Source organism: Phyllostomus hastatus, unplaced genomic scaffold (assembly GCF_019186645.2).
Source record: "Phyllostomus hastatus isolate PE091 unplaced genomic scaffold, TTU_PhHast_1.1 phas_scaffold_78, whole genome shotgun sequence".
In the NCBI taxonomy this organism is placed as follows: Eukaryota; Metazoa; Chordata; class Mammalia; order Chiroptera; family Phyllostomidae; genus Phyllostomus; species Phyllostomus hastatus.
In genome coordinates, this window is record NW_025334041.1 from 58,703,451 (window position 1) to 58,951,054 (window position 247,604).

Here is a 247,604-nt window from a genome sequence, read left to right on the forward strand (position 1 = left end):
CCATTTTAATTATGATGTGTCTTGAGGTGGGCTTCTTTGGGTTCCTCTTGATTGGGGGCTCTTCGTGTTTCCTGGATTTGTGTGACTTTTTCTCTCATCAAATTAGGGAAGTTTTCCATCATTACTTTTTCAATTAGTTTTTCTATCCCTTGCTCTTCTTCCTCTCTTTCTGGTATCCCTATTATATGGATATTATTATGTTTCATAATTGTCTTGCATTTCTCTTAATACCTCTTCATTCTTTCTGAGCCTCTTTTCCTTTTCTTGCTCTTTCTGGGTTTTTTTGTTTGTGTGTTTGTACTTTGTCCTCCAACTCACTGATTCAATCAGCTGTTTCATCGATCCTGCTTTTCATTCCTTCTACTGAGTTCTTCCGTTCAGAAATTGTATTCTTCATTTCCTCTTGGCTTTTGTTGATAGTTTCTATTTCCTTTTTCATGCTCATATAGTTTCCAGTGAGTTTGTTGTAGCTTTCCTGTAGTTTCTGGTAGCTCGTTATGAGCTCATTGTGCTTCCTGACAATCATTTCTTTGAACTCAATATCTGATAGTTGAGTTCCCTCTATTTCATTTAGCATTCTTTCTGAGGCTTCCTACTTTCCCTTTATTTGGGGATTGTTTCTTTGTTTTCTCATTGTTTTTGAGACTGTTCTTGTTAGCCTCTGTTTCTTAAATTGATCTGTTCTGGTTTCCTAAGTTTATGGTGTGAACTTCTGTGAATACTTGTGAGATTCAGTGGTACAGTCTCCTTCTGGTATCCTAGTGTTCACAGCTTCACCCTACTCTTTTTTGTGATCAGTTGGAGGAGTAAGGCAAAATGTTTTAAAACAGCAAGAGAGTATTTTATGATTTTTATCATAGCAGCAAGTAGAGAAGAGCTAGGAGATCCTTTGGCTATAGATAGTGTTAACTGTGATCTTTCACCCCACTAGCCACATTTTAGAAAGGATGGAAAGAAGATAAGACTCTTATTTGGGAGCAAAGGATTGTCAGTTTGATCTGGAAAGCAGTGAGGCCAGATTCTGAGGTAGGGTGGGAGTAAAGAATAGTAAATTGGAGTAGTGTGTAAGAGAATAGAGTTAACCACTACAGTAATAGAGTTTGGGATACCGCAATGTGGGCTGAGATCAGGGAGGGGTGTTGTGTAGTATTTACAATTGTATGTGATAAGCCTTATTTACAGTAGTATTAGAGCAACAATTATATGAAATAATCTATGAGATCTAGGTAACAGGAATATGGAGTATAGAACCTTGAGTAGTGTACTAATGGAACACAAATGAAGGACAGTAAATTAAAAATACACTATGAATGAGATAACAGGGGAAACCTATTAAACAATACAGTATAATCAGCCAAGTGAAGAAGACTATACAGAAAAACAAAATACAAAATACAAAATGTAAGAATAATGAGAAAAAGATAATACAAATTTGAAGTAACTTGTAGGTTCAAAAAAAAGGAAAAAAGCAGAAGATGAAATGCAGGATAGATAAATTTGGAAATAAAGGAATAACACTAGGATGAAAGGAGGAGAAACATAAGGAATTGAGAGATATAAAAATAATAAAAATTAAAAAAATAAAAAAGTTACTTAAAAAGATAAAATCAAACAATCAAACAACAAAAACAAAAATAAAAACAAAACAAAACAAAACAAAACCCTCTTGTTGGTTTCGAACTGGCCAAACCAGTTTTTCTGGTCTTGCTGGCTTCAGCAGGCTGAGGGGCGATTGGAATGCTTTTCACTCTTCCCAGTCAGATCTCAGTCAGTCTCTCAAGTACTGTCCCCAGGGCTAGCATATGCTCTCCCCAGAGCTGGTCTGGTGTCTCTCCACAGGGCCCTGGGTATGGGTCTGGGTGCTCCCAAGCAAGCTCTCTGGAGCTCACCACCACGCACTCCCAGGCTCCAAGGTCCTGCAGCACGCCCACTCCTTTTCCGGGTTCACAGTGTATGCTCCCATGATCCAGAGGAGGTGCGTACTTCCCCCAATTTCACTGCCGCAGGCTCTAGGTTCCCACGAAGCGCCCTCGTCTTTTCCGGGTTCACGGTGTAAGCTAGGAAGATCATGAAGGGGTGCGCACTTCCACCAAATACCCCGCCACAGGCTCCAGGAACCCGGGAAGCGCTGGCATCTTTTCCAGATTCACCATGTAAGATGTGGGAATCCTGAGAGGGCATGCACTTCCCAAAGTTCACCACTTCGGGCTCCAGAATCCCAGGAACGCCCATGCCCTTTCCTTGTTCAGGGCGGTGGGGTCTGGGTCTTCCACAAAACCACACTCTCACCAGGCTGGGGGCACGGGCCCATGGCAAGGCCACCCTTGGTCACGCAGGCTGGGGCACTCACTCTTCCCAGGGCTATGCGTCGGTGCTTGCAGCCCCTGTGTGATTGTCTCTCACTTCCCACTCCTCTCTCTGTGCCTTCACACAACAAGACCTCCCCCATGCTGCTCAATGTTTGTTTGGCCAGGGAGGGAGCAGTTGACTCTGCTCCCTCCCGGGTTCCCTTAGGCAGACCCCTTAGGCAGACCCCGGGGCACCGGACTTGGGGGCTGCAACCTCCCTGGGCCCCGAGCTGATCCTTATGCCCTTATTATCCTGAAGCAGTCTCCTTACTCTCTGGTTTTTCAATGTCCGCTATATTTTTTGATGTCCTGTTTTCATAAATGTTGCGATATTGTTGGCCCCTTGCTCTGTTCCTCCGCAGATTGGCCAGTTTCTTTCCTGTGTGGAGTGAGAAGGGAAATCCGCTCCCTCCTACCACGCCACCATCTTCCTTCTACCATGACTCTATTTAATGGCATAAGATTTGGGGGAAAGGGTCATTTCTTATATTTACTTCATTCTTGAGGTAATTTCACAGGCTTGAGGTAACACTGTTTGTAGTTTTTATTCTGGTGCTTTGCCTTAAACTGAACATAAGCATTTTCCCATGTCATTAAATATTCCATGTAAACATAATTTTAATGACTACATAATAGTTCATGATGATTGTTTTTGGGGTGTTTCTGTGATCTTGAGGATGCAAACAAGGATATTTGAAATGGAGGCTCTCTGAAAACTGCATAGCCTTGATCAATCTTGCATAATCTCAAAAGAGCCCTGCAAATGGTGATAGGAAACACACACCCACATTGGTCTGTGTCCAAGAACACTCTGAGGTTACAACCTTTGAGACCCTTCTCCATCCAGTCAAATGGCAGGCTGCTCCAGCATTTCAGAGAAGCTTTCTTGTGCCTGGAGTCCATAGAGTTTACATTCTGATAGACATTTGTCCTCTGAATATACAGGAGTCACTTAAGCAAGTACATTGCATGTTATATAACTGAAATGTGAAATGTTCCAGTTCTGCTAGTGAAGACAGGAAAGCAAATGGGATAGATGAAACTCACAAGAAATGTTTAATGTCCTTCGGGAATGTGCACACTTGAAAATCACTGGTTATGTGGTTATGGATCTCCAGGTTATCCTTATGTTTCCCCATTCCTAAATACTGTTGTGTGGCACAGGGTCACTGGTCACAAGATGACCTCCCATATGAAAGGAAAGGCCAAAGGACAAAAGAAAAAAATCTTCTTAGAAGAAACAGAGACCACTCAAGGAAAAATACCTTAAAAACAAAATACTTATCAGTATGCTTCCTGGAGACATCATGAGGGATATGATGAAACATAACTTCTTGGTCTTTGTATGTACACAAAGCATCATAAATATTCTGACATGAATAAAATTATTAGTCACTAAATACACACAATAACATCACATGTCAAGAGGACACTTTGAAATTACCAAGAAATAAGGAAGACCTCCATTTTTATAAACTTTTATGACTGCCTATATTATGGCATATAAACAGGAACATTTTTTTGTCCTTAATTGAGAGAAGAAAATCTAAAGTTTCAAGGAAGTTCTCAGGGATCAGTAATACCACTTCAAGGCTGGTGCCTAACCCTTGGTCCTCTTCAGGGGCCTACAACCCTTTTGGGGAAGTTTCACTGATAGTCCAGAAGAATTCAGTATTATACAGAAAAGTCCAGTATTTTCTCAGTTTCAGAAGTAAATGACTTTGATTTTCCATTGTTCTGTTTTGCCACAGCATGACAGGTGCACATATCACAGTGTCAGCCACCAGCTGCCTGTTCACAGGGTGAGGGAGTGGGTAGGCAGTGCCTTGTAGCCAGAGAAGATTTTTGAGGAGGTACTTGGGTGAAGAGGTGGGTTGGGGAGGAACCCCTCATGCTGCTACCTTGATCCAATATTTTTGCCACACCAACATTTTCATGTGTGCTATCTACAAAAGACATGACCTACATTGTTTTTCTCAGTTACTGCACAAGATGCCTATTTCCCTGGTGATCTTGATCTAATAAATCTAAGAGGAAAACTTGCAAAGCCAGTTTTGGTGTGTGTTTGTGGTGGGATGGAGGTAAATGGGTTTTATGGAGTGTGACCAACAATAGTTTCTCTGTAGGTCTGGAATATCAGTTCATCTAAAGACCCAAAGGAGATTACTCGACCTTTCCAAGGTTTCCTTCGTGGTGGCGGGGGATGGGGGGGTTTGTGTTTATGGTCTCTCCTCCCTACCCCTTCATAGTGATTGTGAGAGAGAGAGATCTACTCACAGCAAATTTTCGTAGCAATGGTGTAGAGGTTTTATCTCTCAAAAGTAAGGGAATGTGTTTCTATTTCTAATTATATAGAACCCTTGGCTGATGATAGCCCCCTAGATTTACTGCTCAAGACAGGCTGATTTCGTTGAGGTAAGAGAGCTTTTTATTTTTGAGCTGTTTCTGGGACTTTCCCCCAGCATTTCCACTTTTGGCCTCTGTCTCTCAGCTTCCTACTCAGAGAAAGGCAATGTAGCCTTGTCCCACCTGGTCCCGTGATCACAGAAGCTCTTGTCACACTGTCATCTGCAGTCTCCAACTCATTTCCACATACCAGGTTTACCAACAAGGGGTGGCATCTCATTTAAAAATCTCTGCCCTTTGACTGTCTTCTTTACTTTCATTTGATACAGAAAGGCCCCACTTTGGAGATTGTGTCCAGGGGAAAGAAAAGGCCCCTTGATTTAAAGTTAAAGGTGGTTTTGATGAAAACAGGCACCTTCCCTGCATTACACATCTCATTCCTGACTTTTCCACCATCTCAGGTTTGTAATCTAACTCATTTTCACCTTATTTGCCATCACTCATCCCCAGCAAGCTGACTCCTTACTCCCAGTGCCCCTAGTCCCTAGCTTACTCTCTAGGGAGCAATAGGGTGTTTTCCTGGCAGGGCTTCACTCTCTGACAGTTTAGTCTTGTACACAGATACCAGAATCCTCACCCTGGTTAACACATGTGGGTGTTCCTCTCATGACGGAGTCTAGGCTCAGGATGGGCATGTGAGCCCAAGTACCCCTAGCACTTCATGCTGGCAGGCACGTAGGTCATTTTGAGTTACCAGTTTCTGTGAAGTTGTGCCAAGTTTACTTGAGTTAACTGTTCATAGTGGTCAGCTGTCTAACCTCTACTTTACTACAAAATCTCGTTTCCATTTTACCATGTGTCAATGGATCTCTGTTCAATAGCCGAGTCTCATCCCCAGTTTATGCTGCTTAGGATGTTATTGTCAGGATGAACTTCTACAAAGCTGTGCTAGTGTTTCTAATAGTTAGTGTCTGGCAGCTCTTGCATATATTGTGATCTGTTGATGTGGGCTACCCATAAAAAGTTCAGCTTTTTCCTTCAGTGTGGCAGCATTGACCTATGATCTGATTTTAAATCACAGCATTTGAGTGGCCATCACTATATGGGTCAGCAGCATTTTTAAATGGTTTTCTGAAAACAGCCTGTGACCTGTGGCAGAAAGTGTTGGCACCCAAAATGGTCACTGACCAAATATGGTCACTTGACTTTGGCAAGTTACATATGCCCACCACTCAGTCTTTTCATCTATAAAAGAGATATACTAATACTGAAGGGTGAAAATCAAGAAGAGAGAATGTTGAAGAGTTTTATAAATATGAAACATTGTAGTATTGTTTTTATTACTTATTGCTATGACCAGCTCATCATTCAGACTTCTCCCCATTGTGGTAAATGCCAGCCTCAAGGTAATTTCTTTTTGAATAAGCATTCAGTTTTGTTTTTACAGATCAGGCACATGCTAGCAATTAAAATCAATATATTCTAGTGCTGTTTCCAAAGCTAACATTATGGGAAAAGTGAAATACTGAAACTGTAGAAGCCAAACACTTAAAAGGTCCTGGCAGTAACTTGGGGTTGCATAGTCTACTTTTGCCATTTATAAAACAGAGTAGCCTTTTGTGTCTGAAAATTCAATTCAGGTCAAATAGAGTCCATGTATTCCCATAGATTATAAGGTTTTATGTGATATATGGGGCATTTTACCATGATAAATGTGACATATGCTGTTTCTTGTGACCTTTTGTTTTTTTTCTGAAATGGGTTGGTCTGCGGGATGGTATCCCAGGTCTGACCACCCTGGGAGGATCTTGTTACTTTCCTCCTGTGTCAGACCAATGATTACCTGGTTTGCAGTGGAACTCAGGATTTAGTCTTTGGATTACACACATACACGTGCTCACACACAATCCATTCTGGTTAATAAGTTGGTCTTGAGATGGAAGGAAAGGACCTGCAATGGACCAAATGTGTGCCTCCCCATGGCAAATTCATATGTTGAAATCCTAATCCCAATGTGATGGCATTGGGAGGTGGAGCCTTTGAGGAGTTTTTAGGTTATGAGTGTGGAGGTCTCATGGATGGGATTAGTGCCCTTATAAGAAGAGGCCAGAGAACCAGATTGCGTTCTTTCTGCCATGTGAGGACACAGTGAGAAGGCCCTATCTACAACCAGGAAGAGGGCCTTCACCATAACTGGGCCATGCTGGCACCCTGGGTAGCTTCCAGAACTGTGAGATGTAAAAGCTACTCACTGTATGGTAATTTGTTACAGCAGTCTGAATGGACTAAGACAAGACCTTAGTGATCACCTAGTACAACATGGCTCACATTTTCCAAATGAAAATTGGAGATTCAGGAAGCAAAAGGGCCTTTGTCTGCTCACAGGTCCCTTTGACTCTTTCTAGGAGAGTCAGTGCTTTCTGTTCTCTGCTGGCACCTGATGTTGCATCTCAGGCTGAAATCCAGCTAGAGTTTAAAAATGAGGCTCTCCCAGGTGTCTTCCAGGCACTTACCACCCAGAAGTCCTCGAAGGGAATGTTGAAGCCTGAATGTCCAGCTTTGCCCTGTGTTGTCTTATCCGTGCTATTTGCTCTCCAACAGGAGTACAATAAGGACTTCAGAATCCTGGGGCACTGGGAACAGGGAGAAACAAGTACAAGGCTGTCACAGACTGTCCACTTTCACTTCTGAGAACCTACTCTCTCTGGTAGGCTCTGACATCTGACTTCCTTCCAGATAAACCTAACAAATACACAGAACTCACTCATGTCTGTGATGAAGAATGTAATGCCTATTTATTTAAACAACTTCTAATATGATAATGTTTCTTGGGCATGGGAGGCAAGCTCAATGGTAGGGTTTTTCCCCCATGACTCTGTCATTGCCACTCCTTGAACTTCTCTTTATCATTTTTCTATAATACATTAGACAAGTATCAGGTCTAGAGGTCAGAGGAGAGGCTGTATCTGGCTGTCACTGTCACACACATTAGCTTGTTTGAATAACAGCAATCTCTGGAAAGAAGCATTGTTTTATTCCCACTTTAAGTTCAAGGCACCAAGGCTCAGAGAAGTGAAGTGACTTGCATGACGACCCTTAGAGCAGGAACTTGCATGTACCTCTTTGTAAAAGAACCAAAAATAAAACAGCTGGTTTTTATTTACTTTTTCTTGAAATGCCACTTCCAAGAAGATAGGAGGTATATAAAACCAATTGAGCATCTGAAGCATAACTTCTTTACCTTAAGCAGTTTCTTGAGTATGAGGTTATTATGCAGCTGCTGGGTTCACACCAGGGTTGAAAATAACTCCAATTTGGTGTCCCCATTCAAGCCAGCCTCTGTGAGGAAGAAGCTATGTGTGAAAGGACTTGTATTTAGTGTAGAATCATTATTCTGTTCATTGCCATCTTTTACCAGCTACCCTGCTTTTCAAAATGGTTTCTTTTGCTGTAATAGGACTGTTAAATCAGGTTACTCCTTCTGTCTCCCTTCATTTTCCCTGTAGTCAGGTATATCTTACTTCAGCCGAGCACAACAGAGAAGTCACACAAAAGGTGGAGCCACCTGGGACCACATTTTTGAAACATCATTTCCCCAAGTCTCATCCATGCCTTGGGGCTGGGAAAACCAGCAGGTGATTTCTTTATGGAGAAGCTGCCTAGAAGTTACCCAGGGTTCACCTCACCATCACCTTCCACCTCTTCCCCTCCACACAGCATTTCCCCAAGTCTCATCCATGCCTTGGGGCCTGGAAAACCGGCAAATGAATTCTTTATGAGAAGCCTCCTAGAAGTCGCCCAGGATTCACCTGACTGTCACCTTCCACCTTTTCCTCTCCACACACAAGCACACCTCAGTGCTCAGTGTATGTAAAGGAGGTAAGGTATTTTAAGACTTTTGGGTGATGGGCTTCTCTAAGCTGTTGCTCCTTGATTTGACTCCTGAGGAAGTATCTACAGTGTTTCACTGAACTTAAAAGGGGCAGTCCAGAAAACCCCAAACCCACCTACCCTCCCAGCTTTAGGTGACTGTGGGCAAAGGTGCTGGGCTTGTCTTGTGGGTACAGCACTGAGGAACCCTGTCAGGTCAGTTTTGTCTTTGTCTGTCTTCCTGCTCCCATCATTTACAAAAACAAGCAAAACCCCAAATAAACATCAGTAAGATAACTTGGTCTGTCTTATGATTGACATACATAGGCACACACAAAGCCAAATGTACTCCAGACATTTGCTAAGATTTGTGGCACACCCACATCTAAGAGATAAGCTGGGCTATCCAGTGCCTGCTCAGAATGAGTATATTACACTGAACTAAGAAATTTCTAAGTTTTTTCCAGAATCCTTTAATAACATCTATTTGAATTATTCTGATAACATTTTTCTGAATTATTCTTGGCTGTATATTGTCTCAGAAAAATTCTAAAAACTGAATTAGGAAAGTTTTTTGGCAATGGCAATTTCAACTCATACAATGCTATGCCTGGACAATGATGATAGGGGATGGTGGGGCTGAGATTACCAACCATTAATTAATATGGTCTGCAGTTAATTAAGGGGGTACTTCCTTCAAGTTATCAAAAGGATAGGCTAGAGGCTAGACCAAGTAAATTCTCTCTTTGTCAGGTCCATACATACAAAATTTTTAACATTTTTTATTTATTTATTTTTAGAGAGAGGGGAGGGAGGGAGAAAGAGGGGGAGGGAAACATCAATGTGTGGTTGCCTCTCCCATGCCCCCTACTGAGGACCTGGCCTGCAACCCAGGCATGTGCCCTGACTGGTAATGGAACCAGTGACACTTTGGTTCACAGGCCGGCACTCAGTCCATTGAGCCACACCGTACAGAGCCATACAAAATTTTTGGCATCTTGGTTTCAACACTTCCCTGGTTCTTTGCTGTTGCATTTTACTACTCCTGTGAAGATAAGTCCCAGGCCACAGAGCAGTGTCAGGAGGAAGAGGTATACAGGGTTAGGAGGAATGGTTCTCCTCAATTTTTCCAGATAGGGAAAAGTTTGGTGGGAAATATGAAAACTTTGGAAAGAACATGAGATGAGGTCTGTAAATTGTGAAATGTGGTGTTTTTGTCATTTCTGGGGTAGACTTTTCAGAATCCAGAATTAAAACCAAGAATACCGTTGAGCACTTTGGAGTGGCTTAACTGATGGCAGCACTTGCCTCACCATTGCCAGTAAATTATGATGCTTCCAGATTCTTAAGTCATTCAACAGTGAGTCCCCATCCTTCCAAAATTTATTAATGTTCGGAGAAAACCTAATATACCAAGGAGATTTTTCCAGAATGAGTAGAAGCCTGAATTTACTTGAATTCAGGCAGAGTAGATAATTCAGACAGCTTGAGGTCCAATAGTGGGTATATAAAATGATGTATTTATCCTAATGTCCTATTCTCTTTATTATACCTAACTACAGATTGCCATTTCTTAAGACAGTTTACATTTTACTTTTGCAATTTCCTTTTCCATTAACTATCAAGAAACTTATGGGAAATTTTTGGGTTAGCTTCCAGTGTGCTTAAAGTGAAGCCACATTTTCTTCAAATTGGTCTTTTTATCCTTTTCAAGCTGAAGTGAAGAAACATTGTGCAGAAGAGAGACAATTTGGAAGAAAGACACTTATCCTCAGCTTTGATCCCACAACTGAATTTCCTCCAAGAGTGTGTCCTCTAACGAGAAAAGTCAAGGGGCAGCAGAGGTGAATACCAGGCCACCAAAACCATCATTTTATAGAAGAAAAAAAAACTGAGGCAGGGGCTTGGCAGTGGCAGAGCCTAGCATGGACACAGGTCTCCAGTCCCCCATCATGAGGTCATTGTTTGAACCTCTTTCACCTCATCTCTACCCCCACTTTCTTGCCCTTTCTGGCTTTCAGTATAGGTGCTGATCACTTTATAAACAGAAATAGGATAATAGCTGTGAAATAAGACAAATACCACCTATTTTAAGTCCCCAGATTGCCACCATTGATTTAGCTTATTTTTATGATTTCTGTAAGTTGGATGAGTAACATTTTTAATTTGCTTTTCATAATTGTATGCACTGTTTAATTTTTTCCTGAAAGATTACTGTGTATAGTCAGTGAGTTGAGATGGAGACAGCAGTGACACCAGGGCCAGGAGACCCCTGAGGGGAAGGACTTTACTTCTCTACATCCTTTGAGAATTTGAGATTCCAAGGCAGACCTCCAAAAAGGATATTTATGATGATCAGCTTGAGGGTCATATTTTGAAAATTGTTCATATTTAAGAAGTATAAAGGGTACCTCCTTCCATTGCTTTGCAGCAGTTATTCTCTAATATGCAAAAACATCAAGATTAAATTTAGGTTTTTTATGTGGACTAATACCGATGATTTTTGTGGTTCTTCTGATTTTTTCTCCTCCATTTCATTTTTGTTGAAAATTGACATGAGGTATGTCCAACACTTTTGTTTCATATCAGCTAAGAATATTTGTGCTTGATTTTTGAAGTTCATCTTCTACAGACATCCTTTGAACATAAGTTAAAACAGCTATTATATTATATGTTCATTTAAATATATTTTATTGATTATGCTATTACAGTTGTCCCATTCTCCCCTTTATTGCCCTCCTTCCACCCTCATTCCCCCCCACCTTAGTTCATGTCCATGGGTCAAACATATAAGTTCTTTGGCTTCTACATTTCTTATGCTATTCTTAACCACCCCTGCCTATTTTGTACCTACAATTTATACTTCATATTCCCTGTACCTTTTCCCCCATTCTCCCCCTCCCTCTCCCCACTTATAACCTCCATATGATCTACATTTCTGTGATTCTGTTCCTCTTCTAGTTGTTTGCTTAGTTTGTCTTTGTTCTTGTTTTCTTAGGTTTCGTTGTTGATAGTTGTGAGTTTGCTGTCATTTTGCTATTTATATTTTTTATCTTCTTTTTTGATAAGTCCCATTAACATTTCATATAATAAGGGTGTGGTGATGATGAACTCCTTCAGTTTGACCTTATCTGGGAAGCACTTTATCTGCACTTGCATTCTAAATGATGGCTTTGCTGGATACAGTAATCTAGATTGTAGCTCCTTGCCTTTCATGATTTTGAATATTTCTTTCCAGCCCTTTCTTGCCTGTAAGGTTTCTTTTGAGAAATCAGCTGAAAGTCTTATGGGAACTCCTTTGTAGGTAACTGTCTCCTTTTCTCTTGCTGCTTTTAAGATTCTCTCTTTATCTTTAATCTTGGTTAATGTAATTATGATGTGCATTGGTGTGTGTTTCCCTGGGTCCAACTTCTTTGGGACTCTCTAAGCTTGCTGGACTTCCTTGGAAGTCTATTTCCTTTGTCAGATGGGGGAAGTTCTCCTTCATTATTTTTTCAAATAAGTTTTCAATTTCTTGCTCTTCCTCTTCTTCTGGTACCTCTATGATTTGGCTATTGGAACATTTAAAGTTGTCTTGGAGGTTTCTAAGCCTCTCCTCATTTTTTTTTAATTCTGTTTTCTTCATTCTGTTCTAATTGAATGTTTATTTCATACTTCTGCTCCAAACCATTGATTTGAGTCTCCATTTCCTTCCCATCACTGTTGCTTCCCTGTACATTTTTCTTTATTTCACTTTTCATAGCCTTCACCTTATCCTCTATTTTGTGACCACGCACAACCATTTCTGTGAGCATCCTGATTACCAATGTTTTAAACTCTGCACCTGATAGATTGGCTATCCCTTCCTCAGCAGAATTTCTTCTGGGGCTTTGATCTGTTTCTTCATTTGGGCATTTTTTTCTTTTTTTTTGTCTCAGTGCACCTGTTATGTAGTAAGGGGCATAGCTTTAGGTATTTGCCAGGGTGGGGCAACTCACATAGCTGCTTTGTGGTGCTATATGTGGGGGAGGGCTCCAAGTGGGAACAATGCCACTTGCTCAGATCTGGGCTGGCTTTTAGTCACTTCCCCCACTACCCACAAACGGGGCCCTTTTGGAGCTGATTCTCAGGTAGGTGGTTTGTGTACATCCTAGGACCCTGTGCATCTCTCCAGTGAACTCTCCTGTGAGGCTGGGAGTTTCTCCTGCCACTGCAACCCCCACAGGTTTTTTAGTAAGAGGATTTGAAGCTTTATTTCCCCATGCTGGAACCCTGGGTTGCATGGTCTCTCTCGCTGCCCAATTTTTCCTCCTATTTTATCTGAATGCAAATGTGGGACTGTCTGCTTCACCAGCCACCACCTCACCCAGTCCACCAGCCACCTCACCTTCCCTGGTCCTCCAGACACCACCTTGCTGAGTATCCTCACCACCCTGGCTGCCTGCCTCTGCCCCTCTTACTGGTCTAGATGGATGTTTCTTCAACTCCTTGGTTGTTGGATTTACAAACAGTTCAGTTTTCTGGCAGTTCTGATTGTTTTTTTGTTTTTAAATCTGTTGTACTTTTTTTGGTTGCGTGAGGAAGCACAGTGTGTCTACCTATGCCTCCATCTTTGCTGGGTGTCTATATGTTTAAATATTTTTTTTGTTTTTTTGTCAGAATTTAGAATTGATTAAAACAGTTCAGGGTTAGTAGATGCAAAGTATATTAAAGTAAACTCTTTTCATTATATCCAGGGAGCTTATATTTTGATATTTTACATGAAAAACAAATGTTAATTATATTATTTAATTTGCTCTCCAATCTTTGGATCTTTGTCCATGCTTTTACATCTTCCTGGAACACCCTTCACACCTTCATTACTTGACAATTCTTATTCATCCTTTTTGGCTCAGCTCTGGCTTCTGAGGGTCTTCCATGAGGAGACACATGTGTACTCAGGGGTCCTACAGAACCTCTTATGTGTCTTTTTCATGGCAGTGCTTGGACTTTACAGTTTTGAAGTTACCAGCTTCTGTAGCTCTCCCCAATAGACTAGAGGTTTCCTGGAGTAGAGATCAGATCTTTTTTCCCTTTGTCTTTTAGGAGCTCTGGTGTGGTGTACATGCTCCATTAATGTTTACTGAATTGAACTAAAGGACAGGAAGCCTCTGTTCACTTGAACTGGTACCCACTTTTAAAAGTTACGTCATTCAGTGATTTTTGAGCCCTTGAAGGATTCCACTGTATTAAGTGCAATTCTCAGCCAAGGGGCAATCCCCTTGTGTTCACAGGCCCTGGTTCTTCAAACCCTCTAATACTCCCTCCTGGTGGCCAGAAAACCTCAGACAACCTTCTCTCTTTACTTTTCTTCTTATCTTAATCCTTTACAGCCTAATATTCCTGAGGCTTTAAGGTTTTGAATCTGATATCTCAGAGAACATTGTGTACCTGTGAACTCATATGTCCCATGGTGGTGGGTCAGAAATATTGTGAACCACAGCCATCAAAACACCTTATGTATACCAAGTAAAAAATGATAATCTGATTCCCTTTTAGTTTAAAAATGGGGAAAAAATGAAAGAAATGACCTCTTTGTGAAATGTAAGCATAGGTAGGTGCTAGAACATAGTACTTACAAGTCATGGGGCAGAAGTTGCTGCCTGGATCTAAATCCAGCTCCATTTCCCCCCTCTGTAAAACAGATAATGGTAGTGCTCACATCACACTGTTGTTCTGAGGATTAACCTGGATAATATATGCAAAGCCCCTGGGATGGTGCTAGCATTCAGGAAGCAAACCTTACTTGTTAGTTATCACTCTTTAGTTTTCTACAGTGAGTATCAAGTATATGCTCATGCCACTTGCTTATGAAGATGTTGTAGAAACTATTAAAAGTTGAGAGGAAGAAAGCAAATGTTATCCCTGTCTGTGTGGGTGGGACCTTGCTGAAGCCTGTGTAGGGACAAGGCCAGAATAAGGCCAGTGATGGTTGCTGTGGTTGGTGACTAAGGGCTGGAACATTCAGTAGCCAGACTGATCCTGCATAATTCTATCTACACACATACCCCACTTTCACATTCACACACGATTCATACCCCCAGCACCAGGTAGACCACAGTGCTATCTCCCTAGGTGTTTATGTGTCCAAAGGGTTGAAGCCCAAACCTTGGATACATCTTTAGGTCATAAAAGTCCAGACATTTGGGGCTCTCTCACCCCTGGAGATACCTGATTTATATTCCCAAAGGTCAAGGTAAGAATCCAGGGTGCTTTCTACTCTTTCTTCAAAGAACAAGGGTCTCTCCCTTTCCTTGCTAAACAGGGAGGGAGGCATCTACTTCCCTCCTATCCATAAACAGAAGTAACCCTTTGTTATTTGTCCCTTTTTTCTGAGCTGTCACTGCACCCACATAGAATGTCTCCCCCTGCTCCCATCACCTTGCCTGTGGGTCGGAGGTGGGGAGTGGCCATGCTGCAGTGTTTCTCTAGCTGTTCATTTGGTGTGTCATTAGAGATCACCAGGAGGCTCACGGTAGCCTCACCACCATCCCTTCTTTTATCAGAGACACCTTGTACATGAACAAACAGCCACTTCTTACAAATTGTAGCTGGATTCTTTTACAGAAAAGCACAGTTCTAATGAAATGAATCTGTCCCAAGCTGTTACTGAAAGGAGTAGAAAAGGCTGGTATTTGCTGGTGTTTCCTCGTGTTTCCACTTTTGATCAGCCTTATCTGGGAATTTAATACATTTTATGATCAAAGTCCAAAGTCTCTACTTTGCTTGAGCTTTAATCTTTGGCTATAAAGCCTTCTATGGTTGCACAAACCCATTAAAATCAGGTTATAGCCAAAGAATGATTTAGTTTGGGGGGGGCGGTGGTTGGAGGGTTGGGTAGGAAATACATATCTAGATACAGAGGTAATCAGTGCCTTCACTATAGGAAGGCATTTTGACAGTTAAGGTAAAAGGTAACAATGTTTTCAGTATGTCTGAGAATATATTATTCTATATACCAATTTTTGTTAGTGGTTCAATTGTCCCGTACCATGGTTTCAGTTATTTTGTAATACATTCATGTTGAGCAAAAGAGGAAAATAATTTAAATTTAAATGCTTGCCAAACTCCAGTATGAACTTTAACTTCTTTTTTATTAAAAAAAGTTTCCATTTCCTTTAAGGAAGTAGATGACATTCACAAAGATGACCAAAGGATCTCTTTATAAAGAGAAGTGGATGAGGCTTATGAATGACTCCTGCATATAGCAACCCACTTTCAAAACTTCCTTTTTCTCACCTATCAATGAATTGTTTAGAAAGTTTGAGAAGTGGAAAGGTGGCCTGGCTAGTGTGGCTTGGTTGGTTGGAGCATCATCCCAGTGTTCAGAAAAGTCGTGGGTTCGGTCCCCAGTAGAGACATGTACGGGAGGCAACCAGTTGATGTTTCTCTCTCACATTGATGTCTCTGCCTCTTTCTCTGTCTCTGTCTCTCTCTCTTTCCCCCTCCCTCCTTCCCATACTCCCTCACTTCCTCTCTCTCTAAAAATCAATAAATGTAATCTTGGGTGAGGATTAAAAAAAAGAAAACGGGAAAATGTTGTCCTGATATGAGAACTAAGGAATTTCATCCCCAGCATCCTACATTCCCCAAAGGGACACAGAAGAGAAAGGTTCAGATAATGAGATACTCCAGGAGAAAAAAAAGTGCCTGAACTGAATGGGTCTGATACAGGAAACAATACTGAGCTAAACAGGTCATGTCATCTTTCATTTTCTACATGCCTAGGGCCTTGCCCACTGATTTTGTCTTCGCTGTTGATCTGATTACCATATGGTTTGTGTCATTAGGTCCATATACAGTAATGTCCTTTAACTACCCCACATTTTCCCAGTGGGTTCTCAATACACTTTTCTGGGGTTGAGATGTCATTGATGGGTGGATGGGAGGATAAGGGAGCTTAATGCTCAGACGGGCCCTAGGACCCTTTTATGTAGAATGTTTGGAGACTCAAGGGCTTAGTTCAGCAAGTATTTTGATAATTCTCCCTAATTTCATACTTGGAACAACAATTTTCAGAGAACTAGAAGAAATAAGTATATATAAACTCTAGTGAAAAGTCACCTTTCTTTGTTCATTTGGTCTCCGACAGTACTGAGGAGCCAACAATTGTGAACAGTTTTCTACATGCTTCTCCTCTGGCTCTGCAGGGTTAGAAGCTGTAGATATGAAACTGATGTGCCAGGATCCAAGGGTGCATTGTGAATAAACCCCTAGTATTCATATATAATATTTCCTTGTCCTTTAGCTCTTAGATAAGTAAGTATAGGGAAGCTTTTAGCTGTTCCAATTCTAGATCAGTGAGTGTTCACTATTGATAGTGTCCAGACCAGTCATCTTTATCACCTGGAAGTAAGAGTGGATTTTGTGACTGTACATATTGGTCCTGTGTAGGTTTACCCTTGTCCAGAGCAATGGTTGACCCTTTCATTAAAATTAATTTTTCTTATACCACTTTGGTTAAGGAAGGAGATAGAGGCAAAGATGAGGAGGCACAAGAGACACTGGACTGTGAAAATAAATGAAGACCAGCCAGATGAGAACCAGCACTGGCTATCTTATTCAGAACTTGCAATAGCAAGGCAGTCAGCTACCATCACTTGGTTTGGGCAGAGATTCAAAGGCAGGTAGAAATGTGGGAAAGACATAATTTAAAAAAGGGAAAGTTCACTGTGCCTTGATGGAAGGCTGTTGGCCTGGGGAAGCTGGAGTGGGGCTGAATAGAAGCTGGGCATCCTGTGTGATTGGCTAGGGTGGCATATTTGATTTTTCTCTAGTAGTTCCTAAGTTGGAAGTAGGGGGCCAGGAATGAGGGAAGCTCTGTTATTAATTCATAGCCATTTGGAGCTGATTGTTACAGGGGTTATTGTATTAATCCCTGGACTGGCTGCTAGAGATGGTGGTCTGACTTCCTGCAAGTCTGACATAGATACAGGCAGGCTTCTCAGGCTGGTTACTGTAGATAGCAGTTTGGTCTTGTGGGCAGGTTACTACAGGTGAGGGAGTCAGAGTTCTGTCTTCACATATTTTTTAGCCATTATTTATTTGTACATTTAGTATCTCAGAACCGACATAGAGCTGTTAAGAGTAAATAGCAGGCCTAGCACACCTGTTGGAACTGGGGGCTACTCAGGCTATTCAGCTCCTGGTCAGGTAGCATGCATCTAGATGCCCTCGTGGTCGCCAGGCAGGGCCTACCTGTGACCCTGAGATGTCAGCCCTGGTGGGCAGCTCTGTGCTTGGTCATGAGGCTATAGACACTGCAGCATTTGCATGCTATGAACTCCTAACTGCCTTACTTGAACTAGGAAGTCACATTAGTGAACTGCTTCTCTGAGGGGCATACTGTTTTATTGTGCAGGGATAACCCCATCCAGGTTTTTGTCCATTTGTGGTAGTGACTGGCTGGGTTCATCACCTAGGGACTCCTCTGACAATAAAGGATTATGTTTATGGTCATTTTATCTGTGCTATCAGCCTTGACATAGAACAGGGTTTTCTGCATAGGGGATGGGGTATTCCAAGCAGCCCTATAATTTCTGTAGTAATCTGCCCCTTCTTAACCACCCTGAGAAGTTGACTGCCATGGCTTCAAATGCCCTGCATATAGCCTGATGGGATGGCTTGGCAGTGTTTATGCCAACCCACGGAGCTCCTTACCTCAGTCCTGACAAGCCCACATGAGTCATCTGAAGGTGGTTCCCTGGCAACCCCAGTTTCTTGTTTGCATATTTGTTGTATGTTTTGGTCTGACTTTTAGGAAAAATTCGTAAGTAGTAACAATGTCATTAATAGTCAAAGTAGCTACTGGAATCCTTTACTTTTGTAGAATTTAAGACAAAACGTTTTTAGTTTCAGACATTACATTTTATATAAAGTGTGTGTAGAGTATTTAAGTTTAAAAATAAACTCAAAATATTATGTAGGGTTTTGAAAGACATCTGCAAGTTTTGAAGAGGGGCTGGTTTTCAAAAGGCATTTCTTTTCATGCCTTTGCATGTATTTGCACTTTTAAGTTAAATGACATCCTCTGAATGTAGGAGTTAACTCAAAGCTGTCAAGAATTTTCTCTCATCTAATAACAACTCTTCTGCCATTGACTGCCAAGAATAACAATGTCTTTTTTAAAAGTTAAAAATGAGTATTTATTTTTGTCATCAAAAGAACAACAATTATTCATGCCCTTGTGTTATTAAAAGCATTTTAATGAATTCTAAGAATAAGTGATTTCGAAGTTCAGCCACACAAAATAAAAATGCTCTATTAGGAGGTCCTCCAACTGAAATATTTTGTTGGTGGGTCTTGGCCTTTTAACAATAGTAGCTAACATTTAGTAAGGATTTTAATGGGCCGTACACTGTTGGAAATGCTTTAAGTATATTAACTCGTTTACATCTTACATTATCCTTATTTTGTAGTTTCCAAACTGACGCCCAGAAAGGTTTGACTAATTGTCCAAGGTTATAATTTGTACCTGGTCCATCAGAAACCCACCTTAAGACTGCATTACCCAAGAAGTTTTTTTTTCTTTTTTTTTTAATTGTTCTTCAAGTACAGTTTTCTGCCTTTCTCCCCTCCCTTCCCTACCACCCCAGCCTTCCTCACCTCCTTCCCCTGTTTCCACCCCACCCCTTGTTATTGTCCATGTGTCCTATATAATTGTTCCTGCAAACCCTTCAACCTTTTCCCCTCATTTTCCCCTCATCTCTTCTCTCTGGTCACTGTCAGCCTGTTCTCAATTTCAATATCTCTGGTTATATTTTGCTTGCTTATTCATTTTGTTGATTAGGTTTCTGTTAATAGGAGATCATATGGTATTTGTTTTTCACCACCTGGCTTATTTCACTTAGCATAATACTCTGCAGTTCCATAAATGCTGTCACAAAGGCTACAAGCTCCCTCTTTCTTCCTGCTGGGTAGTATTCCATTGTGTAAATGTACCACAACTCTTTGATCCTTTCATTTACTGATGGGCACTTGTGTTGCTTCCACCACTTAGCTATGGTAAATTGTGCTGCTATGAACATTGGAGTAGTTAGGTTCTTTTGGATTGGTGTTTCAGGGTTCTTAGATTATAATCCTAGCAGTGGAATTTCCAGATCAGAAGGCAGTTCCATTTTTAGTTTTCTGAGGAAATTCCATACTGTTTTCCATAGTGGTTGCACTTGTCTGCAATCCTACCAACAGTGCACTATGGTTCCCTTTTCTCTACATCCTGTCCAACACTTGTTGTTTGATGCTTTGTTTATGATGGCCATTTTCAATGGTGTGAGGTGGTATCTCATTGTGGTTTTAATTTGCATCTCTCTGACAGCTAGCAATACTAAGCATCTTTTCATGTGTCTCTGGATCTTCTGTAAGTCCTCCTTGGAGAAGTGTCTGTTCAAGTCTCTTGCCCATTTTTTAATTGGGTTGCTTGTCTCCTTAAAGTGGAGTTGTGTGACTTCCTTATATATTTTGGAGATTAAACCCTTGTCTGAGGTATCATTGGCAAATATGTTTTCCCATACAGTTTGTTCTCTTTTCATTTTAATACTGTTTTCTTTAGCTGTGCAAAAGCTTTTTATTTTGATGAGGTCCCATTTGTTTATTCTTTCCTTTATGTCCCTTGCTGTAGGGGACATGTCAGTGAAAATATTGCTGCATGGAATATCTGAGGTTTTTCCTGTCTATGTTCTCCTTTACAGCTTTAATTATGTCATGACTTATATTTAAATCTTTTATCCACCTTGAATGTATTTTTGTGTATGGTGTAAGTTGGTGCTCAAGTTTCATTTTTTTTTTTTTTTTGCATATAGCTGTCCAGCTCTCCCAACACCATTTGTTGAAGAGGCTATTTTTACTCCATTTTATGCTGCTGGCCCTTTGTCAAATATTAAGTGACCATAGAGGCTTGGGTTTATTTCTGGGCTCTCTGTTGTGTTCCATTGGTCTATGTGTCTGTTTTTAGGCCAGTACCAGGCTATTTTGATTACAGTGGTCTTGTAATATAGTTTGGTATCAGGCATTGTGATCCCTCTTACTTTGCTCTTCTTTCTCAAAATTGCAGCAGCTATTTGGGGTCATTTATGGTTCCATATAAATTTTTGAAGTGTTTGTTCTATGTCTGTGAAATATGCCATTGGTACTTTAATAGGTATTGCATAGAATCTATAAATTGTTTTGGGTACTATGGACATTTTGATGGTGTTAATTCTTCCAATCCATGAACACAGTATATGTTTCCATTTGTTTGTGTCTTCTTTAATTTCTTTCTTCAGTGTTGTGTAGTTTTCTGAATACAGGTCTTTTACCTCATTGGTTAGGTTTATTCCTAGGTATTTTATTTTTCATGTTGCTATATCAAATGTGATTTTTTTCTGATCTCTGTTTCTGATGTTTCATTGTTGATATACAAAAATGCCTTTGATTTCTGGATATTGACTTTGTATCCCCCTGTTTTGCGAAATTCATTTATTAGTCAAGCAGTTTTTTGGTGGAGTCTATAGGATTTCCTATGTACACTATCATGTCATCTACAAACAATGACAATTGTGTTTCTTCTTTTCCAATTTGGATGCCATTTATTTCCTTTTCTTCTCTGACTGTCATGGCTAGGACTTCCAATACTATGTTGAATAGAAGTGATGAAAGTGGAAACCTTGTGTTGTTCCTGATCTTAGGGGGAAAGATTTTAGTTTTTGGCCATTGGGTATGATGTTGGCTATAGGTCTGTCATATATGGCCTTTATTATGTTGAGGAATTCTCCCTCTATTCCCACATTGCTGAGTGTTTTTATCATAAATGGGTGCTGTTCCTTATCAAATGCTTTTTCCACATCTATTGATATAATCATGTGATTTTAGTCTTTGCTTTTGTTTTTGTGATGTATTACATTTATTGGTTTGTGAATATTGTACCATCCTTGCATCCTTGGGATGAATCCCACTTGGTCATGGTATATGATCTTTTTAATGTATTGCTGGATACGATCTGCCAATATTTTGTTGAGGCTTTTTGTATCTATGTTCATCAGTGATATTTGCCTGAAGTTTTCTTTCTTTGTTATGCCTTTATCTAGGTTTTGGATTAGGATGATGCTGGCTTCATAAAAAGAGTTTGGGAGTCTTCCATCTTCTTGAATTTTGTGGAATAATCTGTGAAAGATCAGAGTTAACTCTTTCCTAAATGCTTTGTAAAATTGTCCTGTGAAACCATCTGGTCCAGGGCTTTTGTGTGTTGGAAGCTTTTTGATTACTGCTTCAATTTCCTCAGCTGTTATTGGCCTGTTCAGGTTTTCTGTTTCTTCTTCATTCAGTTTTGGAAGATTACATTTTTCTACAAATGGGTCCATTCCACCTGGATTTTCAAATTTCTTGGCATATAGTTCTTCATAGTAATTTCTTACAGTCCTTTGTAGTTCTGTGGTATCAGTTGTAGTCTCTCCTCTTTCATTTCTGATTGTGTTTATTTGGGTCCTCTCTCTCTTTGTATTGTTGAGTCTGCTTAAAGGTTTGTCAATTTTATTTATCTTTTCAAAGAACCAGCTTTGGGATTCATTGATCCTTAGAATTATGCTTTTAGTCTGTATATCATTTAATTCTGCTCTGATCCTGGTTATTTCCTGTCATTCTACTGGCTCTGGGCTGTGTTTGTGTTGTTCCTCAACTTCTTGTGGTGTAGGGTTAAGTTGTTTATTTGAAATGTTTCTATCATTTTTAGGTAGGCCATATCGCAATGAACTGACCTCTCAATACTGTCTTCACTGTGTCCCATAAATTTTGAATTGTTGTCAGTTCATTTTCATTTCTTTCCAGAAACTTTTTGACTTCTGGCCTAATCTCATTTTTGACCCATTCATTGTTTAATAGCATGCTATTCAATGTCCATGACTGTGAGTGTTTTGGGTTTTTTTCCTTCAGTTAGGGTTCTAGTTTCAGTGCCTTGTGATCAGAGAAAATGCTTGATATGATTTCAGTTTTCTTGAATTTGTTGAGGCTTGTTTTGTGGCCTATCATGTGGTCTTTCTTTGAAAATGTTCCATGTGTATTTCGAAAGAATGTGAATTTTGCTTTTTTGAGATAAAGGTTCTGTATATATTTATCAGTTAAGTCCATTTTATCTAAGGCATTGTTCAATGCCATAATATCTTGTTGATATTTTGTTTGGAGTATCTTTCCATTTTTGACAGTGTGGTATTGAAATCCCCTACTATAATTGTGTTGCTGTCAATATCTTTCTTGATGTCTTCTAAGATTTTCATGTATTTGAGTGCTCCTATGTTCTGTAGGCATATATTTACAATGTCTATATCTTCTTGATGGATTCTTCCCTTGAATGTTATGAAGGGATCTTCTGGGTCTCTCTTAATGGCCCCCCTTTTTTTTGAAGTCTATTTTGTCCAATATTTGTATTGCTACCCTGGCTTTTTTTTCCCTGTCCATTTGCTTGGAGAATTTGTTTCCAGCCCTGGACTTTCAGTCTGTGTATGTCTTTTGTCCTGCGGTGGGTCTCTTGTAGGCAGCATATGTGTGGGTCAAACTTTCTTATCTGTTCTGCTATTCTATATCTTTTGATTGGAGTATTTATTCCATTTATGTTTAAGATCATTATTGATAGGTACTTATTTATGGCCATTTTTTCATTCCTGAGTCCCTCTGTCTCTCACTCTTTTCCTTCCATTCCTTAAAGCCTTCTCCTTAGCATCTCTTGCAGAACTGGTTTGGTGGAGGTGTATTCTTTTAGACTTCTTTTGTTTGGGAATCTCCTTATTTGGCATTCCATGTTAATTGAGAGCCTTATTGGGTAAGACAGCTTTGATTATAGGCCTCTGGTTTTCATTAGTTGGAATATTTCTTGCCATTCTCTTCTGGCTTGGAGCTTTTCCATTGAGAAGTCAGCTGCTAGCCTTATTGGGGTCCTTTTTATGTTACTTCCTGTTTCTCCCTTGCTGCCTTTATGATTCTTTCTTTGTCTTGGTATTTTGTCATTTTAATTATGATGTGTCTTGAAGTGGGCCTCTTTGGGTTCCTCTTGATTGGGACTCTCTGTGTTTCTTGGATTTGTGTGACTTTTTCTCTCATCAAATTAGGGAAGTTTTCCATCATTACTTTTTCAAATAGGTTTTCTATCCCTTGCTCTTCTTCTTCTCCTTCTAGTATCCCTATTATATGGATATTATTACGTTTCATGTTTTCCTGCATTTCCTTAACCCCTCTTCATTCTTTCTGAGCCTCTTTTTCTTTTCTTGCTCTTTCTGTGTGTTTTCTCTACCTTGTCCTGCAGCTCACTGATCTGATTCTCTGCCTCATCTAACCCACTTTTGATTCCTTTTATTGTGTTCTTTAGTTCAGAAATTGTATTCTTCATTTCCTCTTGTCCCTTGTTGATAGTTTCTGTTTCCTTTTTCATGTTAATATAGTTTGCAGTGAGTTCGTTTTAGTTACCCTGTAGTTTTTAGTAGTTTTCAGTAGTTTTCTGTGAGCTCATTGAGCTTTCTGATAAGCATTGCTTTGAACTCCATATCTGATAGTTGACTTGCCTCTATTTCATTTAGCATTCTTTCTCAGGCTTCCTCTTTTCCTTTCTTTTGGGGATTGTTTCTTTCTCTTTCCATCATTTTTGAGACTCTTCTTGTTAGTCTCTGCTTCTTAAGTTGATCTGTTTTGCCTCCCTCGGTTTTTGGTGTGAACTTCTATGGTAACAGACCTGTAAGATTCAGCTGTGCAGTCTCCTTCATCTCTTGAGGTTGCTGGTCTTGGGCTGTTGTTTATGTTGGCTCTCTGTATGTCTTTGGGTTTTGATTGTTGTTGGGTTTTTCTTTGGTGGGTCCTTCTCTCCATCTGGTTAACTGAGGCTCACTCCATCCACTGTGTCTTGTATTCTGTTGTGCACATGTGGACAGGTTGTGTTGAACCTGGTTCTTCCATGTGTACAAGGTTTTAAAGCTTCTCTCTTGCTCTTATTCAGTTGTTCATGCTGGGTAATTTCTCCACCATTTAGTTGTGTTTCCAGATCAGTCCTGGATTAAGGTTAGTGTGGCTTCCACTCCCTCCTTCACCTTCTTCTATTGTTATCTATTTGTTGTTCCTTTGTTGGTGGGTTTCCTTTTCCATCAGGTGTACTGGTGTTGACAGCTCCCACCTACTCATCTGATTTTTCAATATTCTCTACAATTTTTCATCTCCAGTCTTCATATATGCTGGGATACTGTTGGCTGTTTGTTTTGTTCCTCAAAAGATCCCCTAGGTGAATCACTCATGGGCAGGGATAAGTGGACTCTGCTCCAGCTATCTTGCTGCCACCTTCTCCAATGCCAACCTTAGAAGTTTCCATTTGCATGTTCTTGAGACATTTAGTTTCCCTCATCTTCTCCCCACAATATAAACTTGGAAAGAAAAAAAAACCATTTACTGTACATGATTTTAGCTCAGATTGCCTTAAGTTTTTGCAGTGTAAGAAATAATAAGCATCAGACTTTCCTGAAATTTGACCTGAACATTTTCCAATATGATCGCTGCTGCTGATTCGCTAATGTAGAATTAAACTTGAGTGAAAATAACAAGTGAAAAAACAAGGAGATTGATTGTAGGAAAACATTACGGTTATCTTCCTATCTTATTGTTCCTTTTTAAAAAAAATAGGTTTGAGGTAGTCCTACTTTTTTATCATGGTAAAATACTTGATGCCATTGAACTATGCACTCTAAATGATTACAATGGCCTAGATTATGTTGTATATATTTTGCCATGATAAATAAATAAATATTTTAAAACTAAAAAAGTTATTTTTAATCCATGGAGCTCATGGATGAATCCTCAGTGGGTGCGATGTCTGTAGGATTTGCAGGTTGTGCTGGCCGAAGTCAGATTTTCACCCAACATGTTAGCATTCTACATTTATCCCACAAGGAATGAGAAGGCCTTAGTAGAACATGAAGACTTTCAGAAAAAAAGCCAAGAATAATGTAAAAGTGCCTTCTTTTGTTGCAAGAAGTGGCTGGTTTAGTGGCTTCAGTTTCTTCCATGTTTGGGACACTATAAGTATTGATGAAGATACCTTTTATGCTTAGAAGAAAACAGGCAAAAGGAATAACAAAGAGGGGAACCCCTGGGTCATACTTCTTATTTTGATAGATCTAATTTCTTCAGAAGAAAATGTCTTCAAGGACTTTCCTGTCCAAGGAAGTGCTGAGCTCAGGGAAGAGACTGCTCAGGGTGGACCACTGTGACTCCACAGCTGGACCTGGGAAGATTCAGTTGAGTTCATATTAGGAGGATTGGAGGCAACTTTGCGAGATCCAGGCTACAAAGTCCGATGGGTACTCAGTCTGCCTCAACCCTATTTTATCATAAGCCCTGTTTTGTTTTGTTTTGTTTTGTTTTGTTTTGTTTTGTTTTATGGTGAAAATTTTCAGGATCATGTACATAATGTTCTAGAAAAAACACTTGCATCATGCTTGGGAGAATAATGCCATGAAAATCACGGAAACAGGGAAAGTATAAGATCTAAGTCAGAACTTGAGTATTAGCCTTTCTGGCTTCAAAGGGAACTCAGTGGACAGTGAAAAGTGAATTGACAGAGCCTCAAATCCCCCACAGTTTGGCAAAGAGCTAACCCAGGCCACCATGATGTAGTCACTTTCACATTAGAGCATACACTTTTTCTCAAAAACATCATACTGAATGACAGGTATACACACACATGCCATTTTAGGTTGAAAAAGTGGTTGTTTGCTTAATTAAATAGGCGGATGTTTGAAAGAGTTACTTGCATTATGTGAAAACTGTAGAGCTGAAGATACCTAAGGAGGACATTTACCTCTAATCAGTAAATACATAGATCAGATCTAGAGGTATAAATTATTTTAGTTTAATATTCATGTAGTCAAGAAATGTCCCCATATGCCCAAGACTTAAGACTTTCTCTACTTAATTCGAAATGTATCTTTGCAAAAAATAATTCCATTTGGGGAAAAGTTTGTTTGTCCCATTGTTTGCTTGTTGTCCTATTGTTGTCTCTGCCTTGAGTTGCTCCACCACAAGTTTCCAGACCCTTTCTGTGGTTGTAGCCCATGCAGTGCCAGGAACTTTGGTGGGTCATCTCCCAGCATTTTCCAGGCATTTATCTCAGGAATGTGGTTTCCTATATATATTAATCTAGGTGTAACTTGACTTTTGAGACTTGCCAGGGATAAGATAGTCAGTTTTTTTTCCCCTGCAATGGCTGATCCATGAGCAAAATCCATTTCTGGACAGATTCTTCTAGAAGCATTTATTCTAGACTGATGAGGTGCATCATCATAAAGTAAGCTCTCTTTTCTCTGGTTTGGATAGTTCATGGATGTTTTGGTATTTTGTGGCTGAGAGTGTGAACAGTTATCACCTAGTTGCTTAATTGTCATCACTAATAACCCTGGAAAGGAGAGGAAGAGGGCAGCAGGTCCTAGTGACAAGGACACAGCTGTGAGCTGACTGGCTGTGACTTCCCTGTCATCCATAGCTGTAGGAATTTGCACAGTTGGTTTCATGTCTCTAGGCTTTTGTTTCTTCACAGAGAGACATTTCCTAGGATCCCCTCACCTTTAGAATCTCTGTCTCAACAATATTTGAATCACAAACATTATTATAAAGTGATGGACATGACTTGATCATATTTACTAAGAGCTATAATATGTCTTCTAATCATTTGTGGGAAGAAATTAAAATTCTTTAATTCTGAACTTTGCTCTGAGCAAGGTTCCAGAAAGTTTCAATTGCCCGGAATTTTCTCAAGTCTAAAGTTAGTGACAAACAGATTTTGAAAAGCTAGAGAGTGATAGGAGAGAAGAAGAGTGAACTGGCAAGGTTCTGCCCCTTCACAGGCCACATTGTCTATAAGAATTTGATGTAAATAGCAGCACATATTACAATAGCCAAGTGTTGGGAGCAACCTAAGTGCCCATCAGTAAATGAATGGATCAAAAAACTATGGTACATTTACACAATGGAATACTACCCAGCAGAAAGAAAGAAGGAGCTCCTACCTTTTGTGACAGCATGGATGGATCTGGAGGGCATTATGCTAAGTGAAATAAGCCAGGTGGTGAAAGACAAATACCATATGATCTCACCAGTAAGTTGAACCTAATCAACAAAACAAACAAGCAAGTGATATATAAACAGAAACATTGAAATAAAGAACAAACTGACAGTAATCAGGGGGGAGGGGGGAGGGGATAATGGGGAGAAAAGGGAGAAGGGTTTTCAGGAACATGTATAAAGAACACATGGATAAAACCAAAGTGGATTAGGGCCAAGGGTGGGAAGTGGGGATGGCCGAGGTGGGAGGGAGTGGTAGGAGGAAAATGGAGACAACTGTACTTGAACAATAAAATAATGTGAATAAAAAAGAATTTGATGTAGGATAAGTGAGGCATCAGACTCACTGAGGGAGGGAGAAATTATTCTGTAAGGATCAGGGAAAGTGGGTAGACTTTTTTAAAAGGAAAAAAATGAAAATTTATATCTTCACTTTACCCTAAGTAGCCAACTTAAATTCCAAATAAACAATGATTTGTTTCTGAATAGCAAGAGAAAATAGGAAAAGGAACATTTGCAAAAACTCTGAGAGTAAAGAACAAAGAAAATTACCAAAGAAAATATGAACAGATTTGACTTAAACTCCTGTGCCTTCATGAAAAAGTAATTAAAATGAAAATACAGTTAATCTAAAGAGGATATTTGCAGGAAAGAAAAGAATGAAATCTTTAGTATAAGGAAATCTCTAAAAACATATTTTATAGCTAAGAGTCTAACCCAGAATTTCTCCAGTTCTGGCTCAAGTATCACTTGCATTAGAATCAGTTAAAGAACTAAAGGCAAAGGTAGATACACTGTACTTCCTCACACAATCAAGAGAACAACAACAAATTTAAAAGAAAAAAAACAACAACAATGAGAACTGACAGAATATCAAACTGTATGGAAGTCCTACAACCAAAGAGTTAAAGAAGAAATATTCATCCAGACAGGATGGAGGGTGGAGATGGGCAGCCAGGTGGGAGGGACTCCCAGCAAGGCAGTGGCTGGCAGATTGGGGCAAGCAAGGTGGACCGAGTGAGGTGGTGGCTTTCAGACTGGGCATTTCCACATTCTCATGGAGATAAATCAGAGGAACATCTGGGGAGCAAGATGGACTGCACAACCCTGGGTTTCAGTACAGGGAAGTAAAGCCTCAAAGCCTCCAACTGAAAACACCTGTGGGGGTTGATGTAGCAGTGGGAGAAACTCCCAGCCTCACAGGAGAGTTCACTGGAGAGACCCACAGGGTCCTAGAATATGCACAAACCCACTCACCCAGGAATCAGCACCAGAAGGGCCCAATTTGATTGTGGGTAGCAGGGGAAGTGACTGTAAACCAGCAGAGAGCAGAGCAAGTGGCACTGTTCCCTCTCGGACCCCTTCCCCACATACAGTGTCACAACACAGCAACATGGGTTGCTCTGCCCTGGTGGACACCTAAGGCTCTGCCCCTTTTATGTAACAGGCGCACCAAGACAAAAAATCATGTCCCCAGTGAAAGAACAGATCAAAGCTCCAGAAAAAATACAACTAAGTGACAAAGAGATAGCCAACCTGTCAGAAGTACAGTTCAAAACACTGGTAATCAGGATGCTCAAAGAATTGGTTGAATATGGTCACAAATTAGATGAAAAAATTAAGGCTGTAGAAAATGAAATAAAGGAAAATGTATAGGAACCAACAGTGAAGGGACAGAATCTGGGGCTCAAATCAATGGTTTGGAACAGAAGGAAGAAAGAAACATTCAACCAGAAAAGAATGAAGAAACAAGAATTTTTAAAAAAAGAGGAGAGGCTTAGGAACCTCCAGGACATCTTTAACCATTCCAACATCCAAATCATAGGGGTGCCAGAAGGTGAAGAGGAAGAGAAAGAAATAGAAAACTTATTTGAAAAAATAATGAAGGAGAACTTCCCCAATCTGGCAAAGGAAATAGACTTTCAGGAAGTCCAGGAAGCTCAGACAGTCCCAAAGAAGTTGGACCCAAGGAGGGACACACAGGGCACATCATAATTATATTAGCCAAGATTAAAGAGAAGGAGAGAATCCTAAAAGCAACAAGAGAAAAGGAGAGAGTTACCTACAAAGGAGTTCACATAAGACTATCAGCTGATTTTTCAAAAGTAGCAATGCAGGCAAGAAGGAGCTAGAAAGAAGTATTTGAAGCCATGAAAAGCAAGGACCCACACCCAAGATTACTCTATCCAGCAAAGCTAGCATTTGGAATGGAAGGACAGATAAAGTGGTTCCCAGATAAGGTCAAGTTAAAGGAGTCCATCATCACCAAGCCCTTATTATATGAAATGTTAAAAAGACTTATTGAAGAAAAAGAAGATCAAAACTATGAACTATAAAATGACAACAAACTCACAGCTATTAACAACCAAACCTTAAAAAAAAATGAACCAAGCAAACAATTAGAACAGGAACAGAATTACAGAAATGGAGATCACTTAGAGGGTTACCAGTGGGGGAGTGGGATGGTGGGAAAGTGGGAGAAGGTACAGAAAATAAGTAGCATAAGTGGTAGGTAGAAAATAGACAGGGAGAAGTTAAGAATAGTATAGGAAATGCAGAGGCCAAAGAACTTATATGTATGACCCATGGACATGAACTAATATGGCAGGGAATGGGGTGGGAGGGTGTGTGCAGGGCAGCGGGGAATAAAGGGGGGAAATTGGAAAATTGTAATAGCATAATCAATAAAATGCATTTAAAAAATTTGTTGAACCAGAAAAAAAGTAAATAAAATATTGCCTTTTGATAGCAAAAGAAAAAGAAGAAGGAGAAGAAGAAAGAAGAAAGAAGGAGAAGAAAGAATAAGGGGAAGAAGAAGGAGGAGGAGGACAGGAAGAAGGGAGAAAAAAGAAGAAGGAAAAAAGAAGAAGAGAAGAAGGAGAAGGAGGAGGAGAAGAAGAGTTAAAAATGCAGATTTCCACCAAATCTTCATACATGAAAGGCTGGGTGGGACCCATTGCCCTCCTCTGGCAGAGGGCACTCCTTCATGTGAGGGTACAAAAGAGGAATGACCTGTGTGTAACAGGAAAATGGTCCTTCTCTTGAGAAGTGGAGGAATTGCAAATAAAGACAATAAGATCATTTTTCATCAATCAAGTTATCTACAAAATGTTAAAAGGAAATATCATGGAAAGGACTGTCCATGACACTGTGTATCAGGAAATTCATCTGCAGTGGGTTTTCAGGAGACCTTGACATTGTCATGCCCTGAGCCCCATAATTCTGGGACTTCTCCTAAGGGGATAAGCCCAAGTGTAGAAAAAGACATGCTAACTCCACTGCTATTTCTGTTAGCAAAAAGTTGGAAATGAAGATGTCTGCTGAGCTTGGTGGTGTTCAATAAATCCTGAGCAACTACTAGATGGAATGATACGCAGCTACTGAAAGTTTTATTTCTGAGGATCACAGAGTAACATGGGAAAATGCATATATGTTAAGTAACAAAAAGTATTGTACAAGGTGCTATCTACATCATGATCTCAACTATATAAAATGCACGCATGCTTAGGAAAAGGAACACAAAATGTTAATAGTAATTTTTATGGGTCTTAAGTCCATGGAAGAGTTTAAATTTTTGTATTTTTACTCTTCTGAGTCCCCAAGTGTCTGAATGAGTTGTTATTCTTATTGGGGATGCATGCTTAAAAATGATCTTTAGGGAAGAAAAAGAAAATTCACCTGCTGCAGGTCAACTTCAGCGGAAAGGGTGGTTCAAGGAGTCTCAGGGTAGCTCTTGTCATAACTGAACCAGGCAGGTATGATTGTGCACCCATTTTGAAGAATATAAAGTGAGGCTCAGACCAGGCCGATAATTTACCTTGGGTCTCTTAGCCAAGTAAGAGTTTTTGGAACCCCTGGGAATAAGTGCCCTGGCCACGCTGAGGCACAAATTTTCCCAAGGGGACTCTACTTACCAGTATGAGAACTGATGTTAATTTGACAGGTGTTTGAATCTTCAGAGCTCTCAAGGTAAAGAAAGGAGACACCTTCAGACCTGCAAACCTGCTCTCTTGCTAACATAGGGAAGAAGGGAGCTTGTAATGGGACAATGTGAGGAGAGGATTTATGTCCCCGAACTAGAGTTGCTGTGGAAAGCTGGGAGAGTGGTCCCTGCCTGTGTTCTCCCACTCTGCATCTGAAGGAGGACCCTGAGGAAACCAGAAAAAGGGAACCTTCTGGAGAAACCTCAGACCAAGCAGATTGGCACTAGCTCCTGGCAAGAGACTTCATTGGTGAAATAAATCACTAATGGTTTGATATGAATTTCACTCACTATTTTTCCATGCCACTTAAAACATTAAGCGTACTTTTTTTTTGCATGTAGCTGTGAATAAAACCAAAAGGGGATAAGATCAAGGGTAGGAAGTTGGTATGACTGGGGTGGGTGAGGAGTGGTAGGGGAAAATGGAGACAACTGTACTTGAACAACAATAAAATAATGCAAAAAAAAAACACATTGAGTACACTGAAGTATTACTTAATATACTACACTCCTGAGAGGAGCAAGAACAACTTGCACTGTGAATTTTAATTACCTATCTCATAAACTGTTTCTATTGTGTAACAGAGTGAAGAGGCCCTCTCTGCTTCCCTGTGGACTTTTAACTTCCAAGGCGGTTCAATCAGATTTTATAAGACTATCCAGTATAACAACAGAGAGTGAACTATTGTTGTGGAAATACATTGATCAGGCCCCCTGAGGTGGACACTCTCAGAATCTGTCTGAACTTTGCTCAGAAGAGGACAAGACCAAAACTGGAAGGAGAGTTAATAATTGTTGACCTTAATAATGAATCTTCCATTTGTTTCTTAAAAACTAGCATCATATGTAATTTTAAATTTACATTTATTAGAATTCTATCAGCAAGTGATCCTCCACAATAAGGTCAGAATTGGACTTTATCTCCTGGGTGGACATATTTGCTGTCATGCTGGGAATATCTGTGCATATCTCATGCATATGTGGAGGGTATGATTGTCATCTTTGTGTTTTTAACCTCAGGCCTGTAATAGTCTCCTTTTGTGCTCAGTTGGTTCTAAAAGGTCAATGCTTCAAAATAAGCCTTTCATATGGTTCATAAGGAGGCCAGTGAGATTCTGCAGTGGAAAAGCAAATGTGTGGTTCCATTCTGCTCCACAGGGAAGGATGCATGAGGAGGAAATAAAATAGACATGTAGAGGAGATAAAAGGGGATCCCCAGGCTTCAGCAGTAAGGTAGAACAGTTCAAGATTCTGGCACTGAATGGAGTTGTGAAAATGAAGATCTGAAAACTAAGTGATAACATGAGGAGGGAATAAGAGCTACAAAGCATTGATGAAACTTAAGAGATGGAAGGCCTGCCTTTTGAGTCTGGCCAGCAGGTCCTCTGTGCCCCAGTATGCTGTCTCAGAGGCAGGCCCCAAGATATGTAGTGGGAAAATGTAACAATAGGCCAGGTATCTTGCTTGGGGTGTGAATCATGACTGTCTAATGAGAAGGCTGAAACCCAACTCAAATTAGCCTAAGAAAATGAGAGAAAGTACTGGATGATCCATATAAGAGAGACCTAAACCAGAGCCTCCAGGTTTGGAACTAGGGTTTTCCTTTGACTCTTCATGGCCTCATAATGAAATAGGCTCTCCCTGGGTCAGGGTGAGCAACAAAATCATGCCCTAGCAACCCCAGGGGAAAGAGAATACATTTTCTTCTGGCTTCTATGTATCAGTCTTAGGGAAGGATTCTGATTGACCTTGCTTGGTCACTGTACCTCCTCTTGGACTACTATAGTAAGTAATTGTGATTGGAAGGCCAGGGTCACGTGTTCACCCTAGGAGTCGGGTCACAGGTACTATGAGTGATGGGAATCCTAAAGAAATAAGAATAAATGTAACCCCACAAAGGGGTACACTCTAGACCCTCTCTTTCCTTTGATGATGCTCATTGTAGGTATGTTCCTTCATCTATCTTTCTTGACCTGTGCTGGCAGTGTGTGGCCACTGAGCACCTGCAGTGTGGTGAGTCCAAACAGATGTGCTATAACTGTGCCATAATGGATTTCAAAGATTTAGTAGGGAAAAAAAGAAGGTATGATATTTCTATGAATAATTTTTAAAAATTTACTACATTTTGAAATCATATTTTGTATATGTTGGGTAAACAAAATACATTATCAAAATTACCTCAATCACTTTAGCTTTTTAATGTGGCTACTATACATTTTAAATTACAGATGTGGTTCACATTATATTTCTCTTGACAGCACTGTTCTAGGCTATTCATATTTCTATCTTGGGGTATTTATATAGCAATATACACATTAATCCTTATATTTGATACCCACTGGGTTATGTACTTTTATTTTTCTCAAAATTGTCTCCTGAAAATTTAGTGCATACTCCTTGTTTGGATGCCTGGGGGTTTTAGTGAATGAGTCATTATTTGCTGTTTATGATTCCCAGACAGACATCTCCTAATTGTTTAGTCTGTCTCCCCAAAGACTGAGGGTGAAGCTGGAACCGCAATGGATTCAGGGGGACAACGGTGACTGACACATGTCACAACTTAATTGCAGAATCTCATTCTTGGATACCCTCAATGAAGGTTTACATATCTCCATTAAAAGAACTAACATTCTGAGTGGTTTTGTTTTAGCTCCTATGGACTATTTGTTTGTTTATTTATTTTTACCTCCTTTGTTGACTTATCACACATTTATTCTGCAATCCAGATGTGCAAAAGGTTTCAGCTTTTAGTGAAAATGGGAACTGTCTGCCACTTGTAGGTCTCACCCTTGCCTCCCCTCATCCTTCCCTCCATCCATTCCTTGATTCAGCAAGTGCTTCCATCCTCTGGTATATTCGAGGCACTGGATTGGGTATGGGGATCTGGCAGTGAGCCAACCAGGCCCTTCCCTGAATGTTGGGCCTGTAAGCTTGGAGCACTGGCCTCTGCTCCCCCTTATAGCTTTTGGATCAATGTCTCTAAACCAATTTTTCCCAGAACACTTGGAGGAAAAGTATAATGCCCAGTATGGAGGTTCTCAGAATAGCTTAGCTTGAATGGAAAAGGTTGAGGATAGGGACAGGCATCCATGTTGTCCCCTCCTAAAGGGCTCATCTGAAAACCTCTCTCCTAACGTGTTTGAGTTATTATGTCTTCAGTTATATATTTTAATTAGAAGGATTAGTCCTAAAATTCCTACTTAATCAAGCAAAATTAAGAAGCTTTTCTTGAAATTGAAATATTGAGAGAAACACATTCCAAAACACAAAACAAAACAATGGATCCAGGTCTATCAAACTCAATGTTTCTGTAGGACACAGTAGCTTTCAGGTAATTCTCTCTATGATATGTAAGTATCTGGTAAAAATCAGGCGAGACTGTAAATTAGGATTTCTTTTAGGTGTCACATATTTATGTTGACTGCTAATTACAAAATCTTTCTTCTCCTGAATTAAGCACATAAATCATTCAGTTGGGGAATGAGAACTGTTTTGTTAAGCAGTTATCTACTTTCCTAAGCACAGACATTCAGTGCTCTCTGCTTTTTTTCTTTTTATACTATATTTTATTGATTATGCTGTTACAGTTGTCCTGATTCTTTCCACATTGGCTGCCTCCACGCAGCACTCCCCACTCCCTCAGGTAATCCCCACACCATTGTTCATGCCCATGGGTCATATGTATATGTTTTTTGGCTACTCCACCTCCCATAATGTATTTTTCATTCCCATGGCTATTCTGTAACTACCTATTTGTCCTTCTAATGCCCTCACCTCTTCACCCATTTCCCCACACTCCCTGCCCATCTAACGTTCTCCCTGTTAATGATTCTGTCTTTGTTCTTCTTTTTTTAAATTGTTGTTCAAGTACAGTCTTCTTCCTTTTACCCCCATCCTAGCCCACCCCCTCACCTCCCTCCTGTTTCCACACCCCCCTTGTTTTTGTCCATGTGTCCTTTATACTTGTTCCTGCAAATCCTTCCCCTTTTCCCCTGAAATTCTATCCCCTCCCCCCTCTGGTCACTGTCAGCCTGTTTTCAATTTCAGTGTCTTTGGTTATATTTTGCTTGTTTGTTTGTTTTGTTGATTAGGTTCCTGTTAAAGGTGAGATCACATGGTATTTGTCTTTCACTGCCTGGTTTATTTTGCTTAGCATAATGCTTTCCATTTCCAAACATGCTGTCAAAAAGGGTAGGAGCTCCTTCTTTCTTTCTGCTTCATAGAATTCCATGCATAAATGTACCATAGTTTTTTGAGTCATTCATTTACTGATGGGCACTCTGCTTTTAGTCTCTTGCTCATGAGATAGCCCCTGCCAGCCATGCAAAACCAGTTAGAGGGCACCCGTTTCAGTTGCTGGTTGGATGTTGTAAGTAGCATTTCTTGATGAGCATTTAAATTAATCTCATTTAGACCTTAATGGAACCAAATTAGTGAAGACTTGGGGTGAAGTAAAAAAAATTAAAGAGAAAACATTTTCCCCTTCTCCTTCAAGACTATCTAAAATTGATTTTTTAAAAGTTGATGTTTTTAAAGAAAAATTAGTATTATAATGCTCAGCAGAATTAAAACCACTTAGCATTCTCTGAGCACAACTCAGTTTGTTATGTCTGTTTAATGACTAGGAAGTGAGAAGCAACATAGAAGGAATGCAATTGTAATTAATGTGGATGGGGAGGAAGCCTCCATGTGATCAGTGGAGGACTGAACCATAAGCAAAGAAAAACATGTTTATTCTGCTTGGCTATTGGACTATTGCTCTCTCCCCTTTTTGGTTTAGTTGTGAATTATTTAAAAACTTCAGAGTGGATAGTAAGAAGATGCCTGAGGGACTAGGCAGAGTGATGAATGGAGAGTGGTGAAGTACCCTTTTGCTGGAATTAGAAGGGCATGGGGTAGAAGGAACAGTATGTCCAAGCACAAGCTTAAGGAACTGTCATTCCCTGAGTTCCCCATGTACTTCCATTCAATGAGAATATTTGCTAAGCCCTACTGTGTACTATGTGGTAGAGACAGAAAAATAAAAAGATCAGCCCCTCTTCTCAAGGAACTGGCTAATGGGAGCAGCAGCCAGTGGACCGTCAGTATAACAGCTACCCTTGGATATGGCCACAGGCTTCCTGGGGTCTGTGTTCATCAAGGGGAGATAGCCTGAGCAGGCCAATGTGGTGCCTTGGTAACCTGCAGGTGGGTATCAATAGGCTTTAGTTTAAGGAAGTATTCTAATATTGAAAGGCCACTGCCTCCAGGAGTGGAAGCTGGCCACATGGGCATATGGCATGTACTGTTGTATGCCTGGTTTGGAGGCCGCATGATGTTCCTGTGCCCCTGGTGCCTGCTATAGGCAGACCACACTGCACTGTGATTTGACTTTCCATCATTGTTTCATCAGGAGACTCTGCTTTGGACCACTGAAACAACCACTCATGCATATTTTGTTATCTATAATATGTGGTCTCCTTTATATGTTTTTTGAGAACTCAAGCTTCCTCCTTCCCTGCACCAAAGAACAAACATGTTGCCCTAACATAGTATATTTAGCCATTGTCTGTTACAGGTGAGTTGGAAAGCTGGTCCTGAAATGCTCTTTACTTAGAAATCTGGAAAAAGAGTTGGTACTCAAAAGGAAGAAATGATACAGTTTTTCAAAACACATGATTTGTTCACCATTAACCAGTCTGTTCATATGATGGGCCTAGATGAAGAGGCAGGGGCTAAGTCATGGGGGAAGGGAACTTGCTTAGGTTTTTTGTTTTGTTTTTTTTTGTGGGTTTTTTTGCTTCCTATGAAGGCTTTTGCTGCAACTGAAAGTATTTCTTACCATAAAAGCTGGAGGTATCTGACTTGGCCACTGCTTCCAAGGCTCAGGGTGATTCCCATGTTTAAAAACTGACCTAGAGATAGAACATGATTTGTGGGACTACTAGGTGGCAGTAGTGGTTGGACTTGCACTTGGATTTCTTGCTCTTCTCTTTATTGAATATTGTCTCTGTCCCTTTTGTCCTCTGCTTGATACTTTTAAAAATGGTAGAGAAACACACATTACTTTCAAAATCCACTCTTACTTATATTTCCTCTGTGAGCAAAGAAAGCATGATCACACCAGAGTTTTGTGGTGTGGGTATCTATTTCCAGTTCTCTCTGTTATCCCTTTCTTTATAGGAAGGCTGGTCTGACTGATACAGGTGAGGTCAGGGAGTCAAGTGTGCTGATCAAGGAGCAATTAGAAGAAATGGGGACTCCTAGGACTGCATATAAAATCAATTGCAGACAAATACACCATTAACATCAGCTCTTACAGTAGGTCCTAGTGTGACTATTTTGTGAAATTAATTAGTCCTTACTTTTTAAAATAACCTTCTTGATGGTATGAAAATAGTCCTAATTACCAACATGAATTAAGTCATTAAGGGCCATTACTTTGCATATGAGTGTTCTTATTCAGTCCTGTTTATTTGGATTCAAATACAACAGCCCCTTCACCTCCATGGCCTAGTTTTCCTGTATGGTAACATATTAGGTTAAACTAAGTAAGGTTAGCAAAATTGCAGTCTCAAGAGGATAAGATGTAAAATAAAAATCCATTCATTTGTTATTAAGTAGATCCTTTTTTCCAGAAACTTTGCTAGTAGAACTCAGAGGTTATAGAGAAGTGGGGGAGATTGGCATTAAATGGATGATCACCTAAATGATTTTACAATATCACATCATGACAATGAATTTGATCCAATATAGGGGGCTGGGATGGCCTCTCTGAGGTAGTGGCATCTAAACCAAGACCTGGAGTTACTTAGGGAGTTCAGGATGGTGGTGGACTAGATGGAAGTTATACTCCTCTCCTCCCAGGACTATATCAGAGTAACAGCTAAAGTACAGAACAATCAACCTGAATAACCCTCTGAAGGCTAGCTGAACAGAAGTCTTATAACTATGGATTTACAGAGGAACCATGATAGAGACCAATAAGAAGTGTGGAGATGTGAAAGGGGCTGGCCCTGTAACCTTGTACAGCACGAGAGAATCCAGAGGGATATCTTAGCTGAGGAGGTTCCCCCTGGAGAAACGAAGAGCCTCAGCCCCAAGCCAGGCTCCCTAACTCAGAGCTCTAAGCCAGGAAGTACAGCTCACAATATCCGGCTGGGAAAATCGGCAGGGATTCCACCTGCCCTGCTGAGAATGGGATGGCTCTCTTGAAGGGCCAGTACACAAAATCTCAGTCATGGCATTCACCCTGATCTCTAGCAGAGGGATGGCAGCTCTAAGTGGACCAGAGTCATTAAGGTAGAAATTGAGTGGCATTGCTGCAGTGAGAGGACTAGAGTTACAGCAGCAAGTGTCCCTGTGCTGGGTCTCTCTCCCATGCCTTCTATGGACTTCATCTTTCCTGGGTCATTCATTCCCCTCCTCACAACTTCAGCCTAGGGAGTGGCAATAGTCCCTTCCTGCTGAGCCTTAAAGGCCCCACCCTACAGGGACTGCTTCCAGTGGACAGGTTTCCGGCAAACTCCAGCCTGCCCTGAGGTGAAGCCCAAATTAAAAGAGCCCCCAGGGAGGTCCTGGCAAGCTCAAATAGTGCCAGAATCACAGGGGAAGGGACTGAGTTGTGGAGTTGGAGGGGAGGGCCATTTTCTACCATAAACCTAAGTGACTTTTCTGTGCCTGTGGAGCTCTCCCTTCACATAGCCAAGTATTGGGCTGCTTTAGCCAGGTAAACTCTGCTAGTCTCATCCTAACAACTTTCTGAAACTCTGCCCCACCACAAAGGCCTGCAGATACCAGGCAGGTGGTGACTGGCCTTAGTGTATCCTGGGACTTTTGCTGAATGGCCTCAAACCCAGCACTGGCAACAAGTTTGAATCTACATTATCCTGGTGAACACCATTCGCCTCTACCTGGTGATTAACTGAGAACCTAACTCACGCAGCTACAGAACTACCAGACGCTCTTCTTGTGACTGAGATTAACAGATCACCAGCAGGTGGAGGCAGATCCTGGGGAACCTTGGGCCTTTTTCTAACCTTCCCCATGGACTCAGAGCTGGTGAAAGTTGACCTTGGTACACAGAGCTTGGTCTCTCCCACATGCACTCAGGCCCAGCAAAAGCAGTCACAAACTTCAGATTGCTTGGTAGCTCCAAACAGGTAGCTCAAAGCATGTTACAGGCAGCATCTGACATTGATCTGCACCAGAGTCCCTCCCAAGAAGCCCTAGAACCAACACATCAAGTGGCACTCTTCAGACCACACCAGTGCATGACCCAATTAGCTGCACAGTGGCACACCCAAAGGGAGATTGCAGCTGGCACCAGAGCCTGCTGGGGCCAGTTTTGCTTTGTAGGGTCAGCCTTCACACAGAAGCTCATACACTGTAGTTGGGGTTGACCCTCATACTATGAGAGTCCATAGATAGGCCATCCATAGATAGATACCCCATCCATAGATAGGCCAAAAGCCATCAAGACCCAACTACAACAGAAGGGCTCACATAACCCACAAAAGGGACATTCCTCATGCACATAGCTCAGGTGATCAGGGAAATCTGATCCTCACCTGGAGTTACCACTCCTCACTCACCACTGAGCCTCATAGGACACCTACTACATAAGGCCACCATACAAAGACTGGGGGGCATAGAAGATCTATCTAATACACAAGAACAAATGCAGAGGCAGCCAAAATGAGGAGACAAAGAAACATGCTCCAAAAGAAAGAACAGGAGAAATCCCAGGAAAAGAATTAAATGAAATGGAGGAAACCAAGCCACCAGACATAGAGTTCAAAACAAGGATTGTAAGGATGCTCAAGGAACTTAGGGACAAAATGGATGGACTCAATGAGAACTTAAAGAGCTAATAAGATAAAACAAACATAGAAACAATAAAAAAGAACCAGTCAGAAATGAAGATTGAAATATCTGTAGTAAAAAGTACACTAGAAGGAATCAACAGATTAGATGAAACAGAGGAATGAATCAGCAATTTCGAGGACAAAATATCAGAAAACACCCAAGCAGAGCAGCAAAAAAAATAATTTAAAAAAAACTGAGGAAAGTGTAAGGGACCTCTGGGATGACATGATGTGTAACAACATCTGCATTATAGAGCTACCAGAAGGAGAACAGAGAGAGAGAAAGGAATTGAGAGTCTATTTGAAGAAATAATGACTAAAAACTTTACTACCTGGTGAAGGAAAAACACATGACACAGAGTCCAGGAAGCACGGAGAGTCCCAAACAAGATAAACTCCAACAGACCCACACCAAGACACATCACAGTTAAAATAACAAAGGTTAAAGACAAAGACAGTCTTAAAAGCAGCAAGTGAAAGAAAACTAGTTACCTACAAGGGAACTTCCCTAAGATAGCCTGCTAATTTCTCAATAGAAACATTTCAGGCCAGAAAAGATTGGCACAAAATATTCAAAGTAGTGAAAAACAAGCACAACTCTACCCAGCAAGGCTATACTTTAAAATTGAAGGAGAAATAGCTTCCCAGACAAGAAAAATCTAAAGGAATTTATCACTAACAAACCAATATTGCAAGAAATGTTAAAGGGAAGTCTATAAGAATAAAAAGAAAAGACAGAGAAAGAGAATTGCAAGTAGTAAAATGGCAGTAAATATATACCTATCAATAATCACTTTAAAGGTAAATGAGTTAAATGCTCTAATCAAAAGATACAGGGTTGGCCCTGGCCGGGTAGCTCAGTAGATTAGAGTATCATCTCAAATGCTGTTTGAAGGTTGGATCTCCAGTCAGGGCACATACAAAAGGCAACCAATGAGTATATAAATCAAACAACAAATTAATGTTTCTCTCTCTCTTTTTCTCCCTTCTACCCTCTCTAAAATAGACAGATAGGTAGATAGATACAGGGTGGCTGAATGGATAAGAAATAAGATGTAAATATATGCTATCTAAAAGAGAACCACCTTGTAATTAAAGATGCATAGACTGAAGGTAGAAAGATGGAAATAAATATTTCATGCAAATGAAAACCAAAAGAAAAAGCCAGGGTAGTAATACTTACATCAGACAAAATAGAGTTTAGAACAAAGGCTATACTAAGATACAAAAAGGACACTACATAATAATGAAGAGATCAATACAACAAGAGGAAATAGCCCTTGTAAACATTTACACACCCAACAGAGGAGAACATAAATATATAAATATATAAAGCTAATCTTGGTGGAAATAAAGGGAGAGATCAATAGTAGTACAGTCATGGTAGGAAACTTTAATACACCATTGACATCCATGGATAGGTCTTCCAGACAAAAAAATTAACAAGGAAACATAGGACCAGGTGGATTAGTTGATTATTTTCAGAGCATTACTGAAACTGCGGGATATACATTTTTTTCAAGTGCAGATGGAACATTTTCCAGGATAGACAACATAGGTCATAAAATAAGTACAATAAATTTTAAAAGACTGAAATCATTTTAAACATTTTCTCTGACCACAATGGTATGAAACTAGAAACCAGTCACAAGAACAAAATGAAAACACATACATACACACAGAGGCTAAATAATCTGTTACTAAATAATGAATAGGTTAACAATGAAATCAAGGGGGAAAATCAAAATACCTTGAGACAAATAAAAATGAGAGCATGACAACCCAAAACTCTATGGGACACAACAAAAGCAGTCTTAAGAGGAAAATAAATTCATAGCAGTATAGGCCTAACTCAAAAAGCACAAAAATTCTCAAATTAATAATCTAACCTTTCACCTAAAGAAACTAGAAAAAGAACAATAAAGCCTAAAGTGATTAGAAGAAAGGAAATAATTAAAACAATAATAGATCAATGAAACAAGAGCTCATTCTTTGAAAAGATAAACAAGATTGAGAAACCTTTAACTAAGCTCATCATGAAAAAGAGAGGACATCAATAAATAAAATTAGAATTGAAAGAGTAATAAAACAACTGGCACCACAGATGTACAAAAGGATTATAAAAAAATATTGCAAATAATTATATGTCAACATATTAGACAACCTGGAAGAAATGGATAAATTCTTAGAAACATACAAGCTCCCAAGACAATCAAGAGGATTCAGAAAATCTGAACAGACTAATTACACCCAATGAAATCAAAGCAATAAATAAAACCTCCAACAAACAAAAGCTAGGAGCCAGATTTCTCATCATTTTTGCATTCCTTTATAAATATTCTACTATACAACTATGATTATTAAAAATGAAGAAGTTAAAGTTTAAAAAACTACATTATCTCAAAGTTAAGATTGAGAAGGAGTTATTGAAAACAAAATGTAGATTAATAATCCATGATAAGGAGACTGTAATCATGGCATTTCTACAATCAGATGGTGAAAGGAAAAGATTAGAATTCCTACCAAGCAAGGCAGGCCAGTCAGAACTGCTAAGTAGATACATAATCCACACACAGGAGTTTTCCCATCCAAAACATTCTCAGTCAGAAAGGGTTCTGGCTTTCATGCGTTAAGTTCAGTTTATCTCAGTAGATATGAATGTTGTTTATTTTAGCATTTTTGCTAATGTTTACTAAGTTATTTTTGCCACTAAATCAGAAACAGCTGGTTGTACTGATGTCCATAATCTGCTTTTAAATTTTGCTTTTATGTGAAAAACTATGCTGGGAGCTTTCAGTGCTTCCTAGTTAAATTTTTACTTTAAATCAAGGACCAACATTAACTGTAGTAGCCTGGAAGCAAGGAGCCCAGTTGGGAAGCTTGTGCCACGCCAGGGAAGAGCCGTGCCCAAGAGGCAGTCTGTATGGATGCATGGTACTGATGGTGGTCCTTGTATTGCATCATGTGGTCCCAAGACTTCCCCTGTTGTAACGCTCTTGAATCCTTGGAAGACTAGAAGAGAAAGTTGTAGGTCCTCTGTTGCTCAGATTTGTTATGCTTTCCATAGGCATATTATTTTCAGCAAGTCATCACACTTAACCACTCCTTTATCAGAGCACCTGAACCATGTGTACAGTCCAGTTTCTGCATGCAGTGAGTTCAGCTGGCACATCTATTGGAAAAGTTCAGATGGTGCTCAGCTTACTCTTTCTGAGAACCTCCCTTTATGGGATCACTGTGTACAGATCCCACTGCAAGTTCTCACCATATTAGAAATGGCAGCTGCCTGGGACTCATGGGACTCTTCTTACACTATCTTTTAGCAGTAATAGAAACAGCTGCTTGTAGAGTTGTTAGTGGAATGGTGTGTGGAATCAGAAAGGAATAAGTCCAGCCTTGTTGCAGGCCAGCATCCTCTCCAATGAGGAAGCACATGTATTCATTTCACTTTCAGAAACCACAACACACACACACACACACACACAACCATGTGAAGGTAGCAGCTGCCAGAATGGCTGATTATTCTGATGCCTCTGAAAACCTACTTGGAAACAGCACCCCTCAAACAAGAGAGAAGGCAGGAGAGATGAGTTTGCAGGTGGTGGAGTAATCCCACAAAGGGAGGTTGTCAGCAAGAGTAAGCTGAGCATCATCTGAACTCAACACACTGAATACTTATCCTGATTGTTGGAACAGCACACACAGGTAACACAACTTGGCAAGTTAGTTCTGCTAGTCATAGGCAAGTGTGAGGGGACCACAGCTGTCAGACTGTCCTCCCTGTCCCATACTTAGAGGATTGGTTGCTGCATTGGTTTGTTGGTTTGATGAAAGCTCCCTGTTACCCACCAGCCCCTTCCTGGGTTACCAGTGGTGTCTCAGAGGGAAAGAGGCTCATGTCAGTGCTATAGTGGGACCACACATCCATACCCCATAAGTAGCAAGTTTTTTCTCGGTTTTCTTTTTCAATGTCTTCATGGGATAAGAAGCCTAGCACTACCTTGTGATGGGGATGTCTATCTAATGACATGTGAAGGACTTGAAATTGCTTGCCTATCTTTCCTCCTACTAGACTAAACACAGCAATGGGAAATCCTATGGACACTAAGGAGTTGCATATTTAATATAGCTATACCATTTTCACACATGGTAAAGCAATATCTTTTGTGCTGTAATTTTATATTTTTGCCATTTTGACCATTCTTATTTTAGCCTCTTCCACCTGTGAGTCCTAGTAGCTTCTATTATCTATTTAATTCATATAGGATTCCCTGTATTCTGCTTTGTAGTATGATTGCTATACATCTCTCTTTCATATTACACCTCCTGAAGGCAAGCTTTGGACTTAAAGCACATCTTAATTTGTCACATTGCCTAGTCTAAGTCAGCACAAAGGAATTTCCTGAAATATATAAACAAAAACATTTCTGGTAAATCAAGACTGGTTTAGCTGTGAAATGCTGTGCTGAGATTTTTTAAAAATTTTTATTTTAATTGTTGTTGCAGTACAATTTCCCATCTTTTACTCCCATCCCAACCCACCCACCCAGCCCTCCACTCCTCCATCCCACTTCCACCCCCCCCCTAGTTTTTATCCATGTGTCCTTTATACTTGTTCCTGTAAACCCTTCCCCTTTTCCCCTGTGCTGAGATTTTGTAGATATTGGGATGGTATTATGATGGAAATAACAAAAACTAGATGCTTAGTGGGAATTTGGTTGACTTAGAGTAATATGACTTATGACTTCTTTGGAAGTTATAAATAATTTAGAGCACTTATGGTATACCTTTTATCTTTCCTGGTTTGTTGATTTGTGTGGAGTTATTATGGTTAATGAAATGCAAAAAGAGGAAAGAGGGCTCATCTGAATTGTAGCTTGACATTTTGTGGTTATTGTTTTAGTAATTATAACGTTATCTTAAATTCTAGACCCGGAAGTCCATCAAAATAAAATATTAGAAGTATAACTAGATTGCTCATAAATTTTGTTGATATTTTCTAAAATATTGTACTATAATAAGATTTTATGCTTCCTAAGTGGGCATGAATAAATCCTCTATAGCAATAATGGTGATGAGTTGAGAATTAAGTTCCAATTTGATCAACCAACAACTTCCTGAGATAAATAATTTCATGAGAGCTCTGCTCTACAATACATGTGCAAGCTGTCTGGCTTTACAACTATGGAAACATTTCTGATGCATAAGGCAGATGACATTAAAAAATGGTGGCCAAGTCCTGTATATTGTTCACATATATACATAACCAAAAAGTGTGGCATAGCACTACCTTATTATTTAAAGCTACCTACCTTGGTTTGTAACCAAGGACTTACAGTGAAAATATAGAGCAGCAGTTCCCATACTTGCTGATGTCAGGACTCCTTTACAATCTTAAAAACTGTGGAGAATCTAAAAATTTTTATTTATGTGGCTTGTTTCCATGAATATTTACTATCTTATAAATTAAAACAGAAAAATTTTAAAATAATTATTGGTTTTAAAATAACAATAAGTACATTGCATTCTAAAATAAAAGTAACTCTATTTCCCAAAACAATATAATTAAGTGAGAGGAGTGGCATTGTTTGAATTTTTGCAAATCTTTTTAATATCTGGCTTGATAGAAGGCAGTTATCACATATTTGCCTCCTCTGAGAAGCTCCACTGTACACTCTTGAAAAAAGGAGATTGAAAAGACAAATATTATCTTGGTATTTTATGAGAATACTTTTGACTCCATGAACCCCTGAAAATGTCACGAGCACCCCAAGGGTCACTGAGCCATGCTTTGAAAACCACTTATATAATTAGTTGAACCAGGTTATTCCTGGACATAAGAACCCTGAGCACACTAAAAACCTGTTCTCTGGGCCAAGATGTTGGCAGTCCCTGGTGAGGATGTGCTGCCCAAGTTGAGTGATGCTTTGGATAGAATTTCAGTGTTCCCCCTCTGTTGGGGACACAGCCTAACCTTCTCTCTGTTTCAGATGGATGAAACTGATTAGTATTCCACTGTGTAAATGTCCACAGCCTTTTTATCCACTCATCTAGAGATGGGCACTTGGGCTGCTTCCAAACTGTTGCTATTGTAAGCAACACTGCACTGAACATAGGGGTACATGTGTCCTTTTGAATTAGTGTTCCAGGTTCCTTTGGATACATTCCCAGAAGTGTGATCACGGAGTCAAAAGGCAGATCCATTTTTAATTTTTTGAGGTGTCTCCATACTGCTTTCCACAGTGGCTGGAGCAATCTGCATTCCCACCAACAGTGCACTAGGGTTCCCTGTTTTCTACAACTTCTCCAACATTGGTTGTTTGTTGCTTTCTTTATGAAGGCCATTCTCACCTGTGTGAAGTGGTATCTCATTGTGGTTTTAATTTACATCTTTCTGATGGCTAGTGACACTGAGCATCTTTTCATATGTCTCTGGACCCTCTATATGTCCTCCTTGGGAAGGTGTCTGATCAAGTCCTTTGCCCATTTTTTAATTCGATTGTTTGACTTCTTAGAGTGGAGTCATGTGAGTTTTTTATATACTTTGGAGATAATGATACCTTGTCTGAGGTATCATTGGCAAATATGTTTTCCCATGTGGTTGGTTCTCTTTTCATTTTAATACTGCCATGCAGAAGCTTTTTAATTTGATGAGGTCCCATTTGTTTATTCTTTCCTTTATGTTCCTTGCTCTAGGGGATATATCAGTGAAGATGTTGCTGCATGGAATATCAGAGATTTTCCTGCCTATGTTCTCCTCTAGGACTTCAATGGTGTCATGGCTTATATTTAAATCTTTTATCCGCCTTGAATTTATTTTTGTGTATGGTGTAAACTGGTGCTCGAGTTTCATTTTTTTGTCCAGTTCTCCCAACACCATTTGTTGAAGAGGCTATTTTTACTCCATTTTATATTGCTGCCCCCTTTGTGGAAAATTAATTCACTGTAGAGACTTGGGTTTATTTCTGGGCTCTCTGTTCTGTTCCATTGGTATATGTGCCTGTTTTTATGCCAATACAAGGCTGTTTTAATTACAGTGGCCTTGTAATATAGTTTGGTATCAGGTATTGTGATCATTCCTACTTTGCTCTTCTTTTTCAAAATTGCAGGAACAATACAGGGTCATTTATGGTTCCATATAAATTTTTGAAGTGTTTGTTCTATGTCTGTGAAATACACCATTGGTACTTTAGTAGGTATTGCATTGAATTTGTAAATTGCTTTGGGTAGTATGGACATCTTGATGATGTTAATTCTTCCAATCCATAAAGACAGTATATGTTTCCATTTGTTTGTATCTTCCTTAATTTCTTTCTTCACCATTATGTAGTTTTCTGAGTATGGATCTTTTACCTCCTTGGTTAGGTTTCTTCCTAGGTACCTTTTATTTTTCTTGTTGCTATATCAAATAGGATTTTTTTCTGATTTCTGTTTCTGATGTTTCATTGTTGGCATACAAAAATATCTTTCATTTATGGATATTGACTTTATATCCTGCTGTTTTGCCAAGTTCATTAATTAGGTGGAGCAGTTTTTTGGTTGAGTCTATAAAATTTTCTATATACACTATTATGTCATCTGCAAACAATGACAGTTTTACTTCCTCCTTTCCAACTTGGGTGCCTTTTATTTCCTTTTCTTCTCTGATCTCCGTGGCTAGCACTTCCAAGACTATGTTGAATAGGAGTGGTGAAAGAGGGCATCCTTGTCTTGTTCCTAATCTTAGCAGGAAATATCTAAATTTTTGTCCATTGAAGATGATCTTGGTGGTAGGTCATTTGTATATGGCCTTTATTATGTTCAGGAATGCTCCCTCTATTCCCACATTGCTAAGTGTTTTTATCACAAATGGGTGCTGTACCTTATCAAAGGTTTTTTCCACATCTATTGATATGATCATGTGATTTTTTTGCTTTTGTTTACATGATGTATTACATTTCTTGATTTGCGACTATTGTACCATTCTTCCATGCCTGTGTTGAATCTCACTTCATCATGGTGTATGATCTCTTTAATGTGTTGCTGCATGCAGTTTGCCAATATTTTGTTGAGGATTTTAGCATCTATGTTCATCAGCTATACTGGCCTGAAGTTTTCTTTCTTCGTTATGCCTTTCTCTGGTTTTGAGATTAGCATGATCCTGGCACCATAAAAAGAGTTTGGGAGTCTTCCATCTTTTTGAACTTTTTGGAATAATCTGTGGAGGACAGGGGTTAGCTCTCTCTGAAATGCTTGCAGAATTCTCTCTGTGAAACCATCTGGTATAGGGCTTTTGGGTGTTGGAAGATTTTCGTTTACTGTTTCAATTTTGTTTGCTGTTTTTGGTCTGTTCAGGCTTTCTGCTTCTTCATTCAGTTTCAGAAGATTATACTTTTCTAGAAATGTGTCCATTTCACCTACATTTTCAAATTGTCTGCCATATAGTTCTTCATAGGAATTTCTTACAGTCCTTTGTAGTTCGGTGGTATCAGTTGTAATCTCTCCTCTTTCATTTCTTTTTTTATTTTTTATATATTTTTTATTTTAATTGTTGTTGCTGTACAATTTTCTATCTTTTACTCCCATCCCAACCCATCCACCCAACCCTCCCCTCCACCCTCCCATTTCCTTCCATCCATAATTTTTCTCCACATACCCTTTATACTTCTTCCTGTATACTCTCCCCCTTTTCCCTGAAATATCCCTGAAATTCCCTCTCCTTTCCCCTATGAACACTATGAGACTGTTCTCTATTTCAGTGTCTTTGGTTATATTTTGCTTGTTTCTTTCTTTTGTTGTTTAGGTTCCTGTTGAAGGTGAGATCATACGGTATTTGTCTTTCACTGCCTGGCTTATTTCACTTAGCATAATGCTTTTCAGTTTCGTCCATGCCGTTGCAAAGGGTAGGAGCTCCTTCTTTCTTTCTGCTGCATAGAATTCCATTGTGTAAATATACCATAGTTTTTTGATTCATTCATTTACTCATGGGCATCTAGGTTGCTTCCAACACTTGGCTATTGTAAATTGTGCTGCTATGAACATTGGGGTGCATAGGTTCTTTTGGATTGGTGTTTCAGGGTTCTTAGGATATAGTCCTAGCTGTGGAACTGCTGGGTCAAAAGGAAGATCCACTTTTAGTTTTTTGAGAAAATTCCATAGAGGTTGTACCAGTCTGCAATCGCACCAACAGTGCACTAGGGTCCCCTTTTCTACACAGCCTCTCCAACACTTGTTGTTTGTTGCTTTGTTTATGATGGCCATTCTGACTGGTGTGAAGTGGTATCTCATTGTGGTTTTAATTTGCATCTCTCTGATAGCTAGCAATATTGAGCATCTTTTCATGTGTCTCTGGATCCTCTGTATGTCCTCCTTGGAGAAGTGTCTGTTCAAGTCCTTTGCCCATTTTTTAATTGGGTTCCTTGTCTTCTTAGAGTGGAGTTGTGTAATCTCTTTATATATCTTGGAGATTAAACCCTTGTCTGAAGTATCATTGGCAAATATGTTTTCCCATACAGTTGGCTCTCCTTTTATTTTAATACTACTTTCTTTACCTGAGCAGAAGCTTTTTATTTTTATGAGATTCCATTTGTTTATTCTTTCCTTTATGTCCCTTGCTCTGGGGGATGTATCACTAAAAAAGTTTCTGCATGAAATATCTAAGATTTTTCTGCCTATGTTCTCCTCTAGGACTTCAATGGTGTCATGGCTTATATTTAAGTCTTTTATCCATATTGAATTTATTTTTGTGTATGGTGTAAGTTGGTGCTCCAGTTTCATTTTTTTTCAGGTAGCTTTCCAGTTCTCCCACCACCATTTGTTGGCCATTTTACTCCATTTTACTCCATTTTATGTTGCTGGCCCCTTTGTCGGATATTAATTGGCTGTAGAGACTTGGGTTTATTTCTGGACTCTCTGTTCTGTTGCATTGGTACATGTGCCTGTTTTTATGTCAGTACCAGGATGTTTTTATTACAGTGGCCTTGTAATACAGTTTGAGATTAGGTATTGTGATCCCTCCTACTTAGCTTTTCTTTCTCAAAATTGCAGCAGGTATTCGGGGTCATTTATAGTTCCATATAAATTTTTGAAATGTTTGTTCTATGTCTGTGAAATATGCCATTGGTACTTAAATAGGTATTGCATTGAATCTGTAAATTGCTTTGGGTGGTATGCACATTTTGATATTGTTAATTCTTCCAATCCATGAACACGGTATATGTTCCCATTTGTTTGTGTCCTCCTTAATTTCTTTCTTCAGTTTTGTGTAGTTTTCTGAATACACGTCTTTTACTTCCTTAGTTAGATTTATTCCTAAATATTTTATTTTTCTTTTTGCTATATCGAATGGGATTTTTTCTTGATTTATGCTTCTGTTGTTTCATTATTGGTATACAAAAATGCCTTTGATTTCTGGATATTGACTTTGTATCCTGCTATTTTGCCAAATTCGCTTATTACATCAAGCAGTTTTTTGGTAGAGTCTATAGGATTTCCTATGTACACTATCATGCCATCTGCAAGCAATGACAGCTTTGTTTCCTCCTTTCCAATTTGGATGGCTTTTATTTCCTTTTCTTATCTGATCCCTGTGGCTAAACCTTCCAATACTATATTGACTAGAAATGGTGAAAGTGGACAACCTTGTCTTGTTCCCGATCTTAGTGGAAAAAAATTTCACTTTTGTCCATTGACTATCATGTTGGTTGTAGATCTCTCATATATGGCCTTTATTATGTTGAGGAATGCTCCCTCTATTCCCACTTTTCTGAGTGTTTTAATCATAAATAGGTGCTGTGCCCTATCAAATGTTTTTTCCACATCTATTGATATGATCATGTGATTTTTGTCCTTGCTTTTGTTTATGTGATGTATTACATGTCCTGATTTGCGAATATTGAACCATCCTTGCACCCCTGGGATGAATCCCACTTGGTCATGGTGTATGATCTTTTTAATGTATTGTTGGATGCAGTTTGCCAGTATTTTGTTGAGGATTTTAGTGTGTATGTTCATCAGTGATATTGGCCTGAAGTTTTCTTTCTTTGTTGTGTCTTTATCTGGTTTGGGGATTAGGATGGTGCTGGCTTCATAAAAAGAATTTGGGAGTCTTCCATCATTCTAGATTTTCTGGAATAATCTGGGGAGGATAGGGGTTAGCTCTTCCTTAAATGCTTTGTAGGATTCTCCTGTGAAACCATCCAGATCCGGACTTTTGTGTCGGGAGTTTTTTGATTACTGCTCCAATTTCTTCTGCTTTTAGTGGTCTCTTCAGGCTTTCTGCTTGTTTTTCATTGAGTTTTGAATGATTATATTTTTTTCTAGAGATTTCTTTGTATCACCTATGTTTTCACATTTCTTGGCATACAGTTCTTCATAGTAATTTCTTACAATCTTTTGTATTTCTGTGGTATCTGTTGTGATCTCTCCTCTTTCATTTCTGATTGTGTTTATTTGGATTCTCTCTCTCTCTCTCTCTCTCTCTTTGATGAACCTGCTTAAAGACCTGTCAATTTTGTTTATCTTTTCAAAGAACCAGCTTTCAGATTCATTGATCCTTAGAATTCTGCTTTTGGTCTCTATGCCACTTAATTCTGCTCTGATCTTGGTTATTTCCTTCCTTCTGCTTGCTCTGGGCTGTCTTTGTTGTTGTTCCTCGAGTTCTTGTAGATGTAGGGTTAGGTTGTTTGTTGAGATATTTGTATCATTTTTAGGTAGGACTGTATTGCTATGAACTTCCCTCCCAAGACTGCCTTCACTGTGACCCATAAGTTTTGTGTTGTTGTGAGTTCATTTTCATTTGTTTCCAGAACCTTTTTGATTTCTTCCTTTATTTCATTCTTGACCCATTCATTATTTAATAGCATGCTATTTAATCTCCATGATTTTGAGTGTTTTGGGTTTCTTCCCTTGGGGTTGGTTTCTAGTTCAGTCCCTTGTGATCAGAGAAAATGCTTGATATGATTTTAATTTTCTTGAATTCATTGAGGCTTGTTTTTTGGCCTATCATGTGGTCTATCTTTGAAAATGTTCCACGTGCATTTCTAAAGAATGTGTATTTTGCATCTTTGGGAGTAAAAGCTCTCTATATATATCAGTTAAGTCCATTTCCTGTCAGGCATTATTCAATGCCACAGTATCTTTGTTGATATTTTGTTTGGAAGATCTGTCCATTTTTGACAGTGGGGTGTTAAAATCTCCTAGTATAATTGTGTTGCTGTCAATATCTTTCTTGAAGTCCTCTAAGATTTTCTTTAAGTATTTGGGTCTTCCTATGTTAGGTGCATATATATTTACAATGTTTAAGTCTTCTTGGTGGATTCTTCCCTTGAGTATTATGAAGTGACCTTCTGGGTCTCTTTTTATGGACCTTTTTTGGAAGTCTATTTTGTCTGATAAGAATATTGCTACCCCAGCTTTTTTTCCCTGTCCATTTGCTTGGAAAATTTGTTTCCAGCCCTTCACTTTTAGTCTGTGTCAGTCTTTTTTCCTGAGGTGGGTCTCTTATAGGCAACATATGTGTGGGTTATGCTTTCCTATCCATTCGACTATTCTATGTCTTTTGATTGGAGCATCTAATCCACTTACATTTAAGGTTATTATTGATAAGAAGTACGTATTCATTGCCATTTTTCTACCTGTGTTCCTCTCTCTCTCTCTCTCTCTCTTTCTCTCTTTCTTCCTTCTTTTCCTTAAGGCAGGCCCTTTAGCATCTCTTGCAGAGCTGGTTTGGTGGAGGTGTTTTCTTTTAGACTTCTTTTACCTGGGAAGCTTCTTATTTGGCCTTCTATCTTGATTGAGAGCTTTGCTGGGTAAAGTAGCCTTGGTTGCAGACCTCTGGTTCTCATTACTTGGAATATTTCTTGCCATTCTCTTCTGGCTAGGAGTGTTTCCATCTAGAAGTCAGCTTCTAAACTTATTGGGGCTCCCTTGTATGTTGCTTCCTCTTTCTCCCTTGCTGCCTTTAAGATTCTCTCTTTGTCTTGGTATTTTGCCATTTTAATTATGATGTGTCTTGAGGTGGGCCTCTTTGGGTTCCTCTTGATTGGAACTTTCTGTGTTTTCTGGATTTGTGTGACTTTTTCTATCATCAAATTAGGGAGGTTTTCCATCATTACTTTTTCAAATAGGTTTTCTATCCCTTGCTCTTCCTCTTCTCCTTCTGATATCCCTATTATATGGATATTATTATGTTTCATATTGTCTTGCATTTCTCTTAATACCTGTTCATTCTTTTTGAGCATCTTTTCCTTTTGTTGCTCCTTCTGGTTTATTTCTTGTACTTTGTCCTCTAGCTCGCTGATCCGATCTTCTGCTTCATCAATCCTGCTTTTCATTCCTTCTAGTGTGTTGTTCAGTTCAGACATTGTATTCTTCATTTCCTCTTGGCCCTTGTTGATAGTTTCTATTTCCTTTTTCATGTTGATATAGTTTGCAGTGAGATCATTGTAGCTTCCCTCTAGTTTCTGGTAGCTCATTTTGAGCTCATTGAGCTTCCTGATAACCACTGCTTTGAACTCAAAATCTGATAGTTGAGTTGCCTCTATTTCATTTAGCATTCTTTCTGATGCTTCCTTGTTTCCTTTCATTTGGGGATTGTTTCTTTGTCTTTCTACTGTTTGTGAGACTCTTCTGGTAGTCTTAGCTTCTTAAATTGATCTGTTCTGGATCCCTGGGTTTGTGATGTGAACTTCTGTGGTAGAATACCAGTGAGTTTCAGTGGTACAGTTTCCTTGATCTCCTGAGCTCACTGGTCTTGGACTGTCATTTAAGTTGGCTCTTTGTTTGTCTTTGGGTTTTGATTGTTGTTGGGTCTTTCTTTGGTGGTTCCTTCCCACCAGCTGGTTAAATGAGGGTCACTCTGTCCACCACCTCTTGTATTTTGTTATGCTGGTGAGGGCAGGTTTTGTTGAACCTGGTTGTTCCATGTGTATAAGGTTGAGGATTGTCTCTTGTTCTTGTTCAGTTGTTTGTACTGGGTAGTGTCTCTACTGTTTAGTTGTATTTCCAGATAGGTTCTGGATTGAGGTTTGTGTGGTTACCACTCCTTCCTTCACCTTCTTGTGATGTTATCTGTTAGTGGTCCCTTTGTTGTTGGGTTTCCTCTTCCAGTGGGTATCCTGGTGTTCACAGCTTCCACCTACTCTTTTTTTGTGATCAGTTGGAGGGGGAAGGGAAAGTGGTTTAATACAGCAGGAGACTATTCTATGATATTTACATTAGCAGCCAGAAGAGAAGAGATAGGAGATCTTTTGACTATGAATAGTATCAACCGTGATCTTCCACCCAGCTAGCTGATTTTTAGATAGGATGGAAAGAAGAAAAGACTCTTGTTGGGAAAGGAAGGATTGTGAGTTGGATCTATAAAGCAGTGAGGTTGTGGGAGGTCAGATTCTGAGGTAAGGTGAAAGTAAAGAATAATAAATAGGTGTAGTGTGTGAGAGAATAGACTTAACCACTACAGTAGTAGAGTTCAGGAAATTTGAAGTGGGCTAAGATCTGGGAGGGGTGTTGTGAAGTATTTAAAATTGCATAGAACAAGAATTATTTACAATAATATTAGAGCAACAATCATATGACAGAATCTATGAGATCTAGGTAACAAGAATAGGGAGTATAAAACCTTGAGTAGTGTGCTAATGGGACACAGGTGAGGTGAAGGACAATACATTAGCAATACACTATAAAAGAGATAGCAGGGGAAACCTGTCAAGTGATACAATATACCAGCCCAGCAAAGAAAGCATACTATACCAAAAAAAGAGGAATACAAAAATACTGTTAAATAAAAGATGTAAGAATAATATAAAAATAATAATAATACAAACATGCAATAACTTTCATGTTCTCTAATAGCAGAGTGAAATTTCTCTCACTGTCACATCTGTTGTGGTTCTCATTCTTTGGGTTCAACTCTGGTCTTTTCAGAGATCCAGGTGTTTGTCTCACTTGTAGGTATTTAAAAATAAAAATAAAAAAGGCAGACAAAGGAAGGAAGAAGAGATAAAATTGGAGGAAAGAAAGGAGGAGTGAATAAAACAAGAAAGCAGGAAATACAGAAAAAGAAATTAAAAGAGAATAAAAATAATAAAAATTGAAAAACTAAGAATTGTTTAAAAAAATAGAATAAAATGAAAAAATCTCTGGGTTTCAAAGTGGCCAAACCAGTTTTTCTGGTTTTTCAGGCAGGCTGCGACAGGCTGAGGGGGGATTGGTATGGCTTTTCTTCCTTTGGAATGAACACTCGGTCAGCAGCGAGCGCTGTTTGGGGAGCTATGGTGGCTCCTGGGCCCTGTGTCCTGGGTGTGGGAATCAGTTCTTTCTTCCAGGCATCCATGCACACAATCGTGCCCTCAGCGAACCACCTCATCCTTCCCAGCACTATGGGGGTGCACAGGTCCTCCACACAAGCACAACCCTCTGTGCAAACTCAAGATCGCTGCCCGGCTGGGTGGCAGGGAGGCTGGCGGTGGTAGGAGAATTCCCCAAACAGTCTCTGTCTTTTCATTCCTTCCTCTTGAGAAATTCCTCCTATTGAAGCCCGCCACTCCACACCACACCCTGACTTCTCCTGGAGCCCAACTCTCCAGCCAGACTGGTGACTGTGGGGGTCAGGGCCCGTTGTGCGACCCACCCCACCATTGTCCACAGACTCTGAGGGTGCTCACAGCCCTTGTGTGTTTGCTATCAACTGGGTCCTCTCAGTACCACTCAGACCCTGCTTGGCTGGGAAGGGAGCAGTTGTTCCAGCTCTCTGCCAAGGACTCTGTGGCAAACTCGGCAACAGGCGCTGGGCCTGGGGCTGCAGCCTCCTGACCCCGCGGTAGTCCCTGGGACCCTAACATATGACAGCACTCCTCTCACCAACTGGTTTTTCCGTTCCACCACAGTCCTTGGTCCCCTATTTTCACATATGCTGAGGTGTGTTGGTTGCTTGCTCCTCCACTCCGTAGATCAGCCAGGATTCTCTCCCATGTGCAAAGGGAAGCTGAATGCTCCTTCCTACTCCAACGCCATTTTTCGGGCTCCTCCTCTTTCATTTCTGATTGTGTTTATTTGGGTCTTCTCCCTTTTTTTTCTTGATGAGTCTGCCTGAAAGTTTGTCAATTTTGTTTATCTTTTCAAAGAACCAGTTTTGGGATTTATTGATCCTTATAATTATGCTTTTAGTCTGTATGTCATTTAATTTTGCTATGATCTTGATTATTTCCTTCCTTCTTGTTCTGGGCTGTCTTTGTTGTTGTTCCTCCAGTTCTTGTAGATGTAGAATTAGGTTGTTTATTTGAAATGTTTCTAGCCTTAAGGTAGGCCTGTATCACTATGAAGTTCCTTCTCAGGACTGCCTTTGCTGTGTCCCATAAGTTTTGAATTGTTGTCAGTTCATTTTCATTTCTTTACAGAAACTTTTTGATTTCTTCCCTAATCTCATTGTTGACCCATTCATTGCTTAATAGCTTGCTATTCAACCTCCATGAATTTGAGTATTTGGGGGTTTGTTTTCTTGAGGTTGGTTTATAGTTTCAGTTCATTGTGACCAGAGAAAATGCTTGATATGATTTCAATTTTCTTGAATTTGTTGAGGCTTGTTTTGTGTTCTATCATGTGGTCTGTCTTTGAAACTGTTCCATGTGTATTTGGAAAGAATGTGTATTTTGCTTCTTTGGGACGAAAGGCTATATATGTATCAGTTAAGTCCATTTCATCAAGGGTATTGTTCAATGCCACAATATCTTTGTTGATATTTTGTTTGGAAGATCTGTCCATTTTTGATAGTTGGGTGTTAAAATCTCCCACTATAATTGTGTTGCTGTCCATATCTTTCTTGAAGTCCTCTAAGATTTTCTTTAAGTATTGGGGGGTAAGATTGTCTAAGTATTTTTGGGTGCTCCTATGTTGGGTGCATATATATTTATAATATTTATGTCTTCTTGGTGGATTCTTCCCTTGAGTATTATGAAGTGACATTCTGGGTCTCTTTTTATGGACCTTTTTTGGAAGTCTATTTTGTCTGATATGAGTATTGCTACCCCAGCTTTTTTCCCCGTCCATTTGCTTGAAAGTTTTGTTTCCAGCCCTTCACTTTCAGCCTGTGTAGGTCTTTTATCCTGAGGTGGGTCTCTTGTTAACAGCAGATATGTGGGTCATTTTTTCTTATCCATTCAGCTATTCTATGTCTTTTGATTGGAGCATCAAATCCACTTACATTTAAGGTTATTATTGATAGGTACTTATTCATTGTCTTTTATGTACATGTGTTCCTCTCTCTCTCTCTCTCTCTCTCTCTCTCTCTCTCTCTCTCTCTCTCTCTCTCTCTTCCTTCCCTTCCTTAAAGCAGTCCCTTTAGAATCTCTTCCGAAGGTGGTTTGGTGGAGGTGTATTCTTTTAGACTCCTTTGTCTGGGAAGCTTCTTATTTGGCCTTCTATCTTGATTGAGAGCCTCGCTGGATAAAGTAGCCTTGGTTGCAGACCTCTGGTTCTCATTACTTGGAATGTTTCTTGCCATTCTCTTCTAGCTTGAAGTGTTTCCATTGAGAAGTCAGCTTCTAACCTTATTGGGGCTCCCTTGTAGGTTACTTTCTGTTTCTCCCTTGCTGCCTTTAAGATTCTCTCTTTGTCTTGGTATTTTGCCATTTTAATTATGATGTGTCTTGAGGTGGGCCTCTTTGGGTTCCTCTTGATTGGGACTCTCTGTGTTTCCTGGATTTGTGTGACTTTTTCTCTCATCAAATTAGGGAAGTTCTCCTTCATTACTTTTTCATCTAGGTTTTCTATCTCTTGCTCTTCTTCTTCTCCTTCTGGTATCCCTATTATATGGATATTATTACATTTCATATTGTCTTGCATTTCTCTTAATCCCTCTTCATTCTGCCCTGGCTGACATAGCTCAGTGGATTGAGCACGGGCTGGGAACCAAAGTGTCCCAGGTTCGATTCCCAGCCAGGGTACATTCCTGGGTTGCAGGCCAGAACCCCCAGCAACCGCACATTGATCTCTCTCTCTCTCTCTCTCTCTCTCTCTCCCTTCCCTCTCTAAAAATAAATAAATAAAATCTTTAAAAAAAAAGAAGCTTTCCTGCAAAAATAAAAGGGAAAATTCAAGAGTATTCATTGAAAATTACCACAAAAAAAAAATCCCTCTTCATTCTTTCTGAGCCTCTTTTCCTTTTCTTGCTCTTTCTGGATGTTGTTTTCTACTTTGTCCTCTAGCTCACTAATCCAATCTTCTGCTTCATCAATCCTGCTTTTCATTCCTTCTACTGTGTTCTTCAGTTCAGAAATTGTATTCTTCATTTCCTCTTGGCCTTTGTCGAGAGCTTCTATTTCCTTTTTCATGTTTATATAGTTTGCAGTGAGATTGATGTAGTTTCCCTCTAATTTCTGATAAGTCATTGTGAGTTCATTGAACTTCCTGATAATCATTGTTTTGAACTCACTATCTTATAGTTGAGTTGCTTCTATTTTGTTTAGCATTTTTCCTGAGGCTTCCTTCTTTCCCTTCAATTGGGAGTTGTTTCTTTGTTTTCTCATTTTTCGTGGGTTTCTTCTTTTTTCTTCTTGTTTCTTAAATTGATCTGTTCTGGTTCCCTGTAATTAAGGTGTGAACTTCTGTGGTAGAATACTTGTGAGATTCAGTGGTGCAATCTCCTTCATGTATCCTGGTGTTCACGGCTTCCCCCTACTCTTTTTTGTGATCAGTTGGAGGAGTAAGGTGAAATTGTTTAAGACAGCAAGACAGTGTACTATGATATTTACATTAGCAGCCAGTAGAGAAGAGATGGGTTATCCTTTGGTTCCTTATAGTGTTAACCATGATCCTCCACCCCACTATCCACGTTTTAGAAAGGATGGAAAGAGGGTAAGACTCTTATTGGGGACGAGAGGATTGTTAGTTGGATCTAGAAAGCTGTGAGGCTGTGGGAGGTCAGATTCTAAGGTAGGGTTGGATTAAAGATTAGTATATAGGAGTAGTGTGTAAAAGAATAGAGACAACCCCCACAATAGTATAGTTGAGGAAATTGCAAAGTGGGCTGAGATCAGGTAGGGGTATTTTGAGTAGTATTTACGATTTTATGGACTAGGTTTTATTAACAGTGGTAGTAAAGTGACAGTCTTGAGGCAGAATCGATAAGATCTAGATAACAAGAATAAAGAGTATAGAACCTTGAGAGGTGCATTAATGGAACACAGATGAAGGATAGTAAATTATCAACACACTGTGACTGAGATACCAGGGGGAACCTATCAAATGACAGTATAACCAGCCAAGCAAAGAAGATTATACAGAAAGAAAAATAATACCAAAATACTATTAAAATCAAAAAATGTCGCAAAAGTGAGAAAAAGATAATACAAATTTACAGTAACTTGCAAGATTAAAAAAAAGGAAAGAAAAGCAGAAGATGGAGTGCAGGAGAGATAAATTTGGAGTGGAAAGAATAATATTGGGATGAATGGAAGAGAAACATAAGGGATTGCTAGATATGAAAATAATAAGAATTGAAAAATAAAATGTCACTTAAAACACAAGATAAAATCAATCAACCAACAACAGCCACAAAAACAAAACAAAACCAAAGAAAACAAAACAAATTTTTTTTTTAAAAAAAAAACCTCTTGTTGGTTTCTAACTGGCCAGACCAGTTTTTCTGATCTTGCTGGCTTCAGCTGGCTTGGAAATGCTTCTTTCTCTTCCCAGCCAGATCTCAGCAAGTCTCTCAGGTACCCTGGGCACTCCGGAGCACACTCGCTCTCCGGAGCTCACTGCCACATTCTTCCGGACTCCAGGTTCCTGGCAGGGTTCCAGCTCTATGATCTCAGGAGGAACCCGTGACATTTTGGGATTCACTGCGCCCTCCCTGGGAATCGTAAAAGGGTGTGCCCCTCCACCAAACTTTTGAGATTCGGGCTGTAGGATCGCCCTAAGTGCCGCAACCCCTCCAGGTTCACAGCACGCAAGTCAGGATTCCTGATGGGGTGTGAGCGGAGCCCTTCCTGGCTCTGGGTTTTCCACCGATCTGCACTCCCACCAGGCTAGGGGTGTTGGCATATTTCCTGGCCACCCTTGGTTGGGCTGGCTGGAAATTTTTGAGTTATGTACTGTAAGAATGCACTAAGCACCTAAGTGCCGTGTACCTTCCGGGATCACAGCCTTTGAGTCAGGATTCCTGATGGGGCGCGAGCTGAGTCCTTCCCGGCTCTGGGTTTTCCACTGATCCGCACTCCCACTGGGCTAGGGGTGCGGGCGCATTTCCCGGCTGCCCCTGGTTGTGCCGGCTGGAGGCCATCACTTCTCCCAGGTATCTGGGTGGGTGTTCATAGTCCCTGGGCGACTTTTTCCCAGTCCAACTGGCCAATCTGTTTCTTCAAGCAACACGTTCTCCCCTGGAGTTGCTCAACACCCGTATTCAGGGGAGGGAGCAGCAACTCCCTTCTCCAGGGAGCCCTGAGGCAGACCTGGGAGCACAGGGCCTGGGGACTGCATACCCCTAGACCCCGCGCTGATCCCTGGGTCCCTTTTGTCCTGAAGCAGTCTCCTTATCGTCTGGTTTTTCAATGATCGTAATAATTTTTGATGTCCTGCTTTCAAAAGTGATTCGGTAACCTAGTCCACTTGCTCTGTTTCTCCACTGATCCGCAAGTTTCCTTCCTCTTCACAGAAGCCAAGAAACACGCTGGCTAGAGTAAAGCCGCCATCTTCCATCTCCCCCATTGCTTTTTGAACTCAGTATCTGATAGTTGACTTGCCCCTATTTCATTTAGCATTCTTTCTGAGGCTTCCTCCTTTCCTTTCATTTGGAGATTGTTTCTCTGTCTTCCCATTGCTTGTGAGACTCTTTTTGTTAGTCCCTGCTTCTTATATTTTCTCTGGGTTTCTGGTGTGAACTTCTATGGTAGCAGACCAGTGAGATTCAGTTATGCAGTCTCCTTAATCTCCCGAGCTTGCTGATCTTGGGCTGATGTTTATGTTGGTTCTCTGTATGTCTTTGGGTTTTGATTGTTGTTGGGTCTTTCTGTGGTAGGTCCATCCCTCCAGCTGGTTAACTGAGGGTCACTCCATCCACCATGTCTCGTATTTTGTTGTGCATGTGTGGACAGTTTGTGTTGAATCTGGTTCTTCTGCATGTATGAGGTTTTGAGGCTTCTCTCTCACTCTTGTTCTGTTATTTGTTCTAGGTAATTTCTCCACTGCCTAATTGTATTTTCAGATCAGTCCCGGGTTGAGGTTAGTGTGGGTTCTACTCCCTCCTTCACCTTCTTTTGTTATCTGTTGGTGGTTCCTTTCTTGGTGAGTTTCCTTTTCCAGCATGTATACTGGTGTTCACAGCTCCCACCTATTGCAGGTATCTTGGCTGGACTCCCACAGATCTCCAGTGCCTTGTCCTGGCCAGCTTCCCTGGTGAAGGGGCTCATGAAGCAGGGAGCACACACTGTCTCACCAGGTCTCCCTGCCAGCTCCAGGCAAACCACATGCCTTTGCCATCTCAGGTGGCTGCTGAGGATGGCACTCAGGGCACAAGCCTGCCTCAGGTGTGGGCTGGAGGGCAGGACATGGGGCCAATTCTGAAGCCTTGGGAAGTACATGGAGAAACTGTTGTGAACTAAAACAGAAGAGAAGTGATATATGGCATTTTTAATATATTACTATATCCAGTTTACCAATATTCTATTGAGGATTTTTGCACCTATGGTCATCAGGGATATTGGCCTATAATTTTCTTTTCTTTTCTTTTCTTTTCTTTTGTAGTGTGTTTATCTGCTTTTGGAATTAGGATAATGCTAGTCTTGTAAAATTATCTTAGGAGTTTTTCCTTCTCTAATGTTTTGGAACAGTTTGAGAAGGAAAGGTGTTAGTTCTTTGAATGTTTGGTATAATTCACAAATGAAATCATCTAGTCCAGAACTTTTGTTTGTTTGGAGTTTTTTGATTACTGCTTTAATTTCACTAGTTGTAAGCTGTCTACTCAGATTCTCTGATTCCTCCTAGTTCCGTTTTGGAAGATTTTATTTTCCCAGGAATTTATCCAGGTTGTCCAGTTTGTTGGCATATAGTTCTTTGTAATTGTTTTTAAACAACCCTTCATATGTTTGTGGTGTCAGTTGTTACTTCTACTCTTTCATTTCTGATTTTATTTATTTGGGTCCTCTCTCTTTTTCTTGATAAATCTGGTTAAAGGTTTGTCAACCTTGTTTATCCTTTTGAAGGGGTAGCTCTTGGATTCATTGCTCTTTTGTATTTTTTTGGACTCTATTTCATTTATTTATACTCTGATCTTTATTATTTCCTTCCTTCTACTCACTTTTGGTTTTGTTTTGTTTTGTTTTTCTAGTTCCTTTAAAAGTAAAATCACATTGTTTGAGATTTTTCTTGTTTCTTGAGGTTGGCCCATCATGCTATGATTTTCCCTCTTAGGACTGCTTTTTCTGTGTCCCATAGATTTTGCATTGTTGTGTTATCATTTTCATTTGTTTCAAGGTATTCTTGATTTCTTCCTGCACCTAAATATGTACAGCAAATAATAATGGACATAAAGGGAGATATCAACAGAAATACAGTCATGCTAGGGAATTTTAACACCCCATGGACATCACTTGGTAGATCTTCCAGACAGAAAATCAACAAAGAAATGATGGCTTTAAATGAGACACTAGATCTGTTGGATTTAATTGATATTTTGAGAGCATTTCATCATTTCATCCCCAAAACAGCATGTGCATTCTTTTCAAGTGTATATGGAACATTTTCTAAGGTAGACCATATGTCAGGACACAAAACAAGTCTCAATAAATTTATAAAGATTGAAATCCTAGCAACCATCTTCTCTGACCATAATGACATAAAACTAGAAATCATTCACAAGAAAAGACTGAAAAATAATGTGGAGGCTAAATAACATGTTACTAAAGAATGATTGGGTTAAACTCTGTTTTATATTTTCCATCTTTTTTCATCTCTGCTCTGAAATCTGGATAATTTCTTCACATTTGTCTTAAACGTTACTAATTCTTGCCATGCCTGTGTCTCACCTTAATTTTAACCATGCTATTGAGTTTTTAAATTACATTATGATATTCTCATTCTCATTCTTTGTCAAAATTTCAAAATTGTCTACTCAGTTTTAGTAACTTTTGTTCCTTGCTTTATTTTGAAGCCTCCCGTTTATATCTTTAAACATATTTTGAATACATATTTCATAGTTTATGTATGATCATTCCAATATATGTGAATCTGAGTTTGTCCTTGATTGTTTCTGCAGTATCTCTTCATAGAATCTTTTCTCCTTGCACATTTTGTGAATTTTGTCTGGAGCTATATTCCTTGGACTGTGATATATGAAATGATTTTGAAGCATGAATTAAAGTTACTTTTTATTTAAAAACACAACTCTTTGAAACTTATTTATTTTCAATCAACTTTATTTCCATTTTGTTAAGAGTTTATGGCAGAACAACCTAAGACCATTCAGTGGTTGTTCCTACTCAGCAGTTGGGGAGGGGGGTGCTGCAGACCAGTCTTCAGTGGTGGGCTGGGCACTCTAGTCTTTAGTAAGAAAGTGCTTGATAAGCACAGAGGGCACTTGCTCCCTCAGACCAGTCTACAGCCTCAGGCTGAGCAGCAGTGGACTTGGGAGCTGGAACAGCCCATCTACCCTGAAATTCCTCCTTGGTCACAGCCTTTTCAGCAGCTGCCTGAATTTCCTTTTCAGTCTCTTCAGTATCTCACCAGAAGTAAAGATCAGGCATGACCTACAATGAGTTTTCATAAGAGATGGTACCACACAAGAGCAGAGCATCCTGGTACAGTGTCTACCACATTAGACCCACAGAGTGAACCCCTTTGTTGTTGTCAAGGATGGCAATGTCCACAGAGAAGAGTCTGTGTGACACAGACCAATGGTAGGAAGATTAACATAAGACAATTCTGTGGGAGACTGATGGTCTACTTGAGAATACCCTTCCTCATTTGCATGACCCTAGGGGCTCTGGACATTGTGAAAGTTGCCCTTTAAGTTATGTGGGAGCCAAGTACAGTGCCATATAGGCCCCTCTCTGGGTAGTACAGAAGGGCAAAGTTACTTTTCTCTGAAGAGAATCTGTGTTTATTCTGCTCTGTACCTGTATACTATCACCCTGAAAGCACTTCAGATTCTCCCTCAAGGATTTTCAAACCACGCACATAAAGTTTGGGCCAGACAATTGTGCAAGAACCATTTTGATCATGGCTGTTTAAGGGAGATTATTAATCTCCTTGAGATTAATCAGAGTGAGTTCCTTCCTGTGCTTTCTGTGTGGGCAGGCTTCTCATTTTCATTTGTAGTGAGATCTGAGCATTATGCAAGGATCTCCTATTGATCTCCCTACCATGGACAGGGTTTATTTCTTTCTGTTGCCTTATCCCATATTGCATCATATCAAAGCTTAAGGTCTCCATATCAAACTTTAAGGTCACCTCCTGGAAGAGTCCACCTTCACCCTGTTTACTCCAAAGATGCCCACTCCACTCTTTGGTGTTTACAGATTTATTATATTCTTATCATCTCAGCAATAATTCAAACATGCCTATTCTCTTATCCTTCATTTTAAGTTTACTCAGCATGAGGTTGTCCAAATATCTGAAAGTAGAACTGCAAGCAGTAAATAAATGTTTTGTATCATGATGGTCCAGGGGCCCCTTCTTATCTCTAGCAAATACTAACTTCTCTGTTCAATTCCTCAACCTAAGGATGGCATGGTTGGGCCTCATCTTCCACATCCTTTGTATTTCAACATGTACTACTAGCCAGCACTATAGTGGGTGTGGCTAAATGGATATCAACAAATGTGGTTGTAATTAATGCTGATGTTTCATACCCCTCCTGGAAAGGGTGGGTCCTTCCCTTTGTACCTCTGAATTGAGCTGTGTGGCCTTTAGTGGCATGCTGTACTTTGGGAGAGTTGAGTCCTATATCACTTAGGCCCAAGGTCAATGACTGCTGGCCTCTTTGTCACTTATTCTCTGGCAACATGTCCCAGGTGGGTCTGGTGTCCTGCCAACACTGCCCCAAGCATCCTGCTCCTTTCTTCCAGCCCCATGCTCTGAGGCAGGGCTTGACAAGCTATGTATGACATATGGGCTGCCTCACACCCATAGCCTGTTTCTGTAAGTAAAGTTTTATTGGAACATAGTCACTTCCATTCATATGTCTTTGTCTGCTTTCACCCTACAAATGACCCACAAAACTGAAAATTTACTGTCTGTCATTTTACAGAAAGAGTTTTCCCACCCTACTCTGAGGCCCTGCACTGGACTGCTCTCCTCTCCTTCAACATTTCCCTGGAGCTTCTTGTATCAAGGCATCTCTTCCTCATACCCAGACACATAACCTTACCAATTCCAGCCTATTCCACTGACAGTTTTTGCTTGACCTCAGGCTGGTCAGGATTGTGTTTTGAGACACTAGAAATCCATCACTGCATGCTAAAAAATCATGAATAACTTTCCCTGGGAAACCCTCACTTTAGTTAGATACAGTCTTCCTACTCCATCAAGAACTTTCCACTACCCTAAGGTAGGTGCTCAATTCCAGACCATTTGGGGGAAGGCAGCTGTCTTGCTTCTATCCATTTCACATTCACTGCAAACACACATTTTAAGCAGTAGATATAATGTTGGCAGTAAAACATATAAAACAGCAAACATGTAAGTTTTTAGTAAAGTTAAATAGCACTTAAGGGCACCAGAGGAGCTCTCCTTTCAAGCAATATCTTGAGGAATAAAAAATTAATTTATTAATTAGTACTGAAAACAATCAACAACAGTTATGTCTCTTTTGTAGAAGAGGCTCATCACCTGAAAGAACATGGGCTGTTGATGGCCTTATGGTCAGAAGTATAGACTGTAGAACCAGACTGCTTAGGTGGGAATCCCCACTATAACATAAACTATCTGGTAATTATGAGCAGGTCACTTAGTCCTTCTGTGCCTTGGTTTTCTTGTCTGGACAAAGGACTATACAGTTCCTAACATGATGAAGTAAGATTAGTTTTAAAGTACTTAGAATGGTGACTGACACCTAGGAAGCCTTCACATGTTAGACATTATAATCATATGTTATCAAATGCTTTTTACCTAGTGTTTCCTCAGTGAGACTATCTATAAATTCCTTTTTTAAAAGAAATGGTTTCTAATACCAATTCAAGAGAACCTATGTATCCCAATGTTCATAGCAGCACAATTTACAATAGGCAAGTGCTGGAAGCAATCTAAGTGCCCATCAGTAAATGAGTGGATCAGAAAACTATGGTACATTTACACAATGTAGTACTATGCAGCAGAAACAAAAAGGGAGTGCCTACTCTCCCTGACAGCATGGATGGAACTGGAGAGCATTACGCTAATTGAAACAAGCCAGGCAGTGAAAGACAAATACCATATGATCTTACCTGTAAGTGGAATCTAATCTCAAGAAACAAAAAGGCAAGCAAAATACAACCTGAGACATTGAAATAAAAAACAAACTGACAGTAACCAGGTGGGAGGGGGAGAAGGATAGAGGGGAAAGATGGGGGAGGGTCATGAAAGAATATGTACAAAGGACCCAGGAACACTTCTGGCCAAGATGTGGTAGATATGCTACACTTCCTTGCATAACCAAAAGAAGGATAACAACCAACTTAAGAACAAAAATAACAAAAACAGCCAGAAAATCAAGCTGTATGGAAGTCCAAAAACCAAAGAGTTAAAGAAATATTCAGTCAGACTGGTAGGAGAGACGGAGATGGGAAGCCAGGTCAAAGAGGATGTGTGGCAAGGTGGCAGCTGGTGAACAGGGCAGGTGAGGGGGTGGTGGCTGACAGACCAGGCAGTCCCACATTCATGTACAGAAAAGCTGAAAGAAATAACTGGAGAACAAGAGAGACTGCACAACCCAGTGTTCCCATGTGGGAAACTAAAGTCTCATAACCTCTGGCTTTAAAAACCTGTGAGAGTTGCAGTGGCAGGAGAAACTGCCAAATCACAGGAGGGTCTGTTGGAAGAGCCCACAGAATCCTAGTACATACACAAGCCCATCCACCTGGGAATCAGTACCTGAAAGGACACAATCAACTGGTGGGAAGTGAGGGAAGTGACTGAAAGCAGGGCAAGTGTCAAGCAAGCAGCAGCATTCCCTCTCTGACTCCTCCACCACATATAGCACCACAACCCAGCAAAGTGACTTACCCCATGCTGGCAAATACCTAAGGCTCCACCCCTTACAATGTACAAGGGTGCCAAGACAAAGAAATATGACCCAAATGAAAGAACAGACCAAAGCTCAAAAACTAGAACTAAGCAATGAAGAGATAGCCAACCTATAAAAGATGCACAGTTCAAAACATCCTGGTAATCAGGGTGCTCACAGAAATGGTTGAGTATAGTTGCAAGATAGGAGAAAAAGTGCAGGCTATGCAAAGTGAGATAAATATGTGTGTGTGTGTGTGTGTGTGTGTGTGTGTGTGTGTGTGTGTATAGAACTAACAGTGAAAGAAAAGAAACCAGAACTCAAATCAAAGGTTTGGAACCAAAGAAAGAAATAAACATTCAACCAGAACAGAATGCAGAAACAAGAATTCAGAAAAATGAAGAGAGGCTTAGGAATCTCTGGGACAATTTTAAACATTCCAATATCCAAATCATAGGGGTGCCAGAAGGAGAAGAGGAAGAGCAAGAAATTGAAAACTTATTTGAAAAAATAATGAAGGAGAACTTCCCCCATCTGACAAAGGAAATAGACTTCCAGGAAGCTCAGAGAGTCCCAAAGAAGGTGGACCCAAGGAAGCATGCACCAAAGAACATTATAATTACATTATCCAAGATTAAAGAGAAGGAGAGAATCTTAAAAGCAGCAAGAGAAAAGGAGACAATTACCTACAAAAGTGTTCCCATTACACTATCAGCTGATTTCTCAAAGGAAACCTTGCAGGCAATAAGGGGCTGGAAGGAAGTATTCGGAGTCATGAAAGGCAAGGACCCACAACCAAGATTACTCTATCCCGCAAAGCTATCATTTAAAATGGAAGGGCAGATAAAGTGGTTCCCAGATAAGGTCAAGTTAAAGGAATTCATCATCACCAAGCCCTTATTATATAAAAAGTTAGAGACTTATTTAAGAAAAGGAAGATCACATCTATGAACAGTAAAATGAACAGCAAACTCAAAACTATCAACAGCTGAACCTAAAAAAAAAAAACAAAAAAAACACAACCCCCCTCCCCAAAAAACAAGTAGACTAATCAATGAGAACAGAAACAGAATCACAGAGATGGTGATCATATGTAGGGTTATCAGTGGAGAAGAGGTATGGGGGAGAATAGGGGGAAAGATACAGGGAATAAGAAGCATAATTGGTAGGCAAATTGGAAGCAAAATAGACAGGGGGAGGTTAAGCATAATATAAGAAATGGAGAAGCAAATAACTTATATGTATGACCCCTGGACATGAACTAAGGTTCATACTGGACAGAGGGTAGTGCAGGGCAGAGGAGAAAAAAAGGGAGAAAAAAAGAGACAACTATAATACCATAGTCAGTAAAATATACTTAAAAATAAAAAAATAACCCTTCCCCCCCAAAATAAATAAAGGACCCATGGACAGAGGCAATGGGGTATAAGACTGAGGGTAAGAGGTGGGGATCAGTCGGGCAGGGGAGAGTGGTGGCAGGGGAAATAGAGACAATTTTACTTGAAGAACAATAAAAAAGAAAGAAATGGTTTCTAGAAACACCTGGAACTTAGTGGCCATCCTAGTGGGCCTTCAATGACTGTTTTGGTTCATGCTGTTGGTAAGTGCTGTGTGAGAAGCCTAGGAAGGTTTGTGAGTGTTCTCTTCCAACACTACTTAACCAAGACTCAGTTACTACTTCCAGGAAGCCACACCTGATCCCTAACTCCTGCCACCTTGGTGCTTCTGTGGCATTGTTTGAAGACTTTGTCTACTAACATATGGGCAGAGTGATTTACCTGTGTATCTGTTATGACTGACAGGTTATGTTCCAATAGGTACCAAAGGCCTACTGGTTCCGTACACAAAAAAATTAACAAATAAATGGATGCCAATTCAAATCTCTTTGAGAATACACAATGAAGATTCCTGTCTTGAGAATTTTGCAGTATGATTCATTGTCTCAACACAATAATAAATTTCACCCATTTCCAAATGGCAGAGTTCATGGAAATATGCACACAAAATAACACCCATAATATATGCCAATTCAGCTATATTGTCCCCTAAATGTCTGTTTTCCCTAATATTTACATTTTGACATAATTTCACAGTTTAATGTCATCCTTAAAAATATTTTTAGAATTATGATTTTATAAAATGTTTAGTTTTTAATAATTCAGTGGGAATTCATTTGATGAGTGGGTCTGGCTTATGAAATAAGTGGCCTGCTGTACCTGCTCAGAGGATGGTGTATACTCAGAAATCCCATCTTCCATGCCTTATATAAGTGTTGTACCTGCTTTGTTACTGTTCATTGGAACTCTTTAGAGTATTACAGGGCTAAACAAGTACTTAAGGAGAAAAATTGGCTTCATCTTTCAGTGAACCTGAGATATGAGAAGGGCTTCTGGAGGCTTTTGCTCAGAGAGTGATTTTATTCATAGTATAATCAACTGTTGATGTTGAACAAGTAGAGAAGAGTAGTCAAATAAGACCTGCCCAGTGGAGTACAACAAAGATGAATTACACTTAAATTTACCGTGTAGTGAGCACCCTACGGGCAGAGTCATAGTCTCTGCTTCAACAGAAAAACTGGGAATTCTTATAGTACAATTACTGTTTTAAACAGTTAAAATAACACAGGACATGGGTTTTCTGCAGGATTTCTCACAACCCTGCACAATATTCAAGGCAGGGGATGCCCAGTCTCTGGTGCTCTTCACCAGAGACCTTCTGTCCCAAAGTATTCTAATCCAGATTGCATGCCACAGCCCTGAGAAGGGTGGCTGGGCTGTGGCGATCAAGTGGTGGGCCTCCTGATGGATAATTTGTCTATCAAATTCTTATTTATTGAAAATGAGTTTGGAATGCTGGACATGTTGGCAGGTTGAAGAGAATTATTTCCATCATTTTAGAATCAGAAGCTTAAGGACAGGTGGTATATACACACTGAAACATATAAAGGAAGGAAATTCTCACACAGACTGCAACATGGATGCACCATGACAACATTAAATGTTAAATGAAAGATACCAAACACAAAATGACAAATACTGCATGATTCTACATACACAATCTTCCTAGAGCAGTCAGATTACAGGAGACAGAAAGTAAAATAGAATGGTGGTTGCACAGGTCTAGGGAGAGGGGAAGTGGTGGTTTAGCACTTAATTGGCATAGTTTTAGTGTAAGAAGGTAAAAAAAAAGTACTAGAGATTGATGGTGGTGAAAGTTACAGAACAATATGAATGTGCTTAATGCCACTGAACTGTACACTTAAAAATAATTAAGAGGACCCAAGATAGCAGCAGAGTAGTGGAAACTACTAACCTCCTCCCAAGACTAAACTGGAATACAACTGAATTAAAGAAAAATCATTCAGAATAACCAACTGAACACTAATTGGAGAGAAGCCTTATAAATAAGGATATACAGAAGAAACTACTTCATCACAATGAGAATGGTAGGGAGCGTAGAGGCGTGAGAGGGCTCTCTGAGCTTCCAGGGGCAGCAGCTGAAGTTCCAGAGGGATATTTCAGTGTCCAGGTGTTCTGCCTGAGAAATTGGGGTCTAAACCCCAAGCTGGGCACCCCAGCATAAACCACCAGAACGGGGAAAGGAACCCAAATAACATTCAGCTGTGAAAAGCAGGGAGCTACAGCTAGAGATGCAGAGAGCCTCTTAAGGGGCTAATATACAAAATTTCATTTGCAGCCACATACCCTGAGCTCTGGAAGAGGGAGGGCATAGTAGACTAAAGACATGTGAGGAGAGTCTGGGTTTGATTGCTCTGAGGAGAGAACTGAAGAGATAGCCACCAGGATTCTTCTGCTGAATGATTTCCCATACTGCAGAAGCCATCTTTCTCAGGCAGAGCACTCCACTCCAAGTGGCATCAGCTTGAGGGGAAGCAATAGCCCCATGAACAGGAATACCTCTTTCTATAACCTGTGGAGCTTAATCCAGGCCCTGGAGAAGTAAACAGGAAGCTATTTCAGAGATCAAGCCTAACAGAAAGCTGCAGGGATGGACCTCTGGGAGCTGTGAGACTTTAGCTGACCATTCCCCAGGGATGATGATGATAAAAGCTGGCCTTGATGTGCAGCCTGGTTCTTTCTGCAGACACTCAGGTCCAGCAGAGGGAACCTAAAGCTGTGAATCACTGATAGCTCTAAACAGGTTGCCCAGAGACAATCATGTGCAGTATCTGACATAGGGCTGCACCAGATCTTTGCAGATATACCTAGTACATGGAAACAAATACAAAGAGGCAGCCAAAGATGGAAGATAAAGAAACAGACCCCAAATGAAAGAACAAGAGAATTCCCCAGAAGAACTAGATGAAATGGAGGTAAGCAATTTATCAGATCAGATAGTAATGATTATAATCATTTATCAGATAAGATAGTAATTATTATAATCATTAAAATAATGATTATAAGGATACTCAACAGCATGAGAAAAAAACATAGAAACTATCAAAAAGGACCAAGCATAAAAAAAGAATGCAATACCTGAAATAAATTGTACACTGGATGGAATAAACAGTACATTAGATGAAGCAGAGGATCAAAACAACAATTTGGAAGACAAAGTAGGAGAAAAACACCCAGGCAGAACAGCAAAATAAAAAAAATAATTTTCAAAAATGAGAGCTTAAGAAACATTTTGGACAACATGAACATCTCCATATTGGAAATACCAGATTGAGAAGACAGTGAGCAAGGGATCAAGAACCTATTTGAAGAAATAATGATGGAAAACTTCCCTAATCTGATGAAAGAAAAACACACTCAAGTCCAGGAACTACAGAGAGTATAAAACAAGATGGACCCAAAGAGGCCTACACCAAGACACATCATAATTAAAAGGGCAAAGCTTAAAGATAAAGAGAATCTTAAAAGCTGCAAGAATAAAGCAGGTAGTTACCTAAAAGGGAGCTCCAATTAGACTGTAATCTGATATCTCAACAGAAACATTTCACACCAGAAGGGAATGGCATGAAATATTCAAGGTGATGAAAAGCAAGAACCTGTAACCAAGGCTTCTTTACCCAGCAGGGCTATCATTTAAAATTGAAGGAGAACTAAAAAATTCTCAGACAAGAAAAGCTAAAGGAGTTTATTAACACCAACTCAGTACCGCAACGAATGTTAAAGGGCTTGCTTTAAGAAGAATAAAAATAAAAATTAAAAAAGGAAAATAGTTAAAAAAGGAAAATGGCAATAAATGTGTATCAATAATCACCTTAATTGTTACTGGCTTAAATGTTCCAATCAAAAGACATAGGGTAACTTCTGGCCAAGATGGAAGTATAGGTAAATACACTTTGCCTCCTCACACAACCAAAAGAAGGACAACAACAAATTTAAAAACAAAAAATAACCAGAACTGGCAGAAAATTGAACTATATGGAAGTCCAAAACCAAGGAGTTAAAGAAACATTCATCCAGTCTACCAGTCTACCTCCAGACTGGTAGGAGGTAGAGAGGCAGGTGGGGCAGAAAAGACTAATGTCAAGGCAGCAGCTAGAGGACCAGGATGGGTGAGGTGGCAGCTGTGAACGGACAGTCCAACATTTCTGGGCAGATAAACCAGGAAGAAAAACTCAGGAGTGAAACAGACCATGCAATCTAAGGTTCCATCGTGGGAAATAAAGCCTCAAAACCTCTGAATGTAAAAACCTGTGAGGGTTGTAGCTGCGGGAGGAACTCCCAGCCTCACAGGAGAGTTTCTTGGCGAGAACCAGAGGGTCCTAGAATATACACAAAACCACCCTCCTAGGAACCAGCACTAGAAGTGCCCAATTTGCTTGTCAGTGGCAAGGGAAAGTGACTAAAAGCCAGCCAAGAACTGAGCAAGTGGCATTATTCCCTCGTGAAACCACTCCCCCACATGCAGTGCCACAACACAGCAAATGTGGGCTGCTGTGCCCTGATGAATACCTAAGGCTCCACCTCTTACTACATAACATGCACCCAGAGACATAAAAATATGGCCCAAATGAAGGAACAGATCAAAGCTCCAAAAATAGAACTAAGCGATGAAAAGGTAGCTTATCTATCAGATGCACAGTTCAAAACACTGGTAATCAGGATGCTCACAGAAATGGTTGAGTATAGCTGCAAAATAGAGGAAGAAGTGCAGGCTATATGCAAAGTGAAATAAAGGAAAATATGCAGGGAACCAACAGTGAAGGGAAGGAAACTGGGACTCGAATCAATGATTCGGACCAGAAAGAATAAATAAGCATTTAACCAGAACAGAATGCAGAAACAAGAATTCAAAAAAATATTAAGAGAGGCTTAGGAATCTCTGGGACAATTTTACACATTCCAATATCCAAATCATAAGGGTGCCAGAAGAAGAGGAAGAGCAAGAAATTGAAAACTTATTTGAAAAATAATGAGGGAGAACTTCCCCAATCTGGTAAAGGAAATAGACTTCTGGGAAGTCCAGGAAGCTCAGAGAGTCCTAAAGAAGGTGGGCCCAAGGAAGCATGGACCAAGGAACATTATAGTTATATTATCCAAGATTAAAGAGAAAGAGAGAATCTCATAAGCAGCAAGAGAAGAGGAGACAATTACCTACAAAGGAGTTCACATAAGACTATCAGCTGATTTCTCAAAAGAAACAATGCAGTCAAGAAGGAGCTAGAAAGAAGTATTTGAAGCCATGAAAGGCAAGGACCTACATCCAAGATTATGCTATCCAGCAAAGCTATCATTTAGAATGGAAGGGCAGATAAAGTGCTTCCCAGATAAGGTCAAGTTAAAGGAATTCATCATCTCCAAGCCCTTATTACATGAAATGGTAATGGGACTTATTGAAGAAAAAGAAGTTGATCAAAAATATCAATAGTAAAATGACAAGAAACTCACAACTATCAACAACTGAAACTTTAAAAAACAAAAATGAACTAAGCAAACAACTGGTACAGGAACAGATTCACAGAAATGGAGGTCACATGGAGGGTTATCAGAGGGGAGGGGAAAGGAGGAGAATGGAGGAAAAGGTACAGGGAATAAGAAGCATAAATCGTAGGTACAAGATAGACAGGGAGAGGTTAAGAATAATATGGGGAATGGAGAAGCCAAAAAACTTATATGTACAATCCCTGGATATGAACTAAGGTGGGGAAGTGCTGCTGGGAGCAAAGGCGTGATGTGGAGGGGAATAAAGGGGAGAAAAAAAATGGGACAAGTGTAATAGAATCAATAAAATATATTTTTAAAAAGACAAGATAGTTGAATGGATAGGGAAACAAGACACAAATATGTGCTCTCTCCAACACCTACCTCGGATCAAAAGGATACAAACAATTGTAAAGGGATAGAAAAATATATTTTATGCAAGTGTAAAGGAAAAAAAGCTGGAATAGCAATACTTATATCTGACAAATAGACTTTAAAACCAAGGCCGTAATAAGAGGCAAAGAAGGACATTATATAATGATAATGGGAATAATTCAACAAGAGGATATAACCCTAGTAAACATTTATTCACCCAAATAGAAGCACTTAAATATGTAAAGCAAATCTTGATGGACATAAAGGAAAAGGTGGACAGTAATCCAGTCACAATAGAGGATTTTAACATCCCATTGACTTCACTGGATAGATCTTCCAGATAGGAAATCAACAAGGAGACAGTGGCCTTAAATGACCTATGAGATCTAATGGATTTAATTAATATTTACAGATAATATCATCCCAAAGCAGCAGAATATACATGATTTTCAACTGCATATGGAACTTTTTCTAGGATATACCACATGTTAAGGAACAAAACAAGTCTCAATAAATTTAAGAAGATTGAAACCATATCAAACATCTTCTCTGATCACAATGTTATGGACCTAGAAATCAGTCACAAGAACACTAAAACTCATGCAAAAACATGTAGCTAAATAAGATGTTATTGAACAATAAATGGGTCAACAACAAGATCAAAAAAGAAATCAAAAGATACCTTGAAACAAATGAAAATGAGGACAAAACAATTCAAAATCTGTGGGACATTGGGAAAGCAATCTTGAGAGGGAAATTCATAGCATTACAGGCCTATCTCAAAAAAAAAAACTCAAATAAACAATCTAGCTTCATACTTAAACATGAAAAAGAAAAAACAAAGCCAAAAGTGAATAGAAGGAAGGAAATAAATTCAGATCAGAGCAGAAATAAACGAGTCTAAAAAAATGATAGAAAAGATGAATAAATCCAAGAGCTTGTTCTTTGAAAAGATAAACAAGATTGACAAACTTTTAATGAGACTCATCAGGGGAAAAAAAAAACAAAAACAAAAGAAAAAGAACCCAAATAAACATAGTCAGAAATAAAAGAGGAGAAATGGTAACTGACACTAAAGAAATACAGAGGATTATAAGAAAACATTATGAATAACTATATGCCAACAAACTGGACATGCTGGATGAAATAAATAAATTCCCAGAAACATACAACCTTCCAAAATTAAATCAGGAATATTAGAAGAATCTGAATAGACAGATTACACCTAATAAAATTGAAGCAGTAATCAGAAAAACTCAACAAACAAAAGGCCTGGATCAGATAGATTCACAGGTGAATTTTACCAAACATTCTGAGAACCAACACCTCTCCTCACACTATTTCATAAAATTCAAGAGGAGGGAAAGCTCCCAAACTAATTTTATGAGGCCAGCCTTGTCATAATTCCAAAACCAGATAAAGACACTACAAAGAAAGAAAATTATAGGCCAATATCCCTGATAAATATAGGTGCTAAAATCCACAACAAAATATAAACTAAACAAGTACAGTATTGCATCAAAACAATCATACACCATGTTCAACTGGGATTTATTCCCAGAATGCAAGGTTGGTACAACATGTGCAAGTCAATAAATGTGATTCACCACATAGACAAAATGAAGGATAAAAACCACATGATCATATCAATAGATTCAGAAACACATTTGATAAAACCCATGACACAGATTATTAAAAAATTCAGCAAAATGGGGATAGAAAGAACATACCTAAACATAGTAAAGGCCATACATGACAAACCTACTGCCAGCATTATGCTCAATGGGCAAAAACTGCAAGCATTCTCCTTAAGATCAGGAACAAGACAAAGATGTCTGCTTCTACCTCTCTTATTCAACATAGTACTGGATGTCCTAGCCACAGCTATCAGACAAAAAAACAATAAAAGCCATCCAAACTGGAAACAGAGTAATAAAATTGTTGTTATTTGCAGATGACATGCTACTGTACATAGACAACCCTAAAGATTTCACCAAGAAAATACTAGAACTGATAAATGAATTCAGCAAAGTAACAGGATACAAAATTAATATCAAGAAATAAGTTGCACTTTTATATGCCAATAACAAACTAAAAAAAAGGGAAATTAAGAAAACAATCCCATTCACCATTGCTACAAAAAGAACAAAATGCCTAGGAATAAACCTACCAAGCATATAAAAGATGTATACTCAGAAAACTTTAGGACACTGACCTTGAAGTAGAAAAAGATACAAAAAGTGAAAGCACATATCATGTTCATGGATAGGAAAAATTAATGCCATTAAAGTTATCTATGCTACCCAAAACAATCTAGAGGTTCATCACAGTTCCTATCTAGATACCAATAACATATTGCACAAAGCTAGACCAAACATTTCAGAAACTTATATGGAACCACAAAAGGCCTGGCATAGCAACAATGATCTTGAGAAAGAACAGAGTTGGAGGAATTACGCTACCTAATAACAAACTATAAGTCCATAGTAACACTAGCATAAAAACAGACACATGGATCAATGGAACAGAATAGAGAGCCCAGAAATAAACCCATACCATTATAGTCAATTAATATTTGACAGAGGAAGCAAGCATATACAGTGGGCTAAAGATAGTTTATTCAATAAATTGTGCTGGGAAAATGGACAAAGATATACAGAAAAATGAAACGACCACCTTCTTACACCACACACAAGAATAAATTCAAAATGAATTAAAGACTTAAATGTTAGACCCCAAAACATAATATCCTAGAAGAAAATATAGGCAGCGAAATCTCAGACATTACTCATGGCTATATTTTATCTCATGTATCTCCTCAGGCAAGGGAAACAAAAGAAAAAATAAATGGGACTACATAAAAAAAAGTGTTTGCACAGCAAAGGAAATGATCAACAAAATAAAAAGGCAACCTACTGAATGGGAGAACATGTTCATCAATACATCTGACAAAAATTAATATCCAAAATTTATAAAGACCTTATGCAACTCAACACACAAAAACAAACAATCCAATTAAAAATATGGCAAAGGATCTGAGTAGACATTTCTCCAAAGAGGACATACAGATGGCCAATAGACATATGAAAAGATGCTCAACACCACTAATCATCAGAGAAATGCAAATTAAAACCACACTGAGATACCACCTCACACCTGTCAGAGTGACTGTAATCAATAAATCTACAAACAAGTGCTGCCAAAGATGTGAAGAAAGGGTAACCCTTTTGCACTGTTGGTGGGAATGCAGATTGGCATAGCCACTGTGGAAAGCAGTATGGAGATACCTCAAAAATTAAAAATGGATCTGCCTTTTGACTCAGCAGTCCCACATCTGGGATTATACCCAAAGAAAACCAAAACACTAATTCAAAAAAATATAAGCACCCCTGTGTTCATTGCAGTGTTACTTACAATTGCCAAAATATGGAAGCAGCCCAAGTGTACATCAGTAGATGAGTGGACAAGATAATTATGGAACATGTACATGATGGAATATTACTTGGCTGGAAAAAAGAAGAAAATATTACGCTTTGTGACAGCATGGATGGACTTGGAGAACATTATGCTAAGTGAAATAAACCAATCACAGAAAGACAAATGCCATATGATTTCACTTATACAGGGAATCTAATGAACAAACTAAACTTACTAGCAACATAGAGACATAGTCATTGATAGAGAGCAGGATGACAGCTATGGGCATGGGTGGTTAGGGGGTGGCGAGATCAAGGAAAAAGGAAATGGACTCATTGATATGGACAACAGTGTGGTGATTATGGTGGGGCATAAAGGGGGATAAATGGTAATGAAAAAAATACACTAAAAATGGTTAAGATGGTAAGTTTTATGTTATGTATAACAGCTCCTTTCCTTAGGTTTAGCAGGCCCAGATCCTGTGAATACTGGAGGTGTGCCAGGAGCTTGCCAGGACTTGAAGGAGTGGGTAGATCTGGTTTTTGCATTCTCTTGGTGTTACAGACCAGAAGTCATTTACTTTGGCATTTTTAACAAAGATTTAGAGTTTAGCAAATTTGCCAGCCAGCCTGGTCTTAAGGCCCAGATTAAGCAGTGGGTACTTCTTAAACATAAATGGAGAACAATGGCAGGTGGCATAAGGCCTTTTCCAGGGCTATTTTTCCCTTGAAGTAACAAAAAGGAAGCTGGATGGGGGAAAAAACACCCAGATGGAGTCAAATACCACAGAAAGCAAATTTTAAACCACATGATTTAGCACAGAAGGGAAATGGAGATAGATTAAAACTATGAAGTGCAAAGAGTTCTGAAGATAAGTTATTTTTAGTAGCAAAAATGCTATAAATCCTGTTATTCCATTACACTCCACCCTTTCTCTACATTGACCACTACTGATTGTTGTGTTGGATTACATGGTATGAGGCCAACCTGAGAGACAGCTGACATCACTGGAGAGAGCAGCACATTCACTTTTTCTCATTTCTCTAGGATAGAAAAGACAATAAAAATTTTTAAACAAAAGCACATGGTGGATACCATTTTGTTGGGACCAGAATGCATTGCATGAAGAAATGCATCAAGGGCTTACCCCAGGCTTTCTCTGCAGGGTGTCTTCTACTGCTCTCTACACTGTCCTCACTTCTTCTAGGTACTCAGGAGAACATGAAGTCAGGTGTCAGCCCCTTCCTTCTGGACCTAGCCTTCTCAGGGATGCTGTGGGTCAGAATCTATGAAAAGCCCAGGAATCTGTATTTTAGTGCCTATCCAACTAATTTTGCTGCAGAGCCAGATCTGGGAACTACAACCTTAATAAATTATTTTTCATCAGTAGTAACAAATAAAGAGTTTAAATGTGAACATGTTTGATGGTTGGCTGGAGAAGTGAGTCCTTCAAAGTTGGGATGCTATTAATGTGGGCAGTAGTGATCTGTGTGCTGGTGGCCCAAGCACAGGTTTTTTTTTGAAAACTACTGAAATCTATCTCTTGGGCCATCACACCTGTATGGATAGCACAGCAAAACAGGTCAAAGTGCTTATCCTGAGCTCCTAAAATAGGACACAGAGTCTTTGTGTGCTCTGACTGCTCTAACTCTTCCTTCACACATTGGAGGTGGAAGTAGACATCTTTCCTCAGTGCTCAGAAAAGAAGTGCTTTCCAGAGCAGGAGTGCAGCAGGTAGAAGAGACAAGTGGCCCCAGTGATCAGAAAAAGGCCAGGAAAGTGACAGAAAGTTGACAGAAGAACTAAAGAGCTTTGGTGTTCCAGTGACACTCAACTTCATACATAGTCCACTCATCAGTAGTCTCTTTCTTCAACATCCCTGATCATGTTCATTATGATGACTCTGGGCCTTCAGAAGAGGTGATAACTGTGTTCACTTTACTCTGCTGAGCCAGACAGGGAGGTGTGACATCCGGATGGGAACTGGCCTTTACAAAATGGATAAAAGAAGAACATTTCTGGAACAATGTGTTTCTGAGAAGAATTTGTGTTCTTACACAGCTGAACCACACAAGGACTGGCTCTAAATCCTTGAGCCTCTCCCTCCCCTCAGATGGGCTCTGCCATCCCCAGGCTTTCACAGGCACTCTCACATTTGAGAATATCTGTGTGTGTTATCACACCCATTTTACACACATTTTCTGATACGTTTGCTGTCTGTTGTTATGGTCCCCACCTTCATTGGTAAATTAAATGTGACGTGCACCTTGGGCTGAGCAGCTCTTCTGGTGTGTCTTCTTAGGGAACCCCATCATTTTGCTACAGTGCAGCTTTATCTTCAGTTGTTGAACACTTTTGATTTTATTCCATAGACCACTATGTAAGAACAATAGAAAACCAGGAACTAAGGAAAATAGAATTATCAAACATGGCTAAAACACCAAGTGGAGTGTGTTTAAAACTCTCACAGATTGGGGACTTCAAAATTTATAAATTACTTGTAGTGTAGCCAAGCCCAGGAACCTGTGTGTTTATAGATCCTCTGGACGCTTACATTGATTGCAAAAAGTGGTGATCGGTCAGAGTTATCTAATGTCCAGGGAGGGTTCTTTGGCAAAAACTAAAATGGGCTTCCTGTGTCAAAGGACAGCCTACAGGAACTGAGCAGTGAGTATGGCCATGTGAAGACCAATGACCATCTGGATGAAGAGGCCAGGGAAGGCTAGGCAGGAGGAAGAAGAGTCTAGAGGAGTCTCACAGGAGCTAAGCAAGAAGACAGAAGCAAGGGAGACGGTATTCCCTGATACTTATTTCTAATCAAGAGTTCTGTAGCCCACAAGGGATGGTATCACCCATGACAAAAGGGGTATGCTTTGGAAACAGCTAGAACTTGGAAAACCAACATTTCATCTTTTCAGAGTTGGATAACAACCTGAAAAAGATTTACAGTGACCAGCTAGAGAAAAACAGCCACAGTAGGGTTTTATCATCTATGATTTCAGTTACCCACAGTCAACCATACTCTGAAAATAATAAATGGAAAAGTCAGTAAACAAGTCATAAGTTTTATATTGCACACCATTCTGAGTAGCATGATGAAATCTTTCACCATCCTGTTCCATTCATCATGAGATCTGAATTATCCCTTTGTCCAGCATGTTCACACCATAGATGCTATGCACCCATTAGTCACTTAGTAGCCATCTCAGTTATCAGATGAACTGTTTCAGTATCACAGCACTTGTGTCAAGTCACCCTTATTTTATTTAATAAAGGCCCTGAAGCCATTCACATAACTTTTATTATAGTATATTGTTATATGATTGCTCCATTTTTATTAGTTATTGTTGTTGATCTTTTATTGTGCCTAATTCATAAATTAATCTAGCCCAACCACAGAAGACACTGGATGCTCATTTCCAAAAAGAACATTTTGGAAGAGGCCTTGAAAGTCAAGGGAACAGGAGAAACTGAGAATGTTTGACTTGAAAAAAGAGGTCTCAGGGTTGCAAGATCATTCTTCTCTAATACTTGAGAGCTAACCTCTAGGATGGCTTTATTAAAAAAGAGATAAAAAATTATGGAAAAATAACAAGCGTTGATGAGATTATGGAGAATTTGGAGCTCTCATATACTGTTGGTGGGAATGTAAACTGGTGTAGCCACTGTGGAAAAAACTATGGAGAACAGTCTGGCAGTTACTCAAACAGACAGACTTACCACATGACCAGGCAGTTCCACTCTTAGATGTGTACCTAGAAGAAATGTAAATATAGTCCCACAGACACCCATACACAATGTTCACTGCAGCATGTTCACAGCAACCAAAATGTGGGCCTAACCTGTATCTACTAGTGGATGAATGAAAAAGCAAAATGTAGTGTACACATGTAATGGTGTACTATTAGGCCTTGAAAAGGAAGGAAATTCTGTAGCATGTGCCACATGAATGAACCTTGAAAACATTTCATTTATGAGAGGAACCTATAATAAAAGGTCACATATTGTATACCTAGAATACACAGATCCATAGTGACAGAAAGGGAAATAGAAGACATGGGACTGGAAGCAAGTACTTAACGGATACAGGGCGTTTTTCTGGGTGATAAAAAGTTTTTTGGGTTTTTTCCCATGGTGTCTCATTTAACTTTTTAAAAATTTATTTATTTAGTTAGTTAGTTTTATTGTTGTTCAAGTACAGTTTTCTGCCTTTACCCCCACCCCTCCCCACCACCCCAGCCCTCTCTGCCTCCCTCCCCAATTTCCACCCCCTTGTTATTGTCCATGTATCTTTTATATTTGTTCCTATAAATGCTTCACCCTTTTCTCTTATTATCACCTCCCCTCTCCCCTCTGATCACTGTCAGCCTGTTCTCAATTTCAATGTCTTTGGCTATATTTTCCTTGCTTGTTCATTTTGTTGATTAGATCTCTGTTAATGGTGAGATCCCATGGTATTTGTCTTTCACTACCTGGCTTATTTCACTTAGCATAATGCTCTCCAGTTCCATCCATGCTGTTACAAAGGCTAGGAGCTCCTTCTTTCTTTCTGCTGGTAGAATTCCATTGTGTAAATGTACCATAGTTTTTTCATCCATTCATTTACTGATGGGCACTTGGATTGCTTCCAGAACTTGGCTATTGTCGATTGTGCTGCTATGAATATTGGGGTTCATAAGTCCTTTTGGGTTGGTGTTTCAGGGCTGTTAGGGTTTAATCCCAGTAGTAGAATTGCTAGGTCAAAAGGCAGTTCCATTTTTAGTTTTCTGAGGAAATTTCATACTGTTTCCCACAGTGGTTGCACCAATCTGCAATCCCACCAACAGTACACCAGGGTTCCCTTTTCTCCACATCTCTCCAACACTTGTTGTTTGTTGCTTTGTTTATGATGGCTATTCTAACTGGTGTGAAGTGGTATCTTATTGTGTTTTTAATTTTCATCACCTCCAAAAAACTGCTTGACCTAATAAATGAATCTGGCAAAACAGTGGGATACAAAGTCAATATTAGAAATCAAAGGTATTTTTGTATACCAACAATGAAACATCAGAAGCAGAAATCACGAAAAAATCCTATTTAATATAGCAACAAGAAAAATAAAATACCTAGGAAAAAGTCTAACCAAGGAGGTAAAAACCAGTACTCAGAAAACTATACAACATTGAAGAAAGAAATTAAGGAAGACACAAACAAATGGAAACATATACTGTGCTCATGGATAGGAAGAATTAACATCACCAAAATTTCCATACTACCCAAAGCAATTTATAGATTCATCACAATACTTATTAAAGTACCAATAGCATATTTCACAGATATAGAAAAAATGCTTTGAAATTAGAGAGAGGTGATGGTTGCACAACATTGTGAATGCAGTAAATGCCAATGAATTGTATACTTTAAAATGGTTAATTATCTGTTACGTGGATTTCACCACACCACAATTTAAAAAATGAATGAATCTGAGAGCTGTTGTTCTGTCACAGACAACAGGGCAGGTAACAAAGTGTCACTGTTTGCTACATGAGGAAGTTGAGGCCCAAAGGGCTTTGCTCATTGATGGTCGTGTGTGTGCCCTCACACCTGATCCAAGGCCCCTCCAGCAGGCCTGGGAGCCTGTTTCATTCATCTCTGATCTCCACCCACCACCCTCACATCTGCCACAAAGCCCTGCTCATAGCCCAGGCCAAGTAAATATTTGGTGTCCTGAGGAGGATGAGACAGACAGAATGGAGGAAATTTAGGGACCCCCTCCACTGTTTCAAAAACTCTCAGGTGCAAAATGCACCTGAGCTTATCCAGAACTCAGCTTCCTGTGCCCTGATCTCAGTTCACAACTTTGCTATATATTCTGGGCTGAGATCTGGGGGCCAAACAGGCTACTGGTGAGATGAGTATGATGGTGACCTACACGGTGGCTACCCAGTGGTGAGAAATGGCAGAGGCTGTGCAGGGATGCCCCTGGGAAAGAGTCCTGAGCTGTGGATGTAGGAGCCTGTTGTTTTTCTTGTGCTGGAGTAGGGAACAAAGGAGCAGGTTCGGTGTCCCCCTACCAAGTGCTAATACTCCTGGTTTGGTATAATGTGTATGTGTAGTTCTGTCTTTTAACCATACACATAGCTTTGTGTGACCACCACCACGTTTGCTTGATTTTTAAAAAACATAGTTGTGAGATCTCACAAACTCTGTGAGGACTGACTTCCTGATACTTTCCTGGTGGCAGGAAGAGTCCATTGTGCATTTGCAATGGAGAGGACACAGTTCACATTGTATTCTAGATTATGTTGCCTTGCCTATGTGAAGTCATACACAAATGCATGCACACACACACATGCTGTACACATACTGATGCATACTTTCTCTGTGGAAGATTTGGAAGTGTTTGGCAGACTACTCCCAAGGCCTGTCTCTTTAGCTGAGAAAGAGAATATCCTGCTATTTACCAGTCTTTTCTGGAGGAGAAGTTGGCATGTAGTCAAGTAGTCTCAAAATGGAAGTTGCTTTCATCTTTAAGAGAAGAAAACTGAACTAATAGGCAGGAAATTATTTGGAATCACATTTCCTACACTTGCAAATGTATATATGAATGCTAAGGGACCCCAGAATCTACAGTGTGTTGGAATCTAAACAAGTAGAGGGAGAATTTGGAGCCAGAAATAAGAGCAGAGACAATCTGTAAGTATTGATTTGTTATTTCTTTAATATTAAATTTCAGATAGGATTATTTTTAAAAATTGTTGTTCAGTTATAGTTCTTAACATTTTTCACCCCAGTTCAAAAACATAAAGCCTTGCTAAGATCCATCAGAGCCAGATGTTTTTATCAGTGACTGGGTATATGTTAGGCCAGGCCATTGCAAATTCTATCCTAGGTGGTACAAGCAAGGTCAAGGTTCACAGTGGGTTCATGGCCTAGTCATTCCCATCTGTGAATGGAGGAGAATGCAGGAGACTGGAAGTCAGGTCTTTGACCTATATCTGACTCATTTGTAGAGAGGCACATCAGAGCCACATATGGTAGCAACATAACCCTGAACTTCAGGTAGCCACACATTCCAAGATATGAAGGACTTACCTACATACTGTTAAGAAGAGAACAAACTTGCATGAATCTCCCTGACTCATTATCATGGCACAATCATGGATGAAAAATGTTCTGTTGTAACTTGGATTTCTGCTCCTATGGCTTCTTATCACCTTTTCCATCCTGCCTCCTTTGTCGCTTGCATGGACACCTCTGCAAGTAATTCTTACCCACAAGAGTACATAGGCTAAACAACCATCTTCAAATAGTTATAAGACCTTATTTTTATATGGCATTTCATATTTTACAAAATTATTTCTTATTTCACCAAAGGAAGAAACCACAGTCCAAAAAAGTAAGGTGATTCTCTGAGGTCATTATCTAGGCAGTGATGGAGCCAACACCATAGTCCACACTTTTCCACTGATTTTGGCCCCATCACACTCACAGCACTCTTTCTGCTTCTGCCCAGAATGGCCCTGAACCATCCTGTGAGTTTAAGGAAAGAGAGAAGAGGAACAGACCTGCTTTCATGGGAAGCTGCGTCTGGACTCCTCTCTCTTTGTCTTGCCCAAGAAGAGTCTCCCAGGGAAGGGGCAGAGTTTGAGAGAACTTGGTCCTGGTTGTGGATTCTGGTTCCAAATCCAGATCTATAGCCTCAGTCCCATGAGCATTTGTCACAAAATTTTCAGTATTTTAAAATTTCTGTGATGCTGTCCAGATGTCTCTGTCAGTTCTTATGCAAGTACCAGACTGTTTTGATTATAGTGGCCTTGTAATATAGTTTGATGTTGGTATGGTGATCCCTCCTCCTTTGTTCTTCTTTCTCAAAAATTGCTGCAGCTATTCAGGGTCATTTATGGTTCTATATAAATTTTTGAAGTGTTTGTTCTATATCTGTGATGTATGCCATTGATATGTTAATAAGGATTGCATTGACTCTGTAAATTGCTTTGGGTAGTATGAACATTTTGATGATGTTAATTTTTCCAATCCATGAACATGGTATATGCTTCCATTTATTTGTATATGCTTCCAAAAACATCAAATGGGATGTTTTTCCTGATTTCTGTTTCTGATATTTCATTATTGGTATACAAAAATGCCTTTTTCTGAATATTGACTTTGTATCCTGCTGTTTTTTTCAAATTCACCTATTAGGTCAAGTAGTTTTTTGCTGGAGTTTATAGGGTTTTCTATGTATACTATCATGTCATCAGCAAACAATGTGTTTTGTTTCCTCCTTTCCAATTTGGATGCCTTTTATTTCTTTTTCTTGTCTGATTGCTGTGGGTAGGACTTCCAACACTAAGTTGAATAGAAGTGGTAAAAGCAGACACCCTTGTCTTGATCCTGATCTTAGTGGGAAAGGTTTTAAGTTTTTTTCCATTGAGGATGATGTTGGTTACAGGTTTTTCATATGCAGCCCTTATTATATTCAGGTATGCACTCTCTATTCCCATTTGCTGAGTGTTTTTATCACAAATGGGTGCTGTAACTTATCATATGCTTTTTCTGCATCTAGTGATATGATCATGTGATTTTTGTCTTCCCTTTTGTTTATGTAATGTATTACATTTATTGATTTACAAATATTGTATCATCCTTGCATCCCAGGAATGAATCCCACTTGATCATGGTGTATGACCTTTTTAATGTATTTCTGAATGTGGTTTGCCAATATTTTGTTGAGGATTGTAGCATCTATGTTCATCAGTGATACTGGCCTGTAGTTTTCCTTCTTTGTTGTGTCTTTATCTGGTTTTGGGATTAGGATGATGCTGGAATCATAAAAAGAATTTGGGAGCCTTCTCTCTTCCTAGATGTTTTAGAATAGTCTGTGGAGGATAGGAATTAACTCTTCCTTAAATGTTTTGTAAAATTCACCTGTAAAACCATCCATTCCAGACTTTTTGTGTGCCAGGAGTTTTTTAATTACTGGTTCGATTTCATCAGCCTTTATTGGTCTGTTCAGGCTTTCTGCTCCTTCATCATTCAGTTTTGCAAGGTTATATTTTTCCAGAAATTTGTCCATTTCACCTACGTTTTCAAATTTCTTGGCATATAGTTATTTGTAGTAATTTCTTAGAATCCTTTGTATTTCTGTGGTATCAGTTATAATCTTTCCTCTTTCATTTTGATGGTGTTTATTTGGATCCTCTCTTTTTTTCTTGATGAATCTGCTTAAAGGCTTATTAATTTTGTTTATCTTTTCAAAGAACCAGCTCCTGGATTTATTGATGTTTAGAATTGTTCTTTTAGTATATATGTCATTTAATTCTGCTTTGATTTTGGTTATTACCTTCCTTCTACTTGCTCTGGGCTTTGTTTATTGTTATTCCTCCAGTTCTTGTAGATTTAGGGTTAGGTTGTTTATTTGAAATGTTTCTATCTTTTTTAGGTAGGCCCATATCACTATGAACTTCCCTCTCAAGACTGTCTTCACTGTGTCCCATAAGTTTTGGATTGTTGTCAGTTCATTTTCATTTGTTTCCAGAAATTTTTTATTTCTTCCCTAATTTCATTCTTGACCCATTCATTGTTTAACAGCATGCTATTCAATCTCCATGAGTTTAAGTGTTTTGGAGTTTATTCCTTGAGGTTGGTTTCTAGCTTCAGTCCCTTGTGGTCCGAGAAAATGCTTGGTATGATTTCAATTTTCTTGAATTTGTTGAGGCTTGTTTTGTGTCCTATCATGTGGTCTATCTTTGAAAATGTTTCATGTGCAGTTGAAAAGAATGTGTATTTTGCTTCTTTGGGTTGAAAGGCTGTATGTATATCAGTTAAGTTCATTTGATCTAGGACATTGTTCAGTGCTGCAATATCTTTGTTGATATTTTGTTTGGAAGATCTATCCATCTTTCAGAGTGGAATGTTAAGTTACCCTAGTATAAGTGTGTTGCTGTCTCCTTATATAGTCAGGTGTTACTATGTTGGGTGCATATATGTTTATAATGTTTATGTCTTCTTGATGGATTCTTCCCTTGAGTATTATGTAGTGTCCTTTAGACTCTTTTTATGGCCTTTGTCTTGAAGTATATTTTGTCGGATATATGTGTTGCTCTCCCGGCTTTGTTTTTCCTGTCAGTTTGCTTGCAATATTTATTTCCAGCCTTTCATTTTCAGTCTGTGTAGATCTTTTTTTCTGAGATGGGTCTCTTGTAGGCAGCATATGTGTGGGTCATGTTTTCTTATTCTTTCAGCTACCCCATGTCTTTTGATGGAGCATTTAATCCATTTACATTTAAGGTTATTATTGATAGGTACTTATTCATTGCCATTTTACTCCTTTTGTACCTTTGTTCCTTTTTCTCTCACTGTTTTTCTTCCTCATCTTAAAGCAGTCCCTTTAGCCTGTCTTCCCATGCTGGTTTAGTGGACATATATTGTTTTAGCTTTTTTTTTTTTTTTTTGTCCAGGAAGTTCCCCATTTACCTTCCATTTTAATTGAGACCCTTGATGAATACAACAATCTTGGTTGCAGGCCTTTGCTTTTCATTACTTGGAATATTTCTTGCCATTGCCTTTTGGCTTGTAATATTTCTGTTGAGAAGTCAGCTGAGCTACTAGCCTTATCAGGGCTACCTTGTACGTCACTTCCTGTTTCTCCTCTGCTGCCTTTAAGATTCTCTCTTTGTCTTGAAATTTTGATAGTTTAATTATGATGTGTCTTGTAGTGGGTCTCTTTCAGTTCCTGTTGATTTGTATCCTCTCTGCTCTTTGGACTTGTGTGACTTTTTCTCTCATGAAATTAGGGAACTTATCCATCATTACTTTTTCAAACAGGTTTTCTATTCCTTATTCCTCTTCTCCTACTGGTATCCCTATTATATGGATATTATTCCATTTCATACTGTCATGAATTTCTCTTAACCACCCTTTCTTCTTGTTGAGTCTTTCTTCCTTTTCTTGCTCTTTTTTGGAGTTTTCTCTACCTTGTCCTACAGCTCACTGATTCAATCCTGTGCTCCACTGAGCCTGTTTTTTATTCCTTCTACCATGTTCTTTAATTCAGAATTTTTATTCTTCATTTTCTTAGCCCTAATTGATTATGTCTATGTCCTTTTTTTATGCTGATATAGTTTGCAGTAACTTCCTCTTAGTTTCCCTGTAGTTTTTGGTAGTTCACGCTGAGATCATTGAGCTTCCTTATAACCATTGGTTTGAACTCAATATATGACAGTTGACTTGCCTCTATTTCATTTAGCATTCTTATGAAGATTCCTCCTTTACTTTTGTTTGGGGGTTGTTTCTTCATCTTTTATTTGTGGGACTCTTCTTGTTCACTTTTGCTTCTTTAATATATCTGTTTTGACTTTCTAACTTTGTGATGTGAACTTCTATGATAGGAGGCATGTAAGATTTAGTGATTTAGTGTCCTTGATCACCTGAACTGATGTTCTTGGGATGCCCTTTATGCCTTTTATGTAGTTTTCTGGGTGTTATTGGGTTTTTATTGTTTTGGGGTTTTTCTATGGTGGGTCCTTCCCACCAGCCTGTTGACTGAGGGTCACTCTGCCTACCACGTCTTGTGTGCTGTTCTGCAGGTGCTGCCAGAACAAAACCAGAAGCCCAGGAAACAATCCCACACCTGCAAATATAACCCCCCCCCACAATCTCACTATAAACAGCAAGTGAAGGAGTATTAATAAGGGTGTAATGAGATTAAGACTATGATAAGAAAGAAGAGTGGACATGAGATGATATACTGAAAAAGAAATGATTTTGAGGGTAGAGGGAGGAGCAGTAATAAGAGTTGGCAATTGGAGCAGTGGAAAGAGACAAGGTAAAATTTACCTCATGAATAAAAAAGGGAATGAAAAATATGGAATGGAGTATGAGAAGGGAAGTGTATAATTTTAGATTTACAACAGAAATTAAAATAATATAAAATAAAGAGAGAGAAAGAAAAAGGAAGTAAAATAGTAAATAATTAATAAAAATATAGGGGCCAAATTGGAAAGAAAGATCCACCATAGTACTGTCAACAATAAACTAGCTAAAATTAATTTGGGTGGTATGGGAATAAGAGATGAAAAGGAAACTAAGAAAAGTCTAAAAGATGTTTAGAGGAATGGAAAGTGGTTTTGAAGTGATGGAGAAAGAGGGAATACTAAGAGTGAGGAACACAAAGCAGGCTAAGAGAGGGAAAAATTAAAATTTTGGATGTAAGGAAAAAGAAAAAAGGAGAATAAAGAAAAATAAAAGGGCAGAATGAATGAAAAATAGAAGACAGGCAAAAAAGAATAATAAAAAAATAACAGGCTAAGATGGCAAAATTAAAATTTGAGATGAAAACAAGTAGGATGGGGACAAATAAAATTTGATATATGAAATACAGAATTAGTGAAGGTCTAGACATGAAATTGAAAGAATAATACAACAACAACCCTACCCATAACAAACTAGCAAAGATAGTTGAAGGTAGAGAGACAACACGTGGTTTTATTTAATTTTATTTTAATTGTTGTTCAAGTACAATTTTCTATACTTTACTCCCAGCCCAGTCCACCCACCCAGCCCTCCCCTCCTTCCTCCCATTTCAACCTGCACATAGTTTTTGTCCATGTGTCCTTTATACTTGTTCCTGTAAACCCTTCCCATTCTCCCCTGAAATTCTCTCCCCTCTCCCCTCTGGTCATTGTCAGCCTGTTGTCAATTTCAGTGTCTTTGGTTATATTTTGCTTGCTTCTTTGTTTTGTTTAGGTTCCGGTTAAAGATGAGATCATATGGTATTTGTCTTTCACTGCCTGGCTTATTTCACTTAGCATAATGCTTTCCAGTTCCATCCATGCTGTCACAAAGGGTAGGAGCTCCCTCTTTCTTTCTGCTGCATTGTGTAAATGTACCATAGTTTTTTTGATCCATTCATTTACTCATGGGCATCTAGGTTGCTTCCAACACTTGACTATTGTAAATTGTGCTGCTATGAATATTGGGGTGCATAGGTTCTTTTGGATTGGTGTTTCAGAGTTCTTAGGATATAGTCCCAGCAGTGGAATTGCTGGGTCAAAAGGCAGATCCATTTTTAGTTTTCTGAGAAAATTCCATACATTTTCCATAGTGGTTTTACCAATTTGCAATCCCACTCACAGTGCACTAGGGTCCCCTTTTCTCCACAACCTCTCTGACACTTGTCTGTTGCTTTGTTTATGATGGCCATCCTCAATGGTGTGAAGTGGTATCTCATTGTGGTTTTAGTTTGCATCTCTCTAATAGCTAGCGATATTGAGCATCTTTTCATGTGTCTCTGGATCCTCTGTATGTCCTCCTTGGAGAAGTATCTGTTCAGGTCCCTTGCCCATTTTTTAATTGGGTTGCTTGTCTTCTTAGAGTGGAGTTGTGTAAGTTCTTTATAAATTTTGGAGATTAAGCCCTTGTCTGAGGTATCATTGGCAAATATGTTTTCCCATACAGTTGGCTCTCTTTTTATTTTAATACTGCTTTCTTTACCTGTGCAGAACCTTTTTATTTTGATGAGATTCCATTTTTTTTTATTCTTTCCTTTATGTCCCTTGCTCTGCGGGACATATCAGTAAATATGTTGCTGCATGAAATATCTGAGATTTAGCTGCCTATGTTCCCTTCTAGGACTTTAATGATGTCATGGCTTATATTTAAGTCTTTTATCCACCTTGAATTTATTTTTGTGTATGGTATAAACTGGCGCTTGAGTTTTATTTTTTTGCACATAGCTGTCCAGCTCTCCCAACACCATTTGTTGAAGAGGCTATTGTTACCCCATTTTATGTTGATGCCTCCTTTGTCAAATATTAAGTGACTGAGGAGACTTGGGTTTATTTCTGGGCTCTCTGTTCTGTTCCACTGGTCTATGTGCCTGTGTTTATGCCAGTACCAGGCTGTTTTGATTACAGTGCCTTTGTAATAGAGTTTAGTATCAGGTATTGTGATCCTTCCTACTTTTCTTTTTTTTTTCTCAAAATTGCAGCAGCAATTTGGGTTCATTTATGGTTCCACATAAATTTTTAAAGTGTTTTTTCTATGTCTGTGAAATATGCCATTGATACTTTAATAGGTATTGCATTGAATCTGTAAATTGCTTTGGGTAGAATGGGCATTTTGATGATGTTAATTCTTCTGATCTGTGAACATGGTATATGTTTCCATTTGTTTGTCTCTTCCTTGATTACTTTTTTCAGTGTTGTGTAGTTTTCTGAATACAGGTCTTTTACCTCCTTGGTTAGATTTATTCCTAGGTATTTTATTTTTCTTCCTGCTATATAAAATGGGACTTTTTTCTTGATTTCTGCTTCTGCTGTTCCATTGTTGGTATACAAAAATACCTTTGATTTCTGGATATTGACTTTGTATCCTGTTTTTTTGCTGAATTCGTTTATTAGGTCAAGCAGTGTTTTGGCCGAGTCTATAGGATTTCCTATGTACACTATCATGCCATCTGCAAACAATGACAGTTCTGTTTCCTGCTTTCTGATTTGGATTGCCTTTATTTCCTTTTCTTATCTGATTTCTCTGGCTAAAACTTCCAATACTATATTGAATAGAAGTGGTGAAAGTGGACAACCTTGTCTTGTTCCTGATCTTAGTGGAAATGATTTTAGTTTTTGTCCATTGAGTATGATGTTGGCTGTAGGTCTCTCATATATGGCCTTTATTATGTTGAGAAATGCTCCCTCTATTCCCACTTTTCTGAGTGTTTTTATCATAAATGGGTGCTGTACATTATCAAATGCTTTTTCTGCATCTATTGATATGATTGTGTGTTTTTTTTCTTTGCTTTTGTTTATGTGATGTATTACATTTACTGATTTGCTAATATTGAACCATCCTTAAATCCCTTGGGTGAATCCCACTTGATCATGGTATATGATCTTTTTTTAATATTTTTATTGATTATGCTATTACAGTTGTCCCATTTTCCCCCTTCACTCCCCTCCACCCTGTACACCCTCTCCCATCCATACCCCTCCTTTAGTCACGTCCATGTGTCATACTTATAAGTGCTTTAGCTTCTACATTTCCCATACTATTCTTACTCTCCCCCTATCTATTTTCAAACTACATTCGATGCTACTTATTCTGTGTACCTTTTTCCCCTCTCTCCTCCTCCCACTCACCTGTTGCTAACCCTCCATGTGATCTCCATTTCTGTGGTTCTATTCCTGTTCTAGTTGTTTGCTTAGTTTCTTTTGGTTTTGTTTTAGGTGTGGTTGTTTATAATTGTGAGTTTGCTGTCCTTTTACTATACATGTTTTTTTAATCTTCTTTGTCTTAGATAAGTCACTGTAACATTTCGTAAAATAAGGGCTTGGTGATGATGAACTCCTTTAACTTGACCTTATCTGAGAAGCACTTTATCTGCCCTTCCATTCTAAATGAGAGCTTTGCTGGATAGAGCAATCTGGGATGTAGGTCCTTGTCTTTCATGACTTGGAATACTTCTTTCCAGCTCCTTCTTGCCTGTAAGGTCTCTTTTGAGAAATCAGCTGACAATCTGATGGGAACTCCTTTGTAAGTTACTGTCCCTTTATATCTTGCTGCTTCTTGGATTCTCTCCTTCATTTTTACCTTGGCTAATGTAATTATGGTGTGCCTTGGTGTGTTTCTTCTTGGGTCCAACTTCTTTGGGGCTCTCTGAGCTTCTTGGATTTCCTGGAAGTCTATTTCCTTTGCCAGAATGGGGAAGTTCTCCCTTATTATTTGTTCAAATACATGCTCAATCTGTTGCTTTTCCTCTTCCCTTTGTGGTACCCCTATAATTTGGATGTTGGAACATTTAAAAATGTCCTGGAGGTTCCTAAGTTTCTCCTCATTTTTTTTAAATTCTTATTTCTTCATTCTTTCCTGCTTGGATGTTTTTTTCTTCCTTCTGGTCCACTCTATTGTTTTGAGTCCCAGTTTCCTTCCCTTCACTATTGGTTCTCCATGCATCTTCCTTCATCTCTTTTATGGTAACCTGCATTTTTTCATGTAATTTGCGCCCAAAATCAACCAATTCTGTGAGCATCCTGATCATCAGTGTTTTGAACTGTGTATCTGATAGATTGGCTATGTCTTGGTCGCTCAAAAGGATGAGTCCTGGAGGATTGAGCTGTTCTTCCTTTGGAGACGTGTCTCTCTCTCTCTCTCTCTCTCCTTTTTTTTTTTCCAGTCTCGTCACTCCTGTTAAGGTGAGGGGCGGAGCCTTAGGTGTTCCCCGGGGCTGGGCACCCCAGTTGTTAGATAGTGACTTTGTATGTGGGGGCGGGGGTGAGGGGCGGAAGGGAACAATGGCGGTAGCTCCACTCTCCTGGGGCATCAGTAACCCCCCTGGGATCCTGGGTTGTGTGCTCTGCCCTGGTCCAAAATGCCGCCTCACTGGGTCTGCCAGCCACCGCTTGCATACTCAGGGTCCACCACTGCGCTGCAATCTTGAGCTCCTGGAAGGCTTACCCGCTCATTTGCATTATGCGCCCAGTTCTCTCCAATCTCCCTGAGACAGCTCCTCCTCTCTGCCCCTCCTACCGGTCTGTATGAATGGGTCTACTTTAACTTCTTGGCTGTTCGACTTCCATTCAGATAAATTCTCATTTCTGGGTGTTATTCTGCCTCTAAATTGTTGTTGTTCTAATCTTGGTTGTGCGTGGAGGTACGGTGCGTCCACCTGTACCTCCATCTTGCCAGAAGTCGGTATATGATCTTTTTAATGTATTGTTGGATGCGGTTTGCCAATATTTTGTTGAGGATTTTAGCATGTATGTTCATCAGCGATATTGGCCTGTACTTTTCTTCCTTTGTTGTGTCTTTATGTGGTTTGGGGATTATGATGATGCTGGCCTCATAAAAAGAGTTTGGTAGTCTTCCATCATTCTGGATTTTTTGGAATAGTCTGTGAAGAATAGGGGTTAGCTCTTCCTTAAATGCTTTGTAGAATTCTCCTGTGAAACCATCCAGACCTGGACTTCTGTGTGTTGGGAGTTTTTTGATTACTGCTTCAATATCATCTGCTGTTATTGGTCTGTTCAGGCTTTCTGCTTCTTCTTTATTGAGTTTTGGGAAGTTATATTTTTCTAGAAATTTGTCCATTTCACCTAGATTTTCAAATTTCTTGGCATACAGTTCTTCATAGTAATTTTTTACCATCCTTTGTATTTCTTTGTTGTCCGTTGTAATCTCTCCTCTTTCATTTCTGATTGTGTGTATTTGGATCATCTCTCTTTTTCTTGATGAATCTGCTTAAAGGCTTGTCGATTTTGCTTATCTTTCCAAAGTACCAGCTTCTGAATTTATTGATTTTTAGAATTTTTCTTTTATCCTCTATGTCATTGAATTCTGCTCTGATCTTGGATATTTTCTTCCTCCCGCTTGGTCTGGGCTGCCTTTGTTGTTTTTCCTCGAGTTCTTGTAGGCATAGGTTAGGTTGTTTGTTTGAAATATTTCTATGTTTTTAAGGTAAAACTGTATCACTATGAACTTCCCTCTAAGGACAACCATCACTGTGTCCCATAAATTTTGGATTGTTGTGCGTTCATTTTTGTTTCTTTCCAGAAACTTTTTCATTTCTTCCTCAGTTTCATTCTTGACCCATTCATTGTTTAATAGCATGTCATTCAATCTCCATGAACTTCAGTGTTTCGGATTTTTTGCCTTGGGATTGGTTTCTAGTTTCAATCCCTTATGGTCTGAGAAAATGCTTGGTGTCATTTCAATATTCTTCAATTTGTTGAGGCTTGTTTTGTGACCTATCATGTGGTCTATCTTTGAAAATGTTCCATGTGCATTTCAAAAGAATGTGTATTTAGCTTCTTTGGGATGAAGGGCTCTCTCTATATATATCAGTCAGTTAATTTCACCCAGGGAATTGTTCAATGCCAAAATATCTTTGTTGATATTTTGTTTGGAAGATCTGTCCATTTTTGACAGTGGGGTGTTGAAATCCTCTACTATAATTATTTTTCTGTCAATATCTTTCTTGATGTCCTCTAAGATTTTCTTTATGTATTTGGATGCTCCTATGTTGGGTGAGTATATATTTGCAATGTTTATGTCTTCCTGGTTGATTCTTCCCTTGTGTATTATGTGGTGACCCTCTGGGTATCTGTTTATGGTTCTGTTTTGGCTGTCTATTTTTTCTGATATGAATATTGTTACCCTGGCTTTTTTTCCCCTTTCATTTACTTGGAATATTTGTTTCCAGCCCTTCACTTTCAGCCTGTGTAGATCTTTTGTTTTGAGGTGAGTGTCTTGTATGCAGTATATGTGTAGTTCATTCTTTCTTATCCATTCAGCTATTCTATGTCTTTTGATTGGAGAATTTAATCCATTTACTTTTAAGGTTATTATTAATAAGTACTTACTCATTGCCATTTTTGTACCTGTGTTCCTTCTCTCTCTCTCTCTCTCTCTCTCTCTCTCTCTCTCTCTCTCTCTCTCTCTCTCTCTCTCTTCTTTTCTCTCCATAAAGCAGTCCCTTTAGCATCTCTTGCAGAGCTGGTTTGGTGGAGGTGTATTCTTTTAGACTTCTTTTGACTCGGAAGCGCCTCATTTTGACTTGGCATTCTGTCTTGATTGAAGTCTTGTGGAGTAATGTAGCCTTGGTTGCAGGCCTCTGGTTCTCATTACTTGGAATATTCCTTGCCAATCACTTTTGCTTTGAGTGTTTCCATTGAGAAGTCAACTCTTATTGGGGCTTCCTTGTATGTTACTTCCTGTTTCTCCTTTGCTGTATTTAATATTTTCTCTTTATCTTGGATCTTGCCATTTTAATTATGATGTGCCTTGAGGTGGGCCTCTTTGGGTTCCTCTTGGTTGGGACTCTCTATATTTCCTGGATTTGTGTGACTTTTTCTTTCATCAAATTAGGGAAGTTTTCCATTATTACTTTTTCAAATAGGTTTTCTATCCCTTGCTGTTCTTCTTCTTCTGGTATGCCTATTATAGGGATATTATTACTCTTCATATTGTCTTGCATTTCTCTTAATCCCTCTTCATTCTTTCTGAGCCTCTTTTCCTTTTCTTGCTCTTTCTGGGTGTTTTCTTTTCTAGTTCTTCCTCCAATTTGCTGATCCAATCTTCTGCTTCATCCATCCTATTTTTGATTCCTTTTACTGTGTTCTTCAGTTCAGAAATTGTATTCTTCATTTCCTCTTGGCCCTTGTTGATAGTTTCTATTTCCTTTTTCATGTTGATATAGTTCGCAGTGAGTTCATTGTAGCTTCCCTGTAGTTTCTGGTAGCTCATTATGAGTTCCTTGAGCTTCCTGATAACTATTGCTTTGAACTCAGTATCTGATAGTTGAGTTGCCTCTATTTCATTTAGCATTCTTTCTGAGGCTTCCTCCTTTCCTATAATTTGGGGATTGTTTCTTTGTCTTCCCATTGTTTGTGAGACTCTTCTTGTTAGCCTCAGCTTCTTAAATTGATCTGTTCTGGATCCCGGGGTTTATGTTGTGACTTCTGTGATAGAATACCTATGATTTTCAGTGGTGCACTTTCCTTGATCTCCTGAGCTCACTGGTCTTAGGCTGTCATTTAAGTTGGCTCTGTGTTTGTCTTTTGGATTTGATTGTTGTTGGGTCTTTCCCACCAGCTGGTTAACTGAGGGTCACTCTGTCCACCACCTCTTGTATTTTGTTATGCTGGTGAGGGCAGGTTGTGTTGAAGCTGATTCTTCCATGTGTACAAGGTTTTCAGGATTCTCGCTTGCTCTTTTTCAGTTGTTTGTACTGGGTAGTTTCTCCACTGTTTAGTTGTATTTCCAAATAGGTCCTGGATTGAGGTTTGTGTGGTTCCCACTCCTTCCTTCACCTTCTTCTGTTGTTATTTTTCAGTGGTTCCTTTGTTGTTGGGTTTCCTCTTCCAGTGGGTATCCTGGTATTCACCACATCCACCTACTTTTTTTTATGACACATTGGAGGGGGAAGGCAAAGTGGTTTAAGGCAGCAAGAGAGTATTCTATGGTATTTACAGTGGCAGCCAGTGGAGAAGAGATAGGAGGTCCTTTGACTATGTATAGTGTTAACCATAATATTCCACCCAACTAGCTGATTTTTAGGAAGGATGGAAAGAATATAAGTCTCTTGTTGGGGAAGAAAGGATTGTGAATTGGATCTAGAAAGCAGTGAGCCTGTGAGAGGGCAAAATATGAGGTAAGGTGAAAGTAAAGAATAATAAATAGGTGTAGTGTGTAAGAGAATAGAGTTAACCACTACAGTAATATAGTTCAGGAAACCGTGAAGTAGGCTAAGATCTGGGAGGGGTATTGTGAAGTTTTTACAATTGTATGGAAGAGCTATTATTTAAAATAATATTAGAGCAATAATCATATGACAGAATCTATGTGATATAGATAACAAGAATAGGGAGTATGGGACCTTGGGTAGTGTGGTAATGGGACACAAGTGAAGTGAAGGACAGTAAATTAGCAATACACTCTGAAGGAGAGATCAGGGGAAACCTGTCAAAGATACAGTATAACCAGCCTAGCAAAGCAGACTATAGGAAAGAAGAGGAATACAAAAATACTATTAAAATACAAGGTGTAAGAATAATGGAAAAATAATAATAATACACATATGCAATAACTTGCAAGTTCTCTTAATAGCAGAGTGAAATTTGTCTCACTGTTGCAGCTGTTGTAATGCCCCTTCTTTGGGTCCAACTCTGGTCTTTTCACAGTTCCAGGGGTTTTTTGTTTTTGTTTTTGTTTTTGTCTCAGTTGTAAGTATTAAAAAAAAAAGAAGGCAGATGAAGGAAGGAAGAAGAGCTAAAATTGGAAGGAAAGGAAGAATGAATAAAACAAGAAAGAAGGAAAGATGGAAAAACTAATTGAAAGAGAAAAAAATAATAAAAATTAAAAACTATTAAAAACAAATAAAAATAGAGTAAAATTAAAATGCCTCTTGGTTTCAAAGTGGCCAAACCAGTTTTTCTGGTCTTGCTGGCTGCAGCAGCCTGAGAGGCAATTGGTACGGCTTTTCTTTTTCCGGATCTGCACTCAGTCAGCTACACGCATTCTCCAGGGAACTATCCTGGCATGTCTTCTGTTCGCCTTAGATGTGGGCTCCAGGCCTTTTCCCAGGGTTGCCGCTGTGGGCAAGGTTGTGGGGGTGCACTCAGCCAGGCTGCCTCACCCTTCCCAGTGCTATGGGGGTGCTCAGGTCTTCCACTCAACTTTCCATGCAACCTTGGGATCACTGCCCAACTGGGTGGCATGATGGCCAGAGTGATTGCTCTAGGAGAATTCCCCAAACGGTGTCCATCTTTTCACTTTTTCTTTTTGAGAAGGTGCTCCTACTCAAGCCTGCTGCTCCAAACAGGTGCCTGGCCTTGCCCACAGCCCAATTCTCCAGTCAGATTGGTGACTATGGGGGTCAAGGCCCATCACTGCACGACTCTCAACTCTCCCGGTGTCCACAGACACGATGGGTGCTCACAGTCCCTGTGTGTTTGCTAGCAACCAGGTTTCTCCCAGTGCTGCTCAGACCTTGTTTAGCCAGGGAGGGAGTACTTGATCTGGCTCTCTCCCAAGGACTCTGTGGCAAACCCGGCAGCAGGTGCCAGGCCTGGGGCTGCAGCCCCCTGGACCCCGTATTGTTCCCTGGGACCTTATTGTCCTGAAGCTCTCTACTTAGCGCTTGGTTTTTCAGTTCCACTACAATTTTTGGTCTCTTATTTTCATATATGTTGAGGTACTGTTGGTTGTTTTCTCTTTTACTCCATAGATTGACTAGGATTTTCTCCCATGGGTACTGGTCCCTCCTACCCCGATGCCATCTTCCTCCTTGAACACATGTATTTTAAGAGCAGTAAAAAAGGGTGTGAGATGACCCTTGACAAGAAAATTGGTTTTGTGTGTCTGGATGGGGGAGAAATAGTAAGAGTGTGGATTGGAAACAAGTTGTAGCAAGAGAGAAAACAAAATTTGAAATTAAAATAATGTGAGGAAAGAGGAACGTAAAATGGGGTAAGAGAAGGGAGGGCAACATATGTGAATTGAAATACACGATAGTGCAAAATCTAGTGACTCAATATGTACAAAGTTGCTGGTAAAGAAATGAATGTTAAAAGGCTATGCAGGAAAGAAAGTATCACAAATCATGAAGAAGACTACAGTAGCTTTCATCTTGGTAGCCTCTTGTATTTACCACTGTTTTTTCTTTCTGGATCTGCCTCTGGTGATGTCAGATGTTGACAGTGTCTGACCTTAGGCAGTCTGTTCAATACTTCCAGTGATCTGCTGTCCCTGGCTGTCTCCTTCTTGTTAATCTGGTCACTCTGCACTCAGCAGTCAGGCTTAAGCACCAAAGGGCCAGGGCTGATACCCTTCTGGAATCAGGAATGTTGTTTCCCCTCGGTCTACACTTGCTCAGAGTGGGGTGGTATGCCTGAGCACAAAGGCTGCTGCCATCTGAGGGATGACTAAGCACCAGGATCCTGGTGCCTAATTTCTCAGTTCTCTTCCCCCAAGCTTCAGTCCTTAGTCCCTTCTCAGTTGTCACCAGCACAGTCTGCCCCCACCTGTGCCAGAGCCCAGGGTAAATGGCTGCAAATGAAAATTTGTGTGTTGGCTATTTAAATGGCTCTTGAATCTCCAGCCATCTTTCTCTACAGGCCTGTCACTTTTCACTGCTGGTTATTATCTGTGTACTTTTGGGGTTCTGGTGCCCTAGGCTGGGAATCCTAGCTTAGGGTTTAGACCTCATTCTTCTCAGGGTGATCCACTGGCCACTTAATTATCCTTCCAGCACTGTGCCAAAGCGGTTCTTCTGTCTGTACAAAGTTATATGGTTTTTGACTATTGCTCAGTTGTTTGTTTCCGGTGGTTTCTCCACAATTGAGTTGTAATTCCAGATTGGCCCTGGGAGGAGGTCAGTATGACTTCCATTCACTCTTCCACCATCTTCCCTCCTCTCCCTGTTTGTCATTCTTATATATACATGAACTTGGCTTTTGCTCTAGATCAAGGCAAAATAAACAATTGAACCACATCAAGGAGGAAAGTATCTCAAATGACCAATTTAGTGAGTATAAGTAAAGCAAAGGGAAAATATTCTTGGAGAAAGAATTAGGAAGGACTCAATACTTATTACTACCATTTTTAAAAATTATGTACTTATGACTTCTGGCCAAGATGGAGGTATAGGTAGACACACTGTGCCTCCTCACACAACCAAGATAGAGACAGCAACAATTTAGAAACAGAATAGGAACCATAAATGACAGAAAATTGATCTGAATGGAAGTCAGACAATCAAGAAGTTAAAATAGTCATGTTCATCCAGACTGGTAGGAGGGGCAGAGTCAGCAGCCAGGCACTGGTCAAGGCGGAGAGCAGAGAGCTTTAGGACCCAGTGCATAAGGCATCCGGGGTGTGCAAGACCGCAAAGGATAGACCCTGCATGCGCAAGCAGCAGCTGGCAGACCCTGGCCACGTGGTGGCAACCAGCAGACCCAGCAAAGCGGTGACTGTGAAGCAAGGCACTGCACACAACCCAGGATCACAGTGCTGGGAAATAGAGCCTTGGGGAACTGATTAAAAACACCTGTGGGGGTTGAGGCACAGGGAGAGACTCCCAACTTCACAGGAGAGGTCCTTGAAAAGTCCCATGGGGTGCACAAGCCCACCCACATGGGAATTGGCACCAGAGAGGCCCAGTTTGCTCAGGGGAAGCAGCAGAAGGGACTGAGGTCCCAAGGAGAGTGGAGCAAGTGCCATAGTTCCCTCTCTGACCCCACCCCCACAGACAACATCACAACCCAGGGACTGGGTTGCCCCGCCCTAGTGAACACCTAAGGCTCCACCCCTCATACTTAACAGGCACGATCAGACCAAAGGAAAAAAAAGAAAAAGGATGGCTCAAACAGAATTCAAATCCCCTCAATCAGTTTTTTTTTAAGTGACCAAGAGACAGCCAACCTATCAGATGCACAGTTCAAAGCACTGGTGATCAGGAAGCTCACAGAATTGGTTGATTTTGGTCTCAAATTAGATGAAAAAAAGGAAGGCTACAATAAGTGAGATGAAGAAAAATGCACAGGGAACCAATAGTGATGGAATGAAAGCTGGGACTCACATCAATGAAGTGGACAAGAAGGAAGAAAAAAACATACAACCAGAAAAGAATGAAGAAAGAAGAATTCAAAAAAATGAGAGGCTTAAGAACCTTTAGGACATCTTGAACAATCCAACATCCGAATTATAGGGGTACTAGAAGGAGAAGAGGAAGAGCAACAAGTGGAAAACTTACTTGAATAAATAATAAAGGAGAACTTCCCCATTCTGGCAAAGGAAATAGACTTCCAGGAAGCCCAGGAAGCTCAGAGAGTCCCAAAGAAGTTGGACCCAAGGATCCCACACCAAGGAACATCATAATTACATTAGCCAAGGTGAAAATGAAGGAGAGAATCCTAGAAGCAGCAAGAGACAAGGAGACAGTAACCTACAAAGGAGTTCCCATCAGACTGTCAGCTGATTTCTCAAAAGAGACCTTACAGGCAAGAAGGAGCTGGAAAGAAGTATTCCAAGTCATGAAAGACAAGGACCTACATCCTAGATTGCTCTATCCAGCAAAGCTCTCATTTAGAATGGAAGGGCAGATAAAGTGCTTCTCAGATAAGGTCAAGTTAAAGGAGTTCATCATCACCAAGCCCTTATTTTATGAAATGTTACAGTGACTTATCTAAGACAAACAAGATTAAAAAAACATGTATAGTAAAAGGACAGCAAACTCACAATTATAAACAACCACAACTAAAAAAAAACAAAAACAAAAAGAAACTAAGCAAACAACTAGAACGAGAACAGAACCACAGAAATGGAGATCACATGGAGGGTTAGCAACAGGTGAGTGGGAGGAGGAGAGAGGGGGAAAAGGTATGGAGAATAAGTAGCATAGATGGTAGGTAGAAAATAGACAGGGGGAGGGCAAGAATAGTATGGGAAATGTAGAAGCAAAAGAACTTATAAGTATAACATATGGACATAAACTAAAGGGGGGGAATGTGGGTGGGAGAGGGTGTGCAGGGTGGAGGGGAATGAAGGGGGGAATGGGACAATTATAATAACATAATCAATAAAATACACTTTAAAAGAAAAAATTATGTACATATATTTTATATTATGTACATATATACAATAGAGAACTTAGGCTAATGAAAAATAGCCTAAAGTCCTTTACCCTTTTATTCTTAATGAAAGAAGGAATGAATTGCAATGAATATGTATCACTTCTTCCTCAGAAAACCATGAAAAAAGTTTTAATGTTTTAAACCAGACATTATTTTTGGGTTTATTTATTAATTTGTCAGTTTCTTTTTCTTCTGAACAGGTTTGCAAAAATGAAATATAGTTTTTTATGTTTATAACTTCCAAAGGTTGAGTGTGACCCCTGACTAATTGGTTCTGTTCTCCAGAATTTGATAGTTTTTCCATAGACTCAAGAGTCTAGTATACTCTGGGATTGACAACTGCATGACTTTATTGAGGTGAACATATATAACACCATGAAATATGCTAACTTCCTTAGTAAAGTAATCAAGTTAATGGAACGTGTTCTAAGATAGGGTTGCTGGATTCATAAATACTTTGAAGAGCAGATTTGACTAATGTATAGTCAATTGATTTTAACAGCATTTTTCAACTTTGTTAAATTTGGCTAAAACATAAAACTACTTATGTTTAAAATCAGAAAAAGAATCCAAACTTCCCCCATTTTACCCAGAAATTTCAAAGTTTTAAAAGCACTCCTAGTTGACTGTGACCTCCTGAACCTAGCTGTATGACTTTTTTATATTTAAATTTTATTTTATGATAGAGAGGAAGAAAAGAAGAGAAATACCAATGTGAAACAGAAACATCAGTTTGTTGCCTTCTGCCTTATGCAAGCACCCCAATGGAGGCAGAGCACAGAGCTCACAACCAGGCATGTGCCTTGACTGGGAATAGAATTAGTGACCTTTTGGTTTGCAGGATGACACCCAACCAAATGAGTCACACTGGCCATGGCTGTATGACATTCTGTTAAGCAGACTAAGTAAAGTGACAAGCTTTACACTAAAGAAAGGTCATTTTTTAGAGTGATTCTGTACTCTTCTAGTGAGTGGGCCCTGAGTCATTCACACATTTCAAGTATTATTCAGTGCACAGAAATATTTTTTATTGCCAGCTCTTCAGGAAAATAGTGTTATGCAAACTGAAGAAGTCTCTTAGTACATGAACTTTTTGGTTTGCAAGGGACATTTAAAAGAATGTGCTGTGTAGCATGTTCTCTGGGAGTTGTAAATATCTTTGGAATTTAAAAATAAAGCTAATTGACGTCCATGGTTAAGACACGTTATTTAAATGTGGAATGCTGTATTTTGAATAGTTTCTAGATTGCTATAATAATAATCACCTAGGCTAACATTCATTGAGCTTTTTAGCTGGTAGTTCACATTCTAGGTACTTTATAGGTATTGTGTCCTTAAGTCTCAGCTATCCTGTGAAGGTGAGAAACTGAGACACAGAGAGATTTAGTTACTTGCCTGAGGTCTCTCAGCTAGTTAAATGACAGTCACATTTTAAACACAGGATCCTCTGGATCATTGATCCTCATTTCCCTTTGTCAGTGGTGGGCCTCCCAGGGCACAATATATGTGTTAAATAAACATGTGAATGAACACCCAGGGCCAAGAAGAGGAGGAAAGGAAAAACTGACTGTCATAGAGGCCAAGGGATCCTCTGGCTTATGCATTTTCAATCTTGAAAGGCCAAAGAGAAAACTTTTCAGATAAGGTTGTTTCTGAAAGAGATTTGGGTGAACCTTCCCAAAGTCATGTGTTTTAGATCTGAATGTTTCTAAAAGGTTTGTTGACAAAATTTTCTCATGCCTTTGTTGCAAAAATAAAACAAAGAGGACACAATGTCCAGCATTTTAGAAGAAAGCCTTCTAAAAATTACACATCTGCATTTACAGATTATGGCACTGTAGCCTGACATGGGCCACAAGTCTGCTGCTCAGCTGAGAAACTTTTCATAGACCCCCAAACTAACTTTTTCCTGCTTGTGTTCCAGGGGAATGGGTAAGCTATTTGAGGGGTTGAGCTAGGAGTCCTGTCCTTCCCAGGAGCCCTGGGGAGCAGGACTCCAGGTTTGTGCTGGGCCCTCCCAAGATGACCTGATTTCAGACACCAGCTTCTGGACATAAGTTAGATCACCTGGGTCTCAAGGGAATATTCGTCAATGTGACTGGTGCTTTGTGCAACTTCTGAGACCAGGAGCCCCAAAAGGGTCGCCTTTCTATCTGGACAACTGCAGCCTGGATGAAACACAGTAAGCATAGTGACAGTGCAGTGCCTGTCTCTACAGCAGGGGCCTGGTGCCCACAGGCTCTTGCACCACTGACTCCAGTCCACCTGGCAAGGGTCAAGTCATTACCAGTAGCTGTGAGGAAATTGAGGGGAGAGGTGGCAGGAGCAAGTGGAGGCAGGCAGCAGGCTGGAGGCAGCACTAGGGTTGGCTAGTGGTGTTAGTGCAAATGTCATGGTGTTGGTGCAAATGTCAGTGCCTGTGCAGGTCAAGGGGCTATTTTATCACCATGAAGACATGGATTGATTTGTCTTTGAAGGCAAGGAAATAGCAGTGGGTGTCATCATGCTGTTTTTTGGCAGTTTGGGGTATTTTAAGAAACCATTTCCCCAAGCTTTTTTTGTGTTAACCTTTTTACCTGGGTCCTCTGTCCACGGACCACCCCAAAACCCCATCACTAGTTCATCATGGTGGAAGAGCTGTGCTCAGAGCCCACCTGCTTTTTCTGTTTGCCCACAGCAGGCTAAGCCCATTTAGTGTTGTTCAGAGGGGCTGTGCAGAGCAAGGAGTTTTCTGAGTCATGCAGATGGCAGTCTTCTGAGTGAACAAGGTTTACTCTCTTCCCCTTGTTTTCCATTAGTCTAAAGGGTTAGGACCCAGCACCTGAGGTGACACGGGGACAAGGTTCATGCACAAGGCATCCTGCATCCCCATACAGCCTCTCCCCTGCAGATCCTGCATTGTGGTAAATTCTTCCTGGGAACCAAAGGCCTGGCTTCTCCCCAAACTTTAAAAACAGATTCCTAAGAAGAAGCTCTTCTGCTGCATATTTTGTGTCCTGGGAGCCTATGCTGAGCTCTGGAACATCTGCTACTTGCCCAGATGCACAGAGAATGGGAACTGTGGCTGCCTTCTGTCCAGGGGGGTACCATCTAATGGAGGATAGGGGAGGGGTTGTAACCTAGACACAGCAGAAATAAATTGATGTTATGATTAGGTGAGGATGACAAGGGAATGGGTAAAAGTGCTTCTCTGACCTTGGATGTTGCGGGAGGGCTGGAGAGATGAAGAGATGGTAATGGAGGTGGGGGCAGAGGAGGATTTTGTGTCAATTTAGATGTCAGGAACAGTGATGGGAGAAGATGTGACAGGGTGGGGCTGAAGTCACAAATTGACAAGTGTTCATCTAGCTGTGAATGCTATGCTTAAGAATTCTAACTGCATGCTCTGAGCCAAGAGATGTGCTAGTAGGTGTATATATTCCCCCCAAACACACACACACACTTACTGCTTTTATTCCTTGCTGAAATGTTGCCATGTTGCTGCTTGTGGGTGTAGAATAGTGTCTCTTAAGAGTCATTCAGGGGAAAAATGGTAGTATCAGATAGTCGTGGTTAAATGAGCCTGCATGAGAAAACCAGAAGACCTCCAATTGTAGCTTATTTCACTGACTCACATATTCTGTGCAAAGAAAAATGATTTACAAAAGGTGTGCTGGACAGCCCTTTCTAACTGCAAAGCCCTGACTAAACAGTCTTGACTGACCAGATCATATTTGAACTCTCCTTGACACCCTTAAGCTACCACCCAGAGCTTCAAAATGGGACAGACGGGAGTTGGGACAGTGGGAAAATTGTGCATTTATTGGGACCACTTCATTGGACATTTGTAAGAGGAAAGAACTCAGTCTCTGTTTCAAAAAAGGAAAATGTATTTCCCATTTCTTGCAGTTTCTTCAGTGTCATCCAGGGGCAGATGTAAAGAGAGAGATCTTCTAAGCTGTCTCTCATTTACAGCATGAATATCTGAACATACAAATTGGGAAAACTGGAGATTTCTAGTCCTGCTGGGGTAAAATCCTACTGCCCATTAAATACTATAAACAAGTCCTAGCCCTGGCTGGTGTAGCTCAGTGTATTGAGTGTGGGCTGTGAACCAAAGTATCGCAGGTTCGATTCCCAGTCAGGGTACATGCCTGGGTTGCAGGACACAGCCCCCAGCAACCACACATTGATGTTTCTCTCTCTCTCTCTCTTTCTCCCTCCCTTCCCTCTCTAAAAAAATAAATAAATAAATCTTTTTTTTTAAGTCCTACATTTCTGTATCTTCTTGCCCTCCATTTGCTTGACAAACAAGTTGTGTCACAGCCCATTCTTTCCCCCTTCTGCCAGGGTCTTCCTGGAGGAAGTGCTTTAAGTCCCTTCTCTCAGGGTCCTGGGAACTGCCTGGCCAAGTGCCGTTTGTGTCTGTTCCTGTGTCTTATCTTCCCATTTGTATTGTAGTGTCTGTATGGTGGGCTTTCCTTCAGGTTTTGGCTATGGAAAGGGCTGAAAGTGTTTCTGAAGGAGAAGATGGAAGTAAAATGTCAGCTTCCAGGATGCCCAGTTCACACAGACCTCAGTGTGCAGTTCATCACGGTAGCAGTGATAGAATTAGAGAGTATAGGCTACTCCTTCGAAGTTGGGAGATGCTGGAGAAGTCCATCATTGTTGTCCTGGTTATGGAAATGTTTGCAGGGTGAGTGTGGGGTAAGAAGAGGAAGGAAGTTACTGTATCCCAAGCAGATCAGGTGTCCAGAAATGTGACCGTTTCCAAAGGACCCTCCTTTGGTCTCATGAACATGGCCTGTTCACAGGTGGTACCCCCCTTTCCTTCTGTCCTCCCCAGTCAGGGCTGCTTCCCATTAGGTGGGCTGAGCCTTTCTTAGGAAGCCCCCTCCCATGCCCTCTGTGGCATCAGTGACTGTGGCTCAGAATCTGTGCTTGCCTCCAGAGAAACACATGGAGTATGCCATTGACAGAAGTGACCTCCAGCAGACAGAGAGATGTGACCAGGTACAAGGCCGATTTCCCAGCCATCAGCACAGATCGAACCAGACTCTTGTGTCATGTGTGGAGGGCTGCTCAGGTGGCTTGGATGGACTTTTTAGCACCACCCTCATCCCACAGGAAGCCCCCAAAGCTGCACCTACCTCCCCAGGGGCAATCTTTCTCAGCTAAATTATGGATCTGATTTCATGGATACCTTTGACAAGTAAACACATTAGAGACAAAGTTACACTACAGTGTAGCTGAAGGTGGAGTGTCCTTTAGGGCTCCTGCAACCTTGAGCTCAGGCAGAGACTTTCTCAGCACAGGGGTTGGAGATAGGCAGAAGCTCCAGGGCACTTTGGGAAGAGTAGACCACATCCTCTGTTTAAACTGTAGAGAAAAGTAGTGACTGCAGTGGCAAAGAGGGAAGACAATACAAAGGAAGTCTGTTTTGTACCAGCAAGGTGGATGGCATTAAGCTCCAAGTCCTAGCCACTCATTTCAAACTCACGGTTTCTGACCACTGGGCTGTGGGAAAGGAGGCATTTCACCTTTCATGCCCAGCCCATCCCCTGCCAAGGGCTTTATGTACATGAGCTGTCCTGAAGGGTTCTCCTGTGGGTAGTGGGAACTGGGTACCACCCCACATTTAAGCTTAGGCAACCATTCCATAGGCCTTGTCTAGGCCACCACACCAAGTGAAGGAAGGGCCTGGAGGAAATTCAAACTTAGATCTCATTAGCTCCCACATTAATTTTACCACCTCCTACTGTTAACAGTACACGTGAGACATCCCACATTTTTATTAAACATTATTTGATGTTTAATTACTCTGTTATTAAACCCAAAATTATGAAGCCAAAACAAATTTGACCTCTTGCCTCAAGGGCATCATCATTTTCTTTTGCTCTCCTTGCAAACTTAAACACAACTAAAATGAGTATTACCATGCCTAAAAGAGCATTGTGACAGATCACTATGTGGAGGGGAGATACTTGCTTGGGGCAGTGTTTCACGGATTCATTTCAGTTTGTCAGTGGCAGCTGAATGGCAGTTCCCAGCAAAGACATTTACTGACTCAGCTCTGAGCATGACCCACCGAACTCTTTTTCCCCTCCTGCTGATTTTTATAGGCCCCTATTGTCCACACTCTGACCACACACTGCCACTTACCAGATTCTCTCTAGTAGACTCATGTTTACACTGTGCAGTCTGTATGCTTTATAAATGGGCCCTCTAAAAGGAGTCTTAATGGACTGGAATATAAGTTCCAAAGGTGACAAGAAGAATATGCCATGTTAGGATGACCCTCCTGCCCAGATAGTATGATGATTTTTATTTTGGAAATTCTTTGCTGACCAAATAATGTCATTGTAAATTTATGTAAAAAATTTCTAACTTTCTCCTGCCATTCCTTTATTGCTATGTCACCAATCCCCTGAACAATGAATCAGCAGACCCTTAGAAAGGGGACCATGATCCTAAAAGGCAGATCAATGCCTCAGTGTTGACTTTAGAGAAATTCGTGATACAATTTTCATAGGGTCACAGAAGCTTGCTGACATAGTTCTCATCTTGGTTTCTTTTCAGAATCTGGCTCAGTGAGCACCTAGCAAGCTTCAGGAAGCACAGCTACTTGGGAAAAGCATGGGAGTAGTCAAGGTTAAGGATGGACCTGTCTACCTTGCCTTTGCAAGGTCAAGAAATGTGCTAGAGTGTGATGAGAATTTCTCAGATGAAGGGAATCAGGATTGCAGAATTAGACAGCTTTTCACTGTCCATTTCCTTTAGAAAAGCTTTTTTTCTTCTCCAGAGAATGAATCGTTCACTGTCCATTTCCTTTAGAAAAGCTTTTTTTCTTCTCCAGAGAATGAATCGTTACAACCTAAATGACATTGCCTGGAGGGGAAGAATTAAAATATGAAAATTATTTCCTAGCTTCTCTCAAGGGACAAAGCATCAAGCATCAAGGGACAAAGCAGTAAGCATCAAGCATTGTAGTTCATCAGTGACTGCTTTTCAAAGTTTTTATTTCTTATGTATAATGAGCACAAATCATTAGCAAGCTCCCAAGTGTGAAATACATACATTAATCCAAACAATGTAGGTTCTCCTCACCAGGGACTTACTAGGAAGGCAGAACACACTCTCACTTTCAATGATAAATAAACCCCAGTTGATTGGGGAGATGTGTGTGCTTGGTATTGCCTCTTTTGATTACAATTTGTTTTTGTTTTCAATATTTTTTATTTTTAATGAACAAAAGTCATCAGGTTTGGTTGGTATTGTGGTGAGGAATATAAGTATTTTCCAGCTAACTTGGGACCTATAAACTGAAACCATTTCTCAGCCAATTTGGAGATGTCATGATTTTATTTTGTAAAAACATTGGACTTGCCACAGAACAGGCTTATGGTAGTCACTCGAGGAAAATTTACAATTATACAGTTACCCCCTGGGCCATTAAAGGCTATACAAAAGTACCAAGTGAAAAGAGAGGGAAGAAGAAAGCTGAGGAGTAACAGACTGTTTTTTGTAAATAACATTTTATTAGAACATAGCTGTGCCCATGCCCTACTCATTGTATGTGACTGGCTTGCACTACAGTGGCAGAACTGAGTAGTTGCAGAGACTGTATGGCCTGCATCTAACATGCTTACTAGGTAGCTTTTTACAGAAAAGCATTGACAACCCCTGGTTGTGTAGAGCAACATAACTTTCCATGGATGTTTCATGCAGGTTCCTTGGGAGACCCAGAAGTGAGCTGTCAGTTCCCAGGAGTCCCTGTCCCCTTGTGATTCATTACTCTCTTATCTCACTGCTAACACACTGTATGACCCATGGCCAATGTGGTATGAGAAAATAGGCCCTCTGCCATTTTCTAGTCCCTATTTACCAAGGACCACAGTTTCAATCAGTTGCATAGGTGGCTGCAAGAAAAAAATGTTCTAGAGCTTTTAGGGCAAAAATTTCACCTGGGTAATGAAAATGTCTCTTGCAGACCTCCGTTTTGTTCTTCAGTTTAATTAAAATCAATAGGTATTATAAGGGGAGGAGAATATAAGGGGGCTAAATGGCAATGGAAAAAAATACAATAAATGTTTTTTATTACTTTTCTAAAAAAATTGTGTACACATCCTGGCTGGTGTGGCTCAGTTGGTTGCATGTTGTTCTGAAAGCTGAAAGGTCGTTAGTTTGATTCCCTTTTGGGACACATGCCTAGGTTGCAGATTCAGTCCCTGGTTGGGGCAAGTACCAAAGGCAACCAACTGATATTTCTCACATATATCAGTGTTTCTCTCCTTCTATTTCTCCCTCCCTTCTCCTCTCTGTAAATAAAAATAAATGAAGTTTAAAAATAAAAAGAGAATTGTGTACAAATTGGAAAAAATAAAGTCAAGAACTGTTTATTGAGGGCATCCTCAGTCATTTCTACCTAGTTTTATTCCATTCTCTTTTTCCCTTTCTTCACAACTTCACAAGGCCCTCAAGAGAAACTGATTTCTCTTGAGCTATCAGTAGTCACCCATGGGCAGGTCCACCATCCCAAGCACCAATGTATGTATGCATCTGTTTTTCTACTGTGCCTACACACACGTTCATGTGTGCATTACTCCCACTCTGCTCAAAGACATTTTATAGGCTTAAGTACCAGTTTCTACTGCTTGTTGGTTAACTCAATGTCATTTCTGATACTGTGAGTTAATAGTAGCTAAAAATTCTTGATGACTTATTTGTGCCAAGCAGTGAGCTGGGGCTTCCTCATTGATTCTCTCATTTCCTTCTTACAGCCACACTCTGAAGAAGGCCATGCTATTATCCTCACTTCACAGATGGGCATGAGGACTAGGAGCACAAGGTTACACAGAGTTACTAAAGGGCAGAGCCAGGCTTTCCTCAAGGGGCTGCTGACACCAAGTTACAACTGCATTTTCCCCTTCCCAGATAATGGGTACAGAGCTAGGAGCTCTGAGACCTAGTGTGTCCCAGCAGCAGATGTGGCACTCTACTAAGTCCCTGAGAACTTCTGGAGTCCATCCAGTGCTTGTTGACCTTGGTTGGTTAGATTTCCCAGCTGTTCTGCTTCCTGGCCAGGTTTCTTCATCCCACTCTGCTCAGTAGTCTCCACAGCCTCTGACTGTTGGCAGCCACCAGTGATCTCTGGAGGCAGGGGCAGAACCACCCACATTTGGGTACCTCTTGGCTGGTAAAGCACACTTCCCACAAACACAGCCATTCTTTCTCTGATCAGGAGCACTTCTCTGAAATCTTAGGTCTAGATGGCCCCATTCACCCCACAGTAACCATCTTGCTATGTGGAAAGCACATCTGTGGAAATTCAGAGCAGACAAGAAGTCACCTGCTATAGCAGGGCTCAGGAGCACAGTGGCAATGTAAAGGTCAAGACAGTTACATAAGATAGTTTAGGACTCACCTTGAGGCCTTCTGGGCTTCAGGTAGCACACTGGCCCTTTACTATATGCATGCATGCAGAACTACCTCTCATTTATGCCTCATACCCTTTCTGCTTGGTCATTGTTAGCCTCACATTAAGAATGAGGAACACAGAAAATCATGAGGTTTAAGGAACTTGCTCAAGGTCATAGAGCATGTATGTTGGAACTGAAATTTAAATCAGGCTAAATCTGAAGTCAGAAACCCATACATCCTTGTCAGCTCAGGAGTTGGGAAGAGCCACCTATTCAGCTGTAAGGAAACATAACCCAGGGTGGCAGCCTTTGTCCACAGGGCCTTTCTGGGTGGTGCTTCCTGGTTTTTCATATGAGGATACTTCTAGCCAGCCCATTCCACCAGCATAGCTGAATAGAAACAGCATGAAATTATACTTTTTCAGAGTTTTACAGGGCTAACAGTTGGCAGGAGAGACATTGGTCCTTTCTTTCTTTTTTTTGAGACTGGACACTTTACAGTTTAATTTACAAACAATTTTTATAACATTTTAAACCAAATTATACCCTGACAACTTTCTATAGGAAACCCAGGAAAAAAGTAAACTGTTCACTGTGGAAGGCCTTAAATTACATTATTATAGTAGAAAATACAGGAGGTAGAAGATAACTGAAAAAAACTAAATGCAACATTAAATACAAATCTATAGCTCCTGTAGCTACTTAAAATGTTTTTGAAACTAAACATTTCCAGTAAGTGTAGAAACAGGTAAAATAAAATTTGCTATGAAAGCCCTTATATCATGTTTTACATAAACTAGGACACATCAGATATGACATTTTATCTGCAACTTCTGTTTGCTTTACTGATGCTATAGTTTCAAAATTCATTCACTGTCTTCATCTTCAGACTCAAATCCTTCAGCATTTTTGAGCCACTACACAAACTTTTTCATTTGTTCAAGAAAGACACTTTTCCCCTTTGCAACATGTGCATCCTTCTACCACTTAAGAATGGGCTCCTTACTCAGGACTTCAGCTTTGTAAAAAAGCACCACTATTTTCTGGAAGGTTTTTATGAAATGAATGTTATAGAAATACTTCTGAATCTTCAGTAACAGAGTCAGCTCAGACTGACCTTGAGTAGTAGAGGCAGCAAAGAGAGGGCTGTATGGATTCAAGTGCCTGATGGGTTGCTCTGCAACAAGCTCCTTCATTTGTTCCATTTCACAGTGCTCCTTACACTGGACCAGACTATTCCAATGACAATGGTTTTAGGAATTTTTTTTCATCTCCTCCTAGACATACAAAATTATATCCTTAAATGGATTACCACGGGACATCTGTTCTTGAAGTTCATTTGTTCCTATGGTTTGCTGATTCTGAACATATTCTGAAAGCTCTATATTTTCTCAATCTCACCTGTGTTTTTTTAAATATATTTGATTTATTATGCTATTACAGTTGTCCCATTTTCCCCCTTCACTCCCCTCCCCCTTGCCCACCCCCTCCCACCCACATTCACCCCCTTGAGTTCATGTCCATGTGTCATAGTTCTTTAGCTTCTACTTTTCCCACACCATTCCTGCCCTCCCCCTGTCTATTTTCTACCTATTGTCCATGCTACTTATTCTCTACATCTTTTCCTCCTCTCTCCTCCTCCCACTTCCCTATTGCTAATGCTCCATGTGTTCTCCATTTCTGTGGTTCCACTCCTGTTCTCTTTGTTTGCTTAGTTTGCTTTTGTTTTAGGTATGGTTGTTACTCACTGTGAGTTTGATGTCTTTTTTTACTGTTCATATTTTTTATCTTCTTTTTCTTAGATAAGTCCCTTTAACATTTCATATAATAAGGCCTTGATGATGATGACCTCCTTTAACTTGGCCTTATCTGAGGAGAACTTGACCTCCCCTTCTATTCTAAATTAAAGCTTTGCTGGATAGAGCAATCTTGGATGTAGGTCCCTGCCTTTCATGACTTGGAATACTTCTTTCCAGCCCCTTCTTGTCTGCAAGTTCTCTTTTGAGAAATCAGCTGACATTCTGATGGGAACTCCTTTGTAGGTAACTGTCCCCTTATCCCTTGCTGCTTCTAGAATTCTCTCCTTCATTTTTATCTTGGGTAATGTAATTATGATGTGCCTTGGCATGTTCCTCCTTGGATCCAACCTCTTTGGGACTCTCTGAGCTTCCTGGACTTCCTGGAAGTCTATTTCCTTTGCCATATTGGGGAAGTTCTCCTTTATTATTTGTTCAAATAACTTTTCCACTTGTTCTGTTTCCTCTTCCACTTCTGGTACCCCTATAATTCAGATACTGGGATGTTTAAAGGTGTCCTGGAGGTCCCTAAGCCTCTCCTCATTTTTTTTGAATTCTTCTTTCTTCATTCTTTTCTGTTTGGTTGTTCCTTTCCTCCTTCTGGTTCCTTCCATTGATTTGAAACCCAGTTTTCTTTCCATCACTATTAGTTCCCTGTGCATTTTCCTTCATTTCTCTTATTGTAGCCTGTATTTGTTCATCTAATTTATGACCAAAGTCCACCAATTCTGTGAGCATCCTGATCACCAGTGCTTTGAACTGTGCATCTGATAGGTTGGTTATTTCTCTGTTGCTTAAAAAAAAAACTGGTTCTGGGGCTTTTAACTGTTTGAGCCATCTTTTTAATTTAATTTTATTTTTTTCCTTTGGTCTGGTCAAGGCTGTTATGTATGAGGAGCGGAGCCTTAGGTGTTCACCAGGGCGGGGCACCTTAGTCTCTGGGTTGTGACATTGTATGTGGGGACGTAGTCTGAGAGGGAACAATGGCGCCTGCTCCACTCTCACCAGGACTCCAGTCCCCCTTGACATTGGCCCTTTCTGAAGAGCACTGGTTGTTTTGTCCAAGTGTATTTGGCTTCAGTCAATAGCTCCTGCAAACACAGCAGTGTTTGTTTTAATTTTTATTCATCAGTAGTTCACCAAGTACTATTACTCTGAATTAACCATAGTCATTTCAAGATCTGTGAGAGTCAGTGTTAGGGAGTCACATGGGAATTCAGATAAGGATTGGCCCTGGCTGTGTCCTTCCTGTCCTCCCTCTCTGCTCTCCTCCCTCCCCTTCTCTCCTTCATTCCTCACACATTTATGGAGCACCTAATGTGGGTAAAGATAGATTATACCAAATCTTTGTCATCAAAGTAAAGAACCTGATTTTGAGTGGCTGCTATGGACCAGGCTTAGGTTGGGTACTTCCATATGTGTAAATTTAAGTTCATTTTGGAATCATGGCTGCCCACTGAGGTAGGTATCTCTCACTCCTCTGGTCTAAACCTCCAGTGCCTTCCTGTACATTCAGAACAGAAGCCAAACTTCACCCAGTTTTCCTGATGTGCCTCCCCTCACTAGCTTCATCCACTATATTGGCCTCTTGGCTGTTTCTTGTCCTTCTTGTGTCTGACGGGCTTTCCTCCAGGTATCCTCATAGCTCACATCTCTCAGGTCATAGTGCAAACATTGTCTTATCAATGAGAACTTTAATGACCCGTAAAACACTAGAATGAGACTCCCACCCACCACAGTGCTCCCTATGCCCCCAAGTCTCCTTTATTTTTCTCCACAGCAGTTATAACCAGGTGACAGACTATATGTGTATTTACTTACTAACTTGCTTGTGCCTTGCTCTTTCTCCCCTGCCTTTCCCCACCTTCACCATATAAGCACCATGAGAGCAGAGGCTTTGCCCATTGCCCAGGTAATCAGGGAATATCATTTTATTCCCTGAAAACCACACCTGGACATCATGTTATGGCTTTGGTGAATAAACTTCGTCACCTTCTCACAGTCACATGCCCTGTCCATGGATCATGCCTCAACAGTGTTAAGATTCAGTTTTTTCAAAACTGATCTCTAGATTCAACATAATTTCAAAGTTGTAGCAGGCATTTTTTTGTAGAAGTTTACAGCATAAATTCTGAAATTTACAAGAAAATGCAAAGGCCTAGAATAGCCAAAAATCTTCAATAAGAAAAAATTTAGAAGGCTCAAACTACATTGATATTAAGAATTCCTGCAAACCTATAGGAGTTAAGACAGTGTGGAACTGATATAACAATGTACATGTCACAGAGTCAGCAAATACAGGTGAGTTTACCTATAGAGCAGGTCAGTTACATTTCTAAATAATGTGCTTGATAAATTTTCAGGTGACAGGCCTCTAAGTTTAAAGCAATGGTTCCAATTTTGTTAATCTAATCAAAATTCAATAATTATGTATCACAGTTTTAAGACAGGGAAATAGTAGAGTCATTCTACTTTTTTGAGGATAATAATTGGGTCTACAACTTTAAACCTAGAGATATGTGGAAATGTAACTAACATACATTTTAAAAATAAGTTTATCACTACCTCCTCCAGGTGACTCAGGTACATAACAGAGACATGCCTTGTTAACACCCTTGATAATTCGTGATGAAGACACTTTACCTCTAAGCACTTCCTCCGAAAAACCCACATGCCACTCTGACCATGAGAAAAATATCAGACAAACACAGATTGAGGGACATTCTACAAATACTCCTCAAAATTGTCAGGGTCATCAAAATCAAGGAAAGTCTAAGAAACTACCACATCCAAGAGATGCTAAGGAGACACAATGATTAAATTTAATGTGTTCTGGGTGGGATGTTGGAACAGAACAATGAACAGCAAGCAAAAACTAAGAAAATATTAGTAATGAAGTATAGACATATTTAATAATAATATGTAAGTAATGGTCCATTAATTGTGACAATAGTACCCTAGTAGTGTAAGGTATTTATAATAGGGGAAGCTGGGTGCAAGATATGTAGGAACACTCTCCAATGACTTTAAATTGTCTGTAAATCTAAGATGGTTCTAAAAAATAAAATTTGGCCAAGATGGAGGTATAAGTAGGTACAATTTGCCTTCTTGTACAACCAAAAGAAGGACAACAAATTTCAAAACAAGAAATAACCAGAACTGCCAGAAAATCGAACTCTATGGAAATCCAACAACCAAGGAGTTAAAGAAGAAACATTCATCGAGACTAGTGGGAGTGGCGGAGACAGGCACCCATGGTGGAGAGAATGAGCAGCAAGGCAGCAGCTAGAGGACCAAGGAAAGCAACATAGTGGATGAAGAGTGTGTGGTAACACATTTGTATGTGGATAAATCAGGAGGAATAATTGGGAAGCAAGACAGCCTGTGCAACCCAGGATTCCAGCACAGGGAAATAAACCATCAAAACCTCTAACTGTAAAAACCTGTGAGGGTTGCAGCAGCAGGAGAAATTCCCAACCTCACAGGAGCGTTCATTGGAGACACCCACTGGGTCCTAGAACATACACAAAACCGTGCACCCAGGAATCAGCACCAGATGGGCTCAATTTGCTTGTGGGTAGCAGCAGAAGTGAAAGCTGGCCACTGCTGAGCAAGATGCATTGTTCACTCTTGGGGAACCACTCCCAAACATACAATGCCACAACACAGCAAACGTGGGTTTCCATGCCCATGTAAGGATCGCTCCTTACAACATAACAGGAGTACCAAGACCAAAAAAAAAAAGGCCCAATGAGACAACAGATGAAAGATCCAGAAAAAAATACAATTAAGTGATGAAGAGATAGCCAACCTATCAGATACAGAGTTCAAAGCACTGGTAATCAGGATGTTCACAGAAATGGTTGAGTATGGTCACAAAATAGAGGAAGAAGTGGTGGCTATGAAAAGTGAAATAAAGGGAACCAGTATGAAGGGAAGGAAACTGGGATTCAAATCAATGGTCTGGAGCAGAAGGAAGAAATAAACATTCAACTAGAACACAATGAAGAAACAGGAATCCAAAAATATCAGGAGAGGCTTAGGAACCTCCAGGACAACCATAAACATTCCAAAATCTGAATTACCGGGGTGCCAGAAGGAGAAGAGGAAGACCAAAAAATTGAAACTTATTAGGGAAGTATAACTTCCCTTATCTGGCAAAGGAAACAGGCTTTCAGGAAGTCCAGGAAGCCCAGAGAGTCCCAAAGAAGTTGGACCCAAGAAAGCATACAACAAGTACATCATAATTACATTAGTCAAGATTAAAGATAAGGAGAGAATTTCAAAAGCAGCAAGAGAAAAGGAGACAATTACGTACAAAGGAGTGCCCATACAACTATCAGCTGATTTCTCAAAAGAAACAATGCAGGCAAGAAGGGGCTAGAAAGAAGTATTCCAAGTCATGAAAGGCAAGTACCTACATCCAAGATGACTGTCCAGCAAAGCTATAATTTAGAAAGGAAGGGCAGATAAAGTGCTTCCCAGATAAAGTCAAGTTAAAGGAGTTCATCATCACCAAACCCTTATTATATGAAATGTTAAAAGGATTTATCACAGAAAAGGAAGATCAAAACTACAAACAGTAAAATGACAACAAACTCACAACTTTCAACAACTGAACCTAAAAACAAAAACAAAAACAAAAATGAACTAAGCAAACAAGTACAACAGGAACAGATTCACAGAAATGGAGCTCACATGGAAGGGTGGGGAAGGGGGAAGAATGGGGGAAAAGTTATAGGGAATAAAAAGCATAGATGGTAGGTACAAAATACACAGGGGGAGGTTAAGAATAATATGGGAAATGGAGAAGCCAAAGAATTTACATGTGTGGCCCATGGACATGAATGAAGGGGGGAGGGCATGCTGGTGGGAGGGAGGTGCAAGGTGGAGGGTAATAAAGAGGGGGAAATGAGACAACTGTAATAGCATAATCAATAAAATATTTTTAAATAAAATAGAAAAAATAAAAATACTGATTAAAAAATAAATCAGAATAAAAAATAAAGTTTATTTTAAAAAATAAGTTTATCCTGTGTGTTGGGTACTGCAGACACCCAATAAGTAAATGGAACTGAATGGAGATTCTGTAAATACACATACAGGATCACATATGATATTTGACAAAAATGGCAATGCGATTTGATAGGGAAAGAAATGTCTTCAGTAAATGATCCTAGAGCAACTGAGTATCAAGATGGAGATGAAAAGGATGAACCTTGACCACTGTCTTCCACATAAAATTTAACTCCAATAGACAGTAGATCTAAATGTGGAAGCTAAAATGATAAAAAGCTTCTAGGAGAAAATATGGGATAATTCTTCATGACACTGAGGTGGCAAAGATTTCTTAGAATACAAAATCATGAAACATAAAAATATATAAATTTTACTTCATCAAAATTGAAAACTGTTTATTAAAGACAGTCTCAAGAAAGTGAAAAGCCGAGCCACAGGCTCAGAGAAAATGCTCACAACACATGTATCTAGCAAAATACTTGTTTTTTAAAATTTATTTTATTGTTTTTAAATTATTTTATTGTTGTTTAATTACAGTTGTCTGCATTTACCCCCCACTATTCTCCCACACACCAGCCAAACCCACCTCCATCCCTTGCTTCTACCCCGCTCCCTTGGTTTTGTACATGTGTCCTTTATTGTTGTTCCTGAAAACCCTTCCCCCCATTATCCCCTCCCACCTCCCCTCTGGTTACTGTCTAATTGTTCTTGATTTCAGTGTCTCTGGTTATATTTTGCTTAGCAAACTACTTGTATCCAGAAGAGAGAAACTTGTGCAAATCATTGTGCTGTAGACATACACCCCAATTTTTCTATTTTTTCTATTTATTGATTTTAAATAGCAAGGAGGAAAGATAGAGAGAGAAATGTCAATTTGTTGTTCTACTTAGTTATACATTCATTGGTTGCTTCTTGTATGTGCTCTGACCAGAGATCGAACCCCACAACCTTATTTTTTGGGATGACACTCCAAAACTAACTTACCCTTTTAGGGCTCAATTTTTCAAAACAAAAATGTATATATAAGGAGAAGAAGAACAAAGAGGAGGTGGGAGGAAGGGAGGGATGGAGGAAAAAAGATATTAAGGAATAAAATAAGCCTAAAGTGAACAGACACTTCACAAAAGAAGCCATGTGAATGGTCAATAAGTCCTTGAAAAGATAACCAACTCTGTAGTTATCAGAGAAGTGGAAATTTAAATCCTAATGAGATCCCACAACACACCCACTAGAATAACTAAAATCAAGAAGACTGACAATACCAACCATTAGTGTAAATGAGGAGCAAGTGAAACTCTCAGACATTATTGGTACACTTTGTAAAACAGTTTGGCAGTTACTAATACAGTAGTAGTATGGCTACCCTCTGATCCAGCAGTTACACTACTAGGTATATGCCACAAGAGAATAAACTCTTATTTCCACCAAACAGTTGGACAGGACTTGCTAGTGGGGATGTTAATTTTGGCCCCAAATGAAGTCGGTGTCTCTGCCAACCTCCTCTACTTATAAAGTTACTACTTTTCTTTTGTAATTAAAAAATGTCTTGAGGAGATACTTTGAACTGTGCAAATGCCCTGATTCTCCTCAAATTTTTTCCATTAATTTAAGTGTTCATCAGTGGATCATACCTGCAACAATTACTACTATGGGGTACTAATGGCGATTTTTGTTTCCCTTATCCCTTCTCCATTTATTAAGTAGAGTTTTTTTCTTCTGTAAGGGACACCTGCCCCTTCATATTATTTACTTGTTTAATTATTTACTTGTATCAGTATGAGCTTGTGAATGTTTAGTTTATTCCATAATCTATTATTGCTTATATAATCTATCATTACTTATTTTGTTGCTCAAATAGTTCCAGGATACCTTCTTTGCCAGGCTCTTTTCCTCTGCCTCTTATAATTATTGTCAGTTATTATTTCTTGAGTGTTTAGTTGCTAAATGCAAATGCCAACATCTAATTTGGGGAGATGTAGCGAGGCTTAAAAAGACTCCAAATAGTTTGTATTCTAGAAAAAGTCAATGAAACCAAGAATTGGAAGGGCACCTAAGAAATGAACCTTACTAGGGGTGCTGGGTCTCCTCCCTGTTCCCCTCCACACCTCTCCAGCATTTCTTGCCACCCTCCTCTCTGCCTCAGGAGCCTTCCTGCCTCCGTCTTCTGGGTGATGTGGCTAATAGGGGATATGGGCATAAAATTAAGGAGGCCTGAGAGTGACATGAGGTATTTATTCCCTTGGCTCCCTTCTTACAAAGTTCCTTTAGCCTCTAGAATATATGGTTATGCAAAGTAAAGACTACAATTTCCCTCCACTGTTCAATCTGGGGACTAAATCACATCAATGGTTATTTTTTCAGCTCCAAACAGCATCTTCTCTACCTTCATTTAAGCTCACTTTCTCTTCCTTGGTACTCTAGTAAACACACACACACACACACACACACACACACACACACAAAACCTTGCTCAAAATTCTTCTCATTGGAAACTCTTTATACAATTGAGAAGAACTGTCACCTCTTAAACTTCTGTATTATTTCTTTACCCTGGCTTCCTAGGACTGACTTTCTTCCCTCTGACCCTCTTCCTTGTGTACCATTGGGACCCTCCAGCTTCTCCACATTATGAGGTGAAAGAATGACTCAAAAATATAAAGAGGAGGTACACCCATGTTCATAGAAGCACCACTCACAGTAGTCAAAGGTAGAAGCAACTCAGTGTTCATCAATGTACAACTGGATAAACAAAAGGTGGTATACATTACTGAGCCTTTAAAAGGAAGGAAACACTGACATGCTATAACATGATGAACCTTGAGGACCTTATGCTAAATGAAAATAAGCCTGTCACAGAAGGACAATTACTGTGTGGTTCCACTTAAAAAGGTCCCTAGAGCAGTCAAATTCATAGACAGAAAGTACAATGGTGGTTGCCAGGAGCTGGTGGTGGGGGAATGGAGAGCTAGCCTCTAATGGACAGAGCTTCATTTTTTTAAGATGGAGAGAGAGTTCTGGAGATGGGTGGTGGTGATGCTTGTACAAGAGTATGAATGTACTTAATGCCAGTGAACTGTAGATTTAAAAATGATAAATTTTATGTTATGTGTACTTCACCACAATTTTTATTTAAAAAGCCAAAACAAAAACCATATTAAAGGCATGGCTACAGTAGGTGTGTCAAAATAGTACATACATGGAGCTTCTGCTGCATGTGCTAACGGGAAACTTGACTTATGTGCCTTCTCCCCACACAGATCAGTTGAGCACCATGCCCTGTGAGTGTAAAGTTGCAGGTGGTAGGGTAGCCTCTGATGACTTGGGCTGCAAGAAAATTCCTTGATTGTTGCTTAATTTTCATACTTGTGTGCCTTGACTATCTAGAGAACTGTGAGCGCCTTAAAAGAACTGTGGACTATACTCTTCTGGGACTCCCATTCCTCCAGGCTGCACTGCAAGAGAAGTTTGTGTATTTAAAAGAAGAGATAAACAAATCAGTGCTCACCTTTAGAATGTCAAGGGAAATCTGCAGATTTAAGGCTGAGATAACAGGTACTTCATTCAGCTGGGTCAAGATAACAGCTCTCAAAGTGTGGTCTGGAGTCCCCCAGGAGGCCTGCAATGTCAACACAGTTCCTAATATTAACACATTACCTGCCTGACATCTGACGAATTCATTACTCTGGTAGCTAATGGAATAAGTGCTATATATTTAAGATCTCTCAGTTTTTATCCACATAAACAAAAGCTCTCTCAATTCCTCAATAATTTATGAGTATGCAAAGAGTTGCTTGGACCAAAAGGTTTGAGAACCTCTGGAATAAGGCTTAGATAAGACTAAAATGAGATCAACCAGAAAGACCTGTAAGAAAGAGCTAGAAGCAGATAGTAATCATTTGTTCTCTTTTGCAGGAAAAACTGCACAGAAAATCTGATGGATGAAGATGAGAAAGACAGGGCAAAGAGGTAAGAGGAACCATTGTCTTGCCTCAGCAGTGTCTGTATGGTTGGCCAGTCTGAACCTGGCTTGTCTGCACTCAGTGTAGATGGAAGCACCAGCAAGAAGAGCAGCAGGGACTGGCATTTCTCCTTGGCACCCATTCTCCTTGAAACATTGCAGTGCTCTGTTAAAAAATTCAGACAACCTACCTCATTTTTCCTCCTTACCCTGAAATCACTCCTTGTCTGGGACTTGCCAAGTTATTTTTAATGTGTTCTTGTATGAATACATTATATATAATATGGTCTTGTTGACTTGGGTGTACTTTCCAAGGCCTCTGGTTACTGCTTTTCCAAGACAGACACTGCCTGGCAAGGCAGCCAGATTGGAGCCAGGCAAGCCTGGGTTCAAATCATGACCCTGCTGTCAGGAAGCAGTCTGGCTTTGAGCAATAACAATAATAATCATTCCCACCCACTGAACATGCAGTAATCACCATCTGTGTGTTAAACATGTCCAGATGCATTATATCAGTTTCCTCATCTGTAAATGGGGATATAGCATCCTTGTGCTGTTGTTGGGTTAACCAGAAATACTAGCTTGGTAGCTGGTATATCAGAGCTGTTCCAATCCTGCCCATACTTATAATTTCACTGGACAGTTATTGAGTACCTACTGTATATGAGATGGAGTCACAAAGTTGATATTTTGAATGTAAAGTTTCTGGGTAACATCCAGTTGAATGTCAGCAATTTCACATGATTTGCCTGAGTTGGCAGTTACTGTGATAGGTTCTGAGGAATAAAGATAAAGAGGAGGGCATAGGTGAATGGAGGCAATTGGCAGATAATGCAAATCATTTGGCTGCAGGGTGACAGGCTCAGAATAGAGTGTTGTGGCAGACCCAGAGGACTAGCTTTGTTCCTTCAATCTCATTCCTTTCTGTTCCTGTCACTCTATGTGTGGAGGGCCTTCCGTCCCGTGGCAGCCTCTCATGTACCTGCATACCTAAAGGGTTTGCCCCTTCCCTTCACATAACTCACAGCCTGGGTGTCACTTACAGAATCCTACACTTGCAGATGGGAGGCCCTCAAGAGTCACCCAGTTCTTTGGCTCCAGGGTTGTCTGTCCTTCCACATCACTTGGGATGTGGGGATGAGAACAAACATCCCAGCCAAACATCTCAGACTTGCTAGACTTGAGTCTGGGGTGTCTGTATTGGTTATTAATCTCCCAAGTATTTTCTTTAAACAAAATCATGGAGCAGGGAAAATGGCCAGAGGTGTAGATGAAATGGGGTTGTAGAAGCTGGGAGGTCAGCACTGATGGGTCATCATATTCCTACCTCTCCTTCTTCATTTTTTGAAATTTTTCTGTAATAAAAATTTAAACAAACAACTAATCAAATGAATGTTCCCAGCTGGTTCTGAAGTAACAAGCCTTTCACTTGGCCTTGGGGAGCATGATTCCTGCAGTGCTTTTGAAACCTCAGACCACAACCTAGGAGGGTTGCAAAATCTACATGGTCCCAAGCAATACACAAATGAACAGACTAGACCAGATCAGACAAGAACAGGACCCTCCTGATCTCTCTCATGGGCAGGCGACACCCACTTCTTTCCCCTAAGGTTCTTCACCTCTTAGTTCTCCCCAGGGAGCTGTAGCCATAGGGCTAGAGGTAGGAACCTGAGCCATACACCCCACCAGCCCTGTCCTAGCTGATAAATTCTAGCAAATCCCTTCTTCTCTGTAAGCTTCTACTTTCTTAACTGAAACATCAGGGTAATCATGTCTGTCCTGCCTTCCTCTTGTATTATTTTGGGAATCAACCACAAAATATACCAAGAAGCTCTCTTTTGAAAATATTAATTGCTACATATGTGTGAAAATGAAGGACATTTTACAATAACACACTTACAAGGTATTCTCATGAGCAATAGTGGAAAGATCAGCATCGGTGGTCTGCATTCATTGAGTGCTTCCTGGGTGCCCAACCAATTAGGGCATATAGTAATGGGCTAGGTACTTTTATTTTTATGATCTCATAATCTCTTCAACATTTCTTTAAAGTGTGTATCATTGTTATTCTCATTTTATAGATGAGGAAACTAAGCCTCAACAAGCTTGAGTAAACTGTCAAACATCCTAAAACTCTAAGTGGCACAAGGGGAAGATACACACACAGGCTTCCTAAACCTTAGACTCTATTCTTCCCCAGACCACAAGCAAATCTCCTCACTTCAGAATTGGTTCAGTCTATCTGACAGACCCAGACTGAATGATGTGGCCTGAGGTGACTTTGGAGTCCACAGGAGTTTTGCTTTTGACATCATCTTTATTTTTTAAGTATATTTTACTGATTATGCTATTACACTTCTTCCATTTTTTTCCATTTTGCCCTACGCAGCTGGGTATTCCCCTTCCTTCCAGCAATACCCCCTACCTTAGTTCATGTCCATGGGTCATGCCTATAAGTTCTTTGGCTACTCCATTTCCTATACTATTCTTAATATTCTCTTGTCTATTATATACCTATTAATTATGCTTCTTAGTCCCTGTACCTTTTCCTCCATTCTCCCCTTCCCTCTCCCCAATGATAACCTTCCATGTGACTTCCATTTCTATGATTCTGTACCTAGTTAAAGTGTTTGCTTAGTTTGTTTTTGTTTTTTTAGATTCAGTTGTTGAGTTTTGAGTTTGTTGTCATTTTACTGTTCATAGTTTTGATCCTCTTTTTCTTAAATAAATCCCTTTAATATTTCATATAATAAAGTCTGTTGGGGACCTTTGTCCAGCAGAGCATCCCTGGCTGTCACAGATGAGAATAAGTCTACCAAGACATGATCTGATTGGGGAGGAAAGGTTGCCAATCTCTCAAAGGAGAAAGGCCTTGAGCCTATTCCTCCATGGGTTTTTATTGGGTTCAATGTGCACAGGAATGCAGATAAGCTCATGAATCATTGTCAGGCAGTAATGATCAAACAATAGATAAAATTCAAAGAACTATGAGGGCTTATTCTGAGTCATGGTCAGATAGATAAAGGGCCATGAAGTTTGGGAAATGAACTCATTTTATGCTTGGACCCTTGTCAGAAAATTGAGGGCATTCTTAGCAAAGCATGTTTCACAGGATTTTATGTATTGTTTCTTAGGCCTGATCACCCTGGGGAACTGCTTGTTCCTGCCTAGGGCTGCACCATCTTCGGGCATTGTTTCAGGCTTAAGTCAGGCAGGGGAAGTAAGGCAGCCAAGAGAGTAGGAGACTTCTTATAGACTGAATGAGAACTCAGGCTTTGTCAAAGCTGAGGGCTGGAGTCCATCACCCCCTTTTTTATAGCCCCCTAAGCTCTTCTGAGGGCTCCATCATGTCTGTGCCTGTCTTAGGTCATCCTTCCCTTGAGGAATCTTACCCATCATTGGCTAACCAGTCATCCACCCAGGGCCAAGCAAGGTGAAGCAAAGGGGGAAGAGGTAGCGCCCCAGCCAAGAAGATAAGCTTTGTCTCCATAGTGGCTTATGGTGGCACCCCAGCCAAGAAGATAAGCTTTGTCTACATAGTGGCTTATGGTCCCAAGGTCTTTTACTCAGCCTTAGCCATGGGGGGTTACAGCTTCTGAAACCAGGCAGGGCAGTTCCCAACAAAGGGCTTTGTGATGATGAACTGCTTTATCTTTACCTTGTCTCTGACACACTTTATCTACCCTTCCATTCTAAATGATAGCTTTGCTGGATAGAGTAATCGTGGTTGTAGGTCCTTGCTTTTCAGCACTTTGAATACTTTTTGCCAGTCCCTTCTTAACTGAAACTTTTTTTTTTTTGAGAAATCAGCTGGTAGCCTTATGGGAACTCCTTTATAGGTAACTCTCTTCTTTTCTCTTGCTACTTTTTAGATTCTCTTTATCTTTAACCTTTGGTGTTTTAACTGTGATGTGTCTTGGTATGGCCCTCTTTGGGTCCAACTTGCTTGGGACTCTCTGTGATTCCTCAGCTTGTATGTCTATTTCCTTTGCCAAATTGGGGAAGATTTCCTTTGTTATTTTTTCAAATAAGTTTTGAATTTCTTGCTATTCCTCTTCTCCTTCTGGCATCCCTATGATTTGGATGTTGGCATGCTTGGAGATGTCCCAGAGTCTTCTTGTTCTCTCCTCATTTTCTTGAATTTCTGTTTTTTCATTCTCTTCTGGTTAATTGTTTATTTCTTCATTATGTTCCAAACCATTGATTTGAACCCTCACTTTCCTCTCTTCACTTTTGGTTCCCTGTGGACTTTTATTTATTTCCCTTAGTGTGGCCTTCATTTCTTCCCTTATGCATTTGCTGTACTCAATGAGATCTCTAAGCATCCTTATCACCAGTATTTTGAATTCTGTATCTGATAGGCTGGCTATCTCCATTTCACTTATTTCTTTTTCTGCAGTTTTGATCTGTTCTTTCATTTGTGCCATATCTTTGTCTCCTCAATTTGGCAGCCTCCTTGTGTTTGTTTCTGTGTATTAAGTAGATCTTCTTTGACTCTGTCTAGGTACACCTGTTACATTGTAAGAGGTGGAGCCTCAGGTATTTGCCAAGGTGAGGCAACCCACTTTACCACTTTGTGATACTGTGTGAGGGCAGGGCTTGAAGAAGGAAGTATGTCTCTTGGTTAGCTCTTACCCCATTTCCAGGCACTTCCTCCACTTCCATATGCAACTAGTGCACTTCTAGCTGTTTCCCTGGTGCTAAATCCCAGAGTGGGTGGCTTTATGTATGATGTAAGATTATGCAGGTCCTGTCAATGGACTCTCCCAAGACACCAGCAGTTTCTGCTACCACCCAACCTATACTGGAAGCCAGAAGTTATGAGGCTTTATTTTCCCAGTGCTGGAACCCTGGGATGCATGGTCTGGCCTGGGGCTGTGGTGGCTCATTCCTTGGGTGTCCCTTTTTTATCCACGACAGGTGAATGTGGGAATCCCATTCTAGCAGCTGCCCCGACTGCTGCATTACCACCACCACAGTGCATCCTCTTTTCCCCGGCTCCCCATCTGCACCCCTCCTACAGATCTGAATGAATATTTCTTCTTTAAATTCTTGGTTGTCAGACTTCCATACAGTTCTATTTTCTGGAAGTTCTTGTTATGTTTTGTTTTGAGATTAGTTGTGAACTTCTTGGGTAAAGAGACAAAGCATGTCTACCTATGCCTCCATCTTGGCTGGAAGTCATTATCTTTAATTTCACCTTCAACCCCTGGCCTCAGCCTTCCTCTCTACTGCACTGCTTACCTGGAAATCAAGCAGATTGAATGCAATTTCTTTCCATTCATTGCCATTCATATTTGCTTTGAGTTCCACACTGCTGATCTGGAAGCCTCCTTCATAGATGATGGGGTAGTGAGACCATTGGTCCTCTCTCCCCCTCTCTTCCTCAGATGGGGAAACAGGTTTATAATGTTTGGTAATACCCAACTCTCCACCAAACTAAAAACAGTAATGAAGTATCCTTCATAACCCTTAGAAATTACAAGAGAAAAAACAGACATGATCCTAAGACTATTTCCGTTTCAAAGCCTCTCATTTTATGAGGGTTTGTAGTGGGAACATGGGAGGCCCTTCAACTGATTCCACCTGGATGCCTGATAGGAATTGTTTTCATTCACAGGATGTTTTTGATGTAATTAGAAATGTTTAACTGCAGATGAAAATGCTCATTTTTTGCAGGAAACATACTATGTTAAGCAAAGTTTTCAAAGCTTTAGGGAATTTATAGTTTATTTAGATTTATGATCAAATTTTCTGAACCAGAACACAGTTGTACTTTCTTCTGTGAATTTCCATGTAAACCTAATATTAATTGAATGCCTATTGTGTATTCAGAACTATGAGCTGTTTTCTTTAAGGAAGAGGCAAAAACATGGTCCTTGAACTCAAAAAGGAAGCAGTTTAAGATACTGAAGTTCACATTTTCCCATTCTGTATTGCAGTTCTATGCATATCTTTCTGGTCTGGATGTGACATAGTTCTCCATGTGTATATGGTCACCCAATAAGTAGTGTGGTTTAGCAGGAAGTGCACAGCTTAGGATCAAACAGGCCTGGCTTTCATTCTTGCCACTTTTATGTTCTATCCCTAGGTGAGTCACTAAACCCCTCTTAGCCTCAGTTTCTTCCTCTGTAAGATAGGGGTGGGAATAGTAGCAACTTCTTCCTAGGGTTACTGCAGGAACTAAATGTAGCTGTGTATAAGCCTCTGGCATGGTGCACTGGACACAGTGCTAACGAGAAAAGCTAAACCATAAGGAGTACTTACTATGTGTCTGCAGCAGGGAGGCATTAACTCCCTAATCCTCACCATACACGCTAGACATAGGTTCTCACTAGATCCATTTAATTGTTGAGAAAACTGAGGCTTAGGGCTCATGCATTCAGTCAGTGGCAGGCAAGGCCTCAACACAGACATCATTTACTGAAGTCTGACCGTAGTAACAGCTTCTCACAACAGCCCTGAAAGCTGTTTCTTTTGACTTGTCATGTGCCCAAAGGGCAGGGACAGAAAGTGCTGATAGGAGTTCCCCCTTCCCAAAGACATCAAGTTTTTCTAACTTTGGAGTAGTGTGAAATACAGCTTGCTCCATCTTTAAATAGAACTGAGCACCAAGAAGAAACTGTTTCATGTGAACCTGTTTCTTTGATCCAATATTAAATGAGTAGCTTATCAGTGTTAATCAAAATTGCATTATCACCTATCAGCTGGGAAATTCTGTTTCCACAATGCCATGTATTTTGCTGAAGGAGGGAGGATGGGTGGTGAGTTTAGAGCTGTGCTGCCTTTTGTTCATAGGAACAAAAAGCATCAGACAAGAGTATCTGATTTGGGGATCTCAACAGAGTGAATACTGGTTCTGATACACAAGCTAAACAAGTTCATTATTCTTTTACCCTAATTCTTAGTCCCAACACTGATAAAATGGTTCAAAACATAGTAAGCATGAAGCCTATATGGGCACTTTGCAGAAGCAGATGTTGCAGAAGGAAAAGCTTTAGCCTTTGGAAGGCAATCTATTTCTTGTGGTTCCCCCAGGGGTAGTTTGTTGGTGTGAACCAATGACTGAGGCCATTCTGTCACTCTCCCATCAGTATTTGTTAACTAAGTAATGTGGTGAGCAAGTGGGAGATAAAGAAGTGATACACGGCATTGCCCTGCTCTCAGAGATCTTTTAGGCAAACTAGAGAAGCATTCTTGAAACAAGCATGAAGAGGAAAGAGCATGTTCTGGGGGGGTCTGTGCTGGGCAAAGCCAGGATGGTGATCAGAATTTGTAAGCTCTACTTTCTCAATGCTCTTTTGTGGAGAGTAACATGGTTAAGAGGAGAGACTGAACTCATTTTACTGTTTCATTTCTCTAAATGTATATTCTGTAGTATGAAAGGAAAGGCTGGCCCAGTCCATTGGGGTCATAGCCAACTTGTACACACTTGATGCCCCTGTGTGCTGGCTTGCTGCAGAGTGGAAACACCTAGCCCTGTGCGATGCATGTTGATGTTCGCAACCAGAGCCTATGCTGCTGAGCCTATGCTGCTGATTTTCTTTCATAGGCTCTTGACTGGGTGTTATGTACATCATCCTAGACCCAACACATGAAAAAAAGTGGCAGTAAAAATTTTTAGAGGCTTCCTTTCTCTTTGTTTCATTTGGCAATTGAGACAACAGTAAGCATTGCAAGAATATGAGTGTATCAGGACACACAGTTCATGTACATTACCTTGCAATTTTCAGATGAGTGGTTCTGGATTCCAAGCAAGGGAAAAAGTAGAGCCTTCCTTCCAAGCAGAATGCTAATTCTGACTGTAGCCCAGAAAAGCTCCCTTTATTGGGGGCTTTTGTTTTTTACACAGGTGGGTCCTTTTGTTGGCTACAAAGAATTGTCAGAAGGAGAAATGTGTACCTGGTAGGCTTAAAAAATTGAGAATGTCTTAGCTCAGGGACATCCAGTACCAATTAGGGGGCATCTGAGGCAATGGACGATATATCAAAAGCCTCTTCAATAATTTCTATTAATTTTCAATTGAAAGAAGATTCCCTATATTAAAAAGGCTTTCTTTCTTCAGAAAAGGCTAAGCATTACTTGTAGAATTTCAGCACAGATTCCTAAGAATTGTGCTCTGGTGAAATCCTCACTGTGTAGTCATCAAGAAAGAATCACTAGGAACTTAGGTTCCTAGCTTCCCATTTGGGCCCTGACACTTTCTCATAACTCTAGTTAAGAGTGAAAATGTTTCTATTACATCTCAGGGGGAAAGAATACCCTCACTTGAGCTCAGTCACCCCCACACACTTCACCAAGTCTCTGCAGTAGAAAACATACTGAGTTTCCATAGCTCCCAATAAGATGAGGGTGGCACTAGCCTGTTCCATCTTGTTCCACATGGGGTTACTTTTTCTCCCCACACACACAGATGAGCCCAGCTGCTGAAGGCTCCTGAGCATGGTCATGCCCCCAAACCTCAGTGCCTTGGTGTGCAAAGAAATGAGGAGGTGTACAGTTGTCAAAAGGACCCAGACTTGGGTATGGAGGGGACTGCACTGACCTTAGAAACATTGCTTTATGCCAGAATTTCCCAAAATGTTTCTTGGAAACACTAGTCCCAGGAAATGCTCCTAAAAAAAGTTTGAACCATGCTGTTTACTGTTTCTCTCTTTTGGAGAGCTTCTGGGCTCTTTAGCACATTAAAAGTGCTAAAACTTGTAGCGAATAAACAAAACCTGTTCCATTTTATGTCATCATACGTATTTTTAAATTATCTGAAAAAACAGTAACAACAAAATGACCTTCTCTGGCCATGGTCCCTACTCTTTCTTCAAGTAATTCTTCATGATTTTTAATGGAAGACCCTTTGCTCACAACTGTTTTGTGAAATAGGTATGTCAACTTTATTTTCATAATTCTTGTATATTTTCTTACATAAAAAACAATAAAATTTTTTAAAGATTTAAAATAAACAAGGGATAGCCACTGTTAATATTTTGACCTATTTCTTATCACATTTTTCTACATTTCTACCAAATTTTAATAGGAATACTTATAAGCACTTTGTTTATGTGATTGATCAGACTCTAATTTATTGTTCCTGAAAGTTCTCATTTTATGGACAGGATTGTCTTAATGTAGAGGTTACTTATAATGTGTGTTATGCCTATGAGTATTGCACTTTCACAGGTGCATCTTGGGACACTGACGGTGAGCTCATACTTGGTATATGTCAATTCTACAAGAATTGTAGTTTCTTGTGAGTTTCTTCTACAACCACTCACTCTGTCTCCGGTGCTTCAGAAGACATTAGTGGAGAGAGCAAAAGAAGCATGATATCTTCTTCTCATAAGCCTTCTCAGACAGGTTCATGTTGGAGAGTTTATAATACTCATATTTGGAAGGTCCAGTTGCAAGACCAGTGTCTTTATCATCCTGTAATGTAGAACTAGCCAGCCCAGTTAAGACATGTCAGAATTCCCAATCTGGAAGGAACCTTGGATATCAGTCTTCATTCTAGGCGTTAACAATCCTAGGTATCTGTTGCTGTGTAACAAACTACTCCAAAATTTATAAGACTAACACAAAAGCATTTATTTTGCTCATGGATCTTCGACTTGGGAAGGGCTTGGCAGGGAATGCTTGTCTATGTGATCTCATCAAAAGTGGCTCAAAGATGGTGAACATGATTACTCTCGTGGCTAGTAAGTAGTTCATGTTGACTCTCAACTGGGACCTCTGCTGGGACCATGACTCTCACTATGGAAATGTGGCTTCCACACAACATGTGACTATGTTCAAGGACAAGCACCAGGGGAGAGAGACCCAGTGGGGGAACCATGTGTCTTCTTACTACCTGGCCTTGGCCTCAAGCAGTGTCACTTCTGCTATATTCTGCTTACTAGAAGGAAGTTCCTGAGGCCAACCAACCTATACTCATAAGGATGGGAATTAAAACTCATGTTTCCATGAGTGGGGGGAGGAAAGTTTTAGATAATTTTAAATGCTCTGGTTTATAATCCCCATATCAATGGTGTCACTATTTTATAAGAGGAAACTGTGGAGGTGCGAATACCTTGTGCACTCTCTCCTGGAGTAGATGGCAGAACCAGAATGAGACGATTCTCCCGGTATCTAACCACTCTTTCACTTCCATTGGAGGTTGTAGATGTGAACATAATGAGCCTCATAAAATACCTTTAACTCCTCACCATGGAGACCCTCTATGGATAAAAACCCTCTCTCCATGGAACTAATATTTCAGAATTGCATGCCTATTATTAAAAAACCTGGCTGCTCTTGGCAGCCAGGGGAGCCCACTAGTGATTATATCACTAGTCCTGGCCATTACTTTCCAACTTTATTTGATTTTATCAGCTTTTACTCCATTTCACCAACTATATGTGATTCAGAGAACATCTTTCATTTCTCCCATCACCCTGTTCTATTTACTCAGTTAACCAAACTAGACTTGTTAGGGCCAATTTAAAATATGGCAGCCTTAGGTTAAACATCATGGAAAGATTCTAGTACAGAAGTTTCTTAGCTGTTCCTCGTAGTTGCCCCTGCATGCTGGAGAGGCTTGAGCTAACGACATTGCCAGCCTCACTGGTCTGCACATGAAATAGAGCCCACTCATGATGATAGTTATTTTTTCCTCTTTTTACTGATTTTATCCTCATTCATGATCTGGCTTAGAGATCAGGAATTATGATACAATGGTTTCTAATTTCTGCCCCTTGGGGAAAAACAGGATTTTTAGTGATATGTAAAATGCATTTGCATTTGTCATGTGTCCTTGTGAATTTCAGAAAGAGAGAGGGCCAAGGATGCAAACCTGCAGGTGTATGTTTACATTTATGTAAATACTGAGATTCCCCACTCTTCTAGGAAACATAGATCCATAGATTAATGGAATAGAATAGGGAATACAGAACCTACAAATCAACCCACATAAATATGACCAATTGGCTTTTTACAAAGGTGCAAAGATAACTCAATGCAGAAATGTTTTCTTAAAAATGGAGTTGGAACAACCAGACAACCATATGCAAACAAATAAACTTAAATCTAAACATTACATATTATAAAAATAACTAACTCAGAAAACTATACAGGACTGAAGAAAGAAATTAAGGAAGACACAAACAAATGGAAGCATGTACCATACTCATGGATTGGGAGAATTAACATCATCAAAATGTCCATACTACCTAAAGCAATTTATAGATTCAATGCAATCCCTATTAAAGTACCAATGACATATTTCACAGATATAGAACAAACATTTCAGAAGTTTATATGGAACCATAAACGACCCTGAATAGCTGCAGCAATTCTGAAAAAGAAGAACAAAGCAGAAGGGATCATGATACCTGATACCAAACTGCAGTATTACAAGGCCACTATAATCAAAATAGCCCTGTACTGGCATAAAAACAGGCGCATGGACCAATGGAACAGAACAGAGAGTGCAGAAATAAACCCAAGTCTCTACAGCCATTAATATTCGACAAAGGGGGAAGAAGCATAAAATGGAGCAAAAATAGCCCTTTCAACAAATGGTGTTGGGAGAGCTGGACAGCTACATGCAAAAAAAAAATGAAATTCGAGTACCAACTTACACCATACACAAAAACAAATTCAAGGTGGATAAGACACTTAAATATAAGTCTTAATACCATAAAAGTCCTAGAGGAAAACATTGGCAAGAAAATCTCAGATATTCCACACAGCAACATCTTCATGGATATGTCCCCTAAAGCAAGGGACATAAAGGAAAAATAAACAAATGGGACCTCATCAAATTAAAAGAATGCATGGCTAAAGAATACAGTATTAAAATGTAAAGAGAACCAACTATTTGCAAAAACATATTTGCCAATGATACCTCAAACAAGGGTTTGATCTCCAAAAATATATAAAGAACTCACACAACTCCACTCTAAGAAGACAAGCAACCCAATTAAAAAATGGGCAAAAGACTTGAACAGACACTTCTCCAAGGAGGACATGCAGAGGGCCCAGAGACATATGAAAAGATGCTCAGTATCATTAGCCATCAGAGAGATGCAAATTAAAACTACAATGAGATACCACCTCACACAGGTCAGAATGGCCATCATAAACAAAGCAACAAACAAGTGTTGGAGAGGATGAGGAGGGAAGGGCACCCTAGTGCACTGTTGGTGGGAATGTACACTGGTGCAGCCACTGTGGAAAAACAGTATGGAATTTCCTCAGAAAACTAAAAATGGAACTGCCTTTTAACCCAGCAATTCCACTGCTGGGATTATATCCTAAGAGCCCTGAAACACTAATCCAAAAGAACCTATGCACCCCAATGTTCATAGGAGCACAATTTCCAATAGCCAAGTGCTGGAAGCAACCTAAGTGCCCATCAGCAAATGAGTGAATCAAAAAACTATGGTACATTTGCATAATGGAATTCTATGCAGCAGAGAGAAAGAAGGGGCTTATGCCCTTTGCAACAGCATGGATAGATCTGAAGAGCATTATGCTAAGTGAAATAAGCCAGATGGTGAGGGACAAATACCATATAATCTCACCTTTAACTGGAACACAATCAACAAAAGAAAAAAGCAAACAAAATATAACCAGAGACATTGAAATTAAGAACATTCTAACAATAGCCGGAGGGGAAGGGGGAAGAGACAGTGGGGAGAAGGGTCTTGAGGAGCTAGTATAAAGGACACATGACCAAAACCAAGGGGGAGGGTGGAAGCCAGTGAGGGAGGGGGATATCACTGGGGTGGGGGGCAGGGGTGGGGAGAAAATGCAGACAACTGTAATTGAACAACAATAAGGTAAAAAAAAATAACTAACTCAAAATAGATCATAAATCTTAATATAAAATATGTAAAAGTATTAAAAGAAAACATAGGAGAAAATCTTGTGGCCTGGGGCTAAGCAAATGGTTTCCAGACCTGACACCAAAGTTGCAAACCATAAAAGAAAAAATTAACTTGGACTTCCTCAAAATTAAAAACTTTTCATCTGTGAAAGACACTTATGAGAATGAAAAGGCAAGCTGGGAGAAAATATGGACAAATCACATGTCTGACAAAGGACTTGTATCAGAATATATAAACTCTCAAAATTCAACAGCAAGAAAACAATGCAATTTAAAAATGGGCAACAAGGCACAAACATACCAACAAGGATAGACAGATGGCAAAAAAAGAAAATGCATGAAAATGCCTTCAGCATCATTAGCCATTAGAAAAATGCAAACTAAAGCCCTAATGAGATAACACTACACATCTCTTAGATTAGCTAAAATTAAAAGCATTGGCAGTGGCAACTCCTCTTGAGGATGTGGAACATCTAGATCACTCAGACATTAAAGGTCAAGATGAATGGTACAGCCATGATGGAAAGCACTTTGGTGGTTTCTTATAAAATTAAACATACACTTTCCATAGGATTCAGCCATCCTACCCCTGGGTTTCTTTTTTTCAGAGAGTTGAAAACTTATGTTCACACAAAAACCTGTATACAAATGTCTACAGCAGCTGTATTCATAATCACTGAAAAGAAAAAAGACCTCAAATTTCCTACAGCTATGGTTCATCAATACAATGGAAAACTACTCAACAACAGAAATGGCAAGGTATTGATAGGTGCACCAACTTGGATGCATCTAAAAGGCATTCTCCTGGGTAGAACAAGCCAGAATCAAAAGATTGGATGATGTAGGATTGCACTGATCTGACATTCTAGAAAAGAGAGCATAGTGATGGAGGGCAGAGCTGGAGTTGCCAGGAGTTACAGGTGTGGAAAAGATGAAGGAGATCTGGTGGGACCTGGTTTGTCTTTGGATTGTGATGATGGTTACATGAATTTATACATGTGCTGAAGTTTATAGAACCAAGCCCCAAAGAATAAGTCATGTTTACTGTGTGTTAATGTTGAGTAAAAATTTTTAAATGTATATGTCATCAGTATTACTTTTTCTAGACAAATGAAATTAAGCTGAGGCTCTTCGCCTCTGACCCCATCAGCTTCCATGCAACTCCTCACAGCAGGTTTGGTTAGTGCTGACTAGAGAACAGAGCCCCTGCCTTACAGGACATGTGGTACTGTTGCCAACCATCCTTTCCTCTCTTTCTTGTCTCTGCTCATTTCTCCCTAATGTGGATCCCTCTTCCCCATCTCCTAATGTCCAAACCAGTTTCCTACTTTAGACTCTCTCTTAGACTATTCCAGATACATCCAAAAGCTGAGACCAGATTGCCTGGTCTGACAGTATTTGGCTTCACTCTTCCTGTCCACTCTCCTGTCACTTTACTTTCCCACATGTCCCCAGTTTCCTGTCAAACTCATCCACTCAGCATTCTTTGGGCTGTCCTCCCTGCTCCCTGCCCATCCTCCTGTCAAGGCCAGCTTGTGCGCAGCCCCTCCCTGCAAGCATCCTTGACCACCTCACATGGTTGATCTTTATGAAATCCTTTGACAATTTGTTTAAGATTCTTGCCTAGCTTGTGTCACATTGCACCTTATGTAATAGTGCAATCTTGAGGTAGTGGGTGTTTTAGTTGATTTTCTGCAGTATTCTTCCCTGAACACAAATATTATTGTCTTGTTAACATGCTTGCCATTTTTCTGCAGTGTACTTAATTTCTGTGCTATAAACTTAAACAGCCAGAATTCATCACTTAGTTTGATAGTCACATAACAGAAGTTTTAAAGGGAGCTGCAGAAGGAGTGGGGAAAAAGCAGTGCTTCACAGCATGGGCATTCCAGCCAAACTGCTCCATCACTTTCTAGTCATGTGATGTCAGCAAACTGCACACCTCCCAGTGCCTCAGCTTCATCTGTGAAATGGGAATGACAACATACATACTTAAAGGGTCATTGAGAGAACTAATGAAATTAATGTATGTAAAGCACTTAAAATAGTGTATTTTATATACTAAGTACCCAGCAATGTTATCTATTTAACCAATGTCTGTTAAGGAACACACCGGGAAAGATAACCTGGGGCTCTTTGAACCCTGCATTCAAAAATCAAAAGGTGAGGTTTGTATCAATGTATATTTAAAAGACATGCTCACATACTTTCCCTTTTCCCCAAACCTTTTCTCTCCTTCTTTCTCTTTCTGTCTCTCTTAAACTCAATCAGAAGAAACAACATGATGGAAAATGGGCAGAAATTTGAATAGGCACTTCACAAAAGAAGATATATGAAAGAGTATTAAGGATGTGAAAAGATGTTCAACATCACTAGTCATCAGAAAAATGCAAATTAAAACCACAACAAGATAATGCTACAATGGCTAAGCAAAAAAATACTGACAATACCAAGTGTTGATAAGGATGTGGGGCAATTGGAAGTCTCATTCATTGCTGGTGGAATTGCAAAAACAGCACTGCCCCTTTGTGTAGCAGGATGGCAATATCTAATAATGTTAAAGATACATGTATCATATGATTCAGTGATTTCACACCTATGTATTTACCCAAGAGAACAGAAGGCCTAAGACATGGACATGAATATTCAGAACAGCATTATTCTTAATACCCCAAACTAGAAACATCCCAGTGGGATACTAGTTGGCATTTAAAAATAACAGAACATTATATAACAACATGAATAAATATCAAAAGCTTTATGCTAAATGAAACTCAGTGGACTTTCTGCTTCCATTTATACGAAATTCTAAAAAAAGGCAAAACTGAAGTGGTGGCAGATCAGTGGTTTTCTGTGGCTGTCATCAAAGAGAGGTCACCAACAAAGAAGTAGGAGAAAACATTTTAAGGGTAAAGGAACTGCTTTATATGTGGGTTTTGGTCGTGGTTTCACAGTTATTAAAATTCATCAACCTATACTCTTAAAATAGATAAATTTTATTGAATATAAATAATGCTTTAAAGGAAAAAACAAACCCAAAGGCTGATTGCTTAAGTGCCTTTAAGCTTGTTACCCCAGTGCCTTAGGAGTGGTGGTCTTGGGGCCTACTCAGCAGACCTCACTGGAAATAAGGTCCCTCGAGGTTTGTTTCCAGTGGCACCATCATGTGTCCTAGGCAGAAGCTGATGGAAACAAGCTTGTGTTCTTGTCATTATGATATTAGCCATGTTCGTTGACATTACAGCTATTGAAGAAGAATAAAGAATAATAATGAGCTGGATGTTGTCAGCTCACAAATAATTTATAATGGGCAAAGTAGGACAGGGACAGTGCTTTTTTTGGCCAAGGAGGTTGCATCACTCTTTAAAATCTAGGCCAAAAAATTATTTATAATGCATAGACAACCACTCAGAAAATTAAAAGGCTCCTTTCTTCTCTCCCATGTGCTTGAACACTATACTTTTTACCCTGGACCAGCAAAAGACTGAACAGCCTCTTACTGCCACACCTCCAGTAGGTGTGTAACTGAGAAAGCATTCATGAAGATAGTACTCAGGTAGGAATGAGGCCTTTGTACAAACCCCTTAAGAATTTCAGGTCCTCCCAAAAACCCAAGGACAATAATGAAAGGAAAGTGAGGAAAAGGAAGAAACCAGTAGGTATGGGTGGCCACTTTAGGTGCGCTTTGAAGAATTGCCTGAAATATTACCAGAAAACAGCACAAACTGAAGTATAATAAGCAAAATAGCTTATAAGTAAGTGTATTGACATAAAGACAGGTTGTGTGTTATTAGTCAGAGGCAAACAGAGTCATTATGGCCACCATGCCATCAAGGAAAGAGAATTTGTGATGTGTCTCTGTATTTCCAAGGGCTGTTTGGGGAAGCAGAATCTTCACCTGATACTGACACCTGTCAATCTTGACATCTACCCCAAGCAAGGTGAATCCCTCTGATGAGAACAAGTGGTCAGCTTCCCCAGACACCTTGGTCCTAGGCCCCAGGGTGTCAGAGTGTTGATGGGAGAGACCTGGTTCTTCTTGCTGACACATGTAAAGAATTACATATCAGCAAATCTAGTAGTATGTAATGAGTTTATTAGTGGCCTATTCCCATGGAAGAGAACAGAACTGGGTAAAGTAGGGGGTGAAAGGCAAAGTTTCAGGGCAAAGCAGGGTGAGAAAAGCAAGAGAGCAGCTGAAGACCAGGATGGCAAGCCCCTGGGCAGCCTGAGACTGGGTGGCCAGAAGTCCTGTGGTCCGAGAGGCAAGAGCACCCTGAGCCCCCGAGAGAGAGGGAGTCCTTTGTTCTCAGGACTTATATAGTTGGTGGGATAGGAGGGAAAAAAGTTACATATTGATTAATGGGTAAATGTGGTGCCAGCTTTCCTGGGGGTCTGCTAGCCCAAATCCTTATCTTGCTCCAGACCCCATTTGGTCATCTTGTTGTAAAACAAATACATGACAGGAGGCAGTTAATTAAAATTGGGGCACTTTCCGAAGTTATTTATGGGCTCTTTCTGTAAGCATCAGGGACTCCCTCATAAAACAGATAGTGACCAGAGGTAGGCAATTAACCAAAGTTGTTTTATGGGCTCTTTCTTTGGGTACCGGGGACCCTCTCCCACATTCAGGCTTGGGATGAAAGCACAGTTTCATGGCTTTCTTTCCCAGATAGTGAAAATGTTACATAGAATTTCAAGGACTTTACTTCTTTCTTGCTAACATAGTGTTTCTTGTGATGTTGAAACACCTGGCTCAGGACTGCTGAGTTAGCATGTAAGACTTGTCTCCTTCTTCCTCCCTTCCTCGGTTTGCTATTTATTCTACCTAATTGGTAAAAGGCCTGTCCTGGCAACCAGGGTGCTAAATGCTGGCCAGTGACAGAATTGCAGTCTCAGAGTTCTTCTTATGCTGTCTCCTGCTTTAAGAGCAATAGGTTGACCATGTTTGACAGGCCCTGCAGCATGGTCCCTGCTCTTCCAGTGAGTTGAGTTTCAGAACATTCTGTCCTGGGTGAATTTGGGAGGGGTAGGTCAGCTTTCCCAGACCTACATCACCTTTGAATAAGCTAAACCTTGATGAAAGACCTGTCCTATGAAGCTGAGAGCCAGCCCCTAGGCCTGTGGTGTATAATTAAGGGTTGAGGCCTCTAGAGTGGCCTGCTTCCCAGACTTCTCTGGTGAGGGCAGGCTTCCTACATTGTGTCCCTTTAGCCATGACTTCCTCCTCAAGTTTCCAGGGATCCAATGGTTTTTCAGAGGGGCCTCCAGAGAGCTCCTCTTCCCTCACCTGAACAGTTGCACTTGGATCTCTGTGTAGGTATACAGTGTTATATGTTAATTTTTTAACAAACTTTACTTTTTAGAGCAATTTTAGGTTCACAGAAATATAGAAGGTTGTAATAATAGAGGTTACAGAGATTTCCAAGATACCCTCTGGCCCCAAATATTCACAGACTCCCCATTATCAACACCACCCACCAAAGTGGTACATTTGCTATAATTGATAAACCTACAGTGACTGACTCATCATAATCACTCAAAATCCATGGTTTATATGAAGGTTCACTTTAGTGTTGTACCTTCTATGGGCTTGGACATATGTGTAATGACAGTTTGCCATCATTATAGTGTCACAGAGAGTAGTTTCACCGCCCTAAAGAATCCTCTGTGCTCTGCCTATTCATCCATCACTACCTCAACTCCTGACAGCCACTGATCTTTATACTGTCTCCGTGTCCTTTTCCAGAATGTCATACAGTTGGAATCATGCAGTATGTAGCCTTATCCGATTGGCTTCTTCCACTTGGTAATATATGCATTTAAGGTTCTTCTGTGCCATGATTAAAGCCACTCTTTATCAGCATGGCAGCCATAAGCAGCACATGTCATACATTGGCCCTGGGTTGCACATGACTTGCAGATGGTTTCATGTGGGGTATGCTTCATTTCTCAGACAGGATAATGAACTCTGTAGCAGTGACTAGGATATATGCCCTGGGTGGCATTGGTTCTCTGCTGAACACTCAGGACCTGGCTATTCTCCATGACTTGGTGCCAAAGGCTAGGTGCTCTGAGTTGGGGAACATTGTTTGAGGCTAAAGGACTATCTGAGAGAAACCCTTTGGATTGCAGCTTTTAAACAGCATGTTGCTTGTTCTCTGAAGGTCAAAGTTCTGTGACGTCAGAGTGAGCAACATCTGGCAACAACTAATCTATACAATTTTGCATCTGAGCCAGAACTAACTTATTAATGTTGTCTTTCTTTATGGCCAAGAGTCTAGCAGAACATTTTTCTGTCTCCTTTATTCAGCTCTGAACTATGGCAAACGTTACTTTCCCTGAAAGAGTCTTGATCAGATGATCACAACAGAACATGCGCTGATAGAAAGTACCTCTATTTCATAAGAGAACTTTTATGAAGCAGAATTTTCCAGTAACATGTGTGTTCTTTGTTTGCAGAGCTTCTCGAAACAAGTCTGAGAAGAAGCGTCGAGACCAGTTCAATGTTCTCATCAAAGAGCTTAGCTCCATGCTTCCTGGAAACACACAGAAAATGGACAAAACCACTGTGCTGGAAAAGGTCATTGGTTTTCTGCAGAAACACAATGGTAAAAGCTATGCCTTTCTTTGTGTTTTTTCATTCCTGCTCTTTCCTTGGTGGTGACTTTATCAAGCTGGGCTTTCTGCTCAGTTCTCTCTCCCCAGCAAAGCCCAATCTCATCAGTCATAGGCTCCCTCTGTCCAAGGCACTTTGCCCCGTGTCAGAGCCCATCTCCAGCAGGTTTGGAAGAAGATACTCACCTCCCAATTACTTTATTAGCTGTTGGAGAGAATCCATAACAGCCTCACAGGTGGTACCTAGCCCAGTGGAGTGGCATTCACAGTGGAAGCATCTTGATTAACAAGCATTTTTCATCCAGCCCTACAGAAATGCAGTACCCATATTCATTATCCACTGGATCATACTGTACTGGTTCCTCCAACCACCTCTGTCACCATCCCTAAATGATCTGGCCTTCAAAGCTCAGCTATGAAAAAAAATGAAAATCACTAATTCACTTATTAAATTTATTTTAATTAAGACATAACTCATATACCATAAAATTTACCATGTGGAAGTTTATAATTGAGTGATTTTAGTATACTCACAAGATTGTGCAACCATCAATACTATCCAACTTGATTATCCCAAAAAAGAAACTCCATGCTTATTAATATATACTTCCCATATTCCCTCCTTCCAAATCCTGGAAATCATTAATATACTATCTGTCTCTGTGGGTTTGCCTATCTGGGCACTTCATAAATAATGGAATCATACAGTATGCAGTGTTTTGTTTCTGGCTTATTTTACTTAGCATCCATATTTTGTCAAGCTTCTGTATTTCATTCTATTTATGGCCAAAAATATCTGTTGCATTGATATACTAAATTTCTCTTATCCACTTATCAGTTGATGGATATTTGGGTTGTTTCCACTTTATGGCTGTTATTAATAATACTGCTATGAACATGCACATACAAGTTTTTGTTTGGATATATGTTTTCAGGTCTTTTGAATATATACTTAGGAGTGCAATTGCTGGGTCAAATGGCAACATCAATGTTTAACTTTTTGAGAATTAAGAAGCTGTTTTTCAAAGTGGCTGCCCAATTTTACATTTCCAGTGGTAATGTATGAGTGTTATAATTTGTTCATAGCCTCACCAACACTGATTATTGTCTAGTCACCCGTGGATATGCATGAATGTGTTTATTGTAGACTTCCTAGTTGGTATGAAGCAATCTCATTGTGGCTTTGATTTGCATCTCCTTAATGATTAATGATGTTGAGATTTTCCTGTGATTATTGGCTATTTATATATCTTGTTTAGAGAAATGCCTATTCAAATTCTTTGCCCTTTTTAATTTGGATTGTTTATCTTTCTGTTGTTGGGTTGTAAGAGTTTTTCATATATTCTAAATACTAGACCCTTATCAGATACATGATTTACAAATATTTTCCCCCATTCCATGGGTTGTCTTTTTACTTTCTTACTTTTGTCCTCTGACATACAAAGTTTTCAAGTCTGGTAAGTCTATTTTATCTTTTTGCTGTTGGTGGTTGCTTGTGCCTTAAGAATCACAGCTAATCTAAGGTCATGGAGATTTACATTTATATTCCCTTCTAAGAGTTTTACAGTCTTAAGCTAAAGATTAAATATTTAGACATGAGATATAAGTTGAGAACTTAGATATTTGATCCATTTTGAGTTAACTTTTATACATGGAATGAGATAGGGAATTGAAATTCAGCTTTTTGCATGGAGCTATCCAGTTCGCCCAGAGAGCCATTTAAAAAAAAAACTTTTCAACACTTCATATATGTACATAGAATACACATATCGTAACTGTACAGTTGAATGAGTTACCACAAAAAGAACACAACTGGGAAACCAACACCCAGGTCAAGAAAAATAAGCTGCCCCAATAGATACCCCTTTCTTCTTTCTACCTCTGTTTTCCTCAAAGGTCATACCTATTTTGATTTCTAATACCAGAGTTGGCTTTGCCTGTTGGGATATCATTCAGGCAGAATTATATGTATAAACTTGATGTTTGTGAGATTAATATGTGTACTTCTGGTTCTATGGCTAGTTCATTTCCTTTGGTAGAGTATAAAATAGAGTATTCCATTATATGAATTTACCGCTTGAATCCACCCTTGAATTTATGACTTTCCCAACTCATCTTCTCTTCCTTTCACTCTCCTTTAAACTCTTGCCCCCCCCGTTAGCACTGATGACCCATGTGTTTACCTATATACAGTACAAAATATTTGAGAGTAGTTAAGAAGGTTCAATAGATATTAACAATCAAGAGCAGAATTATTTTTTTCTTAACCATGAGAGCATACATAATCAAATCAGAAATGTCAGATTGAGGTGATAACTACAGTTCTTCTGTGTTTGTGATGATGCTTCTCTTCCAGTGAGCATATTCCTAGATAAGATGATATCATGAAGGAGGGCATAGCTGGGACATTATAAAGTTTCATGACATAGGACTTCTGGCCAAGATGGAGGCATAGGTAAATACATTTTGTCTCCTCACACAACCAAAAGAAGGACAACAGCAAATTTAAAAACACAATATAACCAGAACTGCTGGAAAATCAAACCATATGGAAGTCCAACAACCAAGAAATTAAAGAAGAAACATTCATCCAGACCGAAAGGAGGGTGGAGGTGGGCAGCCAGGGTGGAAAGGGCACAGGCCAAGGCAGTGGCTGCTGGAGTAGGTGGTCCCACATCTGCATGCAGATAAACCAGGAGGAACTATTGGGGAGAAAAACAGACCACCCAACCCAGGCTTCCAGCATTGGGAAACAAAGCCTCAAAACTTCTGACTGAAATAATCTGTGGGGGTTGAGGAGGCAGAAAAAACTCCCAGACTCACAGGAAAGATTGTTTGAGAACCCACAGGGTCCTAGAATGTACATAAAACCACCCACCCTGGGATCAGCACCAGAAGCGTCCAATTTGCTTGTGGATAGAGGAGGAAGTGACTGAAAGCTGGCAAAGAGCAGAGCAAGAGGCATTGTTCCCTCTTGGACCCTCCCCCACATACAGTGACACCACTCAGTACTGTGGGTTGCCTCACCCCGGTGAATACTTAAGGCTCTGTCCCTTACTACATAACAAAAGAGCCAAAACAAAAAAAAAATGGCCCAAATGAAAGAACAGGTCAAAACTCTAGAAAAAATACAACTAAGTGAGGGATAGCCAACCTATCAGATGCAGAGTTCAAAACACTGGTAATCAGGACGCTCACAGAAATGGTTGAGTATGGTTGTAAAATAGAAGAAAAAGCAAAGGCTATGAAAAGTGAAATAAAGGAAAATATACAGGGAACCAATAGTAAAGGAAAGGAAACTGGGACTCAGATCAACAGTTTGGAGCAGAAGGAAGAAATGAATATTTGACCAGAACAGAGTGAAGAAACAAGAATTTTTAAAAAATGAAGAGAGTCTTAGGAACCTCCCAGACAACCTTAAACTTTCCAACATCTGAGTCATGGGGGTCCCAGAAGGAGAAAAGGAAGAGCAAGAAATTGAAATCCTATTTGAAAACATAATGAGAGAGAACTTCCCTAGTCTGGCAAATGAAATAGACTTCCAGGAAGTCCAAGGAAGCCCAGAGAGTCCCAAAGAAGTTGGACCCAAGGAAGCACACACCAAGGCACATCATAATTACATTAACCAAGATTAAAGAAAAGAAGAGGATATTAAAAACAGCAAGAGCTTTCTTTTGGAGACAGTTACCTACAAGGGAGTTCCCATAAGACTATCAGCTGATTTCTCAAAAGAAACAATGCAGGCAAACAGGGGCTAGAAAGAAGTATTTGAAGCCATGAAAGGCAAGGACCAACATCCAAGATTACTCTGTCCAGCAAAGCTATCATTTAGAATGGAAGGGCAGATAAAGTGCTTCCCAGATAAGGTCAAGTTAAAGGAGTTCATCACACCAAGCTCTCATTATATGAAATGTGAAAAGGACTTATCAAAGAAAAAAAAGATCAAAAATTCAAACAGTAAAATGACAACAAACTCACAACTATCAACAACTGAACCTAAAAGAAGACAAAACAAACTAAACAAACAACTAATACAGGAACAGATTCACAGAAAATAGAGATCACATGGAGGGTTATCAGTGGGGAGTGTGAGAGGGGAGAATGGGAGACAAGGTACAGCTAATAAGAAGCATAAATGGTAGGTACAAAATAGACAGGAGGTTGAAAATAGTATGGAAAATGGAGGAGCCAAAGAACTTATATGTGTGATCCATCAACATGAACTAAATTGGGGGAATTATAGTGGGAGGCAGGGTACACGAAATAGAGGGATAAAGGGGAGGAAAAAATGGAACAACTGTAATAGCATAATCAATAAAATATATTTCTAAAAAGTTTAATTATATTTTTACTCTTTTATTATTTCTTTAATAATTGTATATACCTATTAAATTATGACAGCAATGACGTGTGTGTGTGTGTGTGTGTATGTGTGTGTGTATCCTTCCTCCTTAGTTTTTCCAAAGCCTCCCAGGGAAAGTAAAGAATATGTTCACTGCTTTTGTTAAAAGTCAAGGAAGAGCCGTCAAGCAGGATTGGAACACGGTGTTGCAGCAGTATTTGATGACGCCAATAATATAATCAGAATGGTTATATTTCTGAAATAATGATTTAGCCAAGTGAAACATCAGATTAGTTTGATTACCAAGATATTTTGTAAAATTACTCAAACTAGGTCAGTGCCACTGAAAAGCAAGACAGCTGTTAAATAGGACAGCTAAGATCATGTTCATTAGTGTGACATTTATTCTGGGCTCTATTGGCTGTGGAATTATAGAATTGTTACATCTAGGACCTAGGAAGAATCAATCAGCATAAATGCAGCCTCCTGACAGCAGGAGTTCCTGTCTCTGTCTTGCTTTTGGCCTACTCTGTACAGTCCTGTGCACCCCTGCATCTCACTCATCCTTTGTGATTTCATATTCAAAAGAAATCAGAAACCGTGTAGCATATTTTGTGGAGAAATACAGTGATTGGATCAAAATTTAGATTAAAGCAAAAAACAAAACAGATAGTGACTTTATTGATAACCCAAATAGACATGAACTCCACAGAATCCCAGAGTCACCTCTCATGAGTTAGACAAACATCATGCTAAGGTACATCTATCTGAGATTCACACTCTCTTTGAGTTAATATCATTTCACAGATGAGGCAACCAAGGTGCAGAGATGGTTCAGACAACTAGAAAAGGGCAGGATTTATACTAGGCAGTCTATCCCAGAGCTCAAGTTTTTAACACTACATCATACTTCTCCTCAAGAGGTGATTTATGGGGATCTTACAGATATTTGTATCATAGCTATGATATAGCTGTTCATTAGTATGGACATTTAGATTACTGGTTCTCAAACTTGCTGTCCAGCAGATGTTTTAAAAAGGAACTTTTAAAAATATGTATAGCTGGGTAACAACCCACAAGTCAAGAATCAGAATTTATAGAGGTGGAACCACAGTGGTGAGATGGAGCCAACTCATACCAGCTTGTAAAAGGTGATCATTAAATTTCCAGGAGTTTTGAAAGCCAGTTCACAGCATGAAATCAGTCACTGTGGGAGTATTTACACCACAAAATGGGCAAACACTTCAAATCAGGGCTTTCTATTGTAGACATGGGAAGCCTTTACCAGCACACCCCTGGATAAGGCCCAAGCATTTATATTTTTAAAGATCCCTGGGTGATTCCAGTGTGGAGCAAGGGTTAAGAACTGTGGATTTAGACATGCTTTCTACCCTCATGCTGAAGGGAGGCTACATGATAAGTAAGGAAAAATGATTGGGTCCAGGTATTTGTTATAATTATTTAGCTCTTTTCTTACTAATTTTTTAAGCACCCCAATTTTCTCAGCTCAGGAGATAAATCTTGATCCTATAATGCATGCTTATTCCCTTTGAGGTAATTCAAAATGAGAATCTGACCATGTTTTTCTGTAGAAAAATTTTGTTTCATCATTATGTATATAAGAGAGAAATCTCTAAATTATGTAAATAGGAGTATTAGACATCCTTATCCATGTCCATCTAATGTTACTTCTACAAGCCCAGGCTCACCTGCACACTTTCCTCTTTCTGTGTGAATCACAACCTGATTTAATACCATTTTCTCCCAGCATCAAATGCCAATCCTCATTTATGCCACTTCAATGTTTGCCTCAGTGGATGACAGTGTGGTGGAGAAGGCTATAGAACAAGGGGTAATGTCTCTGTTGGCAGGGTAATACTCACCCAGCACAGGAGAGTATTTTTGCACCATTTCCCAGACTTTTCTTTGACCACATACAGCCCAAAGATATACTGCTCCTTGTTGGTGCATACCAGGATCAGTCAGGAGGTGAGCACACTAGGGCACAGCTATAACTTAACATATATACAATTTTCGGGTTCATCTGTTAATTGCATTGTTTTCCAGCATAATAGCTCCCATGTGGTTTTGATTCCTTTGTTAGAACCCAGTGTGACCACACCTCTTTGGTAAACCTGTCCTGTACCTACAGCCTATGATATTGGTCATATCAAATGCCAGTGGAGACACGATTGTAACACTGAATTTTATTTCCTATTTAATATTTTTCTTTCCTTTGAAACACTTTGCATACTTGCTTTGAGACATATTATGCTATGTATTGAGTCTTAACTTGTAAGGACTATAATAGAATTGTTCAAATAAAAAGCGAATGAAATATCTTCTTGCAGTATTGTGATATGTTGTTTAGAAAGTATCCAACCACACTGAATGATCTAAAAGTTACCTGTGGAGAAGAAATATCCTTTCATTTTCTTTTACCATTAAGTTGAATGAACCTCCACCTAAATCAAATTTACACTGCCAGAAAGACTCCTTTCCTAGACAGTTAATCTTCAGTTTGATCCTAATGGTCAAAACAATTTTACAGGGGGAAGATGGGGGCAAGGTAGGCGGGAGCTGAATCCACTTGCTTGTGCACCCAGTTGGGACACCTAGCTGATCTTCCAAAGAACAGTGTGAACAGTCAACAGAATCCAAGTTGATATGAAGCTTGGAAGCCAAAGGTGGCATAGAATGCATAAAAACAGATGCATACAAGACAAGGTGGGAGTTGTGAATACCAGTAATCCTGCTGGAGGAGAGATCCCACAGACAAAGGAGCCACCAACAGGTGAAGCCCAAGTACAACAAGAGAGCCCACACAAACAGAAGAAACGGTAACCCTAGAGCATCCAGACAAGGAGATGAAAGACACTGCACCACTGAGTCCCACAGAAGTTCATCCTACAAAGACAGCTGGCAAAGTGGGGCATCAGGAATCACAGAAATAAACAAAAAGAGTCACCTAAAATGGGGAGACAAAGAACCCACAATCAAAAGGAATGTAAGACTCCCCAGTAAAAGGATTAAGTGAAATAGAGGCGAGCAAACTATCTGATACAGAGTTCAAAAGAATAGTTATAAAGATGCTCAAGGAATTCAGTGACAACTACAAGGAACTGAATGGGAACTACAATAGTAAGAAAAAGTAAATAGAAACTATAACAAAAATCAGGAGGAAATGGAGAATACAATATCTGAAATAAAAAAATACACTAGAAAGAATTACACCCAGGCTGAATGAAGCAGAGGGCTGAACCAGTGAGCTGGAAGACAAAGTAGAAAGAAATACCTAGGTAGAGCAGCTGCACAAAAAAGGGCTCAAAGAATATGAAGATAGCTTAAGGGAACTGCAAAACAACATGAAACAAAAACAACATTCAAATCATAGGACTATCAGAAGGAGAAAAAAAGGAGCAAGGGATAGAAACCATGTTTGAAAAAATAATGACAGAAAACTTCCCAAATCTGCAGAAAGGAAAGCCATGCAAGATTGAAAAGCACAGAGGGTCCCACTCAAGATGAACCCAAAGAGGCCTACTGCGAGACACATCATAAATAAAATGCCAAATTTTAAAAACAAAGAGAGAATCTTAAAAGCAGAAAGGGAGAAACAGAAAGTAACATATGAGGGAGCTCTAATGAGGCTAGCAGCTGATTTCTCAACAGAAACACTACAAGCCAGAAGGGAATGGCAATAAATATTCCAAGCAGTGAAGAGTGAAGGCCTGCAACCAAGACTACTCTACCCAATGAGGCTCTCGATTAAAATGAGAGTTGACATTAGTACTTTCCCAAACACAAGTAGGCTGCAAGAATACACCTCCATGAAATCAGCACTACAAGAAATGCTAAAGGGACTGTTTTAAGAAGAGGAAGAAAAAGAGCAAGAGACAGAGGAACACAGGTACAAGGGAGGGGACATTAATAAGTACCTATTAATAATAGCCTAATATGTAAATAGATTAAGTGTTCCAATCAAAAGACATAGGGTAGCTGAATAGATATGAAAATATGACCTATACATATGGTACCTACAAGAGACCCACCTCAAAACAAAAGACCTACACAGACTGAAAGTGAAGAATTAGAAAAAAGTATTCCAAAGAAATGGATAGGAAAAAAGTAGGGGTGGCAATATTTATATCAGACAAAATAGACTTCAAAAAAGTCCATAAAAAGAGACGGAGAAGGATACTTCATAATGTCCAAGGGAAGAATCCATCAAGAAGACATAAATATTATAAACATATGTGCACCCAACATAGGAGCACCCAAATACATAAGGAAAATCTTGGATGACTTCAAGGAAGATATAGACAATAACACACTTACTAGGGAATTTTAACACACCAGTGTCAAAAATGGATAGATCTTCCAAACAAAATATCATCAAGGATATTTTCGCATTGAATAATGCCCTAGATCAAATGGATTTACCTGACATATAAACTTTCATCCCCCCCCCCAAAAAAAATCCACATTCTTTTCAGATGCACATGGAACATTTTCAAAGATAGACCACATGGTAAGACATAAAACAAGCCTCAACAAATTTAAGAAAATGGAAATTATATCAAGCATTTTCTCCTTCCACAAGGGACTGAAACTGAAAATAAACCTCAAGGAAAAAAAACTCAAAAACACTCAAATTCATGGAGATTGAATAGTATGCTATTAAATAATGAATGGATTAAGAATGAGATCAAGGAAGAAATCACAAAGTTTCTGGAAACAAATAAAAATGAACACACAACAGTCCAAAATATATGGAACAGAGCAAAGACACTCCTGAGACAAAAGTTCATAGCAATACAGGCCTAACTAAAATGATAGAAACATGTCAAATAAACAGCCTAACCCTACATCTCAAGAATTGAGGAACAACAACAAACAAAGCCCAGAGCAAGTAGAAGGAAGCAAATAACCAAGATCCTAGCAGAATTAAATGACATAGAGACTAAAAGAACAATACAAAGGACAATAAATCCAGGAGCTAGTTCTTTGAAAAGATAAACAAAATCAATGAGCCTTTAAGCAGACTTATCAAAGAGAAAGAGAAAGAGAGAGAGAGAGAGAGAGAGAGAGAGAGAGAGAACCCAAGTAAATAAAATCAGAAGTGAAAGAGAAGAGATTACAACTGATATCACAGTAATACACAGGATCATAAGAAATTACTATGAACATCTACATGCCAAAATTTGAAAACATGGGTGAAGTGAGCAATTTCTAGAAAAATATAATCTTCCAAAACTCAATGAAAAAGAAGCAAAAAGCCTAAGTAGACTAATAACAGATGACAAAATCAAAGCAGTAAGATAAACTCTTGACACACAATAGACCTGGACTAGGTGGTTTCACAGGAGAATTTTCAAAACCTTTAAAGGGGAGCTAACCCCTAATTTCACAGATTATTCCAAAAAATCCAAGACAACAGAAGACTCCAAAATGCTTTTTATGAAGCCAGCATCAACCTAATCCCAAAACTGGATAAAGACACAACAAAGAAAAAAAAACTGCAGGCCAATATCACTGATGAACATAGATGCTAAAATCCCCAATGAAATATTGGAAAACCACATTCAGCAATACATTAAAGAGATCATACACCATAATCAAGTGGTATTCATCCCAGGGATGCAAGGATGGTACACATTTGCAAATCAATAAATGTAATACATAACATAAAAAAAAGAAAGACAAAAATTTCATGATCATATCACTAGGTGCAGAAAAAGCATTTGATAAGGTACAGCATCCATTTATGATAAAAACACTCAGCACAGTGAGAGTAGAGGGAGCATACCTCAATATGATCAAGGCCATATATGAGAAACCTACAGCCAACATCATAATGAACATGCAAACTTAAAGGTTTTCCCACTAACATCAGGAACCAGACAAGCGTGTCTGCTTTCACCATTTCTATTCAATATAGTATTGGAAGTCCTAGCCACAGTGATCAGACAAGAAAAAGAAATAAAGAGCAACCAAATTGGAAAGGAAGAAACCAAACTGTCATTGCTTGCAGATGACATGATAGTGCACATAGAGAACCCTACCGACTCTACCAAAAAAAGACTCAACCTAATAAATGAATCTAGAAGAACAGTGAGATACAAACTCAACATTCAGAAATCAAAGGCTTTTTTGAACACCAACAATGAAATATCAGGAATGGAAATCAGGAAAAAATTCCCATTAGCTATAACAACAAGAAAAATGAAGTACCTAGGAAGAACCTAACCAAGGAGGCAAAAGGCCTGTACTCAGAAAACTACACAACACTGAAGAAAGAAATTAAGGAAGACACAAATAAATGGAAGGATATACTGTGTTCATGGATAGGAAAAATTAACATCATCAACATGTTCATACTACCCAAAGTAATTTATAGATTCAGTGCAATCCCTATTAAAACTATCAGTGACATATTTCACAGATATAGAACAAACATTTCAAAAATCTATATGGAATATAGATTACCCTGAATAGCTGCAGCAATTTTGAGAAAGAGGAACAAAGTAGGAGGGATCAAAATACTAGATATCAAACTATATTACATCACAGACAACCTGGTACTGGCATAAGAACAGACATACAGATCAATGAAACAGATTAAAGAGCCCAGAAATAAACCCAAATCTCTACAGTCAATTAATATTTGACAAAGGGAGCAAAAGCATAAAATATAGTAGAAATATCCCCCTCAACAAATGGTGCTGGGACATCTGGACAGCTACAAGGAAAAAAATGAAACTTGACCACCAACTTACACCATACACAAAAAATAAACTCAAGATGGATAAAAGACTTGAATATAAGTCATGACATCATAAAACTCCTAGAAGGGAACATGGGCAGGAAAATCTCATATATTCCATGCAGCAATATTTTTACTGATATGCCCCCTAGAGTGAGGGACATAAAAGAAAGGATAAATGAGGAGACTTCATCAAAATAAAAAGTTTCTGCATAGTTAAAGGAAACATTAGCAAAAAAGAGAACCGACCATATGGGAAAATATATTTGCCAATGATACCTCAGACAAGGGTCTGATCTCCAAAATATATACAGAACTCACTCCAAGAAGTCCACTCTAGGAAGGCAAACAACCCAATTAAAAAAATGGGCAAATGACTTGAACAGACACTTCTCCAAGGAGGACATACAGAGGGCCCAGAGACATATGCAAAGATGCTCAGCATCACTAGCCATCAGAGAGATGCAAATTAAAACCACAGTGAGATACCACTTCACATCGGTAAAAATGGCCATGGTAAACAAGTCAGCAAACAAGAAGTGCTGGCAAGGAGAAATGAGAACTCTAGTACACTGTTCTTGGGAATGCAGACTGGTGCAGCCACTGTAGAAAACAGTATGGAATTTCCTCAGAAAACTAAAAATTGAAGTGCCTTTTGACCTAGCAGTTCCACTGCTGGTATTACATCCTAAGAACCCTGAAACACCACCAAGAACCTATGCACCCCAAAGTTCATAGCAGCACAATATACAATAACCAAGTGCTGGAAGCAAACTAAGTGCCCATCAGTAAATGAGTGGATCAAAAAACTATGGTGCATTTACACAATGGTGTACTATACAGCTGAAAGAACAAGGGAGCTCCTACCCTTTTTGACAGCATAGATGGAACTGGAGAGAATTATGCTAAGTGAAATAAGCCAGATGGTGAAAAACAAATACCCTATGATCTCACCCATAAGTGGAATCTAATCAACAAAGCAAAGGAGCAAGCAAAATATATCCAGAGACCCTGAAATTAAGAACAAACTGACAGTAACCAGAGGGGAGGTGGGAGAGGGTAATGGGGGAAAAATTGGGAATGGTTTTAAGGAACATGTATAAAGGACACATGGACAAAACCAAAGGAGAGGTAGGATCAAGGATGGGAAGTGGGGATGGCTGGTGTGTGGGGAGTGGTGGGGGGAAATGGAAACAACTGTGCTTGAACAACAATTAAAAAATGTGAAAAAAAAACTTTTTAAAAATGCACAATAAACCGAGGGAAAAGCAAGTATATCTGATACAGCATTTGAGTTATCTGTAATAATCTTATCAGAGATATTTCAGTAATAAAACTAAATACTTTCAAAAATGTTACAGAAATAGAATATTTAAAGGAGGCCGTGTAGACCAATAACTATTGAATTTACCAACATGAATCATATCATCAGTACAAGGTAGTTACAGAAACACTCTAGAGTAACCCAGTCAAGTTTTGAGAAGAGTAAATCCTGGCTTTAAAAGCAATTAAGTAACACATATTTTTATAGCACAATATACTTGGGTACCAGGAAATGCTAAAAAACATACTACATTCTGCATAGACACTGTAGGTAATATACCACAAGCCTAAAGTATTTCTAAAATTTTGAAACAAAGTGTTTTGTTGTGCTTTGACAAAAAAAAAAGAAGAAAAAAAAGAAGTGGCTTAAGAATGTCCCCCCATGCCAGTCTTTGTTCCTGTTGACTTGATAATTTCATCTGCTAACTTCAACTGCTGGTGATGTGCTTTGTCATATAGAAATCCAAGGATACTGTGCCTTCTGCTAGCTGCAGGCACTACACCCATGAAGAGGATGTTGTACTTTACTCCCAGAAAGCTTAATGTGAAAACATTAAGAGGTTTTTTTAAGCCCATTACATACAAAGTTCCCAGTCCTTGGAAATCAGGGTAATTTATTTCCTTATATTGGCTTCTTTAATTAAACTGAACAGAGGTTTATACAGAATTATATCGATAGAACATGTGTTTCATTCATTAATTCCAGTGCCTAGGTGCCTTTGAATATAAAAACTTATTTGTGTGTGTGTGTGTGTGTGTGTGTGTGTTGTTTGTTGTTTTGGTTCTTTTGTTTTGTTTTTCAGAAGTCTCAGCACAAATGGAAATCTCTCATATTCAGCAGGACTGGAAACCTTCCTTCCTCACTAATGAAGAATTCACCCAGCTGATGTTAGAGGTAAAGTGCACTTTTAAATTAACTTAACTTGTTGCAAATTTAAAATGTATCTGCTTATTCCAGATAAGATCCTGTGCCCAAACAACTGTTCTTGCCCTGGAAAGAGGTCTTGAAACAGATACTCTCCTGAAGCTCTCATGCTACTGCTTATATTTTGGCTATGTTGGAGCTATAAACAAGAATCCCCAAACTGAAGGTGTGAATGTACTGTTGCCATAGTGACCACAGAAAGCCCCTCTTATGGTCTCCCAACCAGAGGATACCTAGTTGGGAGAATGGGGAGGGGCTAGAACTGGAGGTAGGTTAGAGAGAGGGGAATGAGATAGGAAAGTTCCATCTCTGCACTGTCTCCAGCAATAATTCATTTTTCCCTAAGTAGAACACATTTTGAAAACAAGTATCTTCTTTTAAAGTTATACTTTTAACTTGAATTCATATTACATCAACATGGCATGTAGGTGTCAACCATTAGTGACCCTTTGCCTCCCCACCCAGCACACGCCCTTTCTGTGCTAAAAAACATACACTCACATTTCTTCCTCTAGAAAATGAAGTGCCCACACCCATCTGCAGGGCTGTATTATGGAAATCTGGCTAATCTGAGCCAGTGGACTTCCTTAATGTCATATATTTGTATATGGGTGAAACCCCTCCATAACAGATGACAATAAGTCTACAAAAATATCTGGTCAGGTGCTCTGGCATCTAAACTGGGAATAAGACTGGGCATTTAAGAACGTGATAGTGGAGGGAGAGAGAGCCCCAAACGTAGCATGTCTGGGCCCTTAAGTGAGAAGAAAAGTAGGACAGATGAGTTTAGCAAAAGGAAGTAAGACTCTGGCTGTGTCAGCTATTCCTGGCAAGGTTTTTAGAGAGCAGTTTCTTGGAATAAATCTTTCTGTATCTCATCTTATGTGCCTCATTAAGACTGACGTAAACTCTAATTTACATAGACAAACTAGGCAGTAAAAATAACGTATCAGAGTAAGAAAATGCCAGAATGAAAATCCAAACATTAGGAAATATAAACATATTAATAAACATTTGCATAAAATGATACTTAAATGTACATGTAAACTAAGAAAATACAGAACATTCTTTAGAAGCAATGTATTTTAAGTGTCACATACTTAGAGTAGCTTGTGAAATATCATGTTGAATTAATGCATCATTATGCTACTTCAGATAAATTGTTTTTATCTTTTAATTCTAAGGGAAAAATAGTTAAAATGCATAACCCTATAGCACCCACCTCTTTTTAAGAGCCTGTAATGCAACCTTTTCTTTTTCACTGAGTTTCAAGGAATCAAAAGTGTTTGAGGAAACAAGCCTTTCATAGAGTTTAAAATAGATAATTATTTGGGCTGGAAGGCAGGACAGAGATTTCAGATGACTGGAATTTCTAGAAAAATAAGGTTTGGGATTTGTGGGGATATTCTTGATGCACTATCCTCTGTTCCCAGTATATCCTTTAAGCAGATAAAGGAAATATTGCTAGGTAAGTGACATGGATCTGAAATTAAGCCTGTACAGCCAGTGGCTTTCTGAGTCAATTGTAGTTTTCAGGAGTCTGGGAAACCCACCAACTAGTACTTTTAATTTATCTTGGGCTATCTTATGCTTCTATTCCAATGTGTTGTTCCTCAGTAGACACACACCTGGTGATGAGTCACTGGAGGCCCCCTGGTAGTTTGAAACCTAGCAGTTACACCAACAGGATGATGTCATCACTCTCTACTGTGCAGCTTACTCATAGTATGTATCCCATTCCAGCTGCATCTCCCTCTCAGTTTTTCAGAGCCACTTCAGGGAATGTGAAGAATTCAGAAGCCATGTCTTGGTAACCAGTAGTTCCCGTTTCAAAATGAGGACAGAACCCATCAGGCCCTAGGAAGCTAAGCTGCTGATATCCTTGGTTGGAATCCCTCCTTCGTGCCTCTTTTTCTCAGAAAGGCCCCAAACAAGATTCTAAGAGGACCCATACAGTTGTAATGTTTGAAAAAAAACAAAAGTGACTTGATTACAGGCAAGCCAAGCTGGTCAAGTGTAAGCTGGCAGAAATTCCAGGTATAAGCAGGTGAATGAGTACACATAAAAGGAGAGAAATCCATTGTTGATGGGTACTGAGGGAGTTTGAGGCACTTCTAAACTTTATTCAGAGAAGCTACAACAGTGTTTTCCCTTAGGCTAGAGTTTGTTCCAGAGAACACAAGAGACATCCTATCAGAATCAGAAATTGGCATAAAGGGATGGTTTCATTTCCCTATCATGTGTGGTAAGTATAAAACTGAGGCATTATGGTGTCTTTGGCATCCCTAAATCTGCTGTCAAAGGCATCTTTACATTGAGAGGGGCATGTCATTTTGCAATCACATTCTATTGAGTCACTCTCAAATACTGCCAACGAGCAAGTAGTGACTCAGTTCAGTTCTAGTGAATTTGACAGAAAATGCCAATTAGCTGATAAAAGTAATCTCCCATTTATAAATACCTTCAGTTTTTGCACACCCACTGGCTTTATAAATTCAAGAGGGGCATGGGCTTACTGTGCAGGAAGATAATTTTCCCAGTATTAGAACTGCTTTTTCCAAAAAGGTCCAACTGACACATCAGCAGCACCCCTACCTCTTTAAAAAATGCACCTCCAGGAGCTCTGAAAATATGATTGAAAAATCATTTAGGAAAATATGTGAGGGGGGAAAGAAATAAAAATTACTAAGATGTACCTCTGTATTCACTATGACCCATAAATCTAATCTGGGATTTCACAACCTTAGCACTATTGATGTTTTGGACCTGCTAATTCTTTGTTGTGGTGGTATCCTGTGCATTATAGGATATTTCAAAGCATCCTTGGCCTCTGCCCACTAGATGTAACCCTTCCCCGGTTAGTGACAACCAAACAGGTCTCTAGACACTGCCAGACATCCACTGATGTAATCCATGAGGATGCTGTCTACTTAAGGAATGTACCATGGACAAATCCAAAGAGGGTTAGGATTGAGGGTGGGAGGTGGGGGTAGGATGGGGGAAAGTGGTGGGAAAATGGAGACAACTGTATTTGAACATTAATAAAAAAGATATCAAAAAAGGAGAAATGTGCTTTAATAAATATTTTTCAGTTTTAAATCCTGCACTATATAAGTATAATATAAAATGACCCCAGTGATAATTTTCCTAGTGAAAGGAACCATCTCTTATTTTGGCATGTTGTAAGCATACCCTTTACACATAGGCAGTGAATCAGTTCAGGTTCCTGTTACTGTGCACATAGCCACAGTATCCTAACCTAAACAAAGTAGTGCCCATTTGGTTATGCAGATCCTGGAACATTCTAGCTAAGTGATACAAAATATTTCTAGAACTTTCTAAGCATACATTGCAGTTTAGATATTTTTCTCCCAAAGCAGAAAAGAAGTCCATTAGGGGAAGATTATATTTCAGAGAAACAGTCAGTAAAGCAACAGTTCTAGATTTACAGCAACAGTCCACTCATTACATTACTGCCTCTGAGATGTATTTCCTAGTGAGATGAGCTCTGTTTTTCCTCGCTCCCATTTCATTGGTGCATCATGGAGCCAGTTGCCACTACAACCTTATCCTCTGCCAAATTACTTAGTCTGAATTTTAAAACTCAAGTTTCAGATGTGTCTTATGACAGCATCATGAACATCTAATCAGGAATCTAAGTTTGGCTAGAGTGGGAGGGAGTGGTGGGGGAAAATGCAGGCAACCGTAATTGAACAACAATAAAGTAATTTTTAAAAAGGGTGAATATATAGTAATAGGAAAAAATGTAATAATTGGATTTTATGATATTTCAGTCTGCAGAGGAAAAAGTAAGGGTTCAATCAAAACATGTACATGAAACCATTATGTTATACTTCAAAAATATTCATTAAAGATCCAACATATGTCTAACACTAAAAATAAAAATAAAAATAAAAACAAAACAGCAAGTGTCTGTGAGAAAACACTGCTGCCAAGAGGGAAGAAGGCAGCATGGTAGGAGGGAGCAGATCCCACTTTCCCCTACCCATGGGAGAAAAACCTAGCTGATCTACAGAGGAACAGAGCACACAGCCAACAGTACCACAGAGTATATGAAAATAGGAGGTTAAAAATTGTAGCGCACAGTGAAAAACCAGAGAGTAAGGAGAGTGCTTCAGGATAATAAGGGTCCAGGGATCAGCGTGGGGACTGGGGAGGTTGCAACCCCAGGCCTGGTGCTCCTGGGTCTGCCTCAGGGCGCTCAGGAGACAACTGGGTCAACCACTCCCTCCCTGGCCAAACAAGGATAGAGCAACACTGGGGGAGGCCTGGTTGCTTGAAGGCACAGAGAAGAGATTGGGGACTGAGTGGTAATCACACAGAGGTTTTGAGAACCCACGCATAACCCTGGAAAGAGTGTACACAGGAGGCTGTGTGACAAAGGGCGGCCAGGCCACGCCCTGGCCCTGAACCTGGGGAGAGCGCATTTTGTGGAAGACCTGGAGCTCACAGTTGTGAACCCAAGAAAGGCACGGGCGCTCTGCAGGATCCCCGGTGCCCACAGCCGTCAACCCCGGGAAGGCGCCGGTGCTCCACAGGATCCCCTGAGCCAACAGCCATGAACCAGGAGAAAGCACATGCGCGCACTCTGCAGGATCCCAGGAGCCCACAGCTGTGAATTTGGGAGAGCGTGCTTAGGAAGGCCCAGATCCCACACCCAGGGCCCTGTGGAGAGGCACCTGACTGGCTCTGGGGAGAGTAGGCAGGAAGCTGGCTCAGCGCTGAACAGGAAGGGAGAAAAGCAATACCCATCACCCCTCAGCCTGCAGAAGCCAGCAAGACCAGAAAAACTAGTTTGGCCAGTTTGAAATCAACAAGAGGTTTTTTTGCTTGATTGTTTGATTTTTTTAAGTAACTTTTTATTTTTTAATTCTTATTATTTTTATATCTCTCAGTTCCTTTTGCTTCTCTTTCCTTCTTTCTAGTGTTATTCTTTCTTCTTTTCTTTCCAATTTTATCTCTTCTCCCTTCCATCTTCTGCTTTTTTCTTCTTTTTTTCTCCTTTTTCATTTTTTTAAACTGAAAGTTATTGCATATTTGTATTATCACTTTTTCATTATTCTTATGTTTTTCATTTTATTAGTCTTTTGGTATTCCTCTTCTTTCTCTATAGTCTTCTTTGCTTGGCTGATTATATTGTATCATTTGACAGATTTCTCCTGTTATCCCATTCATAGTGTATTGCTAATTTACTGTCTTTCACTGCATTTGTATTCCATTACTATACTACTCAAGGTTCTATACTCCCTATTCTTGTTATCAAGATCTCATAGAATTTCTGGTAAGATTATTACTCTAATACTACTATAAATAATACCTATTCCATACAATTATACATACTATACAACACTCCTCCCAAATCTTAACCCACATCACGGTTTCCTGAACTCCATTACTGTAGTGGTTAACTCTATTATCTCACATACTACACCTATCTACTATTCTTTATGCTCATTTTACCTCAGAATCTGACCTACCACAACCTTAATGCTTTCTAGATCCAACTCACAATCCTTCCCTCCACAACAAGAGTCTTATCTTCTTTCCATCCTTTCTAAAACATGGCTACTTCAGTGGAAGATCATGGTTAACAATATACATAGCCAAAGGATCTCCTAGCTCTTCTCTACTGGCTGCTATTGTAAATATCATAGAATACTGTCTTGCTGTCTTAAACCATTTGCCTTCCCCCTCCAACTGGTCACAAAAAAGAGTAGGGGGAAGCTGTGAACACCAGGATGCCCAAGGAGACTGCACCACTGAATCTCACAAGTATTCTACCACAGAGGTTCACACCATAAACCCAGAGAGCCAGAACAGATCAATTTAAGAAGGTGAGGCTAACAAGAAGAGTCTACAAACAATGGGAAGACAAAGAAAAAATCACTAAAAAAAGGGAAACAAACAAGCCTCAGAAAGACTGATAAATGAAATAGAGACAACTCAACTATCAGATATTGAGTTCAGAGCAAGGATTATCAGGAAGCTCAATAAGCTCACAATCAGCTACCAGGAACTACAGGGGAACTACAACAAACTCAATGAAAACTATATTGACATGAAAAAGGAAACAGAAACTATCAACAAGGACTAAGAGGAAATGAATAATACAATCTCAGAACTGAAGAATACAGTAGAAGGAATAAAAAGCAGGATTGATGAAGACAATCAGATCAGCAAATTGGGAGGACAAAGTAGAAAAAACACCCAGAAAGAGTAAGAAAAGGAAAAGAGGCTCAGAAAGAATGAAGAGGGATTAAGAGAAATGCAAGATAATATGAAATGTAACAATATCCGTATAATAGGGATACCAGATGGAGGAGAAGAAGAGCAAGAGATAGAAAACCTATTTCAAAAAGTAATGATGGAAAACTTCCCTAATTTGATGAGAGAAAAAGTCACACAAATCAGGAAACACAGAGAGCCCCAATCAAGAGGAACCCAAAGAGGCCCACCTCAAGGCACATCATAATTAAAATGGCAAAATTTCAAGACAAAGAGAGAATCTTAAAGGCAGCAAGGGAAAAACAGGAATTAACATACAAGGGAGCCCCAATAAGGCTAACAGCTGACTTCTAAATGGAAATGCTCCAAGCCAGAAGAGAATGGCAAGAAACATTCCAAGTAATGAGAACCAGAGGTCTGCAACCAAGGCTACTTTACCCATCAAGGCTCTCAATCAAGATAGAAGTACAAATAAGGTGCTTCCTATACAAAACAAGTCTAAAAGAATGCACCTCCACCACACCAGCTCTGCAAGAGATGCTAAATGGAATGCTTTAAGGAAAGGAAGGAAAAGAGAAATAGAGATAAAGGAACAGAGGTATGTAAATGGCAGGTACAAATGAATAGTACCTATCAATAATAACCTTAAATGTAAATGGATTAAATGCTCCAATCAAAAGACATAGAATAGCTGATGGGATAAGAAAACATGACCCACACATATGCTGCCTACAAGAGACCCACCTCAGGATAAAAGACCTACACAGGCTGAAAGTGAAGGGTTGGAAACAAATTTTCCAAGCAAATGGACAGGAAAATAAAGCCGGGGTAGCAATACTCATATCAGACAAAATAGACTTCCAAAAAGGCCACAAAGAGAGTCCCAGAAGGTCACTTCATAATACTCAAGGGAAGAATCCACCAAGACATAAACATTGTAAACCTATATGCCCCCAAAATAGGAGCACCCAAATACATAAACAAAATTTTAGCGGATTTCAAGAAAGATATTGAGAGCAACACAATTACAGTGGAGGATTTTAACACACCACTGTCAAAAAACGATAGATCGTCCAAACAAAATATCAACAAAGATATTGTGGCATTGAACAATGCCCGATATGAAATGGACTTAACTGATATATAGACAGCCCTCCATCCCAAAGAAGCTAAATACACATTCTTTTCAACTGCACATGTAACATTTTCAAAGATAGATCACATAATAGGACACAAAACATACCTCATCTAATTCAAGAAAATTGAAATCATATCAAACATATTCTCTGACCACAAAAGAGTGAAACCAGAAACAAACCCCAAGGGAAAAAAATCCAAAGCACTCAAAATCATGGATTTTAAATAACATGCTATTAAACAATGAATAGATCAAGAATGAATTTAGGGAAGAAATCTAAAAGTTTCTGGAAAACAAATGAAAATGAACTCACAACAACCCAAAGTTGTGGGACACAGTTAAGGCAGTTCTGAGATGCCACTTCATAGCAATACAGGTCTACCTAAAAAAGATAGAAACATTTCAAACAGGCAACCTAACCCTAAGTCCAGAAGAACTCTAGGGACAACAATAAAGACAGTCCAGAGCAAGTAGAAAGAAGGAAATAACCATGATCAGAGCAGAATTAAATGACATAGAGACTAAAAGCACAATTCTAAGGATCAATACATCCAGGAGCTGGTTCTTTGAAAAGGTAAACACAATTGACAAGCCAGTAAGCAGGCTCATCAAGAAAAAAAGAGAGATGACCCAAATAAACACAATCAGAAATGAAAGAGGAGAGATTACAACTGACAACAAAGAAATGCAAAGGATTGTAAGAAATTACTATGAAAAACTGTATGGCAAGAAATTTGAAAATGTAGGTGAAATGGACAAATTTCTAGAGAAATATAATCTCCCAAAACTCAATGAAGAAGAAGCAGAAAGCCTGAACAAGCCAATAACAGCAAAAGAAATTGAAGCAGTAATCAAAAAAACTCCCAAAACACAAAAGCCCTGGACCAGATGGTTTCACAGGAGAATTCTACAAAGCATTTAAGGAAGAGCTAACCCCTATCCTGCACAGACTATTCCAAAAAATCCAGAATGATGGAAGACTACCAAACTCCTTTTATGAGGCCAGCATCATCCTGATCCCTAAACCAGATAAAGACACAACAAAGAAAGAAACTTCAGGCCAGTATAGCTGATGAACATACATGCTAAAATCCTCAACAAAATATTGGCAAACTGCATCCAACAATACATTAAAAAGATCATACACTATGACCAAGCGGGATTCATCCCAGGGATGCAAGGATGGTTAAATATTCACAAATCAGTAAATGTAATACATCACATAAACAAAAGCAAAGACAAAAACCACATGATCATATCAATAGATGCAGAAAAAGCATTTGTAAGGTACAGCACCCATTTATAATAAAAACACTCAGCAAAGCGGGAATAGAGGGAGCATTCCTCCACATAATAAAGGCCATATATGAGAGAACTCCAGCCAACATGATACTCAATGGGCAAAAATTAAAATCTTTTCCACTAAGTTCAGGAACAACACAAGGTTGTCCACTTTCACCACTTCTATTCAATGTAGTACTGGAAGTTCTAGCCACAGTGATCAGACAAAAAAAAAAAAAGAAATAAAAGGCATCCAAATCAGAAAGGAGGAAACAAAACTGTCACTGTTTGCAGATGACATGATAGTATACATAGAAAATCATATAGACTCCACCAAAAAATTACTTGACCTAATAAATGAATTTGGCAAAACAAGGGGATAGAAAGTCAATATCCAGAAATCAAAGGCATTTCTGTACACCAACAATGAAACAGCAGAAGCAGAAATCAAGGAAAAAATCCCATTTGAAATAGCAAAAAGGAAAATAAAATACCTAGGAATAAACCTAACCAAAGAGGTAAAAGACCTGTATTCAGAAAACTACTTAACACTGAAGAAAGAAATTAAGGAAGACACAAACAAATGGGAACATATACCGTGTTCATGGATTGGAAGAATTAATATCATCAAAATGTCCATACTACCCAAAGCAATTTACACATTCAATGCAATACCTACTAAAGTACCAATGACATATTTCACAGACATAGAACAAACACTTCAAAAATTTATATGGAACCATAAATGACCCTGAATAGCTGCTGCAATTTTGAGAAAGAAGAGTAAAGTAGGAGGGATCACAATACCTGACACTAAACTATACTACAAGGCCACTGTAATCAAAACAGCCTGGTACTGGCATAAAAACAGGTAGATGGACCAATGGCACAGAACAGAGAGCCCAGAAGTAAACCCAAGTCTCTAAGGTCAATTAATATTTGAGAAAGGAGGCAGCAACATAAAATGGAGTAAAAATAGCCTGTTCAACAAATGGTGTTGGGAGAGCTGGACACCTACATGCAAAAAAATGAAACTCGAGCACCAACTTACACCATACACAGAAATAAATTCAAGGTGGATAAAAGATTTAAATATAAGCCATGACACCATTAAAGTCCTAGAGGAGAAAGTAGGTAGGAAAATCTCAGATATTTCACGCAAAAACATTTTTACTGATGTGTCCCCTAGAGCAAGGGACATAAATGAAACAATAAACAAATGGAATCTCATCAAAATAAAAAGCTTCTGAATGGCTAAAGAAAACAGTATCAAAATAAAAAGAGAACCAACTGTATGGGAAAACATATTTGCCAATGATACCTCAGACAAGGGTTTAATCTCCAGAATTTATAAAGAACTTACATGACTCCACTCTAAGAAGACAAGCAACCCAATTAAAAAATGGGCAAAGGACTTGAACAGACACTTCTCCAAGGAGGACATACAGAAGATCCAAAGACATATGAAAAGATGCTCAATATCGCTGGCTATCAGATAGATGCAAATTAAAACCACAATGAGATACCACTTCACACCAGTCAGAATGGCCATCATAAACAAAGCAACAAACCACAAGTGTTGGAGAGGTTGTGGAGAAAAGGGGACCCTAGTGCACTGTTGGTGGGACTGCAGAATGGTACAACCACTTTGGAAAGCAGTATGAAACTTCCTTAGAAAATTAAAAATGGATCTACCTTTTGACCCAGCAATTCCACTGCTGGGACTATATCCTAAGAACACTAAAACACCAATACAAAAGAACCTTTGCACCCCGATGTTCATAGCAGCACAAGTTACATTAGCTAGGTGCTCGAAGCAACCTAGGTGCCCATCAGTAAATGAATGGATCAAAAACTATGGTACATTTACAGAATGGAATTCTATGCAGTAGAAAGAAAGAGCTCCTGCCCTTTGCAACAGCTTGGCTGGAGCTGGAAAGCATCATGCTAAGCAAAATAAGCCAGGCAGTGAAAGACAAATACCATCTGATCTCACCTTTAACAGGAACTTAAACAACAAAACAAAGAAATAAGCAAAATATAGCCAAGGACACTGAAATAGAGACTAGGCTGACACTGACCAGAGGGGAGAGGGGAGGAAATTTCATGGGAATTTCAGGGGAGAATGGGAAGTGTTTATAGGAACAAATATAAAGGACACATGGACAAAAACTAGTGGGGGTGGAAATGGGAGGTAGGTGGGGAGGAATGGCTGGGTGGGCTGGAATGGGAGTAAAGGACAGAAAACTGTACTTGAACAACTATTAAAATAAAATTTAAAAAAATAAACACTGCTTTCTAAATCTTCTCTATCACAAGCACCTAGAGCAGTGGGCTTGACATACAGTAGGTGCTCAGTAAAAACACTGTAAATGAAAGACTTTTCAGTTTTTCTAAAATAATTTTTGGACCTGGTTGAGTTATACACCACTTCCCCCTCGACCCTTGTTTATTTCTGTTAAATAACATAAATGTTCTTTACAAACAGTACCTTTGGAGGAACCTAATCTACAGGCAAACTATCTCTTTTTAATGCGTCTATTAGGTCTGATGTCTTTCAGTAAATGTTTACTACTAAACTCAAAGTGATATTGGGAGCAGGGGAGCAGGAACCATAAAATATCACTGACATCTTTTAATGATAATGGTGATGTTTCTAATTCAGCCCAATAGTGTGCTTATCATTAAAACTCCTTGGGTAATTTTCATGCTAAATTTTGATGCAGATACCAAGAGGTCAGATGTTTCATGGAGCCTTTTAGTGCTTTCACAAGCACTTTAAGAACCTATCCCGTGTGATAGGCAGAGGAGTTCTCTGAGGTTATTTGTAGAAATATTCCAAGGCTTACAAAACAAAGTCAGTGTCATAATGTTGCCAGTGGAAGTAGGGGTCTTGTAGTGTCACAAGGAAAGCAGTCCAGGAGACCCACAAGGGAGGATGAGATGTGGCAAGATTTATTTGGATAGAAACAGTAGGCTGCCTTTGGGTTCTCAATGTACTGTCTCCATCTATCCTACCAGGGAAAAAATTCAACTGTGTCTTGAGCAAAGCCAAAACAAAAGCCAGTTTTCACAGCTTCTATTTTATATTAAAGCTTCATCCTTCAGAACCCACAGGCAGCTGCTAAGTGTTCTTAGTCCCAATGCAAGTAGCTTAGCACGGTTCCCAGCTGTGCTGTTGTACACAGGCTCTCTCCTGGAGCTTGCCTTTGGGGTCTTTGCTGCTGCAGTCTTTGCTGCTGCTTGACCTGTGTGGTGGCTATGGAGAGAATGTGCAAGTGAATGGGTGAGTGCATGTCCTGGGGGGGAGGGGGAGGGGAGAGAGAGAGAGAGAGAGAGAGAGAGAGAGAGAGAGAGAGGGAGAGGGAGAGAAAGGGAAAGGGAAAGGGAAAGGGAAAGAGGGGAGGAGAAAGGAAACGAGAGGAAAAGAGGAGAGGAAGGAGGGCAGAAAGAAAGAGAGGGACAGGAGAAGAGAGTAAGCAAGAGCTGCTTTGTTCAACTGGATTATATTATCTCAGGCTTGGAAAGGACCAGGTACTTTTTCAAAATAACCAATCGACTTCACAAGCTTTCACAGGCTTTTGATGGGCCCACTCCCTGACCAGTTTATCCCCCTCCCAGGCTAGACTGATAGGCCTCTGTGGTCACTATTTTGACTTTGATTGCTCATGTGCCTACCTCCCCTTTTATTGTTTTATTCCTTCCCCCCATAGTCTGGGCAAGTGGACCGGGGAAATTGAAAAGCCTGTCCTTCCTCCCTGCTTGGCAAAAGAAGGGCTGTTAATCCCCTTTGCAGACAATGCTGAGATCCCCTGGAGTGTGTGAAGCTGTAGCTTCCTGGCTAAGCAAGCAGGCTATGTTCCCTCAACAATGTCTGATTCCCTTTGCTTCCTTTCTTTATTAATAACTAGCTAATTACCTGTGGTAATAATAATCTAGGGTTCTATACTTCAGTAGCATACTCCCCCATAGAAGCATGTCTAAAGGGTCTTCACTGTTGTGTTTTCTGTAGGCATTAGATGGCTTTGTCATCGCTGTGACAAAGGACGGCAGCATCCTCTATGTTTCTGACAGTATCACACCTCTCCTTGGGCACTTGCCGGTGAGTTTCCACTTCTCTGGGGGCCTTTGCCAGTACACATTTTCATTTTTCCTTGGGAACCATCCAGAACTACAATCAAAGTGGTACAGGTGTGTGGTGGTCTTTGTGTGAGAAGGATTCAGGAATGCTCTTGACAAGACCCAGGCCAAGGTCCTAGGGGCCTTCCTCTGGGACCTTGGCAGGTCCCAGATGTGTCATCCTGGAACAAGAAAGGCACTGTGGTCTTGGCATGGGCCAACCTGGAATGGTGTACATAGTGTAGATCCTCACCCTCTGTACCCAAGAATCCACCAAGGAGCTGTAGCCTGAAGAGAGTGTCACAGCACAGTTAGCAGAGCTCAGAGCCTCTGCAGAGGCTGACAGATATCCTCCTGAGAAGGGAAACTCCAACATCTTGGTCTAGGAATGTGAGCCAGATAGCTGCAGATAGGGCATGGCTTGGAGATCACTAGGGACATAACTGAGATTGCAAGTAGGTAGTGACACTAGTGGTGAGGGTCCAGCAACAGGGCTGATCCTGGGGGGATTAAAATACTCTGGAAAAATGATGTTGGCCCTGGAAGGTTTTGGGGAACAAGGAGGGTTTGGGTAGCCAAGAGGATAAAGCAAGCTCTGCTCTCCCCACAGGAGCTAGGCTGAAACCAGGAGACATATGTGTGCAGCATATTCAAAGGCCCTCGAAAATGTTTCTCCCTTCCCTTTTTTCTAGCTTCTCTCCTTGTCTGTTTCTCCCTTTCTTCTCTCCTTTCCTCCCTTCCTCCTTAATGCTTCATCCTCTCAAATGAGCCTTGCTGACCCTCTGATAATCCCACATCACCCACCCTCCATCAGGATGAGCAACTGGCTCATGAAGGCTCCACTTTGAGGGTCCCTCATAGGCACCTGGCTAGTGTTCCATTTCCTTCCACACCATTATTTATTCCTACAGAGCCTAACCTTGAATACAGCTCTACTAGGAGTATTCTGTGGGACTTAGGATAAACCTTCCTCTCTTCTCTCTCCTCCCAACAAGCCCTGATAAACTGATTAACCTCCACCACTCCCCATCCTCAGCATACCTGCAGGAAGGCTGCTAGTGTATGTGATGGGGAGGGTGAAGGCTTGCCCCAGGTTCCTGTACCTAGGGACTCCCAGTAAGTAAGGTACTGCAGGACTGGTTGTCTCTCCTTAGCCACACCTGCTGCAGAACTGCAGGGCCTTACCTGTAAGCAGCTTGCCTCCCTTGGGGTCATGACCCAGTGTGCTGATTTTCCAGTGCCCCACATCATCCTGGGTCATATTCTTCCTCAGAAGGCACACGCCTCCTCCCATAATTTCCACACATGTGCTGTGTGGAAAGCAAAGCCACCATCCACACTTTCCCTTTGCCAGTTACTGTGTTGTAGCCCAGCAAAGCATTTTTTATTCTGCTAGGCAGATGCCTTTACATTTTGCCATCTCTATCTGACCTCTGTGTTTCAGCCCATTTCCTGCACCATTTTCAGGGAGCATTGGGCTAAGGCAGGGGGCAGGGGGTGCTCTCTCCTTTGTCAGAGAGGCTGGTTCTCACTTTGCCCTAAAGAGCTAAGAGCACAGTTTCATCTTGATTCTAGTGTCAGGCTAGAGGAACAGTGATGAGGCCTATCAAGGTAAGGAATACAGAAGTGATCCCATTCAATCCGCCAGCTTCTTTGGGCCAGTCTGACAGTGGCTGAGGAAGAAGAGGAAATGGGTGCCCCTGTGAAGAGGGTTTGCATTTTGTGAGTGGACAGGATTGGATGATGATGGGCACAGATTGAAAGCAATGAGACATCACCTCCTCAGTGAGCAGGGAGTTAGTGCAGGAACACAGAGCTGTTGGGTGAACAGGATTTGCACTCTTCCGCTTTCTGCTCATGTAATTATCTGACGACACAGTTGCTGTATGTGGCAGATAGGACTTATAAAAAATAAGTTAGGAATTTTTCTGATTTGAAATTATGGGGTGATTTAGGACCACCTTTGTAAATTATTTTCTTTAACTCTGGAAGGGCCAGAAATGACCCTGACTCTAATTTGTCAATGCTTAGTAAATGTCTATGTATAGACCCTCACCCAGAAACACACTGAATCAGCCCTCAAGCTCCCCAGTGGAGGTGTGCCTAGGATGGAGAATCCCCAAATATAACTTTTATTTACTTGTAACTTACATTATCCAGTTTTCACCAGATTGAATTTTCTTTTTCCTTTTTGCTTAGGATTCACTTGCATCCTTTGCTAGTGGGTGGACTAGGATGATTAAGGATGGAAACTTCCCTTGTGCCAATCAGCCTATAGCCAGTTGAGCAAGTGAGCTGGCCTGGACTACCTCTATTACCACCACTTTACAGGGAGGAAACCCAATATGGCCTGTTGGTGAGGAGCATAGATGGGCTTAAAATAGGCACTACTGACTGCAGAGCCCAAGCTCTTCATCATCTGCTCTGGCGTCTTTCTGATGCAAAGGACTTGGCTTGCCGTTTAGAAATTCTACTTTCAGTTTAGCTCACTTTTTCTTTAATTTTTTTTTTAATCATTGTTCAAGTATAGTTTTCTCCCTTTTACTCCCAATCCAGCCCACCCACCCAGCCCTCCCCATGCCCCTCCCATTACCACCTCCCCTCTAGTTTTTCTCCCTGTATCCTTTAAATTTGTTCCTCTAAACCCTTCCCATTCTTCCCTGAAATTTCCTCTTCTCTCCCCTCTGTTCACGATAAGCCTGTTCTCTGTTTCACTGAATTTGGCTATATTTTGCTTGTTTCTTTCTTTTGTTGCTTTGGTTCCAGTTAAAGGTGAGATCAGATGGTATTTGTCTTTCACTGCCTGGCTTATTTTGCTTAGCATGATGCTTTCCAGCTCCAGCCAAGCTGTTGCAAAGGGTAGGAGCTCTTTCTTTCTATTACATAGAATTCCATTCTGTAAATGTACCATAGTTTTTTGATCCATTCATTTACTGATGGGCACCTAGGTTGCTTCGAGCACCTAGCTAATGTAACTTGTGCTGCTATGAACATCGGGGTGCAAAGGTTCTTTTGTATTGGTGTTTTAGTGTTCTTAGGATATAGTCCCAGCAGTGGAATTGCTGGGTCAAAAGGTAGATCCATTTTTAATTTTCTAAGGAAGTTTCATACTGCTTTCCAAAGTGGTTGTACCATTCTGCAGTCCCACCAACAGTGCACTAGGGTCCCCCTTTTCTCCACAACCTCTCCAACACTTGTGGTTTGTTGCTTTGTTTATGATGGCCATTCTGACTGGTGTGAAGTGGTATCTCATTGTGGTTTTAATTTGCATCTATCTGATAGCCAGCGATATTGAGCATCTTTTCATATGTCTTTGGATCTTCTGTATGTCCTCCTTGGAGAAGTGTCTGTTCAAGTCCTTTGCCCATTTTTTAATTGGGTTGCTTGTCTTCTTAGAGTGGAGTCATGTAAGTTCTTTATAAATTCTGGAGATTAAACCCTTGTCTGAGGTATCATTGGCAAATATGTTTTCCCATACAGTTGGTTCTCTTTTTTATTTTGATACTGTTTTCTTTAGCCATTCAGAAGCTTTTTTATTTTGATGAGATTCCATTTGTTTATTGTTTCATTTATGTCCCTTGCTCTAGGGAACACATCAGTAAAAATGTTTTTGCGTGAAATATCTGAGATTTTCCTACCTACTTTCTCCTCTAGGACTTTAATGGTGTCATGGCTTATATTTAAATCTTTTATCCACCTTGAATTTATTTCTGTGTATGGTGTAAGTTGGTGCTCGAGTTTCATTTTTTTGCATGTAGCTGTCCAGCTCTCCCAACACCATTTGTTGAACAGGCTATTTTTACTCCATTTTATGTTGCTGCCTCCTTTCTCAAATATTAATTGACCTTAGAGACTTGGGTTTACTTCTGGGCTCTCTGTTCTGTGCCATTGGTCCATCTACCTGTTTTTATGCCAGTACCAGGCTGTTTTGATTACAGTGGCCTTGTAGTATAGTTTAGTGTCAGGTATTGTGATCCCTCCTACTTTACTCTTCTTTCTCAAAATTGCAGCAGCTATTCAGGGTCATTTATGGTTCCATATAAATTTTTGAAGTGTTTGTTCTATGTCTGTGAAATATGTCATTGGTACTTTAGTAGGTATTGCATTGAATGTGTAAATTGCTTTGGGTAGTATGGACATTTTGATGATATTAATTCTTCCAATCCATGAACACGGTATATGTTCCCATTTGTTTGTGTCTTCCTTAATTTCTTTCTTCAGTGTTAAGTAGTTTTCTGAATACAGGTCTTTTACCTCTTTGGTTAGGTTTATTCCTAGGTATTTTATTTTCCTTTTTGCTATTTCAAATGGGATTTTTTTCCTTGATTTCTGCTTCTGCTGTTTCATTGTTGGTGTACAGAAATGCCTTTGATTTCTGGATATTGACTTTCTATCCCCTTGTTTTGCCAAATTCATTTATTAGGTCAAGCAATTTTTTGGTGGAGTCTATATGATTTTCTATGTATACTATCATGTCATCTGCAAACAGTGACAGTTTTGTTTCCTCCTTTCTGATTTGGATGCCTTTTATTTCTTTTTTTTTTTTTGTCTGATCACTGTGGCTAGAACTTCCAGTACTACATTGAATAGAAGTGGTGAAAGTGGACAACCTTGTGTTGTTCCTGAACTTAGTGGAAAAGATTTTAATTTTTGCCCATTGAGTATCATGTTGGCTGGAGTTCTCTCATATATGGCCTTTATTATGTGGAGGAATGCTCCCTCTATTCCCCTCTTTCTCAAAACTGGGAAATTTCTTTTATCATAAATGGGTGCTGCATCTTATCAAATGCTTTTTATCATAAATGGGTGCTGTACATTATCAAATGTTTTTTTCTGCATCTATTGATATAATCATGTGGTTTTTGTCTTTGCTTTTGTTTATGTGATGTATTACATTTACTGATTTGCAAGTATTGTACCATCCTTGCATCCCTGGAATGAATCTCACTTGGTCATGGTGTATGATCTTTTTAACATATTGTTGGATGCAGTTTGCCAATATTTTGTTGAGGATTTTAGCATGTATGCTCATCAGCTACACTGGCCTGATGTTTTCTTTCTTTGTTGTGTCTTTATCTGGTTTTTGAATTAGGATGATGTTGGCCTCATAAAAAGAGTTTGGTAGTCTTCCATCTTTTTGTATTTTTTGGAATAGTCTGTGCAGGATAGGGGTTAGCTCTTCCTTAAATGCTTTGTAGAATTCTCCTGTGAAACCATCTGGTCCAGGGCTTTTGTGTTTTGGGAGTTTTTTTGATTACTGCTTCAATTTCTTTTGCTGTTATTGGCTTGTTCAGGCTTTCTGCTTCTTCTTCATTGAGTTTTGGGAGATTATATTTCTCTAGAAATTTGTCCATTTCACCTACATTTTCAAATTTCTTGCCATACAGTTTTTCATAGTAATTTCTTACAATCCTTTGCATTTCTTTGTTGTCAGTTGTAATCTCTCCTCTTTCATTTCTGATTGTGTTTATTTGGGTCATCTCTCTTTTTTTCTTGATACGTCTGTTTAAAGGCTTCTTGATTTTGTTTATCTTTTCAAAGAACCAGCTCCTGGATTTATTGATCCTTAGAATTGTGCTTTTAGTCTCTATGTCATTTAATTCTGTTCTGATCTTGGTTATTTCTTTCCTTCTGCTTTCTCTGGGCTGTCTTTGTTGTTGTTCCTCGAGTTCTTGAAGACGTAGGGTTAGGTTGTTTGTTTGAAATGTTTCTGACTTTTTTAAGTGGGCCTGTATCACTATGAACTTCCCTCTCAGCACTGTTTTCACTGTGTCCCATAAGTTTTGGATTGCTGTGAGTTCATTTTCATTTGTTTCCAGAAACCTTTTGATTTCTTCCTTTATTTCATTCTTGACCCATTCATTGTTTAACAGCATGCTAGTTAGTATCCATGATTTTGAGTGCTTTGGGTTTTTTTCACTTGGGGTTGGTTTCTAGCTTCAGTCCCTTGTGGTCCGAGAAAATGCTTGGTATGATTTCAATTTTCTTGAAATTGTTGAGGCTTGTTTTGTGTCCTATCATGTGGTCTATCTTTGAAACTGTTCCATGTACATTTGAAAGGGATGTGTATTTGGCTTCTTTGGGATGGAGGGCTGTCTATATATCAGTTAAGTCCATTTCATGTCGGGCATTGTTCAATGCCACAATATCTTTGTTGATATTTTGTTTGGAAGATCTATCATTTTTTTACAGTGGTGTGTTAAAATCCTCCACTGTAATTGTGTTGCTCTCAATATCTTTCTTGAAATCCTCTAAGATTTTGTTTATGTATTTGGGTGCTCCTATTTTGGGGGCATATAGGTTTACAATGTTTATGTCTTCTTGGTGGATTCTTCCCTTGAGTATTATGAAGTGACCTTCTGGGACTCTCTTTGTGGCCTTTTTGGAAGTCTATTTTGTCTGATATGAGTATTGCTACCCCGGCTTTATTTTCCTGTCCATTTGCTTGGAAAATTTGTTTCCAGCCCTTCACTTTCAGCCTGTGTAGGTCTTTTATCCTGAGGTGGGTCTCTTGTAGCCAGTATATGTGTGGGTCATGTGTTCTTATCCATTCAGCTATTCTATGTCTTTTGATTAGAACATTTAATCCATTTACATTTAAGGTTATTATTGATAGGTACTTATTCATTGCCTTTTATATACGTGTGTTCTTCTCTCTCTCTCTCTCTCTTTTCCTTCCTTTCCTTAAAGCATTCCATTTAGCATCTCTTGCAGAGCTGGTTTGGTGGAGGTGCGTTCTTTTAGACTTGTTTTGTCTGGGAAGGATCATTTTTGGTCTTCTATCTTGATTGAGAGCCTTGATGGGTAAAGTAGCCTTGGTTGCAGACCTCTGGTTCTCGTTACTTGGAATGTTTCTTGCCATTCTCTTCTGGCTTGGAGCATTTCCATTGAGAAGTCAGCTGTTAGCCTTATTGGGGCTCCCTTGTATGTTAATTCCTGTTTTTCCCTTGCTGCCTTTAAGATTCTCTCTTTGTCTTGAAATTTTGCCATTTTAATTATGATGTGCCTTGAGGTGGGCCTCTTTGGGTTCCTCTTGATTGGGGCTCTCTGTGTTTCCTGATTTGTGTGACTTTTTCTCTCATCAAATTAGGGAAGTTTTCCATCATTACTTTTTGAAATAGGTTTTCTATCTCTTGCTCTTCTTCTTTTCCATCTGGTATCCCTATTATACAGATATTATTACATTTCATATTTTCTTGCATTTCTCTTAATCCCACTTCATTCTTTCTGAGCTTCTTTTCCTTTTCTTGCTCTTTCTGGGTGTTTTTTCCTACTTTGTCCTCCAATTCACTGGCCCCATCTTCTTTATCAATCCTGCTTTTTATTCCTTCTACTGTATTCTTCAGTTCTGAGATTGTATTCTTCATTTCCTCTTAGCCCTTGTTGATATTCTATTTCCTTTTTCATGTCGATATAGTTTTCATTGAGTTCGTTGTAGTTCCCCTGTAGTTTCTGGTAGCTCATTGTGAGCTTATTGAGCTTCCTGATAATCATTGTTTTGAACTCAATATCTGATAGTTGAGTTGCCTCTATTTCATTTAGCATTTTTTCTGAGGCTTCCTTCTTTCTCTTCATTTGGGGATTGTTTCTTTGTTTTCTCATTGCTCGTGAGATTCTTCTTGTTCGTCTCTGTTTCTTAAATTGATCTGTTTTCGCTCCCTGTGATTATGGTGTGAACTTCTGTGGTAGAATACTTGTGAGATTCAGTGGTGCAGCCTCCTTCTGGTATCCTGGTGCTCACAGCTTCCCCCCACTCTTTTGTGTGATCAGTTCAAGGAGTAAGGCAAAATGGTTTAAGACAGCAAAACAGTATTCTATGATATTTACATTAGTAGCCGGTAGAGAAGAGATGGTAGATCCTTTGGCTACTTATAGTGTCAACCGTGATCTTCCCCCCGACTAGCCATGTTTTAGAAAGGATGGAAAGAAGATAAGACTCTTATTGGGGCCAAAAGGATTGTTAGTTGGATCTAGAAAGCTGTGAGGCTATGGGAGGTCAGATTCTGATGTAGGGTGTGAATAAAGATTTGTAAATAGGAGTAGTGTGTGAATAGAGACAACCCCCACAATAATATGGTTGAGGAAATTGCGAAGTGGGCTGAGATCAGGTGGGGGTGTTGAGTAGTATTTACAATTGTATGAACTAGGTCTTATTCACAGTAATATTAATGTAACAATCATGTGGCAAAATCTATGAGATCTAGATAACAAGAATAAGGAGTATAGAACCTTGAGAGGTACACTATTGGATCACAAATGAAGAATAGAAAATTATCAACACACTGTGACTGAGATAACAGGGGGCACCTATCAAATGACAGTATAACCAGCCAAGCAAAGAAGATTATACATAAAGAAGAAGAACACCAAAATACTATTAAAATTAAAAAATGTCAGGAAAAGTGAGAAAAAATAATACAAATTTGCAATAACTTGCAAGCTCAGAAACAAAAGGGGGAAAAAAGCAGAAAGTGGAATGCAGGAGAGATAAATTTGGAGTGGAAGGAATAATACTAGGATGAAAGGAAGAGTAACATAAGGGATTGAGAGGTATAAAAATAATAAGAATTAAAAAATAAAAAGTCACTTAAAAAAAAAAAGATAAAATCAAACAATCAACCAACAACAGCCAAAAAAAAACCCCAGAAAAACATCTCTTGTTGGTTTCTAACTGGCCAGATAAGTTTTTCTGGTCTTGCTGGCTTCAGCAGGCTGAGGGGCCTTTCCAATGTTTATCACTCTTCCCTATCAAAACTCAGTCAGTCTCTCAGGTACTGTCCCCAGGGCCAGCAGGGCGCTCTCCTCAGATCCAATCTGACTTCCCCCTGCAGGACCCTGGGTGCTCCCAAGCACACTCTCTGGAGCTCACTGCCATGGTCTCCCGGGCTCTGGGGCCCCACAGAGCTCCAGCGTCTTTTCCAGGTTCTTGGTGCAAGCTCCAGGGATCGCAAGGAGACACGCCCTTCCCCCAAATTTCACCGCAGCGGGCTCTATGCTCTCGGGAAGCACCCACATCTTTTCTGGATTCACAGCGCAAGCTCCAGGGATTGTGAAGGGGTGCACACTTCTACCAACTTCCCCGTTGCCAGTTCCAGGAACCCCCAAAGCGCAGCATGTCTTCCGGGTTCACAGCGCGAGAATCGAGAATCCCGAAGGGGCACGCGCTTCCCCGAGTTCACTACCTCGGTCTCCAGAAACCAGCGAACCCTTGTGCCCTTTCCTATTCAGGGCTTCCAGGTCTGTGTTTTCCACAAATCAACACTCCCACCGGTGTTGGGAAGTGAGCGCACTTCCAGGCCGCCTCTATCCAGCCGGCTGGGGGAACTCACCCCTTCCCAGGGCTGTGCTTGGGTGTCAGCAGCTCTTCGAGACTGTCTCCCAGTCCAACTCCCCTCTCTGTGCCTTCAAGCAACAAGGTCTTCCTTGGTGTTGCTCAGCCCCCCTAGTCCGGGGAGGAAGTGATGACTCTACTCTCCCGGGTGCCCTGAGGCAGACCCCGGAGCACTGGGCCTGGGGACTGCAACCCCCCTGGTCCCTGCGCTGATCCCTGGGTCCCTGTTGTCCTGAAGCAGTCTCTTTACCATCTGGTTTTCCAATGTCTGCTATAATTTTTGATGTCCTGTTTTCATAAATATTTTGATATCCTATGCCCCTTGCTCTGTTCCTCCGATCTGCGAGTTTTTCTCCCCTGCACAGAGGAAGGGGTTCACGATTCCTCCAACTAAGCCACCATCTTAGGACCCCCCCCCCAAGAACTATCGGTTTAGGTCACTTTTATTGAGACTTTTTTATTACTCAGCATGAGCTCAGAACACCCAGAACATGTCCACAGATGACTAGTGATTCAAAAGACCCATATAAAAAAAAAACCCATATGAGATTATTTTCCTTAAGAGTTTGTAATTTCGTGGTAAGATTTCACCTGTTAAGCCATTAGAGGCTAATAGAAAAATAGATAACACCTACCGAGCACTTACTATATACCAGGCACCATTAAGTGTCCCTTGCATGTTTTAGGAGGAGTAAAGCACTTGGAACAGGGGCTGGCACAGAGCTAGAGCTATATCACAATTGCTTTCCTTATCCTATTGATCTTTACAATGACCCTATGAAGTAGATATTTGCCCCACTTCAAAGATGAGGAAATTGAGGCCCAGAGAGGTTAAGGTCCCACAGCCAACAAGTGATGGGCCTAGGATTTGAACTCAGGCACTTGGACTCTAGGACTTGATGCTTAACCACTACTTAGAATTCTGTATAAAACAGAGGAAAATCTCATGTTCTCAGGTGAGGTGGGTGGTTAGGGAGAGAATGAGTACTTGAAAGACAGTGGTCAGTCTTCATGGGAGAGCTGGCCATAGAGGGGAGGCAGAGACACAGTGTGATCAGGAAGACAGGAAGTCGTGGGCCCCACAGCAGTGCACTGTGTTAGTATCATAGGCTGGAATGCCAGGGCTTGGAATTCTTTGATACTATGAAACTGTCCCTTTTGGGGCCTAGGATTGGAGAGCCATCAGTGATTGGAGTAGGTGGCTGGGAGTAGGGAGGGCAATAAAGAGCAGCAAGAATTCTTTGTTTTGTTTTTTTTTCTTTGAGATGACCAGGCTTAAAGTCTGTTTCCTTCCTACTATTAGAAACTTAGACATAGCAAAAAGTTACATGATAGATTTTTGTATAGTAATTTCCTAATGAAATATCCTAGAACTTTCTTTTCCATTTTGACAGAAAAAAAAAAAACAGCTCAAAGCAGAAAATGATTTTAAGATAAACTCATTGTTTCTTTGTTTTTCTTTGTAGTTTTACCAACTTTTAATTTATCACTAATCACTGTAATTTAGTACAGTAGGTCCTCACTTAACATCACTGATAGGTCTTTGAAAACTGTGACTTTAAGCAAAACATCATATAGTGAAACCAACTATATCATAGGCAAATTAATATAAACAAAAGTTAAGTTCCTGTGGCATATTTCTGGTCACAAAAATATCACCAAACTTCTAAATAAAGACCCAAAGCACTTCAGATATTAAACATTGAAATAAATGTGAACTATACACACATTGAAGAAAAATTAATAAAAACAAGTAAAGTCCTTGTTTTCAAACCATCTAATTCCAGTCGAGGGTCATGGTGGCTGGAGCCAACCCTGGACAGGATGCCCTTCTGTCACAGGGCCAATTAACATCACATACACATTTTTGGGGTGTGGGAGGAACCCAGAGTCCCTGAAGAAAACCCACACAGACATAGGGAGATCATGTACACTTCACACCAACAGTGCCATCATTACAAAACGTTATAACAAAATGACCTTGAATGAAAGGATGTTGACCAAGGATCTGCTATACATGGAAAGGCACGTTTGAAAGAATCTAATGCCTTAAAGATGTTATGCCATGCATAATGAGTTATTAAATATTTTAATGTTCCTTGAGGATTTAGTTACGTGGATGGTTTTGCAGTGTTATTCGAGGACATGCTGTATTGCCTTTGCTTAACTTGATGTAAATGGAATCACAGAATATGTCTTCTTTTAAACTTCTTTTGCTCAACATTGTGAGATTCACCACCTCCCACTCTAATGGCAGCTGTCACCCATTTGCTGTCATTACTGCATAGTGTTCCTTCATAGGAATATGTGCAATTCCATGCCCATCCTGGTTTGGAACTGAGATAGTGCTTCCAGGAATATTCTATGCAAATCTCCTAGGGAAGGTTTGCAAGCCTCCCTTAAAGAGCAGGATGTGGACACCTTCACCCTTACAGATAATTCTAGATGGTCTGCTGCTTGCACCAGTTTACCCTCCACAGCGGGAGTGCCACAGCAGTGGGACTTGGTGTTGTCAAACTTGCTAGTTCTTATCAGTCTAGTGTGTGAAGATGTCTTCTGGAGGTTTAATTTGCTTTTCTTTCAGTTACTAATGAGACTGAATGTCTTTGCACATGCTTGTAGCCATTTGAATTTCCTCTTTTGTGGAGTGCTTGTTCAGATATTTTGCCATTTTCCTACTTGGTGTCTGGGTTTTTTCTTGTTATGATTTGTAAGTATTCTCTTTATTTTCTCAACACTAGTCCTGACATACATGAGATGAACAGGTCTTTATTAGTCACATGTATTCACAGCCAGGGGAGGAGGATATAGGACCACCTGGGCTGCACTCCAGAATAGAGTGGCCCAGCAGGAGCTGTGAGAGGAAATCTGTGTAATAACAAGACAGTACAGTGCTGTCTGAGGTGATATTGTTGAGGGGGTGCTCCACCCACAGAGCCCCCCCATCTGCCACTGATGAGAATAATTCTACAAAGACATGATCAGATTGGGGAGCAAAAGTGGCCAATCTCTCAAATGAAAAGGGCCTTGAGCCTGTACCTCAATGGGCTTTTATTGGGTTAAATATTCACAGGAATATAGGTAAAGTTCATCAGTCATTGTTGGGCAGTAATGATCAAACAATAGATAATATTCAAAGAACTCTGAGGGCTTATTCTGAGCCAGGGTCAGTTAGCTAAAGGATCATAAAACTTTGGGAAACAAACTCATTTCATGCTTGGACCCTTATCAAAAAACTGAGAGCATTCTTAGAAAAGCAGTTTTCACAGGATTTTGTGCATTATTCCTTAGGCCTAATTGCCCCAGGGAACCACCTTTTCCAGCACAGGGCTGTACCACACTGGCATTGTTTCAGGCCTGAATCAGGTGGGGGATGCCAGCAACTGAGAGATCAGACTTTTTACAGACAGAATGAGACCTCAGGCCATGTCAAAGCTGACGGGTGAGAGCCCATCACCCCCTTTTTCTATAGCCCCCTCAAGTCCTTCTGAGGGCCCCATGATGACTCTGCCTGTCTTAAGCCATCCCTCCCTTGAGGAATCTTACCCATCATTGGCTAACCAGTCATCCACCCAGAGCCAAGCAGGGTGAAGTAAAAAGGGGCAGAAGTGGCACCCCTGCCAGGAAAATAAACTTTGTCTCCTTGGTGGCTTATGGTCCTAAGGTCTTTTACTTAGCCTTAGCCATGTGGGGGGTCACAGCATCTGAAACCAGGCAGGGCAGTCCCCAACAATATTGGCTTGTTTGAATAATTCTGCAAGCTGGCAGAGGACTAAATCTCCCACTCAGGGATAAGCTGGAACTATGGTTGGTCCCTTTGAAAAGAGGGTTGTTCAGCTGGGGACTTTATCCCCAGGGATGGAGTACAGAAAGGAGGTTCCTTTTAGGCCAGTCAAGGCCCTCCCTATTTGCCAGATGATAAAGAAGCATACAACATTGAACATTAGTTTTAGACCTTACACCACAGATATACCCATCCCAAATATCTTTACTCACTTTGTGACTTTCTGTTGACTTTCTTTTTAGGTTCTTTTAATCAACAGAGATTCTTGGTAGTTGGTATTTTTCATATCTTAATTAATTCATCACTATTCCACAATCAAAGCTATTCTCTATACAGTCTTCTGAAAGGTTTACTGTTTGGCCATCAGTTTTATTCTGAATCTATATGGAAAAAAAGCCTATCAAATACACCTTCATGGTTCCTGAGGGAGACCCAGGCACTGCCTGACTCCCTGAGCCCATTCCTGCCTTTTTCACTAGGAGGCTTCTCCAGGACATCTCCTCATCACCCCCTCTGTTGGCAGCCAACACAAGTCTCCAGCCAGAACTGCTGGAGCCCTTAGGGACATTCCTGAACTAAGTGTTTGCCCAGCCCACCTCCACCTCAGCCAACAAGCTTCCTGTGCTGCCTGCACAGGCTCACTTAATCCTGCTGGGTGCAATGGAACTGATGCTGCTGGGTTACAGGGAGAAAGGAATCTGCTTCCTGTCTCCTAGCACTTTCTTATGGGCCCCAAACTCTCAAGGTGCCTTAACAGAAAACATGAAAGATGTGCGATTTGGAATTTAGGATAGGCATTTAAGTCACAGACATATCAGTAAGTTAGGTTAGAGACCCTTCCTCCTTGAACAGGTAAATGATGTTTCTAACAATGTAATCTGGCTATGAAGATGACCGAAGATGGTGCATTCCCTCCCTTGTCTCCATAATTGAGATTCTTTTAATAAACAGAGCTCAGCTTATTCAAGAAAGAATTCAATTGCAGGTGTAATTTACTCTTCTGTAAGCAGTAGGGTTTAAATTTTCAAATTATCATTATGTGTTGGTTTTCAGCACATGGAAATGGCATAATACTAACATAATAACAAATACACATAAAGAGCTTGCTATGAGCCCTTTACATGTATTGACACAAGCCCCTAGGGACCATACCCCTATAGCCCAACTTCCCTCAGCTCCATTCAGTGTCCTTTCATTCTGTGCAGAACCTGTAGCCTAAGGTCCCCCATAGTCCTCTGACCTTCCTGGGAGCCAAAAACCCTGCTCTCTGCCATACCTATCATCAAGAGACACTAATTGACTGGCCGTTGAAGAAAAGACTGTGGGGTGACTTACTAACTATGTTCAAGTATCTGTATTGTCCTTAAAAAGAAAGACTACTGTTATCTGTATTAGTCATCTTTTTAAAAACTAAATGGAATGGGCTTAACAAAATTAAGAACATCAGTATTTCCAGCCAAGATGGAGGTGTAGGTAAATACATTTTTCCTCCTCACACAACCAAACAAAGAACAACAAATTTAAAAAGAAAAAAATAATGAGAACTGCCATAAAAACAAACTGTACGGAAGTCTGCCGACCAAAGACTTAAAGGAGAAACATTCATCCAGACCTGTAAGAGGAATGGAGATGGGCAGCTGGGACAGAGAGAACAACAAAAAGCACTGCCTGACAGAATGGGCAGTCCCACATTTGCCTGCAGATAAACCAGGAGGAACAACTGAGGAGCAAGACAGGGTTCCAGTGTGGGGAAATAGAGCCTTAAAATCTCTGATTGAAAAAAATCCTGTGGGGTTGAGGCAGCAGGAGATACTCCCAGCCTCACAGGAGAATTCACTGGAGAGACCCACAGGGTCCTAGAATATCACAAAACCACCCACCAGGGAATCAGCACCAGAAGAGCCCAGTTTGTTTGTGGGTAGTTGGGAGTGACTGAAAGCCAGCTGAGAACTGAGCAAGAGGCATTGTTCCCTCTCAGGCCCCTCCCCCACATACAGTGCCACAATGCAGTGACCTGAGTTGCCCGACCCTGGTGAACACCTAAGGCTCTGCCCCTAACTACATGACAGGCACACAGAGACAAAAAAAAATATGGCCCAAGTGAAAGAACAGATCAAAGCTCCAGAAAAAAATACAACTAAGTGAGGAAGAGATAGCCAACCTATCAGATGCAGAGTTCAAAACACTGGTAATCAGGATGCTCACAGATATGGCTGAGTATGGTCTCAAAACACAGGAAAAAGTGAAGTCTATGAAAAGTGAAATGAAGGAAAATATACAGGGAACCAACAGTGAAGGGAAGGAAACCAGGACTCACAGTCAACAGTTTGGAGCAGAAGGAAGAAATGAACATTCAACCAGAACAGAATGAAGAAACAAGAATTTTTTTAAAAAAATGAGGAGAGGCTTAGGAACCCTCTGGGAAACTTTAAACGTTCCAACATCTGAGTCATACGGGTGCCAGAAGGAGAAGAGGAAGTGGAAGACCAAGAAATCAAAATCCTATTTGAAAACATAATGGAGAACTTCCCTAATATGGCAAGGGAAATCAACTTCCAGAAGGTCCAGGAAGCCCAGAGAGTCCCAAAAAAAGGTCGACCCAAGGAAGCACACACCAAGGCACATCATAATTACATTAGCCAAGATTAAAGACAAGCAGAGCATCTTAAAAGCAGCAAGAGTTTTCTCTTGGAGACAGTTACCTACAAGGGAGTTCCCATAAGACTATCAGCTGATTTCTCAAAAGAAACAATGCAGGCAAGCAGGGGCTAGAAAGAAGTATTTGAAGCCATGAAAGGCAAGGACCAACATCCAAGATTATTCTACCCAGCAAAGCTATCATTTAGAATGGAAGGGCAGATAAAGTGCTTCCCAGATAGTCAAGTTAAAGGAGTTCATCACACCAAGCCCTTATTATATGAAATGTGAAAGGGACTTATCAAAGGAAAAGAAGATAGAAAAAATTCAAACAGTAAAATGACAACAAACTCACAACTATCAACAACTGAACCTAAAAGAAGACAAAACAAACTAAGCAAACAACTAGAACGGGAACAGATTCACAGAAATAGAGATCACATGGAGAGTTATCAGTGGGGGGGTGGAAGGAGAATGGGGGAAAAGGTACAGGGAATAAGAAGCATAAATGATAGATACAAAATAGGAGGAGGTTAAGAATAGTATGGGAAATGGAGAAGTCAAATAACTTGTATGTATGACCCATGGACATGAACTAAGTCGGGGCAGTGATGGTGGGAGGGGGGATACAGGGCTGAGGGGAAAAAGGGGAGAAAAAATGGAACAACTGTAATTGCATAATCATTAAAAAATTTTTAAGAAATTTTAAATTTTATTGATGTTCAAGTACAGTTTTTTGCTTATTCTCCCCACCCTTCCCCCTCTAGCCCAACCATCCCCACTGCCCTCCTCTGTTTCCACTTGCCCTTGGTTTTGTCCATGTGTCCTGTATAGTTGTTCCTGCAAAGCCTTCACCTTTTTTCCCCCATTAGCCCCTCCTCTCTCCCCTCTGATCACTGTCAGCCTGTTCTCAATATCAGTGTCTTTGGCTATACTTGCTTGTTTGTTCCTTTTGTTGATTAGGTTTCTCCTAATGGTGAGATCCTATGGTATTTGTCTTTCACTGCCTGGTTTACTTCACTTAGCATAATGCTCCCCAGTTCCATCCATGCTGTCACAAAGGGTAGGACCTCCATCTTTTTTTCTGCTGCATAGAAGTCCATTATGTAAATGTACCATAGTTTTTTGATCCATTCATTTACTGGTGGGCACTTGGTTTGCTTCCATCACTTGGCTATTGGAAATTGTGCTGCTATGAACATTGGGGTGCATAGGTCCTTTTGGATTGGTATTTCAGGGTTCTTAGGATATAATCCTAGCAGTGGAATTGCCAGGTCAAAAGGCAGCTCCATTTTTAGTTTTCTGAGAAAGTTCCATACTGTTTTCCATAGTGGTTGTACCAGTCTGCAATCCCACCAACAGTGCACAAGGTTTCCCTTTTTTCCTCAGCCTCTCCAACACTTGTTGCTTGTTGCTTTGTTTATGATGACCATTCTGACTGGTGTGAAGTGGTATCTCATCGTGGTTTTAATTTGCATCTCTCTGATGGCTAGTGATGCTGAGAATCTTGTCATATGTCTCTGGGCCCTCTGTATGTCCTTCTTGGAGAAGTGTCTGTTCAAGTCCTTTGCCCATTTTATAATTGTGTTGTTTGTATTCCTAGAGAGGAATCGTGTGAGTTCTTTATATATTTTGAAGATTAAACCCTTGTGTGAGATATCATTGGCAAATATTTTTGCCCATACAGTTGGCTCTCTTTTCATTTTAATGCTGTTTTCTTTAGCCATTCAGAAGCTTTTTATTTTGATGAGATCCTATTTGTTTATTCTTTCCTTTATGTTCCTTACTCTAGGGGACATATCAGTGAAAATATTACTGCATGGAATATCTGAGATTTTCCTGCCTATGCTCTCCTGAAGGACTTTAATGGTGTCATGGCTTACATTTAAACCTTTTATCCACCTTGGATTTATTTTGGGTATATAGTAGGTTGCTGATCAAAGTTCAATTTTTTGCATGTAGCTGTCCAGTTCTCCCAACACAATTTATTGAAGAGACTATTTTTAGTCCATTTTATGCTTCTGCCCCCTTTGTCAAATATTAATTGACCATGGAGATTTGGGTTTGTTTGTTTCTGGGCTCTCTGTTCTGTTCCATTGATCTATGTGTCAGTTCTTATGCCAGTACAAGACTGTTTTGGTTACCATGCCATTGTAATGTAGTTTAAAATTAGGTATTTTGATCCCTCCTACTTTGTTGTTCTTTCTCAGAATAGCTGTAGCTATTCAGGGTCATCTATGGTTCCATATAAATTTTTGAAATGTTTGTTCTGTATCTGTGAAATATGTCATTCATAGTTTTAATATGGATTGCACTGAATCTATAAATTGCTTTGTGTTGTATGGACGTTTTGATGATAATTCTTCCTATCCATGAACACAGTATATGCTTCCATTTATTTGTGTCTTCCTTAATTTCTTTCTTCAGTGTTGTGTGGTTTTCTGAGAACAGTATTATACGTCCTTGGTTAGGTTTATTCCTAGGTATTTTATTTTTCTTTTTGCTGTAGCAAATGGAGTTGTTTTTATTTCCTAATTTCTGTTTCTAATATTTCATTGTTGGTGCACAAAAAATGCCTTTGATTTCTAAATGTTGACTTTGTATCCCACCATTTTGCCAGATTCATTTATGAGGTTGAGCCTTTTTTTGGTAGAGTCTGTAGGGTTTTCTATGTGCACTCTCATGTCATCTGCAAACAATGACAGTTTTGCTTCCTCATTTCCAATTTGGTTGCCTTTCATTTCTTTTTCTCATCTGATCACTGTGGCTAGGACTTCCATACTATGTTGAATAGAAGTGGTGAAAGCAGACACCCTTGTCTTGTTCCTGATCTTAGTGGGAAAGCTTTTAAGTTTGCATGTTCATTATGATGTTGGCTGTAGGTTTCTTGTCTATAGCCTTTATTATGTTGAGATACGCTCCCTCTACTCTCACTTTGCTGAGTGTTTTTGTCACAAATGGTTGCTGTACCTTATCAAATGCTTTTTTCTGCATCTATTCATATGATCATGTGATTTTTGTCTTTCTTTTTGGTTATGCGATGTATTATATTTATTGATTTGTGAATATTGTACTATCCTTGCATCCCTGGAATGAATATCACTTGATCATGGTGTATAATCTTTTCAGTGTATTTCTGTATGTGGTTTTCCAGTATTTTGTTGGGGATTTTAGCATCTATGTTCATCAGCGATATTGGCCTGTAGTTTTTTCTCTTTGTTGTGTTGTCATCTGGTTTTAGGATTTGGGTGATGCTGGCCTCAGAAAAAGAGTTTGGCAGTCTTCCATCTTCTTGGATTATTTAGAATAGTCTCTGAAGCAAAAGGGTTAGCTCTTCCTAAAATGTTTTGTAAAATTCTCTTGTGAAACCATCCAGTCCAGGGCTTTTGAATGCTGGGAGCTCTTTGATTATTGCTTCAATTTCACTGGTTATTATTGGTTTGTTCAGGCTGTCTGCTTCTTCTTCATTTGGTTTTAGAAAATTATATTTTCTAGAGATTTGTCCATTTCATCTAGGTTTTCCAATTTCTTGGCATAGTGTTGTTTACAGTAATTCCTTACAATCCTTTCTATTTCTGTGGGATCAGTTGTAATTTCTTCTCTTTTGTTTCTGATTTATTTATTTGGGTCCTTTCTCTTTTTTCCTTGATGATTCAGGTTAAAGGCTCATTGATTTTGTTTCTCTTTTCAAAGAACCAACTGTTGTATGTATTGATCCTTAGGATTGTTCTTTTATCTCTATGTCATTGAATTTGTCTCTGATTTTTATTATATGCTTCCTTATACTCACTCTGGGCTTTATTTGTTGTTGTTCCTCCAGTTCTTATAGATCAGGGATGCCAAACTCATTTTCACTGGGACCATATCAGCCTCACTGTTGCCTTCAAAGTGTAATTTTAGAGCCGTATAAATGTACCTACTCCTTAACTAGGAGAAAAGAGCTCTACATTCAGCCCTTTGAAGACAACCATGAGGCTGATGTGGCCCCTGGTGAAAATGAGTTTGACACCCCTGTTGTAAATGTTCAAGTCAGTTCATTTCACCTCAGGTTCCTCATCTTCTAGTTGAGCAAATTGTAGCTTGGAGGGAGCAGAGCCATTCTTCAAACCCAACCTCTCGGCTTCATTGCCACAATGAGGGTCAGTCCCTCACAGGCCTTCCCCTTTAGATGAAGACATACTGACAATTGAAGAATGACCTAGCAAGTGTAGCAAGGGTACAGAAGCTCAAGAAGTCAGGGTGAGGGCACCATTCTGGATGAGGGGCTGTCATGAGTAGCTTCTCAGGGGACATGGCTTCAAAGCAGTTGCCTGAAGAGTTAGCTGAACAAGAGGAGATGGTGCAGAATATTCCAGCCAGAGGGTAGAGCCTGGAGGAAAGTCCTGACAGAAAAACAAACCTGACAAACTGCAGAAAAGGAAGATGTAGCTGGCAGAAGTGCCAGAGCGAAGCAGGTAGATGGCTGGTGTGGGAGCCCTACAGTGAATTGAGATGGGTTAGACTTCATCCCAGGAACATCTGGAAGCCCATAGGTGGTTTTAAGCAAGTTGGTAACTTGGTCTTGCTAAGGCTCCTTTTGAAAAATGAATTGGACAAGGACAGAGGTTGGAATAGGAAGACCAGTTTAGCCAGTTCTTTCCCCAGACAAAAGATGGTGGTGGTTTGGATTAGCACAGAGGCCATATGTATGAAAAAGTGAGTAGATCTGAGAAAACTGGTGGGAAGAAAATTTCACAGGACTTTAAGACTGTTTGGATGTAAAGATGAGGTTGGGAGAGGAGAAGCAAAGGGTTCCACCTGGGTGTCTGGCATGAGTGAGTAACTGGATGGCAATACCACATATGAGAGACCAGAGAAGACAAGGGGAGAAGTATGGGTGAAAAGGAATGATGATGTTGGGGATCTATGTGAATCTTTAGTCCCCAGGGGGCATCTAAGGGGCAGTTGGAAGGTTAAGCCAAGGCACACAAGAGAGAGGTGCCTAGATACACACATTTATGAATGTACACAGATCGCGTTTTAAGCTGTAAGAAGGGGTAAGTTTACTGAGGGAGTGAGTATAAAAGGAAGTGATATAGACATACCTATCATCTGTCTCCACTAGGAGCTTCCACTTCCACTATCCAATCTGGGAGCCATAGCCATAGCCATGTGTGGCTATTAACATTCCCATTCAAATAATTAAAATTAAATACAATTAAATATTCAGGCTTCAGTCATACAAGCCATATTTCAAGAGCTCAGTAGCCATGTGGCTAGTGGCTTCCATAATGAACTCACAGATTATGGACCATTTCCCTCATCACAGACAGTTCTATTGGTCAGTGCTATCTAGACTCAACATTGTATTTATTTTGTATCTACGATGCTCAGGCACTTAGAAGAAAAAGTGCAATTCTTTCAACTATAGACATTTAAGAAGTAAACAGGCAGCCACCTGCAGGCATAAAGGTCAGAAAAGGAACCCCACTGAGCTCCTCAGAACCCTTCAAATGCATGATTGACCTTGCACTGGGTCTCCACCTTACCCACACTGGCCATGCTCCCCTGACTAGGAGGGAGGATGTGAGCAGATGGGGCTCTTCAAGCATGAAGAGGACTCTGCATGTTTGTCTGCTTCACTCTTACTTCTTGCTGGGTCCATAGGCAATAGCACATGTGCATTTGAGTAAGTAAAACCTTTAGGTTACAATTCAAAATTACAGTGAGAGATTAAAGGTCTTCACCAAAAATCAGATATTGAATTTTGCATTTCTGAAAATAGTTCTGAATTTTCATGAGTGTTTAGTTTTTGCTTTTGCTCTTGTTTTTCATATTTATTGTGTGTATACCTTTGTTCTTTATTTTTCAGTCAGATGTCATGGATCAAAATTTATTAAATTTCCTTCCAGAACAAGAACATTCAGAAGTTTATAAGATGCTCTCTTCCCATGTGCTTGTGACAGATTCCCCCTCCCCAGGATACTTAAAATGTAAGTTTAACTTCACCAGTTTTACCATGTACAAAGATAAAAATTTTAGTGTTCAAAGGTTAGATAAATTAAGAAGGGAGGACTAATTTTAAGAATAATTTTCCTTGTGACTCAGAACATATCCAAGACCCTCAGCAGTATATTTTAAGATTAGAGCTACAACTGGAGTTTGGAATATGTAAGACATTTAATTTTTATACAGAAAATTTGACACTTCTGGCTAAGAAGGAGGCATAGGTAGACACACTTTGCAGCAGCTTGCTGAATGGGCAGTCCCACATTTGCCTGCAGATAAACCAGGAGGAACAACTGAGGAGCAAGACAGGGTTCCAGTGTGGGGAAATAGAGCCTTAAAATCTCTGATTGAAAAAAATCCTGTGGGGGTTGAGGCAGCAGGAGATACTCCCAGCCTCACAGGAGAATTCACTGGAGAGACCCACAGGGTCCTAGAATATCACAAAACCACCCACCAGGGAATCAGCACCAGAAGAGCCCAGTTTGTTTGTGGGTAGTTGGGAGTGACTGAAAGCCAGCTGAGAACTGAGCAAGAGGCATTGTTCCCTCTCAGGCCCCTCCCCCACATACAGTGCCACAATGCAGTGACCTGAGTTGCCCGACCCTGGTGAACACCTAAGGCTCTGCCCCTAACTACATGACAGGCACACAGAGACAAAAAAAATATGGCCCAAGTGAAAGAACAGATCAAAGCTCCAGAAAAAAATACAACTAAGTGAGGAAGAGATAGCCAACCTATCAGATGCAGAGTTCAAAACACTGGTAATCAGGATGCTCACAGATATGGCTGAGTATGGTCTCAAAACACAGGAAAAAGTGAAGTCTATGAAAAGTGAAATGAAGGAAAATATACAGGGAACCAACAGTGAAGGGAAGGAAACCAGGACTCACAGTCAACAGTTTGGAGCAGAAGGAAGAAATGAACATTCAACCAGAACAGAATGAAGAAACAAGAATTTTTTAAAAAATGAGGAGAGGCTTAGGAACCCTCTGGGAAACTTTAAACGTTCCAACATCTGAGTCATACGGGTGCCAGAAGGAGAAGAGGAAGTGGAAGACCAAGAAATCAAAATCCTATTTGAAAACATAATGGAGAACTTCCCTAATATGGCAAGGGAAATCAACTTCCAGAAGGTCCAGGAAGCCCAGAGAGTCCCAAAAAAAGGTCGACCCAAGGAAGCACACACCAAGGCACATCATAATTACATTAGCCAAGATTAAAGACAAGCAGAGCATCTTAAAAGCAGCAAGAGTTTTCTCTTGGAGACAGTTACCTACAAGGGAGTTCCCATAAGACTATCAGCTGATTTCTCAAAAGAAACAATGCAGGCAAGCAGGGGCTAGAAAGAAGTATTTGAAGCCATGAAAGGCAAGGACCAACATCCAAGATTATTCTACCCAGCAAAGCTATCATTTAGAATGGAAGGGCAGATAAAGTGCTTCCCAGATAGTCAAGTTAAAGGAGTTCATCACACCAAGCCCTTATTATATGAAATGTGAAAGGGACTTATCAAAGGAAAAGAAGATAGAAAAAATTCAAACAGTAAAATGACAACAAACTCACAACTATCAACAACTGAACCTAAAAGAAGACAAAACAAACTAAGCAAACAACTAGAACGGGAACAGATTCACAGAAATAGAGATCACATGGAGAGTTATCAGTGGGGAGGTGGAAGGAGAATGGGGGAAAAGGTACAGGGAATAAGAAGCATAAATGATAGATACAAAATAGGAGGAGGTTAAGAATAGTATGGGAAATGGAGAAGTCAAATAACTTGTATGTATGACCCATGGACATGAACTAAGTCGGGGCAGTGATGGTGGGAGGGGGGATACAGGGCTAAGGGGAAAAAGGGGAGAAAAAATGGAACAACTGTAATAGCATAATCAATAAAATATATTAAAATAAAAAAGAAATAATTAAAAAAAGAATTTGAAAGCTAGAGTTTAGGAATAATAAATTGTTTTACATATAGTGCAAGAGATTTCTTTTTTCACATGAGGGTCTTTTAGTAATAAACAGTGCAAAAATCAGCAGTCTGCTTATTTTGGAGGACAATTTAATGCTAGATTTGTATGATACCAAATAACCAGCCTAAAACTGAATAATTAGGTCAGAAATCCAAATTTTCTTCTCCCTAGTCTGTTATTAGATAATTTATACACATTTGCAGTTTGTATGGTGCTTCTAAGTTTTTAAACTGGCACCTGGCTACAAGTCTGGCCTTGGTGTCTGCTGAACCATTTGTCACTTAATGAAGCAGATACACTGATGGAGGTACTGAAGCTGCCTTGTGCTTGTTCAAGCCTTTGTCCATTTTCCATGAAGAATTTATCCTATTGTTCATCTGATTTTACCTCAGAGAAAAGCAAAAAAGATTAAATTAAATGCTGCAGTTCTGTATGAGCTGCATTATTTTAATATACCCCCTGAAAACAAGTGGCACTAATTAATGCTGGCATAACCAACCAGACACCTGTGAGCAAAGACAATTAATTGGGTTCAAGTATGGAATGCAATATATCTGTAAACTATGGGGTGGAACCTATGGTGCAAAGGTTACAATACCATGTCCAAAAGTCAATCACAATTAAAGAAATATTCTCACCATGTGAGTTTCACAAGGATGTGACTTGTTTAGTTTACATTGTATAATGCTCATGTTCTCTTTCTCTCCCTTTTCCTTAATGACACAGCTGACAATGATTTGGAGTTTTATTGCCATCTTCTCAGAGGCGGCTTGAACCCAAAGGAATTTCCAACTTATGAATACATAAAATTTGTAGGAAATTTTCGCTCTTACAATGGTAAGCTTTACTTGTTATGTAATCACACCAGCATCTTTTATCATACAAATATGCACATAGGGACATAAGAATCCATGGAGGAAGGAAGCAAGAGATTCTGTGCTTTACATGTTTGCATTTGGATTTTTCATCCCCAAGATGTGTTTTTTTTGTGCTTGTAAATGTTATTTTCCATTAGAGAGGAACACACTTCCACACCTGTTTATATCAGTGTGCAAAGTCCCACTGAAATGTACATTATTCATTTATTTACTTGCAGGCTGATGGAATAGTTCTACTGTGGGAAATAATTGACAGTTAATATATAAGAGGCTTGGCCGACAAACAGCCAAACAGGGCTTCATTGTGACATGATGATCCATAACCTTGCTTTCTACAATTTTACAATTTTACCACCCTTCCTACACTGCTGTGAGCATATTTTAATAACTCTGGTCCTTAGGCCTGTGCTCATCTACACTGGATGAACTGCCAAGCAGGATAGGTTAAGTGGTAAAGCTGTCCTTTCTGAAATTACCCAAGCAAATAATTGTGTAAGCGCTTGGTGCATCTCCAAACCAGACTTAAACATTCAGTTTTACTTTTGACGCCTGCAAAATGGGAATGCAGACCTGATGCCAGAAACTAAGAGACACATGTCCCACCACACGGCCCTGCTGTGGAACCTAGCACAGGCTGACCTGCCTTTTGTTTGTCTCATACTCTGAAACTCAAAACAAATAACTTTGAAAGATCAAGCATTTCATAAAACAGCAGAGATGGGAAAAACCAGAAGGAAGTGTTGACAGGGAATGGTAGAAAGAAGAAAGGAGGAAAAATATCAAAGGAATACATACAGAAAGATGAACCTCAGAAAGGAGAAGGTAGGTAGGCAGGTGAAAGGCATGAGGGAATTGATGGCAGTGCTCACTTGTGCTCCTTGATTACTGTTGTTTAAGTCTGGGTCCATTGTCAAGTTCAGTTATCACAGTCAGATTAGTCCCAACGTTTCCATGGCACCAAGTCCTAATATTGGGGCAATAAGAAGTTTTTCCTCCAGCTTTGGAGACTCCTTTGTTATATGTTATTTGCATAAAATATACTTACTTTGTTTAAAAGGCTGTAACTAGTGCTAAGCAGCATGATCCTGCCAAAGCAATTTCCAGGCCGTGTTCAGCATTTATGCCTGGATGATAGGCTCCATGGTCAACTTGGATCTCTTCTGCCTGAGTGGTTGGGATCCACCACTCAGTGTTGGAAGGTCTTCTTCCCCAAGTGGGTCCCTAAATCTGAGCAAAACAGATGAAGCCAAGGCCTGACCATGCTAAAGTGACTTATCTAAAGGCTCTCCCAAATCTTCTTAGATGATTGTTCAGTGAACCACACCAGCAAAGTAAATGGTAGCTCGTTTGGCTACCAGATAAAGAGGGTGACCTCATAGAATACCCAACATGATGCCAGCCCAGGTACAGTAGGTAATGGGGTGAGGCAGCTATGAAAATGCATGTTGTTAGTGTTATCAAATGCCTCCAGTTCAGAAGACCTGAGGGTGAGTCTGGGATTGCATAGTTGGAAAAGAACCATGGGGTCATGGACTTGGAGAAATACTGTGCTATCATGATACTAAATGCCATTCCATAGGAATTTCTGTGACACTCCTCTTGCTTATGGTACCCTTTCCAGACAACTTTGTCCTTGAGTTAAAATAAGCAGTGATTTGGAATTTTCTTGAAGCATGAGCTGTGGCCACAAGTAATGCCAGCTGTTGGGAGAGCAGCATATCTCAAGTAGCTTCATGCACAGAAGGGAAAGGATGCTGCTCCCACGTGTCCCCATGACAACTGTGCACACTCTTAATTAAAGGAACCATCCCATGATTGCTGGTGAGCAGCAGTTCTGTCCTTTGTAAATTTCCATTCCCTCAACTCTCTAAGATGCTGTTGAATATCACTTTGAACCTTCCTGTCATTGATCACTTTTCAGAGGGTTTCAAGGAAATAGTCAGGCTTCATTATGAATACCTGGGATTTTTTTTAATTAACTAACAAGGCTTTATTTCTACCTCAAGTTAAGACAATGTTTGTTTGCCTGAAAGAATATGTGGAAATTATGTGTGATTTTATTTTTGGAGACTGTTACTGCTATAAACACACATTATTGGAAGTGGAAAATTTAAAGTCAAGAGTGAAAAGTAACTTTCCAGAGCCTGTTGAACAAACCAAAATTAGCAGGGGTTTTGTTGAGACAAGAATCTCTCAATGTAATTGTGGAAAACATGAAATATAACTTGAATTATAATAGATAAGAAAAAGCATCAGAGAGACAAATGAATTGCTAACATGGAGCCCTATGAAATCACCAAAAATCAACCATTTTTAACCTATAACATATGGTTTAATATAATAGAAAAAATAATAATTCAAATTTGATTTTGTAGGCTCACTTCTCAATAAACATTGAACAATTGGTTTAAAAAAATAGCTCATCAGGGGGATTTCTTTAGTACCAGGCCCTGGGCTCAGTCTTTGCCTTGATCATCTCATTGAATCCTCACAAGAACCTTATGAAATGGTACTATTGGCATTGTCTCTTCTTAACAGTAGAGGAAATTGATGCATAAGAAAGTGAAGTCAGAGGTGCGTAGGTAGGAAGAGGGACCCACATTTATACCAATTCTAACCTTGAACTCATGCTTAGGCCCAGTGTTTTGCTGCCTTCCACAAATCTGTGTTGAAATTAAATATCCAGATGCACAGCACAGACCTGTCCCTTCCCTGGAATTGGTATAAAATGTCTATACCTGTGTACAACAGGTATCCTATACCCACATACCAAGATGTTTTGAGGATATCAAATATAATAAGGCATGCCGACATGGCAATGGTCATCATGAAGGAAGAGATTTATGTGCACAGATCCAGCAGGCACAGTACATCATGCAGGGTCACATAGGGAAGCATCAGCATAGGTTAAATGGAGGAGGAGCAGAAAAAATACAAAGAGCCTCTATTGTGGCTTCTGCTGGAAAGCACAGGCAAGGCAGGGTTAGCAGGTTTAGAATTGTCTCATGTGCCTAATTTCAGGGCTTTGTGCTATAGAAGCTGCCCAGAGTAGTCCAGGTTGTCCAGTTCTAACCCTGGAGTAATCACTTTAGGGCAGGGGGATAGTATGAAAGCCAGAAGGGAGAGGGGGTGGTTAGGATCTGCATTGGTTGGTTTCCATATGAAAAGTACACTGGAAGGTGAGTTGTTTAGTATCCCTAGGAACTGACTGACCCTGAGAGGAGCAGTCCCTCCAGGGTCAGCAAGTCCCCAAATGTTGAAGCACCAAATACAGAACTAAAAATCGTGATCATTACACAAGCCAACCCATGTAACATCCTCAAGTTCCCATGCATGGCACAAGTTTAAAAACAATATGCAAAGTGTGGAAGAAAAATGATCATGAACACTGGTTTTATTTAAATAGAATGCCTGTTCACATATCAAATAACTATGTAGGAAACCCAAATTTGGTCCATTACTATGAAAAATATTTCATTTCTTTTTTTTTAATTTTATTTTAATCATTGTTCAAGTACAGTTTTCTCTCTTTTACTCCATATCCAGCCCACCCACCCAACCCTCCTCTCTTCCCTCCCATTACTACCCTCCCCCTAGTTTTTGTCCATGTGTCCTTTAAATTTGTTCCTGTAAACCCTTCCCATTGTCCCCTGAAATTCCCTTTTCTCTCCCCTGTGGTCAATGTCAGCCTGTCCTCTGCTTCAGTGTCTTTGGTTATATTTTGCTTGTTTCTTTGTTTTGTTGTTTAGGTTCCTGTTAAAGGTGAGATAATATGGTATTTGTCTTTCACTGCCTGGCTTGTTTCGCTTAGCCTAATGCTTTCCAGCTCCATCCAAGCTGTTGCAAAGGGTAGGAGCTCCTTCTTTCTTTCTGCTGCATAGAATTCCATTGTGTAAATGTACGATAGGTTTTTGATCCATTCATTTACTGATGGGCATCCAGGTTGCTTCCAGCACCTAGCTATTGTAAATTGTGCTGCTATGAACATTGGGGTGCATAGGTTCTTTTGTATTGGTGTTTTAGTGTTCTTAGGATAAAGTCCCAGCAGTAAAATATTTCATTTCTATAGAGCTGTTTAGTTTATGTATTATTACCTGGTGTATTCTTACTTGGTGCTTACCAAGATATGAGGCTCTTATTTTTATAAAAAATGGCATGGTGAAGAGAGCAGCCTTCAATCTGTTCATTGCAGCCCTTCCTGGGTCCATGCAGTTTTTCCCTGGCACACAAATAAGCACTCAACACAATACGTTGACCTAGACAGAGACTTGGAAAACTTGGCCCTGACACACAGGTGATGGAGACAGAGCCACAATTCAGACCAAGAACTTTCAGCTCAGGGAAATCATTGTCTTCCTCAGGAGGTGATAACAGAGCCATCCTTGACTGACCCCCAAGCACACTCCAGGAACTTAGTGGTGTCTTCCAGGAGTGCTCCTGCTACTTCTTTGACTTTAAATGTGAAGTAAAGATTAAATTCACATTGGTAAGTGCTGGGTAAACTGAAGCCTGACTTACTTCCTGTGCCTTGTGAATAGTCTACACTGGAAGACCTCCTGAGCACCAATGTGTGGTCAGGAACATTTCACCCTTAGCCTCCATTCACTTCCCATTCTGTACTCCCACCCTCCTCTGGGTGTTCCCTAATATCCTTACCCAGGCCCCTATAGAACAGTACCTGACATTTTCTTCCCAGCCTAGAAGCTCCTCTGATCAACCAATTTGGCCCAAGGCCAAAAGAGGCCCTTGCTGCTGCTAAAATTCACATTTATAGGAATTCTCAGGCTTTAAAACGAAGGGGCCAATATGAAATGTAGAGGTTTCAGGGTAGGGAAGAGAGGGCAAGACCAAGCCAGAGAGGGTGTTTGGTGACAAGTAAATCACATAGATGAAGACCCCATCTGCTTACCTGCTGACCCAGATAACTAAGTGCTCAGGTTTTAGCTGGCTCTGTTTCCAGTGTGAGTAGGCCAACTCTGGAGTCTACGGGCAGGGGGAGGAAACAAGCCCTTTTGCCCTCATTAACATTATTAGACTCTCTAATTGGACATTTCCTCATTCATTAGCCACTTATGCCACCTACCTCTTTACCTCCCCTCATGTCCCCTCACCCTATCCCATCTACTCTTGCTGTGCAGACACAGCAACTGTTGCCCAAATACTTGAGCAAAATGGAATTTTCCCCGAGGTCATGGCCATTTCTTAGGACTTCATCGTTTGCCACAGATGTTTGGCAGGGGGTGGCGGGGAGGAAACGGGGAGATAACAAGACTTCACATCTTTCACCTAGACTTTTAATAAATGTGAAAAATGTGTGTGAGTAAATGGGACAAGAATGTAGCTTTCTTAAAATTGCTTCACTTTAGGACAGTTTCTAAGGCAGCCTATGAGAAAGTATCAGCTGGGATAGAGAAGTGCACATCTCCTCTTCTCATAAAAAAACTCACTGATCCTGGCTGACTGGTGAGGGCCCCTGCCAGAGCAGCCCTGGTGTACCTGTGCTCTGCATGGTGTTTCCAGAATAGGGTTAGAATGAAATTACTTTATTCAGGGCTATGTTTGTCACATAACACATTTTTTAAAGCTTTTAAACAAATATTTTATCTTTTTAAAAACTATTTTATTGTTGTTCAATTACAGTTGTCTGTATTATCTCCCCATCCTCTCCAAACCCACCTCCCTCCCTTGCTTCCACCCTCCCCCTTGGTTTTATCCATGTGTCCTTTGTAGTAGTTCCTGAAAACCCTTCTCCCCACTGTCCCTTCCTTCTTCCTCCCCTCTGGCTATTGTTAGATTGTTCTTAATTTCAATGACTCTGGTTATATTTTGTTTGCTTTTTTCTTTTGTTGATTATGTTCCAGTTAAAGAGGAGATCATATGGTATTTGTCCCTCACTGCCTGGCTTATTTCACCATGGATGGAACTGGAGACCATTTCATCTTTTTACTTCTCCAGTTAAACAGACAGGGAGTCTATCTTTCCCCAGCCCCACACTCCCAAGTCCTGAAGCCCCACCCCCACCACTCTTGCCAGGAAGAAGGCCACCCTCTATTTGAGCTCCCACCTCTCCCCGTTCTTTGGATTTAAATGTGTGTCTGACTGAAATCCAGAGAGCAATGATTCAAAAGTCGCTGGTGTGGTTCCAAATGGGTCACCCTCAACAAACATTCCACTCTGGGCTTTCCAGAAACCACACAGCAGAGCATAAAAGTTTCCCCGCCCTCATTTTACCTGCTGCCTCTAATCACACACCCAGACTGAAGTTCTTGCATAAGGGTGGCCTTTCAGCTCAGTTCACAGCACTTGACTCTATATGTTCCATGGGATTACTGTTTGTTACCTCATTTTCTGACTTTGGAGGTCTTGTTTTGGTGTGATTTTTTCCTAAGCTGAGTTCATTGATGTGTCTTGGTTAGGAAACAAATTGCAGGCTGGCCAGGCCTCACTGGAAGTAGACCCAGAAGTCTAGTGCAGGTTCATCTAGTCTCTGTCACAGGCCCCAAGAATCAGGATCAGAGTGTTCCTGCCACCCTAACAATGAAGCTTATGTCCTTCCCCAGCAGTGCTCATTGCTGCAGAGTAGATTGCAGAGGAATTAATATCAGAAAAAAGAACAAATTTTTACCTAAGACTGTCATCCTGTCTTTGCATCTCCAGTCTGTATTAAAATGGAACAGTAAGGAATGGTCATACATTTATTAACCATCTTCATGCTTGTTTCAGCCTGGTACAGGGGACTTTGGTATAGGTTGTCCAATAATTGTGATAAAAATGGGCACAAGATATCCAACTGTGACTCAGGGCACAGTGGCCTACAGAAAGTTCACTTTCCTGAGCATACAATAATTTGGCTCTGTCCACACCCACCATTTGGTGGGTATTTTGTCAATGCCATTACATCTTCTGGCCCCCAAAATGACTCATTTTCATTAATGAATGCCAGGAGAAAGAAGAAATTTAAGGTATATTTTTCCCATTAGAGTATGATTTTCAATCTAACAATTCGCTACCCTCCAGCTTTCTGGTGTGGCTTCTGCCCAACATTGTTCTTCCCTGTGCCAAATAGAAGTGGCAGAAAGGAAAGAAAACTACACATTAGCCCCACAAGTTAGGTGGAACCCTAGGCCAAACACTGGTCAAGATTATGGTGCTGCTGCTCTCCCAAGAACCCAATAACCTGGTTTTTCAGAACACCTTGGGGAACACACACTGGGAAGAGAAAAAATGTGAGTCTGGGAATCATGCTTAATATGGGGGAGATGATTTCTCATGAATGTGCAGAACATTATTTCCCCCTCAACATTCCAGCAATCTTGGCCAATCTTGCAGACACTTAACACAAATGAGATTCATTCTTCCTTTAGCAAACCTCACATGGTTTCACGTCTCCCCAGACACCTGCCTGCTTTGTTTTCCATTTATTCCAAGAAGTACCGAGAAAGCTATTTGTCATCTTGTGGACTGTTAGTGTATCTTCCTACAGCTGTTGCAAGTCATTTATCATAAGCAGGCCATCTCTTATCAGAATGCTTAATTGTTTAGGCCTGATGACTGAACCCATACTGAGCAGAAAAATATTGGTACATCTTTCTCCATTTCCTTCTACTCCTTGCTGTCAGCAAAGGTTCACTATGACAATCCCTGCTCCTTCCTTTCACTCCCATTCCCCTTTGGGAATAAGTTCTCACTCCATCTGCACTCTCCTTGCCCCTACAGTCATCCATATTTCTTTGTTATGATTTATTTGAAGCTCTCCTTTGTCGTCAGGCAGATTTGGAAGCCAGTGAATGCTGGGCACAAGCAACTCTGATTCTCTGGACAACCTTGGACTATTCTATTTTTGGAATCCTAAGAATGCCAGCCCAAGGAAAATTTCTTCCAGGGTCTCTGAATTTAGAGACTGTGCTAAAAGATTCAGGAATGAAGAGGGGTCCTTGTGATTCCATGGACCCTTTTATTAGGAAGACCAAAAACAGAGCCCCATCCTGCATCTCTCCAAGCATGAGTTTCATGATGAGCACTCCCACACTTTCCATGGACTGATTGAAAAAATGGCTGATTTGCAGCAGATGTTGCCCAGGTGTTCTTTTGACCAGTGTCAATGCTTGAGTAGGGCAGTGAGCTAATCTGAGCACCAGGGGAAAGCTCCCATGGTAAGCCTGCCACCATCAGCCTCAGGCTGGGCTGTGGAGGGAAAAATCACCCTGGGACCTCAAAATCAATGCATTAGTTGTTGACAAGGATCAGAAGGTGTCTTCCCAAACTGGGCTTTGAGCTGTGGCTTAGATGTGAGATGGAGAGTCATCTTGTCTGAGAGTCTTTCCATAAATACTTGTTGACACCTGCTGTTTGCAAGATGCCTGCTCAGAGCTGGAGCGAGAGAATTAGATCCAGTTCCTGCCACAGGGAAGGCTGTCACTTTAGCTTTGGACAACAGTATGATCAATTTTAAGGAAGATGACTTGGTAGAGGGGATGTAGCAAGAAATAATCACTTTTCTCTCTATCATGAGTGCTGTGTGTGTGTGAGAGAGAGAGAAACAGAGACAGAGATAGGGACAGAGGAACGGAGGCTGAGGTCAGAGATCCGATAAAACAGGGCTGGGCCTGCATTGAGTGGTTTATCCTTCTGAAAGTCTCAGGCTGTCAGTTGTAATTAGATATACTTATCTATTGCTTAAACTAAAACAGCTAATTAAATTTTTAATTACTGTTCCTAAACTACCTGGGGATAAGATAGCTAAATATTACTGTGAAGTTCCAGGGAGCAATGTGCCCACGTGGTGACTCTCCAGAAAATGCAAGAAGGCTCATGCTGAGAGTGGAAGTCATTTCAAACACTACTGGCAAAATATTTAAAGTAACTTCTTCCCCATGTTTCTTCCCAAGGTTTTCCCCTTGGCCTGTGTTATAACTTTGATCCTTGACTTACTATCACATTTGATCAACTGCTTCAGGGTTGGGGGGAAAGGTTTGTTTAGAAGATGTATTTACTAGTTCTGAGTTCCTCTCTAAAATATCTAGCTTATCACTGCAGGGTACAAGCAATAACGGGATGTCCTTAGAGATGCATTTTCTTCTTCAGAACTTTTGAAGTTATAAAGGGTCAATAAAACTATATTGGGAGGCAGCCAGGCCAACAGGAAGCTCTATAGAACATCCATTTAATTGCCATGATACACATCCTTGCCACTTGAAGTCCTTAGGGGCTTGTTTGCCTATTTCACACTCCATCTGTCCCTGTCTTCCTCACAGTAAATCACCAAGGAAGTCACTTACTGAAAGGACACATGAATTTAGTAGCAGAAAGGATCCCTCAAACAAGGCACATGGTTCAAGTCAGATGAAAGACTCTCTTAAATTCCTGGAAAATCCTTAGAAATTTGCTTGGAAGGTCTTGATATTCTGAAAGAGTAGGGATCATTTTATTTTGTGTTTTTCTGGCTGGTGATGTCTCTTAGATTCTGGTAGAGAGGATATTTCACATCTGGGAAAATTTTCAATGTTTTTCTTTTTTTCATCATGCAAATGTTCACATCTGGCAACCTTTCCCTTATGTGGAATTTTTTCTTTTCCCTTGATAAGTTCCTTGGTCTACCCTACACATTAATCTGCAATGATGAAAGCCAAGTAATGACAGATGCAAGCTCTCTTGGGACCAGTGTTTTTTATTTTACCCACTTTATAGTCATGTTTGGAAACAGGCATTAGTTATATACATACATTCAGAGAATATGTTTGATAAAATGAATTTATTCATGTCTGTAGATAAAACACCACATTATTTAATCACTTAGAAGCCCATACACATATAAAGTAAGAAATTATTGAAAAGCTAAAGTCCAAAGTCTTATAGACATCGTCTTAGAATGCACTGTTTTCTGATGTTTGTATGTTTTTAAATTGGAAAAAATTACTTTTTAAAATACTTATTTACTTTTAGAGAGGGGAAGGGAGAGAGAAAGAGAAGGAAACATCAATGTGTAGTTGCCTCTCACATGCCACCGACTGGGGACCTGGCCTGCAACCCAAGCATGTGCCCTGACAGGGAATCTAACCAGTGACCATTTGATTTTCGGGAAAGCACCCAATCCACTGAGCCACACCAGCCAGGGCTAGAAAAACATAACTTTTAATTTACAAGTTCAGAAATGTACAGGATATATATAATCAACTACATTTTAAAAGGAAAGAGGTCATATGGATTATGACAGTAGTCCTCAATCCTGGGGACACATTAGTAAATCTGGGAGGTTTTAAAATGCTGATGCCTGAGCTTCACCCCAAGTTTCTGAATTAACTGCTCTGGGTAATGCCTGGGCAGCCACGTGAAAGATCCCAGGGAACTGGTGAGAATTTGTGTACATGGTAAGATGACTTTACTCATATTTAATGGGATCCTTTTACCCACACAGCAAACTCCAGCTAAACTGGCAGAATTGTTCTCTGGCATGGAAGGTAGAGAGAGCAGTTGTGCATAGTCAACCTGAGGGAAAATCTGTAGCTACCAGGGAACATTGCTGCTAGTGCCAAGGGCACCTCCTCAGGAGGCCTGTGGGGCCTAGTCTCAGCATCATGGTGAGATGAACCTAGAACCATCTTTATTAGAACCCTGGACTTGGAGTCCCTAAGAGCTGGGTACAGTTCCTGCTCCATTATTTCTACTCTGAGTGACCTTGGTTAATATGAAGAAAGTTGTATCTTCCCAGACTTGTGAGAATAAATAAGGCAGTAAACAGATTTTGTTACCTACACAGTGTACCTTTGGAGATCACTGTAAGTCCTGAGGCTATCTGTTTAGTAGTCCTGACTGAGCCCCTGCCTCATACAGGGCCCTAAGGAGGTGTTTCAGGGCAGAAGCCCTTGACTTCCAGGTATGCCACACCAGGTACAGGGGTTCATGTACTAAGACAAAGTTATTTTCCTGGGTCCATCAGTATCAGAAACACTAACGGACTATGGAATTGACCCTTAAAACACTGCCTGGAGTGAGTGTTTGGACCCTAACTGAAGAATGAGAGTGTCTTCTAATTTTTCAGAATATTTTTCCCAACATGGTCATCTAAGTGGCTATAGGATAGTGCAAGTGAGAGGCAAGTAGTATACTAGTGACTCAAATTCTGGTTCTGTGTGGCCTTGTGCAGTTGCTTTACCCATCTGTGCCTCAGTTCTTATGCAATAGGGTAACAATAGCACCTACTCCCCAAGTTATAAGAATGAGATGAGTTAGTGTTCACAAGCCCTGAGTGCAGTGCTGGTTCACAGGAATACAGGCAGGCTGGCTGCTGCACAGATAAGCTAACTTGTGTCCCTCCCTCCCCAGTGCCTAGCCTTTCCTGTAATGGCTTTGACAGCGCCCTTCTAAGGCCTTGCCAGGTATCTCTAGGAAAGGAGGTCTGCTTCATAGCTACTGTTCACCTAGCAACACCACAATTCCTAAAGGTAAGTACTTGGAAGAGAAGTTATCCTGTGGAAATATTATAGTTGAGTTCCATTTACTTATATTTAATTGTCTTTATGGGAAAATTAAATTACAAGGATATCATCACTAAAATTTGAAATGTCTGGTTTCCTTATCTCTGATAGCCCCACATGCTGTCTCTCATAACTGCATTTCCTAGGAGATATTTTGTTTGAAGGCATCAATCACTCTTGAGCCTGTGGAGATGCTTCTTTAGAGCTCTGTAAACCTTCCTACATTTCATAACAATATTAAAACCACTCAGGGCAGGCAGAAGTGAGAACTGAGTGTAAAACTGAGTGTCTGAAATCTCTTGTCTATGATTGCTTTAGTGTCTGTGGCAGGAATGTTTAGTTAAATTAGTCATTCAAATGCAGATCAAAAGCCATTTTCCACATGTTTACCACACTTTGAGATAATGGGAAGGGAGGGGTGTGACATTTTAGCTCCTAGTTATTTTTCCCCACCTTGTGAAATAAATTTTGTACCAGCTAGTACCAGATTAGCTACAGATGACAAGCTTCAATCCAACACAACCTGAAGACTTGCTCTGAAGAGTTATAACTTCTGTGGCCCACCAGTCAGTCATCCTGAGCAGCTCTAGCGTGAGCATCTGTCACCTCAGGCAACACTTTCTTTCCTTCTAATATAGGAAATGTGTGTAGTTGATGAACCTCTAGAGGAATTCACTTCAAGGCACAGCTTGGAATGGAAGTTTTTATTTCTGGATCACAGGTGTGTGAAAAGAAAAGCATTATCTGGGTTGGGGTGAAAAAGGTCGGGCCTGGCAGAAGGAAAAGTGGTTCCCAGCCAAGGGTTAGGCAGTTTGCCTCCTATTGCATTTATCCATATCCATGGATGCATTCTGTGTTTGGGTCAGACCATTTCAGAAGAGCCAGACACTGCAGCCCAGGGACATCTTTGGGATACAACCCGATCCCCCACCTCCACCAATGGGAACCTTCTCCAGCTCCCAGGAAGGCAGGAGCAGAAGTGAGATAAACTTCTCATCTTACTTCCTTCAACTCCTTTTTCTCTTATCTCCTAATCTTTCTTTCTGACATTTTTTACAGTTTAAGAACTAGCAGTCACCCCTCCCCATCCTCTAATTTTTTATTACACTTTGGAGTTGGGCAGACCCAATCTATAGCTGTTTTTAATTATTGAGTTGTGATAAATTTTGTTATTATTTGGGCCAGGTTATGCCAAATGAACTGAGTACCTATATGCAAAAAACAAAAACAAACAAACAAAAAAAACCTAGTACTTTGGAATACATAGCCCCTTGGGCTTTAACCAATGCAAAATTATTTTTCTCCTCCTATTCTTGAGAAACAAGGCCTCCATGTATCATTAAATGTGCAAGCTATACCATCAGCATTGAGGTGCAGCCACCATAGTGAGTCCTCTCTGATGAATTATCCCATTGTTCTTGGCAGAGCCCCTCCAATAATAGGATACCTTCCTTTTGAAGTTTTGGGAACCTCAGGTTATGACTACTACCACATTGATGATCTGGAGCTCCTTGCTAGGTGTCACCAGCACTGTGAGTACTGCTTTCTCACCCTGGCACGCAGGACTTCTAGTTCTGTCCATAGAGCCCCAACAGCAGGACTCCTAGCCTGGAAGTCTGCTTGTTACTCAGGTTCTTCCTGAGGTAGAAGATTTTGGCTTCTCTGAAATGACCCAAGAGTATGATGGAGGTTGTCTGGATGACCCTGTGTGTGTTTTCACCTAGAATTGACTTTGCTCTGCCTGGCCACACCCCAGCATCTTCCCAGTATCCCTCACATACACAAGCTGTTTAATCTTAAAGAAATGGAAAGGGTACTGGCCATTTTTTAAAGTTATGTAATATAGTATTTGAGATACAAAATACTGAATTTACATAACTTTCTTTAGCCAGAAGACAAGTATTAGACCTAAGCCACAGGCCAGATGATCAGCGAGGCCTAGGACATAAAGATGATCAGACTCTTCTTGCTGCTCTGTAGGAACAAAAGCTGATAAAAATGCAGAAATAGGTGACTTTATAAGATGTTGTTGGTGCAGCAAAGGAGAGGTACACAAGATATTGGGGGGTTCAGAGGAGGGTCCCTCATCTAGCTAAGGCAGAAGCATCAGGAAGGTTTTCTGCACAGAGAAGAGCGCTTGGCAAAGGTATGGGAGGCAGGACTTCTGGTGTGGGGTAAGGGAAAACTACAACCATGTCTGCATTCTCACTTAACAAGAGAATTTAAGAATTAACCATTTAAAGTCATATTTTTGGTGCCAAGTCCCTAATTCTGCACAGGAAGATTTGTAGTAACATTGACCTATGGATCCTGATCCATGGATTGACCACCAACACTGCATTTCTTTTACTTCTCACCCGAGGATATTTTTACTGATGTTAGAGAGAGAGGAAAGGGGAGAGAGACAAACAGAGAAACATCAATTCGTTGCCTCCCATACATGCCTGACCAGGGATCAAACTGGCAACCTATGTGCCCTGACTGGTAATCAAACCTGCAACCTTTTGGTGCATGGGACAATGCAACCAACTAAGCCACTCAGCCAGGGCCCAACACTGTGTTTTCACAGATGCCTTGTCTGTAGTGCCCATTATAATAACTTTCTCTTTTCTGCTGTCTTTGCTCAAGGAAGAACAGGCTTGGGTTTCATCAGGACCCACTGTTAAAATTTAAGGCTAATTGTCAAAACTTTAACTCCTTGCTCCTCAGAGGTGGTCCTTGAGCAGTCACGTGGCATCACAAGGAGTTTGCTGGACTTGCTAACACTCAGGTTCTCCCCACCAGCTGATGGAATCAGAACCTCCATTTTAACAAGACCTCCAAGTAACTGGTGGGCACCTGAAAGGTTGAGAAGCATGACTCCTTCAAGCCTCTGGCTACTTCTACCTCTCTCACAGAGAAAGGACACTTGAAATGCTGTGACTGTAGAATCCCCTTCAGCGTCCGGGGCTCGGGCAAGGCACACTTGCACCATCCAACCCACTCTCTTAATGAGCTGGGCCTCTCTCCTCTTCAGATATCACATTCTCCAAGTCAGAAGCTCCTTTTGTAGCTTTAGCTTCCTAGTTACAATTTCTCTTAACCACAAAGAGGTGCTAAAGCCTAGGCACTGCGGCAATAAAACCCAAATGGTTCTTCTTCCTGGGACCCACAGTTCAACTCTCTGCCCTCCAAGGCTAATAATTCAACAGCCTTTATTCTGCCCTGGGGAACCTCCAGAGAAGCCCCCAACAGCCTCACGGGGACACAGCCCTGCAGCAGTGGGCTTGGGATAGATGGCATCTGTAGCTACTGTCTTAGAACCATGTAGACTAAGGTTGAACTCCTGACTAATGGTGGCCAACTCAGCCCAGAGGACCCTGGCCAGTAGGTTTGCTCTGGGCTCCATTCTCCCAGTGTCTGGCCCCTCTATCATGTAGCTCCAAAGACAGCACTACATGCAGTAGGAAGATGTGTACCAGGAAAACCTGGATCTCTTTCTAATTAAACCCCCAGTTTGAAACTATCTGCATCTGCCAATATTTGAGAATTTTTAAGCTTTTGGGTATTTAGGAAAGCATATAAATCACTCCTCCATTGTTTAAGAATTCATTATCATTTACCATTATCCTGATAGTTACTAGTCACTTAAATACAGCACTAACTGGGGAAGTAAACAATGTCTGATACTGTCTTTTGGAAAGCTTATTTTCAAAAAGATTATTTTTGTGTTAATGTTCATTATATTCACACTCCATTTTCTACCAACAGTGATGCAGTTTGGTAAGGGGAAGTCATGTTGCTACCGGTTTCTAACCAAAGGCCAGCAGTGGATTTGGCTGCAGTCCCACTACTACATCACCTACCATCAGTGGAACTCCAAGCCCGAGTTCATTGTGTGCACACATTCGGTAGTCAGGTGCGTGGGGATGTGGCCCCTAACAGCTCCATCAGAACCCTGGCCATCTCAGGTAGTCCCAGCTTCTGAGGACCAAGCTCCAGGCTGGACTTCTTCCACTGGCCAGGGCTACACTCTGCAGCTAACAGAGTGATCACCAGAGCTCAACCCTTCCAGGCATATACCCCATTCTTTCCCCCAGCTCAGACTTCCTTCAAGCGTTTAGTCAGGTTTCTCTGAAGCCTCATGAGCTCTTTCAGGCAGCCCAGAACATCACTTAGTAAGTTACTGCTTCACTGACCTACTTACATATTTTCCCCTCATCGCTGTCCATCCACCATCCTTCCCTTATCATTGTTTTGAGAAGAAAATTAAAATTTTGCCTCAAAATACCTCAAACACCTAGTCCCCTTTATTTTTGATGCTTAAAAAAACCCTGATGGCAACTGAGGCTATGATGGGAAAAGAGCAAGGAGGCCAGCGGGCACAGGTTCCTGGCAGTTCTTAGGGGCTGCAGGGAGCCCCAGCCCAGTGTGGGGGACCAGGACTTCCAATGGAGGCAGCACATTTAGCACTTCATAGATGCTGCCTATGTCAGGTAATAATTCCCAAAGGTACAGGAAAAGTGTCATTTTTCCCCCCTGACTACAGAAATTTTAAGAATATCAATTGGTTTTAAACTTATCTAGAGAAGAGCACTTGAAGAGAGCAAAAAAAGAATGGTTAGATTGACAGGCATATATATGCATGCTGCATTTTATACATATATAAAATAAATAGGTGATAATAGATAATGATAAATACATACACACAATAGATATTACACATATGTCCTGTATTTTATATATATATATCATATATGATAGGTAGATAGATGATACATATATCCAGATGCTATTCATACATACTACATTTTATATATATATATATATATATATATATAATGTGTATGTGTGTATGTATATATATAACATAGCTGATAAGTATCTGTTGATGCTTACAGTTGATAGTTGATAAGTATTTATGTTCATGTGTATCTAAAGATAGATAGTTAGATGGCCGCATACTATACATACACATGAATATAAATAGTCAACAAGTAAATACTCTTCTTTAGTAAGTTAGGGAGAGAACAGAGAGAAGTGCTAGTTTTCTTGGCCAGTGTGTTTGCTCATCATATCACTTGCCCACTCTCAGGGACTCGATCTTGGCTAGATCACCCTTGGGTACTTCAGCAGCCAGTCCCACCCACTGTTACCAGCCTGTGCCTTTGCCAGAGGGTCCTTGTAACCCAGAGAAGGCTGGTCATCATTAACACCTTGTCCTTCAGACCCTTTCCTTGACCCTGCTCTTCCTCTCCATCCTCCACCTTGCAAATCTTAAAAAGAAACTCTCAGAGAAAAGTAAAGTGTGAACTGAGTGAATAAATAGGGTAAGAAGCATACTGCAGACTCCAGAGCTACTGTATCCTTCCAAGGTCCTTTCCCAGCCTTCATCTCCACACAAGCCATAACTAGGTCACCACACTGAACTGATTTACCTGCAGAATTTAAAAAGTGGGTCCATACACGAATCAGCAGTCTGGGTCTGGCTAGAGTTCTGGGTTTGGTTGAGAGAAAACTTTCTGAAGGTTGTAATTACTAAAAAAGTTACATCACTTCTTCATAGGCACACTCAGAGACTTGATCTTGGCTTTCTTAAAATCTAGACTCAGTAGATTTTAAGATAGTTTTCTAATCATTTGAAGGCTGAGATATACCCTGTAAATGAAAATGTTTTGGGACAATTATGTTTGGACATTTGTGGGGATAGGAAAGGTAAGTAAAGAAGAGAATAAAAATATCCTGAAAAAGAAGATATTCTGGCTGTCAAATTAGAAGTCACTGCAGTGGAATTTAGGGACAGACTGAAACTTCCTTCTCAGACAAGCACCAGAGCTAGTCCCCTTCATGGTGACTGTTCTAGGAAGGTATCACATAGAGACCTCCATACATCATGCAGCCCTCTTTGCCGCATCATCCTGGACTGTCCCATGTCCAGCTGTGGTCTCTTGATTTCTTGATTAGTTACTCAGATGTCCGGGTGGAAAGGAGGCAGGAGCTGGCTTTGGAAGACCCACCATCTGAGGCCATCCACCCTTCAGCACTAAAGGTATGCTGATCCCCGTCAGATGGGTTATCATAAAAATAAGAATAATAAAAACAGCATTTCTTGCCTTATGATCTCTTGCTGTGTTCCAGTACTCTTTGTGTGGTTTCAAGGTATTCATTTATTTTCCCCCATAGTGTTCCTGTGAGGTGGGCACTGCTACTATCCTCAGTCCTCATTCTTCAGATGAGGCACAGAACACACAAGGATGAGATAACATCCTGAAGACACCAAGGGTTACAACCCAAAGAGCTAAAAACAGCCTCTAGACTGAAAACATGGTTTGGCAACTTTTTGTCCTTCCAAGAATGGTTATAAGAATTCCACTTTGTATCTCTCCCACAGGAAAAAAAAACTGGGGGCTATTCCATCATCCATTGAGCATGAAATAATTCAGAGACCCCTGTGTGCCCCCTAGACTCAGTGTTGCTACACTATCTTCAAGGCTCACCCACCTCTCCTGGACACTTCCCATATCTGTGTCTGGGTCTAATTAACAGCCAGAGCTGAAGTATTTTCATTCATGAAACTGGACCTCCTTCCTGCCCCAGGCTAAGCTCATAGGTTCCCTCTGGCCAGGCTTCCCCCATCTTGGCAACTTGCAGGTACACAAGAGCCCTGTTCCTCAAAGGCCATTCTTCAAGTAAAAACAAATGTTGGGAGAAAATGGAAAAAACAAGAAAGGGAGGGAGTGTTGTGTTTCATCAAAACTAAGGAGCTATCAACTAATTATACATTCTACCATTATTTTATCCTCCACTAAGAAAAAAATTCTGCCAGTCAATCTGTGAAATAAGGATTTCTTTCATGAGTTGAAGAATATATCTCAATTTCAAATATGTCAACATATTTTAGAATTGTTGGAATATGGTTCAAGTTCCAGGCTGCCCATTGACTTAGAATTCAGAGTTTTTGGCCAAGGCTGACACAGTAATAATAGTACAGCAAAGACATCTGTGGTCTATCCAGGACCAAATTGGGAGGAAGGAAAAATCTCCTTTAAAGGACAAACAGCAGCCAGCGTCTTTGCAGAGCCTCCCTTGCTGGCTGCTACATGGGGTGCATTATAGGGTGATTCGTTACCAGCATCCTCATATGACCACCTGTCATTGTTTATAGAAATGTTTATTAGCCAGCTATGTCACATAATGCATCATGTATCATGTCTAAGAATGGAATTAAGCTGTTCATAGGTAGATGTTAGACACACCATGCATCATAGCTGAAGAACAGGATTAATGTATATTTTCCAGTCAGAGATTTATTATTGAATTTCTGATCCTTTAGGAATCCCAGAGCCCAGTGGAACGTCTTCCTATAAACATGCACATATGTGTAAATACACAAACATAATCTCAGGTGCCAGGTTATGAGGTCCTTTCCTTTCCTTTTAAAAGAAAAGCTCTAGGACAATGCTTTTCAAACTATCAGTAGTAATGGACCAGTTGGGTTTTTTTTTTTTAATGTCAAATATGTCACTGACTGCTGCTTGTATAAATGGCAGATTCTTGTGAAGTGTGGTGGCATCAAATGGCTATAAAAGTGTCTCAGTATTGAATCTCACTTTCTATAGTTATTTCTCTTTGGACCAGGAACACACAATTTGTAAATGGTCATGGTCCAGGGAGGGCCCAGGACCACACCCCCTAAAAGTCTTATCTAGGGGAGACTCTGTGACTAAACAGCAGAGTCTCAAAACTGACACTTAGCACAGCCAAACACATCCTGTATTTCTGTTTTACACAAAGGCCTGTTGGTCACACATTAATCATTTCAGACCTACATGAGCACATACACTGCATTCACCCTCACTGGAGCCATGACTAAGAGACAGAATGGCCATGTGGATCCACAATGATTAAGAGACCAGGTTCTCAGGTCTGTTGGTTCTATTGGGTATGACCAACCTGTCTGCATAGCCCAGTGGAAGCCAGGAGTTTCATCATCCTTCTAAGACTAAGTGGGAACATGGCTCAGGAGAGTCATTATCATATTTATTCTTCAGCTTAAAAATTATTTTACCTACTTTCTTATACCTAAGAAACTTAATGCCTTGCAGGATGGAAAGGTAGCTCCTCAGTGTTGAAAAGTCACAGCTGCTTTCTCATCGCACTCTATTTGAAACAGAGAAAAGCAAGGAACCAGCATCAGTTACAATCCAGGGGTCCAAGGGTAGGGGGCCATTGGCCATTTGCCCCTTCTGCTCTTGGGAACCCAAAGGCTGCAGAGGAGTAGCAAGTAGTGGGAGCGAGCACAGGAAGTGTCCAAGAGTCCAGAGGTATTTAGTTCATTTGCAGCGTTCACAATCTAGTACCACCAGCAACCTTTTATCTAGAACCTGCTTCTTTCCTCCTTTTGGGGAAGTCAAAATTCTGAGCATTAGGATGACAACTTTAAGGAAAAAATAAAATGCAAAGTCACAAAAATCTAACAAATTAAGATACAAGGTGAGAAAATATAACTGCTGCTCATAAGCTGCAATTCTCTCAAAGATTATATTTATAGAGGTGTACAAATATTCCACCCAAGTGGGTTTGCTATTATCACCAAACAGCTACAGGAGTTCTCTCAACAACCTTTACATTTTCCTACATATTTAGTGGAGAACTAAAGTTTTGTGATTCATTACAGTGGCCTTGTAATTTGATATCAGGTATTGTGATCCCTCCTATTTTGCTCTTCTTTCTTAAAATTGCTGCAGCTATTTGGGGTCATTTATGGTTCCATATAAATTTTTGAAGTGTTTGTTCTATATCTTTCAAATATGCCATTGGTACTTTAATAGTATTGCATTGAATCTATAAATTGCTTTGGGTAGTATGGACATTTTGATGATGTTAATTCTTCCGATCCATGAACACGGTATATGTTTCCACTTGTTTATGTCTTCCTTAATTTCTCTCTTCAGTGTTGTATAGTTTTCTGAGTACAGGTCTTTTACTTCCTTGGTTAGGTTTCTTCCTAGGTACTTTATTTTTCTTGTTGCTATATCAAATGGGATTTTTTTTTCCTGATTTCTGTTTCTGATATTTCATTGTTGGTATAGAAAAATGCCTTTGATTTCTGAATATTGACTTTGTATACCGTTGTTTTGCCAAATTCATTTATTAGGTCAAGCAGTTTTTTGGTGGAGTCTATAGGATTTTCTATATACACTATCATGTCATCTGCAAACAATGACAATTTTGTTCTTTTCCAATTTGGATGCCTTTTATTTCCTTTTGTTGTTGGATTGCTGTGGCTAGGACTCCCGATACTATGTTGAATAGCATGGATGGAACTGGAGAGCATTATGCTAAGTGAAATAGGCCAGGCGGTAGAAGACAAATACCATATGATCTCATCTTTAACAGGAACCTAATCAATAAAATGAACAAGCAAGCAAAATATAACCAAAGACACTGAAATTGAGAACAGTCTGACAGTGACTGAAGGGGAGAGGGGAGGGGATTATAGGGGAAAAGTGTGAAGGGTTTGCAGGAACAATTATATAGGACACATGGACAATAACAAAGAGGGGTGGAAACAGGGGAGGGAGGTGGGGAGGGGTTGGGGGAAAGGCAGAAAACTGTACTTGAACAACTAAAAACAAACAAATAAACAAACAAATAAAACAAATAAAAATAAAGTTACAGGATTCACTTTCATCATCTTGATGCTAAAATGTGGATTGTGTGTGTGAGTGTGTGTGTTTGTTTCTGGACTAGGGCTCAAGCCTGGAACCTTGGCAGCACTTTAAGGCACTTGACATGGACGCCTCAGGCCTTAACACAAGTTACTCATCATCAGTGTCCTCAAGAAGTTCCCATAAATCCTCACACACAGCCATGTCAGAATCCATCTGTGAGTACAATGATGCGGATTGGGAAAGGGGTGGGCGCCCTGTTGGGGTTGAGGGGAACAGAGCCCCAGGAAGGGCCTCAGGCCTGAGGAGAATCAGGCCTGTGTGTTCCTATGGAGCAGAAGTGCACACTCTGTTCACACTCCTGCTTCCTTTTCCACGGGCTTCCTGCCTTCTACCTCTCCAGGTCCTGATTACTTCAGTATATGAAGCAGACGTAACACAGGTGATACCCAGATTTGATAAGCTGGCTAGGTTTTAGTAGCTCTGGTAAGATGAAAATGGTCAGGCAGGTGGCTAAAGCAAGTGGTGGAGATGAAGTGTGGGGATGGTCTGCTATCATATGTTGGCTCTGGGGCCAGGGTGGGAACTAGCAGAACATTGTGGCTCTGGAACCCACTTCTGTTTCTGCTGGACTTCCTTTATCAGAGATTGCAGTCAAGCCCTTTTTTTATGCATGCAGGGTCATTGTCCCCTCTTGATAAGAAAGTGGTTAAGTATGTGTAAGTCAGGAAGGTGATCTGTCGCTTTCTTCCAGCCATTCCAAGCAAGCTGATGACAGAGGCCAGCACCACAGCTATGCCAAGATTGGCTGTCCTGCCCCAAGAGCTCCCTGTGCAAGGGCTCAGCCAGGCAGCCGTGATACCGGTATGTGTGTGACCCCAGATTTCTTAACCAGGGCATGCAGTACTGTATCAGGCCTGCAGGGTCACAGATGCTGTGCTGCCTGTGCCCAGAGAGCCAGTTCCACTTAGAGACTGAGAGTGTTGGGTGGCAGGTGGGGGTGGGAAGCTAGGTGATTTTATTGGCAACTAATTTTAAATATTTTCATACCAAAATTAACATGGATGTATATTCCTGAAATGCAAAATACATGTGAGTTTTAAAGATAAAGCTCAAAACTTCAAATTTGGGGTCATACCCCTAGATGCTCTGGGGGGCATGATTAGGATCCTCCCATTCTGGATCTAGTTTTCCTCCAGTGAAAATGTGGGAGAAGCTTGGTTGTCAACCAAACTATACTTCTGCATATACCAGGCAGTGTCCTTGATACATGCCAGACCTCTCCAAAAGTCAGGCCATGAGCAGCCTCTTAGAAAGCACGCTGCTGTCTGCAGAATCACTGATGTGCGGCACTCCAGCAATCTACTGTCATGTACAAATTCATCACACTCAGAGACACAAAGCAACAGCCACTTTTCACATTCATGGATTCAGAGTCAAGAAGTTACAAAGGGCCTGCTGCATGGTGTCAGAGGCCTCCCTGGCCAGGGCTGGGAACCTCATCCCTGGTGTGTCTGCACTAATGTGTCCAGCATTTGGGCTGGGCTGGTGGAAAGCTGAGCCCAGCTGAGACTGTCCACCATTGATTTGCACAGGCCTCTTCATGTTCCAGGCTTCTTATGGCTCAGTGACTAAGTTTCAAAAGGCAATGTCTAGAGAGGGAGCTGCATGGCTTTCTCTGACCCAGCCTTGAAAGGTCCACAGCATCATAACTTCTACCATACCTCTTGACATCTTGGGTCAAAGCAGTCACACACTCACTCAAAGAGAGAAACATAGATCTCCACCTCTAGATAGAAGAAGTGTCAAGAATTTTAAGGGCCACATCTAGACAGTTGCCGAATACCTCATACTCATCTCTCATTGACATTTTGGAAATGGGAGTAAATTTGCCACCTTTCTGCTTGCCATCACCACAAAGATTATATACACACTGCTTGAAAAGCATGGGTGACACATTTTCTTTTCAAATAGAGTATGATGAAAAAAAACACTTTCTTTCTCTCCAGTCTCTCTTAGACAAGCTTGTAAGCTGTGATTGCCCTTCCACTTATACATGGCTGCCCAGGAGAACTCTCCCTGCCACTGGTGCCCACACAGTTGGGAGAATCAACCAGTCTTTGGTTTAGCCCTGTGCCTGGGACTTCTCACTCAAAACAAAGTCTCCTGTTGTCATTTCCTCCCATGTTGTATTTTTTAAAATTATTTTATTGTTGTTCAATTACAGTTGTCTGCATTTATCCCCCCCACCACTCCCCCTACACCCCATCCATCCCCACCTCTGTCCCTTGCTTCCACCCCTCTTGGTTTTGTCCATGTATCATTTATAATTGTTCCTGAAAACCCCCATTCCCCCATTGTTCCTGAAAACCCCTCTTCCCCCATTACCCTCTCCCACCTCCCGTCTGGTTACTGTCAGATTGTTCTTAATTTCAATGTCTCTGGTTATATTTTGCTTGTTCATTTTATTGATTAGGTTCCTGTTAAAGGTGAGATCATATGGTGTTTGTCTTTCACCACCTGGCTTATTTCACTTAGCATAATGCTCTCCAGTTCCAGCCATGCTGTGACAAAGGATAGGAACTCCTTGTTTCTTTCTGCTGCGTGGTAAAGAACCCTGAAACACCAATCCAAAAGAACCTATGCACCCCAATGTTCACAGCAGCACAATTTACAATAGCCAAGTGTTGGAGGCACCTAATTGCCCATCAGTAAATGAGTGGATCAAAAAACTATGGTACATTTACACAATGGAATCCTCCCATATTGTCTTGATGGCACTTTCCATTTAGGCTGCTTTTCACAGTTTCTAGGGAATAGTTTTGGAATAACTTCAGAAGAACCCTTTTACTTTTCTTTTAAAATTCAGCCTGTGATGCTGAAGGTTTCATTTGTTTTTTTATGCATTGTCTCTCCATCCACCCAAGTGGGGTGGAGAAAGATCAGAAAACAAGGTCTATCACTCCCCTGACTTCCCAGGAGGCTCTAACAGATTCCAGGCAGAGTCTGGCAAATTGCACCACTATTCACTGCCCGGATGAGTTCATGGACATAGATGTGCCTGGTGTGTCTGGTATTAGTATTGAGCAAAAAGGGTAAGGACTGCACACAAAGCCACCACTTCTTATCAGTACAACCTCATTCACACTGCTAAGAATCATTAGTTAGGGAGAATAACCAAATCCACCAAGAACAGAGTCTGAAGAGGAAGCAAGGGAGGGGAAGTGGCACAGAGCTGCCAAGCTCTTGCAGGTAGCAGCAGCTTTGCAAAGCACACTCTGGTGGGAGGCACCACCCACCTTGAGTGACCTCAGGAGCTTGCTCAAGGACCACCTGCTCCCTGTAGCAACCTACTATCCCACCATTTAACAGGAAACACACACCTACACATTTCAGAAGTGAGCTCTTCACTCTAGTACAGAAGGGCCTCCTTTAAGCCAGGAAATCCAGCTGGCTGAGAGACAGCACCCCTGTACCTCTGTAATGACCCAGAAACAGTGTCTGTTAACAGAGCCTCTCTTTTCCTCAGGCTCCTCTGCCTGTTCCATTGTCCTGTGACCTCACACAGCAGCTCCTACGTCAGACCATTTTTCAGAACTCACCTGCTGCCCTGGCAGAGGTGCATCTGGGATTGGGGTAAAGGGAATCCGGCAGTGGAATTTTCCCAAGACGGGACATATGGTGTCCTCTTGAGTATATGGACACATTGGTGCTGATGAATAGCATGTGCTTAGGTACCAAAATAGGGAATATTTATCCCAAAGTGCAGGAGGGGCATGTTGAGCTACAGACTTTATTTCTACACCCGCCCTGTTCACAATTCTCATCCTTTCCAGAGACATTCTGCCTGTTCTTTTCTCCAGCATCTATTTCTCAGTCTTTTAAATAACTTTATTCATCTGTCACTTTTCCATGTTCCTCTCATTTTTTACCACTCTACATTGGCCCTGATATTTTAGGAAAGGTCTGAATTAGGCCAAATATCACAGAAAGACTCTGAAAGGCTTTAAAAGCTGTGAGTTCAATACTATAGATATCACATTTGTTTAAAAAAGGAGGGGAGGTGTTCATGACTTTGCTGAGTAACTCCTTCCTTGTTTCAACAACATTCACATGTTCCTGTTTGGGTCTGTCTCTGAGCTAGAGTGAGAGCTGCAGAGATGCTATAACACAGCCCTTTGTATTTTGAGTGAAGTTGGGCATATAAAGAGAGCAGCCACCATAGTAGGCCATGTGTTTTTATAGAACCAGTAAGAAAATATTCTGCCTAGGAAAATCCTATGTGCCTTCTCAGAGGAGGTGACACCTGAGCTGGGCCTGGAAGGATGAGTGGGAGGTTGCCCGATGGAGAGATAGAGGGTCAGGGTCAGCAGGGAAGAGGGACCCAGGTATGTGCTTCAACAGGGAAGTATGGAAATGTCTAACAAGCCTAGGCCTAGGCCCCATCAATAGTGGTCTTGAATGTCCCTGAAAAAAGAAAAACACAAGCTAGCACATGCCTCTTCCCAAAGTCAGGTTTGAGTAAAGATGTAAAAGCTACTCATTCAGAGTCAACTAATTAAATTAGTCTGTATTCATCCTTATTAAGGAAAAACATAAAGAATTTTTTTATGTTCAAATTTCCAGACCCAAGTTGGTAATGCAATTAGTAACTTCTTCAATCCAAAGACACAGGAAATGAGAATTCCTTTCACCGCTGGTCTTGCATAATCAAGAATTTCTTTGTTTTATAATAAATATATGATGAGTGGTTAAGGCCCTTTTCTACATTTAACAAACCTCACTTGTTTAAAGATTTTATTTATTTATCTGTTTGTTTTTTCTTTATTTATTTTAGAGAGGGGGGAAAGAAAGGAGAAAGAGAGGGAGAGAAACATCAGTGTGTGGTTGACTCTTGTGCACCCTCTGTTGGGGACCTGACCCACAATCCAGCAGGCAAGTGCCCTGACTGGGAATTAGAACCAATGACCTTTTGGTTTCAGCCCACACTCAATCCACTGAGCTACACCAGCCAGGACAACAAACCTCATTTTAATTAATAAAATAGTTCTTAGTCTATTAGGCATATTATACTCAATAACTATTCCTTAAGACATTTTTGCATAATGCTGACCTTTCAAGTCAGTCAGTTTTTCTCATACCTACCCCATGTGCAACAATGAATTCTATAGTTTTCTCTCTTGCCTTCCCTGAGGTTATTACTATATCACCTTGTCAGAAAAGGGGGAAAAAAGAAAATCCAAAATCTGGGAAAATAGTGGTTTTGCTTCATACCATTTTTTTAAAAGTCTCTAAGTTAGAGTAGATCTCTTTATGATAAAGGCCAAGGTTATGACCATAATGCTTGAGTGTCCCGAGTGCCTTGAGAAAATAAGAATCATACTAGAAGTACCACTTATGAAGCCCAGTGCTGGCCCCAGAGGACTGCCCAGTCCCTCAACCCAGAAAGTCTGCACTGCTCGCAGCAGAAGCACCCCTGAGTATGTCCTGGCTTTCAAGCACTCACCACAGAAGCTTTGTTTTTTGTTTTTTAAATTATCCGACCTAGCTTGTTTTCTTTCTCAGTTGAATTCTGTTTCAGAATCCCAGCTGAGTGCTTTGATTACTTACATTCTGATGAAGATTTTTGTAATAATAGCCTGGTATAGTATAGGTCGTTTTAAACATACCTCCCATCCCATAATCCCCCCTCTCCATTGGCCTTGTGTCTGGGTAAATAGGTGGTGACAGGGAGCAGAGATTACCTGCAAGACTTTCCTATATCCAACCTCTGTCCCAGAAAAGGATTGAGAGGTGTAAGTAAGCAAGGGTAGAAGGTGGTCTTGGAAAAACAGATATCAATGTTCCTATTACAAGGCCACCTCAGGATAAATGTTATGTGATTGTACTATTTTTCTCCTTAGTTCTTTTATGCACAGATTTCTAAGAAATCTCTAGCCACAAGTAAACCTGGGTGAGGGGAGGGAGAGTAATAAATCCTCCCTCGCCCCAGACTGGCTGGATGGATGGCAGGGCTCTGGTGAAAGTTACCATTAAATTCGAGCTCACTAGGGAGTGGTTACAGAAGACCTCTGTTCTCCAGGATCAGATTTAGGATGATGAATGATAGGACCCAAAAGTGCCTGTGAAGCCATCACATGCAAATCTTCTTGCCCTAGATAAGAGGAAAACAGAGTGGGAGGAGCTGTCTGATGCTTTTGGAATTCATCTCCAAAACCATTTGTCTATCTGACGAGATTGGAAATACCAGTCTGTACACATTGCTTACAAAAACATGTCGCAATCCAGTGGCCCTTCCAGACTGCAGATTCTGGTGGGCCTGAGAAAAGCTCACCCCTACTCTGGCTGTGGGTCACTCAGTAGGGACTCTGAGTGGAGAAGGGACAGAAATGAAAGTGGGTAGGGCCACTCAGAACAGCAGTAACATCTATCTGTGAGGCAGAAATAACTCTTTCATCTGGTGTGTTTCTGACTCTACCTTGAAGTTTCCAACACAGTCCAGCATGTTCCAGACCATCAAAGGCCAGCTGGAGCAGCGCACACGGGTCCTGCAGGCCAATATCCGGTGGCAGCAGGAGGAGCTACACAGGATCCAGGAGCAGCTGTGCCTGGTCCAGGACTCCAGCATCCAGGTGATGCCACTGCTGGGCCAGTGGTCCAGTGTGGCCTGTCTTCCCTGCTCCCTGATGGGTCCTGATCCACCCTTGCAGAGAAGGCAGAGCATCCTTCCCAATCCCCCTCTATGGCCTGAACGCACCCTGCTTACAAGCTATGTTGAAACCTCCATAAAAGGAGTACAGGAATAAACACCACCTCCTTTGTCCCCAACTCCTGGCCAAACATAAAGTTTGCATGACATCTTCACTCTCCCGTCTCTGTTGGGTACATATTTGCTGCTTCACCTACATTTTCACTCACGGGTTTGGAGGTGGATCACCTTGGGCTGATGCCAGCCTCCATCCTGAGTTATAAACTCCAGCTCCTGTGTAATCCTGCATCCCTAGCACCCAGCCCAGGCTGCCAACAGAGACATGGGGGCAGCTCTGCTTCTGCTTCCCCTCAGTTAAAGCAGAGGTAGGAGGTGTGGGAAGTGATGACATCTGCACCCTGATGGGGACAGCAGAGGGGCTGGGGACTGGAGGTCAGCCAAATTGGAGTGCTCTGCAGGCACTGATGGCAGCAGCTTCTGTGACCCCAGTTGTCACTTCTGGAGTCCTTTTGAGAGTTTCATCTCAGAGGAAACGTATACAGGGTCCAGCAGAAGTAATGCTATTGAGTGTGGTTGGTGGAGTACGTAAAGGTTTCCAATGAAGTGGATGGTAATTTGAACATTTCACCTAAAATGTCATATGGTGTGCTTGAGTGTGATATTGTTATGTTACAGAATCACATGCTTATTATTTTGTAATAAAAGATTTGGTATAGATTACCAGCTCATAAAAAGAGAGGGTTATTTGTGCTGGACTCTGATAATTGGGCCTATTTCAAGGATAAATTATTTTTACCAAGTGTCACTTATATCAGTCCAGGACTGTTTTTCTTCCAAAGTGCATTTTTTTGACCCAACCTTTAATTGTAAATGTAATTCTAGCTACTTGAAAGTTTTTCCTGAGAGCTCTAAGCCTTTGCACCTCATTAGAAGACGCATAAAGTAGACAAGACCCCTAGGAAAAATGGCTGGGGCACAGTCCCTGCCCCACCCCCTCACTGTCCACACAGTTCCTCAAGTGCAATGAAACCCTAATGAGCAGGCCATGTGCAGGCATCATGCAATGGTGTGGAGTTACTGGGCAATGGGGAACACCTGGGCTCCCTAGCGATGCCCTGCACAGCTCCCTGAGCCCAAGGCTGACTGACTACTCAGAGAGAACAGAGCTCAGCAAGACTGACAGCTCCTGCCCACTGTCACCCAGGCCTGCTTGTGTATGTGTGCCCAAGCTTTGTTGAGAAAGTCACAGCCACCCCCAGAGCCCTGCTGTTCTGCCCCAGCCAACCCTCTCCAGGGACAACCCTGACATTGATGAGGGAAAAGACTGAATCATTTACATGAAAAGAAATGGAATCACTGAGGTGTCTAAGACCCTTTTTACTAATTCTTCCCCAGCTGTACTCTTTTCTCACTAATCCAGGGTCCAACTGATAGAACGTGCCTGACTCCAATTAATTGAATGGAGTTTTACACTAACACAGGAAGGGGGAAATTGAGCCAGAGACCACTGAAAGCAAGGTAGGTAGGCATATGAACATCCTCCTCAGAGCCCAGACTTTTCTATTTTCCACCTTTTCAACATAGACTCTAAAATATCAGGCAACACAAGTAAAGACTTATTACAAAGAATTACTCTTTTGTTCCTCATGACCAGTACATTTTGTTAACCCCCAAATCACATATGCCAGTGAGCACCTGGGTCTGTGAGGAGTAATGTGGAAACAAAGTCCTCAGCTCTATCTTGGTGTGTTCCTTCTGGCTTCATTCCTGTGACATTATCTTTGCTGTGGGATTATCCAGAGAACATGAAAATCCACAGATAATCAACCAGGGAATACTTCCTCCAACAATCAGCCTTCTTGTATTTTTTCAAGTTTAGAGATTTAAAGAAATACCTTTCAAAATATTTAACCAATGTGTGATATTTGTTTAGAAAAAAGAAACTATATAATTCAATCATAAGAAAAACAAGTAAAAATTACTCCTCCCCCCAAAAGTGGGAATAGATTAAATAACAATGGCAAAACGTTTATAATTGTAGAAGCCTAATGAATGATACATGGAGTTTCACTGAACACTATCTCCATTTTGTGTATGTCTGAAATATTCTAGAATCATTAATATTCATTGATGTAAGCAGATAAAAATCATGAAAAACCACGTATGTGTGTAGGATTGGTTTGTTCTTGAAATTTAGAAGTGTATTTTTTCTCTGATAACTTTTCCACTTGAATTAGGGAACAGTTTTTCTCTTTCTGCTTGTACAATTGACCGTGCAGCCCTTTCAAGAAGTCACGGCTGGCTGTGCACAGCCGCACATCAGGGCTACCCCTGCTCATCTTTGTCCTTGCTCAGTAGGCTTTCCTGCTCTGCTCTTGGGCTTGGAGCTCCCACTGGGACTTTGTGTGACTGTGTTGTTTGCTAAATATATTTTTTTAAAAGATTGGGTTGTGAGGGAGCTGTCCTCTTGTGTGTCACTGTTTGTACCTGGATGTAGTCACAGAGAAGAGGCCACCTGAGGGGAGCGGCTGAACAGAGGGGCTCCCTCGCCCCTTGCAGTCCTGGGAAGGCTCCCGTCTCTTTCCTTTTGAGAGCATGCGTGCTCTCTGCTGGCCATTAAAAGAAATGCCTGGAAAGACAGGTAACAAGGGCTATTGTTCTCCCTCCGCCCTTTCTTTTTTCCTTTTTTAAAGATTTTATTTATTTATTTTTAGGCAGAGGGGAAGGGAGGGAGAAAGAGAGGGAGAGAAATATCAGTATGTGGTTGCCTCTCACACACCCCCCTACTGGGGACCTGGCCCACAACCCACGCATGTGCCTTGACTGGGAATCAAACTGGTGACCCTTTGGTTCTCAGGTGGGCGCTCAATACCCTGAGCCACACCAGCTAGGGGTCCTTTCTTTCTTCCATTCATTCCTCCCCTGTATCCATCCACCCACCCATCCGTCTTTCACCCAGCCAGCCAGCCAGCAAATGCCCAGGCACTTGGTTAGGCACTTTAGGGATACAGAGCTAAATAGGAGAAAACCATACATTAATGGGACACAGGAGCAAACCAAGTATATGTGTTGTTATGAGATGTGTGCTGTTAGTATCACTGTTTTATTAATAAGAAAACTAAGACTTTGAAAAGCAGCCCTGGCTGGTGTGGCTCAGTGGATAGAGCGCCAGCCTGCAACAAGGGGTTGCAGGTTCAATTCCCAGCTGGGGCACATGCCTGGGTTGTGGGCCAGTGCCTGATGGGGAGGAGTGGGAGGCAGCCACATATTAATGTTTCTCTCCCTCTTTTTCCCCTCTATCTAAAAATAAAATAAAATCTTTAAAAAAGAAAAGTTATGAAAATCACCCAAGTTTGGTGGGGCTGGAATTTGAGCTAAGGTATGTCTGACTTAAGCTAGAGTGTAGCCTGTCATAAATAAAGATTGCATTTATTTGAGCTGTAATCAGAAGGTAAATTGTATCCTACCAGAAAAAAAAACATGTTATTTGATTTGGTATGAGTATGAAATGAAGTCTGAGTCACCCTATGTGCTATAAAGAAGCCATGTTATAATGGGTAACAGGAATTACACAAAGCACTAATCTAATCCTCAGACTGAATCTGTACTGAATGGGTAGTAAATCTGAAATGATGGATACCTAGAAAAAAATTTTAACCTCTAAAGTAAGAAAGAACCCTCATTTCACACTGCAGACTCCTCTGTTAGGGCTGGATCTGTGACAGGAAAGTGGGGAACAGGTGGTGTGGTGGGAAGTACACTACATGGGAAAACTAGTCAAGCTAGGCCACCCACTGACCTCGGGCCTCTGTAAGATGCTGACTCCAGCTCTGAACTAGACACTTGAACTGCCTGACCTACAAGTACTCTTCCAAACATCTGCCTGGCATGGTTCTATATCCACCATCCCAAAACCATTCAGCAAATACTGCTTGTTGGTTCTGTACTGCGTAGGAGGCTACCTCACTGATTGCAGGAATTGGTGTTCAAACTCCAGATGCTAGGACAAAGAGAGCTTTCCCTGAAGAATTGAAAGGTAAAGGCTTAAAATGGAGTAGAACAGTTTGTCAAGAATCAGAATATATAAGTAATATTACTCTTTATGCTGCCTAAGTAATCACTAGTTAACATTTTGAATGCCCAAGAGAAGCTTTTGTAAAAGAACTAGTTACAGGTCTTAAGTTGGAATTATTATTAAAAATATTAAAGTTGTTTTTCCTAAGCCACTAGAGTCAACATACAGATTATCTTGTATTTACAAATCTACTGATTTGGTCTAAAAGAAGCAGTGTTTTTATTTTTTTATTTATGTTTAATTAGTTTATAAATTTAACAGATTGTAAATAACATTACCTACAAAAGCCATTACTTTACAAATTTAATTATACCTAAATCTTTCAAACATTTCACATAACTAACAAGGCAGACTTGTAAGTCTAAGAATTAAAATCTTTGTGAGCACCTAAGCAATTCTTTTTAATCAAATACATCAATCTTATAAATAAGGTAGATCAAAGTTCTCACAAACACTTCAACACTCTTTATAAACATGATCAAATTCTCCTAAACCTTTCAAATTAAAATCACCAAGTTAATGTATCACAGCCTCTTAAATTATTTCAGAGATATTTTAGATAACATAGTGTATTGAGAGTATCACAAAGACTATAAAGCTTACTCTTCAACAAGATTTTAAAGTACATAGACTTGATATGACATCATCATAGCCATACCCCTTTGCCTTCCTGGAGTACAGTCACCTTATCAATGAGAGCAAATCTGCCATCCTGGCTGGGAGCACTGGGTTGAAATTGCCCATCTACAATATGGGTACAAACCCTGATAATTGATCAGAGATTCAAGGCTGGGCACAGGGCCTGATCCATGCCACAAGTTAGCTAACTCTCTGCTCCCATTATCACGTCATTCATTCCATTCACAAGATATTCCTCCCTTCTAACAATAAACTGATAAGCCAGCCTAGACTCCATGAGAGTCCCTCAATTTATTTTTAAATTTTATTTTTCAATTACAGTTTATATTCAATATTATTTTGTATTAGTTTTAGGTTTATATATGTCAATTTATTGATAGACCATCTGGGTGTAGCATCTTGAACTGTTAGACTCCCATCACTAGTCTATTACCTTCTTGAAGTCAGGGTCAGTGTCTCTGTCTTGTCCAGTGCTTTGTTTCAGGGACCTTGCCCTGTGCTGTGGTATCTGGGCACTTCATGTCTCCATGTTCAGTGAGAGAGAGTGAGAAAGCAGACTTCTTCCCATGGACAGAAGATACAAGTGCAGACCTATAGAGGCCCTGAGTACACCTTAAAGGCATTCCTGTTGTGCTTCCAGATGTTTCTGCAGCAGTCAGCTGTATCCCTGAGTTTTAGCAGTACCCAGCAGCATGATGCTCAAAAGCAGCCCCCTCAGAGGTCAGCCCCAGGGGCCCAGTCCCCACTCACCACAAACCCTCAGCTTCCAGGGCAGATAACCTCCACCCAGGTCACAGACCAGCACCTGCTCAGAGAATCAAGTGTGACATTAATCCAGGTAAACATCCTCACACATGTGTCCCCACAAGTCTCTATTATCCACTCCTGGTTTTAGTCACTATCTGTGACAACACATGTCATCCACTTCTGTTTGTTGTTCTTTTCCCCAGGGACCACCATGCTCCTCATCCCCCAGATTCCCTTCTAAGCTTTTCCTCACACCATTACCACAAACTAAAAGTCACCAGTGGCCTTGTTACCTGACAATGAATAGCACTAGAATTCAATGGAATTGAGAGGTCCTGAGCATCTACTTCTGGAGGCTCAACAGGACACAGCTTCCCCTCAGGCCTCCTATATTCACACATACAGTCGTGGATCTAGTGAACCTCTGCAGAACTCCTGTTATTCACAGTCCCCAAAGGAATAAGAGTTGTCCTTGACCTGAAAGAGCGTGTAGTCTAGTGGGACCTCTAGGAATGTAAACAGATACTGTGCAATAAAATGTGGAGAAGTACATGTAGCAGAGAGTTTAGTCCACCTTCACCTAAACTTAAGAGTTTTACTTTAAAATACAGCCTTTTTGTTCTAAAGATCAACAGAAAAATCAATGGCTGAGAATAGCCAGGAAATTGTTGGAAAAGAAAAACTGAGGCAGGATTGACACTATCTGATATTGAAAGATTTTGGAGATGCTCTGGGAATTAAAACACTGTGGTGCCATCATGTTAGTAGACAATTAGTGAAACAGAGTAGAAAACCCAAAAGGAAACCCAAACCCATCCCCTCATTCACTGATTATTTCACTCAACATATCTTTATTTAGCACTCACTGCATGCCAGGCACTAAGTTCTAGGTACCAAAGGACAGCAGTGAACCAAAAAGAATCTCTGATCCAGTGGGAAGGGAGAAAGAAATAAGTAAAAATCATAGCATGTCAATGGCAATACAGGAACACTGATGAAGTAGGGGATGGGTTGGAGTTTTAACCAGATGGCCAAAGAAGGCCTCACTGAGAAGATGGCACTGACACAAAGACCTGCAAGATGGGGGAATGGGCATGTTGGTGGTGGGAAGAGCCTTGCACATGCAGGAATCAGCAAGTGCAAAGGACCTGGTGCAGGAGTAAGCTGAGGATCCTGTGTCTGCAGGGGAATTTGTTAAGCAGAAAATTGTTCAATTCAACACACATCTGTGGCTTGTCTACTGAAAGTCTGGCACTGTCCTAGGCCCCAGGATTCAAAGAATCCCTGAGGTGCTTATAATTGAATGGCAAAGACAGTCACAAGATCACAATAATAGTCAGTAGGTTCTAAGGTAGACAAGAGACCTAGGAGTGTGGAGGAGGGAGGTTCTGGGAGGGTTCCTGGGGAGATGACAACTCAGCAAAGTCTAAGTTTTGCCTTTCTTGTTAAAATGAGGCTCAGGGTCCCAAGTCAACCAGAAACATGCAGATGATACCAGCAGGTCGCCACCCTGTGGGCACCCTGACAACCTTGTTCAGCAGCCCCACGGCTGTGCTCTCACCAACTCTGAGCCTGACCACACTGGCCTCTAACAACCAGGACACCAACCAGTGCCAGCCCAGCCCGGACTTTAGCCATGATAGGCAGCTCAGGTAGGGAGCCTGTTCTTATTTATAAGATAACTGAGGCTGAGCTTGAGACTCCTCATTTCAGTAAAGTTCAGATTCCCAGGCCTCTGTAGTTGATCTCAGCTAATACAGAGGCAAAAGACAGTGGGGTTTTGATGGCCAGAGGACATGGTCTGCTGTGTTCCTCATCCTCTGAGAAGAGCAGGCAAAAGGATTCCTGCAGACAGGAAGGGCCCAGCCAGGCTGGACATGTGCTGAGATTATTCATCATCCAGCAGGTCTACAGTTTAGGTGCTGATCAATTTCCCATTTGTCTCTTCCTCTGCACCAAGGCTATTGCTGAGCCAGCCAATCCAGCCCATGATACCTGGGTCCTGTGATGCAAGGCAGACCTCTGAGGTTGGCAGGACTGGACAGCATGTCAAGTAGGTGGCCAAGTGGAGGGAGGAGGCTGAGACCTCCACTGGATGGTCCCAGGCTGGCAGGCTCTCACCTGCCTGGACCCGCAGCTCCCCCATGAGTCCCACATCCTCTGAAGGACTCTACCCTCAGCTTTTCTTCTGCCATTTCCCATTTTGAGTAGATAAAACTTTGTGTCAGTGTTCCATGCTTAGAACAGGACCCAGATGAAACAATTAATCATATCCCTAGCTTTTCATCATCCTCTGATGTCTTTACAGGTCTAAATGTCTTCACCCCCAGCAGTATCCCAGGTAAATGTAGCCCTTGGCTCCAGCTGACCAGCACATGCTGGCAGATTCCACAGGCACACGTAGCCTGCTCTGTGATTCTAGAACTATGCTGCAGGACTGTGAGACCTTGCAATGTGGACCCTCTGTCCCTCCCAGGCACACAACTATCTCTCTCTCCTTTCCCCAGGAGAAACCCCAGGAGCAGAAGCAGCTTTGCTTGGCTGTTTAATTCTAGAGACAAAGGTTACTGGAGATAGAGAAAAATACTTGAACAGCTACTGGAAAAGTGTCTGGCCCTATGAAATGAAGCATAAAAAGATCTCACGTCTTTTTAATGTAAACATTTTTTTATATAAACCACGATTTAATTTGTGATAGAAGTTCACCAGGACGGTGCTAGCTAATTAGGCCTGGCATGCCTCACACAGAGGCCTTATAGTCATCCCCTAGGACCTTCCCCAGAAGCCCTTTCTCCTGTGTCCTCCCTCAGCCACTTACACTAGTAACAGCAGACGGTTGCTGAGTATTTCTGAGGGTCAGTGGTCTGTACCTACATCATTTTATTTTGTTCTATAAAAACCCCAGGGGGGGGGGCACATGGTTCGGAAGGAGTGCAAAGTGCAGAAGCTGCCTCTAATTCTTTGATGGTGCTCTCAATCAGGCGGTGGTGGTAGGGTTGGTTTTGAATTTTCCCTCTTCTTCCTTAGGTCCAAATGAATGAAAACAAAGAATCTTGTATTGCTTTTCCAGAGATGCTTACAATGCACTGAACTAGACAAAAATTGAAATTCTTCCCTCTGAGAACTCCGTCATTTTCAGTTTCCCCAGTAATTTATACTCTCCCCGTCTTCCCCTACCATCTCTTCCAGACACAACCTAACATTCCATCTTCTAGGATGTGTTCAGTTGTGCCTCCCACACACAGAGGCCTCTTCAGGGGAAGTTTGGAGCCCTCAAATTCTGTTTAAGTGACCCCAAATACAGAAATGACATTTCTAAAAAATATACTGCAAACTGAACTTCTTGCTAGTGTCTTTAAACACCTGTTCCTCACCTCTGCTCCTCCAGAGCCTTCCTAATGGCCTTCCTGCACCCACTGTTAATGACTTATTAATATCTACACCTGTTCCTTTATTTTAAATTTTTATTGTGGTACTATATATAACATGAAATTTACCATTGTAGCCATTTTTAAGTGTACATTTCTGTGGCATTAAATGCATTCATATTGTTCAATCACCACCATCCATCTCCCAAAGTTTTTCATCTTCCCAAACTAAAACTCCCTACCCATCAAACACTAATTCTCCATCCTCCCAGCCCCTGGCAGCCATCATCCTACTTTTTTCTCTAGGAATTTTGACTACCCCAGGCACCTCATATATGTGGAATCATACAATATTTGTCCTACAGTGATTGGCTTACTTCAATCAGTATAATGGTCTCAGGGTCCATCCTTGCTATAGCATGTGTCAGAATTACCTCCCTTTTTAAGGATAATATTCTGTTGTATGTATAGACTACATTTTTTAATCCATTCATCTGTCAGTGTGAATGGATATTGTGCTGGCTATTGTGAATAATGCTGCTGTGAACATGGATATATAATATCTGTTTGAGTCTATACTTTCATTCATTTTGGGCATATACCCAAAAGTGGAATGGCTGGATCATATGGCAATTTTAATGGGTTTTTTTAATGTAAAATTTTATAGAATTAAGTTTCTAGAAGAGAGTATAGGTACATATACTTTATTGTTTCATCCTCTTTTTCTTTCATTTTTTATTGTTGTTCAAGTACAGTTGTTCCATTCTTCCTCCCTTACCACCCCCAGCCCCACCCTTGATCATAATCCTTTAGCTTTGTCCATGTGTCCTTCATACCTGCTCCCTGATGACCCTATCCCTCCCCCCATTATCCCTCTCCCAATATTTGGTTACTGCCAGTTTGTTCTTCATTTCAATGTCCCTGGTTCTATTTTGCTTGCTTGTTTGTTTTGTGTAGGTGAGAGCATGGATGGATCTGGAGAGCATTGTTTCACTTAAGGAATCACTAGGCTATTTTCCATGGTGGCTGCACCATTCTAAGTTCCCACCAACAGGGCACATGGGTTCCAATTTCTCTACATACTCATCAACACTTGTTATTTTCTGTTGTTTTGTTTTCCCCCATAATGGCCACCATGATGGATCTGAGTGATAGCTCATTTTGATTCTAATTTGCATTTCCCTAATGATTAGTGACATTGAGGCTTTATGTGTTTATTGACCATTTGTATCTTTTCTTCAGAAAAATGTCCATTAAAGACCTTTGTCTATGTTTTAATCAGGTTTGCTTTTTTCACATTCTGGATATCAATCCCTTTATAGATATATGATTTGCAAATAGTTTTACTGGCTGGCCTTTTCATTCTATGGACAACATCGTTTGATGCACAAACGTTTTTCATTTTGATGAGATCCAGTTTATTTTCTTTTGCACTGTTGCCCGTGCTCTTGGTGTCCTATCAACACCTCTTTTTTAAGTCTGTTTTTTCCTTCCCATGTGAAACCAAACAGGTATCCACAGAGCCAGGCCGTGTTTCCAAATGCAGACATGCACAGCACCAGCAACAGCGCCTCAACCCCCATCCTGATGATAGGACAAGCAATGCTGCATCCCAGCTTCCCCAGCTCCCATCCAGCACCCCTGCAGCCCACACAGGCTCAGCAGCAGGCTCAGCAGCACTTCCTGCAGGTGGGCACCAGGTGATCTTGGGGCCAGGGAGACAGGACCCAGCTCCAAGCCCACACCTTTCCCCACCTTGTTTTAGAGGTGATTTTAGTCCTCAGGACTGAAAAATACCCCTAACAGATTTGTATTTGAATCTTTATAGTTTCTAAAGTTCATAATTCTCAAAGGTTATAAATGTACACAGTATAAGAAATTTAGCATCAGCTATTATGCCTAATATGGTTATGTACTAAAAAGGTCCATTTTTTAAAAAGCAGTTTTTATTAGTGTCTGTATTTTTAAAGAATAAGACCCTGATAACTGTTTGTTGGACTTGCTAGTGTGCTTATATCAAAGCCTTTTACAAATATAAAATTAAATCACATTTAAAGACTTATCAGATTTCCTTAATAAATACGATAGTGTTGCCTGAAATTGGGCTTTCCCAGAAAACATGCAGTGTATGGCCATGTGGTCACCAGTTACTTCTAGCAAGTGCCAAAGCCACTGGTTTTCTCCTCACCCCCCTGCTCTCCTGGCACCTTTGAAGTCATACAAAATTGTGTAGTGGCAGACATTTTGAGAGCAGTGGGCTAGAAATGAAAAGAATCATCCTTGAAGATCTAGAATCTATATAATTCCAAAACTACTAAACTATTTGTGGTATACTTTTCAAATCTCCCTAATCCCAGGCATAGTGGGAATCAACTCAAGACTCAATTTTGTGTTATCTTGTCAACTTGTAGAACACAGACATGATTTGGGATGGGAATTGATGTTGTGGAGAGGCAGGCAGAGCCTGAGGGAGAGTTGGAGGCTTCCCAGATATTTCTTCAGTGGCAGCAACAAAGATGCAAGGCTCAGGCTTCACAGTGTTCAGGCCTCCTTGGTAACCTCAGAGCCTATACTGCACTGTGGAAAGAGCTTGTTACAGAGCAGCCAGGCTCTGGGTTAGTGCTGAGTGAGAGCACTATAGCTGGGAGGCCTCTATGAAAAGAATTCAGTGTACTGCTGTAGAGCTGGACACTTGGGAAATGCTTGAAGTGCAGGTTAAGGTATGGAGGTGAAGGGCCAATATTGTAGCAAGAGACAGCCTTAGCCAAACTGGATGGGCTGGTGTGCCCCAGCAGCTTTGAAACCAGAGTGAATGGGAATAGTGGGAGGTGAGATTGAAGGGTCCAAGTTTCTGAAGTTGGGCTTTGGCCAGTTGGAGTTTCTGACCTGCAAATGAGGGGGTTTCCTAATAGGTGCTCCAAATGGCAGTATTTGGAAGGGGTTAGGGGATCAGGAACCACTAGTGAAAGTGTGCAGACTGCATGCATGTTTGCATTCTGCCATACTATCTGCATGTGTGTGAGCTTCCAATATCCAGAAACATACAAGCTACATGTGGACCATGTGTACATGTTCAGTCCCCACAGGCTCACTGGGCCAGAAGGAACCCTTGGACTGGCTTTAAGCTTGCCTTGAAAAGTCACTGTCTGGTAGAGCACGGAATTCCTTTCTTCCCCATGCACTGTCCCTCCACAGTCCTGCCAAAGCCCTCCCCACAAGACCCCCAGCCATGGAGAAGAGTCCTGTGGTCTGTCTTTATCTGCATTTCAGCTGAGGAATTGTGGAATCACAGAAGCACCTCTGGAGCCCTTTTCCTTTCCTTTGTAGGTACAGGTGCCAACCTCTTTGCACAGTGAGCAGCAGGACTCACCACTTCTCTCTACCTACTCACAGCAGCCAGGGACCCTGGGCTTTGCCCCACAGCCCCAGCCCCCTCAACCTTCCCGAAGGGTCAGCTGCCTGTCTGAGTCCTCAGTCCTCCAGCAGCTGCCCCAGTAGTACCCTGGCACCTCAGTCAGGTCCCAATCAGTTTTAACTAATGGATGGATAAGGGGGTGGGGAAGATTTTTAACTACACCAGTGGCCTTTGCATACACAGCATACATTTCAGATCCTCTCGATAATAACCATCTCTGGAGAACCACAAATGGCATTTAGGAATGATCAGGAATCCTGGCCAAGTTTCTGTTGCTTCTGCACTCCTCGGGCACCCTCTACAGCCATACTTGGACATCATGATTCAGTCTACCTTATCAGATGGCTGGTTTCCCTGCACCTTCCTGACAGCACACTGATCACTCTAGCAAGTAGTGGCCCATCCACAAGTACTAGCTGGCCTTTACTCTCTTAATCAAGTTTTCTTTGAATTTCAGAAGCACCATTAGAAATCTATTGAAGGGAGAATTAAGAGATTATTTTTCATTATTTTTAAATGGTTGTTTTTGTTTCAATTTGCACAGCTGCACAGAGGAGGTAACTTAGGCACTTTCGTTTTAAAAAATAATAAGGTCTTATGACTTTATTTGGAGACCACAGTAACAAAATAGCTAACCAATCAGAGAGCAAAGTCATCACCCACCAAGCATCAGCCCACACCCTCCTTATGGACATATGTAATCTGTGGAGAAGAACAAAACATTTGCCACCAAAGCATTCATCAGCTATAATTCAACTCACCTGGGCTTATCTCCACGGGCTCTGACCAACAGCACTCAGACATTGGTGATGCACAGGGTATGATGCATAGTATGAGCACCATACTATGCTGGTGATTACTTTTATAACACTGGACTGTTTTCTGTTTACTTTGTTGATTGCAACTACTAGACAACTCAGAGCAAAGCACAATAATGCAGCTGACAATTCAGAACCTTGTGAACTGAAGGGTTATGAAGGAAGAGGTTTCACAAGCCAGACAGGCCTGTGGGGTGCCCAGCCCCATGGACTCCCCTGCATGTGCTAAGCCTGTGCATGAGAACACTGTCCCTTGCTACACATCTTCCACAACAAGACCTAGGACTGAATTTCCTTTTCAAAATGAACTTTGTTTTATTTTTTGTATGTTTTCTTATGTTGAGATGTTTCTAAAGAAAAGAGTTTATGTAATTACAAGGTGAAGTGTAGTACAGCTGTTGTAATAATGACCTATTTCTATATAAAATTGTACGAATTATATGTGAATTATTTTGTACCTGAGACACAGTTCCTTTCTCAAATATAAAAGTTTTCTTGTGTTTTTCTGTGAGTGGACATTTTGTAATAAATTAACAGATTTGTATAATTTCTTCTGGAGGCAGTTTCTGTCCCTTGTTACATGTGCATGCTGATAAACATATCTTTTCATCCATAAACATATGTTTTTTAAATTTTAAGATGTTTCTAAGGATAATCAAATACATGGAAAAGGTGGAAGCAAGCAAAAAATAAGTCAGGTGACAGTGTTATGTTTTTTAAGCTACAACATGTGCATCAGCCTGTCAGTTCCCTGATTTTTATATCAAATATTGTACCAGAAAAAAACAATGGTTCAATGTAGAAATGACAGCAAAACAGACAAACAAAAGCAGAAAAAGTTCCTGGAAACATGTCAACCTTATGGACATATGTAATCTGTGGAGAAGAACAAAACATTTACCACCAAAGCATTCATCAGCTATAATTCAACTCACCTGGGCTTATCTCCACGGGCTTTGACCAACAGCACTCAGACATTGGTGATGCACAGGGTATGTGTGTGTTTGTGTGTGACAGCACTCATATCATGCTGATGAGGGCTGATAGAACAGCATCTTGGAGACTTCTGCCAACTACACATATCATTCTTTCCCATGAGGTTTCATCATGCTGACACAAGGGTTCCCTGCACACTGTGATTAGGAACCAATGAGGTGGTGATGCTCAGCACAGCCCTTTCCAAAGCCGCTGGCCCAGAAGAACTGAATTCCTTTCCTTCCTCCATCACTGTAGCTCTGTGCTCCTATCTGCATGCCTGTAAAACACAAAACATTCCTCAGCTCCACAACTGGGATCAGGTTTGAATGGCCTAAGACACTGCCATATAAATACATCAAAAAGGAGTTTTATTCATCATGCAATTGCTGTATTCCTGGAAAAAGGTAAGTCTGAAATTTTGCATTCATTAGAATCATTTACTGTTTAAACTAAAGGAACCAGAAAGGAACTGGATTACTTTGTAATTTAACTGTTTTGTAAAGTGGAATATCTGATTTTTCTGTAAAAGAGTTTGTATTTTAATGGGCTGTCAGAATTCTTATTTCTAAGTAAAATGAGATTTTTAATGGAAACAGCATTTAATTGCCCTATATTTTTCTAGTTGGAAGCCATTAAGAGAGGGTGGGATATGCCATGCTACTAATTTAATTTAGTGTTGCTTAAATCTTACATGTGTTCAGAATCTGGATAAACTCAGAAATCTCTTACCTGTAATATTTCTGTATACCCACATGATATCAGGGGAAGCTTAATCCCTAAGCTTTTCTCCTTTTTTTCCCTACTTTTTTTTTAATCCCTAAGCTTTTGATTGTTTTAATTTTCTTCATTAAAAGGCTGGTTTGCAACCTTGTCCTGCTTCCAGAAAAACCATGAGCTTTCTATTTGGAAAATTATAAAGTCTGGCTTGGCTCATGAGAAGTGACTGAAATGTGAACTCTGGAATATACCGCCTTTTTTAATATCTTAAACTAACAACTGAAATGTACTATCTTCTGTCAATAATGGCAACCAAAATTCACTAACTTAAAATTTTTGTTTATACAGAAAACATGGTGAACTGGCCAACTATTAGATCATTTTAAGCCATGACATTTTGCACTCTTTCCTAAATTACCTGGTAAAATTTGAGTGTTTGGTACAAAATTACTTCAATTTCTCTTCATGTAAGGCCTGAAGGTTTTAGAGTTAGCCATTGATAACCTAGAGAAATAATTGATTAGGTTCCTCTAGAGAAATGCCTTATGTGGCTTATAGACAGACACATGCAAACTACGCACTACACACGTGCAATACAAACAGTAGCAGACTTCTGTACCAAGAACAAGGCTGATTACAAAGCTGAAATACCTAGCCTTCTGGTATCTGTGAAAGAACTTTATTTTTCTGAGGGAAAAAGTGCTCATCAGGAACAAAGAAAATCTCCTTCAGGATTTTTTCCTAAACAGCCAATGTCCAGCTATGGAGGAAACAGGATAACCCCTTAGCACATTCAATAAATTAACACATGCCTTAAAATGGATATTCCAATGTTGAGTTAGCACTTATAAGAATTTAATTAAAATCTCGTCTGATATAAAAGATCCCTTGAGAGTTTTATCTTAAAAGCAAAAAGGACCCACTTAATGTAATAGCAAAACTAAATATATATCAAACTGGTTACAAGTATGTGAATACCATGGATTTAATTTTTTAATTTTAATCCATACTCATTCTTATACTTTTTCAGTGTTCCAGTTTTTATATACCATTATAGGATCTCAGTAACTAGCCAAATAAAAATTTTACAACACCCTAGGATTAAGGATCTTACCATACCTGTCCTCCAAAAAAAAAAAAAAACCAGCCATTTCTGACCATCAGAGCCTGAAAGTCAAGTCAGCAACTTGAGTTTGGCCTAGGGACCAGGGTCTTGGTTATTCAGTCTGTCAATTCACCCAGATCTGCTGGCATCAGATTCCTCCCTTTCTATTTCAATTTCACATGTCTTACATCAGGAGGCTTTCATTGTTTTTATGTAGATTTTTATTTTTGAGGCTCGGTGAAGATTTCTTTACATTTTCTTGGGCTGGATATATCTAACTTACTGTATGACATATTGAGTCTGGTGTGCTGGCCTATTTGGAAACTCATATATGTCTTAATTACTCATATATGTCTATAATTAACATGGTTGTAGCATGTAGCCATCGGGGTCAAGAAAGAGTTGGACCCCTTTCTACCGTCACAGTGCTGTGCTCACTTTTCCCGGGAGCATCTGCCTCCCTTGCCAGTGTCACCTCACTTCCTTAGATAGCTTACATACATGTTTGTACCATATTAACAGACACAGCTTTACAAAGAAACAAGATACCTATATATATCAATACCTTCCAACTTATTAAAAATATTATGTATATCTATTCTATTGACTCCTCTGTTAATTACAACTACCTTTTTTAATATTTCAGGTTTCCTGAAAGCATGAAGTCACTGACTCATGGCCGTTTTATAAACTCAGCTTTTCTAATTAATCATTGTTGTTGTTATTATTTTATTTCATGCTCAAATCAGTGCAACTTGGGAAACTCCCTTCATTGGTCTCTATATCTTTTTAACACTACCTATCAGAAATCAGATTCTGGATTTCTTTCAGGAAACAAGTAGATCAAGGTCCAGCCTTGCTTTTTTTTTTTCTGCTACAAAGCATGGAATTAACCTCAAGGAGACCTGATTCCTTTTAGTTCAAAACAAAAAAGTATTAGAGATTACAATCTGGGTGACTAGAGAATAGTGTTGGGTAAGAACGCTGCTTCTCTTGCTACTATTCAGCCATTTTGTGGTGATAAAGGTAAACACATATTTCTTTAAGGTTGTGAAATCACATTGATTTCTTCAATATATTTTATATGGTATTTTACTATTCCTTTCTAATGTGATTTCATCAACCACTAAGACTCACCAAAATTGATGTTTCATACAAAGTCAGTTATAAACTGTCAATTTTAATTTCAAAATACTTCTTGTGCCAGTCCTCTCCTCTCTGTCCCCACTACTCACCCCCTAACCCAGGCCCTCATTTCAGCTGGATCACAGCCCCTTCATTGACACCCCCTGCCCTGCCTTGTAAGCTCCAGTTCATATGCACAACAAAAATAGAGTTCCAAAGCACACAAAATGTTCTTGGAACACTTTGCCATCAGTGACTGACCTGACTACTGAGACTTGGGAAGGAAGGACATGGTGGAAGAGCCTGTAGGCTAACAATTTTCAGTACTTCAGATCAGTTTTTATTATATGTCTGTTCAGCCTTTACTTACAACAGCAGAGTTAACATCTGAGAGGGCCATATCATATTTCCACTGGAGGAGGCTATTTGCTTTGACAAGAAGGATCTATTCATTCTATCAGTTATCTGAAAGCTGGCACCAATTTCTTATTGACACTTCATTGCCCTGATGGATGGTGCACATGAGGCACCTCTAGGTGTTTAGTTCCCCTCCAGATGCTGGGAACTAGTTAGAAAGGGGAGGATCATATCTTCAGGTGGGGGTATAAAAAGCCAGGGTTATACAAGTGATCCCAAAGGGCCATTATGATATGAAAGGCCTCAGGCGCACCCTGGCTGGATTGGGTGCCAACCTGTGAACTGAAAGGCCGCTGGTTTGATCACCAGTCAGGGCACATGCATGGGTTGCAAACCAGGTCTCCTGCTGGGGGGGGATGTGGGAGGCAACTGATGGATATATTTCTTGCACATTGATGTTTCTCTCCCTCTCTTTCTCCCTCACTTCCCCTCTCTCTCTAAAAACAAATTAAATCTTAAAAAAAGAAAAAGAAAAAGAAAGGGCTCAGACAGGTTTCAGGTGCCTTATCCTGAGAAAGAGGAAAATAGGCAAGATGAGGGGAGAAGGGAAGGAGAGGAGAGCCATGGAGAATGCCTTCAAAGAGCTGGGGAGAAATTATTTTCAACCTAAAATTCTACAGAAGCCAAAACATTAATAAATTGGGGGGGGGGGTTAAATAAGTATCTTCAGATAGGTGAGGGTACAAAAACTTTAGCTCCCATCTTCCCTATCTTAAGAAGCCACTAAATGGCACGCTTCCGCAAGATAAGAGAAGTCAGGCCCTGGTCACGTGGTTCAGTTAGACTCAAGAGAAAGTATAAGGAAGGTTACATGACATCTATTGGTTAAGAAGAGGGGAGAAAGCAAAGAGAGTTAAATGTCTAGGGTTGAATTAAAAAGCAATTATGGAGAAACACGTACAACATTGGTGAGTGCAGGACGGTTAACATCCGACATCGGGAACTGAGATAGTATATTGGCAACATGAAAGCAATGAGAGGGCTTTCCGTGTTGACAGACTGTTGCCAGTGAATCTGCTTCCAAGTTACCTGGAAAAGAAAACTTTGACATTTCAAAAGTATGTTATCCTGAATGCATAAGAACGAGGGGAGAGGCGAGTTCAGGTATGCTCTGACCAGGTATGCTCTGTGGTTACCTGACCTCTCTAGGCCTGCCAGACCTGCCACGGGGCTAGATACAATATCCAACAGCTTCGCAGTCCAGAACGACTACGACCGTCACTCGTGAGTCCTCCTGCTCGCCGTCTACACCTGCAGGACAGAGCTATCTGTCATCTTTAGGACCGCCAGCCCGCACCCGGCCGCACAGGTTCCATAAACGTGGCCCCAATAAGTGAACAGGGAAAACAAAACAGCGTCGCGTCTCCCAAGCCCTGCTCCCAGGCAACCGGAAGCCTAGGTTTTGATTGTTTCAAGACTCGGACGAGAGGCGAGAAGGCGTGGTTCCCCACCTCGGCTCCTTCTCGAGGAGAGCGAAACTCAGCTACAGAAAACTGGACTCGGAAAGCGCGACAAGCAACGCCTCCGTCCTAGGACGCTTCGGGCCTGTTCCCTTTACTCGCGGCGCGCACCGCTGATGTCATAGCCCCACCTCCTGTTCTACCCGTCGCCGGGCGACCCGGAAGTTGTACTTGCAACCCTGCTTTCCTTCTCCCACAATTCCTCGTGCTCTCTCTTTTGAACCTGGGCCCATCATAGTGAGTATGGCCTGTGGATGTCGGTCTCAAGAATCCGGGCCCATCCTTGCCCGGGATTGCTTAGACCCGGACAGCGGGATCGTTTACCCGGACAACGGGGTTTCTCCTGAGCTGGACCGGGACTCCGCGTTCCAGAGAACGGGAATCCGCCTTGGGCTTCAGGGCTTTTGTAGCTTGGGAGGGTGAACGGCTTAGGGGTGCCGGGTCGCAGCGGTTTCCGAGATGGGGGCACTCGAGGGGCGTGGATGCTCGTGCTGTGGAATGACTGGCTTGACTCTCCCGGAAACTGGGGTTTCGGGCATCTGCCGGGCTTCTGCCAGGTGGAGGCGCCGAGAGGGCGGCTGCGTGAGGCCGGGTCCGGGAGGGAGGAATTGGCTTGTGCAAGTCGCACCCTGTTCAGAGCTCCCTTGTCGCCTGAGTTTAGATGGCTCCCGCAAAGAAGGGTGGCGAGAAGAAGAAGGGCCGTTCTGCTATCAACGAGGTAGTAACCAGAGAGTACACCATCAACATCCACAAGCGCATCCATGGAGTGTGAGTACTCTATCCTCGCCCAGCCACGCTGGTCGGAGCCTTCCGAACTCAGTGCGTCTGGGTGTCGCTCTGAGTCTGCCCAGGATGAAATGCTAGGTGATCTAGAAATTAGCATTTCTTATCTGTATTGTGTGGACTCTATTTTCGGTCTATAGGGGGTTGATGACTACAAACCTGAGATTGAATAATCAGGTTTCTGGAAAAGCCAATTGGGAAAACACGGTGATAAACTCATTCCACTCAATTACAAGTGGGAAATCGTTACACTTGTAATTGAATTAAATAGATCTGGGCAGGCGAAATGAACAGTTTGTATGCCGGGGGGATGCAAACATTTTAATGTCTCTATTTAGACTCTAGGAAAGTTAAACAGTTAACTAAAAAAAAAACCCTGTCCATTCCAGAGTGTGAATACTTAAATAGGATTATCTTAGTTTTCTGATACATATAGATACGTACTAATTAATATTGATGGAGTTATAATATCAGAGGTGAAACCTCTAGACAGAAAAAGAATTGTTCTGTATTTTTTCCTGGGGTTTGGTTTTTCTTAAGATTCGTAATTCTTCCCATTTTCTGCATACCATGCTTACTGCTGATAATGGAAACCAAATCTTGAATACTCACGTATTACAGGAGCAAAATAATCTATTTAGGCACCAATCTGTGGAGCAAAATCTCTCGCACTTGACTTGGCAGGCTCCAGGACAACTAATTTCTTGAGGGATTCAAATGTGCAGTGTTGTCCACATTGAACCTGACTGGCTGTTCCCAGCCAAGGGTTGGTCATGGGTGAGCCAAGAGTCATCATGTTCCTTTTGTCTTATTTGGGGTCTCTGACATGGCTGCTGGGTCCAAAAGCCAGTGTCCGTTTGATGCATTAATGTTGCTTCTGAGTAAACACATTCCCTACCCATCACCTGTTTGAACCAAAAAGTCCCACCTTCCTAGTTGATTTATGTGAAGTTAGACAACTATAGATATAAAATGGTAAGTTTGTGCCAAGTAAAAAGGGGTGTTGTTTTAAAGATCACATTAATAAAGAGGACATTTGAAAAGTGTGGGTATGGGCTGTTGCAAGTGGACAAGTTTTTCAAGCACTTAGTGCTTTGTTACAGAAGCCCAAAGTGAAGACCTGCCTGGTACTAAACCCTTTGGTCATTTCCCAGTCCTCTTGATTGGTGGCAAGTGACAATTTCTTGTTTCTTTTGTGGAAATGCTTTACTTACTTATTTATTTATTTATTTATTTATTTATTTTGCTTTCGAAGACTTCAGTCTTGTATTTTTTTCCTTCTCTCTAGCCACTCCTTGTACTTTGTTGGTTCCTCACATTGAGTCTCAGGACTCAGTTCCTCTTTTCTGCCTATACTTGGGTGTTTAAGTAGACAGCTCAAACTTTACATGGCCCCAAACCAAATCCTAGTACCATCCCCAACCCTAACCTTCCCATTTCTCTTGTGGCCTTCCCTAGTTCAAATTACTGGCAAGCAAGCATGGCCTGTTGGCTTTGCCTTTCACCATTTAACCCATTGCACTGGTCCCTCCACCATTCTCTGTCACTTCAATGGTTATAATTTGTAGCTCCCTGATACTGGTTCCCCCTCACTCCCCAAAAATCTAGTATCCTCAAACCCTCCATTGGCTTCCTGTCTTATGTGGATTGAAATCCAAAGTACTTGCTGGTTCTGTACGAACTGGCCACTTATTTTCTTAATTGTATCAGACATGTATCTGATTCAGGGAGGCTGTTTGGTTTTACTTTTACTCTTTTCCCCTCTCTGTTCTTTCTCACACATGAGGCTGCCCTCATCATGCTTCAGCTCTTGACTCCAATATCTCCTTGACCATCTTATTCAAACCTGCAATCCCCTTCCCTAATGCTCCCTACCTCTTTTCCCTGGTTTATTTTCCTCTGTCAGACTTGATACCATTTGATATACTCCAGAGCTGTCATAATCTGAAGGGCCTCGGATTTTCTTATACTACTGATAGTATTCCTTAGTGCCTTTTATTTCTAGGTGATTAAGTATTTAAGTGAATGGTATGAGCTGCTTACTTACTGGAAATAACCAGGAGGCTGGTGAGAGTAGAGCAGGGAGCAGGAGAAACATGGTAAAGTGGGATGTGGGGGTGGGTAGTGAGTCGGGTCTTTTATGGGTCATGGGATGTTATTGAAGATTTCAGAGCAGAATTAAATCACTCTTCCATGCTCCGTTTGTTATTTTTATTGGATTCCATAAAGTTCACTTCATCTAACAAGTATGGGGTACCTATTATGTGCTAGGAGCTGTTCCTTGAGTTAGAGTTGAATCATTGGCAGGGCCCAACAGAAGGCATGAAATCAAATGGATTTGTGTCCTTGTTTAAACAGTACATTAATAGTACCTAGCTCAGAGCTGGAACTGGCAGGAGCTAATGACAGTGCCTGACATATGCCAAGAGCTTCATAGAATTAACTAACTCTTGTCCTCATCATACTTTATGAGAGGAATCTGTACGTTTCAGGTCCCTGTTCTTTGAGCATAGACCAGGGAAATAAACTTTTAAATTAGTATTGAATGGTCTCCAAAAACATGCTGTGTCTTAAGATATAACATCTGTTATTATGAGTGGGGACGCCAAAAAAAAAAAAAAAAACAGAATTAGCTTCTGGAGAGCAGGGCCCTTTTGTAGTACAGGCTCTCCCTGCTAAATAAGTGTTCTACGAACCCACCTAAGTATACCAGCTGACTTGTGAGAGGCTCTGTTCAGCTTCAGTGTGTTTTGTTTGTTTGTTTGTTTTTTGGTGGAGGGGGGCCCCTTTGCCTATTACATCATGGGGGATTTACAAGGGCACCTCCCTGCACTGCACTGAGTGTTTCAGCAGTTTTTGACCAAAAACGGCATGCCACCATGCCCTACCCGTCTCTACCCAGGCAACTTTTTTTTTTTTTGCTGTTTCCCTGGATGAAAAAAGTCATCAAAAGGAAAGGTTTTGCTCATGTGCAACAGGTGAAACAAACAAAAGAAAACAACAGAGGTACTAAAAGGTATCAAAATTGACAAGTTCAAAAACTATTTTGAGCAGTGAGGGGAAATGTCTTGATAGGCGTATTAAAGCAAATGGGGAGTACTTTGAAGGTGACAGAAGTATAAACATAAGAAATACACAATTTTTCTTTAATCAATTCCCAGGGTTTTTTACATCCCTCCTCATTTTGATCTGGGAATGCTTACTGTTCGGTGTTGTATGCTTTATGTTCAGGCATATTCTAAAGTCATCCTTTGATTATATTCTCCTTGATAAAGTGGTATTATTAGAGTTTGGGGTTGATTTTGTTGATCAGGAAAGGGTTGGCCAACGTGTATATAACATTACTTAAGGACCGTATGTAGAGCCCTTGTTCTATTATTAAAAGTGGGCTGTGCATCTTTTGTGTTCCAAATATGTTAGTTGCTTGGAATTAACTGCCTGAAGAAAGGATTGTCCTGTCTTGTTCAAGTTTGGTATAGGTTTCTTTTATGAAAATGGAACATAATATGTATCTCATTCAATTTTGTGCTCCTTTAGTTCATTTATTTATTTATGTTTGAATCTAAGGGGCTTCAAGAAGCGTGCCCCTCGGGCACTTAAAGAGATCCGGAAATTTGCCATGAAGGAGATGGGAACTCCAGATGTGCGCATTGACACCAGGCTCAACAAAGCTGTCTGGGCCAAAGGAATAAGGTGCCAAAGTGTTATCTGCGTTACAAGATGAACCTTTAAAATCACACCAGCTCACTTTGCATATTCTGTATAAGTTCAGTAATTAGCTAATGCTTATAGAAGTATAGAATAGTGTGAAAGTAACTGAAAAGTGGGGGAGCACCTGCAAAGAAGCCCTTTGACATGGTATTTTTTTTTTAAATATTTTATTTATTTATTTTTAGAGAGGGAAGGGAGGGAGGGGGAGAGAGAGAGAGACACACACACACACACAGAGACACACATCAATGTGCGGTTGCTGGGGGTTATGGTCTGCAACCCAGGAATGTACCCTGGCTGGGAATCGAACCTGGGACACTTTGGTTCCCAGCCCGCGCTCAATCCACTGAGCTATGCCAGCCAGGGCTGACATGGTATTTTTAATGAGACCTAAATAACAAAGGAGCCAGCAATGTGAGGATCAGGTGGGAGTGGTGCACAGAGAGAACAAACCAGGTGAAGTCAAATAAGTGACTTGAAGATGGCACGAATGAATTGGAGATAAGTGACATGGACAAGGATGGAAAGTTAAGCGGAAGAAAATCATAAGGGATCTTGTAGGTCGTGGCAAAGAGTCTATTTCTCTCTAGAAATGATTGGAGCAGTTTTTTAACCATAGGCAATTTTACCTATCCTTCCCCAGACACAGTTTTGGTTATCACTATAGACCACAGATTCTGGTAAACATCCTAGAATGCATAACAAGCCCTCCACACAAAGAATTATCCAGCCCAAATGTCAAAAGGGCCAAGGTTGAGAACCCTTGCTTATTAAGGAGGGGAGTGGTTTTTGCTGTGAAGGACAATGTAAGGTGCCGGTGTGGAAATAAGGGTAGTGGCACTGACATGGGCTAGGTGATTTTATAAGACTGAAGTAAGGCAGAGTGTAGCAGCTGGGTAGTATTTCAGTGTTGGGGTTGGATGGGATGACCCTCAGCCCTGCAGTGGACTAACATTTAGGGTACTGGTAGAAATATGCAAGATAAAGGAGCTGCCAGTAATGGCTCCTTTGAGATAAGAAAGGAGTGGTATCACAGACATCAAGAGTACAGGGATCCCTTATCTATCTCAGGAGTTACATTCCAGAGACCCCCTGCAGTAGGTGAGAAATCCACGAAGTGGCGGCGTTATATTCATTTTATTATTTATATATTTTTTAAGGCTTTATAAACCCTTCCCACACTTTTTAAACACTTCGTATGTTCTTAAACACTTTCTACACTCTTAAACCTACATAATATTAACATAAAATTCTATATGGGTACTCACCAGTGAAGTACACAGTCATCCCTCACTATATCGCAGTTCACTTATTGCACATACACTGTATTGAGAGTTTCTAAACCCCGTGATGACAGTGAACCTCAATACAGTGAGGGACGGCTGTAGTCCCAAGTTTCAGGACACTTCATCTCAGACCAGTAAAAGGAGGCAGTACAAGCACTGTGATGCAGAGAGTAAACAACACTTAATAGTTCTTTGTGTTCAGTGTGGCCTGCAAAGTTATTTTAGTGATATCCAAATCTAACTTTTAGACAAAGACCATAAACATGAATTCTGTGGTGGGGATAGAGGGAAAAGACTACTGAGGCCCACATTTCTGTATAGGTTGAATGTCAGTGGTAGCTGCCTACTAAGGTGTATACCCTGAAACAACTGTTTTCTATAGTGTCTTGTTGGTCAGGTTAGAACAAAGGATGGTGCAATTAAAAACATGTTACAGGAGTGGGGGTAGGGTGTGTGAATACATCTGGTGGCTACTTTCTTGATAGGAGGGATTAGCTTTATCAGCACACTTGTATTTGTTATTAGGAATGTCCCATACCGAATCCGAGTGCGGTTGTCCAGAAAACGTAATGAGGATGAAGATTCACCAAACAAGCTCTATACATTGGTCACCTATGTACCTGTCACCACTTTCAAAAGTAAGTTTTACTTTATTCCACAAAGCTGTTTAGATTAGAAAAATGATACAATGTACGGGTATGGAAGGTGACTAGCTGTCTTTTCTTTTGCAGATCTACAAACAGTTAATGTGGATGAGAACTAACTGCTGATTGTCGAATAAAGTTATAAAACTGCCTTTGTGGTTTGGTTTCCTGTTTCTGGTGGCAGTGGAATGAATGTATTTGAATATCTTAAAGTAGTTCCCAATCAGAATTATTTGGAAAGCTTTTCCTTAGTACTGTGCCTGTGTCCCTTCTTTCCAGCCCCTGACTTTCTGAATATTTGGACAGGTCCTAAGCAGGTTTTTAAAGGCAATTTTGAGGTGTAGGCTAGCTTTAGAATGACTGTTTAGGTAGTTGGGGCATTGGAAGTAATGTTAGAATTCCATACATGTAAAAGCACTAAGATAAACTTTTTCCAGAAACTGGCATATAGAACTCAGTTGCCATTGGCCACTTCATTTTACCAAACTGAAATAACAATTGATAGTATGTCTGTAAGCTTCTGCCTGTATCTGTATTGAGTGTAATTGTTAAGAAGTACTGAATTGTCTTCTAAAATAATTGCTATTTTGATGGGGTAACCAAATTACATTTAATTTATATGTACAGTTAATATTTTAGCTCACCCCAGCGGCCTCTAGGTAT

General features: G+C 40.4%; 2 protein-coding genes and 1 pseudogene across 2 annotated transcripts; 2 read left to right on the forward strand and 1 right to left on the reverse strand.

Annotated features, from left to right (window-relative positions):
- Window positions 1–113,705: 113,705 nt before the first annotated feature.
- On the reverse strand, window positions 113,706–122,257 carry LOC123811247 (annotated as a pseudogene).
- Window positions 122,258–123,571: 1,314 nt separating this feature from the next.
- On the forward strand, window positions 123,572–234,014 carry NPAS2 (neuronal PAS domain protein 2). The gene is made up of 20 exons (XM_045827684.1): window positions 123,572–123,620; window positions 142,934–143,082; window positions 156,324–156,415; window positions 169,123–169,212; window positions 190,833–190,953; window positions 193,669–193,779; window positions 205,143–205,261; window positions 205,933–206,015; window positions 206,720–206,826; window positions 209,045–209,192; window positions 211,238–211,322; window positions 215,027–215,162; window positions 215,699–215,808; window positions 218,474–218,563; window positions 221,430–221,576; window positions 227,008–227,205; window positions 228,576–228,766; window positions 229,075–229,167; window positions 231,994–232,171; window positions 233,810–234,014. The coding sequence occupies exons 1-20, from the start codon at window positions 123,589–123,591 to the stop codon at window positions 233,978–233,980; spliced, it is 2,451 nt and encodes an 816-aa protein (XP_045683640.1). The 5' UTR covers window positions 123,572–123,588; the 3' UTR covers window positions 233,981–234,014.
- A 6,688-nt stretch (window positions 234,015–240,702) lies between these two features.
- RPL31 (ribosomal protein L31) lies at window positions 240,703–247,092 on the forward strand. Its single transcript, XM_045827686.1, has 5 exons — window positions 240,703–240,754; window positions 241,179–241,285; window positions 244,868–244,993; window positions 246,823–246,935; window positions 247,029–247,092. The coding sequence occupies exons 2-5, from the start codon at window positions 241,179–241,181 to the stop codon at window positions 247,058–247,060; spliced, it is 378 nt and encodes a 125-aa protein (XP_045683642.1). The 5' UTR covers window positions 240,703–240,754; the 3' UTR covers window positions 247,061–247,092.
- Window positions 247,093–247,604: the final 512 nt, after the last annotated feature.

Coding starts and splice junctions, on each gene's coding strand:
- RPL31 (XM_045827686.1), top strand. CDS start 241,179: ATGGCTCCCGCAAAGAAGGGTGGCGAGAAGAAGAAGGGCCGTTCTGCT. Junction 244,994..246,822: donor GTCTGGGCCAAAGGAATAAG/GTGCCAAAGTGT, acceptor ATTTGTTATTAG/GAATGTCCCATACCGAATCC. Junction 246,936..247,028: donor ACCTGTCACCACTTTCAAAA/GTAAGTTTTACT, acceptor TTTCTTTTGCAG/ATCTACAAACAGTTAATGTG.
- NPAS2 (XM_045827684.1), top strand. CDS start 123,589: ATGGATGAAGATGAGAAAGACAGGGCAAAGAG. Junction 211,323..215,026: donor TCCACCCTTCAGCACTAAAG/GTATGCTGATCC, acceptor TTTCTGGACTAG/GGCTCAAGCCTGGAACCTTG. Junction 232,172..233,809: donor CTCAGCAGCACTTCCTGCAG/GTGGGCACCAGG, acceptor TTTCCTTTGTAG/GTACAGGTGCCAACCTCTTT.